Genomic DNA, 271,125 nt, shown 5'->3' on the forward strand with positions numbered 1-271,125 from the left:
TGTGAGCTGTAGTGTTTGAAATGCGGTCGGTCTGATGGGGACCAGTGACAGCTCATCTGCTCCTGGTCGTCACCGGGCCGCGGCAGCTTCCCCGCCCCCAGAGAGCTGCCAGAACTCTCCTGAGATTTTTCTGGGCTTAGAATTTGCCCATTTTCTCTGGCCTAGTTCTCTTTCTCATCGACTCCCTCGCCTTCCTCACACCCCCCGAGGAGGAGTCCTTTGCCGGTGTCATCGCAGGCCTTCCCCAGGCTGTCACTTCAGACCGTGTCTTTTCCTGCTCGAACCGGAGCCGGCGGGTGCCAGCCCCAGCCGCGCCTGCCCAGGCCAGCCCCTGACCTCCACTGCGCTTATGAAGTCCATCGTCTGGAATGCTGGTGAGGAAGACTGCACTTTCCTTTTCCTCCCCCAGACCGGTGTGGCTGCTGGCCCAGCACTCCCTGCTGCAAGGCCTGTGTCTCCCCAGGACTCGAGGCTCAGCCAGACCCGGGTTCGAGTCTCCCTGGTCCCCGGACCCACCCTGCTGCTGTTCCTAAGCACCTTATTGTCTGCACCGACACCCAGCTCAGGGAAGCCCACCTTCACTCGTTTTCTTGTCCATTTATTGGGCATTTTAACCAAAATTCTGTGTGTCCACGATTTGAAGAGCTCACTGGCTGTGCGAGGTTGTCAGTGAACAGCAGGCCCCCCACGGCTCCTGACACGCCAGCTTGCTTGGCTGGGCCGGGCCGGAGGCGGAGGGAGGGGCTGCGAGCTACGAGGCTCATTCCTGGTTCTGGTTCCTGGGGAGTCCCTGAAGTCCGTCTTCCGACCTTCCCACTGGACCAGAGGCCTCTTTCTTACGCCTTGACGGAGGCCGTAACGGCCGCCTGCCCTCTGTTTCACGGATGCCGTGGGCGTGGGGGCTGGCCTCTCTGAGGACTGAGATTCGAAGGGACTTTTTTTGGTGGGTGGCACCCACAGCCTCTTACTTCCCGTCTCCCAGCTCTGTGGCTGTCCCTCCGTGTGGACAAGAAGGGCTGTGGCTCCTTGGGGGTGTCCGGGCAGAGCCTGATGACTTTCTCTGGGACTCGGGGCAGGAGGCCCTCCTCCTGGGTGGTCTGGCTTCTCTGGGAGGGCAGCCAGGTCTCCTGTGTGGGCGGGGGTGGGGCTCAGACCCTCCCAACAGCCTGTGAGCCCGCTCCGGCAGGGCTGGGGTTGGGACACGCATGGGGCGGGGGGGATTCGCATCAGGACCATCACCCCTTCCCAGGTGGGGGGCATGCCCAGTCCCAAGGTTTCCGCCTGGCCACGCGCCCTGTGGCGAGGCCCCTGGTCTCGGCCCAGCAGCAGCCCTGGCTCCCCCATCACCGGGGCCCCATTAACCCGAGCAGGACTGCGGTCTGCCACAGCTGCGCTGGCATCCAGGCGCCCGCAGAGGGCGACACAGAGCGCGGGCGGCCTGCACACCTGAGCCCCAGCTCACAAAGCAGGGGTGCTCGTGGTGGAAGCATGAGGATCCACCCAAGGCTGCACTGGAGGCCCGGGGCCCCCCTCCCGGGGGCGGCTGGGGCCCCCAGCCCGCAGCTCATGGGGGACAGGAGCAGGCTGGGCTCAGGCACCCGCGGGGGACCAGCCGCCAGCGGGCCCTTTCCCCGACAGGAGGCCCTGCTCTTCCGCCTTCCCCCTCCCCCCCGAGAGCCAGGGGCCAGCCTTCTCTGCGCACAAATATGTTGTTTTGAAGCACTCTGCATTGTTCGGGGATTTCAAAGTCATGGCCAGCAGCCAAAGGCAACATATTTTTGTGACTCTTAACAGTGAAACCTGTCACTAAAGTATAAACTCGCAAAACTAGAAAAGCACAGAAGAAAAACCTTAAAGCCGCGGCCCTGCCCAGAGATGAGGGCTGTGAGTATCTCGGCCTGCACAGGGCTGCAGCCTTTGTTGTTACAGGTTTTATTTATTTATTTTTAGAGCGAGGGGAAGGAACAGAGACAGGGAGAGGAACATCAACGTGCGGGTACCTCTCACGCGCCCCCTACTGGGGACCTGGACTGCATCCCCAGCATGTGCCCTGACTGGGAATCGAACCAGCGACCCCCTGGTTCGCAGGCCACCGCTTAGTCCACTGAGCCACACCAGCCAGGGCTACAACCTGTTTCTACACAGCCCTTGTTCTGAGTGAGTCTCCGCTGGCGCCTGGACTCTCAGTGGCTGTGCCGTGTTCGGTCCCTACTGAGAACCTCCTTCCCCCTGGAGTGTCCGTCCGCACCCACGGGACACGCCTGCACGGGCTGCTCCCAACCGCCTCAGGCACCCACACACCCTGCCTGGGTCAGGGTCCCAGGCCCTCGGCCACCCACGCCCAGGGGACGAGGCAGCCCGGTGACGGCGCCATCCCCTCCCACCTTGCCTGCCCCCCACCCCAGGGTGTGCGCCTGACCCCGGGGTGAATCAGTTCGACGGGAAGAGCCCGCACCTGGGGCAGAGGCTTCCAGCCAGCCTCAGCGCCACCCAGGCCCCGCGCCAGGGGTCCCCGCAGAGTCCCGCCTGACACCAGCACCAGGGTCACCCTGCGACTGGGCCTGCAGACGCCAAGAGGAACCCGAACTCTGGGGGCAGAGAAGACCCTCCAGGGAGACGGCGCTGAGCCTCTGCCCCCCGGGGCCCTCGCCCACACGCAGGCGCCCGGTGGAAAGGGGCCTGGGGGCTGCCCCAGCCTCGGAGGCCCAGGAGGCTCACCGAGCCCCCTTCGGGGTGTTTTCACGCCCACCCAGCAGCCCCTCCTGGCCTGGCCCTGCACCGCGGCGGTGCCCCAACACCCTGCCCGGGCCCCCGCTGGCCTCTCGTGAGGACTCGTGTCCCCCAGCACCTGGGAGGCCCCCCACCCCGGGCCCTGTCCCCCAGCCGTGCGTGTGTGCTGCTCCCTCCGACCTGGCGTCCCCGTTGGAGGCCCTGCCTCTCCTGCTGGCGTCGGCGCCAGCACCCTGCAGGCGTCCACGGGGCCCACGCACACTCGCCCGGAACGGGGGTTCGAAGCCCAGAAGTGGAGGTGCCAGGCGGGCCCCCACGGGCTCCTGCTCAGGGACCTGGCTCCCCAGCAGCCCGAAGGGGAGGGGCTGTGCCGGAGAACCGTTAATCACCGCCACGGCTACAGGGGTCAGATCCAGGGTCAGGGTCCAGGTCGGAGCCAGGGTGGGGGTCGTTGGCCGTCCTGAGGCCAGCCTTCCAGCCGCTCTGTCTGGTTTCTCCAGACTGCGGTCGGCGGGGTTTAGAGGCCTAGACGCTATCTCTGGTTGGACCGGATGTCTCTCCGTGGTCGACAGACCCCAGATCGTCCGATACCGACCCACACCTCCTGGTCCCGAGGGCTCAGTGATGAAGGGCCTGGACGTGCAGGGGAGGGAGCGGGGGCTGGTGAGTCAGAGCTGGAGGAGGCCGGTCGGAACCGAACCGCGAGAGCGGAGAAAAGGGCAGAGGGAGCCGCGGAGCCTCTGGGTCGCTGGGTGGGGCCGCCTCCCTGCAGGCGCCCCCGGCGGCGGTGGCCTGAGCTGCTCTGCTCCTGCTCTGCTCCCGGGCCCGGCCTTCCTTCCGGAGCACATGCCCACAGGGTGGCTGCCGTGCACCGTCCCCAAGTCCTGCGCTGACCCCCGTGCGGCGGTATTCGGAGACGGGGCCTCGGGGGGTGCCTGGCCACAGGCTCGCCCCGGGCTGGGGTCTGCGCCTCAGGAGAAGGGACAGGGACACTGGAGAGCTGGCCTCTCCCTGCGCCCCTCAGAGAGGGGCGGCACAGCAGAGGGGTGGCCCTCTGCCACCAGCGAGCAGCCCCGCTGGCCTGGGGCTGGGCCCCGGACCCCCAGCCTCCAGACGGTCAGGGGGTCAGGGAGGGGCGTCTGCGGTCCAAGCCCCAGCGTCCGTCAGGGCCGCTCCAGCCGCCTGAGGCGAGTCTCCTGTCCGCCACGTTCCAGCTCCCCCTCCCCCGGTCGCTGAGGCTGTCCCCACCCGCCCTGGCAGTTGAACCCCCCACCCAGGGCAGGGCTCCCTGCCAGGGGCCCAGCAGCCAGGACTGTGTGACTTGCGGTGTTTGGGACTCCCGGGGGTCAGTGCCACCGGGGGCCGGCTTCCCTCTCGCGGCCCACCGCGCGTGGGGGCCCCAGGGAACCGACGTCTCCGCAGACGACCTCGCGGACACAGACGTGGCAGAGAAAGGGACTCACGGAGCTGGGCAGTGCTGCGTCTCGGGTGTGTATTGCCTGCCTGTGTCTCCCTGTCTCTCCTTCTCTGCCTGCCTGTCTCCGTCTGTGTTTCTGGCTCTGCCTCTCTCCCCGCCAGGGCGCCCGCCTGGGCCAGGCTGCGGAGGGCGGAAGGGGCTCGGGGAGTGCCAGGGAGCAGCCAAGGCTGTTGCTGTCGTGGCCCCCTGTGCGGGGCAGGCGGGCCTGTGACCTTGTTCACCGTGACGCCCTCTCACTCCTGGGGGCTGCAGGTCCCCGGGCCTGGAGAGGACCGGAGGTGAGGACAGAACTGACCGCCCGACAGCCGCAGGCGGGAACAGACAGCGGGGCAAACCGCAGCCTCGGTCACAGCGCCCCAGGGCCCAGGGGCCGCATGACAGCCCCCCCCGTTGTTAACCCACGGACAGCCCCGTGCAGGCTCACGGCCCCCACCCCTCCACGCACGTGTGTCTCTGCACACCGTGGGTAGCTCCCCTCTCCTTCCTTGGAGAGTGAATAAAAACCGTATTCTCGCTCTCTTCTCTTTCTGAGTCCCTTCAGGGCCTGCGGACCAGCCTCTGGAAGGGCGGAGGGACCGGCCCCAGCAGCCGAGCAGAGGCCCAGACCGGCAGCCGGGGAGTGAGGCGGCTGGGGTGACGGGCAGGAACGGCCATGGGGTCACCTGGTCTAAACGGAGGGGCAGGCGCAGAGGTTCTGACGGGCGTCTGGGGGGGCCAAGCACTCGCAGGTCTGGGGGCAGCCCCGTGAGGCAGCCGAGGGGCTGAGCGAGGACCAGGAGCCAAAAACGTCCAGTTAAGGGCCTTTGCTCGGGGCAGGGTGCTGCGACCGTCCGAGGGCAGACCGCAGCGGCAGGAGAAGGCGGGAGGGTTTAAGGGTGTGCAGCAGCAGACCCCCCGGGCGGGTGCGTCCCCCTGCCGCTCTGCCCTAGGTGACCCGGGCAGCTGTTCGCCGGACAGTGTCCTCTGACCAGGGATGGCTGGTTGGGAACACAGAGTCCCGGGGGATTTACGGGCCTTGTTTCTGGGAACAGCCTGACGGGTGGCGGGGGTGTGTGTGGGGGGGCTACTTGTGGTAACAGGGAGTCTCCCGGTCAGGTAGTTCGCCGGTGCCGCCCACCTTCTCCGTCCCAGCGCAGGCGGTGGCTCAGGCCCCCAGGTCCCACCCAGTACGTTCGAGCAAGCCCCTTCCCCAGTGCCCAGGCCTGGCCGCTCCATGGACCTGGGTCCCCGGGCAGGAGAGGGGCCTGGACAACCAGGGAAGGGTACGGCGCCGGCCCGGCTTCCCCCGGCCTGTGGTGGCCCCCGGGGAAGAGGCGGGTCAGGCTGGCCCTGCGTCCCTGGTCCGGTGGCCTCAGCGTCACCTGAGGGGGCCTTGCAGCATCTCCGAGCCTTGGCTGGGGACGCAGTGATGCCCTCAGCCCACACTGCCGACACGCCGCCTGCCCACGAGCGGCCACACGCGGCCACGTGGAGCGGTGGGACGGCCCACCAGGGCCCCGGGCCACACCCCCCGCTGCACTCACGCCCCGGGGTTTGGCTTGGAGTACGGGCTGGACGGGGGAACCCGGGAGTTAAACATTCTTTAGCTTTATCTTCTAGCCACCGAGCTGGGTGACGAATGCACGCGGAGAGCTGCTGTTCCGGGAACCCGACCGTGTGATCGGACCCACCCTGACTCCGGGGGCCCGAGAGCGACCGGGCCTCTGTGCTGCAGGGGGACAGCCCGCGACCCAGATGCACCGCAGCCGCAGCTGCTGTGCTCCAGGGAGAGCCTGCGCGCCCAGGACACAGGCGACCAGTTGCCACCGAGCAGATGGGGGGACGCCGGCAGAACACCAGGCTGCAGCCTGCCCCCCACTCACCTCCTCCCTGAGCTCCGAGCCCCTGACCTGCCCTCCCCGTCCTCACAGAACGGGTTGGCCGGTGGCAGTCTGAGTGGTCTTTCTGGGCGCCGTCCTCTCGGGTCACCGGCCCTCGGAGGGACCCGCCCGTGAAGGTTCGGTCCTGCGGTCGGTTGCACGTCCTGGTTCCGGTGGTGATGGGCCGCCACACGACTGCCCACCTTTCCGGCTGGTTTCAGGCTCAGTCTGATGTGAGGCCGTCTGCCCCACACCCGGTGGCCAGGCCTGAGCCCGGGGCTGCGGCTGTCCCAGCCCTGACACTGGGGCTCTTCAGGCGCGGGAGGCTGGTGCTCGGGGCCGGTGCCATCGGGCCCTGCGTGGAGTTGAGGCCGAGACGCCCCAGATCTCCTGGGCCCTGCGCCCCCCGCCCCCGCCTCCCCTGGCTTTAACTCTGCCTCCAACTCTCTCTCCTCTCGGATCCCCTCGTCCCTCCTGAGGAGAGGGGTGCCAGCAGTCCCTGGGGGGCTCTGCCCTCCTCCAGTGCCCGCCCAGCCCCACTTGGGCATCCCGCAGGGCAGTGCTCCTCAGCACCGAGCTGCGTTTACCCTGGGCGGTGCAGAGCGGGGTGGCCTCGCACCCGGGGTTCCAGGACTTTCTTGGAAGACATGCCGTCCCCTGACCTGGGGTGTGCGAGCAGTCCGGTAAAGGCGACCTGGGCCTCCTCGAGGTGACAGGGGCCTCGAGTCCGACTGTGACGGCACAGGACAGCGAGACTGAGAGGCAGGCCGGCCTGGGGAGGGCAGAGGGGGCTTGGGGGCTTGGGGGTCAATCTGCAAAGGGCAGCCTGGGGCCCTCCACAGGGCAGGTGGTGGATTTCTTCAGCACCTGAGTGACAAGCGGGAAGAGACAAGCCCACCAATCCTAAGACGTGAACCTAACCGGGGTCTTGGTTTGACCAAACCGCGGGCAGTCACGCATACGAAATCATAGGTCTGTGTATATGTGCACATATGTGTGAAAGTTGAACGCCAACTCTATCTTTGATATTGAGGAATTATTGTTAAGTTTTTAATATTCCTCTTAAAAATGTACAGTGATTAAAAAGTAAAAAAAACAAAAAAACAACCTACAGTGCCCTTGATGGTGTGGCTCAGTGGATTGAGTGCCAGCCTCTAAACCGAAGGATCGCTGGTTCGATTCCCAGTCAGGGCACATGCCTGGGTTGCAAGCCAGGTCCCCAGTAGGGGGTGCACAAGAGGCAACTGATCCATGCATGTCTCTCTTGCACGTGGATGTGCATTTTGTCATACTTATAAATAAATATAAATTTCCCTCCCTCTCTCTAAAAGTAAATAAATTTTTAAAAATTAACACTGTTATAAAAATACAGAAAAATTGCCTTTTTCAGTGTTCAGTTTTGAGTTTCACACACGAACTGCTTTGTGGGACCCCCCCCATCAGGATGCAGAGCAGCTCGGGGATGCAGAGGCACCCTGGGCGCCCCCCCGTGCTGCTCCCCACCCCTGGACGCCAGCGCTCTGTTCTCCCCGCTGCCACTGGACCTTCTGACAGTGTCTCCTCCGCGGAACCACACACCGCGCGGCCTTTGGGACTGGCCTCTTTCTCTCACATGTGTCTCTCTGGTTACCCCACGTCACCGCACCCGTGGGCGACCCCACGTGCAGACGGACCACAGCTTGCCCACTGGCGGCTGAAGGACCTCCAGGAGCCCCCTGGCTGGGGCTGTGATGACCGGACGGGGTGTGGACGCTGACACACAGGCCCGTGCGTAAAGCCCACTTTGCTGTTCTCAGGGTAAGTGCCCAGGAGCGGGGACGCTGGCCCACGTGTGCTGGTGTGCGATGGACCTTGTAAACAACTGCTCAGCTGGAGGTTACAGCAGCTGCACCCTTCAACGTTCGCACAGTTCCTGAGGCACGAGAGTCCCGGGCTCCGCCTCCTCGCCTGCAGTGACCAAGTGACCCCCCGCCTGCCTAGCCAGGGCGGACTGGGGTGGGGGGCTTCCTGGGGCGCAGGACTCTGGGCGTTAAAAGCGGGAATCTCCTGGGGGAAAGGGAGGGTTGGTCACCCTGCCCTTGCCAACACTTGGTGCCAGCGCGTTTTATTTTAGCCGTTCCAATGCGTGTGCCGTGTCTCATTCAATTTGCATTTTCCTGAAGGTCGATGACGTCTGGGCACCTGCTCGGCCCCCGTTTGCCACCCACACAACCCTCTATGTCTAGATTCATTTTTTCTCGTTGGGCTGTCTTCTAACTGTTGGGTTTGAGAGGTTTTTATAGGTTCTTTCTCTCTGTGTAGTTAGGTACGTGATTTCCAAACTTTTCTCCCAGTCGGTAGCTTGCCTTTTCATCCTGTTAATGGTCTTTCTAAAAGCAAAATTAAAAATTTTTGATAAAGCCCAATTTACCTTTGTTTTAGTTTGTGGTAGAACACACATAACATAAAAATTTACCATCTGAACCATTTTTTGAAAGGATTTTATTTATTTTTAGAGAGAGGGAAAGGAAGGGAGAGAGAGGGACAGAAACATCCATGTGTGGCTGCTTCTTACACTCCCCCCACTGGGGACCTGGTCTGCATCCCAGGCCCGAGCTCTGACTGGGGCTCGAACCAATAACTCTTTGGTCCACAGGCCAGTGCTCGATCCACTGCACCACACCAGTCGGGGGATTTGGCCCATTTTTAAGTGTGCAGTTCGGTGGCATTCAGTGTATTTCCAGGGCATTTTATCACCCCGACAGACACTGCACCTGCTAAGTACTAGCTCCCCCTCCCCCGGAAAACTCTACTGTACTTTCTGTCTCCTGCACGGGTCTATTGTGGGCACCTTCTACGGTGAAACTGTGCAATATTTGTCTCCTTGAGACGGGCTCACTTCCCTTTGCATACTGTTTTCAAGGCTCCTCTATGTTGTAGCCCGGTCAGAACTTAATTCCTTTTTTGTCTCATTCTACTTATTCTTAAGTGGGACAAAATGCACATAACCTTCGCCATCTCATCGGGCAAAGGTCGGTGGCATTGAGCACGTTCACACCGTGCAGCCACTGGCCCGACTGCCGCGCTCTGCCCACTGCACGCTCGCTCCCCGCCCCGCCCCGCCCCCGCCCCTGTGGACCTGACCCCCGAGACCCCAGGCCAGGGGGGTCGCACGGCGTGTGTTCCCGTCTGGGGACTGCACTGAGTGGCGGCCCTGCGGGGCCCGGCCTGCGGAGCCGGCGACACACTTCTCGGGTGTGGCCGGACCCGTCCCTTCGGTCCTCTCATCCCTCCTCGGACACTGGGCTGCGGCCACCGCCGGGCCCACAGCCTCCACCGTGGCAGCGGTGCGGTGTGCAGAACTGCAGGGAGGAGGGCGGGGGGAGGATGCAGGAAGAGCCCGGACAGGAGGAGAGGAGGAGGGAAGGAGGAGCGGAGGAGAGGAGGGCGGCCTCAGTGGCCTGCCGGGCCCCGCCCCTCCCCGCCCCCAGGGCTAGGCCCCGCCTCCGGGACCGCCCCCGCCCCACGGCCTGCCGGGAGACGTAGTCCAGAGCCTTTCAGAGAGCGGGACTCGGAGTCCCAGCGAGCCCCGCGGCCCGCCTCCGGACCCCGACACCACCCCGCCCCGTGGCCTGCCGGGACTTGTAGTCCAGCACCGGCGGACGTCCAGGCTCGGGGCGAGTGGAGAGACTCGGTGTCCCAGAGAGTCCCGCGCTGGGCCACGACGCCGCGCACCACCCTCGCCGTCGCTGCCGGCGGCGGCCTTTCTCCGGGCGACGCCGCTACTGCCGTTGCTTCGCGGGTTGAAGGGTCCGGGCGTCCCAGGGCGAGCGGAGACTGCGGGTGGGAGCCTGCGCGGGCCCTGCGGAGCGGGCCGGGGGAGGCCGGGATGGCGCGCCCCGGAGGTGGGCGCGCTGCCGGGCGAGCCCGCGCCTGGGGCGGTTGGGGAGGGGCCGAGCGGTGGGCGAGTGGGGCGGGGAAGGAGGGGCCGGGGACTGCGGTGGGAGGGGCTTCGGGGGAGCCCAGGGCGGGCGGTGCCCTAGGGGGTCGGTGGTCCCGGTGGGCGCGCTGCAGTGGGGTCTTTTCCCGGCCTGGGGGCTCTCCTGACTCCAGCGCGCCCCGCCCCCAACCGAGCTGGTTCCCAGACGGTCGGAGGAGGGGGCGGCCGCTCTGCCCGGGGAACCCGGGTGCTTTGAGTGGGATACCGAGCTGGCCTGCTCTCCCTGCAGTTGACTGAAGCGAGCGTCCGGGCTCCAGAGCTCCCGGCGGGATCCAGGGGCCTCCTGGGGCTGCACCGGATGGTCTGAGGGCGGCGCAGACATGGCTCACCTCAGGGGATTTGCCAGCCAGGTGAGGGTGGAGCTCGGGGTTGTGAGCGCACGCGTGCTGAGCCCCCTGGGACGAGAGCCCCGGCCGCAGAGTGGGTGCGGGGACATCTTACTGCGCCAAGTCTCTCTGGTACACGATCCCGGGGTTTCAGAGGAGCCCCCCAGGGTGTTGCACGTGTGGGCAGAGTGGGGGGCGGGGCTGACGCAGGGGGGCCGGGGTAGCGTTTTGTGGGGCAGACGCCCCAGTTCGCAGTTAGTGTCAGGATCGGTGTCCAGTGTGCAGAGACCCGTCCGGGGGCGCGGCGGGGCGCGAGGGCGGAAGCCTGGGCCTGCGCCTCGGACGCGAAGGTCGGAGTCCACACTGGAGGCTGGGCCTGGGCTGGTGTTACGCGGGCCATGTTGGGCTGTGGCAGGAGCTCTGGGGGACCCCCTCCCCGAGGGGCACTGGGGGCGGCTGGGAATGTGGTTAAGCAGCTGCTGCCCATGAGTCCATGTGTGGGGAAAGCGAGGCCCCGGGCGCGTTTTCCTGGATGGGAGGTGGTTTGCTCAGGCCCGGTGTGCTTACCTGGATGCTGCTTGCTGTCCGCTGGCGTCTTTGGCTGCTTGGGTCCTGTAACTGGTGACACTGGCTGACCCCGGGGACCCTCTGCCGTGTGCCCTGAGTTTGCCTGGAATGAGGACCTGCTGCTCACCACCCAAAGGGGGTTGTGTGGGCAGCTGGTGGTCTGTGTCTCCTTCCTTTTGTTATTTCAAAGCAGGTGTGATGTGATGCTGATTTGAAGTGCACCGAACCGTGGTGGTAGGTGTTCCCTTTGAAGTGCTGGCTCCTCGGGCAGATTTGGGCTGACTGCATCCAGGCGTGGGAGGGTCTCTGAGACAGAGTCCTCCTCGCCTCGGTACGAATGGTGTGAGGGGTCAGTCGGGACAGTGTGTGGGGGGCATGTGTCCACGTGTGGCCAGGGGGAGTGGGAGCAGGTGCAGCTCCAGACCCAGCTGCGCTCCTTGGGGAAACCGGGGGGGCCGCGCACAGCTGTTGGGCAGGGCACCCAGGACCAGCTGTGACCACAGACGGGGACGGGGGTCTGCTGACTGGTGCCGAATTACGTGATTTTCATTCGCACCTGCCCTGTGTCTCCGGTGAGTTACGGGACGAAGGTCCTGGGGGGGAATGTGTGCCCCCAGCTCGTCTGTAAGGGCTGCAGGTGCAGGTCCCACGGGTCCTGTGAGTCCCCCCCGACCCGTGTGCTGACGGAGATTGGCCTGGGTGCCCAGTCAGACTGCGGAGGGATGCAGGCGTGGAGGAGGAGCCGGGGAAGCGACCCCAAAGGAAGGAAGAAGCCCCCTCTGTCCTTTCAGGGGTGGGAGACTCCGCCTTTGGCCTTGTCGGAGGCAAGAAGCCTGACCAGACAGCACTTTCTCCTGCGATGTTGTCGCTGCCCTGTGGGGGGGTCCCCCACAGCCTGTGCTCCGGCCTTGGCCTTGCACGCCCCTCCTCCTTGCCAGCTCCTGCCCCGCCTGCAGGGCCAGAGTGGCTGGGGTGCTCCCTGGCTGCCGCCTGTCGTGTGGTGGGCGGCGACAGCTTGGCTTCTCTTGTTTTGTGGGGTGGCGCTAATGGCAGACACAGCGCCACACGGAGGACCCCCATCTGGCAGCACCAGGGCTGATTCGGAGAACGAGGGTCTTGACCGCCAGAGCCGGTCAAGTGACCCGAGCACGTGCCCAGGCCACAAGCACCCCCCAAGAGGGCAGCCCTTCACCCGGCAGGGCGGGGCGGGGAGGGGCTGTCCCTGCGGCTGCATGTAGCACCAGGGTCACACTCTGAGCTGCGGAGTGTGAGCGCTGAGTGTTGGGGTCCCCCTTCCCTGTCGAGCCCAGGCTCGAGCTCAGGGGTGTTTTGTGTTCTCCTCGAGGTGGAGGGGTCTGAGGGTGCTGCCCGGGGTCCCCGCGGGGGGCCGCGGTGGGCCAGACGCAGCTCTGGCCCTATGTGCAGAGCGAGTGAGTCGTGTTGTGAGCAGAGCCAGGCAGGGGGACGCGTCACCGGCAGAGGCCTGAGGGTGGTTGGGGGGGCCCCGAGAGCTGGAAGGGCAGTGGTGCCCAGGTGCTGCCAGGCCTCGGCCCCTCTGGGTCACCTTCTCTCAGGCCACCTTACAGGGCGAGGGGTTGTCCTGGCAGTGGCAGAGGACACAGGTAAGGGCACCGGCTGGCCTGGAGTCGCCGCATGGCCGGTGTCTTGCAGAACGGCCCCAACACAAGCTGGAGCTGGGGGCCGCCTGCAGGCGCCCATTCTGCGCTGTGGGAGGGCGCCGTCGGGGCCACGGGGGAGAGGAGCCGGCCGAGGGGCCCTGTCCGACCACAGTCCACACGTGGCCGAGGCCGAGTGGGGAACAGCGAGGTGCCCCACCCAGAGGGTTGCCGCTCTGTCCCCAGCAGGAAGGTGTCGGTGCTGACGGCTGAGCGGTCAGCAGGGTGGGCTGTGCACTGGTGAGAGGCAGCTGTTCTTCCTGGCTGGCGCGCCTGCCGTCCCTGTCCTCCGTGCCCTCTGCGGGTCTCCCCTGGTGTGGCGGGCATCCTGGGGCTTTCCTTGTGCTTGGGACCCGTGTCCCCGCGGGGCCGCCCCCTGCTGACGGGCTGCCTGCCCCGTGTCCGCAGCACCCACGGGTGGACCCCGAGGAGCTCTTCACCAAGCTGGACCGCATCGGCAAGGGCTCCTTCGGGGAGGTCTTCAAGGGCATCGACAACCGCACCAAGGAGGTGGTGGCCATCAAGATCATCGACCTGGAGGAGGCGGAGGACGAGATCGAGGACATCCAGCAGGAGATCACCGTGCTCAGCCAGTGCGACAGCCCCTACATCACCCGCTACTTCGGCTCCTACCTGAAGGTGCCGGGGCCGGGGCCGGGGCTCGGGGGGACGTCCGGCGCTCCTGGGGCCCGGTGGGGAGCCCCCTGGGGCTCAGGGTGCATGCGGCGTCGAGGCCGCGCTCGGGCTGGCCGGCCGGCCGGCTCCCACGGGCCCCTGGCGGGTGTCGCAGGGCGGTTCTGCCGCTGCCCCGCGCACCCGGTCTGTGTGCAGGGCTGCCGTCCCAGGTGTGACGGGAGGGGGCCGGGCCGGGCCGCCGGAGCCCCAGGGACGGACCCTGCCGGGGGGTGTGTGTCGTGGGGAAGGGGCCTCGCGCGCTGCCGCGGGCTGACCGGCGTTTCTCTGGCCCCAGAGCACAAAGCTGTGGATCATCATGGAGTACTTGGGCGGTGGCTCCGCGCTGGACCTGGTGAGGTGCAGGCCACAACCGTGGGCATCGTGCCAGGGTGCTGGGGGCAGGACCAGACTGGCGATTGCCGTGGGGTTGCCCCTGCGGTGGCCCCGGGCTCCCCTGGGCCTCCTCTGGGCCTCCTCTGGGCCTCCACCGGGCCTCCACCCCTCGGCTGCTGTGGTGCATTAGGTGGCAGTCAGGAGCCGGCTGAGCCCAGACCAGGTGCTGGTGTTAGTCCTGGGCCTCTCCATGCTGGGGCCCCGACACACGGGCGCAGGGGTGTGGCCAGGACCGCACTCCCGTCTGTCACCTTCACAGCAGAGGCCAAGGCAGCACGTGTGCCGCACAGACACCCTGACCCCACACACCTGACTCCCATCTGAAACTTTGTCTCCCTCCCAAAGTTGTTAGCGGAGTAGGAGGCCCTGCCACCCTCCCACCCACCCACAGGGCCACCCCTGGTGGAGAGGTGGTTGAGCTCTGTCCTTGGCGAGGGTCCGGGTGGGGTGGAGGCAGGGGTGGGTGGCCTGGGCGGGCGCCGCGGCCCACCGCCCCATCTCCACGCAGCTGAAACCCGGCCCGCTGGAGGAGGCCTACATCGCCACCGTCCTGCGGGAGATCCTGAAGGGCCTGGACTACCTGCACTCAGAGCGCAAGATCCACAGAGACATCAAAGGTCCCTCGGGGCGTGGCTCCCCTGCTGGGCCCCTGGGCCCGGGAGGCCAGGGTGTGGCGGGGCCTTGTGGGTGTGGGGGATCTGCAGGGCTCAGTGGGCCCGGGGTCTGAGCGCGACCGGCAGCTCTGCGGCCAGAAGACACAGCCCATAACAGGGAGAGCTCTCTTGGCACCGGGTCCGGTGTGGGGAAAACACCTACTGTGCGCCCAGTGTGGGGTGGAGGGACTTGACCGAAGCTGACAGTGCACATTCTTGTTTGTGTGAGGTGTGAGCTGGCCCTGCTGAGTGGCCTCGGCTGAGAGGCTGCCCGGGGACACTGGTGGGGCGGGGGCGGGGCTCAGGGTCCCCGCCTGCTGGGTGGTCTGGGAGACAAGGGCAGTTGCTCCGTTCTTGCATCTGCCACGCAAGGCAGCCCCCGGCGGGGCCTCGGAGCTCAGGCTGGGGGTGTGCGCAGGGTGAGCCCCTCACGCCGGCCGGTGCCCGCAGGCACTGCCCTGTGGCCCTGGGTCTGGGGGTGGACAGACCTGGCTCTGTCTTGGGCCTGCTGGGTGGACACGCCGAGGACCTGGGGGCGGCTCTGCCGGCGTCCCCAGGAGGCCCGGGGCTGCCAGCGGGCACATCCTCGGGGGTGCGTGCCGGGAGGACCCGCGGGTGACGACGCCCTGCATCCTGTGTCGAGCAGCGGCCAACGTGCTGCTCTCAGAGCAGGGCGACGTGAAGCTGGCGGACTTCGGGGTGGCGGGGCAGCTCACGGACACGCAGATCAAGAGGAACACCTTTGTGGGCACCCCCTTCTGGATGGCGCCCGAGGTCATCAAGCAGTCGGCCTACGACTTCAAGGTGCGCGCAGCGGGCGGGGGTGGGGGGACGGGGCGGGGCCCAGGGAGCCTCAGGCGGCGAGCGCCCGTGTGGCTCCGTGCAGGCCGACATCTGGTCCCTGGGGATCACAGCCATCGAGCTGGCCAAGGGCGAGCCTCCGAACTCGGACCTCCACCCCATGCGCGTCCTGTTCCTGATCCCCAAGAACAGCCCGCCCACGCTGGAGGGCCACCACAGCAAGCCCTTCAAGGAGTTCGTGGAGGCCTGCCTCAACAAGGACCCCCGATTCGTAAGCCCCCCTGGGCTGGGGAGGGCGGATCCAGGCTCTCTGGGGGCCCGTGGTGGGTGCTGGGGGGCGCGGGGCCCGCGCCCAGTGACTCACGACCGCCCCCCACAGCGGCCCACGGCCAAAGAGCTGCTGAAGCACAAGTTCATCACGCGCTACACGCGGAAGACCTCCTTCCTGACCGAGCTCATCGACCGCTACAAGCGCTGGAAGTCCGAGGGCCACGGCGAGGAGTCCAGCTCCGAGGACTCGGACATGTAGGCCTGCCGGTGCTGCGGGGCTCCCGCCGAGGCTGCGCCCCGCGAGGGCCCGCGCTCCGGGGCGGGGACCGGGGTGCTGGTGCTGGTGCCTGTGTGGCCGCCGGGCTGCTGCAGTCCGGGCGCAGCCCTAGCCAGCATCTGCGGCCGTGGGGCTGCCTCCGAGAGGAGCGTGGGTGCCGAGTGGCGTGTGCACCTTGACCCCTGCGTCCTGGCCCTCGGGGTGCTCGTGACGCCTCCCCTCCGCCGCAGGGACGGAGACGCTGAGGATGGCGAGCAGGGCCCTGTCTGGACGTTCCCCCCCACCATCCGGCCAAGCCCGCACAGCAAGCTGCACAAGGGGACGGCCCTGCACGGTCCCCAGAAGGTGGGGTCCTGCACGTGCGGGGGCCTGTCCGCTGAGGAGGCGGCTTGGGGGTGGCGCCCGCTCCCAGCCCCTGACCTTGTGCGCCTTTCAAGGAGGCCAGGGACGGGGCAGGGCCTCTGCCCTGCTGACTGGCTGTGGCCTTGCTCCTGCAGCCTGCGGAGCCTGTCAAGAGGCAGCCGCGGTCCCAGTGCCTGTCCACGCTCGTCCGGCCCGTCTTCGGAGAGGTGAGGCCAGGCCGGGGGCCCTGTGGGGCAGGGACCGTAGCACCTGTACACGGGGTTTCCGGATCCCTTGGGTTGACGGTGGTTTGACCCAGGGGCTGGGGCTTGGTAGTGGGGCTGGGGCTTGGTAGCAGGACTGGGGACAGCGGGGACGGCGTCCCTGACACGGCACTCTCAAGTTCCCGGGCCTGCCCGTGTCTCCTGGGGCCCCAGGGTGGCTTTGAGCTGCGCGCCCGCACACACACACACACACGGGTGACCAGAGGCACCCGAGAGGCCTCGTTCTTGGCGTCGGGCCCAGGGCAGGGAGGCTTCAGGGTGACTGACTCCCAGGTCTGTGTCACCTGTTGACGGGCAGGCGGCAGCACCCCAGGGGGACGGTGTCGCCAGGAGCCCCACGCCCTGGCCTCGGGGTGGTAGTCGGTCATGTGACCACTTCCCACCTGAGAGTAGCGCCTGGAGTCCAGGGAGGGTGGGCAGGGTGCGGCAGGGTGGCTGATTCTGTGGGCCGCAGGGGGACGTGTCCTTGGAGGCATGCAGACTCCCCCCGCTGACCCCCCACTTGTGTGGGGTTGAGGGGCATGGCAGGTACACCTGTGCCTAACGCCCCCCCCACCAGGCCAGGGGTTCCCACAGCTGGGGGCAGCCAGTGCGGGGGCCTGGGGTGGGGGGGGCATGCCCTGAAGCCCTGAGGGTCCGAGCTGGCCGTCCCACTGCGCCCTGCCCTCTGGGAGTTAGTTTCTGAGCTGTTCTCCCACGTCCACTGTGCCTGAGTCCTGAGCTGTCGCCCACAGTTGGGACGAAGCCCCGTGGTTAGCTGGGCCCGCCACAGCACAGGGGGCTGGCAAAGACCCCTCTCAACAACCAAGACCCTCGGGGGCTCGGTGGGGCCCCAAACGCAAGTCACAGGGGAGGGCCCAAGGAGCGTGCAGCACGAGCCCCCGGCCAGACGCCCGGCGGTGTGTCCCCAGCTCAAAGAGAAGCACAGGCAGAGCGGCGGGGGCGTGGGTGCCCTGGAGGAGCTGGAGAACGCCTTCAGCCTGGCGGAGGAGTCCTGCCCCGGCATCTCGGACAAGCTGATGGCTCACCTGGTGGAGCGGGTGCAGAGGTGAGGGAGCTGGCGAGGGCCCGGGGCAGCGCTGGGGGTTTCCCTGCTGTCCTCCCTCTAGAGGAAGCACTGGGCCTTTCCAGCCCAAAGGGGCCACACTGGGAGGTGCCCCTGCCCGCGCCCCAGGGCTGCTCTGTGCTGCCGGCCGCAGCCGGCGCCCCCTGGTGGCTTCCCGCGGGGCCTGCACCGGGGCCTGGGGCAGTGACGGGCAGGTCTCTTCCAGGTTTTCCCACAACAGAAACCACCTGACGTCGGCCCGCTAGAGCTGCTGTCGTCGGCGGAGAGGGGCGCGCTCTGCAGGGACCGGCTGACCAGCAGCCTCCGTGGGTCGGGCCCGCCCTGTGCCCGATGCCCCCTGCCCCCCCTCCCCTCCCCGCCCGGCCGCGACTCCCTGGCGGCAGAGACTCACGGAGGAGGACTGTGCGGCGGCACAACCCCTCGCCTCCCCGGGGCGGGCCTCCCCTCCCTGGGCTCGGGGGTGGCGGCTGCCAGGACGCGAGAGCGGAGACGGGCGGGCACACTGGCCTCCTCCCTCCGCCTCCCCCCCCCCGGGGCCCCCGATGGGGCCCCCAGTGGTCGTAGACTTGCCTTGTGGTGTGGGATCAGGTACCGTGGCTCCTCGTAAGTGTGCGTGTCAGCCAGAGCGTGTGCGTGTGTGTGCGAGACCTGCACTCCGTGCGTCCCCGTCCACTCTAAGGGGACGGTGTTAGTTTCCCAGAACATGGAGAGGCTCCTGCTGCTTTCAATAAAGACCCGCCTGGGGACCTGGCTGGAGTCCTCGCAGCGCACGGTGGCCCCAGAGGGGCCCGAGGTGGAACAGAGAGGCCGCAGGCAGGCGCAGGAAAACGCCGTTTATTTCCAGCCGCATGCGCACGAGCGCGGGGAGGCGTGCACGCCGACCCCACTGGTTAAGCAGCAGCAGGAACTAATAAATTAGCGGCCCTCGCCCTCCCAGGGCGCCCGGGCTTTGGTTTCCACTTCTCCAGAGGTATGTGGGGTGGGCACCAAGCGGCTTCTGCGGGACTTCTGTGCCCGCCGCCGGCTGACCAGAACTGGAGCACGGGGCAGCCAGGCCAGCTTGCAGCGGGGGCAGGTGGCTGTGGGGCGGCCCTGCGCCCTGCTCTGGGGGCAGAGGGCGGAGGAGCGGCACCAGCCTGTCTGCTGCCCGGGCCTGCGTGTCCACTTGCTTGTGTGTTCTTCCCGGGACCCCACGGGGCCAGCGACTGCACCAGGTCTTCAGGGGGACGGCATCCCTGCCAGGTGCCCCTGCGAGGCCACCCGGACGGCTGGCCCGTTGCTGGGAAGGTGGGATGAGCGGTTGTGGGGCCTGGGCTGGCCGTGCTGCTCCGTCCTCGTTGGGGCAAGAGGGGCGTCATGCCTCCTTGGGGGCCCCCGCCCGCCCGGCCGAGCTGCTGGCACGCTGGATCACCTCCATCCACCTGCGGGGGGGGGGGGGTGCCCAGTCAGCACACTCAGGACGCTCGCTTGGGAAGCGGGGCACTTTGTTGCCGTCTGACCAGTGGGCTTGCGCTCAAACACTCCCCGAGGGTGACCCCAAACACGGACTGGGTGGGACAAGACGGGGGCCGGCCCCAAGGGGCGGGAGGACCCGGCAGCCCACCGCCATTACCTCCCGAAGGTGTACTTGCTCTCGGCCCGGAAGAAGTAGACGTGGGATCTGAACTGCAGCTTGAAGACGTGCTCCTTGTGGATGCCGTCGGCCTCGCTGGGCACGCTCGCGCTGTAGCCCAGCAGGGGGAGGCTGGCCAGGGGGTGGTCGTCCTGGGGGGCAGGGGGTGGGCAGCACAGCTCCGCAGGTGCCCCAGCCCCTGCCCACCCCACCTGTGGCGGGGGGTCCCACGCACCGCAGGCCGAGGTGCCCGGGGGATGGCAGGGAGACCCCAAAGCAGGACGGGCGGTGCAGGCGCCCCAGGCCCCCACGGGCCCCCTACCTGGTGGGTTTTGTAGAAGAACAAGCAGAAGTTGGTGAAGACCACCCAGAGCTTCTGCCAGCCGTTGCTGTTTTTGAACTTTCTCAGCAGATACCCTGACAGCTGGTTCTGGAAGAGACGGAAGCGTGTCTGTCAGGGTCCCAGGACCCTGGCTCCCCGGAGCCACCCCCTCCTGGCTCCGTCCTCCCGGGTCTCCTGGGAGCAGGCGTGCTGAGGGCACAGGCTGACCCCTCTGCGGTCTGAGGGGCTCGTTGCCCCTACAACCGTCGAGAGTGCTCGGGTGTGGGAGGGGGGTGCTGCGGCAGACCCCAGGCAGCCGAGGCTGGACGGTCTTTTCACGTGGTTCGGGGGGGGGTGGGTAGGTGTGCACTCGGGATGAGCTCGGGCTGAGCTGAGGTGCAGCTTGCCCGGGGCAGGCTACCCTCTGCAGCGTCCCCTCCCCGGGCTGGTGCCAACGCCACTCCCCCCACGGCCACCCTAGGGTGACCCATCTGTGACACCCAGGTGTGTGCCGGCTCACGGGGGCACTCCAGTTCACATGTGCCCTGGGGGTCAGGCCCCACCTGACAGCTGAGCTTGGGGCTCTGTCCTTCCTGCCCCCCAGGCTCAACCCACAGCACGTAGGAGGTGACCCGAAGAGCTGGCGGCCAGAGCGCACAACCCCGCTAGCACTGGGGTGCGCACGGCCCCAGGGTGACCCTCGCCCTGCCGCCCTGGCCCAGCCCTGCCACCGGGGCCCCCAGGGCACCCAGCAGCGGGCGTGGGCCGAGGGTGCTCGCGCGGCCCCGCTTCGTACCTCGACCGCGGCACTGTGGTCGGCGCGGGAGACGCTGGTGTTGCGGTGCCAGCACACGTGCACGGTGGTGTTGGCCCGGGGCCGGCCCTGGCCCTCCCGGGGGCCGTGGGCGCCGTGGGCGTCTTCCTCCGACTCCTGCTCCAGACAGGCCTCGTCGGGGGGTCCTGGGGGAGACGTCCACCCTCTGCTCAGGGGCGGGCGGGCCGGCCCTGGAGGCGGGGCCCTGGGAGCTGGGAGCCGCCCCTTCACACCCAGGCCAAGAGCAGGCAGAGCCCCAAACCGCAGGGCGGCTGGGGGACAAGCCCACCCTTCCCCTGGGCGCGGTCTGGGCAGCCCCTGGTGAGCAAGTGCAGGTGGTGACCCGAGAAACCAGCTCACGGGGCCCCCGGGGGCCTCGTCCGGAGCTCACCGCGGGGAGCAGCACACATGGCACTGCCCGGCAGAGCCGGGGCCGCCTCCCCGCTGCCCTTGGCCGCATCGATGGCGCCGTTCAGGTCGTGCATCCACTTCTCCTTCTCCAGCCGGGTGCTGCGGGGGGACGGCAGGGGCTCAGAGCCGGCCCGCACAGCCTCTCGGGGGGGGGATGGGGTTGGGGTGCCTGTCCTGTGGGTCCAGGCGACCGTCGAGTGCTGCTGGGGGCTCGCCTGCACCCCCCAGCAGCACCTTCGGGTGGACTGGGGTGCTCTGCTGGGTAGCATGTTCCTGAAACAAGGTTTCTCAAGTCTCAGGTACGATACGGGTTGGTTGCTGGATCGCCACTAAGCTGCCAGGGTCTCCTGACCCGGATGCCCGCCTGAGAGAAGGGCTCCTGGGGGGGGGGGGGGGCTGATGGCTGAGGCCGGGCTGCCCTGTGGCCCTCGAGCCCAGGCCGAGCTGAGGCCGCCTCCCCTTGAGCGGACGACGTGGGAACTCGGTGCTCCGGAGCCTGCCTGCTTCCCACTGCACAGCCGGGGGCCCGGACGCAGGGGAAGTGTCGGGGCTCGCCCCCTGGCCGCTGGCACAACTTGGCTTCAGCGTGCCAGAGCGCCCGTGCCCCTGGCGGCCAGCCATCTCTGCAGCCCCGCTCCCGTCCCGCCCTGAGCCTGAGGCGCAGGGAGCAGCTGGGCAGGGCCGCAGCCGGTCTGGGGACAGACCCCCCGGCGGAGCTTCCCCCTAGCGCCCCACCGCAGGGGCAGCGGTGCCCACGGGGCACGTGCCGCCCCTGTGGCTGTGGAAGGGTGCCCCCAGACTGGGAAGCCCTGCTCCGAGGCCCCGGGCCCCCCGGGGTGCAGACCGGGAGGCTCTCACCTGGCAGCCACCACGACTGTTTTCTGAGCAGCGTAAATCGTGAAGCAGTGCGGCACCGACCACTCACTCTCGCTCTCTTCTACCTGTGGGCGGGGGAGAGGCAGCGGTCTGGGCCGGGAGCAGGGCCGGCTGGCACCAGGCCTGCACTACAACACAGACGACGTGGAGACTGTGCCGTCCAGGCCTACGCTGGTTCTACGGGGGGCTACGGGAGGCACGAGGGGTCCCCACGCCGTGGGGGGCACCGGCCACCCGGGCGGGTGAGCTGTGGGCCCCAGCCCCCAACTACTCACCGGTGGGTCCAGCACTATTAGCTGAAAACCAAGCACAGGAAGAAAGGTTGAGCGTTCTCGTTATTAACAAGGGAGTTGGACAATTCATTTCATAAACTTGTCATCAAAACCGCCACAAAGTCAAAAGAAAAACAGGGATCGTTTCTCTAAATGCCGAAGACAACGGCTAGAATCTGGAGTGTGACTTCCGGTGACACCTCTTAGAGTCGTCGGAAGGAAACTCTGATGGTGATACCGTGGTCCTTCTCAAGCCCGGAGCCGTCGGCCTAACCCAGGACCAGCCAGCGACCACCCAGCTCCCCGGACACACAGGTCCCCTGCGCCACGGAAGGGATGCCGGCCACAGCCCAGTGCTGGGCATGAATGGCCTCGAATTAACACGAGCAACGGCCAGCAGAAGGCTTCCCAGGTGTCAGTCTCCCCCTCAGTAAACACGTAATTTCCCATTTCAGTGGCGCGTCACAGTTCCGCCAGCAGACTGTGTGTCTGACGAAGGCCCCGTCCTGTTACGATGGAGCTGGAAAATGTTTTTTTAAGATTTTATTTTTAGAGAGGGGAAGAGAAGGAGAGAAACACCAGTGTACGGTTGCCTCCCGCGTGTCCCCTACTGGGGACCTGGCCCACAACCCAGGCCTGTGCCCTGACTGGGAATCGAACCGGCGACCCGTTGGCTCACAGGCCGGTGCTCAGTCCACTGAGACACACTGAAAAACGTGTGAAAAATTCTTACTGCCCAGTGACCACGTGGTCAGAGTGTCACAGTGCAACACATCACTCACGACTCTGTGGTGACCTGGGTGTGAACACACCTGCCAGTCATAGAAAAGTGCAGTAGTGCAATTATAACTTAATAATAGGTGGTTACTGGTCTCTGGGTTTACTATACTTTTTTTATACTATCATTATTTTAGGGTGTACTCTTTGCATGACTTAAAGCCGTTTACCGTGAAACAGTAGCTGTGTTTCACGCCAGCAGCAGCCTCCCACGTCTCGGGTGGTTTTGTGGGTTCAGTGGGGGCTGAGTGCACAGGGCTCGTGGGGTCCGCGGCCGTGCGCAGGGGTGGATGTCCTCCCCGGCCCCCGCGTGCACCCGGCACTCACGCACGGCCACCCCAGCAGCTGGTAGTCCTGCACGCCCGGCCCACGGTCGGGAGCCCCAGCAGCACTTAGAAGGCAGGCCTCGCGAGGCAGGTCCACCACTTCCTAATCTTTTTTTCCATTTGTATCTTTGATACCACGCCTGCACGGTACCTTTTCCGTGTTCAGATGCACAAACAGCCTTGCGCTGGCACTGCCTACAGGGCCGGTGGAGACCGCACGTCGGATCGGCGGAGGCCTGGGAACTGTGCGGGGGCTGCCCCATGTGGGTCCGGGCGGGTGCGCCTGGTGTTCCCACGACAGAGGCACAGGAGGAGACGTTTCTCCAACACACACCCCTGTCGTTACGTGGCACGTGAATGCAATATAATTTCGGTAGAAATCTCAATGTGTTTTTTTGAAGGGATTTGTCCAAATGACTCCAAAGTTGACTGGAAGAATTAAATACTTGAGAAGAAAAAGCAGCTTTTTAAAAAGGAGGGCAAATGAGGGGCTGTCCCACACGACACTACAGTCCAGGGGAGAGAGGACCGGTGCCGGGGCAGCGACGCACACCAGGGGCCTGGAGCGAGCCCAAGCACGAACCCCGGGGCTGTGGACGCGGCAGAGGCCGCCTTCGAGGCCACCGAGGAAACGGAGCGTCCGGCGAGCACCAGGAAAACCTGTCAGGACAGGCACTGAGCTCAGGCGGGGAGGGGGGAGAGGCCCGTCTCACGTGTTGCCTCGGCGGCCCCAAGCCCGGTCCGATGAGACTGCCGGTGTCCCGGCATCCCGGCGTGCGAGCCTCACCAGCAGGGAGAGCGCCGGGAGAGGGGAGCCTGTGAGACTCGGAGCTGGGAAGGGGCTTTTGTCGCAATTTCGTGAACGAGCACGAAGAGCCTTGACTGACAGGAGGAGAGCCTCTGCAGCTGCACATGGTCCCCAGGGTTCAGAAGGGGAGCAGGAGGGGCCTGGAAGCTGACCAACGTATCTGACCCCTGAACCTCAGCAGTCAGCACTCGCATCAGCCGAGTGCCCACCTGGCGCCGCGGCTCAAGTGTGTAAAACTCACTCACCAGCACACTCACTAACAACTTTGTTTCCTCCACACCCGGGGCATTCAGACTTGCAGCTTCGTGCTCGTGCGTTTCATAAATGAACTCGCTCCCGTTTCCACCGTGTGTGTCTCTCACTCGAGTTCAATGCACGGGAGTGAGACGAGGACTGAGGAACAAGCTCTGTCCGGGGAGCAGGGCCCCCGACTTGGGTCTCTCCCCATAACAGACTGACTGCCGGTGGCAAACACTGTGTTCTGATCTGTAACATTCAACGGAACATTTTGGGTGGATCAACTGAATGAGAAAAACGAAACCGTAAGTGTACTGGAGAGTAAGGTGACAAGGTAATCCCGGCACGGAAAGGACTTCCGGAACCCGCACCAAGGACAGAAGCCCTAAAGGAACACGATGGACAGATGCGACCACGTGAAAATGTCTCAATTCCCTCCGTCGACGAGAATGTGCCGGGTGCTGTTCCGGGAACAAGGCAAGCACGGTGCCCGTCTGGGTGGGTTTCAAGCCCACAAGGTAAAACCAAACCACGGGCAAAGGAAGAAGCAGTCACTGACGGAGGGTTGGCTGGCACCTTCGTAAATGATTCGCGAACGTGTATGGAAAGCTGGCAGACCGAGGAGACCTAGGCCACGGACCAGGAGAGCCTCCCAGAGGCAGCGCCGGGAGACCAGCACCCAGCCGGCTTGGCTGCGCCCCAGGGTGCCCTGTTCAGCACCCTGGGGAGGACAGGGTGAGGCCCCGGCACTCCCCGGGCCGGGCAGCAGGCGCAGCCTCCGACGTGCTGACTGGGACGGCCACGGAGCAGTGCCGTTCACACCGCACAACACCCACACGCCGCCTTTTGGAGTTTGTCTTGAGGACGTGGTGGGGGGGTGTGGAGAGGCACGCGGCGGTGCTATTGCTGGTTCAGAAACGCTGGGGGGTGCCAGGGGGTGCCGTGCAGGGGCCGGTCGAGTAAACAGGAGGCCATCACCTCCACGCGGTGAGGCGGTGGAGGGACGGGGGGGGGGGGGCGCGAGAGCACGTCTCGATGGCTCGCCAGGCAAAGCCCATGTGGGGCACAGGACAGCTTGTAAGGGTGACCAACTGTGGCGGCAAAGAGTGTCGGTCCCCGCGGGGAGCCAGGAGGGCACGCTGCAAATGCCGAGAGTGGGCGTTGCTGGGCGGGAAAGTTGTGGCTTTTCATTTTGCATTTTCAGTGATTTTTTCTGTAACGGACGTGTGATTTGTGAAAGCAGACTTGGAAACGGGGCACCTGCTTCCCGCGGCAGCAGGTGAGCTCCCCGAGACCTACCCTCCTGCTGGGAGAAGCCCGGAGGGACTCCGGGGCCGGGAGGGCGAGACCGCCTCAGGAGGACAGTGGCCGCACCCGGCGGGGCAGAGCACAGTCGGACCCCACCCACGGACGCCTGGACAGGAGGCCTGGGGGGGCCACAGGGAGAGGCACCTGCTGCGAGCAGCCGGACACGCTGGACCGACAGCCCCCCGTCCCCATGGTTCCCGAACCACAGAGGGTCCCCGGCGGGGGGGCAGACCCCCACGGGGCGGGTGGGGCAGGAGGAGAGCACGCAGGTGCCTACGTGAGGGTCTCTCCACGCCGCACACGGTGTCCTCGCCAGGCCACAGAACGCCCTGGCCGCAAAGGAGGCAGCCGGCAGACTAGATCACCTTCAAGTGGAGAACTCCTGCCGTCGGAGACGGGACGGCGTCGCGGTGCAGCTGTGGCAATGGGGACAGGTGCTCGGGTCACAGTGTGGGGGACGGGGCGCCCCAGAGCAGCAGGGCCGCGAGCAGCCCAGGCCAGCGCAGCCCCGTGGAGACGGAGGCGGGGGGCAAGCCGGAGGTCACACAAGAGAGAGACTCCCCGGCGGCCTCGCACGGCACGCGGAGGGGAGCGGCTGCCTGTGCTCAGGCCGTGCGCACGCATGTGCGCCAACTGGCAGTGCCGTGAGGGCTGGGGTGGCCAGTGTAGGAGAAGAGAGGTGCAGACGCAGTTCAGGGGAGCTCAAGCGCCACAGCTGCAAGGACGGGGGTTCGGTTTTCTCTGTCGACACCTGCGTCAGCCCCGCCCTCCTCGGCAGCAGCAGAGCGGCCCTAGCGCCTGCCCCGCCTTCCTTCGCACCTCCCACCAAAGGCTCCCCGGGGCGGCAGGTGGGCCAGGTGAGTTGGGGGCCTGTCCTACGGGTGCTGGTGGTGACCCCAGGGCTGAGTCTGGAGGGGCCGCGGGGGAGCTGTTTGAGCACCAAGAACAATGAGCACAACTGGTGAGAACACACCGAATACCCGGCAGGTGCCTCCCAGGCGGCCGGGCCGCCGACCCCCAGCGCCCTGCCGGCGCCCCCGCACTCACCAGCATGCCGCGCAGGGGCAGGAGGCCCCGGGTCCGGAAGTGGCTGGTCCCCGAGGCGCCTCGGCTGGTGTACAGCAGCATATCTGAGAACTGAGCCCGGCAGCTTTAGAGAAACGCACTCAACACACGCGGCAGGTTCCAACGTCCTAACTGCCAGACCAGCTTCACCTCCACCGGCCCTATGGGCTCATCGGATCTACCCGGCTTGCTAGAGATTTTTGGCAAAAGAGGGATTTTTTACTTCACTCATGAAAATTGTTCACGAGCGAACAGCTGTTTTTGAGCAGACGTGACTGGTAACCACACAAAGCAGCGGAAGCCTGGGGCCAGGCACCCCCGTCCAGGAGACAGAGGTCCGCTCTGTAGCTGGGTGTGGGGGTGCGGGCAGACGACAGGAGGGCCGGCGGCAGCAGGGCTCCCCGAGGGGCCCCGGCCCCCACCGGCCGGGCCCAGAGCTCGGCCCCGAGAGCTGGCAGCTCGGCGGGGCGGGCAGCCTGTGGCCGCGGGCAGGTGGGGTTGTCTCTCTGCTGGGCTTGCTCCTCCCACAGCCCAGGATGAGGAAGGCAGCTGACCTGGACTGTGTTGTTTTTGTTTTTATTTTTTCATTTTTAAAAAAGATTTTATTTATTTTTAGACAGAGGGGAAGGGAGAGAGAGAAACATCAATGTGTGCTTGCCTCTCCCATGCCCTCTACTGGGGACCTGGCCCACAACTCAGGCCCGTGCCCTGACTGGGAATTGAACTGACGACCCTGTGGTTCTCAGGATGGCACTCGATCCACTGAGCCACGCCAGCCGGAGCCCGGACTGCGTCCCGTGACCCTCGCTTGGCTCCTGCCCGACTCTGAGGCCACCCACCGGGGCCCGAGGGCTAGAGGTGCGGCCCCACCTACCAGAAAGAACATTCGCTGCTGCAGGCCCTTCCTGGTGAGCTTGTGAAGGCAGCCCTCGCGGATGAACTCCTGGAAGACAGCAGCGAGGCCCCTCGGTGCCGGCCCGGGGCGGCCTCCGCAGACGGCAGGCGGCGGGGCGGCCGGCCCACGTCGCCACGCAGCTTCTCATCCCCTGGGGAGCCCCTCCCGGGGCCTGCCCCACTCTCCCCGACACCCAGGGGCCCTCCAGGCCGCTCTACTGCCTCCCTCCTTCCCGCTCCTCTCCGCCACCCAGGTCCCGTCTGGGGGTCGGTTAACTCAGGCCTCAAACTCCGCTGAGCGCCCGGGGCCTTGTCTCCCTGAGGCTGCTATGCTGCAGGGGGCGTGTAAAGCAAAGGGTGCTGCTCTGACTGGGGAGAAGCTTCTGGAAGGTTCAGCGATGGACATGACATGAGTTCAACTGAGAAAACCCGGGGGGAGCGGAAGGGGCACACGGGGCTCCCACCGAGTGCTGGCAGGAGACCGTGTTCGAGGTGCACCACACAGGACAACGGCTTCCCAGCAGAGGCAGGGAGGTCCCCTGGGTCGCCACAGAAGGAGGAGGACGGGGCTCTGCCGCTCCCTCCAGAGCCTGACCGTGCCTCCAGGACCCCAGGGCATCTTTGAACTTACCGCCCACGTGGGCGCACCCAGCCCGGCCCTGCACAGAGGGCACCTTGGCCCCACGCGTCCACCTCGGGGGGCACAGGCGTCAAGCAGGTCCCCAGCCCCCACACCGATGGCGGGCACTGTGCCCAGGCAGTGCCGCGGACTTCTGGTGGGGGCTGTGCCTGGAGACCTTTCCCCTTCGCTGCTGCTTTCAGACGAGAGGGACCTTCGTGCCCTGAGCGCCCAGGCGAGGACCCAGCCTCAGTGGGTCTCAGAGGAACTGAGTGAAGCGCACCGAGGACGAGGAGGTGTCCTCGTCTGGCTCTCCCTCCAAAACTGCCCCCAGCCCCGCGCTAGGGGTCGCTGGCCCGCGTTGCTCCCACCAGGGACAGTCCCCTCCTGCGGCCGCCAGTCCAGTTAGTCGGCAGGTGTCCTGCCCTCGCAGAGCACGCTTCAGCCCCAGAGACCCGGGCACCCAGCAGCAGCCCGTGTCCAGCGCCCCCGCCCCAGGGCCGTGCACGCCAGACCCACGGGCATCTCCCCACTGCGCGCTCACCCCCCAGCCCCCCGTGGGACCTGCCTTGCCGTCTGCCCCCAGATACGTGAGCTGCTTCTGACCTTTGTACCTGCTTACGCACTTTCTACCTGGCTACCAACCCTTGCTCTGCTGAAACACTGGTGTGGGTTCTGTCTCTGACTGACACACACAGTTAACTCAGGAGACCGGGAACCCTGGGCCGTAACGTCAGGACCGGGGAGATCTGACTAACAGCAGCCATCAGGGCGGCAGCACAGCACCTACTGTGTGCAAGGCCCTGGCTGAGCAGCAGACATCAGTCCCTGTCAACCCCCGGGACTCCAAGAGGCGGGGCCCAGGCCACGAGCCCGTGGACAGCCGGAGTCCAGCCTCGGCTCCCAAGTCCACCCCCGGCTCTGAGGAGCTCCTCTTGTTTATTGGTCCCTTTAATGGCAGTTCCCGGGGGCCATCATCTCCCAGACACGGGGGGGGGCGGGCACCAGGAGACACAACAATGGTGTGTGACAAGAGCCCTGCAGACCCACGGGAGCTCGCAGCCGGCAGCACCACCCTCAGAGCCCCGCTGCGGAGGAGGGACAGCAAACAGGGCCGGGGCTGTCCTGGCCCCGGAGGCCCCAACTCCGGGAGGGCCTGCCCTCCCGGATATTTCAGTCCCAGTTGGTTTCTTCGAGCTCCTGGCCCCATGTCCTCAGCACCTTCTTCTCACAAGGCTAATGCGGAACGTACTTTGGGCAGCCACACTCCGCTACACGCAGCTTTGGGTGGAGACGGGCACCATCCCCGTGAGACCAACAGACACTTCTGTCGTGCCGACAGTGCTGAGTTCCAAGCAAAGGCACCCGTGCCAGGAAGGAGGCCGCCCGGGAGACACGGGACAGGGGGTGAGCTCTGGAGAGTTCAGGGATAAACCCAAACGGTGCTGGGGCAACGGGACAGCCACAGGGAAGAGTGAAGCTGGGCCCCTACCTCACACCACACACCACACACGAAGATGAACTTGAAGTGGGTCAGATGGGCACAGAAAACTGTTAGGAGAAAACACGGGTCAACTTTCTACCTTGGATTAGGCAATGGTTTCTTAGCTCCAACGCCTGAAGCACAACCAGCAACAACAACAAAAATAAATCGGGTTTCATCGAAGTTAAAGACTTTCATGTTGTAAATCCCATCAAGAAAGTGAAAAGACAGCCCACAAAACAGGAGAACATATTCGCAAACCACATTCTGGTGAGGGTCTGGTATCCACAGTAGGCCAAGAATCTCCCAACTCAAAGGAAGAAGACAAACAACCCAGTGACAGCGTAAGTCAGGGGTCTGAGCAGGCGTCTCTCCAAAGGAGGCCTACACACGGCCAGTAACACGCGGAAGATGCCTGACGCCAGCCCTCTGGGAAACGCAACCACAACTACAACGAGACGCCTGCCACGCGTACCCTCCAATAGCTAGAACTGAAGAGACAGAAAATGTGGAGAAACTGGGACCCTCGTAACTCCTGCTGGGAATGAAAAATGGTGCAGCCACGGTGGAAAACTAGGGCACTCCCTCAAAATGTTAAACACAGGCCTACCCCAGATCCCGGGAAGCCATCCCGCGCCCAGGAGAACTGAACACACTTGTCCACAGAGGACGTGTACACAGTGTTCGCAGCAGCATTAGTCACAGCAGCCAGCAAGGGACAGCCATCGCTGTCCACCGGCAGATGAAAGGCAAGCAGAATGTGGGGTGTCCAGAGAACGGGGCGCTATGCAGCCACAAAACGAACAAGGCGCTGACGTGCTGCAGTGTGGGCGAACCCTGAAAACACGGACCGGAGTGAAACCTGGACAAGGGCCACATCCTGTAAGATTCTGACGGTGAAAAGTGTCTACGTAGGGAAATCCAGACAGACAGAAAGTGGATTAGCAGCTGCCAGGGGCCAGGGACGGGGCTGGGGCTGGGGCTGGGGAGTGGCTGCTGACAGGTCTGGGGTGCTTTCTGGTGGGATGAAGTGACCTGGAACTGGACGGTGGGGATGGCCGCACAGCCCTGTAAGCGCACTAAAACCACTGTGTCGTGCACTTTGAAAGGGAGAGTTCTGTGGGACGGGAATCACATCTCAACCAAACCCATGACGTCACCGGCTCCGGAAGCCCCAGCGCTCACCCTGCCCGGGGCGACGAGGCTGTCTATGCCGACCACGTCCCGCTGCAGCTCCGCCAGCTTCTGCAGGTTCTCCAGCCGGGCGAGGCTGTGCTGGAGCGCGCCAGTCACCTCTGTGATGACCTCGAGGGCGTCTGCGAGGAGAGACCCACAGCACAGGTGTCTGGGCAGGCGCGCCGGAGGTGGCGTAGACCCCCCCACACTTTGTGACAGGAACTGGCATTTTACAAGTTGGTTTTAATCCAAAGAACATTCTACTTAAACTGCACCCATGGTTTCTGACTGCCAGGCACAGCAAGCGCAGGTTCTTGCGAATGAACCAAAACTTGGATTTGTTTGGCCCAAACTGCTGACTATCCAGCACGCGAGTGTGGGAAAGAAGGAACAGTCTAGATAGACTACTGTTATGAATAAAGCAGTATTTCCTTCACTATAGTTTAAATTTTAAATAATTTGCAACATTAACACATTTGTGATTCTCCTTGAATGGAGGAGATGCTAATCTTACAGGTCAAGCAGAATTATGGAAATTTAGAATCAGGAAGGAAAACATACTCAGACGAAACACCAAACCCGTCATTGAGAGTGGTCTGCAAAGCTCTGACCAGGCCACACTGGCCACAGCTGCTCGGCCAGACCTGGTCCCGCCCCCAGGTGCAATGACCACGCCTTCCTCATCTCCTTGTCACAACACTCATGGGGACCCTGCCACCAACTGCCTGGCCACAGCCCCTCGAGGTCCCAAGGGCCACAGGAGATGTCCAGCCCCACCCAACTCCGTGCCTTCTCGGCTCCGGCTCCGTGTGTCTGGCAAAGGGAGTGCGGTAATTGAGGGCTCCCGTCCTCGTCGGCAGAGGGGAACACGCCTGCCCCACAGCTGTAGGAGGATGAAGCCGGGTGAGGAAGCACACGGGGAACTGAGACGTTGTGAGAGCCTCCGTGATGCCACCCACCACAGGGGTGGACACCTGGAGCTGGCTCTGTGCAGACTCCTGACCTCCAGCCCCTCGCTGGCCTCACCACCTCTCAGAGTCCGAGAGACACGCCGTAGGCAGAGACTCCCCGCTCTGCTTGTTCGCGGCAGGCTGCTTGGCCCCATGGGCCTGCCCTGGACGGGCCCCAGTGCCACCTCGCCCTTGGGTGCCGTGTGTGTGGAGTGCAGGGCTGGAAGGTCCGGCTGCCACGTAGGCTCCACGTGGCCCTTGGCTGGCCCTGGAAGCTGCCAGACCTGACTCAAGGCTGCCGCACGCAGTGCCATCCACGCCTGGGTCTCCACGGGGCAGTGGGATGTTGGCAAACCACCCACAAACGCTTAGCACCTGGCCGGCCCAGGCACGGCCCTCAAGAAACCCTTACTGATGAAGGATAAAATTACGATGCGTGGCCAGCTTCTCTAAGCCCCAACCTAAAGGTTCAAGCTCATGCTCTTGGGAAGACCAAAAGGGCTGGTAACATCTGCACCCAATGGGCCTCTTCCTTGGCCCTGTGGGTGGGTGGGTCATGGTGGGAAGGGGTTCCAACTGCTGTGGTCAGCTGAGCCCTCCAGAGACACTGAAGCAAACGTCTCAGCTGCCAGTTATCAGCACCAAGCTGGGTCAGCAATTTACAAAGCACTTTCAGAAACGCAGCCTCATTTAGCTTTTGCATCAGCCCATGAAATGTGTTTTACTGATGAGGAGCCTGAGCAGTATGTGTGCCCAGCCCTCTCCCTGGCCTGGCCCCCCTCCCATGACCTGGAGAGGGGGCCCCTAGTTCAGGAGAAGGCTGACACAGGGCAGCATTTTAAAGGTGCTGCACTTTTATTTCTGTGAAAAGGCTTGGAAAAGTTTTTTGACAACTGTGTCTTTTCCTTTTTAGCAAACATGGAACACTTGCTTTTAGAATGAACAAGAGAGTTGTCAACATTGTATGATCCATCTTGTTTCTCACACATCAGAAAGCATCCTGTTTATGCCCATTCGTGACTATGGGAGACCAGCTAGAGGAAGTGCAAGTCTCTCATCTTCTAGTGTTTTAAAAAAACAATATGGAACCCTTCAAGAATTCGCATGTCATCCTCGTGCAGGGGCCGTGATACTCTTCTCTGTATCGTCCCAATTTTAGGGCATGTGCTGCCGAGGTGAGCACTCATCTTTCACTTTTAATCATGATGGTGAATTCACCTGTAAAAACTTTCCAGTAGATGGATTTCCCATGCTGCATTTATCCCACAACTAGAAGTCATCTTGTAGGTTAAAAAGGTCAGTGTCTGTTTTGTTCCTTCAACACAAAAAACGACAGACTCCATTTATGTCAGAAGCTTCTAACTGGCCACCCTGTTTGAGGTTTAGAGCCCAGGCTCCCAGGACAGAAATGCCTACGGGTAGTGGGTCAGTCCAACCACCAGTGCACTTGTTGGGGGCTCTGCCGTGGTCACAGTGTCCATTCCCTGTGACCTCTCTGGGACAGTCAGAACCCTTCATCACACTCCTCAGATCTGGAGCAGAGAAGGGCCTTGCCCAGGGGTGGGGTGCTGAAGGACAGACCCTGCTCAGACCCAGGGCCTGCCTGTCTCCATTAGCCAGAGGCGGGAAGGCGGCCCTGGCCAGCTCTGACCACTGCACACTTGGCCCTTCCACAGGGGACCTTGCCTTCAGGTCTGCCGAAGCCGCTCCCACCTCACAGCCCCGCGGGCCCCACTCACCACGGCAGTCGGCGTAGTCGCGGTGCCCGGGCGCGTAGTACCCACACAGCCGTCCCAGCAGCAGGCGGTAGTGCACCAGCCGCTGGATGGGCTTCAGCAAGAACATGTTGAGAGGCAAGTAGCAGACTTTCTGGAGCTCGAACTCTTTGTACACTGTCTCTAGCTTCTTACAGCGTTTGGTCGTCTTTTCCAGCTCTGTCAGGACCTCATCGTGCCTTTGGAAGTAGCCAGTAAACTGCTGTTGAGGCACAAAAGGGGGCCTTTAGGTTAGGGCACCTGGGAGCGGGTGTCCAGTTGGCGAGCAGCCTGTCTGGTGTGCCCAGTGCGGACGTCACACCCAAGCTGGAAATAACAGGGGACTTTCCAGTCTCTGCGGAGTTCATCCTGCCCCACCTGAGACTCCACACAGGGCTAGTCCACAGCAGTCACCACCACACTCACTGCTGAGTGGACAAAGGGCTTTCCCTCCACTTGATTTTTAAAAATTCTTTAATTTTAGAGAGAGTTAGGGAAGGAGACAGAGAGGGAGAGGTTGACGAGAAAGAGGAACATCAATAGGTTGCCTCTCGCATACCCCCAACCAGGGACTGAACCTGCAACCCAGGCCTGTGCCCCAACTGAGAATCAAACTGGTGGCCTTTCTGTTTATAGGGCAATGCCCAACCCACTGAGCCACGGCGGCCAGGGCTTCCCCTCCGACTTTATATGGAGACCTGAGGCTGAGAGGGCTGCACGCGCCTCCTGTGGCTCAGCAAGTGAGCTCGGGGCAGGGAGCACACACACCCTGAGCCAGCTCTGCCTCAGACCTCGGAGACACTGCTCTACACACACTCCAGAGTGCAGCCAAGCGTGTGTCGACCCAGTTGTCGGAGAGAGGGGTTAATTACTCCTGACATTTTCGCAGCACAAATCCAAGTGTGTACAGGTAGGGACTTGGAGTGTTTCACGGTCATATTAAACTCAACTTGTTCCTCCTGTCTAGAAGGTTTCTAATATTAAATCAGTGTGTTTTAATGAACATTACAGATGACCCTTGTGGTACTTGACAAAACAGATTTATGTATATTTTGATTTTAAATTTCTGTAAGTGCTTTTGGGATAGGTAGAGCTTAGTAATGAGCCACCTAACTCAGAAAATCAAACATGTGTCAGGGTAAAAAATGGGGCTCTGAGCAGAAGGGAGCTCGTCAAGCAGGGTGATCTGAAGAGAAGTGAGCAACCCTGCAGATCCCTCAGGTTTCTGGGCACGGACTGGGGCCTGGGAGGATGTCAGGATCTGGCAGGGTTGGGCCAAAGGTGGGATGGGCCTGGGGCGGAGATGGCAGCCGGCCTGACTGGTGAGGACAACAGCGAAGGCGTGGGAACGTTGAGTGATGCAAGCGGGTGGGAGACGGAGACAGGAAGGCCCATCCCAGGTCTGTTTAGGAAGAGGAACACCCTTGGGCAGTGACAGCATCACCCGCTGGTTCCGGCACCTGTGATAACCTGTCCTGACGAGAAGACATCTCGCTTCCCCCACAGTGCTGATCTTGGGCTACCTAGAGTCATTCCTTTTGCACTTTCCTTGGTACATTCTTTTCACAAAACTAAGGCCTCTGAGGAAAATCCCTGACAACAGCCTTGACAGGCTCTGGGTGGCTGCTTCGGGCTGGTGAGCTCAGCAACAGTAGCAGCCACTGCACAGGGGCCAGCCGGGTGCTCGGGCCCCTGTGTGAATCACAGCACGGGCTTCGGGAGAGCCAACCTCAGCACATGCTTCCCCTCTGATGTGGTGCTGAGGGTCGCAGCTTCCCGAGGAGAAACATGCTCCAAGGGGAACACCATCAGGAGGGGAATGTTGTTCTGAGGAGAATGCTACTGTTTTGAGGCAAAGGCCTTCCTGAGGGGTTGCTGCTCAGAGGAAACAGCCTTCTGAGGGTGATGCTATCCTGATAGAAATGCTGTCCTAAGGAGAATGCTGTCTTGAAGGCAATGCTGTCCTGAGGAAAAGAATGCTCTAAGGGGAGTGCTGCCCTGAGGGGAGCATTGCTTTGAGGGGTTGCAGTGCTCACAGGATGCTACCCTGAGGGAAGGTTGCTCTGAGAGAGCACTATTCTGAGAGAAAGGAGTTTCCGAGGAGGACCCTGCACTGCGGTGAATACTGCTCTGAGGGAGAGGCTGTCCTGAGTGGACCGATGTCCTGAAGGAACACTATTCTGAGGGGAGCACGACTCTGGTGGGAATGATATCCCGAGGAAAATGCTGCTCTGAGTATAACGCCACCAGTCTGGGGGGACACTCTTCAGAGGGAACAGCACACTGAGAGGACTCTGTCTCTAAAGTGTAAAAACTAGATGGAAGCACTGTCCTAAGGGGATGTCTACTCTGAGGGGAACACCATCCTGTAAGGCATGTCGCTCTGAGGGGAAAGGCTCCTGATAGAAACGGCTTCCTGAGGCTGAGGCTGCCCGGAAGGGAATGCTGTCCTGGTGGGTATCCAACCTCAGAGAACACTTATGGGGAACCTTGCTCCGAGGGAGATATTGTCCTTACAGAAATGCAGTCTTGAGGGGGAACGCTGCTCTGAGGAGAATGGAAGTCTGAGTGGAACTGCAGGCCCCGAGGGGTCAATGCTCTGAGGAGAAAGCTGTGCTGAGAGGTACACCATCCTGAGAGGAATGCCCTTCTGAGATTGCAGCCTTGAGGGGAAACGCTGCTCCTAAAACACTGTTCTAACGGGGACACTGTCTAGAGCAAATGCAGCTAGGGGAGGAGCACTGTCCCGAGAGGAACACTGTACTGAGGTGAATGATACTGAATGTTCTCAGGGGAAGGCAGCTCTGAAGGGAACCCTGTCCTGACTAATGCTGCGGAGGGGAAAGCTCTCTGGGTGGGAATGACGATGCTCTGAGGGGATCGGTGGTCTCCGAGGAGTGCTGCTGTGGGGAGAACACTGTTCCCAGGGAAACTCTGTCCTGAGGCAAATTCCATTCTGAATTCCGTGCCCTTCTCAGGGAAATGCTGACAGAAAGGGAACAATACCGTGAGCGGGATGTTGTCCTAAGAAAAACATGGACCTCAAGGGAAAGCTGCTGTGAGGTCAGCAAAACCCTGACGTGAACCCGACTGAGGGGAACACAGCTCTGAGGGGCGCTGCTGCTGTCCTGAGAGGAAGGCTGCCCTGAGGGAAATACTGTCCTGAAGGAAATGCTGTTGTGAGGGGAATACCGTCTTGAGAGGGACACAGCCCTGAAGAGAATGCTGTCCTCAGGTGAATGCTGCCTTGAGGGGAATGGCTGTCCTGAGGGGGACGCTGCCCTGAGGCAAATCGCTGTCTGGTTGGGAACACTGCCCTCAGGGGATGCTGTTTAAGTGGAATGCTGTCCTGAAAGGAAGGCTGCCCTGAGGGGAACTGTAACAGGGTACAGCCAAGAGTGGGGGTGGGGGGGGGGCAAATAGGGATTTGGAATAGGGTCCAGAATTCAAGGTGTCCAGAAAATATTAGAAAAATACATATCTTCACCCCACCCCCAACAAGTCTGAGCTGGGGATGGGACACGTGGAGCAGGGCCACTGAGAGCTGTTTTGCACAGGCAACAGCTTTGCAGCTGACCGCTGGCATGGTCGTTTAACACATCTACAGCCTTTAACTGGTTTCATGGATATGTTAAACAGCTGTGGCCACGCTTTGAGCCAGAGGCATGGGAGTGACTCCCACCCAGGTTGTGTAACTGGGAGGCAACTCCCCCTGGCTACAGCGCCTGCGTGAGAGCTTGGAGCTGATTGGCCCCACGCCACGGGCCACAGCTGTGCGCACTCACTGCGGCAGCCCAGGAAAGCTGGACGAATGCGGGAATGCTGGCAGGTGTGACTGATTGTGGGCGGAGCCGGAAGAGGGGCTGCAGAGGAGGATTGGCGCTGGGATTTAAACCCAGGTGTGGAGGCCATGCAAGGGGGGACCCTGCGGCCTGGGCCAGAGTTAGGGAGCACACAGCTTGGGGGTGCTCCCTTTTGTCACGTGGGTTAGGCAGCAGGAGAGACTTTGCCTGGAAGAAAAGGGGTGAAAGGCTCTTGCTGGCGGACCATGAGAAGGTGCCACATGGCTCTGGATTAACTGGAGATGGCGGCGGCGAAACAGCTGATGGTGCTGGGAGCCTGATTCATGGATTTTTACTTCTTTTCCTGAGATATGGTACCCGGACTGGCAAAGGGGAGAAGGAAGGACTGTGTGTCTGTGGGTATCCAAAAGGACTTTGATATTTTAATGAAAACATTAAGTCATTACTCTAAGTCTGTATAGCTTTTAAAAAATAATTCCTTTACTTTTCACAAATCTCTGGCATTGAGAGACGTCTTTCCTCTGGTGGCGGGCATAATGAACCTAGTAGGTGAGGCAGGACCTCTAGAGCAAAAGCGGGGGTCCTTTCGCTAATAGTGTATCGATAGTGTATCGTTCATCTCACCCCCAGGGTCTGTTCTGTAACAGAATCGCTGTCCTGAGGTGAATTGCCAGCCCTGAAGGGAATCACTGTCCGGAGGGGAATGCTGAGTGAGAGGGATGCTGCCCTGAGGGGAATGGTTATCCTGAGGGGGACACTGCCCTGAGGCAAATTGCTGTTATGAAAGGAAGGCTGCCCTGAGGGGAATGCTATCCTGAAGGAAATGCTGTTGTGAGGGGAACACCATTTTGAGGGGAGACACTGTCCTTAGGGGGACACTGTCTTGAGGGGATCGCTGTCCTGAGGGGAATGCTGCCCTGACGGGAATCCCCGTCCAGAGGGGAATGGTTGTCCTGAGGGAACTGCTGTTGTGAGGGGAATACTATCTTGAGGGGGACACTGCCCTGAAGTGAATGCTGCCCTGAGGGGGACACTGCCCTTATGGGAACACTGCTTGGAAGGAAACTCTGCCCTGAGGGAGGCGCTGCCCTGAAGAGAAGGCTGTCCTGAGGGGCACGCAGTCCTGAGGAGAACGACACCCTGAGAGGAATCGCTGTCCTGTTGGGAACACTGCCCTCAGTGGGTGCTGCTTAAGTGGAATCGCTGTCCTGATGGGGACGCTGCCCCGATGGGAATTACTGTCCAGAGGGGAACCCTGTATGAGAGGGATGCTGTCCTGAGGAGAACGACACCCTGAGGGGAATCGCTGTCCTGAGGGCGATGCTGCTGTGAGGGCTACACTGGTGTTGGGCAGTCAGTTCCTGGGTCCAGAGTCAGTCACCACACAGATCGGTGCTACCTTTAACTGATGCATGTTCCTGAGCAAGACGTCTCCGATTCGCTGATTATCGCCAGTGGCAAAGGCACTGGAAGGTCCTCCTTCCCTGGAGCGGAGATGGACAAATACGATCAAAACCGGAGAAAGCGAAGGAGACGCACTGTGACAATCTAAGGCAACCAGCTGTTGCAGTCATAGCCAGGACGACAAAGAGATGCTTCACGGTGGAGACCTATACTTGACAGAAACCATCATTACATGGTGGCCATTCTCTACAAGACAGTCATCAGGCAAAAATAGAACCATATACTTTTAACTTGTTTCATTCTTTTGAAAATGAAGAGTAAAAGTGATTGTTATGTGTCTACTCCTCCCCACAAGTTTAAAAAATATACCTCAGTGAAATAATGGTTCTTGTGAATTAAATTTCTAGTGGTGGGAAGTTCCTGAAAGCAGCGATGGGGACGCGGGAGGGGCCCCATGGGCGGTGCAGGGGCAGGTGTTACCAGAGTGCCAGCCGCTGCTCCACCTCTCGCAGGAAGCCTCTGTGGAACTCGTAGATGGGGTCTATGTTGGAGAAGAGCAGGGTCATCAGGTCTGCAGGCATGGCGTCCTCCTTGACCACCGCACTGCGGAACCACTGCGGGAAGAGCTCAGTGTGACTGAGGGATCTCCCCATGAGGGTCTGTGGCCGTAGCACAGCCAGCCCTGATCTCAGAGTCTCCATGAGGAGTGCTCACATCAGTGCCGTGTTTGTCCTCTGGACTGGCCACCAAGTTTTCACAATATAGGAGAACAATTCTGGATGAAAAGTTTCAAATACATACATTCCCAGTTTCAACCAATATTCTGACTTGAGTCAGACGTTCTTTAAGGCAAATATGTTTCACAGAATGAATACATGTAGATCTCATAATGTCAGAGAGCTCTTTCTTAGGAGGGCTCTTCTGTCTCTGGTTTCGAGTTAAGAAAATCAGAGTAATAGCCCTGGCTGGCATAGCTCAGTGAATTGAGTGCTGGCCTGCAGACCAAAAGGTCGCTGGTTCAATTCCCACTCGGCACATGCCTGGGTTGCTGGCCAGGTGCCCAGTAGGGGGAGCACAAGAGTCAACCACACATCAAAGTTTCTTTGCCCTCTCCCTTCCCTCTCTAAATATATACAAATAAAATATTTTAAAAAAAGAAAATCAAAATAATAAAGAACTTAGTTTTCATACCACAGTAATAACTTCTAAATCCTTCAGGTATGTTCGTTCCGTAGCAAGAATCTCCTTTGCAATGAAATAGGCTTCATCCGCTCCTGGGCACTACAAGAAGCACAGACAGTGAGCACATGTCTGTCAGCCACATCACCAATGTTCACGACACTCACTTTTTTCTGTTCAAGTTAACATCGTAATGCAGTTTCATCCATAATTCCTAAAAAGATTTCCTTCTGGGTGAAAACATAAGTTTGGTTGTAACTCTTTCACCTGCTTTTGTCATTTATGTTATTTGAGAAAAGAAATGCTGTTCAAATATCAACATATACTGAAGTTTATTATTGATTTTGTGATGAAACGATTGTTCAGCTATCACTATCAGGAATGTAGCTAGTCAACACACAGACACTTGAGTGTGTATATATGCATATATGCAGCTATAAACAAGTCTAACTCACAAAAAGTCATTAAAATTGTCAGTGTACAATCTAGCTGTGCCCTGCTAGAGCACTAGGTGGTTGACACGCTCAGAGGGCCAGAGATAGCCTGGCTCTGGAGCTCTTAAATCCCCATCAGGGCCCCTGCCGGACGTGCAGATGCCAGCAGGCAAGCCAGCGAGGGTGGGTCCCTCAGGAGCAGGAAGGGCCACGCCGCACCCCTCGGCACCTGGGTACCCCCACACCCAGTGCCCAGCTCTCAGTGTTCTGGCTCAATGGTTCCTTCTCCTTCCTTCTCCAGCTGCAAGTCAGTGGTCCTGCTCTATCCCTGCATGCTTGCAAGGCTGCTGCTCCATCAGGCTGAGGACTTCGGAGGCCATCTGTCCTCACGCCTGCCATGAAAAAACCTATGAAGCACGTGCCAGAGGCGCTTGGGATGGGCTCAGGAACACAGGTCCCTGTCCTGGCGCTGATGCCAAGAGGCATGGCACAGGCTGATGGGGAAGTCACCCAGAACAGCAGAGAAGGGCTCTGGACACGAAGCAGAGCAGGAGGGGGTGGGGCACCCGAGGCCTCTAGAGCAGGGGGGTCCAAACTTTTGGTGTCTCTGGGCCACACACTAAGTACATTGTGACACGTAATTACAAAAAATCTCATAATGTTTTAAATAAATTTACAATTTTGTGTTGGGCTGCATTCATAGCCATCCTGGGCTGTATGTGGCCTGCGGGCTGTAGGTTGGACACCTGCTCTAGAGAGTAGACAGGCTGCCTGTGGAGAGGGCGGGGCTGGAGACTGGGTAGTGGGAGACAGGTCAGAGATCAAGGACAAGGGTGGGTACAAAGTGGGAGAGCTGGCCACTGGCAGGAACACAGGGATCTTGGGGTGGTGCAGGCTGGGAGAGCCCCGCTCTTCAGGCCTCTTCCCACCCTGGCTGGGCAACAGGGGCCGGGAGTGGCAAGATGAGGGTGGGGCCCTGGATGCACTCTAAGGGTCAAGTTCTGGTGGGGCTGGAGGTTCGAGTTTCCGCCACGAAGGGGGCAAGTTTGGGTCCAAGTCATTGGGAAAGAGCTGCTGAACCCTGCGGGTGACAGGGCTGGGGAGGAAAGTCAGGGGTCCGGTTGGCACCCGGGGAGTTGTTGTGCTTTACTGTAGACAGCAGCACAGGGGTCTGGCACAGGGGTCTGCAGCTAAGAAGGGGAGGCTGGGCCTGAGGCGGACATTTGGGGGCCCACATCACCTTCCATGTGACCCCACGCCTAGACGAGGTTTAGGAGAGGCGATGACAAAGGCGTGTTCTTCCTGTGAGCCCTGGAGCCCACGATGCGACTGGCCTCTGTCAGGCACCGACGTCTCTGCCCCCGGGGACAGTCCGCACGCCCAGTGCCTTTCAGAGCCCATGTCCTGCTGGCCTCCCCCGAAACGCTGAGTGTGGAAGTCTGCTGGCCACTTCCCACACTGGCTCTTCCCCAGTAACGGACTCAGTGGGAGTCGCCACGAGGACCTCCTCTGAGGTCGCAGGTGCCCCATCCCGGCGGCCTTCCCCGGGAGGCCCGGGGCCTGGGGTCCAGGGCTCTGGCCGTCTTCCCCACAGAGCAGCAGGGTCACCTTTCCGTTTCTTTCTTTCTTTTTGGCTTCATGCTATTAAAAAAATGGCTTTTTCAAATCCAAACTTAGTAAGATCTCTTTTTATTTTTTGAGTAAGATCTCTTTAAAGTGCTGTATCTCCACCTGAGCGTGACATGACCAGTGAGCTCTGTGGGTATGAGCCGCCCTGAGAGGCCCACACTCACAGTCTGGGAGGCTCGGTCCCCTGCGGCCAGCCCGGGGCTTCCTGACTGCCGCACTTGGCCCGCTGTCCTGCTCTGGCCCGAGTGCCAGCCAAGGAGACAGGCCACCGGGGGTTCTAGACCACATCCTCCCCTGGAGGGTGGAGGGTGGAGGCTCTCGGAAACACAACCGCCGCCGCATCACTAATGGGATCATGGCAGTGTCACAGGCGCCACCAGGTAGTGACAAGGAGACACCCGGAGTGGAGCAGTCTCGGACAGCCTGCCCGTGGGGCGGGGCTGGCCCGTCTCCAGCACTCGGGAACCTTCTCAGTGGGGAGAGGGCCAAGCAGTCCACCCACACCTCCACTTCCTCCACTGCAGCCAGGCTGGGTGGTGGGAGGGGAAGCGCAGGAGGGGACCACGCTTTCTGCGGATTCCTGCCACCTGTCTTGGAAGAAGCAGCCGAGAGCCCGAGGGTGGTACCCTGGCCACTGCTCTCAGCCTCACCCCTGTGCCTGGAGGGAAGCACTGGCCACCTGCAGCTTTCACGCCTTCTGAACGTTGTTGGGCCTCAGCAATTTCTACTAGAAAGGAGGAGGACGGCGCATCAGGTGGGCGACGCTGGTGACTAGACGAGGGGGTTCTGGGAACCAGCCTCAAGCGTGCCCCTGAGGGACGGTCACAGCCCCTCTCTCTCCACACAGCCGAACAGCCCAACACACACACACCCCGGGCACACCCAGGGGCTGAGGGACTCAGGCTGCCCGGGTGCTGCCAGGGGGTCATCAGAAAACCTGGGGGCTGGGGCCTCACTGGGGACGCCGATGCACAAAGCCAGCTCAGAGCGCTGGTCACTCTGCCGCACGCCCACGTTTGCTCTGGGTCAGCCCCTGCGCAGGCCTAGGGGGCAGAGGTGAGGAAAGTGCCACCCTAGGAGCCCACTATGCTCGACCCCGGCTTTTATATGTAGCCCGGGACACACGGCATCACAGCCTCGCATGGCTAGAAGTCAGGAGGCAGCAGGGGTGAGAAGTGGGGGAAGGGTCCCACTCTGTGAGGTGCCTACACAGTGAATGCCAGGTCTGGGTAACAAAGGCCACAGCCACCCACCATCAGCCCAGTTACCTTCAAGCGTCAGGTGTCAGAGGCCATCACCTACAGAACCACCTGCAGGTCAACTACTGTATTAATACAGAAAGTAGCAAATTATAATTCCGTGTTTTAAACAGTTTTCCTCCAAGCCCTTTTTGTTATGGCATCAAAGCAACATGGCCAAGACGGAGGCCTGAGGGCTGGGGCTGCCCGCTGTCCACGAGGCCCTGACTACGAGGGGGGGGTCCTCGGCTGGAAGCCGTAAGGCGCTCACACCTCGTAAAACGGCAGGCTTTCCATGCCGGGGCCGCTGTCCCTGAAGTGGGCCCAGGGGACCCGGCACAAGGACAGGGGTCTGCAGGGGGGGCTCCCTGTCCTGGGAAGGGCCGCACCCCACCGCTGAGGAATCTCACGGAGGCCCTGACGCAGCATGCTCTCTGGCCAGTTCAGGAGGAAACACACGGGGTGCTAAGGTGATCGAGATGACAGCTGCCCACGGGGCAGACACCTGTGAGGCAGGGACCCACTATTCGGGCCCAGCCCAGCTTCCTTCAGGTGTGTGGCCCGAGGGCCTCCATGCTGTGCAGGGGAACAGACAGAGGGCTCCTGGCTTTTCCTTCTCCACGGCACCCTGGGGCCCACACAGTCCACAGCCCACAGCCCATTATTATAACCACCCTCTTCCCCAAATGTCCAATTCCCTGGACCCTTTGTCCTTCCTCATGTGTCCCCCTCCCAACCCACCTGACCTTGACTGCCTCAACCATGACACAGCCCAGGCTGCAGGCCAGAGCCACGAGAGCAGGAACGGCCAGGAGGCCACCGTGCCACCACCTCTGGCCACCACCTTGTTCTTGAGCCCTGCACTCTCTACCTGACCTCTCAGCACCTGCCCCACCCCATCCCTGACAACAGGCAGAAAACTGCAGGAAGGTCACCCCCACTTTCCACCCTAAATCCACCCCTCGCACCCCTCCCTGGCAACAACACTCGAGGACACGCCTCCAGCACCCACTCATCCATTGGCTCCTGTGCCGCCCCTGCCCCAGACAGGACAGGTCCCCAGCAAACCCTCCCTGCACACCAGACCTCCCCCAGTTATGGGGTGAGGGCTCCCCCAGGGCCTGCCCGCTCCCGCCACATCCCTGGGATCCAGCCCAGCACTGGGAGCCCACGCTTGCCAGGCACCCTTACGAAGGTCCTGGAAGTCTCTGGAAGTCGCAGGACCCAGGACGCAGTTTCTCTAGGGAGGCCAGCCCACCGTCTCCTTCCGCTCAGCAGACCCGGGTGTAGGGATGTAAGCCCCAGCGCCTCCCCGGCCCAGGCTTCCCGGCCGCAAGTTTGCAAACCCAGGCCCACCAGCATCAAACCCCCTGCTTGGGGTGGTGCCCACCTTGTGTTTCAGCTCCTCATCGTCCGTCCTGGATCCGCCAGCGTCGCTAAGGCCAGGGCTCAGGAGTGGGAAGGAGCCCTGCTCGGCTGGGCCCAGAGTCCCCTGAAACGCAGGGCTCAGGCTCAGGGGGCTCTTCCGGGCGGAGGGAGGAGGCTGAGCACTGTCCACGGGAAGGCCTGGAATTGAATGGGGCAGGGGACGGAGTGAGAAGTGAGAAAGGGCCAGGGTGCGGGCCAGACACCACGTTTCTCAGCAGGTGTCAGCCCACACCAGCCTTACACCGCTACCGCCGCTAGGCACTTTGGAAACTGTAAATAAACCTCGACCACACGCAATTCTCAACATGACAGACAGTGAGCAGGAGGCAGGTTGATGGCTGACCAATCCGCTTTCACAGACACCAGCCACAGGTGTCTGGGTCCCCGGGGCTCCGTGGAGTCCCAGGGGCTTCTCTTTGCTCTCGAGAGGGGGTGGCTGATAACGTCAGCCGTACACGCCTGTGAGTGCGGGAGTCAGGGGGGGCACCTTCTGCGTACAAATCGGAGACTGTCAGACTGGTGCTAACACATCTGGAAGAGATGTCTACTGTAAGGCCGGATTCATGAACCAGTCATTAAAAAAACACAACTATTTATACTGTTTTCTGTTTCTTTGAATTTCTCATGAACAAAGATTTATTTTGGTTTTCTACAATTATACCATGAGAAATTAATGCTTTTTTTTTTCGTCCTTCTTGAAACCATGTTTGCTTTTGACTAGTCAGAAGTCAACATTTTGGTCTTGTTCTAAGGAGGCTAACGATGAAGCATATTCTAGCATACATTTTGTAATAAGTTCTCTTATCCATTCTTTTTTTAATTCTCAAATGTTTATTTCTAATATCTCCCCATGCAAAATCAGTAACTATTAAATGCTGAATTTTTAAAGATACCTTTAAAGCAGAGTTTTAAAAAGAAATTTAGCTGCTGTTTAAAAGCTCCTTAAAACACAAATTTGTCTTAGTTTCCAAATATTTGGTGTTTTAACACCCACACTACCGTTATATCTAACTGATTCGGTCAGCTTACGAATGCCGGAATAGAAGTAAGTTGACCTGAGCCCAGGTGCTGCTCACTCCTCCGCACGGCTTCAGAGCAAGGCCCTCCAACATGACCGCTGGAGACCGCAGGTGCGGTCACCTGCAGGGACCAGTTTCTAAACCAGAGCTCGGGTTATGGGGCCTAAACCACACAAGTGCGTGTGCAGGCGGGACGGCTCAGAGCAGTTTCGTGAACACCCAGGGTGCCTGTTTCCTGCTCCCGACACGGGCATTGTCAACTGGACCAGGAGGGTTAGGCAGCCCTCTGAGGTGGCGGAGGCCTGGAGGGGACCCTTTTTTCACATTGACAAATCTGGAGCCTGGGTGCCAGCGAGGTGCTTCCGAAGATGAGCTACCAGCGTAAGGACGGCAGTTCCCTCCGGAATGTCTCACGACCAGCAGATTGAAAGCACGATGAAAAAGACCCCTCACACTAGACAACCCGGACAAGACAGGACATTATTAACCACCAGTTTATTAGAATTTGCTTTTATTATACATTTAAAACATGCCAAGAAACCTTAAAATAACAAAAAATTCCCCCGCCCCTCCTCCGCCCCAGGCTGGGTAGACTCTGCTGGTTCTGAAGGGCCGAAACCCAGCAGAGCCTCCGCCCACTGGAGAGGGAGCAGGTGTCCAAAGACCAGCTGTTTGGGGTTTGTCTCCAAAATCCTTTTTGTCCCTAATAAGCCCAAAATCACATAATGAGATACTTCCACACATTGAGAATTTAGGAAGAAACGTCTAGAGGTGACTAACACCTCATCTATTCATTCTTCACAGTTGTACTGTCCCAGACGTGAGAGCCCAGGTGTGTCACACGCATCGGCTACGAAGCAGGTGCCAGGTCACTGCTGAGCACCAAGTCGTCCGGCAGCTCCCCCGGAGACGGGCAGTCCCACAGCAGCTCCCTGCGGGCGGTTTACCAGAAAGCAGCTGCGAAACTTGACTTTATTTTTCGATAGCAGGTGGAGGCTAAGGAGACGGTGTGCCCACGGACGGAAGCCGGCCAGCCGGCAGGGGCCGGGAGAGCCGGCAGACCGCAGGCGTGGCGCCCGGTGGCCAGCCCCTCCGTGAGAAAGCGTGAGAGAGGACACCCCTTCGGGACGGGCCGCTCACCTGGGGGCTGGAAGTCATCCTTCGACGGCTGGCGCTGCCGGTTCCTATCGTCTCACGAAAACCGTCAACTTACAATGCAGCCAACAAATTAAAAAGTACCAGAAACTGCCCTTGAACGTTTGTTTTTATTACATCTGTCAGCTGCAGCACGATGTTGTAAATCACACCTCCTTGACATTCCGCAAACACAAACCCGCGAGAGAGGCCGACAGATCTGCGGGGAGATACTTTGTCAAGCAAGGGCTCATTGACGCCCAGGCGGCCTGAGCGCACCCCCAGGCCCCCACCCCAGCCGGCGTGGCCAGTCTTCCTACTGTGTGTGAGTCACCAGTGCACACTGCACACCAGCACACAAGTGTGCCTCGGCTGGGCAGGCGTCTCGCCAGAAGGGACGCTGGTGTGGCCCAGTGCCGCCGTCACGCCGTCTTGGGAAACCCCGCCCACATCCTCCACGCACATGGGAGCGCACAGGTAGAAGGCAGAGGACCTCAGGATTTTGAAAGTGCTGAACATCACGTTTTAGGTACCACGGACTGCGTTTAGCTTTAACTGACACAGTGAGGAATTACTCTGAAATTTATCTGTAAAAACAGACCCCGTGTCTGCGCCGGGTGCTCTAGGAACAGGAGGCAGGAGTCAGCCCTGTTCTGAGCGACCCGAGTCCCTACTGCAGGGTCCACTTAGACCCGGCGTGTGCTTCTAGCCCGGCCCGGCGTCCAGGACGCCTGAGTCCTCCAGTCGCAGGCAGAATTTTTGAAAATTCTTCAACTCTCGAAATCAAGTTGCTGAAAATGACAGACGCAAATGGTAGTTGTTTTGCGGAGCTCTGGGTTTCTGCTGCAGCGGATCGGGCTGTCCACCCGTGTTCACAGGCAGGCTCTGCTCTCAGAGCTGCGAGTGACAAACACACACGAAAAACTCTGTTTCAAGCGGTCAGCAGTGCGCACCTGTGGCAGCTGATTTTCTTTGTGGCATTCATCATTTCCAAAAACTTCTGATTCGTATAGTGTTTGGAATGTCATTTCAAAAAGCACAGTATCATACTTTGGTGCTTACCTTCACTTTCTTTGTCTAGCTAGGCAACGTAAGACAGACACCACATTTCGAGGTTAAGCTTACTTTTACCGTATACCTTTAAATCCTCTTCTTCAAATCTCTGTAATAAATAATCTTGAAAAACTTTGCCTAATGCTGGAGGAAGAATGAGCTCCAGTTTGGAAGATTCAAGGTGAAATCTGAAGGTTGACTGAAAGCATGAGGTGTGGGGTCCGGAAGCTCCTGCAGCTTGAACAACGGCTCGTTAATCCAGTGAGTAAAGGAAAAGGCCGACTCGTCCGAAGAGTCCAGGGAAACGTGAGCTTGTCGCCGAGTTAGCACAGAAGTATCTTGGGCTCCGTTTTTGGACTAGATGTCACGAGGCACTTTACACAGAGTTTGGCTCCAAGACAGAAGCGGGAGGTGGAGAAATGACTCCTGAGGGGCCCTCCTTTCAGTTCATCTCAGACCGCGTCTTCCCACAGACACCAGCTCCCCGTTCTTCTGCGAAAGGCAGGTGACACCTGGCACGGGGTGTGGCCCCTCTGTGGGCGGTGCCCACGAGCTCGGAGCGGCGCCCGGCCCTCGGGCCCACGTGGCAGGTGTGCACGCGGCTGTGGTGACCCAAAGGTCGGAGGGTAACAACACGCAGTGCCTCCAAAAGCATTTTTGGTCTTTCTTTTGCTTTGCTCTAAATAATCAAGACTCCTGAGAAGAAAAACAGGCGCCCTGAGCTACAACAGAGCGACACTTGGGGCCACCTGTCTGGTCCTGTGCCTGCCAGGCACGGGGTCTCCTCTGTGCGTGCGCACCCACGGGTGGCCCAGGGGACCCCCCCCCATGTCTTTGTTCTAATACATGACACCCTTTGTCTCCAACTTGGAGAAGCTGTGACTCCTCTGAACGATCACGAATTCTCCGAACTACTGGATCCATGGTGGCAAGGTCCCCCAAGCGAACTGACAACTCAGATAAACTAGATGTCGCCTGCAGTGAGGTGCCTCGAACGCACGGCGGTGCGGGGGCAGCCGGCTGACAGGGCAGCCTACAGCGTGAGCCGAGAGGCGCCTCTGGGCAGCCCCTAAAAACCTGTGTCCACCCCACACAGACTCTGCAAGGGTCCGCGCGACACGTCCCCTCTTCGGCCCCAAGCTGGGGCACTGGGTGGTGGTGGCCTTGGTCAGGGAGCAGGGCCGGCCAGACGTGGGAGGGAGCTGACCCTCGGGGACTCCCCACCACCTTCTCTAAGTGGGGAGTGACTGCCCACCTGGGGTCCTGGGAGTTTGTGCCTACGGGCGCTCGCCTAGCAGGGCACTGCCACCGGGCCTTGGTGCAGCGCCTCTTACTCCCTGCCACACTGGGACCTTGACAGCCAGGGAGGGGACCAGCGTCCCCCGGTCTCCACCCCATTCCCCCAGGTGTCTGAGCTGCTCCAAGCAGCCCAGAGGGACCTGCTCTCCCGAGACGCCCTGAGGCCTCTGCCCGGGAGGAGGGGGGTGGGGTATCCCCAACCCCGTGACTCTCCTGGGGCCTGAGAGCAGGGCCGGCTCCAGGGAGCCGGCAGGAAGTGTGCTGGCCGAGCGGGAAGCCAGCGTCCAGCTGGGAAAGACTCAGCAGCGGCAGTGCTCAGCGTCCGGAACGTCACAGGTGGGTCTAGGCCGTCCGCTCTCCTTCCAGACTTCAGAGACCGAGAGCGAGTGTTCTGTGCACAGGGCAAGCCCAGGGTCCACCCTCGAGGCCGCAGACAGCGCTGCCTTTGGCCAGAGCCTCAGGCTCAGTGCGGGACGGGCCCCCCACACGTGGGTCCAGACCATGGTCCGGCGACAGAGAGCACTGGAGGGGAAGGGGGGCCGGCGCTGAGAGAAGCGCGCCCCCCTCTGGGGGGGTTCCTGCCCACTTCTGGACAGAGAACCGCACAGCCAGGGGCCCGGTTGTTGCGCAGAAGCCCGTGACATGAGAGACGTCAGGGAAGATGTTAAAAATCCGAAGATCTTTCAAGGGATTCATTTAACATGTGAAATAATCTTGAATTACGTCAATCAGAACTGTAAGCAAGTAGAGGGAAAGAAAGAAAGCTAAAAGCCCGTTTATAAGGTCATAGTAAATATTTCCTTATTTTATTGAATAAACAATTTAAAAAAATTTTGAGTTAGTACATATCTGCAGATTTATAAAAGGCAATTTCAATAGAAAACAAGCTTTGTAAGTACCACAAACCAGGCAAAATAATGTCTCGTTAAAGAAAGAACAAGTTCGCAGGGTAACGGAATGCCAGTTCCTTTTCTCTCCAGTTTCTAAGGGAGTGTGGATGCTTCCACGCACGGACAGCACCTCGGGGCGCGCCAGGCCCTGTGGGATGCGAAGGGCTGACAACGGCCACCACAGCGCGTGGTGACAAGCTTTGTACCTTCAGGACAAGGGTCAAGCCAAACCCCGGCAAAGTAAGGCTCCATGACCTTGGAGACATATACTAAAATCCTTAATTTTTAGTGCCTGAGAAAGCAATGACATTTTTGTCTGTAAAGCAATTGTTCTAGCAATGGATTTCTTCAGGTCCCGTGAACCAAGAGGGAATGACCCTGCCGTGAAGGTGTGGGGACTGGCATCAAACGTCACCTGCACGTGACAGGTAGGGGCGCAGCTCACACACTGACACGTGCACCACACGGCCCCCACCGCAGCCCTGGGCGCCTGCCCCGAGAGCAGAGCCCACGCAACGCGAAGGGCCTCCGCAAAGGCACACAACCCGCAGGGTTAAACGTCTCCGGAGGAAGCCTTCTGGGGTGCGGTTTCTGCTCCCCATCTGCCTACCATCACTACTATTTTTAAGATGTGTGTTCAGTGCGGAAGGGAGCCCTGACCTGACTCCGCACGTGGAGGAAACAGGGGCCCCCCGGCGCACCACGCCCGCTCAGCGCGCGCCCCCCGGCGTAGCGGCGCCGTGGTCAGACGGGCACATCCGTGTGCCGGCTGACGAGCTGCACCTGGGTCTACAAGCGTGACCACAAACACGGACTTGGCAGCTAATACACGTAACACCCCGCCTGAAGCAGGGTGCACGATCAGAGGTGGGCACAGTGGAGACCACAGGCACAGCCCGCCAGGGGTGGTGGTGAGGGGACAGTGCTGGACGCGGGCAGCTGGCAGCACCGACGCGCCGGCTACCGTCAGCAGTGAGGCCCTGGTCTGAGCTAAGGGACAGCAGACCGAAGGCGAGACCGTCAACACCTCGCAGGCACTTCTCAGCCACACACTCTCAGCACCTGCCGACGTGGACCCACACGTCCCCTGCGAGTCTGAACCACCACTGGCCTCGGGGGCTGGGACCGCCCGGCCCAGGCAGCATCGCTGCACGACACTGGGGCTTCTTCTCACGACCAACCACCCCCGGGGGGCCCAGGACCCCCAGGGCCCCTCAGTGTGGGCTGCTGTGGGTGTCTGGATGTTTACTGCCAGCCGCCTCTCTCTGGGATCGAGCAGAACAAGGCCACCGCTGGAGCGGCCCACCACCAGCAGAAAGCCACGACGCGGGCAGGAAACGTGGTCCTTCGGGCCTGCTCTCCTCTGTTCCTAAAGGAGCCCCTCTCGGGTGGGGGTCACACTGTGCTCCCCCGGAAGAAAAAGGAAGAGCTGTGGGCTGTGACCAGAGAAGCTACAGATGATTTTAAAGTGATTTCACTGCAGAGGAGGAGCTGTAAACTTACCATGAACTCACTGGGAAGTAAAATGTAAAAATTCATCCAGGTCTCATGAAAAAGCCAAACCTGGGTCTGAACACGGGCCTCCATCAGCATGGCCCCTGCGTTCCACAAGCCACTGGCACAAAGGGGGTCTTCCGACGACGGGGGACCTAAGAGCTGCCAGCCACGTGCGGCAGCCAGACGCGTGGGGCCGTGACTGGACCAAGTCGGACGGTGGCAAGCACTTGGGGCGAGGGGTGGACGTGCGCCTGTCCTCGCTGGCCGGGGGAGTGTGAGCCGGTGTGTCTCAGATGGCGTGCGTGCGGAGACTCAGGGAAGGTCGCCAGCGAGCGGGGGACCGTGGGAAGTTCTGCAGAAGCAGGAGGAAGGGGGCGGGGTGTGGTCGGAACGGGAAGTGCTCGGGGATGGGTTTGGTCCTCGTGCTCCCACCCTCACTTCTATAACCGCCCCCCCGCCCCCGCCTGCATCGCCGGCTTCACCCCCCTCTGGCCTCCTGCTCACACGGTGCTGGGGGTCCCCGAAGGAGACGGGGACAAGTCGCCAGGCAGCAGTGTCCTCGGGCTGCAGCAGAAACAGGACGCGGCAGCCCGCACAGGACCGACCGCCGAGGCCCTGGAAAAGCATTCTAGACGGCGGAACCTGGTAATTGTCTCCACCGTACAGACCCCAGGTTTGCTTCCTAGGTTTGTTCTCTGGGGGACACAAAGGGAAAAACAAAATGTCCCAAACATGCTTCTCTGGTGAGTGGCTGCTGACGTCACCTTCACCACCAGAGCCCCACAGGTTGGCCACACAGGCCGGCCAGCCGCCGCGGGTCCACGACCCAGCACCTGCGGCTCACGGGAGGGTGGAGACCGAGGGGCTGGCAGCAGCCGCTCAGCCCAGATACCAGCCCAGTGACCAGGGCATGGGCAAGAAGGCAAGGCGGGTTAAGGCAGCTACGAAAGTGGGAAATGACTCAGTGCATTTGGCCCCAACCCTGGGGGTCCCGGGTCAGCACTGAGGAGGAGACACAGACCGTCATGAGAGGCCCAGGGCCACACGGCAAGCCCACCCAGACGCAGTCACAGTCTCACGAGGAGCGGAGGCCGGAGGCCCCGAGTCACCACAGGACGCGGAGGAACAGGAACCTGCGAATGTGGTTCTGCGGCCCCAGGGGAGAGCAGGAAGATGAACAACAAGACCCGAGAGACAGAACCAGATCCCAGCACACTGACCGGCGCGCGTCCGGGGCTGCAGTGCGGGCACGCCGGGGCCAGGCGCACGGCGGCGGTCTCCCGGCCGTCCGAGGACGGGCACGCGGGGCACGGTGAGCTGTGAGCACCCGCCCCTCCCACAGCCGCATGGACCGGGGCGCCGTGGGCCTGCATGGACACCTCAGCCTGGCTGCTTCCGCTGCCTGGGGACGGCCTGTGTCCGTGACGGGCCGCTGACACGGCTGGCAGCCAAGTGCCACCCAGCCCCTGCCCAAGGGACCCCTCTCCTGAGGAGAGGGGGGCCCCCTGACACTCGGGGGTCCCCGGGACGCCTGTTCACTTCAGCAAAGAACCCACTCCGTCAGTGCAAACGAAACGGCTCTGAGGCCAACCAGTGCGTCTGGTTTGGTTCTTCTACTTTCTGCAGAGCCCCGTGACGCCCCACGCTAGCTCAGGAGAAGGAAACAGTCCAGGAGCGTTCAACCAACCCCCCAGGCCCACTGTCCCCACACAGCACTCTCCCCGGACATCCTGGGAGTCACGGATGGGGCGGCGTCTTCGGCACCGGGACCCCTGGGCAGTCCCAGGGAGCCTGCCGCGAGGATGTGCCCCCTCGGGACTCCATGCGGTGGCTGCACAAGCCGGGCAACGCCTCCGTCCCGAGGAGCCTTGGCGGCGTGCCTCGTCCCAACAGGCAGCCCCGGGAGGCGGGTCCACGCGCCAGGGCTCGTGGCATCCCGAGTGGCGGCACCAGCGCCCAGCCGAGTCAAGGCCCGACCAGAAAAACAGAGCTGCGAGGCGAACTCTCCAGCTGCGGGGGGGCTGGTGGTCAGCAGCCTCTGTGTTAAACTCGGTGGCCAGCTTTAAGCATCGTTCCAGGTGGAAGTTTCAGTTCTGCGACATTCAAATCAGAAGGGCCGGTGAGAGATCCAGGAGGGGGAGGAGGACTCCCTGGCCCGCGGCCCGCGCTCACCGACTGCACGAGGGCAGCGGGTGGGCACGGGCAGGCCGGGGCGGTCAGCAGGGGCTCTTGTCCACCCGCTCGCCCAGCCTCACGCTCTGCACACTGCTCTGCAGCTCGAAAACCACCCTCTCCCCGCTGCCCGGTGCGAACGGGCTGCCGAAAAACAGGCTGACATCCAGGGGTGCCTCGGGCTCGGAGCCCCAGGAGTCGGCCTCACTGCTGCTGGAGTCGTCGGCCGTGGTGGGCGGGCAGCTGAGCTGCTCCAGCTGGTCGAGGATGTCGGAGAACTGGAAGGCCGAGCTGGCCTCGGAGCGCACGGAGCAGGCCGGGAAGTTGGCCATGGAGCTGGCCTCGGACTGCTGGGCGGACAGGCCGAGCAGCGGGAGGTGGCCCAGGGAGCTGCTCTCGGACGGGCTCAGCAGGCTCTGCATCAGGCTGGCCTGGGCCTTCACCTCCAACAGCTCCGACGTGTCCGCGGGGTGCACGCCCCCGAAGCCGCCCTCACCCCCAAACTCAAAGCCACGCTCCAGGCTCACGGGCACGGCCTCGACGGAGCACCTGTCTGGGCTCGACGGGGCGGAGCCCGGGCGGCCGCACCGCGAGCCCCGGGGGGCCAAGCCGCCGTAGGGGCACGAGAACGCCTCCGCCCCCCCGGCGAAGAAGGAGATGTCTGCCGGGTCATCGTCTATGAACTCCTCGGACACCTGCAGCGGGGCGTTTGTCAATGTGAAAACGGGGGCCCCCCGGCTGCCCTGCCGCTCGGGCGGGGACTCCCCCGTGGAGGAGGGGGAGCCCGCGGCCAGGTCTCCCTCACTGGGCTCGTGTTTACCGGCAGCTCTGCTGCACTCCCTGCCGGCCCCTGCTGCCCCCTGGTCTGCGCCACCGCGACTCTGCCCCCTGGGACCGCCGGGGCTGCGACTCCTCGCAGCGTGACAGAACCCGGCACCTTGGCAAGGTTGGAGCGCGGGGGGCCCGGGGGCCAGGGCCTGTCTCGCGCTGGGGCCGTCCGGGGCTGCACAGCTCTTCTCCGCAGCCGGCCTCCAGGTGTGGGGGGCTGGGGGCTCCGTCGGGGCGTCCGGGGCACCGGGCTGGCCGGGCGGGGCCACAGGGGAGGCCGGGGCCGAGAAGCAGGAGGCAGGAGTTGACGGCGGGGACACAGGAGTCCTGAGGCCCTCGGTGAACGAGATGCTCTGGGGGTCAAAGTTAAGAGAAGAACAAGGACATCATTTCACAAACCACCACGGGAGGCAGCAGGGCGCTCCGGGCCCAGCCAGCCAGCCTCCCACCTCCGCGCCCTCCCCAGCGAAGCGCTCGGCCAGACGCCCTCCTCGCCGCACAGACGGGGTGCCGGCGGGACCCGGGCCCTTCCGCCCCTTCCTCCGTGGCAGCACGAGCCTGCGGCACACAGACGCCCTCCCAGGACAGCGGCCGCCTGCAGCCTGCGTGCCTCGGCACCCGTGGCACCCTGAGGTTGCGCCAGAAGGCTCCTGGGCGTCTGCCGCTTCCCGGGGGTGGGGGGGGGAGTCAGCTGGAGAGGAACTGAGCCGGCGGCTCGGCTAACAAGGCCCCGCAGCACAGTGCTGGCAGGAGAGGCAGCGCAGGCGGCCCCCCCACCCCCCACGCTCATTCCAGAGCGACCCCGAGGGGGTGAGGTGCGTGGATGGGCACAGGCAACGAAGCGGCCCGGAGCCCAAGGCGACTGGGAGGAGGCGGAGCAGCCCCAGGGTGAGGGGCAGAGGCTCACAACAGAGACGCCGAGGACAGCGGCCAGAGACGTCAGGCAGACCCACTGCGCCGCCTGCCGCCCTGCACCCTGACACGGAGCGAGCCCCCTTGTGCCCGCAGAACACGCCACGCCACGTGTGCACACACAGCAGGAGGGTGGCCCGGCCACGGGTGACCAGACGACACGGTGACGGGGCAGGACGCCTGGAGGCAGACGTGACGGTGGGTGGTGGGAGGAACAGCGACCGGGCTTTCAGGGACAAGACAGGCGCCCCCAGCCCTGAGACCCGTCTGTCTCGAGTGTCTGTGACGTCACCGTCCCTCCCTCGGCCACCCTCGGCACTGCCTGTGGCTTTTCAGCAGTGGTACCAGAGACTGAAAGCTTAGAAGTAGTTTTTAGACTACTGCCACCACTCGTAAATTTGAACTTTGTTAAAGAAACAAAAATAAGTTACTCTAATGACAGTGGACTTAACAAGGAATTCCTAGGTGTGAAACACACCTGGGAGAGTTGGAGAATGTTTCTGTTTGAGAGGCTCAGCAGGGTCAGCGGCAAGGGCAAGAGTAACCGTTACAAGTGTGAGACTCCGCAGCCGCAAGAGCAAGCAGTCGTGATCTCCACGGCAAGAGTGGGGTTCCCCCCACAACAGGCTGGCCGAGGAAGGTCGACAGGGGACAGGAGGAGCCTGGGGGGAGGGGACGCCCACGGCCTGCGCAGGGCCCAGGGCACTGCCGCCGCGTGTCGGCCGGCGCCGGGTGTTCTCCGTGCACCGCGGGTGCCTGTGTGCGGTTCTGTCTGACGCCCTTGTGCTCGTGCCAGACACAGGGGAGTTATAAACCGGTTTCCTCAGTTTCCGCCCAGAGTAGCAAAAATATCCCCTTCAGGGAATCAGCCTAATGAGGCAAATCCCTTCCCCAGGCGGACACGCGGCTGATGAAGCCTTTTCAACAGAAACAACATTCCCCCAGCGGTTTTCCTGCCGCAAGCAGCGGTCGCGCCCAGAGAGAAGGGGACGGTCGCTGAGGCGAGGGAACAAAAGCAGCCCGCGCCTGTCCCCGGGGGCGGACGGATGGCCCCGTGCGGTCGGCCCCGCCAGCTGTCTGTCCCCTGCATCCGTGCATCCGTTTCGGGGTTCAGCGGGGCTCTGCAGACGCGCAGAGCTGCGCTCATGCTGTGGTGAGCCTGCGACAGCCGTCGCGTGCCCAGAGCCTGCCCCTCGCTCGGGACTCCTCTGTGTGAGCAGAGCCCGAGGCCCGGGTCGGCTGCGTAAGGGACACGGCCCATTCCTAGGCTCCTGGCCACCACTGCCAGGCCATTTCCCGAAAGGGTGCAGGTGACTGACGCGGTGTCTGTGGGACCAGGAGGGACTCACCTGCTTCGGCAGCTCTGCCGTCAGAGCGTGGCTGGGCGTCCGCACCCGGCTGTGTCTCCTGCGAAGAGAGAACAAGCGGTGAGCCCCTCTGACCCGGGGGCCCGAGGAAGAGCTCACACAGAAACACGGCTGAGACTCGGACAGAAGGCATCTACCCAGGAACAGGCAGAGGAACGAAAGACGACAACAGAAAATAAGAAGTACGCGTCCCAGAAGAGGGAGAAGTGTCCTCTCACACTGAAGGAAGAATCCCACATGCCGAGAAACAGGCGAGGGCTCAGACGCAGTTTACCAGACTGTGTGAGCACATACACACTAAGCTAAACACACTGGAGACTCAAATACTGTCCTGGCCAGTGCGGCGCAGTGGACTGGGAACCGGACTGTGAAGCAAAGGGTCGCTGGTTCAATCCCCAGTCAGGGCACGTGCCTAGGTTGTGGGCCAGGTCCCCAGTAGGGGGCGTGCAAGAGGTAACCACACACTGATATTTCTCTCCCTTTCTCCCTCCCTTCCCCTCTGTCTAAAAATAAAGACATAAAATCTTTTTAAAAAAGAAACTAAAATACTGTGCCTCTGTACAATAATTATATAAAGGTATTACAAATTCACTATAAGAAAAGAAATAGAACTCAAGTGTCAAAACACACATTTGTGAATTTGAAATGACTTTTATTCAAGTGAAGGTTGAAACAGTTAAAGTGTTAGTGTTAAAAGCACACTCGTGGCCCCTGAGGACCCTAGAGCTCACCTCTCGTAGGGCGTTCTCCTGGCGGCGCCGTCTCGGACATAGTCCACGAGTTGCTTCTGAGTCCTTCCGCTGTGGGCGGAAGTTTAGACGTCAAAGAGAAGTTGTCCGCGGCGTTCACTTCTCCGCAGGCAGAGGGCGGTGAGGCCTGACCACCTCCCCCTGTAAACCTCGCGTACGTCCCCAAGCCGTGCTCTGCGGTAAGCGTCGCTGGTTTTCTCAACAAAGTGTTTACTAAGTCAGCTTGCCCCCACTTCACCTGCCGTGCTTTCTTAGTCTGACAACAGCTGCCTTCTGCGTGCAAGTCTCTGAGACACAACCGTTTTCCTGGCCGGGGTACTGCTGCTCCCAGCCTGACCACGCAGCCAGAGCCCGGGGCGGGCGGCGGGGGGGGCGGGGGAGCGGGGTGCAAGGGGTAGGGGAGCCCCACCTGTATCTGAAGGAGGAGCCCCTGCTGAAGAAGACGGCTTTCGCTTTTGGCTTCGGTTGATCGAGGAGCCTAAAAAAGGTGTGATACTCCACACAAATCTTCCAGAAGTTCTTACACTCATCTCTGCTACCCAGCAGGAACTCCAGCGTGTCCTGGTAGGGCCCCTGGAGACAAACACAAGGTTCAAGCAACTGATCCAAGCGGAACGTTTAGGGAGCAGTTCAGGTAACAAGCTATTCTGAAGTTCAAAATTTTACTTCAAATTATATTCAGTTTATAGAAGATTTCCCCCCTGAAAACTGCAGGCAAAGACTCCTGGTTCCATTCCCACTTCAGAGAAGAGAGGCGCAGCACACACACGCACTGTGTGTCTCCGAGGACGCCCCACCGCGAGACCAGGGCGCCGTCCGTGTGGCCGGCACGTGCGTTTGTTATTACGGCGCCATTTTCCTGGGCGGCCGTGTGGGGGACGCCTCGGACGTCCAGGGCGTGTGGTTTGCAGGCCTGCAAACACCACGGGGAACGGAAATGCTGCCCAGAGCTCAGAGACGCCGCAGAGGTGCACCCTGGGGAACACATCGCCACGTCCCTCGCCAGACAGACCCCACCACTCTGACTCCCAGATTTCGTCTAAGGACCCAAGCGTCCGGGGACACAACATTATACCTTTCCAACGAACAGCATAACATCGTGATGTTTTTTGGCTGTGGTCCGTTGAGCCGTAATTCTCTTCTTTCCCTATCTTTTTAGAGTAATTGCCGGAAACTTTTCTTTTTTGTTACTTACAGAGAAAACAAGCAGCCTTTTGCTTGTGTTTTATCTGTCTTTGGCATTTCTCATACTTCCTTTCAATTGCAGAAGAGAGATTTTGGTAACGAACAGGCAGGTGCACCTGAGGACAGGTGCGACCCGGTTCTGACAAAACCCTTGCTGGGGGGAGGGTGGGGGGGGAGCCTCTGAGAGCTCCGGGGGCCTTTCCTCCAGACCAGTCCAGGCTCTGAACCCGCCTCCAGGGCTGGGGGCAGCCCCCTCCCGACAGGCAAGCGTGCCTTCCTTCTCCCGGCTTCCTCTGCACACCGCAAACGTAACGACTGAGCGTATCTGGACAGTGTGAAGTATCGAGTTTTTGCCAACTACCAGACTGTACGGACAGTAACTTTTTCCATTTTTAATCACTTCAGTAAACTCATATGCAATTACTGCTTTACTGATGATCTCAAAAGGAACGTTTACTTTCTGAAAACTGAGGCTCCTTTGGTTAGGGCTATTAAAGGGTCAGTTTCCGAGTCACAGATGCCCAGACCGCGGGGAGCGCCCCTCTGTTCACTCCAGACGCGGTGCTGGTCACAGCTCACACCCTGTGCTCCAGCTCCGCGGCCTGGAGCACCTCTCCTTCAGTGTGGGGGCGGAAACCACCAGCGGTCTGGCAGCCCCGGGGCCTGTCAGAGCGGCACACTGCCGGCCCACCCCGGCCCCACTGGCCCTGCCCCTCGCGCTGCACCCGCACCAGGGAGCTGCAGGGCTGACTGGGGGGAGCCCCGCCGGACCCCCACCCGAGCCCTGCCCTTAAGTTCTGGGTGCATCGCGGTGAAATGATTCACAGAATAACAAAGTAACTCACTGTCCCAGCAGAACACGTTCTCTTACAATTTCACAGCCGCTCAAAATCACTTACGTGGACCTCTGGGTGGAGTTTGATGAGGAACCTTTTCCTCTTGAAGCTGAGCTTCCGGACCCTGGACCAGTTGAAGGTGTTGATTTTGGTGGCGCACTGGAACCCAAGAGACAGACACTCAGCACACACACCCCTCCTCAGGAGAGAGGGGGGTTGGGTGCGCCCTCACCGGACGGCACAGCCACGCACACGGCGTTTTACGCCGGCGCCTGGAGTGACCCCCAACTGAAATGTTACTGCTGCATCCTAATCTGTCTGTTTGAGAACGGTAACTCGATGTCTTTGAAAAGGCTTTATTTTTTTTTACTAACGTTAATATTGACATTTGTGAAGCTCACCCGTGCAAAAAAAGCCCGAGGGCTGCCAGGGGCATGGGAGGCGGCCGGGCAGGGCCGCCGCCCCGGAGCTAAGCTTCTCCAAGGGAGGGAGGGAAGCCGGCAGCACGGCCCGGGCGCTGGCCCGAGACGCGTGCTCCTGAGCAGTGGGCCTGGGCTCCTCAGTGCTGCTGCCCACCCAGCAGGCCGGGCCGGGGCTCTGCAGGCTTCCTGCGAGAGCAGGCAGAGGGGAAAACGAACCTGGCATATTCTGTGGTGCAAGAAGGGGCGCACGTGCTGGGAAATGACGGGGACATGCGACGAGGACACGGGAGCCAGCCTGAAGGGACTCCAGTGGAAGACCGTGGGGCGATTTAAAGACCAAAATAAATAATGGCAAGAACGGACTGCAAAGCATCAGATTATAACCCAGGTCATCATAGTCTGAATTTAATGTGAGTATAACACGAATCCGCAAGTCCACAGTGAAGACAAGAAACTAAAAGAAAACTGGGATTTACGAAGCCATCCCCAGGCGGCCGTCACAGCGACGGGCCCCCCCTGGGGGGGAGGGGGGAGGGGGTCTCCGAGTCTCTCTCTCCGCAGCCTGCCCACGGACGACCCAGGGCAAACCCACCCAGCCGCTGCCTGACGCCGACACCACCGGCAATGGGACGGGGGTACCCTGGGAGGGGAGGGTCCCGCAGGCCACAGCACGGGGTGCGCCAGGCACGTCATCACGCCTGCAGTCTGTGCGCCCGGGAAGCCGCGCCTGGGCAAGTCCCAGGCGACCCCGTGTGACGGCCACCCTGTTCCACACGACGGCCGGGACACCCAGGTCGTGAGACTCGGGGAAGGAGAAGGCGGCGGCCGCCGACTGAAGGCACGAGGCAGACGGAGGGACTGTGCACAGCGCTGGACCTCAGACGCGACGCGGTCTCCCGCAGCACGAGGGCTGGGGCGGCCGGGGAAGTCCGCAAGGGGCGCGGGGCCTGGGGTGAAGGAACCCTGCGTCTGTAGCTTTTCTGCAAGCTGGAAATGGTTTCAACATAAAACACCTGAATGTACAAAGTCCTTTCCTGGCATCTTCTGCTCCTGACCGCCATGGCCACCCACGCTCTCCTGCCCACGCGAGACGGGCGACAGCAGGACGACGACGTCCTCCTCTCAGAGGGACCCAGCAGGCCCTCGGCCAGGGAAGGGAGGGGGCACTGATGGTGGTGCGGCGTGGGCCGCCTGTGCGAGCCGGGGCAGGAGGCCGTCCCGCCCCACGGACTGTCCAGAAGCACATGCAGACCAGACAGGCAGCCGATCAGAGGGGGCCAGGGGCTGGGGGCTGCTGCCGGTGGCCGTGTGGGTGTGACGAGAACGCCCTGGCGTCAGGAGTCGGGGTGACCGCACCATGATGTGAATGCACTGAAACAACGGAGGGTTCACTTTCCAGCGGTGGGATTCAGGGCGCTGTGTCTCAATTTAAAAGATTCTCGATCTAAGAGATGTCCTCAAGGCCAAGACATACATGCCAGGGTCCAGATGAGACTGGAAGCTTCGTGGCCCCCAAAATATGGCCAAAATGCTAAATTACTCTAATTTCTTGTCAACGTAAAATACTGGAGAATTCTCAAAGACGTTCTCCAAAAAAGCAAACACAACACAAAACAAAACCACCCAAACAAAACAGCAACACCAGGGAAGCAACCCCCGTTTCCAGCTGCCCGCTGGCCTCCGCGTGTCCTCTGAGCCGTCTGGGAGCTCCTGCCTCAGGGTCCGAGTCTCTTCCCACGTGACGCCCAGCGCGTGACACCCAGCGCTTGCTGGGGCCGGCGGGGCCCCGGGTGCTGCTGGCCTCTCCTGCGCCCACCCTCCCACCAGCCATCCTCGCGTGCTCCGGCGTCGGTCTGTTGGCAGGCTGCATGATTCTTTTCCTTTTCCTTTTTTAAGAGTTCATTCATTTACTTTTAAAAAGAGAGGGGAAGCGGGGGAGAAAGACGGGGAGAGAAACACCCATCGGCTGCCTCTCACCCCCCCTACTGGGGACCCGCCCGCCACCCAGGCCTGTGCCCCGACTGGGAGTGGCACCGGCGACCTCTGGGTTTGTGGGACGGCGCCCCACCCGCTGGGCCGCACCCGACAGGGCTCCTGTGGCCACGCTGCGGGCACGGGCTCTCCCTCCCCGTCAGAGTGACCAGGTGCTTCCACCTCCGAGCTGTGCCCGGGAAGGAAGAGGCTGCTCTAGCTCAGGTCCCGCGCTGCAAGTCTCCTCACGGACGGACGGACAGAACCGGGTTTCCGTTTTCAGCCCCAGCCCGCTCCTGGCCGATGAGAGGTGCCTTTGCACAATCCTGGGAACACGCTGGCTGGCTCCCAGCTCTCCCTCCAGGGGGCGGAATCCGCTGGACTCTCGTCTCTTCCACACGTCTACCACTTCCCAGCTTCCAGAACTTTGTCGGTACCCTCATCTGCTGCGGTTCTCTTTTCCAGTCTTTGTTCTTTCTGATTTAAACGTAAAAGGAAAAATAACTCCATCTCTGTCATGCTGGTGGGGGTCTGAGGGAGAAGCCCACTCTGGACGTCTCCAGGCCCTTGCTTTCTCCACATCTTCTGGTGACAGATGGTGGCAAGTGACGGCAGCTGGGTCTGGGCAGATAGGCGATTAGCACCTGTGCCGTCGGGATGGTGACCAGTGCGAGCAGGTGCAGGGGCCGGGGCCTGCACCTGAAGGGAGGGTGCGGTGGCTCAGGTCTCCAGTGCGAACCACTGTCTCCGTCATGTCTCGTGCAGGACACAACACGACTGACCAGAGTCTCAAGTCAAAACTACGCCGTTTCCTGGCAGGGCGCTGGTGTGACGGCCAGGTCAAGACGAGGAGCGTGAGCCCGAGCAGGGCGCCCGCACGGGCCAGCCGCTGCAGGGGTCACGGGCTGAGTGTCCGGGGAGGACGAGCCCCATGACCCGCGAGAGGGGCCTGCAGCAGACGGTGGCGGGCAGGACGGGGGGCGGCCCACGGACTCTGACCCGAGAAGGGCCTGGGTCTCCAGCCGGAGCCCAGGACACGCGACGTAACCACAGACAGGACGCAGGGGCCTCCTGTGCGCCCGCCCACCCAGACTCGAGCGATGGGAGACTTCCGCGAGAGCACACGCGACGCCCTCTGGTGTGCTCTGGGGTGGTGCCCCGACCTCCACCCAGACCCACCCGGGGCCGCCCCGGGGAAGGGCCCCCGAGCCGGCGCCGGCTCCACGGGCGGCCTTGGCTTCCACAGGAGCAGCAGCAGCAGCAGCAGCAGCAGCAGCCACCGCCGTGGGACATGCCCGGGGGCGGGGGGCACGGGCTCCCTGATGGCGAGGGCAGGGGCTAGAAGGCGACCTGTCTGCTGGGTGAAGGGTCAGATCAGAGGACACGCGAAGCTCCCCTCCAGGTCCAAGACCTTGCTCATCGCCACAAAAACTCACCAACGCATGTAAAAGCCCACCCGGCCCCGTGCCCAGCGGCACACGGAGCCGCCCCCGCCCCTACCTGGAACACGAGGACTCCCATGTGGGACACGGCCAGGCTTATCTTGGTGCCCTCCCGGTCGGAAGCCTTGTGAAACCTGACGCCGTACATCTCCAGCTTCCGGGCCACCTCCAGCACCTGGAAGTCTGACTCCGCGGGCGTCTGGCCCCTGTGAGGAGAGACAGCAGGGTCACAGCCTCGCAAACGGCCCAGCTCCGAGAGCACAGACGTGACCGGGGAAACGAGCCGGCGAAGGAGGCGTTGTACCAGAGGGGCTGGCCCTCCGCTGCCTGCGACTGTGCCCACGACAAGCACAACCAGCCGCACGTGCACAGGGCGGCCGTGCCCGCCCTCTGGGGCCCACTGCCCGGCGGGCGGGGGGGGTTCTTTGCATTCTAGAGGCTCAGCCTCGACTCTGCTCTCAGGTGACAGAGGGAGGGGACAGCTCCGAAAGCCCCCGCAGCCCTTATACACTGCGGCCGGTGTCCAGCCCGACCCGCGGACACCCTCTCTTGAGGGGGAACCAGAAGACTGGATGCAGAGACCGCCGCCAGCTCCACGGTCTCTCCACGTGCGGCTCTCACGTGCCGTGTGTCCGGCTCGGCACAGAGCCTGGCTGCAGCCCCAGCCCCCACCAGCTCTCCTGCCCCACCCGGCCTCCGGTCTGCCTGCCCGGGGCAGCAGCCCCCAGGGCGCCTCTGCCGCTCCCGTCCTCTCCACCCGCCCCTGCAGCGGGCTCCGCCTGCCACTGCGGCTCGTGCCCACATCTGCACACCCGGCGCCTGCCGACACGGGCACACGGAGGGCAGCCCTCGGCTCTGGTGAGTGGCAGGCGCGTGCAAAAGCACGTGTGTCTTATGGGACAGCGTCCTCGCGCTGGACTCCTGGTCTGGGCTGCCCACGCTGCCCCCGGCCGAGGCAGGCAGCAGGGACTGAGCTTCACCCACACGGGGCCGCCTGGCAGAACGAAGGGCCCCTCACTAGGCCACGGCGGAGTCCCCCACAGTCCCTGCCCGTGGAGCGCCCCGGGGTCCATGCGGGGCCGCCTTCCCCTCTGCCCAGGGGCCACCCTGGGGCTGCCTTCTCCGGCCCCCCCCACGGCTCAGTCCCTGCTGCTCCAGCAGCCCCTCCGGGCCTCCCGCACCTCAGCCCTCTCTCCTCCGCAGCCCTCACGTCCCTTCCGGCCTCTTCTCAAGCGGGGTGACCGCACCCTCAGGGAGCTGTGGTCAGCTGTGGCTCTCGTCAGGGCCTTAGTGCAGGCTGGCCGACGGCCCACACCGGCGCCGACTCACTCACGTGTGCTTGCGGTGGAGTTCCAGTATCTTCTCCAGACAGCGCTCCTGGTGGGGCAGGTACTGGTTGGCTTTGAGGTGCTCGCGATCCAGCGTCTCATCGTAATCCCCTATTTCCGCTGAGATGGGAGGGTTACAGTCAGGGATTTTAACTTTCAAATAAACATATAAACCCGTTACTTTACTACAGATTTAAAATAATTTTTTCTATTTTTATCTTGAATCTGTAGAAAAATAATCAGTATATATAAAAGAAAAATATAAACAAGGGTTTGCATTTTTTTAAATTTATATATGTTTAGCGAGGGAAGGGAGGGAGAAAGAGAGAGAGAGAGAAACATCAATGTGCAGTTGCTGGGGGTCATGGCCTGCAACCCAGGCATGTGCCCTGACTGGGAATCGAACCTGCGATGCTTTGGTTCGCAAGGTTTGTTTTTAAAAGATTTTATTCATTTTTACTTTTAGAGCGAGGGGAAAAGAGGGAGAAAAACATCAATGTGTGGTTGCCTCACATGCATCCCCCAACTGGGCACCTGGCCTGCAACCCAGGCACGTGCCCTGACTGGGAATCGAACCAGCAGCCCTTTGGTTCACAGTCTCGCACTCAACTCACTGAGTCACACCAGCCAGGGCAAGTTTGTATTTTATTTTTCCAAATATCTTATGCTATGAAGCCAAACATAAACACAGGTGAGGGTAATTTTTTCTGCGTTTTGAAGATGAAGACGCAGGTGTATGACTTGCCGTGTTTAAGTTTCATCCATGCTTTACAGCTGTCTCTAGACTACTGTGACCAGGGTTCATTTGTTTCATGATAATGTGTTTCAAATCAGTTTTCCCTTTAGGGCCTCCCAAATCCTCGAGGAACACGGTTTCTTTCCTATTTCATGTATTTTCGGGCTATACATGGCTTAAAAACGGTAGTTAAGGTCCGACAGCTGTCAGTGGAGCACTTCCTTTTTACACTTCCAGCCCGTCGCAAGCCCACAGAGACGCCGCGCGTGCAGAGCCGCCCTGCCCCTGCGGCAGCACCGCCGGCGCCCCCGCCGGCACCCATGCGGCCGGCACTCACCCTGCAGGAGGTGGGACGTGAGCAGGGCCGCCGTGGTGTCGGAGCAGGCCAGACGCTCTTCCAGCAGGTCTCTCTTCAGCTGCAAGGCAAACAAGTATCTAGAAGGGAATTCAGACATCAGACAGATCAGCTCCAAAGGTTCTAGAACGCACTCCCCAGTCGCCATCGCAGGGCAGCCTGCAGCCGCAGGAAGCAGCCGCTGCTGACGACACCACCGCAGCTGTGCGCTGCGGCAGGGTCTCCGGGGGCCCGGCCCGGCTCACAGCCCCGCACACCACTCACTCCTGCTGCGCCCACGGCTTCGTGTGATGCAGCAGAAACACCCAGGGGAGGTACAGCATCACACGTGGCTGTGGTCCTGTAAGCAGATGAATGCGACTTCTTGGCTAGAACCTGGGGACAGGACTCCTGGCACCACTGGCCGGAATGTCACAGGGAAGGCAGTCTGTGCTGGTTCACGCAGTCCACCAACAGGAACCACCGGGCCAGACGGAGACCCAGGCGCCGCTGCAGGGTCTGGAGACACGACAGCGGACAGGACACATGCTCTCCCCCCTTGCTGGGATCCGCGGTCCAGCACGAGCTCTTACAGCGCAAAGGTGTGCACACTTAACCCTTAAAGTTCCAGCAGAAGTGTTTCCAGAGCTCACGCATGTGTGTGGACAAGGGTGCTTTTTGGAAGCATCATAGAGAGAAAAACTGGAAATAACCGGAATGCAAATGAGAATGGTTAAGTAATGAGGCTGTAGCCCCGGGCACACTCACATGGAAAGCCCCCTGTGCGTGCTCTGGGGGTGGACGGGGCGAGCCCTCTGGCAGAGTCCCCAGGCAGGGCCTGCACTGGGCCAGCTGCACGCCAGGGGCTCACCTGGGCAGCATGTGCTGCAGGGACCGAGGGGGGCCCTGCCTTCACTCGGCACACTTTTACTTTCACATTTTTATTTCCTTACCACAAACAAGTGCTTGTTTATAAATAAAGCCCACGACATTGAATTAGGCAATACTTCCTATTACTCGTCATCTTCCAGGCATATACAAGGGGATGCCCCCCAAACCAGAATTTATTTATAAAAACTGTGCATTCTTCCATGTTCAAACAGCGGTCACCTTCAGAGCACTCTCCATCGGATGCACTACACCTACTGAGACATTTTTCCACTGCTCAGTTTTGAACTCTTCAATTTTGATGCTTCCGCTGTTCTTAGTTTCACCTCTTCCACAGCAGCAAAACGTTTCCCTTTGAGGACTTTTTTCATCCAGGAAAACAAAAAAAAATGTTTCTTGGGGGTGAGATTGGGTGAACAGGGAAGGTGGGTGATGGGGGTCATGCCATTTTTAGTCAAAAACTGCCGAGCACTCAGTGTGGCGTGGGCAGGTGCGCTCGTCAATCTCCCATCGTGAAATGGGCCAAAGTCCTGGGTCTTCAAAAAAAAAACCCGCACTGAAGCTGAACGCAGCCCCTCCCACCACCCCCTGCTGGGGCGGATACAGACGGGCTCCTGGAACTCTCACCCAGCGGAGACCTGCACTGCAGGGGCCCGCCCTCCAGAAGGGATCTCAGGTTTTCCAGGTGCCCCCTTGAATACAGACGTGTGTTTAGAAGCTGTCCCCTCGGGGACTTCTGGGCAGGTGTCAGGGCTCCAGCTGCGCTCCCTGTGGAGCGTGCTCGCTGCCCCTGGAGGCTGTCCCTGCACTGAGGGCCTGCCGCTCCGCGGGGGCGAACGACCCGTGAGACTGGGTGGAGGGAGGCCCTGAGCCGTCTCGGACGCGTCTGCGCTGTCGCAGGGAGCAGTGCCTCCAGGCCCTCCCTCACCACCTGCGGCCCTCCGCTGTCTCACACCTGACCTTGGGCTTCGAGTCGTTTTTCAGGTTGCTGCTTCTTTCTTATTACAAAAGGGGCACATAAAACACAAGGGAAAAACCTTCCATAACCCTACTGCCCAGGTGCAACAAATGCTCAATGTTGCCTTTCGATCATTTCTGCAGAGTCGACTGTGAGCTCGAGGACAGCAGGAAGGTGCCAGACGCAGCTCTGCTGCACCCAGTCACGAGGGCTCGCGCGGCTGGTGCTGCTCCTCATTAAACGTGTTTTGTTGATAAGAGGTAACTGTGTGGGCAAAATCCCTAAGCACTCCACGCACAGGTGCAAATCTGGGCTCACTTAGCGACCACCAGTCAGAGGGTGCCCTCACGCCCCATTTCTCGCTCTCGGTTTGCACCACACACCTCCTGAGTCCGTTCACATTTGTGCGTGTACAGGGTCAACTGCCAAAGTGCTTCTCTTCTCTGTTACACGTGGATCACAACTTCTACGTGTGTGCTGGGCTCACTCATTCCTTGCATACACATGCCCTGGGCACCTAGTGAGCCAGGCGCTGGGGAGAACACAGGTGAGTTCAAGGCCCCGTCTGGAGCAGGCTCTTTACCGTGTGTATTCTTCCTGCAACTGACCCGGATCGGGCGGGAAAAATTTCACCGCCAGGCGGAACACTGCGCTCTTTGGCCCTATAAAAAGAAAAAATTTAAATGTCACAAATAAGGCCAATCTCTGAATCTGCTATCTTCCCGTGTGTTACAATATAATTTGAGCTAGTATTTTCAGATGGACTGTTAAAGCAAATCTTTCCAAAGAAGATGCTACTATGAAATTTCCCAAGCGTGAAATTGTGAACCCTAAGTACCAGTCATATCCATCAAAGAGAAATTCAAAACTGCTGTGCTAAATGGAGGTTCCTCAAGGAAACTCTAACAACAGGCAGGAAATTGCACATTAAAATTTTAAAATATTTTTATTTTTAAAAGTTAAGGTGTTCACAGGATTAGTAGTAACAAAAATTATTTTTTAATTCCTTACATACTTTACTGAGACAACACTGTTACCAGTCACCATCACACTAACCCTGAATAACCTAACTGCTGTGAGGGAAAGCTCGCCTGAGTATCTTAGCTTTCCTGAAATTTTGTAACACAACCATATAATTTCACCAAAAAGGAAAAAGGAGTTGTTTTGCTGAAATGCTATAGCAACTGAAATGTCCTTAGCTCATCAGTGAATAACAAAGTTACTCCTACAGACTCAGCTTAGTCCTTAAAAAGTTCCTGGTGCCCCGGCTGGTGGGGCTCCGTGGATGGAGCGCGGGCTGCGAACCAAAGGGTCGCCAGTTCGATTCCCAGTCAGGGCACAGGCCTGGGTTGTGGGCCAGGTCCTCAGTAGCGGGTGCACAACAGGCAACCACACACTGATGTTTCTCTCCCTCTCTTTTTCCTTCCCTACCTCTCTCTCTAAATATAAATAAAATCTTTAGGAAAAAAACCCTGGTGAATTCAGCCTATACAACTATATAAGAATTAAGAGCATTATCATATGCGTTAAATTTCCAAAATTTAATAGAGACTCACAAAAATTATGTTTACGATGATCATTATGTTTGTAACTACAGAACAGTACTTTGTATTAAAAATGCCAACGGAAGGGAGACCCTGGACGCCATGTCCCGACTCGGACTCTGTGCACTGACCCTGCACACGGCCGCGGGCAGTGAGGCCCGTCACCCGGACCCGGAGCGGGGGCAGCGCTGGGCGCATGGCGACCCCCAGGTCCGTCCGCCGCTGGCGCCCCCACCCTGGCTGCCGCGTGGTGGCGGAGAGCCTCTGGTCACACCCCACACTTACAGTGGAGAACCAAAGTATCTTAAATGAACAAATTGTAATAAGTTAAAAGAAGGACTTACTTCGTACTTGCCTGATGATGGGTTTCATAGGTTCGAGCCAAACCTGAAGAGGAGTGAAGGGAGAGAGAACGAGTCTGTTAACTAGTTCCTCTGCCAACCAGCCAGCCCCCGCAGGCCTCAGGACCACCTCCGACGGGGCGCTGGCAGCGAGGCCCCGCCGTCTCACACCACTCGGCACCCCCCGACCCCGCTGAGGGCCCGGGGGGCAGTGCCAGCTGCACGAGGACCTCACCGAGTCACGGGCGCCGGTGCTGCCACGCACGGACGGCACCCCCAGCCCTGTGGGGGGCTCAGTTGAGAGCAGGCAGGGGCTCGCAGCACGGCGCTGCGGACAGCCCTGGGGGCCGGGCGTGGAGCAGCAGCCAGCCTGCCTGCAGCGGGCCCGTCGACAACGGCCTGGCCCCGTTCCCGCCACCCAGTTCCCTCCGCTCTTCCAGAGGTTCACCCGTTACACAGGACGAGCCACAGCCCGTCTGGTGAAACCGTTCGCTCACAACGCCCTTTCAGAACGGTTACGGGCAGCAGGCGCGAGCAGAGTCACGGAGAGAGGGCTTCCTCGGCCCGCGTGCGTCCGGGGCGGACACGTGCCCGCAGCTGTCAGCCGCGCCCCCCGACAGTGCGCTGAGACGGCGCCCCGTCCCGTCCCGGCGGGGAACCATGTCCCTCGTATCGCGACCGCCCTCCTCGAGGCTCGCGGGGCCCGTGGACGTCGCGAGGGCGCGACAACACGCTCGGAGCCCATTTCCAAACGAGCGAGGAGCACCTACCCAGTAGGACGGGACGTTCTGAAACTCCAGCCCGAAGTAGTCGCACTCTATCAGGTTCAAGCGCCGCCACACGCGTGTCAGCAAGAGCTGGCCGTCGCACTTGGGCTGTGGGGAGACAGGAGAAAGCAAGCACAGGGGGTGAGGGGCCGTGGGCCGCAGAGGTGCAGGAGCACGGGGCACAGGGCTACTTCCCGCGCACGGACCGCACGACCGTGAATTCCCCGTTCCCCTCCCTTCCAGGAAGGCTGCAAACTGTCACAGAGCAATCAAATGGGCCCGGAGCAATTTGCACTCAGAAAGTGACACCAAATGAAGCTAAAAAAATTCTTTCAATTTTACATCCTCAGTGTCCGTAGTCACATTTCTCTGTGACTTCAGGCTACGGAAATCATTTCTAGTCTTGGCAAACACTTGATCAAAGTCTGCTGTCTGCTAAGAAGGCGGGTCTCGAAGCCCCCGTTTGTGTGCGACCCCAGCGGCGGACGCGGCATCTGGCGGCCCTTCGTGCCCGTGGGGAAGGACGGGGACCTTTCTCAGACGCGGCGGGCAACGGGCCCCACACGCCGGCCCCTGAAGCCCAGAGCAACGCGGAGGGGAACAGGTCTACACCCCGGGGGCGGGCGGAGTCTTCCCACGCAGCGCACGAGGAGAGGCTGAGAGCGCTGACTGCGTGAAGATGAGAAACTTCTGCAGAGAAGGACACGGAACAAGGTTGCAGGCGACACTCACACTGCGAGGTCCGGTCTGTCTCCGACTGCGCCCGTGACGGGGCCGGAGAGACACCCTCCGGGCGGAAAACCAGCGGCAGCGTGGCCGTGGGTACACGGCCGCACCCACACGCGGCTGGGCCACTGGAGAGCACCCCGGCCCCGGCCGTCCCGCTTCTGGGGCCCCCTCCTGCAGGTGCCCGCCCGCCCCCTGGACGCGCCGGACGTGCAGGACGCGCTCAGCGAAGGGCTGGGGGACTGGACGGCGGTGCCTCCGTGACGGAAAACACGCACAGTGCCCTGCGTGTGCGACTGCGGAATGAAGTCCCAGACGGCAGTGTCGCCAGAGAGAGAGCTTCCACGCCTGCACGGTGTGTGTGACACAGCCCCCCTGGATGGAACACACACGGCCCGTCCGCGTGCAACGGGAACCAGTCCGGAAGGCCGGACACCGTGTCCCAAAGGTGACCACGGTGCCCTCAGTTAAAGGACTAAACCGGGCAGCGAGGGACCAGGGTTCTCAGTTTTACCTTATTTAGGAATTTCTGTAACGTCGTAACGTCTGAATTTTCTTCAACAGGCATATCGTTTTTGCAATTAAAAAATAATACGTGCAAGGGTTTATTTTACGGGAGCAGGCAAAACCTCCTCTGCTCCGAAGGACACCGTGTTCCTGCAGGTGCAAGCACCAGAGTTCCTGACCGCGCGCACACGTGCTGATGCTGCTGCAGTGGGGGTTCTTGTCTGAGAGAACGAACCCCCGCGCTCCGCCCTAGCGAGGACGCGGCTCGTCAGAATGAAGGGGTGCGGCAGGGGACCGCACGCTGGAGACACAGCACGGAGGGGGGCGGTTCCCCGTCCTCCCCCCCGGCAGGTGCCAGGGGCAGCCCCTCCACCTGCAGGAACCCCACACCCGCTCTGTGCATTCGAGGGCAACGCCTCCCAACCCGGACGTCTCAGAGGGGGCAAGCCAGGTCCTCCTGGGGGTGGACAGGCCAGAGGTCGTGGAAATCACCGAGCTTGCGCACCCAACCCCTTGACGGCCCCTGGGCTGTACGACCGCCTTGGGAAGCGCTCCCCAGCCAGGTGTCCTCGGCTCACCTCCACCCACGGTCACCGGGACAGCCGTGCGGCCCCTCCTCTCCACTTTCCCCGCTGGCTGAGGGGACCAAGTCGCTCAGGACTGGAGGCGGGTGGGGCCGGGGGCTCCTTGGGGTCAGCGTGAGTGCACAGTCCTGTGCCCTGCACACCCAGGCTCGTCCCCTCGCAGAAGGCCTTGGAGAGCCGGGCCAGCCACCTGACCCGCAGGCGCCCTGATCTCAGCCAGTCCCACCTCACCACCGAGGCGCCTGGTGCTCACCCTAGTGCCGCGCCCTGGTGGCCGTGCACGCCAGCGTCTCGGGGAGTCCCTCCTCCTTGACGGCGAATCTGAAGGGCAGGGGCTGCGTCTCAACCACCCTCGAGCCCCCAGCCCCAGCCCGTGGGAGGCGTGCCACCGACCCCTGGCCCCGAGGCGCTGTCACTGCTCTGCTGCCTTCAGCCCCGCCCTCTTCTTCCGCCGCACGGCACCCCGTGTGCTGGCCCGGTGCAGCCCCACCGGGCCTCCCACGCCCGGGCCGCACAGCGGGTTCGCCCCAGGAGGCCTGCCGCCCGGGCCGAGGGGCGGCCGTGCACATCCGTGTGCAGGCACACGGCGGCACGTGCCCGACAAGTCCTGGTCGTACAGAGTCCCACACCCAGGAGAGGGTTCAAGAGTCTGGTGCCAACGTGCACTCAGTCACACACGTGTGTGTATTCACACATACACACACATGTGACACACACGGGCGGACACATGTGTGGATGGAAACACGTGTGTGTGGACATGCACACAAATGGATACACATATAGGCATATGTATGCAGGTGTGTTTAACGTCCTGAATTGGAGTAGATTCTATTACACTAAAAAAGTCACACAAGCCAATTACCCCACGTTCAGGTGAGAAAAGGAATGTTGGATTCTGTGTTGCCTGAAACACATGTCCGACTCTTACAGACACCATCAGAATCAGGCGTTTTCACAAGTCACGAAGAAGCAGACATTCCCAAAGCTACTTTAAACTGACCCAAACACAGCAGTGGGGACCCCTTCTGAATCTTTTTTACGACAAGGAACCCCTAAACCGCAGGCAGACCCACACACGCGTCCCGCAGAGAAATGCCCACTGATGGACATCAACACCAATATCCCCAATCAAACGTCAGCAGACAATATTCAGCAACAACTAGAGAGTAGGAAGCCTTAGCCAAGTAAAACGATTCAAGAGGTAGAGGACAATTCAATATGACGTTAGACCTTCACCACCACACTCGTCCACCTGAGGCGGGACACAACCCTTTGACGAGTCCTAGAATCTGAGATGCCGAGAGAGCGTCCCACAAAACTCCATTTGCACTCCTGCTGTCCACGGAAGGGACAGGTGACTGCTCACCATCTGCCCACACGGGTCCCTCCCGGCAGCGCATCTGCCGCTATTGCTTCACACGGACGTCGATGCAGGGGAGAACTGAGAGGGAAAACCAGACAAGAGGGAGGCCCATCACTTGCAGATATGCTAAGTAACTGAAAACCCAAGAACACCAAGCAGAACACTATTATGAAAAAGAAGGAATTCCATTAGGTGGTGGGAGGAAGTTATTAATCGGACATCCACGGCTTCCACACACACGAATAAGCACCGTCTTTAGGACGGCCACGAAGCAAGCTGAGGTACCTGGGATACGTTTAACAATAAAGGAAAGCTCTAGGAAGACCATGCAAAGACCACTGTTACGAGGGGGGGCTGGCAGACAGCACAGAGGCCGGGGGAGAAACCTCCCACAGACACGCCGGCTCTTCTGGAACAGCCCACGGTCTGGATAAAGGTGTCAGCAGTGCGAGCTGAGACACCGGGGAGGCTGACTCTACAGCCGACGCGCATTTCTGAATGCAGAGGCGGCCAAGAAATGTCTGAGGAGGAGAGAGGGGAGGAATGGCCTCATCAGATACTCCAATCGTCGAAAACCAAAGTAATTAAAAGGTTGGTCCCGGTGCACATCTACACAGGAGGCGAAGAGATATCCCCAAGCACAACACGTAAGGTGCTGGAGTGTCTGATGAAGGTGACGTTTCAGATCAATCAGTGGGAGAAAAACATCTCCCAGCGAATACTGTTGGGTACCTACCTGTCTGGAGAAAATATGGCTGCAGCCTTACCTCCCGTCACAATTTCAGGGCGAGTGAAACATCCAACCACAAAAGCATCTATTCATGAAAGAGCAGCAACAAGACGGTTTTGTTTCATGCCCGGTGGGGAGGGGGCCGTTCTCAGCACACCCCGGAAGCTGGCGGGCACGACGGGAGCTCGAGGGGCCGAAAACACAAAAACCGAAAGTGTCTGCCAAGAAAGGAGGACTGTGAAGTCAAAAGACTTTTTCAAAGACAAATAGGGAAAAAACATTTATGGCTCCTGTTACAGACAAAGGGCCAATTTCCTTAAAACACAGCAAACTTCAAAAATCAGTAATGAGATTAGAGCAGGGGAGCAAAATGGGTGAAAACAGGCTGTTCACAAAACAACCCTAAGAGATGCGTGCTCTCGCGTGAGCGCGCACACGCACACACGTGCACACATGTGCACACACACGGGCCCCCTGCACCCGTGAGAGACGTGAACGTCGTGTCTGTTGGAGGGGTGGAGCTCAGGGTCTGAAAGCAGCGATGCGTCCCTGTGTCCCCGGTGAGCAGGGCGGGGGCGGCCCACTGCACGCCCACACCATCCTCTCACAGACCCGCTTCTGCCAAGCACTTTGCAGGGTGAAGCCGTGCGCACAGATAGGACCTGTTCCAGTACTGCCTCCACCAGCGAGCGGTTAAACGTGCCCTCAGCACAAGCACCCGGGACGGGACAGGGAACGAAAGGGACTGGGCACACCCAACGCTTTTCCGGGGAGTGAGCCTGAGGCCTCTGCGCGGGCAGCACCGTGTGGGGGGACAGGGCTGTGCCCACCTCAGTGCCCCCCGGTCCCCCACCGGGAAAGGCTCTGCAGAGCAGCCCCGAGCAGACTGGGCATGGAGTCCTGGCCCCGCCGTGGTGGGGAGGCGGAGCCTGGGTTCTCCTCACAGAAGAAGAAACACAGTTCTTGCGCTGGACGCAGGGGGTCGTGGGGACGCCCCGCCGGCACCCCAGGGCAGGCCTCTGGCCCCCCAGTCCTGCGGCGCAGGGCCGCGAGGGGCAGGGAGCAGACAGGGCGCAGCCCATGTTCCTCGACAGGCAGGTCGAGCAACAGGGCGACCAGCTAGCTCATTTCTCCTGCCGAAACGTAGGAAAGCTCGCCACCTTCTCTGTAGTGAATTTCAGACGCCAAACTTGAAGAGTGTTTTCCACATGACCTGCCACAATAGTTTTTCACAGGTTCATCCCCCGTAACTTCTAGAGGGGTGTCCCGACCGAGGTCATTAGCTGTCGCCATCGACTGGGCTCTCGGTTCCCCGTTCTGTCACACGCCCACCTGCACCGCTCACGTCTGTGCTCAGAGTCCACGCTCTTCCCCGAACACGCAGACGCTCACCGCCAGGTGCCCTGCAGTGCCCACTGGACGTGCCCAGGGCCGCGGAGGCGGGAGGACGCAAGGCTGCGTCTGAAGGGGAGCGCCCGTCCCCGAGGCCGGCAGCAGCGTGGCGCCGGCCCTGCAGGCCTCACGGCGCCAGACCAACGGCCGCGGAGCCGGCTCCCAGGGAGCGAGCGGCGGCCCGGCCAGCACTGAGCTCCGAGGGCCGGCTGCAGGAGAAGGGGCGCCGAGAACACGACGCACACACACAGTGTAAAGACCCGACTCTTGCTCCCTGTGGCCATCTCCCCAGCCAGTCGGCGCAGACAGAACGGGCACTGTGGAAGGGTCACATCACCAAGTGCCATTACGGCCTGCGTCTGGATGCGGATGGGCGACCGAAGCTCAGCTCACAAAGTACTTCTTTATTCTTTGTCTTAAGCAGTGTGGGAAAATTCCTCCGGAAAAAGCTTGTTTTTTTTTCCTTCTACTTGTTTCACGTGTCCGTTTAGTTCAGTTGCCAACCCACAGCGTCTCCATCCAGATGCCCGCTCCCGCTGCAGAATGCCTGTCTCCGCCGCTGGAGAGTTTCCTCGTCTGAGGGTTAAATCGGCCCGACTTCCTCGCACAGCGTCACGCTGGGGCAGGAGAGGAGTCCCCAGAGCCCTCGGGAAACCGCAGCACTGTTCACCCTGGGCTCCGGGCAAGGTCGCCGGCGTCTCGGTGGGCGTCCTGTGCTCCCTGGCCCACTTCCACACCGTGGGCTCTCTCCTACAGCCCCCAGCTGCTGCCACTGCAGAGACTCTGCAGAATCGGGCGGGTGACAGGGGTGGCTGCGCCTGCCCGTGGGGGGGTTCTGGGTGCGGGGGAGGGAGGGATGAGCCTAAGACGAGCTTCCCAGCAGCGGGTCCCTGGGCACTCAGCTCTGTCTACGGCTGCTCTTCCACGACTCAAGGAGACAGGACCACAGACGTCCCCACATTTGAACCCGTGGATGTGGGGGAGCGTTTTCTAGGGGTTGCCTCTGCCCCGAGCCCACCCCCAGCCTTGCTTTGCGAGATTGGGGTCCACAGGAACAAGGCTTCGCTCTGTTTCTGTGGCGCTGGGCTCCTGGCCGCGGCTCAGCTGCCAGTAGGTTGGCAGGTGGGTGCCGGGGACCCAGGGCCCCCACCCCTGCGATTCTCCCCACACTCCAGTCCCGCAATTCCTCAGTGCTCCCCTCCCCCTCAGCTGGCTGTCCCTGTCACTGGCTGTCACTCCCGTCCGTTTCCCAGCTTATAGAGTTGGTGTGCTGGTCTCCTGACCAGTCCCTGGAAAAGGCCCATGGTCTCCGGGCCTCAGCAGCTTCACCTTGGAAAGAAGAGCCCTAAAACCAGGGGGAACGAGCCCAAGTCTCCAGCGGCTCTCCTGCCACGTGCCAGCTAGGGCAGTCGGCCCACGGAATGGCACAGGAGCTGGCTCGGCCCGATGGGGTGTGGGAGTGGAAGAGGCCCAGGTGGCACCTGTCCTGCTAGCTCCCTCCTGAAGTCCCCAGTTCATGGAGCGGCCTGAGGACAGGGTTGGTGACGAGTTTCCTAAACGCAGGGGGTGCAGAAGCCTGGGAAGGTTCACATGCCACCTGCCCTGGCCTTGGGGAGGACCGGGGAGGCCTCCTGGCACCAGGGTGATGCCACCTGGAGGAGGACACCACGTTCTCACAGGCCGTGTCGGATTCGGCACCAAACACACGGTCTCCGTTTCTCATGAGTTTCAGGAGGTGGGAGAGACCCACCTTTTACTCCTTGTCTTTAACGGAGCCTCAGGGACAAAGCAAAACAGGTGTCTCGGCTCAGCAGCCTCCTGGGCGACTCCCTCTTCTTCCTCATCAGCGAAGGGCTCTGGTCGCCTGCCTGTCCTTGCTTGTGTGTGCTTGTGCAAACACAGCCCCAGAAGGGAAACCTGTCTGTCGGCGTGCCACCCACGCCCCCGCCGGGCACTCTCACGGGGAGGCTCGCCTGGGAACACCGCACCCCAAAACCGGGCGGGGAAGCCAGCACCGGGCAGCCTGCAGCCTCATTTGCAAACGTGCACAGACACCACGGATGAGCAGACACTGGATACCAAACTCCTGCAACAAGGGAGAGCCTTGGAGAGCAGAAAAATGGACTTCCAGTGAACTGAGCAGCTGTGCTACACTGAAGAAAGCTTAACTTAAAACACTTAAGATCCTCGAGAAGGTCAATGTGTTTGTAAAATGAGGAGTCTCTGGGGGTGGGGGGAGCACAAAGGAGAAAAAGGAGAAATACATTAAACCCCAACGGGGGCCGCAGGGAGCAGATGAGGAGGAGGTGGGTGCAGGTCTCAGTCAGTGGTGGGCACGGAAGGAGACACGCGCCCGGGACACGGAACAATGCCAGGGAAGTCCGAGCTCGGAGCCTGGGAGGAACCACCAACTCTGGGACAGGATGGGGGGTGGGGGGCAGGGGCAGCCCAGAAGTACTTGTGGACTTTCTCTGGTACTACGCTGTCATTCCTCAATCTCTTGTGGAATCATTCAAAATCGAAAAACTAAGAAAGAAACAAAAATATAAAGCCCACTTTCAGCAAAATGAGCATGTGGCCAAGTCCGACCACAGACTCGGTGGCAAGCGCGCCCCCAGCAGCAGAGCCGGAGCCTGCCGACACAGACGAGACGCCAGAGCGCACTCGCAGCGGGGGGTGGGGGTGCAGCCTGTGGGGTCAGACCTCGGTCCTGCCTGCGCAGCGGAGGGGAGGGGCTCCCACGCAGACCCGTCCGGAGTGGCACAGCACGGGCGCCACCGCAGGCGACACGTGTGGGACTGGAGGAGAGGTGGCCCCACAGAGACGCCGCTGCCAGGACCTCCACGGGCCGAGGCGGAGCGAAGGCCAAACTCGCTCCCATCCGGACCTCTGGTCCTTGGAGGCCCTTCTGGCTTCAGCTAGTCTGTGGCCAGCCACCCACACGAGACCTCCTTAAGGCAGACGATCCATGAACAACTCACTGGCTTCCAAAGTGGGTGATCGACACAGAACCATCACTGCAAATATTCTGAGATATTCCAGATAAAAGGAGAGAAACAGAAAGAACCAAATGCCAAATGGGCATTCAGCAGAAATGTCGCCTCTTTAGCAGATGGAATTGTGACCCAAATTTCATCGTGAAAATCAGAAGTAGTCAATAAGGGTCCTGCCCCTGCAGCACAAGAGCACACAGCAGAGGTGTGAGCGCTGAGACGAAGGTGACACCCACGCAGAGAGCAGGATGGGCTGTCCGGCCGTGTGACCTTGGGTGACACTGTGCATGGGTTACTTGTCTTTTTAGGGTTGAGCTGTCAGGGTTACTTATTTTTTTATTTAAAGAGAGGGGAAGGGAGGGAGACAGAGAGGGAGAGAAGCATCCGTGTGTGGTTGCCTCTGTGCGGACCCCACTGGGGACCTGGTCCACAACCCAGCCATGTGCCCTGACTGGGAATCGAACCCGTGACCCTTTGGTTCGCAGCCCGCACTCAATCCACTGAGCTACACCAGCCAGGGCTCAGAGTTATTTTTAAAAACACATTTTAGATATAAATTCCTTATCAGATATATAATATGCTCTCATTATCTTCACTTTCTCAACAGTATTATTTCTAGCACAAATGTTATTTTAATGAAATCCAACTTACCTCCTTTTTCTTTTCTCATTTGTGATTTTCGGGTCCTGCCTAAGAAATCCCACTCTAACCCGCTTCATGAAAACTTACTCGCGGGTTCTCTCCTAAGGGTTTTCCAGTCCTCACTCTGCCGCCGAGGGCGCCGGTGCACTCTGAGCCTGTTTCCGCTCCCACCCCGTGCTCTGTGCACAGCGGCTCCGCTGTCCCAGCTCCGCCTGCTGCGGACGGGCCTCTCCCCACCGACTCGGCTTGGCGCCGTCTGCGCTGTGTGCTCAGGAAATGACCGTGAACGTGAGGGTTTCTGGACGCTCAGCTCCGTCCCACTGGTCTGCGCGTCCACCTCACGCCAGGGCCACAGGGCCGCGACCGCCGCAGCACTGGGGGCCGTGGAGACACGGGACCGTGTGAGTCCTCCGCCTTTCTTCCCCTTCGAGGTTGTTCGCGGCCGTGCTAGGGCCCTGGTGTTTCCACGTAGATTTTGAGACCAGTCTGCCGATTTCTGCGGGGGGCCCGCTGGGTCCGACAGGGACCCTGTTAGGTCCGCAGGTCAGCTGGGCAGGGCCACGCTCTTAGTCACACGAGTCTTCCCGTCCACGGTCACGGGACGTCTTTCTACTCAGTTAGATCCTCTCCGATGTCCTTCAAGTGTTCTAGTTTTCTGCGCGCAAGCGTGTTTCCTGAAATGAAACCGAATGATGTACGTTCTCCAAGCCAAATCCTTCCCTGTAATCTGTAGGTATTTATCGAAGGAGGCAACTCAGTTTCTTCTGATACTTGGTTCTGGCGTTTAAAAATATTTAAAATTCACATTTTTCAAAAAACACAGGATGAGATTCATCAAGTTCATTTTTAGTAGCGTGTAGCCCCCTGTCCTGAGTTATTAGAGCTTCTCAGAGAAAATGTCCCCTTTGGTTCTATCACAAGCAGGATTCCCAGGGGTCAGGCCAAACGTAAATGCAGAACGGAACGGAGAGCCAATTACTTCAGGATTTCACGTATGTTGTTGTGTTTCGTGTTTAGGTCAGAAATTACAATGTAAAGAACAGTACATGTTTTTGTAGCTGGACTCAACAGAAAACCCTATACAAGTAAAACCGAAGTTTTAAAAAAATGGGTGGGCAGTACAAAAGGGATGGCAATCTGATGCTGTAAACAAACATCACTTTCACTGCGCTTGGGAATTTTCAATTATTTTTATAATTACACTGGGAAGGAGAACAGGCCTTTCTGGGTTATCATCTTCGTAATCTTTTCTCTATGAATAGTTCAATGCAGGAGACTAATTGGCTATTCAAAACTCTTTGTATGGTTTATAACTACAGATTTCCCCTTCAAGAAATTAGTAGTTGACTACCAAGAAGTGTACAATTTTGAGGTTCTTTTGTTAAATTCATTCCCTAAGTACTTTATTCTTTTCTTGATGCCATTGTAAATGGAACTGTTTTCTTCCCTCTTTTTTAAATCCTTACCCGAGGATATGTTTCAATTGATTTTTTTCTTTTATTTATTGAAGGAGGAAACTCAGTTTCTTCTGATACTTGGTCCTGGCATTTAAAAATCCTCTTTAAAATTCACATTTTTCAAAAAACACAGGATTGGAGCATGAGACAGAGAAAAAGACAAACACTGAAGTGAGAAACACCCATCTGTGGCATCCCATTCGCACACTTTTGGTGCTCGATACGGTGCTCCAGCCAACTGAGCCGCCCACCCAGGGTGAGCTGTTTTCTTCATTTATTTTGGGATTGCTCATTGCTAGTGTGTAGAAATACAAAAGAGGTTTGTATACTAATCTCGTGTCCTGCACTCTTGCAGAATTCCTTAGTTGTATTTGTGGGTTTTTTGGGGTTTTTTTTTGTAGATTCCTTAGGATTTTCTATTAAACAATAATGTTGCCTTGGCTGGTGTGGCTCAGTGGACTGAGTGCCGTCCTGGGAACCAAAGGTCGCAGGTTTGATTCCCAGTCAGGGCACAGGCCTGGGTTGCAGGCCAGGTCCCCAGTGTTCCTCTCCCATATCACTGTTTCTCCCCCTTTCTTTCTCCGCCCCTTTTCCTCTAACAGCAAATAAAATAATAAATAAACCTTCGCCCCTGCTGGTGTGGCTCAGTGGATTGAGTGCCAGCCTGTGAAAAGTTACCACACCAATTCCCAGTCAGGGCACATGCCTGGGTCCCGGAGCAGGTCCCCAGTTGGGGGCATTGCAAGAGGCAAGTGATCGATGTTTCTCTCATGCATGTTTCTTTCCCTCTCCTTCTCCCTCCCTACCCCTCTTTCTAAAAAGTAAACAAACAAAATCTTTATTTAGAAAAATAAACAATAATGTCATCTATAGAGATAGTTTCATTTCTTCCTTTCCAATCTGGATGTCTTTTGTTTCACTTTTCTTATTTTTTTCTTCTTCCTAATTGTCCTGGCTGGAACTTCCAGTACTAGGTAAGTTTCTAAAACTCCCTGGACCTTAATTTTCTCAAGTATAAAACAACACTAATAATCATGCTTGCAGTGAGGACAGAATCCAATAGTGACGTGCAAGATGCCACTGAGGAGCACACGGGAGGCGGTGAACACGCGGGGATGGCTGAGGCGGTGTGTGAGCAGCACACTGTGGCACGGGGTTCAGGAAGGTGAAAAACAAACGACACGGGAGCCCCAGGTACGCAGCAGACAGACAGGAGCAGGAAACCTGACTTTACAGAACACACGGTCAACTTTAGGCCCAAAAGGCACTGAGACAACAAAAAGTGCATTTCGCAGGAGGAAGACAGTGCTGTGCCCACCAGGACACGAGAATGAACAGCCACACCAACCAGCACAGTGTCCACGCCCACAGGAGGAGGAGGAGGCAGAAGGGGCAGGAGACACAGACCCCTCAACCACGGGAGCTCCCGTCGGAGGGGGCACCTAAAAACCCCGGAATTATCTCCCGGAGGGCGGGCCCTTGTGGGACAGGCTCCCCCACTGTGTGAGCGTTTCAGGAGCCCATCTGTTTCAGTGCATCAGCTAACGTTGTTGTGAGAGGCTGCGTTTGGCTTCAGTGAATTTTTTGGAAGACTCCTTCAACGTGTTTGCCCATTTCATGACGGCGACTCACGAGCACACCTGCCCACACCACACTGAGTGCTCGGCAGTTTCAGACCAAACACGGCACGACCCCTGTGCCCTGCACCCCCGTTCCCCTGATCTCTCCTCAGCAACTCTTCTTTTGTCTCCCTGAATAAAAAAGTCCTCAAAGGGAAACGTTTTGCCGCTGGGGAAGAGGTGAGGCGAAGAGTGGCAGAAGCACTCAAAGGCATCAACATCGACGAGTTCGAACACTTGGGCCGTGAAAAAACGTCTCGACGGGTGTCGTGCACCTGATGGAGGGTGCTCTGGAGGTGACTGCAGTTCACCCACGGAGGAACACACACACGGTTTTTGTAAATAAATCCTGTGCGGTTTCTTTCGGGTCCCCGCTTGCACGTTCTCAGTCTCAAGTGCTCGAGCGCAGAGAAGCAGCGGGTTGGCCAGTGCACGGGCGCTCACGCGGGTGCGTGCAGAGGCCTGGAAAAAGGTCCGAGAAGTAAACGCGTAGAAGAGGTTACTGCTGGGGCAGGAGAGCACCTACCTTTACTTTCTCCCTCTGGGCTCCTTTCTGCTGACTGAACTGTTTTACTGTGAGCATGTATTAATTTTATAATTTTTAAAAAAGATTTTATTTCTTTATTTTGGAGAGAGGAAGGGAGGGAGGAAGAGAGGGAGAGAAACATCAATGTGCAGTTGCCTCTCATGTGCCCCTTGTTGGGGACCTGGCCCTGCAACCCAGGCATGTGCCCTGACTGGGAATCGAACTGGTGACCCTTTGCTTCACAGACTTGTGCTCAGTCCACTGAGTTACACCAGCCAGGGCTACAGCATTAATTTCTGAACTGCAGACAATTTATAGCAATAAAAAAATGTGGTTCTTTTTTAGAATTTTATAGCAACAAATTTCCAAAACAAGCCTGCCCTCCTCTGCTGCTCTCAGTTCTGCCCGACCAGGCTCTGCTACACAGGGACTTAGGGGGACCCGGGGCTTGAGCCGTGGCCTCAGCAAGGCTCCGCTGGACTCTCCCAAGGCACCTATTTCTGTTCTTCACGTGAAGACGCCAACAAGTTCAGTTTCATGTGATGTTAGTGTTTGTTTTACTTCATAATATAATCTGCCTTAATAACAACATTCAGGGCATGTTTCCATGATTTTGTGTGGTTTTAAAAGATGTAAGACTGATGTAAGTTAAAGCCAGAAGCAAACAGTTACGGAGCCAACTGTCCCTGATTTAATATGAGTTTGATTTAAAAGAGCTCGCTCTGGATTTTTAACATGCGTGTCCCAACCTATTTTCCAGAAGAACAGCAGTGTCTAGGACCTGACAGTCATTTTGAGTTGTCACAACTGAAAATTACTTTAATAGAGAAAAAAGTTTTCTTCTGCTACAAAAATCTGACTTCACCAGTTTCGAACACCCCCACAGCCACATGCTGTGAAGAACCAGACAGAAGTGTGCTCGCGCAGAAACACCGAGTGTCCAAGAGCGAGCACGGAGAAAGAGCGCAGTTTTCATCACCAGAGACGCTGGATTCACGCTGGAGAACGATGTTTGGATTTCTCAGTGAACGGTGGTGGGAGTCTGGGCGTGAGCGCGGGCCACGAGCGCCCCTCTCTGGCTTCCACGGTGGGCCGGCAGGGAGCCCTCAGAAGGGCCGGGGGCCCCTGGCCACGGTGGTAGACGTGTCCTGAGAAGGACCGAGCCCGACACAAGCCGGGAGCAACAGTCTGGCGGCACCTGCAGTTGTTTTTCATGGTTTTCTTTAACAACCAGCCGCACTCTCTAAAAATAAAAGCCCCTCATCAGTTGGCGGTCAAGGACTGAGGAGAGTCTCAAAGCTCCTGCTTGGCCAACGTGTGGCTCCTCCTGTGCTGGGGCTCAGCGTGGCGGCGGGGGCAGTCTCGGGGCAACGCTGCACCTGTGGGAGGTCACGGCCAAGGCCACCCTGCCCGAGTGCACGACAGCCCAGACCCCCCAACTCCTCCACTCGAGAACCCTGCGAGCTGCAGCTTCCAAACACTGCCCCCAGGACCTCATGGTGCTGCCACTCCTGTCCACCCATGTCCCTGGCCTGGCTCGGGGCCAAAGTCGCCATGACCTCGGTGCATTTCTGCCCACAAACACTCTTCCTGAGAAGAGGTCCACTCTGCCTTCCTTCCTACCTAGGTGCACTGGCTTCCCCGCCCTGCCCCCTCCCCTCCCTGTGTGACTTCTCTCCTTGGTCACTGTCAAGCTCACTGTCTATCCTGCTGACCTCTGTGCCCCCAGCTTCTAAACCTGCCTGATGCCACTCTCATCAGGAGACCTGACTGCTTGCAGGGCCGCTCCAAGGAGACACTGAAATAACTTCCTCGCCACGTGGCCGTGGGGTTTTTACTGGCATGGAGATCGGCAGGATGGTGCTTCCCTATTCTTTTCCTGCTGCCAGCAGAGCTTCCTCGTCATGGTGTCCCCTAACACGGACTGTGCACACCCACTGCAGGTGTGCATGTGCGTCTGTGTGTGCTTGTGGGGCTGGGGTGGGGGTGTGGGCAGTGGGATCCCTGGTACCACAACCGGGTAACTAAGAATAACAACGTCCCCATCTCTGCCTTGTGCCACATTTCCTGGGCATCAGGGTCAAAGAACCAGATCAGGTGCCCAGGACAAAATAACAGGTTTCAAAGAGCAGGGCAGAGTCACATAATAGCTGTGTACACCAGCCACACACAGCACTTCTGGAGAAAGCCCACATTATCCCCAAGCCCCAGATGCTGAATTACTGGCTTCTTCTCTCAAGGCAGGACTAAAATGAGCTCCAAGGCGGTTCACTGCCTTATTTAGGATGTCCATGTGGGAGCAATGACAAACATCTGGCTCTGATACTTTCTGGAATTTTGACTATTTTTTCCTGGCCAGAAAGAAAACAAAGTTTCTACTGGAATAGCAACGTGCAGTCTCCTCGCGTGGAACCCACAGCTGAGTGTGTCCTCCGGCCTGGCACAAACTGGAGCTGCAGCCTTCCTACTCTTACAGGCAGGAAGAAGGAAAGCCCACTCTAAGACGGTCCAGTACTTCGCTCTGACCCGCGTGGCTCAGTGGGCAGGGTGCTGACCCACAAAGCACACAGTTGCGGTTCGATTCCCAGTCAGGGCACAGGCCTGGGTTGCGGGTTTGGTTCCCAGTGGGGACGTACACCAACGGCAAATGATCAAAGTTTCTCTCTCACCCTTCCCCTCTCTCTAAAAATAAATGAAATATTTTAAAAAATGTTGAGTTTTTTTAACATCCCTATACTTTTTTCTTAAGATTTTTTTTATTTTAATCATTGTTCAAGTACAGTTTTCTCGCTTTTACTCCCAATCCAGCCCACCCACCCATCCCTCCCCACCTCCCTCCCATTACCACCCTCCCCCCAGTTTTGTCCATGTGTCCTTTAAATTTCTTCCTGTAAACCCTTCCCATTCTCCCCTGAAATTCCCTCTTCTCTCCCCTGTGGTCAGTGTCAACCTGTCCTCTATTTCAGTGTCTTTCGTTATATTTTACTTGTTTCTTTGTTTTGTTGATTAGGTTCCTGTTACAGGTGAGATCATATGGTATTTGTTCTTCACTGCCTGGCTTGTTTCGCTAAGCATAACGCTCTCCAGTTCCATCCAAGCTGTCGCAAAGGGTAGGAGCTCCTTCTTTCTCTCTGCTGCATAGAATTCCATTGTGTAAATGGACCATAGTTTTTTGATCCATTCATTCACAGATGGGCGTCTTGGTTGCTTCCAGCATCTAGCTATTGTAAATTGTGCTGCTATGAACACTGGGGTGCATAGGTTCTTTTGGATTGGTGTTTCAGGGTTCTTAGGATAAAGTCCCAACAGTGGAATCGCAGGGTCAAAAGGCAGATCCATTTTTAGTTTTCTGAGGAAGTCCCATACTGCTTTCCACAGTGGCTGCCCCAGTCTGCAGTCCCACCAGCAGTGCACTAGGGACCCCTTTTCTCCACAACCTCTCCAACACTTGTTGTTTGTTGCTTTGTTTATGACGGCCATTCTGACCGGTGTGAAGTGGTATCTCATTGTGGTTTTAGTTTGCATATCTCTGATAGCTGCTAATACTGAGCATCTTTTCATGTGTCTCTGGATCCTCTGTATGTCCTCCTTGGAGAAGTGTCTGTTCAAGTCCTTTGCCCACTTTTTAATTGGATTCCTTGTCTTCTTAGAGTGCAGTCTTGTAAGTTCTTTCTATATTTTGGAGATTAAACCCTTGTCTGAGGTATCATTGGCAAATATGTTTTCCCATACAGTTGGTTCTCTTTTTATTTTGATACTGTTTTCTTTCGCTGTGCAGAAGCTTTTTATTTTGATGAGGTCCCATTTGTTTATTCTTTCCTTTATGTCGCTTGCTCTAGGGGACATGTCAGTAAAAAAATTTCTGTGTGAAATGTCAGATTTTCCTGTCTACGTTCTCCTCTAGGACTTTAATGAAACGTTGAGTTTTTTAAGGAAAAGGGGAACACGAGCAAACATGAACAGAAGCGAGGGAATGGGTGCTCCTGCCTGGGGCGAGGTCCCAGACTGTTCTTTTAATCACCAAACACCCCTTTTCCCACCGAACCCACTTCCCGTAATAGAAACGCTACAACGCGCACCAAGCCCTGACCCTGGTGATCACTGAAGGCCGAATGGCTCTAGACACCTCGCCCTCTGGCCGAGGGGGAGGCCCCCCACGGCAGCAGGTGGCCTTGGCACTGCGCACACCCGATGGGCTGCAGCTGCGGTGTTTCTGCTCCGGGGCGCTGCACACGGGCCAGGGCGAGTGACACGTGGCTTCCTCGAGGCTTCTTTCATGGCTCAGAAGAAAGACTGCCCAGATTTCTATTTTCAAAACCATGAAATTCATTTAATCAACTGAAAACAAATCAAGACTTCACTAGATAAAAACACTGGCTATTGGATGACCTTTGGCAGCTTAAAATCCCATCGATAAGTGTCAAACACCACTCGAAACATGACGCCCCACAGCGTGCCCCTGCCTGCACGCACCCACAGCCCCACAGCAAGGGCCCCTCCCCTGCGAGGCTCTGCAGTGTGACCCGAGGTTGCGAGAAGAGCCCGAAGCACCTCTCACCACACAGGCTCCCGGCCGCAGTGAGCACACATGGACGAGAGGAGTCACGGACAGGGGGAGCTGTCACTCACAAATGAGGTCAATGCTGACTGCAACACAGTGTCAGTGCAAGGTTCCAGGTCTGTACATCTACATGAATCTAAATGAAACTCGGACACGTTCTTAAGAATATTGCAAGCAGGTGTCCACGCTCTGCCAGCTTTGCCTCCCCAGCCTTCCGCTGTGCTTCCCTGGGGTCCTCACAGTCCGGAGAGGCGGGGACCACTCATGCCCAGGTGTAACTGGCTCGCAAAGGGCCACATCACCGCTACGCACAATCTAGCCAAGGACCCACCCCTAAACGGAACTTCTTTGTGGTCCAATATTTTTGGCTCAAAATATTCCTTCTTTAGCCATTAAGGAAAACGGGTAAAAATCCCATCTCGAACCACAGTGAGAGGCCACTGCACGCCCACTGGAGTGGCTGGGATGAGAAAGGCAGACCGTGGGCATGAGCAGTGAGCACGTGCAGAGACGCAAAGCACTGTCGGGGGGGCACGACACAGCCGACTTGGACAACGAAGCCCAGAGTCACCGAGTGACCCAGCAGGTCCGGCCCCAGGACTCCAGGTGGACAAGCACTTGCACGCCAGTACTTGTGGCACCAACCCCGACTGCCGGAAGGTGGGACACTTGTCGGCTGACGGCAGAGAAACGGACTGCGGCCCGTGTGCACAATGGGATGTCCCTCAGCCACGAGGACGAAGCACCGACACGCCAGAGGGGGAGGACCCTCTGAGACTCGGGGCACAGAGAGGCCAGTCACAAAAGCCACACACAATGCACTCGCACACCATGTGCAGAACAGGGACATTTACACACGCACAGTAGATGTTTGCTTGCTCAGAGCTGAGACAGAGGGGACGGAGGGCAGCCCAGTGACAGGCAACAGGTGTGGGGTCTCTGGGGCCCGATGCAAATATCCTCACACTGGCTGTGGTGATGGGGGCACACACCTGGGAACACGCTGAAGACGCCGAATTGCACACTTGAAACGAGAGGATCTCGCGGCAGGTGAACTGCACCTCCAGAAAGCTATTAAACGTTTTCAGGCTGACCGGACCCTTGAACGTCCACTGTTAACACCGACTCTGGCTTCCAGCCCAGAGCCGCCCTCGCCAACGGCGGCAGGCGGGGAACCAGTACGTGCGCCCCAGCTGGAGAGGGAGCCGGAGCGAGACGCACTCCTGCCCGCCGCCGACGGACGAGGCCGTTCCAAGGCTGTGCAAACGTCGCCTTTTGAGGGAGAGCAGAGTGACTATGCGGTGACCCCTGGGTGGATGGCAGTGTGGCTCTCAACACCCCTGCCACGGCGTGGCGGCCTGCCCAGCAGACAAGTCCATCTGCCTGTGTGGGGAGATGGGAGCCACGAACAACACTGGGCCTTCCGGCGCTCGCCTTTCTGCAGCGACACGTGGGAGCCAGCAGGGCTGCCTCATGCGGAGGATGAACATGGGACAGCCAGCCCCAGGCTCTGCATGGAAAGGCAGACATGACCCCACAGGAAGGTCTCCAACTGAAGCAAAATATAGGCATTTCAAAAATAACTAAATGTCAAATTCTTCCCTGAGTTAAAAAGGTCCCTTAAGTATAATCCTTCTACATCAAGCAGGGAGTTCTATGCCATCCCCCCACAATGCCAGGGTTTGGTCACCATCTGTGGGGGGAAGCCAGGGCTTCCCAAGGCGGCCAGCACCCAGCCCTGCAAGCTTACAAACTCCACCGCTTAAGGCTCAAGTGGAAAGCACACCAAACACGCAGACACGAGACAGGTGGGGGTGGCCCCAAACGAAAGCAAACACTGGAACCTGAGGTCAGAAAACATCGCTAAGAAGGGACAACTCAAACCCTCTTAGATAAAGCATGTTACCCAAATCTAACTTCTGATTTTGTCTTTTCAACACACGCTCGTGGAGAAGGGCCCTACCCGAACTCGGCCGGTACAGCCATGGGCCGCGCAAAGCCTTGCTTCCGGGAGGAGACCAGGGGCCACTGCTGGGACAGGAGTGTCCTCACTCGGCCCACGGAGGCCCACCCAGCCAGCACCTCACTGCTCGGTGCGCCGGCGCCCGCGGTGCATGCCCACTCTGTCCCACTGACCCAACAGCAACGGTCACTTCACCGTAGTCTGTGTCTCTCTGTCCAAACACAAAGGTGGGGGAGTGGGGAGACATGTGACCCGTGGGGGAGTGACAGTGGAGAGGGACAGGGGGCCCAGGCAGGTGACCAGACTTGATCTTAGGATCTTTTGGGCATTTGGAGCTGCGCCCCACGGGAGCCACGGGGCAGGCAGTTCTGGGGCAGGACCACGAGGCCTGTCCACCACCTGGCAAAGTGGCCAAGCCCAGGGCACCAGGCACTGAGCTGCACAGATGCCTTCTCTCCAGAACTGCGTTCCCAGCCCACTAGTGACAGTTTCTGGGGCTACCGCAAAAGGCCACAGCTTCCTTGGCAGCCCCTCCCAGGGGCTCTGCCTCCACCCAGGGAGGGCTGGCCTGGGAGCTGGCCTGGGGGTGTCAAACCTGGCCTGGTGGGAGTGACAACCCACAAATCCCAAGCCTAGATTCCAAGGGACTTTGCAGGTCCCATCCGTCCCCCCTCCAGGCACTAGAGGGCGTCTGCAGGGAGGGGGGCTCCCCTCAGGCCACAGATGTGTGAAAAGGCCACCCTGGACCACCTGGCCCCTCAGAGCCAGCCAGACCTCCAAGAAACATGCAGACACAGTAGCAAATGTTTGCTTTAAGTGACTGAGCTGTGGGGTGGCTTGCTACCTGGCAGAGCCAGTGGATTCAGCTGGGGAGGATGGAGCAGTGGGAAGCAGAATACAGCTAACTCACAAAAAAACTGAGCTTGAATTCCCCCTAAAAGGTATTCATCAGCAGGTAACCGCAACTTAAAAAGTACCGCATCCACCTCAGGATACGCACAGCAACTTGGCTCTGTAATTTCTGGGAACTCTTCAGGCATACGAAAATACAAACATGATGGTTGTGTCTGACTAATATAAACAATAACCTTAATTTATTAAAATCTGTCCAAGCTCTAAATATTTTGAAACATTTACAAGATGCCATCTTTAATTTCCTTATTTACTCAATGACCCAGGTACTTGGTAAAAGTGACCCCTCAGAGATGGGTTGTACCCTACTTACGGCCCTTTCGTGCCTCTCTTTCTCCGGCCCAGTTTGAGTTGATAAAGGCCATTAAGCAGGACAAAAAAAAAAAAAAGAAAGAAAGAAAAAAAAGGGCATGCTAAAAGTAAACCCTAGTGCAATTCTTTTGTTTCCTTTCTTCCCTCCTTCTTTGCATCTTCTAAAAATTTCGACTGTGTTATAAGCCTAGACCATAGTGGGTGTGTTTAGCGTAGGATGGCTGTGTGGTGGAAATTCTTCTGAACATTTGCCTGGAAGAGACTGGGAACCCAGTGCATTCCCAGACCTTTAACCTAGTTCACAGAAGGGTGCCCTGGTGAGCTGGGAAATGCTGTCCCAGGACCAACAGCCGCCGCTAGCTCTCCAGGGCCCGAGGCTGCCTGTCCAGACTCCCTTCCTTGCCACCCAGGGGTGACTGCAGAGTCAGACTGACAGGTCCCACCAGTTTCAGTCACCAGTGCCCTGAGGAAACGGGACTAGATGTTCTCCTTAAATAAGACCTTAAAAGAGTCACTCAGGGTCCCGAGTTCAGATGCTGAGCCCAGGCTACAAGTGAGAGGCCAGCACCCACCCCCGCCCGGCCGCCCGTTTCTCTGCCATGCGCTCTGCTCTCAGCGCTGCCAGAGCCAGAGGGCCGTGCCCCCAGGCCCGTCACAACCCGGCCCGCAGCTCGATACCCTTCGTTATTTTTGGTGCAGTATCTGGGCTTCTTGGCAGAAAAACCCAGGCAAAATAAACCTGCTGAAGTCCAGGTTCATTCTCTTGTCCTCGCTGTTGTGACACTGCAGCAGAAGAGCTTGCAGAGGGACTACTGTAGGTCAACGTGAAAATAACGTAAAATGTACTTATCCACTACATTTGAAAACAATGTTTTAAAAATTTCACTCGAAGGTCATGAGGAAACCAGGAAAAAGGTTTTCTAGAGCATCACATGGGTCTACAACTGTTGCTGAGAAGGTCTGTGTGCACGCAGCGGTGCACACACGTCTGACTGCCTGTGCCCGCAGCCCTGGCTCACGTGACAGCAGGGACTTTGCCAGGCATGAGTGCCACCGCAGCTGCACTGCAAAAGCCAGCTCTGCGCTCGGACCGGGCAGCACCACCGTCTGGGCACCGGACGGCACATGCTCAGTCCTCCCCCAGCCACCTTGAGCCCGGGGTGGGGGCACTGGGGTCGCCTCTACGTTTCAGATGAGGGAGCTGACACGCAGTGAGCCTTAAAGACCCCATCTCCCACAGGCAGCCTGCGGCCCAGACGGGAGGCCCCGAGGCCCCAGCCTGCGCTCTTCAGCACCAGCCAGCCTCTCCAGAGGTGAGCACAGCCACCACACGGTCAGAATGCTAACAGGAAGACAGGGGATCTGGCTCTCCAAAGGAAAGGAGAGAGCAGACTCACCGTCTGCAAAAATTTTATCAGCAGTTACCAAAGCCACTCTGGGTCCACTTCATAAATAAACAGAGTCTAACTGGCAAAATGTAATTTGGGAGATACCGTATTTTTCAAGCTATGACGCACGCTCCCCAAAATTTGGGAGGAAAAGGGGGGTGCATCTTATAGTCCGAATACAGCTTACCTGACTCACTATGGGGGGGAGCAGTGGCCTATGTTATTTATTAAACATTTTACCACATTTTTTGCTTCAAAATTTTTTCCCCTCTTTTCCTCCTCTACAACCTAGGCGTGTCTTATGGTCCGGTGCATCCTACAGTTTGAAAAATTCAGTAGTACTTCACTTTCAGAAAATGTAAGGAACTAGCCCTGGCTGGTGTGGCTCAGGGGACTGAGCGCCGGCCTGCGAACCAAAAGGTCGCTGACTGATTCCCAGTCAGGGCAGGCACGTGCCTGGGTTGCGGGCCAGGTCGCTGGTAGATGGTGCGCAAGAGGCAGCCACACACTGATGTTTCTCTCCCTTTCTCCTTTCCTTCCCCTCTCTAAAAAAAAAAAATAACAAAACCTTTAAAAAAAAAGGAAATATAAGGAACTATGTCCAAAAATCACACTTCTTACCTCAACGTCAAACATCTCCACAGAGCTGTCCAGCAGCTTCACTCGGAGGAGAAGGCACTTCTCCTGCGTTCCGGCCGCTGTCCGCGCCGGCCCCACCGAGGGGGCCTGCCTGGGCTCCAGGGTGCTCACTCCCGCTGGGGGCTGGGCGCCCAGGCGTGCCCCTGGGGTCTGCAGTGCTCGGTAGGTTCCTTCTATCTCTCCCATTCTTCACCAGCTAACTGTGACGGATTTGCTACAACAAAACAAAACCCAGAGAATCATCACCACCTGCTTAGACACCAAAACTGTGTAAAAAATGATCACGGGAATTCTCTGCATGGTTTTCGCAACTTCTGTAAGTTAGATTTCATAAAAATACGAAGTTAAAGAAAAAGATCGTTTTCTACTCATGTCTGGCCAGTGGAACAGAACATGTAACAAGCACCCTACTAACAGCACTCCCCAGGTGCTCCTGCAGGGTGGGTAGCATCCGAGTGTCCCAATCCAGGGACCCGCCTACACCAGGCACTTTGCCGTCACCTGGGGGCAAGAGGCTGGAGGGGCTGGTTCTTCTCAGCTCCGCCTGCCACGTACCCACTGTGCTGACCACACTGTAAGTACTGGCCATGCCCTCAGCACAGGTAACGGGCCCCAGGTGGCACAGCACCAGCCTGTCAGGTGGCCCTCAGCAGGCCCCTCACTTCTGCTGATGGGGTGCGGAAAATTCCAAGGACGGTAGATGGCCAGGCCTGTCTCTGCCAGCTGTGCACTCCTGGGTCTTTCTAGATCATGTCTCACAGGCTGGGGTGGGTGCCACCGGTGGTGCAGGAGAGCAGCCTGGGTGTGCGTTGCTCAGACCACACACCTGGCATTGGAAGGCACCGCCTTACCCTGCCCTCACAATAACCACCCACCACCCACCTATCAGAAGACAACACTGAGGGTCCGACTGGGCCAAGGAGCAGGGGCACTGGGCACCCTTTTCCATCCACACTGTGCCCCGGGGAAGGTCTGGTTTTAAGCTATCGAGGAGAACAGGGCAAATCATACTTTTGTAACAAGGAAAGAACAGGCTAAGTATTGGGTTGGCCAAAAAGTTCATTGGTTTTTTTCCCTAAGATGGCTCTCGTAGCTCTTAGTTGTCTTTAACTTCATGTGAAGCAGTGTTAGGTGGTATTGTGGCAGCTGTCCTATTATTGTGCATTAGAAAAAACTTATCAAAATTGGTGAATTTTTTATGTAGCCATTTTAATATTGAAGACGGTACAGAACACACAACATTCTCAGCACATTATGCTTTATTATTTTTTTAAAAATTTATTTATTTATTTGGGAAGGGAGGGTGAAAGAGAGGGAAGAGAAACATCAATGTGTGTTTGCCCCTCACACGCCCCCTACTGAGGACCTGGCTTGCAACCCAGGCATGTGCCCTGACTGGGAATCGAACTGGTGACCCTTTGATTCCCAGGCTGGGGCTCAATCCACTGAGCCACACCTGCCAGGGCTATGGTTTATTATTTCAAGGAAGGTAAAAATATAACTGAAATGAAAAAAAAAAAAGAAAAGAAAAAGATTTGTGCAGTGTATGGAGAAGGTGCTGTAACTGATGGAACGTGTTAGAAGTGGTTTGCAGTTTCGTGCTGGAGATGTCTTGCTGGACAATACTCCACAGTTGGGCAGACCAGCTGAAGCTGACAGCAATCCAATCATGGCATTAACTGAGAACAATCAATGTTATACCACGAGGGAGAGAGCCGACACACTCAAAATATCCAAATCAATAGCTACTGGTGAAAATGAAAAATGTGTCTTTAATTTTATGGAAAAAACTAAACAGACTTTTGGACCAAGCCAGTATCAGCTAGAATCTAACAAGACTGACTTGCTCTGAATTGTATTTATTTATATAGTTATCTTCTACTTATGGCAAATTTCCTTCTTAAATATACATACGTTTGAAAGTCAACTTGAAGAAGAGTATTTAACTGTAAAACACAGTTATGGTAAAAACGAGTACCAGATGTCTAATCAGGAAAGAATGCAGCTGCTGCCAAAAGGGTTTCTTTTCACTTAATCATCTTCAAAAAGTCTCCCATGAGCTCGCAGTACACGTTTTGGAGAATTAATCTCACTAAATTCTTGGTCCAGTCCGTTGCATGCCAACTGCACTGCTGAGTCCTCCAGCCCTTTCCTCTTTTTCAAGACAAACTCGTGAGCTTACTATGTCTTGAATTAAGCTGGTCCTCAGGAACCAGCTGCCAGGCAGCCCCTCTGTCCACGCGAACCCCGCCCTGCGGAGACAACTGGCCCTGCCCCCGGGGCAAGGCCTTCCGAGGGCACGCCTGCCTGACCAGCCAGCGGGCGGAAGGGACGGAAGCCCAAGCCCCGAGGGCGGTGTGGGCCCAAGAGGCGGCAGCGCGTCGTTCTGCCCGGCGCACCTCCCGCCCTCATTCCTGCACTGGCTACCTGTGCCCCGCGTTTGGGTCAGGTGAGCAGTTCCCTGTCATCTTCGGAATTCTCTCTCCAGGCCGTGCGCCCTGACACAGGAACTAAATCCTTACTGTCCATGTTTGCTAAGCAGTGACTCAGCATCCCTGGCATCAAAGAACCCGACGGCCTCGCTCTGTGATCACGGCACTGAGGCCAGACAGGAGACTCGGTCACAGCAGCACAGTGCCCCGGAGGTCACTGTCTTCACGCCACTGACAGCAAACCTGAGATGCACAGGTTCTGAGAACCATGACCGCAGCTTCTCCACTTCAACCTCAGAAATCGGAGCTGTCGGTGCAGCCGTGAGGGGATGTGAACAAGGGCCACGCCCTGGAGGCACCCCGTGCGGAGCGGCGAACCCCGGGCACCAGGGGTAGGCTCTCCTCGAACTCGCTGGGGGTGCGTCACTCGGGGCACCAGACGGCCCTTCCTCCTCTAAGTAAAGCTACAATTCTGAAAGCATACCTGGCTGGCCAGAACTCACTTTCGGAAGTCATTTCCCTTATTCACTTCATTGTATAATTCTCATTTACATTTGTTTTTAATAATTTTAGATGGAAAAATGTCTTCAGGTTCTTTCTCTCCTACTTGTTGTAAGAAAACCATGTTTAAACACGCACGTCCAAGAAAATGGCGAGACCAGCCCACGGTGTCCAGAGGGCACATTCGGGTGAGGACTGCTAGCAGAACAAACGCGGGGGCCGTTACAGAAAACTCGGGGCTGTGGTCCCTGTGGTGGGCGGCGCCTGCCCCGGGGTGAGGGTACAGGAGAGGGGTCTCCGCTCGACCGAGACAGCATTCACTTTGTAATTCATTAAGACGTAAGTTTGATTCATGTGATTTTTCGGTATCCGTTTATTTTACAACAAAAATATACTTAGAAGAGCTTATTTTTAACAATGTTTCATCTGCAGGAGAATGAAAGACATACTAGACAAATGAAAAAGACTTCTGTTAGTTCACGAAACACTGATGACGCACAGCTGCCTGGAGCAAGCCCCTTCCCAGCAGCAAACTGACATCCTGGTTTTCCTCCTCCACCGTGAGCATCTGCAGAGCTGGCGCTGAGACTCAGGCCATGAGATGCTCGTCCTGGAGGGTCATCTGAGGAGGACACAGCCACTTAAGGGTTCATGAGCTTGTGAGGGACCCCGCTCTGGTGTTCCAAAGAAAAACTGTTTGCTGTGACGCAACAGCGATGGGGCACGAACTACCCATTCAACAGTCATCCAGCATTAAGTTTACGAAAGCTTGGTAACAGGGACCTTCCTGGAAGGCTGACGTGTAACCCAAGGCTGTGAATAGCAGCTCGGCCTGTTCTCTGAGTCTGTCTGTCTGTCCGTGTTAGAACAAGCAGCACAACCGGACACTTCCTGCAGCAACGTGAGGTCGCTCGTCCAGCGGCCTCTTCTGCAGCCTGACAGCGGGACAAGGCGCGCACTGAACTGCTCACACAAATGACGACTCAACAGAGGCTGCTCTGTTTTGTTGTGTGTGACGGGGCACAGGTGTTACGAAGGCCGGCGCACAGGTGTTACGAAGGCCAGGGCACAGGTGTTACGAAGGCCGGGGCACAGGTGTTACGAAGGCCGGCGCACACGAGCTGGACCGGACACGCAGCAAGGCCGCCGCCAGACACAGGGGTGCTCCGCAGCCCCAGTCCGTTTTTCTGCTTTCCCTCCACACGACTGAACTGCTCTGTGGTCTCCACTCCCAGAAACATCTCCGGTTGCTGGACACAATGTCCACTACTGGCATTCGGTGCTACCTACAACAAGCCCATTTCCTATGCAACCACTCTCATTTAATAAGAATTAAAAAAAAACACCTTGAGACATATTTTCATATTGAAGTTGGAAAAATCTGGCTCAAAAGTCTGGCAAGTCTTTGAGTGATGACTTGTCAACGCAGGTGGGTTAACAAATGTCCCCTCTGTGGGGACGCTGACACCCAGGGAGGCTGTGCCAGGGCGGGGACAGGGTTCTTGTGGGAAACCTCTGTAACTTCACTCGGTTTTGCTGTGCACTAAGAGCTGCTCTGAAAAGTGAAGTCCACTGAAAACAAGACCGCCTGCTACGGAACCCATAACTCAGCAGTGACTGAGGCAGGACGCCCGCCCAGCCCAGACTTGGCTGCCTCGCCTCCCTGGCTCGGCTGGAAAGCCAGCACATGGCTCCGCAGACAGCAGCAGCCCGTCATCTGCACTAAGGCAGCTGCTTAAATTTCCGTTGTGCAAGGAAATTCACCTCCCGTGAAATATTTTTGGTTGCTTCTTTTAGGAGGACCAGAGAACACGGAGCAAGCAGGCCCTCAAGTCCCGTCGTTTTGTTCACCATCGTTTCGTTACAACGTTGATGAAGAAAACATCGACCCTCCAGGACCGCTGTTTGTGCGGAGTGTGTGGATCGTGCACAGTCTCCCGTGGCCACAGGGGTTCCTCCGGGGACTCCAGGCTCCTCCCCACCCCTAGGAATGTGGGCGGCCCTCTTATAGGTGGTGTCCTGTCCAGGGTGGGTCCCACCTTGTGCCCTGAGCTGCCGGGAGATGCTTCAGCCACTCGTGACCCTGAACGGGAACGAGTGCTTTAGAAAATCACCTTGTTTTTAGTATTCCTCTTTCTCATATACGTAGCTCACGTTTATTTCAATGTCTAATATTAGCAGTGTATTGGGCCTTTATTTAGACGTTTGGTACTATTTTTGTGACCAGCTCTGCAAGTGGTCTCAACCCCACCCTGGTTCCATGGTGCACGGTCTGCTCTTTATTTGAGGGACTCTGGAGGCCACGCACAAGCACACAAAGGTCTGGAAGGGGAGACAACTATGCAGGTGGCCAGGACCACCTCCCCATGCCGGACCCGAGAGCAGAAAGTGCGAGGTTCCGTGCAGGAAGGGGCGCTGCTGGCCCGGCCCAGAGAGGGTTCCCAGGCTTGAGCAGCGTGTGCACAGACGCGGGCTGCTGGGCAGCGAGGGGCGTCCCAGCCCAACCTAAGGGCTCGGGCTGCAACCTCACACCTACCCCCGGCCCACAGCTGGGGAGCCGCAAGGAGGATGAGCTGGGGAGAGGAGGCCTGAAGAAAGAGTCGCCACGGCACCCTCCGGCATCATAGCACCTCTCTGCTTGGGAACTTCAGAGTCGCTACAAACCAAACTCCAGTTCAGGGGAGAGTGATCTCGACTCCCCAAAGCCACTCACATCACTGTGACTTCCCTCCTGGTCCTTGTCCACGTCGCATGTTTTCACAGCAGCACAGCTGCTGTGCGCACTGCTGCTTTGCCTTTTTGGTTAAATCGTGCTTTTTAACACATTTCCGTGGATCACAATGGTCCCGTCGTCTGTTGGGAGGGAAGGACAGGACAGGGTTGCCAGAACATGCTCACTGGCTGCGGAGCACTGTACCACGCTAGCACACCGGGTGTGCATACAGGAGGAGTGTGTTTTAAAAACTGGGACTCCGGTCCTGACTGCTGTGGCTCAGTGGGTTGAGCGCCAGCTTTCCAGCCACAAAGTCGCAGGTTTAGTTCCTGAACAAGGCACATCCCTGGGTTGGGGGCCCTCGGTTGGGGGGCGTGCCAGAGGCAACTAAGCAATGTTTCTTTTCCTCCCTCCCTAAAACGTAAATAAAGTCTTAAAAAAAAACAGGGATTCCCAAATCAAAGTCTTTATCACATACCACTAATTGCTCTCCGAAAAGGTAAGATCAGTTTACAGAATCTCCACCAATGTAACTGCTTCCCAGAAACCCGCCGAACACGGGGCTTTTTCATGGCACACTGCGTGGAACCCTCGCCCGCTGGAGCCCTTGCCAAGGTAAGACGGGGAGCGACTGCGGTTTTCCTGCATGCCTACGCCATGCTGTGTGCCGGAAGCACAGGACCCACTGGCGAGCTGGTAAGAAAGTGGGTGAAGGAAAAATGCAAACAGACCCGAGAGGGGAGGCAGCAGTAAGAAAGCCTGTCCCTGTCCGAGCAGAGAGGCGCAGGGGGGACCGCAGCGGGAGTCTGGGAAGGAGGAGGAAGGGCAGGGCTCCTCGCGGCTCTGCGGGGTTAAAGAGCGTGCAGAGCAGCGTTCCCGCACGCACGACCTTTGCTTCGCCGCCCGGGCCCATCCTTCCGCCCACGCCGGGCAACTGCTGGCTCGGGCCCACTCCTCTCCCTCTGCTGTCTACTCCGACGAACCTTCCGCCCGAGAAGCGAAGGGCGAGCGTTCACAAGCTCCGACTCTCTGCCGGACTCCTGCTTTGAGCTCTTCTGTTGGCCCTCGCCCGCACAACAAGGCTGCGAGGTGGCTTCTGACCCTTTTGCCAACAAGGGACCTGAGGCAGAGGTACCTGAACAACACATAAAGTTCCCCTTCGGGACGGAACTGGCAGGAGGAACCTGGGAGTCCGCTACCAAGGACGTTAACGAGAGGAAACGAGCCGGCACACGCGTGCCGTGCAGGAGGCGGCCACCAGGCGCAGCGAAGACCCGGCCCAGGGGAGCGCGGCCAGGCCCCGCGGCCCTGAGCCCACTGCCTCTCCCCGCAAACCCGGCCCCGGCTCCTTTGCAGACTTTGACAAAACCTCACAAAACAACGGGCGAGAAGCGCTCCAAAAACTCAATGTAGAATTTTGTCTTTTGGTGTGCAGGAACTCAGAAAAACTTTTGAAAAGGCAGCAGACACAGAAAATTAAAACTGTATTTGGCCTACAAGCCAAGGTCCTTCCAGGCCGCCACGGCAAACGACCTCTTCCCTCCCGCCGGCAGCGGGGGGATCCGTGCCCAGGGCCCCCGCCCCCCGCCCCCCGCCCCCCGCCCCGCCAGCTGGAGCCGCCGCCGGAAGCAACGCTGGCACGGCAAGAAAAGCCACGCTCGGGAGGTCTTTCCACCCCCGCTCGAGGCCGTGCGTTGGCGCTGCCGGGTCCACAGGCCGCCTCCTAATTCGGCTCTCACACCGCCTCCGGCCAGCCCCGGGGTAGACGAAAGCGGGTGTGTGCGGCGCGCGGGACCGCGGCCCCGGCCCACGACCCGGGGCGTTCTTTGCAAGGCCCCCCCCGCCCCCGGCCCTCCGTGGAGTGAAAGGGTTAACACCTGACTCCGGGCTCCCACTTCCCAGATGCAACGTAAGGCGAGGCCGAGAAGGGCGTGGCGCTCGCCAGCCGGAGCTGCCACCTGTGGCCGGGCGCAGGCCTCCGCCGCGCTCACCGGGGCCGCCGCGCGGGGCCCTTCACGCCTCATCCACCCGGGAGCCTCCACCAGGGGCATTCCCGACACGCCCACCCACGCGCCGCACGCGGGACCCTCCGGGGGCACCGTGGGCCTCAGGCGGTGGGCTCCCCACACTCGGCCCGCCTCGCACGGGGCCCGCCATCCTCGAAGGCCTCGCGAACGCGGACGTGGACCCCTCCGCTAAAGCGCCGTACGAAGAGCCCGGGCCGCCGCGAGCCCCACGCCCGCCACGACAGGCCCTCGGCCTCCGCCACCCACCGCCCCGGTCTCGGGCCCCAAGTCCTCACCCGCCGGCCGCCCGCGCCGCCGCCCTCCGCGGCCTCCCGGTCCAGCGCCGGCTCCGCCCGCTCCCGACTGCCCGCGGGCCGCGCCGCGCCCCCGCCCCCGCCCGGCGTCCCGCCCCCGCCCCCGCGGACGCGCGGCCGATTGGCTTGTCCGGACGCGCGGCTCTGAACCCTGATTGGTGGATGGACCGGAGTGGGACCCGCGGAGTCGAATGCGAACCCGCAGAGACTCGGCGCGCTGGGCGGGGCCTCGGCTCGCCGCGCTGGACTCTGTCCGGGGCGAGGCCTGGACTAGGCCCTGGGCGGGGCCTCGACTCTGAGGGCGGGGCGCGGTTCCCCCAGTCTGGGCTCCCTCCGCCCCGCCCGTGCCCTCCAGCCCCGTCTGAGCCCCGCCCGCTGCACGCCCACGGCCGCTGAGGCAATGGCGAAAGGGCAACGAGGGCCACGCGAGGCTGGGCTGCGGTAGAGACGGATCGCTCTTGGCGGCAGACCACGGCCCCCTATCTCCGCGACCCCCACCCGCGATCCGAAATGTGACACCGCCACCCACTCCCCGCTCGCAGGAGTACAAACCAGTTCTCCTTCCGGGGGCGGGGGAACTGCCCACTCCGAGGCGCCGCCCGATGTGCCCTCCCGAGGTGGTGTGCCCCGACACCCTCGGCCGTTCCCGCGAGGCTGTCCGGGGAATGAGCCCACGACCGACAGCCTCGTCCTTGAGGGGACGTCTGCAGTGCTCCCCGCTCCGGAGCCACCCCAGATCCCGTTCCCCCAAAGCCCAGATGGGAGGAAGTGCCGCTCCCAGCAGGGTGGCCTCAGGTCCCAGGCTCGGCCGAAACACCGCTCTCCTCTGACCCCCAAGCCCCCCACCCCCCAGCCACACCACCGCCAACCCTGACATCGGAACCCAGCGGCTGTCCTCGCTGCTTCCAGGGGGCGCAAAGCTGCCACTGGACCCCGACAGTCGCAGAGTGCCAGTGGGGACCGGGACCTGCGGAGCCTAGGTAGAGGGCGAGGGACCCCTTGGAGGAGGAATTCGAGAAGGCGGGAGCTTTACTACCCAGTGGGGTGGAAAGGGGCCCACTGTCCCACGTGGTCAGTGGGCAGAGGGCACCGCTCAGCCCCCCAGATCAGCCTTACAAGTCCAGATTGTTGAAATGTCTAATAAACGCCTTACCCATCTCAGTGATATTTAGAATAGAAATTACTTTTCCTGTTTCAGTCACTAATGGTATTTCCACACACTTGGTTGCCACCACAGCTGAGATCCTCTCCCCACTACAACTTCTCATTAGTGAGCAGCTGTCATCAACTCTTACTAGTACTAATTTTTATCATTTTTTTTCACTTTAAGTAAGTGATGATCAGATCAACTGTAATTCCTTATGGGTGTTTCCTTTGGGACTGCCAATACAAGGTTGTTGGGTGCTGATGCTATTGGTGCAAGTAATTTACCTGACTTTACACCAAGATGTGTGAAGGTCTTTGACCTTTTCCCAGAAAACTTGACGCCTAACCCGGGGAAAGAACCAATAATGAGAACTACTCAACCTCTCAACAATAGTGCTTTATTGATGAAAGGTTAGTTTTAATGGATACAAAATGGCTGTGTAAAATAAGTTTTCAAAATACATTTCTATAGGTAAAGAGTATCTCTTAGTAAAAGAACAATGATCTATTAGCAAAAGTACTTGTTTCAGTTTGGGCAAAAGAGAAAGGATGAAAGGATGTAGGTCTGCCCACCCCCCATAACCGTCATTAGGTGGCAGCCAGCCCCGAGACGCAGCTGTGTGCTCACACACACACAGAGCTTATTACACACAGACCACATGCAAACGCCCCCCCCTTTATTAGCACCGTTGATAAATGCCAAAACAGCCCACGCACTTGGCCTTGGAGGTGCTCTCAAGCCGTGGAACACTTTTCTTGGTAAGAGCTTTGCACAATGTGCCGAAGCCTAAAGCTTTGGACCATTTATGACTGAGACAGTGAAGGGGCCAAGGCAGCAAGTGCACTTTTGTAACCAACATATTTTGACCTCATTTCATTTTTTGGCTGAAACAAAAACCCCTCCTCATCCTCAAATTAAGCATTTTCTCCATGTTTATCCCCCACCTTCTACCCCATTACAACAAAATAAAAACAGTGAACCAGCACCTGCTCCCTCCAGGTCCCCTTCCGTCTGCCAGTTCCTTCCTCAACTTCAGTAGAAATGCTGAAAAATGAAAGCAGGCCCTGGAGCATCGGCACCCTCGGAGGGTGAGACAGAGTGGACAGACACGCCGGGAGGGGAAGGAATGCAGGGCCAAGGCCACAAAGTGCAGAAAACCCACCGGGGGCAGCTCTGACTGGTGGCACCTGCAACCAGGCCAAGGTGCAGATTTTAAATGTATTTCATTCTCATTGGATACATGGAGAAATCTGCATCACAAATAATGAAGGAAATGGTGGTGGCTAAAAATAAGTGAGCGAGTCCGCACATACAAAAAACACGAACAGTGCAATTTGTCTCCCTTCAGAAAACCATTAAAAAAAAAAAAAAACAGGTAAAAGAAAGGCAAATAGGAAAAACCTGACTGGCACTCTGGGCTCCAGGGGACCGAAACCTCAGAGCCCATGACAGGTCTGGGTTCGGCAACCGCGCCCCAAAGGACCCCAATTTCCACTGCTGAGGCAGATCTTCTACACCTGTAGTTATAAAAATATGTATATTAAAGTGCCGTAAAAACATACAAAGGTTATTTTCTGAACAGATGAATTACTAATTTTCCTTTAAAAATTATTTAATTTGAGCAAAAATAGTTTGTTGACTCTGAGTTGGTAAGAATCTTAGTTGCACTGTGAAAACCGGACTCTTGGATACTGACCTTTTCCATGAGACCAGTAATAGTGGAAAACACCACAGAAAGTGGCTGTGGCAAGTTCTCTGCAATGGTTTAAAAAATAACCTAGTGTAAGAATCCAGAGACTTCTAAAATTTACCCCTAAAAGCCTGCTTTTAAAAGACTAAGTATAAACATGTATTTCATTAGATAATTCTACTGTTTCATTTGCTAAAAAGATAGGTGTGCAGACGAACGAAAGGTACTGAACTACAGCAGCAAAACCGGTCTCGGGGGCTGGGCCCGGATGGGAGAGAGGCAGGGAGGCATCTCCACAGGAGCTCCGGGGGCGCAGGTGGCTCTGTGCCCTGTGTGTCACCAGGTCCGTGTCTCTGTGCCACTCAGAAACTTCCTGGGTCAGGACGAACGTTCTGGAAACAAGCCAAGAATGCTCCTCCGGGACGGGAGGGTTAGGCCCACCCGGTCACATTAACATGCTGCCTGGTCCCTGGGAATACATGCTAACTAACGTTAGTGGTTATGTAAGGTGGGAGGAAATGCAAAGTTCACTCACAAAATACAAAGTCTACCCTCTAGCAATGAATACAAATGTTAGAAGTACTTCATACAAAAGAACACATCAGAAGTTTTTTAAAAATTAAATTTTCGAGCCACAGGCACTGTAAAGTGTGGATGGACACCTCTCCAACAATTTCTTGAAAACACAGAGCTGGATTACTCATCTGGAATGTTTATCTTGCAGTGTTTTCTGGAAAAAAACAAAGCACAACCCATTTAAATGGGAGGCAGGCAAAGCTTGCTGCCCCCCCATTAACAGCTTGTTTTTCTGCATAACAAAGAGCACAAACTGAGAAGATGGGTCAGCCTCCTCTGACCAGAGTAAATGAAATCAGGTAGTCACTTATGAGGCTCTGGGAGATTGGGAGGACCACAAAACTGAAAAGTACACAAAAATATAGACCAAGTTTATGTACTAAAGTAGAATTTCCCTAATTCCACAGTTACAGTTTTAAAAAGAGGGGCGGCAGCAAGGTCAGAGGAAACCAGGGAATGCTGGCCACCACCCCCTCCCGCCTCGATGGAGCCCCAGAGCCCCTGCTTCTTTCCACTTCCGCTGCCTGTCCCCAGTGGACCCAAACCTGCAGATGCAGACGCAGCCTCTGGAGCCACTAGGTCTGTGGCTGCAGGCAAATAATTTCAAATGCTTGCAAAGCACTAACCTCCTTATCTGTAAAGTGTGAACTCTGCCTGTGCCCTGGGACTGGGCCAAGGGTTAACCACCTCTGACCAGGTGGGGTTCCACGGAGAGTCCTGGGACAGTAACTGCTTACACCGAACAAATGTACTTGTGTTTTCCAGTGTACGGATTTCCTAACAAAAACCTTTCCCAACAAAGCCACACAAGAGCAAGGGCTTTGTTTGGTGGCTAATGCCCCCAGCAGACTCCCCAGATCCTTCCTTCACCCCTGTCTGTCTGTCATGGAGGACTTCTGACAGGTGGACCCCTGGGCTCCTCCCGTTCTACCTCATCAGTGCTGCCCTGGGTCACTCCTGTCGCCTTCGCTGACTCCCTGCAGCATGCGGTGCAGCCCGCTCCCCACGCCCTGCTTCTCCTCTCAGGCCCGAGCTGGCTCAGACTCTGTCCACCCCAGGCACCGCTCTGCCGAGGACAAGCACTGCCTACCCCTTCCTCTCAGAGATGACGGCAGTCACTCAACAGCTCTGAATGCCCTCCCGTGCCCAGGACACAGGCCGGGGTCCCCGGTCTGCAGCCTCCCTTCAAGCAGGGAGGCCACACCCCTACCCCTTCTCCGGCCCCAGGCCTGGAGCAGAGCTGTGGTGAGGAGCAGGAGGCGGCACCTCCCTCAGGGCGGCCTTGCCCACCTGGCTCAATTCACCCGTCCAGCCAGCTTTGCTCTTGGTCTGCGTGAGCTGTTTCGCACCTTTGAAATTCTCTTTGAAGAGATGTTTTCAGCTTCAATAAAGGTCTAAATATATAACTAGTAAAAGTTACTTCAATATACAGTTTTCCTTCTAACATTGACATTTATAAGCTTAGAAAATAGGAAAAATCTTTCCTAGACAGGAGTGAAAGAGAAGCTTCCTACTCTGGGGGGCAACCCTTTCTCCCTGAAGGTCAGCAGCACTCGAGGCGAGGGGGCAACGCCTGCCCTCGTGTCTGGGCCGAGTCAGTGACAAGCTGCTCCCGGACTCACCACCTCACACGTGGTGCCCGTGAACGGTGCCATCGCCATCGCCGCCCTGCATCTGCAGCTGCATCTGTGCCTGCATCCTGGCGATCATCTCCTGCATGCGGCGCAGCTGTGGGCGCAAGAGGGGACGAGTCACTGAGTGCAGGGGCTGCTGTCCCTTACTCTCCATGGGTGTCCTGCAAGGCCTAACATTTCAACCTCTATGCTCTCCCAGCACAGGACAGAGTTAAAGAACTCTTACAAACCAGGAAAACGAGCAACAATTCAACAGAAAGTGAGCAAATGATAAGAATATGCACTTTAGTATTAAAGAGAAACAGTTAATAATTAATGAACAGAAAAAGACAAGACAATGGGACATTTTTCTAACCTGAGGTGGGAAAGAGACTGAGGCTGTCCAGAGGAGACTGTGGTTGGCCCAGGCCAGGGGCAACCCTGGCCCCTTCCCTGGAGAATGTGCCCCCTCCATGGCCCCTACACATTCTACCACTGAGCTCTCTCTGTGTTTAAGAGACCTTGAGGCTTGCAAGCATTATGAAATATTTACCTAAATTTTCTTCAGGTAACTTTGTGGTTATGCTGTCAACATTTAAATATTTGCTTCATACTGAATTAATTTGGCCAAAGTGGTGAGTCTTATTTTAGTTTCCAAAAGGCTAGCCTGTTCTGGGATGAGTTACTGAGCATGTCTGGATTCCATGTCCCTACAGAGCTCAAGGCCAGCCTTGTAAGAGCCTGCTAGCCTTCCTCGGACCTAGTTCCAGATGTGGACTCAGTCGGCCTCCCAGCCCCAGACCAAAGGCTCGGGGTCACCACCGGTCTCTGCTGCCTCCATCACCAGTAAAGGGAGCCTCTTCTCATCAGCCCCTTGCCTCCAGATTCCTGTACTTCCCCTGCTTAGCCTTCAAAACAAACATTACAGTTATCGACCTCTTCCCCCAACACAGAAACCTGGCCGGCACACACAACTCCGCTGGAACTGCACAAAAATGAGGGATCGAGAAAATTGTGATCTTTGCATTAAGCATCCTGAGAAGTTATGTCTATTAAAATTTTGAAAATTGCCAGCAGTTTTCCAGTGTCTTTCCCCATGTGAGCCCTACATGTTTCTTTGTAAATGTTAACAGTTAAGACTGGCAGTTTCTCATTATATTTTCTAATTGGGTTATTATCTATGCATAGATAGTGTGCACAGGTGTAGGAGAGCTGATTTATGAACATACATAGAACCAGTCCTTTCACTAAAATCTATTTCCAAGTTTTTGTCACTAAATTGCTAATGGAGATTAAGATCATAAAGCAACAGGCACATTATTATTATACAGATGTACATGTAAAGTACATTAGTTACATAAAATACATTCCTCCTTACAAATAAGGAAAACTGTAACAAGCTAACACTGGAACACCTATCACTGGACGTAAACTAGACTTCCAAGGTAGTACTCGTCCACTTACCTCGGCTTCCTTCTCTAGCAAGATCTGGTCTTTGTTCACGTCCTCATTTTCCACTTTTCTAAGAGTTGAAAGAAACCGCAATGATAATACTGCCACAAATGGCCACCTATTCTGAGCACAGATAACCAAAGTATCACTTCATTTTACATTTCTGACAACTTTATCTACTTAAAATTACATATACTTATCATTTTCCTGACTAATGACATGAATAAGTGATGATTAAAAAAAAGCAACATGAAATGGAAAATTCAAGAGGCACTCTCAGCTGCCGTGGTGACACTTGCATCTCAGCCGCTTCCTGAAGATGCTCTTTCCCCCACCGGTCTTTCTGAGCATGGACGGTGGCCAGCCCCTTGAAAGCAAGCAGCGGGCCCTGTGGTCCTGGTGAGGCAGCCAGGAAGGAGGAGGCCCAGCCTTGGGGGATGCAGCCTCTTGTGCGCCCTGCCTGGCCTGGGGCTGCTGCCTGGCGGCCGCTTCTCACAGAAACCTGCTCACTGCCGCCCTCTACAGCCTGCCCCGGAGTGCGGGCCCCACGTCAGTAAGACAGGGAAGCAGGCTTCAGGATGCACCTTGTATGTGTGCACTTACCCACCTGGTTATAGAAGTGTGAATATTTTAGTCAACTACGACACAGAAAATTCTTTTCACGAATGATATGAATCACTTATTTGTTAATTAAGCTCTACACATAGATGTGATTTTATCAGCTATGAATCAGGTCTCAAATAGAAACAAGATGGTAAAATGGAAGAGCGGAGTGTGGCAGCTGCAGGTGGTTCTGAGGAGCTACGTGGGGTGCTGCCCCTTCTTAAGGACAGGTGCGTCTGTCCTCATCTCCTGACAGATGAAGCTTCCGAGAAGGTACCCACTGCACGCCCGTGGCCTTTGCATCTAAAGCTGCTCTGTACGTGCAGATGACTCAAGCCGCCTACAACAGGCGAAACAGGGCACCATCTGACTAACTCAGCAAGGAGCAGCTTGTAACAGTTCTTGAGCAGGACGCCAGATCACGTTGCCTCAAGGTCAAGGAGGCTGCGCCACACACACACACAGGAAGGGACAGTGGAAGTCAGGGCGACATGACATGGACAGGGACTCGAGCCATGACCTGCCGCCTCTCTTGAGCCTCTCGGAGCGGAAGTTCTCGTAGTGGAGGTCCTGGGTCACCTCCTGGAGGTCCTGCATGTGAGTGCTGCAAGAGAGAACAGTGCCCGCACTGAGCCCACGCAGCAGCCACCGCACGGAGCAAGCCCCCAGCTGCAGCCCCGGCTGCCACCGCAGTGAGCGCAGCACAGCGTACCCGCCTGGCAGGCCAGGGCCCGAGTCCCTCCTCGGGCCTCTGCCACAGGCACGGCCAAGCTCCACATGGGCCCACTGCCCCGCGCAGGGCCGTGTGCACAGACTCCGGGAGATTTTCCAGGTAAACAGATTCCTGACTTCTGGAGCTTAAATTTGTATCAGTTCATTAACTTAAGCTATGGAGAACAGCACAAAATGGAGCACTGACGCTCTGGATCAAACAAACAGCCCCCCAGCTCTACTGATCGTGGCATGAAACATGTGTGGGTTTCGGGCCAGGCCTCCCCCAGTGTGAGCACTCCAGGACGAGCGGAGGCCACGTGCCCGTCCTCAGGACCCAGGCAGGGGACCGAGTGGTGGCGAAGGGGCAGCCCGTTCTCCCTTGCTCTCAGAAACACACGGCGGCACCGAGGCACCTGTTCAGCTGCCACGCCCTCTACCTGAGTCGAGACAGCCACGGACCCTTCCTAAAGGGCCTGGGGCACTTCCAACATCTTACACGGTGACTGAATTACAATGGAGCTTGAACAGCAAATTGAATGATACTTTTAGTGATTTTAATTTACTAAAACTGCTAAGCCACGTGAGACATGGCACGCAGAGCCATTTTTGCTTATTCAAAGTCAATCTGACCAGCCGTTGTTTGAACTCTTCTGATTAAAGAGGTGATGGGTTTTGGCAACATGCTTCCCTTTATCCTCTTCATTTAAAAACAGCAGCATTACATGTACTAACTGTGAAACCTGGTTTTAGAGGAAACAATCTCTAAACAGTTTTTGTAGTCCACTCTGTTCTGGCTGCAACGACTCACTCGAGGACTCTCTCAGCCGGTGGGACCACCCTGAGGCTGACCAGCAGAGGCAACACACTCTGGTGGGCCCTGCGGCAGACCCAACCGCCTCCTCCCTAGAACCGGAGGCGGCCCACGCTGGGTGCGGCCAGCCCACAGTTCAGGTCTACTCTACTTTTAGCCTCAAAAGAGGCTCCAGCGATCAATCAGGAAGGGGAGCGCACTGAGCCGCAGGCCACAGGTGGGAGGGCTAGTTCCATCATCCCAGAAAGCTGCAGGCAGGGCCTCCGGCACCTCACCGCAGCGGCCCCACAGCAGGCACTGCGGGGCCCTGTGAGCGTCCCACGCTCTTTGTGCTGGGCTCCGCCAGTGGGTGTCCGTGCGTGGCTTACATGAGCATTGTCCTCAGCTTCAGAAAGTCGTTGTGCTCTGGGTTCTCCACCTCCACGACACCCCATGGGTAGAGGCGGCCTCGGACCTTCTTGCCCTTGGCTTCAATCAGCTGATTGGATCCAACCACAGAGAAGGGGATGCTGGCCTAGAAACAAACACAAGGTCAACAGGCTCCACTGGGGACGCCCACACTCGCCGCTAACACAGGTGCATGAACAGAGAGGGGCTCTTGGTGCTACCACAGTGTCACTTGGAAAGCTAATGGTGTGTACTTAAAAGTGGCCGTGTGTTCCACAAAAACAAATTAAACCTGCAATTAAGAACCCTAAGCCTTAGAGTGATAGGCCAAAACATATTTAAAACAAACATGTTACTGCAAGCAAATCTACTGGACAATTCCTGAGTCAAGGCCCCTGGATCTGGCCCTGTTCCAGCTCTGCCCGCCCTGAGTGCCGACACCCAGTCACGGGAGTCAGTCGCCCTGTGCGCCCGGGGCTGCACCTTGAGAAGCCGGGTCTGCTCTTTGAAGTCTTCATCTTCATCTGACTCTGCGTCAGGCAAGTGGTAGATTTTGATGCTGTGTTCTTCAATTTCATCCAGAATCTGAATGAACGACAAAACCAGGAGCAACTTTAATGAACTACACAAATTTCAGTAAAGCTTAAACTCATCACATCAGAAAATACACCAGAATTACCCAAACTTCAGTAACAAAAAAAATCAAACGAATTACAACAGTTGTTTTCAAAGTTCCCACACACCGCTAAAACAGTCTTTGTGCGTTTGGAGGGACTGCTGTTCACAGTGGCACAATGAGCTGCTACTGCCCACGTCCCAGCCCCACACAGTGGCCGCAGTGACAAGTACTCCCGCAGAGGCCCAGCCAGGTGCTGCCACCAGAGAAAAGCCACAGGTGTTGCCTGAGGCATCCCTGGAGAACACGCAGGAGTCTCTCGAGGAGACGAAGAGGAACCCAGGGAAAATCTGTCAAAGCCACAGGGGGAGGACACAGGAGGTCGGTTTTGGGAACCAGCAGAAGTCCAGGATGGCGGGAATGCAGGAGGTAGGGTTGGGTAGGAGGGGAGACCCACTGCAGTTACCCGGCTGGGGTCTGGGACCTGAGACCCAGACTCTCATTCAACACCCAAACACTGGCCCCCAGCAAGCACCACCCTCCACACTGTCAATCAGGGAGACCACTGAGAGGGGAGGGAACACAGTGATGAGCTGAGGTGAGCAGCCACTGGCCAGTCTACATGCTGGACACTCCCAGGCACCAGGCGGGCCGGAGCTCTGTGTACGCACACAAGGGCCTGGGCCCTGTGGACAGGGAAGGGGTTCTATGGAAAGTAACCTCGAAGGGTGATTTGGTCGTCAAGTCCCCACTAGGCCCAGGCGTGTAGCTTCCTTCGTCAAAGGGTCATCTCTGCTTTAAGCAAGCCCTGCCCAGTGTTCCTAGGTCAACCTCTGAACCGCCCCTGCAGACCCTCCTTCTCCAGTGTGCCCTGTGATCTGAGGGTGGCTCGCCCCCACCCTCTGTAATCTTCCCATGTGCCCTCCTCAATTCCAAATACACAAAAGCAGCCGCAAAACTTCCTGGAGCATTTGAGATCGTGTGCCCTTGCAATGTTGTCCGTTTGGCTCAAGTGAAGTGCCGTACCAGTTCCCTGCAGTTTGGACGTTCCTTGTGCCAACGGCCCAAGCGAAGAGAACAGACGTGAGGCCAGCGGGCGGGCGGGCGGGGTGGGACGTGGGCAGGACAGAGCATGTCTCGGAGACGACCACCCCACCCCCCGCCTCACCACCGAGCACGACTCGGCCGTGCGCGTCAGCTGCCTTCCGGGCCCTGCGGGGGTATCCGCCTGGGGCGGGCCGTGAGGGGTGGGGGCAAGCAGATGCCCCTGGGAAAGCCAAATGCCAGACAACTGCCCGTGTTCGGTGCTGGTTACAGAGCGACCCACCCCCACCCCCCCGAGTGTGAGCCCACGCCACTCACCCTCTTCTTTAGGCGCTCTCGCTCCTTCAGGGTGAGCGTGTCGGCCTTGGCAATGACAGGCACGATGTTGACCTTGTTGTGTATCGCCTTCATGAAGGCGACGTCCAAGGGCTTCAGCCCGTGCCCGAAGGGCGAGATGAAGTAGAAGCAGCAGTGCACCCTGTTGTCCACGATGTGCCGGCGGTTCAGGCCGCTCTCGTCGTGCAGGTACCGCTCGAACTGCTCGTCGATGTAGGAGATGATCGTCCTGAAGCTGAGGGACACACGGGGCCCCACGGGGAGCCAGGGGGCACCGGCGTGAGACCACAGGCTCTCCTACCCCCTGTGCCCTGTCTGCCAAACGCAGTCTCCGCTCAGCGGTAAATGGGAACGAGAACGGACTCCTCCGTTTGGCGAACTGTGCCAAGCACAAAGGGTCGGGGGTCGAAGTCAGAACGGAAGAGGTTGGTCAAAAGAGCCTGTGCTGACTGAGGGAGGAGCCCGGGCTGCCAATGCCTTCAAGGGGTGCAACAGGGTGGACGGGTGTGGCGGCAGCGAGGGCAGGCGGGCTGAGGTGGCAGGCAGCGCGGCCATGCGATGCCAAGGCTGACCTGCAGAAGGGTCAGTTCCTGATGAAGGAGAAAGACAGGCCTCCCCCTCTTCCCTTTTCTACCTAGCACTGGACACTGACGCTTCGTGCCCACGGGGAGGCCCAGGAGCCTCTATGCACGCAATGGTACTCCTGGGAGGATTAGCGGAAGGTGGCTTTCATCTTTTGCCTGGGTGGCCACCCTCAGGCACTGAGTCCTGAGTGACGGAGAGATTTCGTTTCCTTGCATGTGGACAGGAGGGACGCTGCACCTCAAAATCGTGTCCACTGGCCATGGCTCAAACCAGGAACAAGGGCTGACTCTGTGACCTCAGATTTCACTAGAATGCTCTTAGAGAAAAAAAAAATCACTCTCTTTCTCTGTGGAATTTCTTATTTAAAGTATTGTAATTAACATGCGTTAAAGAGTCTCCCTGTCTCACCACATCCAGTTACTGACACCCAGTAACCACTCACACCACCATCCATGTAAAGGCATCAGAACAGGGGTGAACACACGCATAGCCTGCAGCACTCCTGGGCACCCCCCCCCCGCCCTCCGTGGGGTGCGTACCAGTCTCTGCAGTTGATGGCGTCGCCATAGCCAGGTGTGTCCACCACCGTCAGGCGCAGCTTGACCCCTCGCTCCTCAATCTCAACAGTTGAAGCCTCAATTTGGACTGTTCTTTCAATTTTCTCTAGGGAAAAAAACAAACTTATTTAAGAGAACATCCCTTAACATAGAGCCAGTTTGCAAAGAGAAAACACGACCTGTTCCGTTACTTTCTTATTATCAAACAAACGACCTGGACGTCACTGCCTCTCTCTGAGGAAGGTGTTCAGAAGGCAGCGTGAGGTCTGTGCAAAAGTGACCCAAGTCCACGAGGGAAACCCTGATGCTGAGATTAAAGGGCTGCCTGGGAAGGTAAAAATGCTAATAATGAGAATTATAATTTCTCACTCTGGGACCAAGAAAACAATTTCTGAGTTCATTTAAAAAGTGAATTAAAAAACGCCCGTGAAAGGGCTGCACGGCCCTGCTGTGGCAGCCCAGGCCCCAGGCTCCCTCTGCACATCACCCAGCCGCCCTGCTTGTGCTCACGGGTGCCGGTGCCCTGCGCTGCACACCCCGACAGCAGCCACAGGGGCCCAACCACCCCCTCAGAAATCCCACAGACATCTCGTCACACAGCTCTCTCCGTAGGAGCAAACATGGCACAGGCAGGAACTGCTTATGACAGTGTAGACAAAACAACTGGGAAAGAACGGATCTATGGCTACACTGGCAGTCTACAACCCAAATCCAATGACACCAGGTGTAGCACACCTTTCCTGACCTCAATGACCTTGTCCTTGAGTTTAAAGCGGAATGAAAGCACTCAAGGCTCAGGTGCCAAAAGTTAATTGTGCACTCTTTAGCAACTTTCATACCGAACTGCATTTATGAGCATGTGGGAACTCTCATACCTGCAGCTCCAGGTATGATTCTTTCTGGGTAGAGATCCGTCAGGAACAGGCTGTTTATGAGGGTCGATTTTCCTAGACCCGATTCACCTTTAAAGGAGAAGGAGAACACTGTCATGGTGCTGTCAGGAGGACATCTGCGGAGCATCCAGGCTAGGCCTGGCACCGGGCAGTGTCCCACAAACACCTCTCTCTGGACTCCGTACAACCACAGTGACTTCGGTACCACTCTCTTCGTTTTGCTGATGAGGAGATGGGTGCTCACAGGCCAGTCACCCCACGCAGCAGGGCCTTGTTCTTAATCCAGGCTGGGGGGCTCCAGAATCTGTGCATCTGAAGACCAGAAACATGACCTCACCTCTTCACAAAATGTGTGCAACGGGCTTTGAAGGGGTCTTTATTTTTCCATAAACAGAATGCAAAGGTTTTCAGTCATGACTCCGCTAATTGTTTAATGTATCACATTTTCTGAAAACCGAACACCCCCCACCAATGTTGACAGCACACACTTTCCGACCTGTGGGAAGGGGAAACGGGACAGACACCAAGACTGTGTGCCCGACGTTTTGCGATCCGGTCCATCAACAAGGCAGGGCCTGGCGCCTCCCTGTTTCAAACACCCCCTGTCCCACTGCCAGCCACTGCCCTTGTTCGGTAACTTCCCCACTCCCACTGTTGAGTGTAACATGACCATTCGGGCAACACACATTCCCTCTAGCATTTAAATGAGTTAAGACTCTCACCCTGGCTGGCATGGCTCAGTGGACTGAGCGCCCGACTGCGAACCAAATGGTCACGGTTCGATTCCCGGTCAGGGCACATGCCTGGGTTGTGGGCCAGGTCCCCGGTGTGGGGCGCGCGAGAGGCAAGCACAGATTGATGTTTTCTCTCCCTTTCTTTTCCCCTCCCTAAAAATAAATAAAATCTTAAAAAAAAAATCCCTCTTCAACTACTGTTAACTACATATTCTGAATGTTTGACATCTAACTCAAAGGAGGCACAAAACACTCAAAGTTAAAGTTCACGTGTGAAGGAAGCGGGAAGTCTCCACCTCGCCGCAGGTGAGCACGGACAGCTCTGCCTGCACGGGGGCGTGCTTCCGAGCTCAGCGCCTGTCTCGGGCGGGGCGGGGGCTGTCCCAAGCTCGACCCCCCCCCCCCCGCACCCCTCGAAGCTGTGTGGCAGGAGCACCTATTTTAAAAAATCAAGGTTGCTGAGAAAACCCAGGACCAGAGAGTGAACGTGCAATGTGTCGACACACCTATCAGGACTGCTCCAGACGTCACCTGTCCCAGACGAAAAGGAGAGAACCACGTGCTGAAGGTGTCCTGCTACAGGAGCCCCCCAAGGTGCGACTGAACGCACACTGTCCCATCTAGTCACCCTTTCAGAAAACTGTCCAAACACCCCCTACGTTTGTACCACACCAGAAGGGGGTCTGGCCAGGATGTGCTGAGTCCTTCCTGAGCCCCTGGCACAGGTCTGAGTGCCAGAACAAAACAGAAAACGGGACCGAGAGGTCCCTGCTCCACGCAGCTCTGCACTCCAGTGGGAGCAGACAACAGAGTTACCGTCAGTGGCGGAGTCGTGGCAGCTTGAAGAGGACCACTGTGCAGACGACCTCAGAGCACAGGTGTCACGGGAGCAGCAGCCCTCTTTCTAAAAAGCAGTGATAAAACCCTGGTCGCTGACTCCAACTTGTAAATCTTAGTTTGAAGGGTGTGGCTATTTCACTTGGGATGGCTTTGGGGCAACATCTACAAATGACGTGCTCAGATCACGACTCTGTTCTTGGGCTGAATTCTGAGGGTGCCCTGCCCCACTGCCACTCCCCGCCCCCCCGGCCCCCGCGTGAGGAATCTCTGACAGGTGCCTTCAAATGGGGGAAATGCACACAAGAGATTTGGACCAGTGTACACGCATCACTGGCCAAAACTTTTACACAAAACACATGGGGTCCGCCGCCTTCATTCAGTCACCCTATGAAGTAGTGACAACAAGGACTGGTAGGGCAGGTGGAATTTGGAGGTTACAGAAGGGTTCGTTCGCACCTGTCAGGAGGAAACACGGCACATCAGGCACAAGGTGGCGCCACAACACGAAAAACGCACGATGACAACAGGTGGTGCCCGCTTTCCCACTACTACTGACATTCCATCAGGCAAACCATCAGAGGCTTTAGATTTTAATCTAACTGGGGTTCTAGCTTTTAAATCTGGGCTGAAAAATAAAGACTAAGCTAGGGATGCTAGGAAATAGAGAGCATCCTAACCTAGGGGACTTTTTGTTCACATTTACTTTTTTTCTTTAAAGACTTTTATTTTTAGAAAGAGGGGAAGGGAAGGAGAGAAGGAAAGAACTATCAATCTGTGGTTGCCTCTCACATGCCCCCAACCAGGGGCCTAGCCTCAACCCAGGCATGTGCGTTGACTGGGACTCGAACCAGCGACCTTTGGATTCTCAGACCAGCACTCAATGTACAGAGCCACACCAGCCAGGACCACACCTAGCTTTGATTTTCACTACCACAGGACACTGCTTGCTTCCTCCGGGTCTAACAAGGGCCTTTCCCGAAGGCCCCCGAAGAGCAGCGCACTAAGTGCTCAGCTTTTCTGCTCAAACAACTCGTCACAGGCAGAACCCCTGAACCTGCAATGACTTCAGCACTACTTTTGCTTTAAGGCCTGATTTTGCTTCCCGAGTTTTCTAATGCTCTCGTGAACTTGGTCACACTAACCATGCCACTGACTTTCTACCAAGTAACATATTTGGCAGTAAGCCTTACTTTTCACCTTGCTTTTCTCCCAAACTGAGCCACCGCTGCACATAACCGAGGGAGGACAGTAACTCCACATAGACTGCCACCAGCCATTGCCACTTGGGTTGACGCCAGAGCAACACGCCCACCGCGACTCCTCCCTGATGTCTACGTACTAATTTGTGATTCCAAACTCCTTGCAGATTTCTGCCAATATTTGTAGTCTTTCATTTGCATATGGTTTGCCATTTTGTGAAGTTTCCCATTTCTTTAGACATCTGCTAGAATTTTAAAAACTTTGCCCTTAGCCTCCAAAACTCTGACTTACAAGCTGGGTGTATTGGGGTTGATACACCATTTTTCTTGAGCTGCTAACAGTCACACAGTGTACACACAGTGTAAAAGCTGCAGGTCCTGTGGTTAAATTTCTAGCTGTCTTTCATTACCCATCTCACCCTCAGTCCCCAACTTGACCGATCAGGTCCAGTTTACATACCCCCCGACCGAACAGTTCCCGGCACTTGTTTACACTGCACTTGGACAACAGGGCACACTCAGGTAACCACACTCCGCTGGAGATAAAGACTATCTCCACCACACTAGCGAGCTAGCCTCCCTAGCCTCCACTGCATGCGCACATCAATCTGCTTTCTGTCACTACGCACTGGTTTTAATTACTCTAGAATTCACATACACGGGCTCAGTCAGGCCATCTGTCTGGCTGCTTTTGCTCAGCATAATTAGCTTTGGAGATAACTCTATGCTGTTTACTTATCAACAGTCCGACTGTTTGCTGAGCAATACCCCACCGTCTGGAGCCACCACCATTGTTGACTGTCTCCCTGCTGTTGAGACACCAGTCCTTCCCTTAAATCTGCGTTGTCCACTGACATATCATTAACATGGTCATGGTCACATCTGTCATTCTGCCATTGTTTTTGTCTCAAATATTCTTTCCTTTTCTGCTCATTTGAGCTCCTTTGCTATCTATGTCCATATTATTTCCAGGTGGTACACAGTGTATTTGTTTTAAAATCTGTTATCTTCTTACTTTAAAAGATTTTATTTCTTTCTAGAGAGAGGGGAAGGGAAGGAGAAATAAGGGGAGAGAAACATCAATGTGTGGTTGCCTCTCACCAGTCCACTACTTGGGACCTGGCCCTCAACCCAGGCACGTGTCCTGACTGGGAATCAAACCAGCGACCCTTTGGTTCGCAGGCTGGTGCTCAATCCACTGAGACACACCAGCCAGGGCTAAAGTCATTTATCTTTTAACCAATTATGAGGCAAGAGGTCTTTTATACTCACAACACATTTGACATTCCCCATGCTCCCTCTTTTCTTATCAACCCAAAGGAATTTATTTACTATTCCTATGGTGTATGCCTGCTAGTCATAAAATTCATTTTATCTATCTGAAAATGTCTTGTCCTTAATGTTTACTTCAAAGGTTACCTTTGGTGAACACTTCTAGGCTGACAGTTGCGTTCCTGCAGGACTTTAAGCTGTCATTCCACATGGCTTAAGAATGTTCCTGAGAAGCCAGTGGTCTTCTTACTTTTGATCCTCTGTATGCAATGTTTTCCTTTTTTTTTCCTGGCTACTTTTAAGCTGTTTTCCCCTTTATTAGTGGTTTTCACCTCTCTGCTTCTCTTGGCATTCACCCTACATGGGGCTGATGTCTGGATGGTTTCCGCGGCCCCTTTTCTTCCTCTGCGGCTGGCCCACCAGAAAACGCTTCATCTCAGATGTTTAAAAAAAAACCCTAGATGTTCATTTGGTTATATTTTGTTTTCTTCTATTTATCTCACTATATTCATGTTCTCCTTTGAGGGCAGAAGCATATTTAAAATATTCAAGTTCTTGTCTACCTACCCTAGCATTTCTATCATTTCCCGATCTGTTGCTATTTCCCAAATTCTCTCATCATCACGTGCCCCATTCCGTTTGCCTCTTGCATAGCCAGTAATTTTCTATTGGATGCCAGATATTGTGAATGTTACATTCTGAATGTCAGGACTTTGATGTTCTCCTCTAGTGAGCCATGAGTCTCATCCTAGAAAGCAGTTCTTTCTTTCAAGTCTTTAGCAGCTTTGTCACACAGGGTTTCAAACAGCCTTTCTGTCTGGTTTAGCCCAACTGCTAGGTGAGCACTCTATGGAGTTTTGAAGGCACAGGTGGCAAACACAAGGCCCAGAGGCCGAATTCAGACCTCCACCTTGTTTTATCCGTCCCGGCACCTTATTTCCACCCGGCGTCAACACTGAGCTCTCACTTAACTGTTAAGGAACAGTTACGTACAGCCCTAAAATCACATTCGGCTCTCTGAAGGCAACCGCAAGGCTGATGTGGCCCCCAGTGACAATGAGTTTGACACCCCTGTTCTAAGGAATGCCCTGTTCAGGGAGGTCTCTTCTGACTGGCTGTCTTTCCAACTTTGCTGTCTCCACTCGGCTCGCTCTCCTGACGCTTGCATCTTGCACAGCTGTGTGGAATTTCAGAGTCAGCCACAGTGTCCAAGGGAACCCAGTCTTCCGGAGCGCTGGCTGTCTCCAGAACTCTGCCACTGCACCTCAGGATCCAGGCACTCGGCTTCCCAGAATGGGGAGCGAGTCTTTCAGCTATGAGACCCTTGTGTCTAACCCACTGGGCACAGCAGGAAGCTGGAATGACTTTACAGGTCATGGGATTTGTTTTCCTTCTCTAGAGGGCCAAAGCCCTACATTGTCTGTTGCAGAATGTCTTAAAAGAGCTGTTTTCTATACGCCGCCCTGCCTGGAGTCACGCGTGCCAGGATCAGTCTGGCAGCCGTTGGTTCAGGGAGCAGCAAACGATGCCCTCAGCGCAAATCAGCCCACTCTTTCTCCACAGAGCTTCCCCGGAGCACAGCTGTTGCCCAGGACCACGGCAGAACTGAATGGCTGCACCAAAAACTGGTTCACAAAGTCTTAAATATTCATCACCTGGCTCTGCGAATTATTCTATCATGGCCAGAAGCAGAAGTTATCGCCCATTTTAGAGTGCTCTGAAATGGAGTAACTGTAGGACAGAGTGCACTGAACTTCTCTCTTCTGTCAGGAACTTGAATCTTCATCATCATCATCATCATCATCATCATCATCATCATCATCATGTAATTGTGGTCCTGAAACCTGTCATTGTTCCCTAGTCTGGACCAAGGGTCCCACAATCTCTCTAATGTCAGGTTTATGAACTATTTATTCACCCTAGGAAACAACGATCTGTCCTACTCATACATGACCATCATCAAACTACCTTCTCATTTTGGGGAGAATTTTACCGTTATCAAAATGAAATGTGATATGGTAAGCAGAGCTAATAGTTAAGCTTCTTACAGTCATGCTGAAACACAACCTATGCTATAGCCCATGAAAAAACACGTCTGACAGAGTATTTCAAGTAACCACTTAATTTCAAAGGACTTTAAATAACAACTTAAAAAACAATAAACATTTATTATTATTTCATGGATATTCTGGTCAGGAGTTTGGGATTGTCTATGGTGAGAAGCTGTAGCTGGGGGTGGGGGTGGGGATTTTCTCACAGACTAACAGTAAATGTTGGCCAAGATGCTGTCCCCTCAGGCTGAGCCAAGGCTGGCGGATGTTTCTGAGGCAGGTCACTGGCAGGCCTCAGTTCCTCGCCTTGTGGACTTCACTGTAAGACTGCTCCAGCAGCTTCCAAACATGGTGGCTGCCTGAGCCCAGTGTGAGCCAAGAGAAGGCGAGATACAAGGACAATGTCCTTTGTGACCCCGTCTCAAAGCCACACACCTTCCCTTCTGCACTGTCCCACTGGCTACACAGGTAAGACCTATTTACTGTGGCGGGGGACTAGAAAGCTTCCTGAATACCAGGAGGCAAGGATCACTGAGCAACATTTTGGAGGGTGGATGCCACAATGAGTAAAAACTACCACTACACAGTAATAAATAACACAAAAATTATAATTTTACTTATGCAAAATTTTCTACAAATGTAAGATAAAAATACCGCCCATTCCCAAGTTATTTGACTCTGCCAACAAAGGAATTTTCCCTTTCACTTTATAAATCACACTATTATTACACTCCACAGGTCAGGGAGATAGCCACCTACAAGGGAGGACCCAAAAAACCCAGATTTTATTTATAAAAATTGTGTGCTTATTCTTACATGTTTAAACCTCAGTCACCTTCAGAGTACTCTCCATTTGATGTAATACACTTACTGAGACTTTTTTCCACTGCTCAAAACAGTTTTTGGAACTTGTTGATTTCGATACCTTTTAAGTGCTTCTCCCATTTTTTATTTCACCTCTTGAACACCGACAAAACATTTCCCTTTGAGGACTTTTTTCATCCAGGGAAACCAAAAAAAGTTGCTAAGGCGAGATCAGAGGAATAGGGCAAGTGTGTCATGAGGGTAATGCCGGTTTTGGTCAAAAACTGCTGAGCACTGCAGTGCGGGCAGGTGCACTCGTCAACTTCCCAACAGAAATGGGCAAATGCATTGAAAGCATCTTCAAAAAAAATTCACTGCAGCCGAATGTCGCTTCTTGCAACAATGCCAGCTGGAACACTGATACAGACGGGTTCCTACAACACTCACCTAGTGGGAGAAGCCTGTACTCTAAGGGGCCAACCCTCCATAAGGTGATTTTTGGGGTGTTTTTTTTGCCCCCCCCATATTTAATAAGCAAGGAAATATAAGTTAACTTCTTACCAACCACCATTAGTGTGAACTCAAAACCTTTTTTCACTGATTTTCTGTGAACTTGGTTGGGAAGATTTGCAAATCCGACATAGCCAGGGGTTTCTGGATTTACAAATTGGGCTGGTTGTTGCTAAAATAAGATTTTACCAAAAAAAAAAAAAGAGAGAGAGAGAGAGAGAGAGAGAGAGAGAGAGAGAACATAAACACCTTATCAGTTGCTTATAAGATATAATTAGGCTGTGACAAACATAGATATTAGTTTTCACAAACTATACATAATATATAAATAATACTTTTAAATAGTCACTTCTATCTGAAACCTAATGATATTCACTTAGGAACATTTATTAAAAGTCAGAAAAACCAATCCAGTGTTATTCCATATCTATATGCTGACCTAAAATTACATTTCTGTTAAGCAATTAAACAATACGTAAAAGAAAAATGTGTCAGGTGTGATGCACTTCTGGAGAGTACCCAGGAAAAAACCACATCTCTTGCTATATTCCCAGTTCTTCAGAGCAAGCCTCGCCATGGTCAAGGCAGGCAACTTAGGGGTGGGCTTCTATCTAGCCTCAAAGACCAAGACATGGAAGACTGAGAATGACACACAGCTGATGCTGTAAGTGCCAAGACTGCCTGAGAAACAGACAACTGATAGGAGGAGTGACGGACGGACATGAGACAAAGCAAGTAAAACTGCAGAGCTGGGCACACTATAAATGAGAGGGAGTCTAAACACATCAACTGATTTATTTACTTTCTAAATGTAAATTCACATGTGTACATGAGTAATAATACACTCAGAAGAAGCTGTCAGTGGTTATTTACGGGGGATGGAATCCTGGTTAATTTTTATTTTCTTTTTTGCTTACTGGTGTTTAACACTAATACTTGTATAAAAAGCAAAAATTACCATGATGCTTATTCATCAGATAGTAACACCCGTAGATTCAAAAACAAAAAGCAAGAAGAAATAATAACCCTGTGATTGTAAACACAAGTTCTGCTTTTCTCCATGTCCTTTACAACTAGTTTATTTCATGGCTCTGGGCTAATCTGCAAAAGCTAATATAAGCCAATTTGTCAAGTTGGAGGGCCCCATAAACTTCATCATGGCAAATTTTTAGAATTTCAAAATACTATGGGATTAATCTTCTGGGAATGATCCGAGAGCCTAAATGGACTGTTCCTGTTGTATTTAGAAACAAAAAATTGGAAATCTAGAAACAAAACAAAACAAAACCCTCAAAGCTTTTTAGGAAAATTAAATGACAACTCTGCTTTAATGAGTCAAATGTATCAGGTGTTATCAAAAACAATGGGTCATAAGTTTTGACGGTAAACAGTCTGAGAACACAAGGCAGCTTCTCCTTACCTTAGACATCTTCAGTCAAGTTCTGCCAATCTGTAAAAACAAAACACACACATGCATGTATCCATGATGCACACATGTATTTAACTTACCATAAACTGACAAAAAAGATGTACTTCCACGTAAGACACCAATAGATTGTTTCCCTCAACTTCTCGTTTACATCCAATACTTTCCCAGAAATGGTAAAAGTATCTCTCACATACAGACAAATCAGACGTACTGATGAAAGCAACCACGTATAGCTACGCATACATACATACAACATTCTACATTCTCGAGAACACTCACACTTTAGGAACGTGTGTATGAGGCACAACGGACACACCAAAAGACGAGTTTCCACGGACTCTGGAGCTGGGTCTTCTCCGGTCTGAGCCTTTTCTGTAAGAAAGGGGCACTGCAGAGCACAGTGCCAGCCGCAGACTCCCGGAGCTCCCAAGAACCAGCTGTTGACACTGGGGCACACAGAAAGACATGAACTACATTTACAATGCAAAGGAAGAAGGACTGAAGGTACTTCAGACTTTGAGAAATGGGACAGTTCTAGAGAGCTCTGGAATTTTAAGACAAATTTTAGAAGTCTTGAATCTTTGGGAAATGTGGGGTCTGATGGCTAGCCTTTGGCAACCAAGTCAAGCGACTGAATGTGGTCAAATTTCATTCCCTTTGGTGCTCACACACTTTATTAGAAAGCTTCTTTCACCATCCTATCCCTTCATTCCCCCCAAACCTTAACATTCCTGAATACCGCAGACCCTAGGTTTCCCTTCTAAATGAAATGTTGCCAACCACCTCGGAAGAAACGAGGCCCCTGCACCTCCTGTATGGTTTGGTCTGAAAGAGAAGGAGTGAGGAAGAGGAGGTTGAGATTAATAGTTACATGCAGTTTGTAAACTGCTTCTTGATATTAGCACATCCTCACTAAGGATGGGAAGGGGGAGTATCGGGTGAAGCCCAGAGCTCCAACTATGGACCACTGATAAGAAGCAGGTGAAGCTGGATCTGGATTATCCAAAATGCTTTCAGCCTAGATGGTAGGATTAAGGTGTGCTTAAAGGAAAGTAGGAATTTCTCATGTTGCTGAGCAACATAAGATGACTTAGACAAAAACACCTGTCATTGGCTGATGGAAATACCCTTAGTATTTTCCTCAGACTTGGTTGCTTAATTTCATCACGTCTCTTTAGCATCCATCCACACTTGACTTTTCTCTCTTAATTTGTTCTAACAGCTTATTATATTCATAGATGCTTTAGGTACATTTCTGGAATCTAACCGCCAGCAAAAATTTCACCGAGAACTTTCGCATTTATATTCATGAGATAAACCTACAACTCACTGGCGTTCTTTCTTAGGCATCCATCTGTATTTGTTATTAAAGTTGAGCTATCTTCACAAAATAGAGTGCTCCCCCCTTTAAGGAGTGGCTCACATGGCACTGGTGTGGCCTGTCCCAGGCCAGACGGAACTCAGCTCTCGTCTGTCTAGACTTGGTCCCTTTTCACTGGTGGGTCGTTGCGGGGCTGTTCGGTGGTGCTGGCTCTAGTTCGGTTTCCCACTCCCTGGTTCCCTGAGGTGTTCAGGTCCGTGCTGATCATCTCCTGTGTTTGTGCTCACACCTTTCTTCTTTCTACGTATTTGCTTTTATTCTTAATAGAACAGCTGAGGAGCTTGTTTCAAAGAACCAGCTTCTGGATTTATCAACCCAAGTTGTTTTGTTCATTTCTTACTATTGTCAGAAACAAATTTATTCTCAGTGAAATGTGTTTTCAGTGAAAAGATGTAAAACCCGAGTTCTTATCTGAGTCTATGAAGCTTTTGCTGCGTGTCACATATCTCACTGTTGTCTTCCTTCCACTGTTTTCCGGACAGCTTGTGGTTTTGCTTTACCCTAGATTCAAGGGTTATCCAAGAATGTTCCACACTGGGAGTTATTTTTATCCTCTCCCCCTCCCCACCCCATTTTATTTAACAGATCATGATTTATAATCATCTGCCATATTGTGAAAATCTTTTAGGCCTAGGGCAGGTAGCTTAGTTGGCTTGGGGTTACCTAGACCCGCCAAGGTTGCGGGTTCAACCAAGAATGCATAAGTAAGTGTAACAACTAGTCGATGTTTCTCTCTCTCTCTCTCCAATCAATAAAATTTATTTTTTTTAAAATTTTCTTAAATTTCCTTCACAGCAGTTACCTAATTTTTAAAATTCTCAATTGCTTCTTCTTTGTTCTGCTGACTGAAGCAACGTAGAATGCCAAGCACTGTGATTAATCTAAAACTTGGTACAGAGCAATGGGATTCCCCCAAACCTCAGAAAGGTGGTCAAATGAAAATTCTATTCTTGCAGATTGAGCTCACAGATGCTAGAACTTGTTTAAAATGCTTTTCTCCTTGACCCATTGCTTCCTTTTTCCACAAAGCAATACTCCTATCCCAATCCACACAGAAGAAACGAACTTTTCCAAAACAAAAGGTGAAAGAAAGGTGGATAAAACTGGACCCTTGGCAATAAAAACGTATTTTGCTGGTGGCACTTACATTCATGGACTACCCTTAACTACCCTTCATTCGGCAAGTTACTCTTCTATGTATATACATTACCCAGGTCCACAAAGTGACCCTGCCATGCAGGGCCCCACCCAGAGCCCTTGGATGTTCTGGCGTCCCAGAATCTCTGGATTTGAAGACGACGCCTACAGAGCACGCCACACAACAGCCTCAATGGCATCTGGGCAGCACTCCGCAACCCAATGATTTTATGTAGTCATGCGTATAACCATTAGCCCAAGGTGGATGAGTAACCCAATTCTGCTCTCAAATGAGTTTTGATGTCCCCCCTCTCTGGGAAAATAACTTTTCCTTCTTCAGCGGTTTGTCTTCGGAGTTGGATAGAAAAAGGGACCTCAATCACATTTATGAACTGTAAAGGGAGGCGCCCCCCCCCCAGGCCATCCGTTCCCCATCTCTCTAGGTCACCAAGCTACTACAGTTCAAGAGCAAATCTGAACTACAGATTTGGTTGAAAAGCCCTTGTTCTTTACCCTGGGCTGCTGTGCTGGTTGAGAGACTAAGGTGGAAAGTGGAAAAGAGTATCAGGACATCCTTTATAGCCAAGGTCCGTGCCAAGATTCAACAGAGCAGCACACACAAGTTAGCGTGCTGGGTGGTGCAAAGAAAACCTGCGTCCGAACTACCAAAAGCGGAAACCAAGAACCCCAAGCCACAAACACCAGGAAGCAGCAGCTTTCATTAGCCCTTCCCCCATTACGTATCTGGCCTCACAGTGGTAACACTGAATTTGGAACACTGAATTGATCTTGAGGTATTATGACGATTTTATTCATTCAAGAAATACTTGAGAACCTACTATGTTTGGCGGCGGGGGGGGGGGGGTGTCACTGTGCTGAGCACTGGGCAAGGGTGGCTAAACCCACACATCCCAGCCCCGCACAGAACTGAGGCCCTAGTGGACAACGCCACAAGGCAGGACAAAGGCTGACATCAGGTCAACTCCTACTCCAGCCCGAGGAACTCTAACCTGGGCCTGGGCCAGGTCCTAAATAGCAGAACTGGAACTAGGCAAGCAAAGGCAGAGGAAAGGGGAGGTAACTGAGTTGCACACAACATAGTTTGGGCCAAGACCAAAGGTGAGAAAGACCCCGGCAGCCCGAACCACTTCGGCGTGCTTGGGTCACGTGTCCACGGGGGAGCCCCACAAGATAAGGATGGCAGTGGTAAAAAACGAGGCGGAAAGGTAAGTTGTGGCACGGCCGCGTGGGCGCTGTGGACAACGTCAGAGTCGGGGCTTTCCGGAAAGCAGCGGTGGCCACAGGTGGGCCTCCTCCTCGGCCCCGCTTTGTGCCTGCGGCCAGGGGCTGCCTGGAGAGTGAGCGAGCCCACAAGAACTTCCCGAGGCCTAGTCTCTGCTGGGCGCTAGCCAGATGGGACGGCCCATGTCAGGGCAACAAAAGGATGGCCGCACCACGACAGGGCCCGACAGGCCACAACCTGCACTCTCCCCCCCGGACCACGACCACCACCCGCACGGGCAGCAGCCCAGGCCAGTCGCTGGGCCTGCTCCACGCAATTACCCCACAGGGCAAGCAGGGGGCCACTCGGGGTCTCCCGGGACACGCCCCGTCGCTTCCGCCCGAGCCAGGGTTCCGGGGGAGCGGGGACGGAGGAGGACCGAGGAGGGTACGGAGAAGAGCAGAAGACAGCACAGGAGAACCGGGGAGGACGGGGAAGGTAGGGAGGAGCAAGGACCCTCGGCCGGACGCCCCTCCCCCATGCCGCGCGGTCACCCCCGTCCGCGCGCGCCCCCCGGAACGGCTGACTGTCGCCCTGGGGGAGCCCCCCGGCCACTTCTGGGTCGGCCCGTAGCTCGCACCCCGGCGGCGGCAGCGGCGAAGACCCACGGCGAAACACTCACCACAGCGAAGGCGTAGAACGGGAGCCAACCGACCCCGCCGCAGACCCACCCAGCGCCCGCCGTCCGCTCTCGCCCCGCCTCGCGCGCAGGCAGTTGGCGTCATCACGTCACCCCGCCCCTTTGCTAACGTTTTCCTCGCCTCCGTGCGACCTAGCTTTCCTCCCCTCCCCCATACGTCGGCTTCTCAGTGCGCAGGCGCAGGCTCATCAGCGTTTTCCGCCTCTGCGCAGGCGCCGTGCCCCTCCCACGGCGGTTAGCCATATAGATGCTGGGGGTGGGGGAGAGGTCAAGCGTAGCCTCTTCTCCTTTACCAAGATGGCGGCTTGTCCCTGTTTCGCCACACTTCCCACCTTGTGAGCCTGATTTCCTTACGCTGATAAGACTGGAACAGGTAATGCGACTCTTCTGTCTGTGGATGACTAGAGTGAGGGGAAGGGAAATTCTTCGGAATGAGCTAAGTGACTTCTGAGAAGAGAGGAGGTCAAGGGAAGGCAGGTGGCGGTAAGAGTGCAGAACACCCGCAAGGAGAAGCGCCGTCGCCTCTGGCGCTCCCCTGCAGGAGATGGCGGCAGCACCGAGCGGGGAGCGCTGGAGCGGCGCCGGGAAGGGGGCGGCAAGCCGACCAGCGGGGCGGCTCTAGCTGCCGGCCGCCGCCGCCGCCGTCTCGATGGTCGTGGCCCTCGCCTCGATTGGCTGCCGCGGGTCACGTGGGGCGGAGGGCCGGTTCGCGGGCCCCGGAGTGCGGCGCCCGTCCCGGGAGACGTGGCCTTCGTGCGCCCGGGGCTGGGGCCTGCGCTCGGGGGCGGGGCGGGGCGGGCCGGGGCGGGGCGGCCCCTCGCTCTCTTGTGGTCTGGGTCGCGAGGTGAGATCCGGAGGGGGCACCCCCAGGCCCACTGCGGCCGCGCGGCTCGGGGACCGGGGGGCGACGTGCCGGGCCGGCCGCGGTGGGGGCAGCGCCGCCCCCTGCCCCCCGCCCCCCGCCCCCTGCCCCGCCCGCGGTGTCCTCCCTCGCTCCCGGCGGCCTGCAGGCCCGGCAGCAAGCAGCCCGACACTGCCCTCGGGGCCGGGCGCCCGCGCGCGCGCACCGGAAGCCTTTGTAGCTCACTCCCGACTGGAAGAGAGCACAGCCTCGCGTCTCTGACGGGCGACGGCGTCGCCTTTGTGGGGACCCCGAAGCCGTTTCTGACGCTAGCGGGTCCGGAGGGCGGTTTTCGGAGGGCGGTGCGGTGCTCAGGGTGCGCCGCCGTGTGTGCCCTGACGCGCCTTCGGAAGCGGGAGGGCCAGGCTTCGCGCGGAGTTGGAACACTACGCGAAAGCGACGGAAGATGGACCCGTGTGCCCCTGAGCGCACGGCGCTGCGGGGCACGTGGGACGTCCGTGTGAAGGGTGGCTGGCCCTTCTGCCTTGGGTTTCGTTCGGGCCCACCGCCTCCTGGCCGCCTTCGGCCCTCGGGCAGTGGCTTCCCCTGGGTCTGGGGTCTGCCCCGGGACGCGCACGTTCTCGGCAGGTCACTTCCTTCGAGCCCTGTTGAGGGAGGGCGTTAGGGTCGGGACTCGCCCGAGGCAGCGCTGACGGGCGGTCCTGTGTGGGAGCAGACCTGGAATTACGTGACAGGGAGGTTTGTAGTTGGTCCCTTCCTGCGCCCCTCGGACCCCCGCGCTGAACTCGCCGAGGACTGCTGCTGTCAGGGTGTGGGAGCGGTGTTGGGGCCGCAGGGTGTGCGGTTGACAGGGGCTTGGCCCTGTGCCTCCCCGCTCTCTGGGTCTGAAACAGCGGCCTTCCCTACGTTTCAGGCTTGGAGAAAACGGAGCTTGTCCCCTCAGGCCTTGAGGGGACGTTTGAAAGCCTGTTAAATAGCTCACACGGAGGATCGCGCTTTCCCTGCAGCTGTCGTTGGCTCAGCCGCGCACCGTGCGCTGTGCGGGGGCTCACCTCCGCCCCGTGAGCGGGCACCACCTGGGAGCGCGTGCAGGGAGCGGGAGGGGGACAGTCCTGGGCTCTCGGGGCCCCTCGGGACCCCTGTCGCAGCGCCCTCCAGCCGGCCAAGCTGACCTCTCAACTGCCAGATGGAAGAACTTCTCCTTGAAAAAGCACTTCTTGAAGTGGTTTTTTTTTCCCTTCAGTTTTGCTATTTGGGGCTTTTGATGGTCTTATTCCAGCCTCATAACTCATTTCTCCAACAGTTCGAATGCGGGAAACGTTTACTGTGAACTGCTGTGCGCTCCGCACTGTTGAGCAGCCGGGGATGCAAAGATGAAGAGGATGTGGGCTCTCCCCCGAGCTGTGGGCGGTCTGCCCTGGAGGGTTTACTGGTGAAGGAACACCTAGTTTACGGAGGTCCCAGTGCAGCGCTGGAGATGGGACTTCATGTGGGCAGAGGAAGGAGAAGGCAGCATTACCTGTTGGAAAGTCTTCACAAAGCACGTGTTGTTTTTTAAATCTTTTTATTTTATTTTGTTTTTAGGGGGGAAGGGAAGGAGAGAGGGAGAGAAACATCAATGTGTGGTTGCCTCTTGCGTGCCCCTGCTGGGGAGCTGGCCTGCAACCCTTTGGCTCACAGGCCCATGCTCAATCCACTGAGCTACACCGGGCAAGGACAGAACATGTTTCTTGAACTGGGGTTTAGAGGATGCATAATCTTTTTTTCAGGTGGAGTTGGCAGGATGGGGAGGCCCAGGCGGGAAGACCAGCTGATGCAAAGGGCCCGTGTGGCCGCTGAAGCTGGTCTTGGCAAGAGCTGGAGAACTTGGTGCATTTCGACCCCTCAGAGGGTGACGGGCTTGCTGAGAGCCGGTGGGGAAGGATGTGGTGCCCTTCAGGAAGACCTGTAGGGTTTCAGGTGGTCACACTGTCCGCCAGGGTGACTTGTGACCTTTAGTCCCAAGTGGATCAGATAGATTCCCCATTAATGCTTCCCTGAGCTGAAGCGTGTTCACTTACCAAAAGGGCCTGAGCAGAGGACACACTGAAGTACTGAGGGGCAATCTTACAGGGTGGGCAAGAAGTAGGTTTGCAGTTGTGAACTCGTGAAGCATGGGGTTTATTCTTGCATTATTGTTTGTTTATTATTGTATCATTTTCCATACAAACAACTGGAGGCTTACTTTTACCCCACCCTGTGTTTGGTGTCACCCCTTCAGCATGCATCCCGAGCACAGGGCCAGTGACCATATGTGGGAAGGCTTTTCCCTTTTCCGCTAAGAAATAACCAGGCTCCTGGAAGAAACCGTACACAGCTGAGTTCTCCGCTGCCGAGTTAGGCAGCAGAAAGTCCGACGTGCATGTTGTAACAGTGTTTGACCAAGTAGAACGGCGGCCGAGAACATCAGTGTGTCAGAATGCCTTTTCCTTTAAATTATAGAAACACCACAGCATCCAGCATTTGAAAACCAATGAACGAATTAAACTCTTTTCATGTGTATGTACTTTAAAAATGGATTACGTAAGTTGTTTTGGGCTAAGCGAAGTTTTCTTTCTTTCTCAAATCAGAGACATTTTGGAAGTGACAGCCCTAGTAGGCTGTTACTTCACCAGTCACACAGCAGTTCCTCGGAGCCCGTAAGGAGGAGCCATACACACCCCAGGCATCGTGTGGAGTCAGTCATCTTGATGCTTGCTGTTGGTTTGGTAACACTGCATTGACTGTGCGTTCTCTCCCTTACTGCTTTGTATTGGCATTCTGTGAATTTTAAAATTAAAGAGTAGTTTTATTTCAGACCAAGTATGTATCTTCCTGTCATTTTTAAGAGGTCAAATAATCTGAAAGGGCTTGTAAGGAAAGACTGTGAGTCTCCTCCCCCCAGTCGTGTGTCTGTCCTTGCGGAGCACCACGTTTGCTCTCAGCGGATGCCCCGGGCTTCGCCGCCGCCTCTGAGTAGCACAGGCGTGCTCCACTTGCTCGTTTGTGGCTCTTCCCTCCCGTGTCACACCTTCTGCTCACTTGGCTCTGAGAGCAGATGTGAAGCGACTTTTCGTTTACTCTCTGCCTTTGCTGTGCAGACACATCCATGGCTGCCCAGAGCAGGTGCATCTTTAATTGGTGAGTTCAGTGTTTAGCGCTTACATTGACTACACAGTGTCATTCGTGGATCACTTTTCCTTTCCCGGATAAGTTTTTGTTTTCCGTGAAGTTCTTCTGAATCTTGTTTTGTTTGTTTGTGTATTTGTCACTGAAACTCGACACCGATTCACCAATTTGTCTAAATCTTTTCAAGAAATTTAGTCCTTTTTATTCGATGAAATTCCATATATCAATCTCATCGTGAATAAATCTGTCCCAGGCCTCCAGCCTGCTGGAATCTCCCTGAAGCTCTCCCCATCCCTTCTGTGTTGTGTCCCCAGTTTCCTGGAACGATGTTTTTCTTTCTCTTTCTTGATGTTTCCTCCTCTCATTTCGATGGAGCAGTTTCTCAAGGTGTTGTCTAGGCAAAGATGCGTGGGAGGGAAAGTTTGAAGAACCTGCACACTTGGAAGTTCCTTACTCCCTCTGTGACTGGAGGAGAGTGTGGGCACCATTGTGCTTCTCTGCCCCCACCTGCCAGTGTCAGCGCTGAAGCCTCCCCGTGTGACTGTTTCTTCTTCGTGGTGTTGAGGGTTCTCTTTCTGTAAGATTGGAGATACTCAGTGTGCTGATGTCCCTAGGAATTTGTTATCTAATGTCTTGCCCACACTTAGGGTTATTTGGGAACTCGTTCTTCAAAGCTGGGCATTTTTCCTGATTTATTGCTTTGATTTCTTCCCATTCACTTTCTATTTCTAGAACGAAGCTCTTAGAGCACAGGAGGCAAACACAGGCCTGCAGCCCAAATCCGGCCCTCCACCTTATTTCATCCGGCCGGCACCTTGTTCCTACCCGGCGGCAGCGCCGCGCTCCGCGCTCCTAGTTACGGAACAGTTACGTCTATGTAGTCCTCAAGTTACGTTGCACCCTCTGAAGGCAGCCGCGGGGCTGATGTGGCCCCCGGTGACAATGAGTTTGACACCCCGTCTTAGAGCTTCTGGAGTGACCCTGGTTTTCACAGGTGTTCCATTTTCTTTCTGGAAGACATTCTCAACTTTATCTCTAATTCTATGTCAAAGAGCTTTCTCTTGCTCTCTCCATTCCTATTCTGTAATCTCCTGTTTTTGTTTCATGGATCTGGCATCTCCTCTGAGGACATTTGCGAGTTTTAAAGCTTTCTTTTCCCTGAAGTCATTGTTTCCGTCACGCTGCTGTCTGTTGGTGTGGGGTTTGGCTCTGCACAGCAGCCTCCTCTGGGCTGCGAGGTGGTGCCCGCTCCCTTGTCGAGGGGCCTCTGCGCTGATGGTCCGGCCTGCACACTGGGCCTCACCCTGGAGGCGCCTGGCAGGGCCACTTTCTGAAGACACCGGGCCCGCTTCCTTGGGTCTCTTCGGGTTACCCAGAAAACGCCCGATGCCTTCCAGCCTCTTGCTCGGCTGCCTGTGTGCAGGGGCAGCAGGAGGGACAGGGCTGCCGTCTTAGTGTAACTCTGGAAGAACCTGCTTCCTCTGTCTTCAGAAAGGCCCCATCCTCCACTCTACCAGGTGCCCCAGTCCAGAGATTCTATTTCTCTCTCGAAACCAAGACAAACCACAGCCTCGGCCAGGGCATGAGCGGTAAAACTGTCCTTTTTGAAAGCCTGTTTTTTTAGAGCGTTTTGAAGATTTTATTTATTTATTTTTAGAGAGGGGCAGGCAGAGAGAAAGAGAGGGAGAGAAACATTGACGTGCCTGGGACACATTGATAGGTTGCCTCTCGCACACCCTCAACTGGGGACCTGGCCTGGAACTCAGGCATGTGCCCTGGCTGGGAATTGAACCAGCGACCTTTTGGTTCTCAGGCTGGCGCTCAAATCATTGAACCACACGAGCCAGGGCTGATAGGCTTTTCTGACCGCTTTTGCCTGGGTGCCCTTTGGCAGTGTTCTTTTTAGTTTACAACTTGAGTTTCACTGAAATTCATAGTTTCTTCTGTTCTTTGTTTCTTTCCTTAGTAGCCCAGCTGTGGATTTGGCTTTGTCCTACTGTGCGCTGAAACGCCTTAGCAGAGAAGTGGCAGAGGTTGTGCGATTAGGTTGGTCTTCAGAGTTAAGAGGGTCAAATGGCCAGTAAGCAAAGCAAGGTTTCAGTTTTCATTAATGATCAAAGAATTGACATTGAAATCACATTTCCCTGCAGATGGGGAAGAGTAAACATGACCGTTTTAGTTATTAAGGGTGAGGGGTCAGGTGAGGGTCAGGTCTACGTGTTGGTGGCAGTGGTTGTGGAGTGGAGCTGCAGGGGGCCCCTGTGCCTTGGCACGCGGCTCCCTCATCATCGCGGGACTGTGTCTCTCAGGCTTGGTCCTGTGGAGCTGCCGGCCCCATGGGCAGAGGGTATTCTTCCCAGCGGCGTGGTAATCGCCAGAGAAAGGGTGGGGGGGGCAGCCTCAGCAGGGGCTTGTTAAGCTGTGTTCGTCCTGTTCGGGTGGTTGCTGACTGGTCAGTTTGTCTGTAAAACTGGGAAAGACAGCATGATGGGTTTCTTAATGAAAATGAGTGTAGCAAACGGTGAGATACTACATTAATGTGATCCTGTTTTTACATAAACCATGTATTAATATATCTAAGAAAAACCTTAAATGAAACAGTAAGTTTGAAGATAGTTCTTAGGGAAGAATCATGAGGGATTGCCAGTTTTTGCATTGTTTCGCTATAGTTGTATTTTACAGTATTTTTACGCTAAAAATCCCATCCCTCGGGTGAGCACTGCAGCAGGCTTGCTGTGGCGTTGATGAGTTAATGCGGCCAGCATCGAGGCAGACCCTTCGCCCCGCCTATCCCGACCCAGGCCCTGCTGTGGGGAAGAGCCCCGTCAGGAGGTTTGGCTGTGCCCCAGACCCACCACTGGGACGGCAGCTGCCCCTGGGGGGCGGGGGGGGGCAGGAAGGTGCTGGTGTTCAATGCCCTTGGGCCATCAGTACGGATTCTTTCAAATGAGTGTTTTCTGAAAACTCTCAGGTTTGCCCTTTTTCTGTATGCGCTGGTGTCCTCAGGCGATCCTGGCAGGGGGCCTTGGGAGGGCAGCAGTGGTTGTGTCTGCTGCCCTCAGGTGCAGACCGCTGGGCACGGGTGCTCCAGCCAGGTGGGGTCGGGCGCTCCCAGAGGCGGGGAAGCAGTGCTCCCCTGGACTGGGAGTCAGGAGCCCGGACTGCAGTTTGGACCTGCTCTGCATCAGCCCTGGGACACTGGGAGTTTCTGGGTCTGTAGGACTTGAGCCTCTTCCATTTAAAGATTAGGAGGCTGAGTCTTTGTGGTTCCCCCCAGCTGCCCACCTTTGAACGCTCTGAACCCTTGGTCAACTCAGTGTACCGGTAACTGGATTTGGAAGGACGACGTGAGGAGCTGATCGATGGGCACACTCCTGGCGTCCCACTCCTTGACCCCTCTCACGTGTGCACGAGTGACACCGAGCTGTGCCTGGTCAAGCTCCTGTTCTCTGCTGCCCTTCTCCCAGGCCAGCCGTCCTGCCCTTGTTTACAGCAGTGGTCGAGCCAGGCGACGTCGCCCCCTGGGCACATCTGGCAGCTGTGGGGGGCCTTTTGGCTGTCATGACACGGCTGTGTTACTGGCGTCCGCCGGGCGGGGTGCAGCGGTGTGCAGCACCCTCAGGCCCAGGACAGCCCCACAGCGAGGAGCTGACTCACGCGGAAGGTCCGCCGCACCGACCTGGAGCAGCCCTGCTTTCCGGGTCGGCCCTCGGAAGGGCTCTGGGACGTGGCCCTCGCAGGCCCTGGCGTCCGGCTGAGGGTCGAGGGTGAGTGGAGCCACGTACGGGGGTGGCAGGGCTGTGTTCCCGCACCGTCAGAGTCCCCGTGCCACTGACGCAGACAGGGGGCTGCCGACGGGAAGCCCTCACCGGCCGTTCGTCTTGTGCCCCTTGGAGCTTGGAGTGTCTCTCGCCGACTCAGCCGTCAGGCAGGCATTTTCCCCCAAGCACATATGCACCAGTAGGTCCCGGTAAGGAAGCGAAAAAATCAAAGGCCTGGTCCTAACGCATTCAGGGCTCATCTCCACGGTGACCTGCAGGTGACTGCCGTCAGTCCATATGCGGCCACCCTCCGGGGTCGACTTTCCGCTCCAGGCTCTCTCTGGACTAGCGTGTCCCTCATCCTGTTGCAGCAACCCAGTTGCATCATCTCTGGCCACCTGAGCCAGGTCTCGTGAGGTGCATCCCCTCTTGGCCTCCCTGCCCCCGCCCCCCGGTCTGGGTCTCGGCCCAAGTCATCGCTTGACTTGGGCCCTTGTGGCGCAGCAGGTAACCTGGTCCTGGAGGCGCTCACTTGGAGGGATGGACTGACAGCACCGCGTCGCTTGCTGAGAAGGGGACATTCTGAGCCCGTGTCCCTTACGGACTTGGGGTAGATGGCAGCGGGCTGCTGCTGTCGGGGCTCTGGGGGAGACGCTGGGTGCGGAAGGGAGCCCGTCCGAAGGCCGGGCCCCACGACGCTGCTCTTGTGCCTCGGCTGCCCCTGGGTCTCCGGCCGCGGCAGGCGGTGTCTCAGAGCGGCTTCCCTGGGGGGTGTGGGCGCGGTCGGGCTGACGGGCTGCTGAGAGGCAGGGGTGTGTGCGGACCGCGTGCCTCTGCGGGGGGCTGCTGCCGCTCAGGGCACACGGGTGCTCGGGCCACCGCGCGTTTTCACGGAAACACTGTCGCCGTTATCAGCGTGACCCTTCTGCCTGACTGGCTGGCATCTTGTCTGGGGAGTGTGAGCTGGGGACCAGTCTCTGAAGCAGAGCGGCGGCAGCAGCAGTTCTCGGCCGTGCTCTGCGGAGTGGGAGAGGACGCTGCCCCTGTCCTGGGGCCCCTCTGCCGAGCACTCTCGCTGACCGACGACCTCCGGTGAATTGGACACACTCTCTTTCCGGCCCTGAGGTCAGTGGCCGCACTTAAAGCTTCTAGACGTGGCGCAGGCTGAACCCATGCTGCTCTGGGTTCCTTTCTGGAGGAGGAGTAACATCAGCTTCTGCTGGGTGCGTTCAGTGTGCGACATGACTCTCCTGCAGACACCGAGGGGCCCTTCCGGGAAGGTCTGTGCTGTAGACTTGGGGCCTTACGCTCGGCGCCGGCATCACCCGGCCTGAGCGGCTGCAGTTTGGTGAACGGGGGCTGGGAAGCAGGGCGCTGGCAGTCAGGGTCTCTGTGACGCTGCCCAGAGCAGGCAGGCACAGGAGGGCCTGGTGGCCGAGCTCTCCCCTGCACCCTGGTTCTCAGTCATCCGAAAACCTCTGGGGGTGTGGCTCCCGGGGAGGAAAGGCTTCTTGCAAGTGCCTCGATGGCAACCACCTGCGTGGCAACCGCTGCTCCTCACCTTCCAGGAGTGTTGCCCCCGGAGGCTCTGGAGAGTGCTGCTCTCCTGCAGAGGTTGCCACAACAGACGACCTTGGGGGACATGGCCAAGCTAGAGAAACTGCCCTCATCCCAGAAGGACCAGACACCTCGGAACAAATAGGCTGGAGGGAAAGAGGAAACAACAGGGGTATAGAGTTAAGTAACTTTTGAAAGAGGCCCATGTGTTTGGCATTTTTGGCTGTTTTTGCCAGTGGGGTTGAGGTGAGTGACTAGCTGAGATGCTCCCTTCTCAGTGTAAAAGGTATGGTTTTTGATTCTGTGCTGTGTAGGGTTGAAAACTTCTACCCTTTCTAAAACTTTTCCTTTAGAAATGAGAAACGAAAGAGGGAAGGATGGCCCTCCACAATCTTTTCTGCCTTTCTTCTGCACCAGCGTGACAGCTGGGCACACGTCCCTGGAGAGTGTGCCTCCTCTTCACGCTGGAGGCAGCGCCCTGGCACCCGGCCACTTGGGGGTAAGCAGTTGCTGCCTGGGCGCCAGGCTGAGCAAAGTCAACTAACTATGTTGCATTATGCTAACAGGTTCTACTTTGTAATCAGTGTAGGTGTTGCTTTTCACTTTGCTCTTGTGTAATTTGTTTCTAATTTCATTACTATTTAGCTCACTTGTAAATATCTTTCAAATGGAATTACTGCATTATATTCACTGTTTCGATTTTGGTAGTTAGGTGGCCCTGCAGCACAGGTGTGTGAGATTAATTTGAGGAATACACTTGTCTTTTGAGGCCAGGCTTCTGTTTTGCTACACTGGCCTGTGCTTGGGGCCGACCCGCGAGCCCCTGAGACCAGAGCTCTGTTGCCTTGTGGCTGCTCGGCGAGGAGCTCTGCTGCCAGGCAGCCTGGGCGTGGGGCCCCTTGGCTCCCAGGCACAGCCCTGTGGTCTCTGAGGCGTCCAGGAGAGAGCCCGCTGCAGCCGGGGCAGCCTGTCCAACTTGGTGCTGTTGGGCCCACCCTTCCTCAGCTTACACAGGTGCCGGGGGCGACCGCCGTAGCCCCGCGAGGTCAGTGAGCGTAGATCCCCTCTGCGAGGCTGGCTGGGCAGGCAGGGCGAGGGGGCTCTGGCGGAGAGTCAGCAGTCGGCCTTCAGAGCCGGCGGGCGGCTCTCCCTAAGGCTGCGCTGGAGCCTCTGCTTTGGGAGCAGGGTGGCAGGTCAGCCCCCCGTTCTCGTCCGGGGTTGGTCGGGGCTTCCGGATGCCTGACTACCCACGGTGCTGCCGAGCTGGGGAGCGTGTGCTGGCAGCTCTGGCCCTTGGCTTCTTCCGAGAAGCCTTTTGGTTTCAGGCCGTGCTGGTAGTTTCAGGACTGAACCTGCAAGCAGGAAATGGCTTGCGAAGGACTCTGTGGCCGCCCCCACCCCCGCCCGTCAGGGTGACTAGGTTTGTGCTGTCTGCTGGGCATGGCTTCACTGGAGAGCACTTTGTGTCCAGCCCGCCCGGAACGTCCTTGGGAGGCATTAGGTGGCTTCTTACAAGAATGGTGGAATTCCAAAGTGTTCTTTTGCTCATCTTCTCATCGCCTCACCCCAATTCTGCAGTGGTTGGCGTGTGCGTGGGGGGTGTTTTTTCCCTCTGTTAAGCCCTTGCCTGGTGGGGTGGGCACTTTCCTCCCGCAGCCCCCAGGTCACTCCCCTGTCCTGGCATCACCCCCCCCCCCCACAACCCATGTGGCACAGCTGGGTCCTATGCTGGTGTCTGTGAGTGGGTGGTCACAGTCAGCAGTGCCAGAGGCTGGCCCCAGGCAGGTGGACAGCTCGTGCCCTCCCCTCCGGACATGGTGTCTGAGCTGCCGGGGAGGTGGAGGGGACCGAGAGCCTCTGAGAGGTCTGGGTCCTGGGGAGGAGCCAGCAGGGGTCCCCTCGTGCGTCGTTGGTGTCTAGGCTGTGCCACCGGCAGCCTCCTGAACACTTTCTTATGGCTTAAAATTATGCCTTCCTGAACTTGGAACAAAGGATGTGTGACAGACAGTTCTCATAACAGTATCTTGAAGTTGAGGTAAAGCTTTGCTGTGCTTTGTAACATGTGGGTGATATGTGGGTGGGTCTTAACAGTTGCTCTCATGAGGGAACATACCTAATTAAGCTGGGTTTTGAGTCAGAGCTTGAATGGTCAATGTCATTTGCCACCCTTCTCCTAGTTTGATGTGTTTCTTTGCAAATGAAGGCATTTCTTTTTCTTTTAAAAAAGATTTTATTTACTCACTTTCAAAAAGAGGGGAAGAGAAGGAGAAAGAGAGGAAGAGAGACATCAGTGTGTGGTTGCCTCTTGCTCACCCCATACTGGGGACCTGGCCCCCGACCCAGGCCTGTGCCCTGGCTGGGAATAGAACCAGTGACCTCTTGGTTCCCCGTCTGCGCTCAGTCCACTGAGCCCCGCCAGCCCGGGCACGGTGTTGGTGTTTCTGATCACAAGTGTAGTGCTCTCCACCATTAGTTTTTTGAAGTCCCTCTCATCCCTATGGAGGAGTTGTGCGTGTGGTGCAGAGCTCCCCTGAGCCCCCGAGTGCGCTGGGAGCACAAGCCCACCGCCCCCTCTACCCCATCGGTGTGCTTCCCGCAAACGGGACGCCATCGTCCTGCATCACGTGCAGCCGTCCACCCAGGGAGCTGACAGGGGCGCCCTGCTGCCTCAGACCCACTCACGTCTGCCCAGAAGGGCCAGCTCGGAGCCGGACACTCGCTCCGTCTTCCCTCGGCTCTCCTGACTGCGACGCTGGTGTTGCTTGTATGGGCTGTCAGGTTGCGGGCCACCCAGCCCTCAGCGTGGGCTTGGTGTTCCCTTTTTCATCATCATCATTGAGCTTCGGGGACATCGGTTCCTGAGACCGTGTGGGTTTCAAGTGCACGAGCCTGTGATGCCTCATCTGTAGGTTGCGCGTGTGCCCAGGGGCTTTCTTTGGATGGCATTCGGCCTCCTGGGCTGGACCAGCACAGGAGGGGAGTGCGGCTCTTAGCTTTGCATCCTTTCTGGCGGCGCAGGCTCTTGGTCTGTCCCGCCGTCAGTGACGTCCGCTTTGGCCACCTGAGAAGGTGGTTTCGGCCAGGCTTCTCCACTGCCAGGCCTCTGTCGTGAGCGTGCTCTGGGGCGTCCTTGTGAAACCCTGTCTGCTGCTGTCGCACACCCAGTCTCTTCATCCGTTTACCTCCATCTGGGCTGACGGGTTGGTTACCTTTTCATTCGGTAGGTGATCGCCCTTTAGAATCCGTGTGTATTTGGCTGCTCATGTGTTCCCAGGTCGGACCAGTGGGAGCCTGTTAAGGCCAGCTTGTGGCTTTCTGGTACGGCCCGTCTCCGTGCAGCCCTTGTTGCTGTCTGGTGCCACCAGATCCTCGGGGCTCTGCATGGACTTTCCTGCCCCAGACCTGGGGTCAGCCTTCCTTCGAGGAAACACGGTTCCTTTTTACAGCAGTTGGTGCTCAGACTTTCATAATATGCGCGTCTGTTTTTATGTCTGTACGTTGAAAAGTATGCCTTTACTCTAATGCCTCCACTTTCAGTCCAACACTACACTGTCTGTCCCAGTTTCTCCCTTTCCAAATCGGTGGCTCCCTTTTCCTGCAGGGACAGTCTTAGATGCCCGTGGCCCTAACACGTTTATTTTACGAGTCCTTCTGTGTGTTGGTCTCGTGCTGCTGTCCCCCTGCTCCCCCCACAGTTGCCTCTGCCCTCTCCACCTCTTAGCCGTGTAGACACCCTGTTGTGTGTGTGGAAGCTCATGTGCTAGTTTTTATTTATTTTTTTTTTTAAGAAAAAATTTTAAAGATTTTATTTATTTATTTTTAGAGAGGGAAGGGAGGGAGAAAGAGAGAGAGAAACATCAATGTGCGGTTGCTGGGGGCCGTGGCCTGCAACCCAGGCATGTGCCCTGACTGGGAATCGAACCTGCAATGCTTTGGTTCGCAGCCCGTGCTCAATCCACTGAGCTACGCCAGCCAGGGCTTCATGTGCTCGTTTTTAAAAAGCAAGTCCTGTGCACCGTCTGGCCTCGCCACACACCTGTCGTGGGGTCTCAGAGTGACACTGTGTGGTGACCACTTTCTCACGGACACACACCTGTGTGCTTCCTAGTTCTTTGCCCATGGACAGTGCTGGTGTGAGCCTTCCTGTGTGCATCACACCTGTGCCTCACACCTGCACCTCTGCCGTCTGCAGAGCACTACGAGAGAGCAGCTACTTCGCAGTGTGACAGATGGGCGCACCTGTGTGCGTGCACACATCTGTCACGTGCATCTTTTTTTTTTTAAAGATTTTATTTATTTATTTTTAGAGAGGGAAGGGCGGGAGAGAGAGAGAGAGAGAGAGAGAGAGAGAGAGAGAGAGAAACATCAATGTGCGGTTGCTGGGGGTTCTGGCCTGCAACCCAGGAATGTACCCTGACTGGGAGTCGAACCTGGGACACTTTGGTTCCCAGCCCTCACTCAATCCACTGAGCTACGCCAGCCAGGGCTGTCACGTGCATCTTTAAATGCTTTCTGATGTTACTCGGTGGCTGGCAGGCCCGGTCTCCCTCCCCGTCTCCCAGACAGCGTCACTCTGTCCATCTGCGTCATCTCGGAGTGCGGGCTGAGGGCGACCCCGTGTGCCTGTGCGGCAGTGTGTGCCCACTTTCTGTGACCTGTGTGCCGGCATGTCGCAGCCTGTTCAGGTGGCTTCTGGGCAGAGACAAGCCGTTTGTATTCTTCCTTCGGTGCTTGATGGTCTCTGCTGTAGCAGAATTTTAAGCTCTGAGGAGGTCAGCTGAGTGCACACCCTCCTGCACGGCGCCTGCAGCCTGTGTTGTCGTTGGGCCCTCCCCAGGTGGCAGGTTCTCCTCCTCAGCCTCCTCAGGGCGTGGCTGTTTCCCTCCCCTGCTCTAGTCTAGCTGAACTTTATTTTGGAGCGTGCCGTGAAGTAGGAATCAGCCTTTATATTTTCTCAAAATGGATAGCAAGTTGGCCTAATTAATTCTCTTTATTGCCTTGTCTGTCCTTCCTGCTAATTTGAACTGGCATTTGCATTGAAAGACAAACTCACAGATTCACATGAGTTCTGTGTAAAACAACATATCTGTTCTGTCACGTCTCTGGAGGCTAGAAACTGGACACGGGGCAAGGTCACACTCCCTCCGGGGGCTCTCTAGGGCAGGAGCGGTTCTCCGCCTCTCCCGGGGTGCGGAGGCCACCCCCGCAGTCCTTGGCTGGCGGCTGCGTCGCTGCAGCCCCAGTCCGCACTCGGCGCTTTCCTCTGCGTTGTGTCTCTCTGGAACCTTTTGGCACTTGGGATGGCAGGTAGGGCAGTCTCCGGGGGATCTTTAGTTTAATCACATCTGGAAGGACTGTTTTTTCCAAATAAGGTAACTTTCATGTTCCAGATAGTCAGGACTGGGTATCTTTGGGTGGCCATTATTCAGCCCTCCACAGATATCATTTGACATTTCCTTGGGGATACAGATGAACTTGGGGGAACAGACATCCCTGTGGTAAGTCCCCTGGTCTGTGACTGAGCATCGCCACGGAGTGGGCCGCGTGTGCGTGTGTGCACGTGCCGATTTGCTTACAGAGCTTCCCTTCGGTTTTCCCTGTTGCTCATGACAACAGAGGGGCCTTCCGGATGGGTGATCGTCTGCACACGGTGGCATTTGTCTCTTTGCTTATGCATGTGTCTTCGGGCGGCATGATTGACAGTCTTTGACAGTAGTAGATGTCTTTGCCATTTTGTTACTTATTTCAATAAAGTAACTTTAGAGTTTAAATACGATATATCTTACTTCTGGGAAACAATAATATAGCTGTTTCTGTCTGTTCCTGATACTGAATTCCACAGGAAGGAAGCAGTATCTGCTGAATTTCACCAGTCTCTGGAGCATTTGTTAACGGCCGTTTCCCAGTCGTGTCTGCATCACTGTGTGCTCTCCTCCGGGCTACCAGTGCGAGCGGCGCACACTTGCTAATGCTGGGCCCTGCTGCACCCTGGAGCAGCCCTTGCTCGGTCGTGTCTGGTTTTCTGAACTGAGCGTGGACTCACTGAGCGTGGGCACCAGACAGGCTGAGGCGCCGGCGCACCGCCGGCACCGCGTGGAGCCCGGCGCTGAGGGGACGGCGGGTCCCAGGTCCGGAGCAGAGTGTGCCCCAGGCAGGACACCCTGCTGTGGCAGAAAGCCAAGAAGCAGCCACAGACTCACGGAGCCACGTCCAGGGAGCACAGAAGCCAACTTGGGGGAACACCAGGAGCACCGGAAAAGTGGCTTCAGTGGGCCGGAACACGGTTCCACACTCCCCCACAAGTGCATCGTGCTGGGGGGGCCACGCGAATGCACCGTCACCTTGGGAGCTGCGAGCCCCAGTGCATTCTAGACGTCAGGACACCGTCGCCCCTCCTTCCGCTGCAGCAGGAGCTCCTCTCAGGGTGGCCGGCTCGGCCGGGGGTTCCGCCCTCACACAGCCCCGCCCCAGAGCTGCAGCAGGTCTGGGTCCAAACCACCGCAGCACAGCAAGTGCTGCAATAAGGTAAGATGTCGTCTTTTTGCTGGTGGAGTCTTGCCTTCAATTTGTAAAACACGCATCATCTGTGAAGTGCAGTAAAGAGAAGCACATAAAACAAGGTGGAACTGTGTAAGAACGCCAACTAATAAATGTAGAAATACAGTTAGGAAGATCTCTATGTTGCGATTGCCAATTGCAGGCTAAATCATGGCCCCCACAGATGGCCAGGTCCTTTGCTCAGAAACCATGAACGTTGCAGGCAAATCAAGTTATGCAGGTGCAACCCAAATGCAATCACAAGTGTCCCTAAAATCACATGCTTTAAAGATGGAGGAAGGGGCCACAGGAAAGGCAAGAGACTTCAAGAAGCTGGAAAGGGCAAGAAACGGATTAGCCCCTGGAGCCTCCAGTGAGGTGGACTTCAGCCACACGTGTGATCACTGGTTACAGAAGTAACAGGAAACGACAGACACGAGCAAGGCGGCTGTTAACCCCACTAGGTCACTGGTGGAGAGAGAACTTTATAAGGGACACAGTCAGCCTGCTGCCACTGTGCTCACTCGCCAGTCAAGAAAGGCAGCCAGGTCTTGGCTGGTGTGGCTCAGTGGACTGAATCCTGGCCTGTGAACCAAAGGGTCACTGGTTCGATTCCTGGTCAAGGCACTTGCCTGGGTTGCGGGCCAGGTCCCTAGTATGCGGCACACGAGAGGCAACCACATACTGATGTTTCTCTCCCTCTCTTTCTTCCTCCCTTCCCCTCTCTAAAAATGAACAAAATCTTTGGAAAAAAAAAAGAATGAAAATAAATGAGCTAAGCATTGAAGTCAAGATAGAAAGAGAAGTTTTTTAAAAAGTAGAAGAAATAAATAAAAGAAACTGGTAAAATACAAAACTAAAACAAAAAACAGCTGGGTTGGTCAATCAAAACCAAAATCAGTTTCTCTGACAAAGCAGTTAAGAGGCAAATTAGCTCTTTCCAGTCTGACAAAGAGGAGGAAAGAACACACAGAATCCAAGCTCACAAAGACACAGTAATATCTTCACCCCACTCTGAAACAAGAACAGTGCGACCAATGGCAGCAATTACATCTCCAGGTAGATCCCAAGGAAGTCAGAGCTTCTTTGCCCCGGGGGGCCCCATAAATTATTTTTGTATCTCACTAGCATTAATTGGGTTCTGAGCCAATTAGGGGACCAATAACTACAGTCAAGGGGCCAAAAGGGTGGGACATGACAGACACGGCCAATCAGAGTCTACCCATGCAGCTGGACCGCTTCATCTGAAACAAATGACTTGCACATGGTGGAGAGGGCGGCTCCCTGTCACTGGTGTGGCTCACTGGGTTGGGTGTCATCCCACGAAGCAAAATGTCACTGGTTCAATTCCAGGTCAGGGCACAGGCCTGGGGTGCGGGTTCGACCTCCCATCAGGGCAGGTGTGAGAGGCGACCTATAGATGTTTCTGTCCCTCTCTTTCTCCCTCCTTTTCCCTCTCTCTAAAAATAAATACATGAATACATACATATATCGATCAATCAATCAATCAGCCAATCAGATCTTTAAGAAAAGAAGAAGAGGAAAGGGTGGTGCCGGGGGGCGATCAGGGCACTGTCTGCCTCCCCGTCACAAGTGCACCTGCACGGAGACGAGACTGCCGACTAACCACAGGGCAGTGCCCGAACGTGCTGGACTTCAAACGGAGCAATGGCGCTTTCAAATGGCGCTTTCTTGGCTGACAGGCCTGGGGACCCGTCGTGACTGTAGATTGTTCCAATCCACGTGAAAATTTATGAGCTTTTTACATAAATGTGTATCTTAACGGGATTACCCAATCACCTTATCCTACAATACATAATATTTTTAGAATAAAATATTCCTATTAAGACAGATCCCACTTGGAATATACTGTCAAATTACTGTGTTTTAAAGTTGCTTTTTCTCTGATGGTTCTGCCACCAGTGCGACATTGTCAGCTTCGTTTCCTTTTTTTTTTTTTTGTAAACTCTCGAAGTGCAGTACACACAGAGTGAACTCTGCAGGTCGGAGCCTGGGGCTCAGTGACTCTTCGCTGACCCAACTCCTGCGCACAGCCAGCATCAAGATGGCGAGGAGGCAGGTGTTAGCGTTGGAGCCTGCTCTTCTCTGACCCGATGGCCCTCAGAGCAGAGCTGCCCCTCGTGGGGTGTGCGGGAGCCTTCGGCCCCGGCCCAGTCCCTCCCCTCCTTCCTTCTCCCACTGCCTCTCTCTGCAAGTGTGAACAGACACACAGACGTGTGTTCCCGACTCTCTCACGCTCCTCCCCCTCCCAGTCACCACGTGCCCCAGGGACCATGCGTGGGTGTGTCTGGGGCGTGTCCGGAGCACGTCCCACGTCTCTCCTGCTGCGTGTCATTCCACTGCGTGGACACAGCAGGGCTATCCGCCAGTCGCTTCGGTGTGGAAGTTGTTTCAGATTCTGTTAGCTTTGTATCCTGCGGTTGGGTTGCCTCCTGCAACCCCTTCTTCACAGAGCAGCGGGGCTGCTCCTCCGTGGGCTCCGGGTCCTTGTGCGGTGGCCTCAGTGGCTTTTCGCTGGTCGGTGCCACCGTGCTGGTCCGGGCCCAGCGGAGCCCCAGACGGGCCCTCTGTCTCTCCCGCCCCTCTTTGGCCGGTGCCCGTCTTCTGATGGTGTGGTCAGCAGCTTGTTTGGGCCGCGCTGGCGCTCTTCGCCTGCTCAGGGGCCAAGCTGGCCGGTGTCTGCCCAGGTCGGTGAGGCCCCTGGGCTGTCTGCATGCTGCGCTTGTGGGAGGGCACCCGGTGTGGAGGTGGTTCGTCGGCGCACAGCTGTATGTGTCGTTAAGGGCTTCCAGAATATTTTAAATCCAAAGCTGTGGCTCAGGCTCTAGGGCAGAAAGCTGGTGCCTGAAGAGATGATGGAGTCCCACCTCCTAGTCTGACAGACGAAGAGGAAACAGGCCAAGTGAAGGGTGTGTACTTCCAGTGACCGCGTGGCTCAGTGCTCCAAAGAGGGGAGACTCCAGAGACTTGAATTTTCTTGTCTGCTTCTTCCTTTGTAGAAAAGCATTACATCTGTAGGACTGATTCTGATTTCTAAGTATTTCCACTCATGGCTTTAGGTAGCTTTGTATCCATAGCAAAGTTTTTATAAACATGAGCTTAGCTCATTCTGGCTCATGGAACTTCTCTTTGTAAATTTTGGGAAGAAAATACCTTCAAGTATAAATTGCTGCCCTAGGTCAAACTTGGAATGTTAGGTTCCTGTGGTTTAATGGGACTCGTAGTTGGAAGATGGAAGGTGTGTTTTCAGCGCCGGGTGGGGGGGGCTGCAGGCTGGAGCCCTCTTCTCCGGCCGTCTCACTCCAGTCCTGGCCTCCCTGCCCTTCTCTCGCCGGAAGGGCCCGCACGTCGGGGCAGGGGTGTGCTCTGGCCCCGGGCTGTGGTGAGGAACCTGTGCGCACAGCAGCTGCTCTGACGTCACCGTGGCCGTCAGACGTGGGGTAGCCCCAGGGTCACATGGACACGTTTCCCCAGGGAGCACCAGGTTGGTTTCTTTAATGAAACGGTCAAAGAATTTTAGAGGTGGAGATCCTGGAAGTCGCCTAAGCCAGACAATTGCCCGCTGTTTGCAAGGTGCAGGTCCAGTGAGGCGTGCCCCCTGCCGGGACTGCGTCCTCGTGTGGCCGTGAGCCACGTCTGTGCAGCCCTGCGCCCCGAGTCCCTGCTCGCGTGCGCCCCGGCGCCTGCAGGCAGCTGGTCTCGTCCCTGCAGTCAGCAGCCCCTCACAAACAAATTAGCAGCAAAGAATTCTTACTTCAGACTTCAAGACACTCTTGTGGCTGCCATTCACTGGCTGATTTGTAGTAGCTGCAGAAGCCAGTGCCACCGGCTGCGTTTTCCTCCTCTCCCGGGGTTGCGTTGTGTGCCGCAGAGCCTTCCCTCCTGCAGGGAGCGCTCTTGAACACGCAGTGTATGTCCACCCGTAATTCCTGTACCTGTTAAAACACACCTTTTTTTTTTTTTTTTTTTTTTCCGGTAAGTGGTAGGTGAAATAAACGCTTTTTGCCCTGTGCTCACCTCCCAGCTCCACAGCGTGCAGCCTTCCGGGACAGTTGCTGTCCGCAGGTTTGTAAGTGAAGTCCCTCCTTCACCCAGGCGCTGCTGCCGGTAGTGCCCAGTGCTTGGCTCTGCCGCGCTGTGCATCCTCCCAGAGACACGGGTGCCTCTGCAGACGTCGTTCTCTGAGACGGCTGGTCCTGCTTCAGGCTGACGCAGACACTGGGTGTGTGGCCGAGGGCCACCAGTCCTTCCGCACGGGGCCAAGAGTCTGTCCGAGGGCCTGCCGCCCGGATTCTACGGTCTCTGCTCTCCCATGGACCCCTGCTGCGTCCTCCAGGACATTCAGCGTCAGTTTCTTTTAAGTGGACCAAGAATTTAGACACTGACACTGCATTTGGAACATGGGGTTCCTTGAGATTGTTACGGTTGGGGTTTTTTTTTTTTTACCTAACTGCATAATTTTTTAAAACACAACCTGCCCTTGCTGAGGAATTGCAGTGTGCTAAGTTCAGTATTCACAGAACTATTTCTTTTGCCTTCATTTTCTTCTTTGGTATCATTGTTAAATTGTGTGATTACATTAGCAAGCAGAGCTGGCGTGAGCAGGTGTGGAGCGAGCACCCACCGTCGTGGGGGGGGCTGGGTTCAGGCCTCCACAGGGCGGGTGGAGTGCAAGGGGGCGTCCGCTGTCCCATGTGCTGGGAGAGGGAAGGTGCGGGCACCGGGCGGTCGTGTGGAGGCCTCGCGGGGGACGTGGGGCTCCACAGGCGTGCATCTACTCGGCACGTTTATCTCTGGACGCGTTCCTGAGTGTCTGTGGGGGCAGTGTGCAGAAGCAGGACTCGCTGGCTCAAAGGACACTTGTGTGCTGAACTACAACTTGTAATCAGATTGCTTTCTAAAGAGATCGCGTCAGCGATTATTCCTCCAGCCACGTGAGCTTTCCCACACCTTTTCTGACAGTCATCAGACTTTGTTTTTGCCAGGCTGAGAGGTGACATGTAGAATCTCATGTTACTGTCAACCTGGGTTTTCTTTTGCACAAATTAAATAAACATTTCTTGTATTTCTGTGAAAGATGTTTGTATCTTTTGCCTCCGCCTTGTTCCTGCCCTCCCCCCCTTTTTTAAATCCTCACTGGAGGATATGTTTATTGAAAAAAAGTTTTTTTAAGAGAGGAAGGAGAGATACTCCAACCAACTGAGGCACCTGGCCAGGGCCACCAGCTCCCCCTTCCATAGGTCCCCCAGCCTTTTATTCTTTTTAAGATTTTATTTATTTGTAGAGAGGGGAAGGGAGGGAGGAAGAGAGAGAAACATCAATGTGTGGTTACCTCTCACATGGCCCTCACTGGGGACCTGGCCCCCAACCCAGGCATGTGCCCCGACTGGGAATCGAACCTGTAATGCTTTGGTTTGCAGCCCGAGCTCAATCCACTGAGCTATGCCAGCCAGGGTTCCCCCCAGCCTTTTAAAATGGGTTGTTAGAGACCTTGGGAGAAATACTGGGAACTAAACGTGGTCACTTCTTTCCCAGAAGTCTTTGAGACCGTCCCCTGCGCCACACACCCCTGAGTGTTTGTGGTAAAGGAAATGTTTGTATGAGCTAAGTATCTATTTTGTGTTTTCCCCAATATAAATTTGTTCATTTTAATTAAGAGAATTATAAATGACGAGTTTTTTTCCTCTAAGATTGCTATATAAAGTTATTAATAACATTTCTGCTTTGGTTTGGGACACCAACTCTATAGCACTACTGTTCAAATAAGACCAATGTATAGCGGTATAATTTAAAATTTTCTAATATCTTAAAAATATAAAAAGAAACAAACAGGTGAAGTTGAATAATACATTTTGCTTAACCCAATCCAAACCCTTATGACTTGAAGGTGTGATCAGTAGAAAATAAGGTGGTTTACATTGAGTTTTGGGGGACTGAAGTCCTCACAATCCAGCCTGTGTTTGGACTGGCAGCCCCTCCCGGTGTGAACCGGCCATGGCTCTGCTTTTTAGACGTCGTAAGTTGTGTCACCTGACACGTTCTTGAACTGGGCTCCAAATAGTATTCTTGTCTGTGTAAAGATACGCTGATTATCCCAGTGTTCTACAAGTTGATGCAGTAGGAGCACGTCACGAAACGTGTTCATTAGTAGGAGTAGGACTAAACATTACTGTCCCCAGGAAGATACCTACTCTAGAGCATATGCTCTCTCTTCTTCCTTTTCACATCCTCACTTGAGCGTATGTTGTTTGTCTTTTTTAATCGATTTGAGAGAGGAAGACACAGAAACGTTGACGTGAGAAAGAAACAACAGCTTGCCTGTGTACATGCCCCAACCAGGGCTTGAACCTGCAACCTAGGTGTTCCCGTTTGGAAATGGAACCCGCGACCTTTTGGTGTGCAGGGCTACACTCCAACCACCTGAGCCACATACCTACTGGGATGCAATCTTTTTTATTTTTTATTTTTTGAATTTTGGGCTTTTAGCCTCTCTGCAGTTGTGAGCAGGTCTATAGGTGTCTTTTGCAGCCTCGTATGAGGTTTATTCCCTCCCGAGAAGGGGGGGGGATTGTCTTGTGAATTTCTAGGGTTAACCCGGGGTTCCTGGACAGACGGGGTTGTCAGAGTTTGCGCCCTGAGCCTTTCCTGCCTGGTCTGTGGTGGCTGGTGCTCAGAGGGGCCCCTCTCTCGGTGCAGGCTGGTGTTCCGGACCTTTCCTCTTTCTAGCGCCTGCCCTCGGTGGGGAGCGAGTGTTCTTTTGGGGATCGTGGCATTAAGTAGGGGTAGGGTGGTGGCCTATGCTAACCTTTTACCTGAAGTAGGCCCAAAGCTTCCCATTCCCTTGAGGGCTGAAAACACAAATGTCCTAGATCAGCATGCACCTTTCAAGGCGGCCCTAAGTGGTCACACATTACCTGGTGTGAGTTGCTGGACGCAGGTGCCCAGGATTCACCTCTACAAACTGTTTCACTGCACTAACCCTTGCTGGGAAGAAAAGCTGGTCATGGTTACCAGCACGGAAGCACCAACTTAACATTGGATTTTACAATATTTTTTGTTAATTATAGGTTTTTAACCGACTCTTTTAAGGCCTCCTGTGCACTACGTACTGTGCAAGCTCTGGCTGTGGCAGCTCCCTGGCGTCACTGAAGTTCTCTGACAGCCGACCTGTCGGCTCTTCCCGAATCCTGGCCTTCGTCCTCCCTTTTCGTGGTCCACCCCAGTGCCGAGCCCTCGGAAGCAAACAGCTGCACAGCACTCGACTGAGCTGCGGGTTGGGGAATCCCTGTGGGAAGACGGCCTGCGCACAGCAGTAATAGAGCAGGGAGGGGTCCTGGGGAGGTCCTCAGAGCTCACAGAGGCTCTTCCGAGGCGAAGGCAGTGCCCTTGCTCAGGCACCTTCCTGGTGACCCAGGGCACTGCTTTGGTGACGATGTCCTTGACGGTGAGTCGAGGACGTTTCTCTGCCCTCTGTGGTTTCTCTCCCACGGTGATGTCACGAGCAGCCATGGGCTGCAGCTTGCACAGGCAGTTGCCTTCTGAACACCCCACGTGGCCGCCCAGTGGACATGTCACCTGTCATAGCCCCCGCCCGAAGTCCTGGCCCTCTTGCATCACACTCCCCTTCTCCCTGAGGGCAGCCGGGCCCCCATGCCGTACTTGACCCCTTTTCATCAAGCTGCGGCAACATCCAGTTAAGAAGGAACTCGGGTGTGTGCTGCCTTCCACGTCTGGCCGCTGAGTTCGTCGCCATTGCCAGACACGAGGGGCAGCCGTCCTCTGTAGACGGGACAGCCGCAGCAGCCCCTGCCCACCTTCGCCTCTCTGGGCTGGGACCGTGGGGGCCCCATCTGCCTGTGCCCTCTGCTGCTAGAAGCGCCGCACCAGCTTCCCCCGGGCTGAGCAGCCCCTGTGGTCACTGCAGCCTGTGCTGACCCAGCTCAGGATGGGCTAGCCTGACCCCTCTGTTGCCACGGCGCCCACACCTAGGCCCCGCCCTCGCCCGTCCCTGGGAGGAAGGCCCAGTGCTCCGGCGCCCACTGCGCACAGACACTCTTCACGCGGGACTGTGCGCCTGGGCCCCTTCGCCCCAGACACAGGCTGGTGTCTCTGCGCGTTCCTCCGCGGGACTTGTACTCGTGACGGGAGGAAACGGCAGCCAGCGCCTGCTACACAGCGGATGCCGGCCTGGCTTGTCGTCCTCGGCCTCAGGGTGGAAGCCCCTGTGGGCGGGGCGGGGGCAGCGACGGGAGGTGCCCCTTTCTGCCGTCCCACTGCGGGGAGAGCACTCCCTGAGGGGCCGGCTCCACTTCGGTAGGGGCTAACCTGGTGGCCCAGGAACAGAGTGGGGACACTGACTGGATGTGAAGGACATGAGGTCCGAACCCGCGCGAGCGCGAGCGAGTTCGTGAGAATCTGTGCCCCGAACTTGGGAGGCCTGCCCTGTGTCTCAGGGGAGTGTCGGGCTGAAGCCCGCGGGTCATCGGCTCCTGAAGGTGGGGACTGGTTGGGCAGCCGTTCGCTTTCGGCTTGGGTGGGAGGCCCAGCGGCCGCCCTTCCGGCCTGTCTCTGGGCGGCCCGCAGGTCCCCGCGGGCCGGAGCGGGCAGGACTCCGCGCCCCGACCTGTGCGCGGCGGGGCGGGGCGGGCGCGGGGCGGGGCGGGCGCCTGGGTCTGACGTGTCTCTGCGGGATTGGAGCCGCCGCCCTATATACTCACAGGGGCCCGGCCGCCGGCCTCGGAGCGAGTGGAGCAGAGCTCGGGCGTCCTCGGAGCCGGCGGGCGGCGAGCGCACCGCGCAGTCAGTGGGTGAGCGAGCGGCGGAGCGCGGCCGCGGGGCGGCCGGGGCGCAGGCCCAGAGCAGCCGGCGGCCGGGCTGCGCGGGGCAGTCGGGGCACCGGGGGCGGGGCTGGCGGGCGGCAGGGGGACTGCCGACGTGGAGCGCGGGGCAGGCGGGGGAGGGGCCGGGGGTGCCTTTGGTCCCGCCACCCCCCTCCACTCCCCAGCTGCCTGGTCAGCCTGCGCCTGCTCCCCCTCCTCCCTGGCCGGGCCTGGCGGGTGGGGGGTGGGGGGTGGCTACGTGTCACCACTGCGCATGGGCCACGGTGCTGGCATGGAAAGAGTAAGAAACTTTCCCGAGTCCGGAGTCCTGCGGCCCGTGCCCTCCCAGAGGCAACAGCGCCCCCCCACCTCAAACTGGGGTCCGCCACCCCCAACAGGGGTCGCGCTCCCTCTGCACTGCGCCCCTCCCCAGCGCCAAGAGGTGCGGCTGACCTGGGACCAGGTCGGTGACGTGGGTGTCTGGGTTGTGTCCCCCACCCCCAAGGAGGAGCGTTCCTCCCCTGGAGGGGGGAGGACTCACAGAGGTCTGCCCTGCGGGGGAGCCGGGGACCCGGCGACCCGGCAGCGGCCTAGCCAACCAGCCGCACCTCCACCTGCCACCCCTCCTGCGTGGTCGTGGTCCGGGCTGGGCCTTCGCCCTCCTCGGGCCAGTGGGCAACTTGGAGGTGCCCGGGAGTCCCAGACGAAAGATATATGACGGAAAAATACCGAATTTGGATGGAAGGCAGGGAGGCCGAGCGCGCTCCTGCCCCTTTAAGCCTGTCCCCGCCCGCGGGCTCGCGTGGCCTGTGGGAGGGCCGTGCTGAGGTGGCATCTGCGAAAGTTCCTCCTGCGGGTGGCGGATGGTGCCGACTTCCAGGACTCCGCGCAGCACACGCCTGCCCGCGTCCCCTCTGCCCCTTGGCCCCGTGCCGGCCCGTCGGAGACTTAGGCTTGGTGGCTTTCGGCCCCTCGGCATGTTAACGTTTATTGCGTTTGGTTTATGGGTCCAGGGAAGTGCTTTAAAAATTTTCCTTTGCAAGTTAGCTGTGGGGGTCAAAGTAAGTCATTTTAGTTTTGGACGAAGAGGGAAGAGGTCCCGGGTTTCAGCTGCGGGGTTTTGGCTCCCTCCATGCCCCCTCCTGTCTGGTGGGTAAAGCCGGAGGTTCTCCTTAGTTGGAGGTAACACGCTCGCTGGGTTGTTACTCAAGAGCTCTCTCTGCAAAGATGTATCCTTTTGCGCATGTAATTAGCAAAACCTCACAAGGAATCAATTTATGCTTAGTTTTAGAAACCAAAAATTACAGTTCTTCACCTACAGATTTTATGTTGTCCATTTGTCAACAAGCTCTCAGGTGGGACCCGCGTGTCTCTCCCGTGTGGGGTGGGGGGAAGAGTCTGGGCTCCCTCCCACCCTCCTCGTGTAGCTCTGCCTGCCGCGTGCGCACACCCCGAAGGGCGGCTTCCTGCTGTGCGCGTGGGCACTTGGGAGATGACACTGGGGTCCAGGCTGAGGGACCCGAATGCCCTGTGCGGGGAGAGGCTTGGGAAGCCGCTGCAGGCCGAGGGGACCAGCCATCCTGGGAATGACTGAAGGGGCAGCTCAGCCTCCCGCATCCGGAGGAGTGTCATCGGGAAGAGGGGGCGGCCTTGCTCTCTGGCCGGAAGCAGGAGCACGGTTGTAGGTTCAGCGCAATGCCAGACTCACCGTTGTGACGGCTGCTCGGGGGGGCGGCGTGTGGCTCCCGTCTCTGGTGGTGGTCGGGATGGCTGTGAAGGGAAGTTTTTCAGTCACACTTGAGCAGCATTGTTAGATCAAGTGAGAAGCTGTGAGAGCAGCTCTCTGGTCCCTGTTTTTCAGGGCTAAGGCCTCCTGAGAACTTAGAGAGCGGGTGAAGGAGCTGGGGTGGAGAGGATCCCAGCGGTGGCTGCATGTGGGAGGCTGTGGCAAGGCCCCCGGTAACAGGAGGCCATCTGGGAGGGCAGTCTGCGAAGGCAGAGCCGGAGCCAGTGGGTGAGGTCAGTACTGGCCTCCGGGAGGTTTGACCCCAGAGTCTCAGGTGAGGCTGAGATCTGATGGACACGGGTTGTCGGGTGCATGTTTCAAATGGATTCTTCAAGGTGAGGTTTTGAGAAATTTATAAGAAAGACAAGCCTGGCTGGTGTGGCTCAGGGGATTGAGTACAACAAGCCTGCAAACCAAAGGGCCGCCAGTTCGATTCCGGGCACATGCCTGGGTTGTGGGCCAGGTCCCCAGTAGGGGACGCCTGAGAGGCAACCACACACTGATGTTTTTGTCCCTCTTTTCCTCGCTCCCCCTCTCTAAAAATGAAGAAATAAAAATCTTTAAAAAAAATGAAAGCCTTATCAGATGCTGGCAGATTTAATCCATTCACGTAATCTATTTAGCTGTGACATTTCAGATTCAAAAAGGCCATTTAAAAGGTGGAGATACAAGGCCTGGGATGTCCCGTCAAACCGGTCTGGAGCTCTCCGGAGGTCCACTGTGTCCTCTGGGGCCAAGGGCCTGGGCCCATGCCCGGCGTCAGAGGCTCTGCACGGGTTCTCGCCACCACACGTTGGGCTCGGCTGCTTGCGCTGCGTGGGCGCCCCTGCCTTGAGTCGAGCGAGAGGGCTAGCTGGAGGTGACTTCTGGAAGTGGTGGGAACAGTGTTGCAAGAACTCCTGAGGAGTTCCTGCCGTCTCGTGTGTGCCACCAGGTGCGAGGTGGGCACCGGCTGGCCGCAGACCTGTGTCTGTGGGGTGCTGCAGGGGACCGAAAGCCTGCCTTGTCCCGGAAGGCCAGGCGCCTGGTGGGAGACAGAGGAGGGTGTGGGGCGGTGGCGTGGTGGTGCGTGTGAGCGTGGCTTGTTCAGGGTGGGTGACAGTGGGTTCTGGACGTGGCGTTGATGCCCCCGGGACAGCCTGGAGTGAGGGGGAGGCTGCTCCCGTGGAAGGTCACCGGGGGGCTGTGCAGCCCCTGGGGGAGCTGTGGGAAGCGTCAGTCGGACCCTGGGGCCCCGGCGTCACCACCGGTGTCTGGACTGGAGCGCATCCCTCTTGGGTCCGGACCGGCCGAGTGGGGGCTGATGGGGCCCTGGGCGTCTCGTGGGGCACGCGCCCTGCCCGCTGTTCAGACCCCCGGGTGGGTGTGCGGCTCTGACTGTGTGGCTTTTTGAAAAGGCTTTCTTCCTCCTTCATCTCAATCTTTAAAATGCTCAGGTTAGAATTAGTTGGAGACAAACTCCTAAATAGTCTTGGTCAGTTTGTCTCCTCTACCCGCCTTGGCCTAAGATGCACCTGTGTATCGGGTAGGGCTGGTACCCCAGAGCGGCTCTGGCCTGTGGCCGTAGCACTTTCCCCATGTGACTCAAGCCCTGTACGTAGACACGTTTTAAAATCCTGAGGTGGGGCCCTGGCCAGTGGGGCTCAGTGGGTTGAGCACTGACTGGCCTGTGAACCAAAAGCTCGCAGGTTCGATTCCTGGTCAGGGCAGATGCCTGGGTTGCAGGCCAAGTCCGCAGATGGGAGTGTGTGAGAGGCAACCAGATATTGATGTTCCTCTCCCTTTTCCCCTCCCTTCCCCTCTCTCTAAAAGTAAACAAATAAAAAAATCCTGAGGTGCCACTGGTCCACGTTCCGGCTGGGACGATGGACCCTCTCCAGCTAGTCTTCCATAGGCCTCCGGTTGGCGTGAACTGTCTTCCCCAGGCGTTCTATGGGGGCGTTGTTCTCCAAATAGGTGGGGTGTTCTGGTGCTGGCGTCGCTCCCCCACTCCTGCCCCGTCATGAGCGCCCAGTCCTTGTGGTAGTCCCCAGAAAGCAGCAGGAGTGACCGGGAAGCCTCCGTGGCCCGGAGACCCCTGAGGCCAGCTGACCCACACCCTGTTCGTTCTCGGAGTTCTCCTTGGCCTTCCCGGATGGCCTTGGGAGTTCCTCCCCAGCCTGCTGATTGCTGGGCTGGCTCCTGAGACCGGGTGGGTGAGAAGGGACCCAAGAACCTCTGAAGACAGCAGCTCTCAGCCCCCCTGAAAGGCTGGGGTCCCCGAGGTCCACAGTGCACGCTGCGTCCTCGTGTCTGAGCCCTTTGCTCCAGGCTCAGGAGTCAGAGGCGAGAGGTGGGAAAGAACATCACCACGCAGGGGAACAGCCCGTCCATTCCTGGAGGGCCCCTCCTCAAAGTGGCTGCATTTAAAATAAGTCGTGGCTCCTAAGGAATCGCTGCCTCAGTGTCCTTGGAAGTTGCCCTCTCAGAGTTTAGAGGGTTCCGATCTTCCTGGCACATGTTCCGTGTGAAGCTAATGGCCCAGCAGCGGGGTTGCCATTGTTTTCCAAGAGAACCGCCGATGTATCAGTAAAGGGGGGACACCGTCTTGACTCCTCTGGTTGGGAGGTGAAGGAATCTGGTTTGTAGAGGACAGATAAGTAATTTTTCTCTGGTTTTCTCCTTGTTTTCTCTCCTTTCCGGTCCCACGCCAGCAAAAGCTGGCAGGCTGACAGAAGTGGCCTCAGGACGGACTTTCTGGCTACTGACCGTTTTGCTGGTGAGTTGGGCCGTCCTGTCTGAACTCCTTCCTTCTCCGGGCTGGGTGCGCACTCGCTTCCGTGCGTGTCACCCTTGAGCGTGTCGCACGCGCGGCAGGGGGCGCAGTGCCCGGCAGAGGCGCGTCTGGCCCCTCTGGCCTTCACCTCTTCGGTGGGGACCGCGTCTGCCCAGGGCGACGTGAGTGTGGGCAGTGCTCCTCCTCTGTAATGCAGGGCTTGCTTTTGTTGAACTTGGGAAGTGTCTAAGTTGTAAAAATCATGCAAGACGTCACTTTTTAATTAAATTACTTGCCCTCTTTTACTTTGCTGCCAACGTGGCCCAAGACACTTGGTGCATAGTTGTGTGAAGAGAGGGACTCTTCTTTACTGGGGCATCACAGGGCTCGCCTAGAGTTGGAGGCGGCAGCTAACACTCCTGGTCTGTTTCCTGTGAGCCCTGTTTTCCCGGTACGGGACCTGTGGCTTTGAGAGCCAGGGTCCCTCGGAGCCCCGCTGAGTCCGGAGGCTCTTGGGGGTGGGGCCCTAATCTCGCCCCAGTCGAGGGACTGTGTGCCCCAGTGGCAGGCTCCACCTGCTGCAGGTCCCCTCCTGGACCTGGGCGATGGGGTGTTGGAGAACAGGCAGTCAGCACACCCAGAAGCACCTCGCCACCCTCCTCCGGGGGGTCCTGCTGCCGCCCCAGTGTCGCCGCCCGGCGGTCCTCCCCACAGCCAGCGCCTCAGCTCTGCAGGTCTCCGGGCCCCGGGTGAGGGTCTTCCCCTGCTGCACGGTTGGCTGTTTGGTGTCAGCTGCCGTGCGGCAGATTACACAGGCGTCAGGAGGGCCCTGGGCGGACAGACAGACAAGACAATGAGAGAGAAGGCGAGGACGGCCCTCAGGTGTCGGTGTGTGTCACTGGGTCAACGCGTGGTGGGTGCCAGCTGGCTCGGCGGGTGGGGTGCAGGCTGTCCCAGAGGGCCCTGGTCCTTGCAGCCAGAGCCTCCGTCTGCTCAGCCACGGGGCAAGGGCCCTGCTTTCTCTGAGCTCTTCTTTTCTTCCCTTGGTGAGAAACTGGGTGTCACCTCACGCTCAGGCTTGTGAGTGAGGACACTAAGATGTGGTTTGCTGGTAGAAGAGAATTGAACCTCGGCTGGAAGTCAGCCTCACAGTCTCCGGGGCAGGAGGGCGCTGGCTCTGCTGACTGTCTCCTGTCTCCCTGTCCCCGACTCCAGTGACTCATCTGGACAGTGTGTGGCGTGCCATCAACCATGAGCTCCGTTGCAGTCTTGACCCAAGAGAGCTTTGCTGAACACCGAAGTGGGCTGGTTCCGCAGCAGATCAAAGGTGACAGCCTCGGGCGCGCTCCCCTGAGCTCTCAGGAGCATCTCCTGCAAGGCCCCATGTGGTCTGTACAGGGGCCCCTGGAAGCCGCCGGCCACGACTGAGAAGCCCCTCTCGGTGCCCGTCCGGAGCCCGGTCCCCGCCGCGTCTTCGGTGCGGGGGCGGGGGGGTGGGAGCTGGCGTGGGGCGCTCTTCATTCCCTGCAGAACCTGCTCTCCGTGTGCGGCCGCAGGACAAGCCGGCCTGCCTGCCAGGCTGCCCCCAGAACCCTTCCCCTGTGCTTTGATTCTCACTGGAAGAGTAGACGACTGTACCCCCAGGTGGTGCCAAACACCCCTGAGTGCTCTGACAGTGGGACCCGGTGGCAGCCCTAAAGTGAAGTAACTGAGAACTCCCCGTCAGTCGCTCGCTCGGGCCACCTTTCACGTGCTCGCGGCCGGGCTGCTGCGGACCTGGTGCTGGGCCTTACTCGTTGACCCCAGCAACCTCTGGGGTCCGCATCGCACCCTTCCCATCGTGCCTACTCCCTGTGGGGGGTGGGGGGTGGCGAGAGCCCCCTGGAGTTCCGGGCAGCGCTGTGCGCCGTGGAGGCTGTGCCGGCAGCGGCGGTGCTGTGATCTGCCAGCGTGAGGGCCAGCTCTGCCCCGCGTGGCCCCGACTGTGGTTGTTTTAGACGCGGGACTGGGGGACTCTTGGGGCCCAGGCCTGCCTCGGGAGGCTCACCCCGTCAGGGGAGGAGTGGGGTGCCCAGTGTCTGAGCTGACCCTCCCTCATAGGGAGGCCGCGAGGGCAGAGGCCTCACCCTCGGGTTCAGAGTTGGGCCCTGCGGTTCACTGGCCGGACCCGGGGTGCTGGGCCCCTTCCCACCATGGGACGGGGTGGCGGCGCCGTCCCTCGGGCAGCTGGTGTTCTGTTGCTGCCGGGAGCCTCCGAGTGTTGGCCTGCCCGGCGCTGAAAGCGGTGTGCTTCCTCTCGGTCTCTGTTGGCTGGTCCAGTTGCCACTTTAAATTCGGAAGAAGAGAGTGACCCTCCGACCTACAAGGATGCCTTTCCCCCGCTCCCCGAGAAAGCAGCTTGCGTGGAAAGTGCCCAGGAACCCTCCGGGGCCTGGGGCAACAAGATCCGGCCCATCAAGGCTTCTGTCATCACTCAGGTAGGGGGATGGGCGTGCCGCTCCTCTCCACCGCCCCCAGGGCTCCTCCTCGGAGCACACTGCCCTCCTGCTGCCCTGGGTCCCGGCACCTGGGAGGGACAGGTCCCCTTCTGTCCCCAGCCCCTTGCAGTTCTGACTCTGCTCCAGCTCCTGAACCTGCCCCGCCCTCCACCCTTTCCTGCCAGCGGCTCCAGCAAGGCCTGGCTCCTGTGTCTCCCCCTGCCCCCAGCTGGGAGCAACCTCTTCCTCGGCCTCCCGTAGCACCGTTCTCCTGGCTTTTCCCCCTTTACTATCCGGTCCCTGGTCCCTGAACTCGTGGGAGTTCTTCACGAGCTCCAAGGGGTCGTGGTGCTGTCTGTCGGCACCCCAGGCTCTGAGGGGGCGCCTCCACTAAACCCAGGCCCCTCCAGCAGCGTCCTGGTCTTCCCTTGCGTCTCCTTCCGGGTCGTCCGATCTTGTGAAACACACTGCTCAGTGAGTCACACGCAGCCGCCCGTCTCCACAGAGCAGTGGGGGCTCCGGGCTGGCGGCCAGGTGTGTCCTCCTGTTGACCCTGGCTCCCTGCGGGCAGGGCCGAGGCCTGGCCTCTCTTCCTGTCACCTCTCGGACGCCCCTGCATGCTCAGGCTGCCCCCGCCTGCCTTTGCTGAGCCTTCGCGCTCTCTCTTCCGGGGTCTGCCCTCCCAGCAGGCCCCTGTGTCCCGACTCTTCCGGAAGGTCCTTTCTGGCCCCTCCGTGATGCCATCCCACCCACTCCCACCCCGAGCGCGCCTGCTGTTCTCTGCTCCTGCGCCTTCGCCTGCAGGTCGGCCTCCTGACCTCAGGCGCTTCCTGCCGTGTCTTCACTGCCCTCCGGCTGTGGGGAAAGGGCAGCGCCTGGGGAGCAGACCGATTTCCGTGCTCAGTGCCTGGGTGCGTGTGCCTCCTTCTCCTCTCGATCCCGTAACAGCCCCCGGGCCTTCCCTGAGCAGGTGTTCCACGTGCCCCTGGAGGAGCGGAAGTACAAGGACATGAACCAGTTCGGGGAGGGCGAGCAGGCGAAGATCTGCCTGGAGATCATGCAGAGGACCGGAGCGCACCTGGAGCTCTCTCTCGCGAAAGACCAGGGCCTCTCCATCATGGTCTCTGGGAAGCTGGACGCCGTCATGAAAGCCCGGAAGGACATCGTGGCTCGGCTGCAGACGCAGGTGGGTGTCCCCAGCCTGGCCCCCAGGGGGCGCACTCAGACGTCCTCGGACCCTCCCACCAGTGGGCAGGTTTGCAGTTCAGAGGTGGGACAGCGACCTTCAGAGCCTCCTGGCGTTTTCAGTGAAAAATCACCGACTCATTAGTAGAGCTGGGACAGCTCCTGTCAGTGCTCCCAGGGCGAAGACACCGAATGCAAGTTGAAAGCTGCCCCAGACCGTGAGGCCTTCGAAGGAGCTGCGCTCGCGAGGGGCGCGCGGCTCCAGGCGCGGACCAGGGGAGCGGGCAGAGCCGGGGCCGTGGAGTGTGCGTGTCCAGGCCCAGATGCGGGAGGTTACAAGTTCACGTTCTGTGGGAGTTCAGACCAGCCCTAAGGTCCTGGGCAGGCCGGTGCCCGCGCTGGAGTTTGCTCGGAAACCACCCGAGTGAGCGAGTGGGTGAGGCTGTGGTGCCTTTCTCCAGCTCTCGTGCCAGAGCGTGCTCCTGCCGGTTCCGTAGAGCTGGGGTCCCTTGCCGCTGCCGCAGAGCCCTGGGCGCACGGGGGCCGCGCGGCGCACACGGAGGAGAGGACTGGGTCCTGGCCCACCACTCGGGGCCGTGGGGCAGTCCCGACCCCCGCCAGCTCCAGGGCACTGTACGTCGTTAAGTGCAGGAGGTGGAAATGCTGTGTGCGGGTGACTTCCTGTGGCGGCTGGTGTGCCGCGGCCTCTCGGACTCGTGTCGCCGTCTGCTCGTCGGTGTTTGAATGGTCTGTGGTCGAGTCCTGGGAGGAGACGGGCCACTGGGAAGGCATGTGTCCCTGGTGTCCCTCCTTCTCCCTGGCCGACCCCCCCCCATTCACATGGAATTAAATCACAGGCACACACTCACCTGCAGATGACCCAGGGTGGTGTAACTCACCTACTGGAATCAGTAGTGATTTCTCAATCCACCCCACTCCACCCAGTCTGCATGTGCACTACCCTCCCGGCGTGTGCAGGTCGCTGTCCGCACGCGGCCTGCCCGCCGTGCGTGCTTGCTGGGCCGAGAGCCTCTCTGCGCTTTAGCAGGATCCCTTCTTCCGGGTGCCCCTGGGTGTGGGGGCGTCAGGGGTGTCTCGTTGTTTCCTGTGAACTGGGAGGAAAGGAGAGTTGGGGGCTTGGTCACTTCCATGGTCACCTTGTTTGTTGGGAGAGAGAGCTTGTGGGTGGTGGTGCTGCGTGCTTGGCGCTGCTTCCAAGGTTGACCCCTGGGCTGGGGTGTCTTCGGCTGAGCCAGCGAGCCTGTGCTGAGTGGCTGCCTCAGTCAGGCGTCACTGTGGCCACCTGCTGCGTGTGAGGCTGGGGCTTTCTCGACTCCCCCACCGCCCCTCCCCCACGCCAGGAGGGGGTCTTCAGGGAAGAGCTGTCCTCCTGGGCCAAGGGAGCAGGGAGGCCAGGACAGGTAAGGGTCCTTATCTCCCTCTTCACTTTCAGACTGAAGTGGCCCTCTCGAACCGTCACTGGTGAGCCACGAGCCTTTTGGTGTTGTCGGGTCTTCTGAGGGCTTTTTAGCAGTTCTCGAAACCGCAGTTGCCTCGTTCTCAGCCGGCGCGCAGGCCCCTTGCCGTGGGTTCCCTGCAGCTTCCCCGTGGGACCACCCACCTCCACCCACTCCCCGATCTCTGACAGAGGCCCGTTGGTTTGCCTTCCGCGGACCTGAAATCTGCCGATTGTCCAGGAGTTCTCGGCACTGGCCGTGGGAAGTTGCTTTTGGGTTCAGACCAACCCTTCTGATTAAGGCGGAGGGCCGTGGGTCTTCCGATCACCCGAAGTCACTCTTCTGTTTAGGTCAGGCTGTCCTCACGATGGGTAGTTGAGGTCATTTGCTTTAGTGGGTTTTCCACTTTGGGAAACCACTTCAGCGTCGCACGACTGCAGTCAGAGCTGTGCCTCTGGTCTCCAGAGCCGGCCTCCCAGCCCTGCTCCCTCCCTCCCCGCCGCTGGCTGAGGTCTCTCCCTCTTCATCGGCTCCTCCCTGCTGGGGTTGGGAGGAGCAGCACAAGGGAGCTTGCCGTAGACTCTGCCCGTTTTCAGGAGGCGTCTGTGTGTCAGCACAGGCGCGCAGCGGCCCTCCCCGCTCCCGCGCCCTGCTGTGGGACACAACGTGCCCTCTGCTCCGCCGGTTGCGGGGAAGCCCTCCTGCACACGCTGCTCCCTGTTCCACCCAGCGCGTCGCGTCGGGGCCACAAGGGAGGGGGCTGGGTCAGCGGGCAGCAGGTGACGGCCAGGCCGCCCCCCAGGGGGCTCTGCCCTCGGGCTCCACTGCCTCCCTGCGGGGCCCAGCCAGTGCTGGGGTGTCCGGCTGAGAGGCAGCTGCATAAACTCTGTCTTGCACTATTTGTTTGTCCTTTTAATAAAGATTTCATTTACTTATTTTTTAGAGAGAGGTGAAGGGAGGCAGAAAGAGAGGGAGAGGAACATGGAATAGTTGCCTGCCCCCCCGCGGCCCCCCCCCCCGGGGGGGCCTGGCCTGCAGTCCAGGCTTGTGCCCTTCCTGGGGGAATCTAGCCGGCGACCTTGTGGTTCATGGGAGGGTGCCTGCCCGGCGGGCCGCCCGGGAGGGGCTGTTTGCATTGTCCTGATGGGCAGGACTGAGCACCTTCTCTTCCCGCTTTCTCTGGGCCCTGTTCTCGCCCTTTCCTGTCGAGGAGCCAGAGCTGTCCGTCGGGCTCCCTGCATTAATCCTGCCAGACACCCTGTCGGCCGTGTGTCCCAGCAGCGTTTCCCTGTCTGCCGCTCGGGTCTGAGCTTGTGTTCTGCTCCCCGCAAGGTCACCGATGTGCAGGGAAACCCACTGAGCTCTTTTATTTGGGGTGTTGTTACGAAAGTACTTTTCCACATCGGGGTTCATAGGAACGTTTGTTCATGTTTCCTCTGGTGCCTGTAAGGGTGTTCTTACACCCCAGTTGCTGCCTGGTGTTGACGGTGTTCCCAGAATTGGCCGTGACCGGTGCCGGGTCCCCGTGCAGTCTCGCCCGGCCCCATACGGCTCTCGGGTCGTCAGCGCCTTTTTAAAGGAACCCCCACCCCCACCATTCGAGTGACTGTTTCCCGCGCTGGACCTCCGCCCCTGGGCTTCCCTCCGACCCGGCCTCTGCGCGGGCCGGGGCCCCCTGCTCGGACGCGGTGGCTGAGGCCGCCCCGCGGAGCGGTCTCCCCGGTGCCCCCCGTGCTGCTCTTCCCCGGGGCCGTGCCGCTGGTTGTGTTCCTCTGCGTTTCACTCGCAGGCGGTGCCGTCGGCTGTTTCTCACCGTTGCCTGAGGCCCTCGAAGGGATGCGTTGTGACGTCTGATGCCCATAGTCCACCTTTTTTGCCAGCTCGAAGTCCAGCCACTCGGCTGTCCTCCCTCTGTGCTGCTGCCGGCAGGGGGCGGCCTCTTCCCTCGCGCCCCCTGACCGGGGGCCTTCCGCTCAGTGGCAGCTGCTGGCGTCTGGGTTCCAGTCCCGCCTCCCTGTTACCGATGGTGATAGAGCAGCGGTTTCCCGGGGCTCCCGGCTGTGGGGTCGGGGCTCCTGCTGTCCAGCCTGTGTCCCCTCCTGCAGGGACGCATTCTGGGGGGTCCGGTCGCGCGGCAGCTGTGGGGCTGCGGGCCGTGTGCTCCGTCGTGTTGGGGAGGAGGGGAGCGCCCGCCCGCGCGTGGGCCTGCGCAGCTCGCCGTGCTGTGCGAGGGCTGGGGGGTGGGGGGCGTCCGCTGGTCTCCGTCTTCCTCCTGATTTTTATCGCGCGTGGGCCTAAACTTCGTGGAGATGGTAATTTTTCCTCCATGTATGTAACACTGTGGTGAGCCGTGTTCGTTTCTGGGATAGACCTCATTTGATCAGAATGTGCCAGCCAGCGTGCCGCCTCGGCTTCCATGCGGGCTGGGGGCGAGGCCGCCCTCGTGGCCTCCGTGATGAGGGCCCCGTCTGTCGTCGGCACCCGGTGTCCTGAAGGAGAGCCCTGTCCCTCGGGGTGGGGGGGGGCGGGGGGGGGCTGGCTGGGCTGTGATTTTCTGCCGGGACCGCGGTGGAAACCTTACGGCTCTCCTTTGTTTTGTTTTGTTTCTGTATTTTTTAAGTTCTCTTAGTAGACGGCTGTTTTCTGCACAGAGTTAGACTGGAAGCCTCCCTCTTCCCCCAGTTTTCTCTGTGACCTCAGGAAGTTGGTTGATTTCTGGTAGTTTGACCCATGGGATGAAGGGTTTGGATTGTGTCCATTTTCTTCACTCAGATGAGTTGTCTGTCTTAACTGGTTGTAAAGGAGACAGAAAAGTTTATTGCCAGACACTGGCCTTCTGTCGGAAAAGATGGCCCAGTACCCCAGAGACAGAAGTTCCTCTGGGCAGTCGGCGTGTCCCTGCGTTCCTGCCGTGTCCCAGCGGGGCGTCGGAGTCACTGGCGTGCCAAACAAGACATGTCCTGGGATGTCCCTGCCCTCATGTGGCTTGTGGCCAGGCTGAGGCGAGGCCGGACAGAGAACTACCGCCAAGTAATCACCGGAGTCGGAAGTGCGGCCTGAGGCCGTGGGGGTGTGTCTCACGTGCACTTGCCCTAGCTGGGGGCCAGAGCGAGTGTGCCCAGGAGGGGGCTGTTTGACCTGCCACTGCTGTGAAGGGCGGGGGGTGGGCTAGGCAAAAACCAGTGAGAATGGCATTCTACCCGGAGAGAATGCCATGGAGAAACACACTTTTTCAGGACCTACAAGTGCTTTTGTTTTCTTTGGTTCAATGCCTGTGGTAGGCCTCAGCAACTGTTGCCATTCCCAAAGAACACCATCGCTTTGTTATTGGCAAAAACGGAGAGAAACTACAAGACTTGGAGCTGAAGACTGCAACCAAAATCCAGATCCCACGCCCGGATGACGCGAGCAACCAGATCAGGATCACGGGCACCAAAGAGGGCATCGAGAAGGCCCGCCACGAGGTGCTGCTCATCTCCGCCGAGCAGGTGAGGCCCCGCGGGCGGCGGGCGGGCGGCAGCCCGGCCCCCGGGGTCAGGAGGCCCGCCGGCCTCGAGACCCACGCCCGGCCGGTCCTTGGGTCCCCAGGACAAACGTGCCGTGGAGAGGCTCGAGGTGGAGAAGGCGTTCCACCCCTTCATTGCTGGGCCCTACAACCGGCTCGTCAACGAGATCATGCAGGAGACGGGGACCCGCATCAACATCCCCCCGCCCAGCGTCAGCCGCACGGAGATCATCTTCACCGGGGAGAAGGAGCAGCTGGCGCAGGCTGTGGCTCGCATCCGGAGGATCTACGAGGAGAAGGTAGTGGCGGGAGGGGCCCCGCGGGCAGAAGCGGAGCGCGCCGCCCCGCCTGGCCCTGGAGGGGGCGCTGAGCTCGGTGTGGGGGCTGCCCCCACCCTCCCACCTGGGCTGGAGGTGCTGCCCCCGGACGGCACCTCTCGGAGGTAGCCATCACCTCCAGTCGGTATTGGTGACCTTGAGGGCTGGAACTTGTTCCTTAACTTGGGGAGAGGGCTTGGCCTTCGCAGCTGCTCCCGGTCTGGGCCTCGCTGGAGTGGCGGGGTAGTTCTTTTGAGGAGCACATCCAGCCCTTGGCCGCAGTGGGGCTTCTGGGGTCGGCCGGTCACTGTTCCCCCTTCCAGGGGCTCAGCAGCGGCAGCCTGGGCCCCGTGTCCTGCCCTCCGCCCCCCGGGGACCGCACTCTGTCCCCACCAGCCCCGCCTGCGCCCTTCTCTCCGGCGCAGAGAAAGAAGACCACGACCATCGCGGTGGAGGTGAAGAAGTCCCAGCACAAGTACGTCATCGGGCCCAAGGGCAACTCCCTGCAGGAGATCCTGGACCGCACGGGCGTCTCCGTGGAGATCCCGCCCTCCGACAGCGCCTCTGAGACCGTGATTCTCCGCGGCGAGCCCGAGAAGCTGGGGCAGGCGCTGACCGAGGTCTACGCCAAGGTAGCCGCCTCCCGAGGGGGCCCGGGCACGGGCCTGCCGCGTCGGGGGCTCGGCAGCCCCTGGGCCCTGCTGAGCGACCTGGCTCACGGTTTGTTTCCGGGTTTTCCCAGGCCAACAGTTTCACCGTCTCCTCCGTCACGGCGCCCTCCTGGCTCCACCGTTTCATCATCGGCAAGAAGGGGCAGAACCTGGCCAAGATAACCCAGCAGATGCCGAAGGTGAGGGGGCCGCCGGGTCGCGGGGGCCTCGCGTCCTGGTGTCCGTCCGACCTGCGTTGTGGGTTTGCCGTGCCTCCTGTCAGGCGCCTTCAGAGAATGGCACGGTTCTCGACAGTTAGAACGAGGTGTTTTTTTTTACGTCTCTCTCATTCTTCCGCCCTTTTCAACCAGAGAAGGTGTGTGTTGCGGGGTCTGAAGGCTGTCTCGAGAAGCACCTCACTCAGTGGCGGTGTGACAGCGGCTCCCGGCTCCAGCAGCTGGGAGTTCTGGGGTGCTTCTGGGGTGCGGTCTGTCCGGGCAGTCTCCTCGGTCAGCCCCGAGCAGGTGGTAGCTCCCGGGACCGCGAGCAGGGCAGCAAGGGCCGGGGGACGCGGTGTGTTCTGGTCCGCGTGCGGGCCGTCTCTGTCCCCTCGGTGGCCGTCGCACTTGCGAGATCCAGGTCCTCGTCCGCACCGGTGGGCTGCCTCCCCGGGACCAGCCTTCCTCGAGGTCCTATCTTCATCTGGTGTGTTGTGCGTGGGGACGGTGGCCTTGTCTGAGGACCACCGTCGGGCAGCCGTACCTGGGTTGAAAGTCCGTCCCCGCCAGCCGGCGTGCTCTGCGTGCGACCAGCGGAGAGGGGCGGTCCGCGGTGCGGGCAGCACAGGACGTCTGCCGTCCGGCTGTGGCCCGGTGGCGAGCACAGTGTGCAGGGCTGTGTGACCCTGTGTTTGGGGAAGGGAAGGTGACCAGGCCACGGCGTTCAGCACCAAAGTGACGGAGTTGTCCGTGGCCCCCTGCGGCTCTCTGTGCCGTGGACGTGCACGCGCACGAGGGGCACGGGTCGGCCGCTGCCCTGGGGAAGCCTGTCGGGTCAGAGGCCACCGTCCCCACGGGCCCTTGCTCTGCCGCGGCAGGTGCACATCGAGTTCACGGAGGGCGAGGACAAGATCACCCTGGAAGGCCCCACGGAGGACGTGAACGTGGCCCAGGAGCAGATCGAGGCCATGGTGAAGGACCTGGTGAGGCGCCGGGGCGCGCGCTCAGGGCCGGAGAGCGGGGTGGGGCTGCCGTCCCGCTGCGTGGCAGGCAGGCCTGGCGTGGGGGAGCACGGAGACAGGAGGGCGGCTGGCTGGTGGGCGGTGGGCTCTGGGAGGGGCCAGCCCTGCAGCAGCCCTGACAGCAGAGCAGCCAGGACGGGCAGCGACCGCCAGGCTGGCCTGTGGCTCTGGCTGCCCGGCCTCATGCGCCGGGGCTGTGCTCTGTGCCGCTGCAGGTTCACCGCATGGACTACGTGGAGATCAGCATCGACCACAAGTTCCACCGACACCTCATCGGGAAGAGCGGGGCCAACAGTGAGTGAGGCGGCCGGCGTAGGGGCGGGCTGGGCGAAGACCCACCAGGTGTTCAACTGGGTGTCCCCACCCAGGCGTTGAGCCTAGAGGCGAGTGTGATCGACCAGGTCAGTTCCCTGAGTCGCCCAAGGGGCCATGGCAAAGGCAACCCCGAGGGTGTCGTCTGCCACGTTTCAGCCAGAGCTGCTGGGCCCTCACCCCTGACCTGCACCTGACCCAGGAGTCAGATGTTTCTAGACTCATTCCAAGTCACACAATGCAGGGAGGGATTCTGTTGGACAAACACTAATATGTGAGCCCAGGTTCAGTGTTGGCCTTACCTGTGCCAGGTAGGTAGCACAAGGTGAGACAGCATCAGAAACGTGTTAGGTGAGCTCAGTGTGAATTTCAGGATGTTTTAAATGCTTTCTTGCTCAGTTTAACTGCACGGCCGTCATGCACGTCACAGTACTTACCAGTTCTGGGAACGACCCTGTCTCACCTTCAGGGGCCGTTCTGTCTGCTGCGGTCCTGGGTCCTTCCCCAGGCTCCACGGGCCCCGTCCCCCCTGCCCTGAGCAGGCACGAGCCTCCTCGCGTGTGCGCCCTCCGGGGTGTGTGCGCCCTCCGGGGTGTGTGCACTCTCCGGGGTGTGTGCGGCCCCTGTGGCCGTCAGTGTTCACTGCACACGTCTGCTCGTTGCTGCTTCGCCGGGTGTCGGCCTGGTGCCCCGGGGCCGTGTGTGTTTGTTTTTCTTTCAGATTTTATTTACGTCTTTTTCGAGAGAAGGGAAGGGAGGGAAAAAGAGGGAGAGAAGCATCAGTGTACGGTTGCCTCTTATCTGTCCCCTACTGGGGCCCTGGCCTGCAGCCCAAGCCTGTGCCCCCACTGGGAATTGAACCGGCGACCCTGTGGTGTGGTTTGCAGGCCCATGCTCAGCCTGTGGAGCCACACCGGCCAGGGCTCCTGGGGCGACTTAAATGGCGGCGGCAGCGGTGCTCACCTGCACGCAGGCTCGGACCGCATGCGCCCCGTCAACTTGCTTTGTTCTCGGTGTTTTGGTTAACTTAGTATTTTCTTAAACAACGTGAGGAAGTGCAGCGTTGACATTCATTTCTGGGTTTCTGCTCGTGAGGAAGTGTGGGTCAGCTTAGCGTGGTTTAGAAAATCATGTCCTGTTTTCTTCTGGTTCAGCTGCCAACCCTTGTTCTCCGTCACAGTCTAAGATCTGCCACACGGCTCCTGTCCGTGGCTGCCCGGCCCTCCTCTCCATGTCCAGGCACGCTGGCCGAGGGCTGCTGTGGGGCCTGGACCCCCCGGCCACCCTCACCACGCAGAGGGCCAAACGGCCCTGTTTCTGGGGGTGCGGCCTCTTCAGGGTGTGGGCACTGTGTTCTGCTCAGAGGAGGAGCCAGAGCGGGGTTTCTGACTCCGCCCCCCCCCCCCCCCACACACACACACACACAAAGACGGCGGAGTGCTGGTCGGCGTCTGAGCTGGCCGTGCCGTCTCCGGCAGCAGCGAGGCGTCGGTCAGCGGGGCGCTCTCTTCGGTAATGGAGGGCTTCTGGCTCTGTTCGTTTGTTTACCTCGAGAGAAGTTTTTTGATTCACGGTTCCCACGCTCGTCTCTGCGTTAGCCACACCTGAGATCTGGTAACTACAACGCGTCCTCTCCGTCGTCTGCAGGTCCTCGAGATCTGTGGCACTGAGTGACACAAAGCTCACGAAGCCCGTTTTATCAGTGCCTGATGACCTGAACCGGAGTTAGGCCCTACAACACAGTTCTGGTCACAAAAACATCACCAAACTTCTAAATAAAGACCCAAAAAATACTTCTAACGTCTAACATAAAAAATAAGATAATTTTCTTCCTACCCACTCTTTCCAGTTCAGGGTCGTAGGTGGTAGGTGGCTGAACCCTGTCCCAGAAGCCCAGGGTGCGAGGTGGGACCCGCCCCGGACAGGACCCCCTCCCGTGGCAGGGCCGCCCGCGCCCGCAGAGACGGGGGCAGTGCAGACAGTGTTCCCTCCTCCAGGCGGGGCGCGGGGGACGGAGCACACCCCGCACGGGTGGTGGTCCTGCCGGGAGCCCACGTGTCCTTCCTGCCCACCAGCGCTGTGGTGAAAGCACGTTGAACGGAACGGTGCTGTGTTCTGAGGCTCCAGGCAGGCCGCAGGCCGGCCGAGGCCCGGGCTCCGCAGTCCTCCCGGCTGCGGCCCTTCGGAGCTGTCGGGCAGTGCAGCCCGTGGCCGGCCCGTCGGGGGGACAGTGCCCAGCCTGGGCTGCAGGGCGGGCGGCCTTGCTCTGGGGGCCTCTCCGTCCTTCCTGCCTGTGGGACGGCTGCCTGGCCTCTTCGGGGCTGGAGCCGAGTCAGTCATCCCAAGGTCAGGAGTCGGCCGCCTGCGCAGACCCTGCGTCCTGAGTGTTCCCTCTTGTGCGCCCCAGTCAACAGGATCAAGGACCAGTACAAGGTGTCCGTGCGCATCCCTCCCGACAGCGAGAAGAGCAGCCTGATCCGCATCGAGGGCGACCCGCAGGGCGTGCAGCAGGCCAAGCGGGAGCTGCTGGAGCTCGCCTCCCGCATGGTGAGCCGGGGGCCGGGGCCCACGGGCACCGCACAGCGCGGCAGGGTCGGCTGGCGCCGTCCTGCTGGGCCACCTGCTGTGCTGGGCTCTGGGGCTCTGTGTGTGTGGGGGGGGGGGGGTGCTCCAGGGGCCGTGAGGAGCTTCCCTGGGTTCCTGAAGGCACCAGGTGGCGCGTGTGGGTCCCAGGTTGGGAGTCCCTGGTGGGAGGTTCAGACTCGGGTGCTGGGCTGCCCCGGCCCGCCCCCGGTGTGCTCCGGGGTCAAGTGCAGAGAACCTCCTGGCAGCAAATCCCAGGCTGGGCAGCACATGGCTCACCTGGTGCTCCTGAATCCAAATGAGCTCAGCACTGCGCAGGTGCTCAGAGCTTAGCACGGACGTGTGCAGACTGCCAGGGAAGCCTCGTCGGGGCGGGGGCGGGGCCGGGGCCGGGGCCGGGGCCAGCCGCCCTCACCCCGAGCGTTCTCGGTCGGCTCTCCCACAGTGCCCACGCTGGGGCCCCACTCAGAGGCCAGCTTTGGGGCAGGGCTTTCGCTCCCCAGTGGTCATCCGGGCAGGGCGCGGCCTCCCTCCGCGCTCTCGCCGTCCTGAGCTCACTCCTCAGCCGGCAGGGCCCGGGGCTCTCCTTTGTCGGCCGGCTCTCGTCCTGCAGCCCGGGCCCTGCTCGGGGGCGTCTTGTCCCCAGGTCACCTCCCAAGCCTCGCGTCTCTGCCGCCCTGCGCCAGTCTGCTCCGGCATCTCCCAGATTCCTTAACCTGTGTGGTCGGTGGGTAACGTGCCCACCGCCCCTGCTGGTGTCCTCTCCCGACACCCGTTTTAACAGGCCCTCGGAGGAGGCGGAGGGCCACGTGGGGCGGTCCTCCGGGCCTCCTCGTGGTGAGCACAGGCCGCTCCCTGCCGTGCAGAGCACCAGGCCCGCTCGGACTCTGGTTCTTGTTGGAACACCGGCGCCGAGGGGGTCGCTCCGCTGGTGGTGGTGCTGCGGTCCCACCCTTGGTTGTAGGGCCCCACACTCGGTTTCTCACCGCGCCTTGCCCGGGGGCGACACCCACCCGGACAGCGGGCGTTTGGTGGTGGTTCCGGAGGGCAGGTGTCTCGAGGGCCCTGTCCACTGGCCAGTGCGCCTGGCACCGCCTCCCTGCTGCTCAGCGTCCTGGGGCTCCCGGGGCCTCCCGCTGGGAGGGGCTGCTCCCCTCGCTTGTGATAAGTGACTTCATTCGCCTCGATTGCACTCCCAGGAAAACGAGCGCACCAAGGACCTCATCATCGAGCAGAGATTCCATCGCACGATCATTGGGCAGAAGGGCGAGCGGATCCGTGAGATTCGAGACAAGTTCCCAGAGGTGCGGCCCCCCAGAGCCTCGTCGCCCTGACCCCCGGGGCAGCCGGGTGGGCCCTGGGGGGTGTGCGCGGTGTGGGAATTCTCGCCAATGATCGGACTTGGTCTCCTGGTGGTTTATCCTAGGTTATCATCAACTTCCCAGACCCAGCACAGAAAAGTGATATTGTCCAGCTCAGAGGCCCCAAGAACGAGGTGGAAAAGTGCACAAAATACATGCAGAAGATGGTGGCGGATCTGGTAGGGGGCGCGTCCCCTCCGGGGGGTGGGGGTGGGGGTGAGTGCGCTGGGACCCCAGCCCTGGGGAGCACACTGGGGTGCTGGGTAGGTCAGTCGTCTCTGGGGTGTGGGACACAGCTGGGGCGCCACCTCTCCATACCTGGTGTTTAGATCAGCGGAGGTCGTCACAACATGAGTGTCTGTGGAGTTACAGCGGGGAGAGCCCCGTGTCCCAGGACGGGTGACTTTGTCTCGTCGGGGGTCTTCAGACCGCTGGAGATGAGCCGTCCAGTCGGGAGAGACTTGCACGAGCAGTGCTGATGGGCGGTTCTTTCCTCCGGCCCGGGGACGAGAGGGCGCTTGGTGGGGGGACTGCCAGGGGCCCTGGGCGCCCCGGGCACAGGCGGGCTCACTCGCGCCTTGCAGCCTCCTGGGAGCGCCGGGCATCCTGAGGGCAGCCAGGCCTGCGTGCTCCGAGTCCGCTCCTCAGCTCGGAGTCCCGGCTCCGTCCGTCCCCCGCTGCTCCTGTCCTGGAGGGGCCGCGGGCACCCTTCTAACCTGACGCCCCGATGGGGCGCCTGGCCAGGCTCAGCACTCCTGGGTCATGCACAGAGCACCTGACGGGCTCTTACGGAAGGGTGCTTTGCTCCGGCAGCTCTGCGGGGCCAGGGCCGCTAGTGGGTCCCGGGCGTCTCACCCGTCCTGGTGACAGGCCTCCGGAGGTCAGACGGGAGAGGAGAAGCGGGCCGGAGTCTGCTCCGGAGCAGTCTGTCTGTCTGTCCTACACGTGGTCCTCGGGGAGGGAAGGGACACTCCCTAGTCTCCTTCCAACAGATGGTGGCAGTTAACCGGCCGTCTCTTCTGTTTCCAAGGTGGAAAATAGCTATTCAATCTCTGTTCCGATCTTCAAGCAATTCCACAAGAACATCATTGGGAAGGGAGGCGCCAACATTAAGAAGGTGACCAGCCAGCTTGCCCCCGAGTCGTGGCTCTTCCTGCCCTGCCCCCCACGGTCCTGGGCCGTTCCGGCTTTAGATCCGCAGGAGGGGCCTGGCTTCCCTGCCCCGGGCTCCCCGGGGGTTCCCCTGGGAGTCTCGGCTCATGCCGCCTCCCCTCACAGATCCGTGAGGAGAGCAACACCAAGATCGACCTCCCAGCAGAAAACAGCAACTCGGAGACCATCGTCATCACGGGCAAGCGGGCCAACTGCGAGGCCGCCCGCAGCCGCATCCTGTCCATCCAGAAAGACCTGGTAACGGGGCCGGGCGGCTGGGGCTGGGCTGGGGCCCGGGCTCGCGTGCAGAGGGGCAGCTGCGCCCCCCCGGAGGAGCTCCGGGGGTGCTTGTGAGGGTGCCGAGTGGCAGCAGCCAATTTGCGTGCTTGGGGACCTTCATGTCCTACCCGTGTCCCAATTTCCTTTTTCAGTGTTTGAAAAAAGACCGCCTGAGGAAGCACGTACTCGCAGTGTGCGGGCGGGTGTGTGGGCGGGTGTGCATGTCCGTGGAGGCACCTCCACAGTCACGACCGCGCACCCTTCGCGCCCCCAGTGCCCTTGGGCCGCTTGTGACACCTCTGTCCCGGCCAGCCGTCGGCCCTGTCACGTCAGGCGAGTTCGAACGGTGCCGGGTTGTCTCCGAGAACCCAGGGTCTCCCCCTGGGGTCCCGCCGCGTGCACTGCGCACAGCCGCTCCGAGGCTCGTCCGTGCTGCCACGCGGCTCAGTGTGTCCTGGGTCCGTCGCGGTGTGACCGCGGTCACCACACAGCCACAAAGGGGCTTCCTTGCGATGAGAGCGCGGACGACTCTCGGCCGCTCTCCAGTGAGCGGCGGCGTCCTTAAGTGTGGTCGCCGCGCTCACACGGCGCCCCAGGACGCACGTCACAGCCGGGAGCCTGTGCCTTCCCACCTCCTTTGCCCGTTTCCCCCCTACCTCCGCCAACTGCGGCTCAGGGCTCCGTGTCGGTGAGCTTGGCTGTGCTGCCTTCTGTCCACTGCTGAGCCGTGCTTCATTGTGTGGATGGCTTACGCGCCCTTTTGCGTGAGCTTCGCAGTCTGTGTCTTTCGAGGGGTTTATGTAATATTTTGTCTAAGTTGTTGAATTTGGGGGCATCGAGTTTTCCATAGCAGTCCCCCGTTGTCTCATTACTGTTCATGATGATGCCACCTGTCTTGTTTCTGATACATACTTTGCATCCTTTTAAGACGACCTCCTTGTACTCCTGGTGATACTCTTTGCTCCGAAATCTTGTGTTACAGTGGCTTTCTTTTAGGCAGCTTGCTTTTCTATTCCTTCTCACAATCTCTGCCTTTTTTTATGTTCTTTTTTCTCGTGGTGAGAAATCTTAACCTGCTCTCCTTTCACTCCTCACCCAAGGAAGTGCTCCCACTGATCTTAGAGAGAGGAGACAGGTCTGGGGTGGGGCGGGGAGAGGCAGAGAGAGTGACTGGGTGCCCCGACAGGGATCAAACCTGTAGCCGAGGTGCGGGCCTGGACTGGGGTTCGAACCTGCAGTCCTTTAGTGTATGGGACGACGCTCCAACCAACTGAGCCGTCCTGCCAGGGTGACAAACTCTGCCTTTTAAATCGAGGTGTTTACATTTAGTTGTACTAGTGATTAGATCTGTTTATTACATGTTATACTACATAGTTTATGATACATACTAACTGTAATAAGTCACATTTAAAGTGGCAGTTTAATGGTTTTTATTTTTGAACTTGTGGTGAAATGTACATAAAATTGACCACCTTAACCACCTTCCAGTGCACGCTTCAGTGGCACTGAGTACACTCAGGCTGCCGCACAACCCACACCATCTACCGCAAGAACTCCCTCGTCTTCCCCAACTGTCCCCACTCAGGAGCAGTGACAGCCTGTCCCCTCCCCTCCCCCCCCGCCCCCCCCCCGGCCCCGGCCCCGCCCCGGCCCCCTGTGTGTGGTTCTGCACGCAGCTGGGGTTTTGTCCCCCTGCTCCGTCCTGTTCCGCTGCCTTCTGTTCCATCGCAGCTTCTCTGGTTCCCGTTGTTGCCCGTTCTGACTCGTGCGGCTCGTGCACGGGGGGCTGCCTTGGGGTGTGGTGCGCCCCCCCCCCCCACCGAGGGCCCCCAGCCCGCCCCGTGCTTGGTCGTGGTGCCTCCTCCTCGCGTTCGGTTGTGAGCCCGCCGCACTGCCTTAGCCTTTCTGTTTCTGTGCCCAGCGACCTCTTACAGAGGTTTAAGTAGTGAGAACACATTTTCATGCGTTCACCCGCCCAAATACATTTTCTGTGCTTCCTGTGCACCCTCCTGGCCTCCTTCCCGCCGTCGGGCGGGCTCTGCTGCTTCCCCGTGGGGGGGGGCTGGGCTCCCGCCGCGTGCCACCTGCCAGATTCGCTGCTTTCACTTAGAAGGCCGAGCTGGGGGGGCGGGGGGGGTGGGTAGAATTCTACCAGAATCCGCCAGGCTGTCTCCCCAGGTGGCTGCACGGTTTTGCGTTCCCGTTGGCGTGAGCGCGTCCTGGGGCCCCACCTCCGGCTCCTCCCGTCAGTACTGGAGATTCTGCTCCCCTGTCACCTCACTCACGTTCCTGACGAGACAGCGGAGGGCGCCCTTGGCCTTGCTCGGCTGCACAGACTTGCCTGCCTCTGGCCTTTGTTTTTTGTTTTTTTGTTTTTACATTGTATCACCAGCTTTGTAGTTTTCTTCATGTTTCTTTCTTTGGAGTTGATTGAACTTCTTGGATATCTGAGTTTAGAGTTGTCATCAAATCTGGAAATATTTGGGTCATTACTCCCTAGGCTTTTTCTGTCCTTGCCCCCGGGGCCTCTGGGTGCTGGGGCATCTGGGTGCTGGGCGGCGTGACGTCCTGCCGTTCCCTGACGCTGCTTCGCTCGGGTGGGGAGGAGGGGTGATCCTTTTTCTCCGTGTGTTTCTTTAAGTCCATCAGCTTCCTGCAGCGTCTGATCTGCCCGTCACCCCGTCTGGCGTCTTTTCCACTTCAGCTGCTGGTCTCACCTGCAGGAGTCGGTGTGGGCTTTTCCTTCCTGCTCCTGCCACGTCCAGTCTTTCCCTCCAGCCGCTCGACCGGGTTCTGCGCGGGGAGAGCCCTTCCTGTCCTCGGCCGGTCTCTGACCCCCGCTCACTCCTGGGGACTCTCTTTTGTGTGATCCTCTGTGGGAGGCTCTTTCCTGTTTCTTGCCCATCCAGTGTTGTTTTATTATGCCAGACATTGTGAAGTTTATTTTGGTGGATTCTGGTCGTTTTTGTGTCCCTGTGTCTTTGTGGTTCGAGGAGTCACTTTGAAACAGCGCACCCTCCTTGGACTTGTTGGGTGTGGTCCCGGTGCTGCTTGTCCGGGCCCAGGTGCCCCTGCGCGAGGCGAGACCCTCTGAGCCCTGCGCCCGGGTCCTGTCGGTGCCGACCCGCCGGAGCTGCAGTCCCCCGCGCCCTCCGGCTCCGTCCGCGTTCCCTCTTCCTGGGCGCGGACCCGCCAGCTCCGGGTGCCTTGCTCTCTCTAGACCGTCGGCTCCGTGTCCTTGGCGCGGGGCCCAGCCAGGGGGTGCAGGGCCGCCTGGGGTGCATCCCGTCTGCTGCGTCTCGCGCACGGCTGTCTGTGCAGCCGGTGAACAAAGCCTCGTGGACTCCTGGTGACTGGAGGCCAGTTCCTGCCCACGAGTCTTGAACAGGGAAGGTGGACTGCAGGTCTTCGGCAGGTCCCTGCGGCTCACGCCCAGAGGCCTGGAGGAGCAGCATGGTTTTGTGGTCTGACATCGTGGCTTCCCTCCCGCACTGCGTGTGCCAGTGCACACACATGTGTGTGTGCCCACACGGCCCCACCCACTGTGGCTTAACCCTCGCCCTCGCCCTTCTTGCCACGTGAAAACGTGGCTCCTCGTGCCGTGCGGTTTCAGGCCAACATAGCCGAGGTGGAGGTGTCCATCCCCGCCAAGCTGCACAACTCGCTCATCGGCACCAAGGGCCGCCTGATCCGCTCCATCATGGAGGACTGCGGCGGGGTCCACATCCACTTCCCCGTGGAGGGCTCGGGGAGCGACGCGGTCGTCATCAGAGGCCCCTCCTCCGACGTGGAGAAGGCCCGGAAGCAGCTGCTGCACCTGGCGGAGGAGAAGGTGAGTGCCCGCCCCCGAGGGGCCCCTGCGTGCCGCTCGCTGGAAACGCCCTCTCCTCCACGCGGGGGCTCCAAAGCCCCGTTCACCGCGGCCGGTCAGAGGTCAGAGCACGGCGCACGCCTTCCCGCCCTCTGACCTGCTGTTGTGGGCGGGCCTGTCCGTGAGGAAGTCAGACCCCCTCGTCTGCAGAGCGGAAATCCGCAGAGTGTGACTTCCGTGCGGGGACGTCCCCTCGCTGTGCGGTTCTGACCCACGCAGCGGTCGTGCGGCCACCCTCGCAGCAGAATGTTTCGGCTGTCACCCTGCGTCAGGGTTCCTCCCGAGTCACCTTGGCTCCTGGGTCCCAGTCCATCTGCCAGCCTGTCTGTCCCACAGGCGCAGCGCCCGTGGGCCCTGCTGCCTGGTGCTCTGTCGGCCGCTTCGGCTGCTCCGGGCCCTCCGCCCGCCGGTCTCGGGGAGACTCTTGCTCGGGCTCTGAGGGGTTCTGTCGACCCTAAAGCTCAGAGGGGGGAGAACTGCCGTCTCAGCAGCTGGACTCTCCCCGCAGGCCTCTTCCTTTCTTTAAAGATCTTATTTCTTTATGTTCAGAGAGAGGGGAAAGAGGGCAGGGAAACATCGTGTGTGAGAGACACATGGATCAGTTGCCAGTCGTGCGCCCCCTACTGGGGACCTGGCCTGCAACCCAGGCCTGTGCCCTGACTGGGAATCGAACCTGCGACCCTTTGGTTCGCAGGCCGGCGCTCGGTCCACTGAGCCACGCCAGCCAGGGCCCCCTTCCGGTTTCTACGTCTTCGACTGCCCCCGGGTGTTCCGTGGGTTTGAGCGTGCCAGGCTGGGGCGTGTTTTGTTCGTTTCAGATCTGTCCTGGTGTTCCGTGTTACCACATTGGGTGCTTTTGTGCTTCGTGGTGCGGTGTGCGGAAATACATTTGATGTTTGTTGGTTGGCCTTGTTCTCCGTGTCTGGTCTGAAGACCACTCACTAGTTTCAGTGGCGCTTTTGTGGGTTCTCGTGAGTTGTACGTAAAATGTCGTCTGAGAGCAGACAGTGCGTTTCCTCCTCTCTGGTCAGTGCCCCTCCCTGTGTGTCCCGTCTCGCTGTGCCGCCGGGGCCTCCAGGGCGAGCAGGAGCAGGCGCAGGAGCAGGGCCGGGTCCCTCCCCAAGCAGGAGCAGGCGCAGGGAGCCGCGGCCTCGTTGGGCTGCGGGTGTCCCTCCGGGGCCGAGCCGGCTCGGAGTCTCTGTCGGGAGCGAGTGCGGATCCTGGCGGAGGTTCCTCTGCTCCCGTCGGCTCGGCGGTGGGCCACTCGACGTGTTAGGGTGGGGGTTTTTGTGGGGGGTTTTTAGTTTTTGTTTTTTACTCTCTCACCCACCTTGACCGCTTGGTTTTGATGTTTGGGCTCCCCTGACCCGGCAGCGTCCTGGTGCCGCTGTCGGCAGGGTCTGTCCGGGAGCAGTGGTCTCTCCGGTGTCTGTGGCAGGTGACACGCCCAGGTGCTGCCTCGCGCCCCGCAGGCTGCACCGCTTGGCCTGGCGTCTGTCCTCCGTGCCCTCGGGCCTGGGTCAGCCTGGGGGGCGCCTCCCTCCCGAGGCCCTGCCGGACACGCTGGCGTTCGCAGTTGAAGTCCTGGGACCTTGGTGTCAGAGGGGGGCTTGGCCGGTGAGGGTCTCTGAGCCTGCAGCTGGGGCGGCGTGGCCGTGGGGGGGCTCACCCCGAGCCCGGCAGAGGGAGACCCGACAGGGAGCACGCTGCCCGCGTGGGAGGGGCGGGCGGCTGTGCCAGTGCAGGTGCGCCCCGTGGTCGTCGTCCCCCGTCTCCCCCCGCCCCCCCCCCCGGGCAGAGGTCTGCCCACAGCCGGCAGGCGGCAGGCCTGGGGCTCTGGGTCCACGCGCTCTGACCACCATGGCATCTCCTGCCCCAGCTGAGGGAAGCTCAGGGGCGGGCGGTCTGGGAGGCTGTGCACTTGTGTGGGCGAGGACTGGTCAGCCCCACCAAGGGGGTGCTGGCATAATGTGAGATAAGCTCCACCCCACACGCTTGCCCCCTTGGGCCCTTTGTTCACCTGCCCAGGCAGGTGGGGTCAGGCCAGCGTTTGTGGGTTGGTTTCTGCAGCAAACCAAGAGCTTCACCGTGGACATCCGCGCCAAGCCAGAGTACCACAAGTTCCTCATCGGCAAAGGGGGCGGCAAGATCCGCAAGGTGCGCGACACCACCGGAGCCCGCGTCATATTCCCGACGGCAGAGGACAAGGACCAGGACCTGATCACCATCATCGGGAAGGAGGACGCCGTCAGGGAGGCACAGAAGGAGCTGGAGGCCCTGATCCAGAACCTGGTGAGGCCTGGCCCTCGGGAGCCGCCTGGGCGGCGGGGGCGGGGCCCGTGCTGCCGGCCCCTGACCCCCGTCCTGTCTCCGGGCCGCAGGACAACGTGGTGGAGGAGTGCATGCTGGTGGACCCGAAGCACCACCGCCACTTCGTGATCCGGAGAGGCCAGGTCTTGCGGGAGATCGCCGAGGAGTACGGCGGGGTGATGGTCAGCTTCCCGCGGTCCGGCACGCAGAGCGACAGGGTCACCCTCAAGGGCGCCAAGGAGTGTGTGGAGGCGGCCAAGCAGCGCATCCAGGAGATCATCGAGGACCTGGTGGGCGCCTGGGGCCGGCAGCCACTCGAAGCGGGGTGGGGGCGCCCCCGTATATCCCTCGGGCCGACCCGTCCACCGTGGCCATCCCCAGCCAGCCTCCTCCCGCGGGAGGGGGCGCTGCCCCTGAGAAGCAGCTCGGCTGTGGGTTTTATCGAAGGGCCGTGTGTGCGAGGCACCAGCCGCCTCCCCCTCCCCTGCTCCAGAGGGGGGACGAGGCGGGCGGAGCCTGTCAGCCCGCAGAGGAGTCGCGTGGCACACGCGGCTGGGTTTTGTCGGTCCGCAGGTCCCCCCGCCTGGGACCGGTGTGGCCACCTGTCTGCAGCGGTGGGGCGCTCCTCGTGTCCAGAGAAGTAGGAGCGAGCACCAGAGCAGTCCCACACGGACGGGACGCTGATGATTTCTTAGACCCTGGGGGGCACGTTTCAGGAAGGCCTCCTGCGGCCCTGCTCACACCCCTCCTCCCTCGAGCCCGTCATCACGGGAGCCCTCGGTGCACCGTGGGGAGGGGGTGTTTGTGCGCTTGGTCGCGGCTGCAGAGGACGGTGCTGTGAGCGCGAACCACGGCACTCAGTCTTTGTTCCTTCGTGCTGTGCCCCCAGGAGGCCCAGGTGACCATCGAGTGCGCCATACCCCAGAAGTTCCACCGCTCGGTCATGGGCCCGAAAGGCTCCAGGATCCAGCAGATCACTCGGGACTACGGCGTCCAGATTAAATTCCCGGACCGGGAGGAGAGCCCAGGTGGGTCTCTGCGCGGAGCTCGGCGGGTGCGGGCAGGAGAGAGGCAGGGCCGGTGGCTGTCACGTGTCCTGGCGAGGCTCTGTCTTGCCTGGTGCCAGACACTGTTGGGTGTCCCAGGGGCTTGCAGAGCTCCCAGGCCGTGGGCTGCGTCAGCGGCTGCAGGGCAGCGAGGCGCCCCTCAGGGTTGTCATCGCCGCACAGGGCTGGTGGCCAGGCCGGAGGGGAGAAGACCTGGCCTGGGGGCACCCTCAGCCCCTGCCCCCACGACGCCGCTGTGGCCCGGCAGCTGCCGAAGCGGGGGCAGCCCCTGACCCACTTAGGACGCGACTGGCCACCAGGCTGTCCTTCTGGGATGGCTGCCATCTGACTCTGCTCTGTGTCCGGAGGGATGGGGCAGGGTGGGGAGGTGGCCCGTGAGCGGGATCTGGCTTCTGTCGAGACCTGACTCTGCCAGTCCCGTGAGCCCCTGCCGCCGCCACAGAAGGGAGCAGAGCACGCGCTCCGTGCGGACTGCTTGTCCTGGTCCCTCGGGGCGAGCGGGCACTGGCCCGCGTGCCCTGACCTGCATGGGCTCGTCGTGACCTTGGGGCACCTGCCGTTCTGGCCGTACAGGCTGCTGTGAGTGGAAGACTAGTTAGGTCACACCACGTCACGTCTGTGTTTCGCACTTGAGTGTTTACTTCTCGATTTTGACGTAACTTCGCGTTTAAAGAAGAGTTGCCCAGAGCTCAGCAAAGGTGGATTCCGGATGCTCACTCTCCAGACCTCCCCAGTCTCTCTCGCCCACCCTCCCCTTCCACACACGCCCGCGTGCACACACGCACTGGCGTCTCTGGGTCGTCGGAGCGTGGCGCTCACACCTGCCCCTTCTCCCTCGTGGCTGTCTCCCGAGGGTGAGGGCGTTCTCTTGCATCGGCTGAGCCAGCCCTGGCACGTCCGTCCACCTCGGGAGATCTTACATGACACTGCGACAAGTTCATGGTTGACCTTCGGGTTTTCTCATCTTTGAAGCAGGAATCACGCGTGTGAAGCAGCCTGCCCACGTGTGTGTTTGTGTCTCACGCTGGGAACATGATTTGGATGCACATACGATCCCACGGGAGAACCCCGCTCCCGCGCCCCCCACTGCTTCCATGTCCTGTCTCAGGTCCCCGTACTCTCGGCGCCCTCTTCCTGGCAGAAGCGGCTGGGCGGTCGTGCCTTGTCACCCGTGAACCCCTCGAGCCCCCCCAGCTGCTGCCTCCTGGTGCCAGCTCTGGGGCTGTGGGAGCTGTCCTCCCCTCTCGGACGTGGTGGCCCTCGCTCTTCCCGTCACCAGCTCCCACGTCTCGCAGCTGAGGCCGCGTGGCCGAGGCCTGCGTGACTCGCCCCTCCTGTCCCCCCAGCCGCCCAGGAGAACGGCGACGACCCCGGGGAGGGGAGAGAGGCCGACCCTGGCTCGCCCAGGAGGTGCGACATCATCACCATCTCCGGCCGCAAGGAGAAGTGTGAGGCCGCCAAGGAGGCCCTGGAGGTGGGTGCAGCCCCCCTGCCCCGGGGGCCTGCAGGCTCGGGGGCCGCGGGGAGCACAGCTGGTGGGTCTCGGGGTCCCCCTCTGTGGCGTGGGGGTGCTCAGGCTGCCTCAGGCTTGGGAGGGCCGGTCGTTGCTGCAGGGAGCGCTGACCGGCGCTGCCTCCGTGGCGGGCGCTGCTCTGCACCCTGTGGGGGGGCAGCTGTCCCACGTGCGGGGACCGGTGCCGTGGAGGCGGTCAGGAGCAGCGGTGGTCCCAGGCACGCACCTGTGACCCCCGGGGGCTCAGGCCACAGTCCACTCCTGACCTCTGCACGGCGGGCAGGGCGGCCTCTGTGTGGGGCCGGCTCTCAGGACCTACTTCTCCTGGACTCGTTTGTCTTGTCTTGCTTCCCTCCGGCAAGGGGCCTCCTGCACGCAGGAGCCAGGGTCTGAGGGTCGCCCCACCGGCGTTAACCCTAACACTGGACCCCACGTCCTCCTCCCAGGTCTTCCCTGGGGCTAACGGTCACCTTCTCAGTTCAAACGGAACAGCGCGGAAGGTTCCGGGTGCTCACTGTCGTTCTCCCCGTGAGGCCCTGCGCTGAGCCACAGGGCTACTCGGGTCACTGGTCTCAGGCCTGATGTCGGTCCCCTTCCCCGCAGGCCCTGGTCCCTGTCACCACCGAAGTGGAGGTGCCCTTCGACCTCCACCGGTACATCATCGGGCAGAAGGGCAGCGGGATCCGCAAGATGATGGACGAGTTCGAGGTGAGCGGCGTGCGGGCCCTGTGTCGGGAGATCGGGGGCGGGGAGTGAGCTGTCGCCGGGACTCTCACACCCTCCCCGCGGGAGGGGCCCTCCTGCTGCTCTCCTTTGTCGGGCTCCGTGCCGCCCGTCCACCTGGTCCCCAGCCTGCAGGTGTGTCCCTGGCGAACGTGACGGGCGGGCTGTTCACGACCCCCAAGTTCGCCGTCATGGGTGGGGGCTAGACAGGCACACCCCCATTCTGGGGCCCTGCACACACCGGGTCTGTCCGTGTCCACCAGGTGAACATACACGTCCCAGCACCGGAGCTGCAGTCTGACACCATCGCCATCACGGGCCTCGCCGCCCACCTGGACCGGGCCAGGGCCGGGCTGCTGGAGCGTGTGCGGGAGCTGCGGGCGGAGCAGGAGGACCGGGTGAGCGACCGGGGGCGGGGAGGCAGGCCGGGCAGTGTGCCGAGCTGGGGGCCTCGCTTAGGAGCAGGGCTGGGGGCCATTGGCTGTCACAGGGTCTCAGCAGCAGCTGGGCCCTGGGTCTGTCGGCCGAGTTCCGCAAGAGTGAGCCTGGAGACAGGGCGGTGCCCTCACGGGGCTGCAGGGCTCGGGGGCGTTGGCGCCACGGGCCCTGAGACTCCCTTGCGCCACAGTCCCGCTGCTGTTGAGTGGGGCTGACCGCCCGCCCGCCCGCCCGCCGGAGAGCTGGCCTCTCGGGATCACAGGAGGGAGGCATGGCAGGGGGGGCCTGGGCACTGGAAGCAGTGCTGCAGGTTGGGGGGTGCAGACCCCCCCCCCCCCCCCCCGAGGGGCGGTGCGACCGGGCTCGGACATCCCGCAGGGTCGCCGTGGCCCCCGGCCTCAGCCCGGCACTGACTCTGGAGCGCGTCCCCGGACCCGGTCTCTGGCCACTCTCACCTGGGGCCCCGTCCTTAGGGGACTTTGGTCCCCCCTTCTGTTTCTGGCCTTTTCAGTGCCCGCTCCTGCCCCACAGGTGAGGAGCACACGGCTCCGCCTGTCATCACGGTCCCAGGGCCTTTGCCGAGGGCGCCGCAGCCCCGGTTGTGCAGGGCCAAGGCCTCTGGTGCCCACCGCCTGCTGGCGATCGGATGCGGCGCCGAGGCCCCACAAGAGCCTCGGCCCGCGCGTGCGGCTGTGCTGACAGGGGCCTTCCGGCCTCCGGGCAGAGTGAGGGCCCGGGCGTGTGCGTGGGGTGACGTGCACCTTGGAGTGAGTCGCCCACCCCTTGCCTCACTCGCCCTCCTTCGTGTCGCCCACAGGCTCTACGGAGCTTTAAGCTGAGCGTCACTGTCGACCCCAAGTACCACCCCAAAATCATCGGGAGGAAGGGAGCGGTGATCACCCAGATCCGCCTGGAGCACGACGTGAACATCCAGTTCCCCGACAAGGACGATGGGAACCAGGTGGGGAGCGCGCTCGCGCTGGACGTGGTGCCGGGCGCTCTGCGGACGCGTGTCTGCCCTGGGAACGTGGACTGGGCAGGCGGAGAGGCCCCGCTGGGCAGCGAGAGAGCGGGGTCTTGAGGGGCAGGTCTCTGGAGACTGAGTTTGGCCCGAGGTTTGGGCCCCGTCTCAGGGCCGAGGGGCCCCGCGGAGCCGTGCTGACAGGTGCAGCCCTGCGAGGTGCGCCCTGCACCCGCCACAGCGTGTGGTCGCTCCGGGCCGTGCGGCCCAGCCCGCACACCTGCCGTCCGGCCCTGAGGCCCCGCCTCTGAGGCGGGCCGCCCACCCAGCAGGCCTTGCACGAGGTAGACTCTGCGCTCGCTGCCACGCGGCAGGGCACCGGGAAGCGGTGGCCGGGAACCTCTGGCCAGCACACCCCAGCAGCCCTGTGCAGACCGGCCCCACCGGGCCGTTCCTTCCCACCTGCGTCTGAGCAGCCTTGGCGGGCCTCCTGCCTGCTTCGGCCCCCGCCTCCACTGCCCGGGCACTTGTGCGGGGGCGAGCAGGCCTGCAGCTGCCGACCCCGGTCCCCTTCCTCTGCTCCCAGCCCTGGGCCCGCCCCAGGGGCCGCGCTTCACAAACACCTGCTCTTCTGTTTCTGGGGAGCTTGTTCGTACTACTGCACGGGGTCCGTGTTTACCTTGACTGGACCTTCCATTGCTTTGAACTGGAGAATTCAGATCTCTCCAGCCCCTCCTCTTCACTGCCCTTTCCTTTTCTCTGCTTCCCCACGCAGTTACTGCTGTTTAGTGTCATTTGTTAACATTTAGACTGTTACCATCCCGTAAGCTGAGCAGGGTCAGGCAGCCACGTCTTTCTTGTTTTCTTTTTTTTTTTAAGTGTCTGATTATTTTTACTTTTTTTTTAAGATTTTATTTATTTATTTTTAGAGAGGGAAGGGAGGGAGGGAGAAAGAGAGAAACATCAATGTGCGGTTGCTGGGGGCTGTGGCCTGCAACCCAGGCAGGTGCCCTGGCTGGGAATCGAACCTGCGATGCTTTGGTTCGCAGCCCGTGCTCAATCCGCTGAGCTATGCCAGCCAGGCAGACACGTCTTTCATACACATTTTTTTTTCTTGAGGTTTTATTTGTTTATATTTAGAGAGGGGAAGGGAGGGAGAAAGGAAGAGAAACATCAGTGTGTGGTTGCCTCTCGAGCGCCCCCTGCTGGGGCCCCGGTCTGCAACCACGGCAGGTGCCCTGACCGGGGATTGAACCGCGAGACCCCTTGGTTCTCGGTCCTGACTCAGTCCATTGAGCCACACCAGCCAGGGCTCACACACAGTTTTTCCTGTGAGAATGATGCTTCTGTTTGCCAAGCGTGTTCTGCGTTCAGTGCTGCTGCCTCAGTGGCTGGCGGGGGTTTCTTTCCGGGCATCCCTGGAAAGGGATGGGGGCCGGGGAGGGCTCATGGCCTCCTGCCCTGTGTCTGCATCACCTGGACTCCTGGGGTGTCTCTCTCTTCCAGGAGGTCACTGTTCTCTGGTTCTTCTACGCTGTGTCCTGGGGTGTGTGTGTGTCCTCGGGGTGTGGTTTAGGGTTACTGTTTTTGTAGTTTTCTGTCCTGTGCTGTGAACTACCCGTTGGCTCCCTCTGCCAGTCCGGTGCCCTCGCTGGTACGTGTGTGTGGCAGGAGGGCGCCCTGGGTGGGGCCCTGCAGGTGTGTGTTGCCGGCCACGCTGTCCAGCACCTGCTCCCAGGTCGGTCCCTCCCCACAAAGGGCCCCACAGACGAGGGGCCGGAGGGACCTCACCTGCCGGCGCCCTCGAGTCATCCTGCGGCAGGGGCTCTCCCCCTCCCACGTGTCGCGGTCCCGTGGGTGGGGCTCAGGGGGGATCTCGGTGACCTGACGTTTCTCCGCTCCTTTCCCTGCCGCGTGGATCCGTGTGTCCCCTCGGGCCACGGGCCACCTCCTTCCGTCCCGCTCGGGCCCGGGCGCCCTCTTCTGATAGGTCCCCCCCCCCCCCCAGCCGCAGGACCAGATCACCATCACAGGGTACGAGAAGAACACCGAGGCCGCCCGGGACGCCATCCTGAAGATCGTGGGTGAGCTCGAGCAGATGGTTTCCGAGGACGTCCCCCTAGACCATCGTGTCCACGCCCGCATCATCGGTGCCCGCGGCAAAGCCATCCGCAAGATCATGGACGAGTTCAAGGTGCGCCCCCGGCCCCGGTGTGACTCGTGGGTGTTGGTCCCAGAAGCCCTGCGGGTGAGATGGGTGTGTTCCCTGCCGTCAGTGGGCCCCCTGGACCCCCGGCCTCAGTCTTTCTGCCCAGGCTGCCCACAGCGCTCCCAGGCCAGCAGGGGTCCGGAGGGGAGGCCTCCTCAGCGCTCAGGTGCTCGTCCCTCAGGCGGTGAGGCCGGGTGGGGTCACGGCTGTGTGGCTGGCACCATTGGTCAGCCTCCTGTGCGGGCCTGGAGAGGGTGGCACCCCCGCGGTGTGGCCGCCTGCCGCCCCGGCCGTCCCCAGAAGGTGCGTGCGCGTGAAGGGGCGACGGCGCCTGTGCCCTCGGCCCCCAGACCTGGTGCCCACACGCTCCACGCAGAGCGGAGAGCGCTGGGAACGGACAGGGACCGCTGAGTCCGGAAGGCTTGCGGGCACGCGGGCCCCCGTAGCCAGCGCCTGTGCTCCTTCCAGGTGGACATCCGCTTCCCGCAGAGCGGGGCCCCGGACCCCAACTGCGTCACCGTGACGGGACTCCCGGAGAACGTGGAGGAGGCCGTCGACCACATCCTCAACCTGGAGGAGGAATACGTGAGTCCCGGGCCGCGGGGCCCCTGCGGGCGTCTCTGGGCGCCGGCCCGGGGCGGGGTGCTCGCCGGTGTCCCCGCCGCCGGCTGACGCCTGCCCGTGCCCACAGCTGGCTGACGTGGTGGACAGCGAGGTGCTGCAGGTGTACATGAAGCCGCCGGCCCACGAGGAGTCCAAGGCGCCGTCCAAGGGCTTCGTGGTGCGGGACGCGCCCTGGACCACCAGCAGCAGCGAGAAGGTCAGACGGCGCTCGCCTCAGGGCCCTCTGGCCGGGGGCCGGGGGCCGGGGGCCGGGGGGCCGAGGGCGGAGCCGTGTTGCAGCTGCCTGGGCGCAGCCTGCTCAGTAAAGCTGCGCCCTCTCTGTCCCCACAGGCCCCGGACATGAGCAGCTCTGAGGAATTCCCCAGCTTTGGGGCTCAGGTGGCCCCCAAGACCCTCCCTTGGGGCCCCAAGCGGTAATGACCAGAAAGCAGAAACCTCTCCAGCCTGCTGACCCAAACCCCACCACACGATGGTTTGTTTCAATCTGACGCAGCAGCTGGACCCTCCGCAAATTGTTGACGCCCCCCCTCCCCGAGGTCTCGCAGGGAAGCGGCGCCCGGTGCGCACTCAGGACCCGCCCCCGACGCCGGCTGCGGGCCGGCTCTCCGCGGCTCGAACACTAACAGAGGCGGTGGGACATCTGCCGGCGGCGTGTCGGCGAGGCCCTGGCCCCACTGAGTGCTGCGCAGCTGGGGCTGAGCCCGCTTCCTGTGTCGTGACCTCAGGAAATAAATTCCTTCACTTTAGAAAAGCCAAACGTTTGCCCTCTTCCTTTCCCAGCCCCCCCTCTGCCTGTCGTCCCGGCCTCTGCAGACGGCAGCCACCTCCGCTGCGCTGCCCAAGCCCGCTCAGCCCAGACTGCGGGGTTGGGGTGGGGGGGGCCGTGTGTGCACGGGAACACCAGGTCCCTGAGGGCCCCGGGCGCCAGGTGCCCCTGCCTGCCCTGCCCCCCAGGCGCCAGGGAATGAGCAAGGCCTGCAGGTGAGGCTGCATGTCTGTCTGCTCCTGGGTCTGGAGAGGGAGGTCTGGGGGGTGTGTGGCCCACCCAGGAGAGGTGGACTCCTGCTTCCTCTTGGAGTCGGCCCTGCTCTGAGTGACAGCTGAGTTGCCACCCCTCCCCAGAAGGATGCCTACTGGAGTCTCCCCCTTTCTACCTCAGAGCCAGGGGGCGTTGGTCTGTGGAGGGCGGGGCCCGCCTCGGCCCAGGGTCTGCTGTGGCCGTCCCCGCTGTGGGCCAGTCCGGGGTGGGGGGTGCACGCCCCCGCCCCACATGCTGTGCTCTGATGCATGGGGGGCCGTGTGCAGACCCCTGGGAGCGGGCTGTCGGGGGCAGAGAGAGGCTGCCCCTCGGCCTGGCCCGGAGGACCTGCTCAGGGAGCCTGCTCCCCTCGGAGGTGTGGCGGGCCATCCCGGGCCGGGCCGGTGCCCCACTGGCCAGCCTGGCGAAGGTCCGCTCTGCAGAGGAAGGGGCCTGGGCAGGCGGGGAGCCACAGCCAGCCGCTGGCTTCTGGGTTGTCGGGTCTCCCGCCCCCGCCCCATGGGGGCAGCATGCACCCCCCGAGTTCTTTGTCCCCAGATACGGGGGCTCCTGGAGGAGCCGACCAGGGCCCATTGCCCAGCCCCCCTCCCCCCCGTGGACAGTCACTTCTTCCCTGACCCCCCGGCTGTGACATTTTCTGTTCCATCCTTGCTCAGCCCGGGCACCTTTCGACTGAAACTCCTAAGTAGACCAGAGTTGCTTCACGCGAGTCTGACATCAGTTGCCTCTGCAGGTTCTCATGAGCTCAAGCAGCCTTAACCCGTGCCCGCTTGTGTAGGAAGGAACCTTTGACTCAGCCGGGTGGGCAGAGTGGGCTGAGACGGGGAGCCGGAAGGGAAGGTGCCTCCCTTGTCTCCGGGACTGTCCCCGGCCCCTGGGGCCCCGGCCGTCTGCGTGGGTTTGGGAGCCTCTCCTGCCGGCCCGTGCACTGCCCGCCCTTGCCCTCTGATGTCTGCCGAGACCTCCTCCCCGTTCTGGTGGCATCTGAGCCCCTCCCCCGAAGGTGGGTGTTTAATTCTCGCGGCAGGTGTGCGCACATCTGCACTTGCTGCTGACGCAGGTGCAGCCCCTCCTGCGCCGCTCGGGGTCCCGCTGTGTGGCCGTCAGTCACGCTCCTGAGGCGGCTGCCCAGGGCCCCGGCCGCCCCTGGTGCTGCTGCGAGAGCCCGGGGTGGGTGGGGTGGGTTGTGGGGGTCTGCCTCCCCCGTTGACTGCCTCCATGCCACGTGTGTCCCCAGGTACAACCCGTCCCTTGGCCTTAACTTTGGAATTTGGAGATTATATGCAAACGTGTGTATAGGCTCATGACTGTGGATGACACTGGAATTTTATAAATTCTAAAATAAAACCCAAAACCAGATGCCGTGTGCTGGTGTCGTCGTATCATGCCACCTGTGTGTTCTCGGCCCCGTGGGACCAGGGGTATCGGCGGCACACGCCCGAGGGGTCGCGGACACAGGCGTAGTTCTCGTCTTTGCCGTGGGCCCCGCAGCTGGCACGTGGCTCTCATCCCGTGCCGACTGCCCGCCCTGCAGGGCCACGTGGGAGCCAAGCGGAGGCCATGGCTGGGCGGCCGCCCGTCCCTGGGTCCTGGCCAGGCCTCGCCTGTGGTGGAGCAGCGCCCTGTCCTCCCCGACAGTCCCCGTCAGCCAACCTCTGCGACCCCAGGACCGGCCCAGCCCCCAGGCCCCAGGCCCCAGGCCCGTGCTGGGCTGCTGTTGGGAGGCGCCCCAGCGGGTACCCGCCCCTGTCACACGGGGCACCAGAGTGGCCCTCGAGCAGCAGCGCCCCCAGAGCTCCCGGTCAGACCCTCCGCTCGGCAGCGGAGGCCGGGGTGGGGGCTGCTCCAGGTGGGGCGGGTATGTGCGGGGGGCTCCTGCCAGGCCCTGGGGCCTGGTGACCAGCTGTCTTGTTGGCCTGCTGACTACAGCGGTCTGCTCACTTCCTGAAAGGCTGAGGTATGACGTGAGCATTTTTGGGGTTTTTTGTTTCAAGAAATTTACTTTAAAATTGCCAAGTTTGAGACTGCAGCAGAAGCAACGCCAACTGGAAGAAAGTCCTGGTGGGTGTTCGCGCAGGGGCCCCTGGGGCCTCATCGGTGGGTGGTCCTGCTGCTCGGAGGGTGGTCCCTTCTCTCAGAGGCGGTGAGTGGTGTTGGAAAGCCAAGCCCGTGCCCCCCCTCCACCACCACCACCAGGCCTCACTGGGGAGGCGCTGCCCCAGGCCAGAGCGGTGGGGCTTCATCCACGGCATGTGGGCAAGCAAGCTGCTCAGGGGGCTGTTGGCGGGGCCTGTCGTGAGGAAGTCGGACAGTGGGGCCTGCGTGTGCCCTGCGCGGTCAGTGTCCCCGGAGCTGCACTCCCGAGTGGTCTGTGACGCGGAGGCACAGGTGCTCGGAGAAACCCGCACACCTGGCCCCGACTCTGGAGACAGTTGTGTGGAAACGGGAATGTCCTACGTTTCCCGGTGAGGGAGTAAGTCTTCCGAGCCTCCCCCAGCCTCGGGCGCAGCCTGCGCAGGAGCCGAGGGCCAGTGCGTCTTCCTCCCCGCCCGACTGGCAGGAGGGGAGATGGAAGCTCAGAGGCTGCTGGTGGCGGCTGGGAGGGAAGGGGGTGCCGGGGCCAAGAAAGGAGAAGACAGTTGGTCAGGAGTCCTGGGCGGGGGGCGGGCGGGGGGGGGCGCTGACCCCCAGCTGTGACTTGGAGCAGGGGGTGGGAGGGGGCAGGGGCCGAGGGGGGACCAGAGGCGTGCTGGGACCTCAGGGCTGTGGGAGGCCTTGGCCTTCCAGGTAGGTCTGGCTCCAGGCCCCTCAGCTGCCAACTTGCCCCCAGGGGGAAGGGTCTGGGGAGGCCTGGCTGGCTCCTGGCTGCCCAGCCTGCGGGCCCAGGCTCTCCTCGGAGGCTGGGGGCCGGCTGTCCTTCGCTCCGTTTGTCCCAGCGAGAGCCTGTGTCCGGGAAGGTGGCCGAGAAGAGTGCGGTTAGACCCTGCCCCCGGGCCTGGCGGCGGCAGACCCCCGGCTGGGGCGGGCGCCCCAGGGAGGGTGAAGTGTAAGGCCCGCGGGGCGGCGCTCACCCCATTCTCCGCCAGCGCCTGCTTGGCCAGGTAGTACTCCCGCTTCACCTTGATCTGCACGGACTCCGGCACGTCGGGCACCAGGAGGTCGAGGACCCGGCCCACGGAGAACACCACGTGCTGGGGAGCAGGGGGCAGGGGCAGGGGCAGGGCTGGGAGAGGGCGCCCCTCCACGGGCCCAGGCGAGGGCAGCTGCTCCCCAGCGGTGGGCGGAACTGGAGGGCAGCGGTGTGCCGGCCACAGAGACCACCCGCAGCTTCTGTGGCCCCGTGGGGCTCCCCCGGGACACGGCCCCGAGCCCGGGGCCAGGCCAGGCAGGGATGGGCCCCTCCCCAGGCGGACACGTGAGATGCAGAGAACTGGTTCTCCCGAGGCGAGAGTGGCCAGGGCTCTGCGGCATTGGTCACACCGACCCCCGGGCCACGCGGTGAGACGAGGCGAAGCCGGGTGGGGGGCACCCTGCGGAGGCTGAGAGAGACAGCAGGGGGAGCCCGGCTACCTCAAACACAATGACGAAGGCCAGGCGGATGGCCAGAAGGTTCCAGTAGGTGCGGGAATACTGCCCATCGTCTTCCCTGAACGCCCGGTACCTGCGGGACACGCGGGACTCGGGGTGGGGGGCCGGGCGGTGACTCCTCAGCGCCGCCCCGAAGGGGGAAGTACTCCCCAGCAGCATTCCCCGACAGGGCTTTGGGCTTTCGCTTCTGCGGGCCCGCAGCGGGGAGCAGCGGGAGCGGGCTTGTCCACTCCCCCCGCGAGGCTGAAGGAGTCCCCCGGAGGGCACCTGCCCGTCATCCCCGTGTGAGCGTCCCAGGAGCCTGGCTCCCACCACGATGGGCGCCTGCGTGCCCCAGGCAGTCCACTCTGCTCGCAGGCCGCTGCCTGGTGCTCACGACCGCCCCGGGCTCTCAGCTCTGCCTGGGTTCCGGACGTAGGGTCCCCTCGCCACCCTCGGACACCACCCCCCTGCTTCTGCCATGGGCTGACAAACTGAGAGGTGGTGGCACTCCACGGAAAGCATCTCCAGGGCTAGCTTTGCAGGAGAAGAAAAACAATCTCGAAAGGTAAAAATGCAGGCCAGCCATCTGACCTGCGAGTGGCTGAACTGGACGCACGGAAAAGGGGGCTGGGAGAGGAGCGACGAAGCCGGCCGGAAGGCAGGCAGCGAGAGTGCCCAGTGCAAACACGAAGAGAGAGCCCCCGGGCCAGTGAGAAGTGGAGGATCTCCACGGGAGGGAAGAGGGGGCCGCTCTATTTGGGGAACACAATGAAGATGCTTCTTGACGGGAAACTTGTAAGTAAACCTGCCAGGACGACACCTGACGGTGACACGGGTCAAGGAAAAGCCAGGTCAGCCCAGAGCATTTCCAGAGGCCCGGGGGAGAAGAACTCCTAACCTGGAATGGTACACGTGCTGTTGGGAGGACAGAGAGATATTTTAAGACACAAGAGTTCACGAACCACACAGCATTCCGGAAAGCGCTGTAAGAGGACACACTTCCACAAGAAAAAACAGGAATTCAGAGGGAACGGAATGAATAGCTCACCACTGCAGCCACTGCAGTTAGCACAGCAAACAGATGTGATCAAAACACGACTGAAACTGTTTCTGTGTCTGTCACAGGAAAGGTGAAACTGTGGAGCAGTAAGGGAGGCCAGTGGGTGCTCGGCGGGGCGGGGAAGCATGGGAAGACCCCTGTCCTGCACAAGGAGAGGAGCCAGGAAGGAATTCCTCTAGGCTGTGTTAGAAAAATGTGTAGTTACTATTGTACACTAAAAATATAGGGTAGCCCCTAAAATAATAAAAATGTAGAGGATTAGTTCCAAGTGAGATTAAAGAGAAAAAAATACAGCACACCCACCCATCTCCCAGAAGTCAGGAGAAGAGAATAAAAAGGGCAAGAATGAATGGCCCTGGCTGGCGTAGCTCAGTGGATTGAGCGCGGGCTGCGAACCAAAGCATCGCAGGTTCGATTCCCAGTCAGGGCACATGCCTGGGTTGCAGGCCATGGCCCCCAGCAACCGCACATTGATGTTTCTCTCTCTCCCTCTCTCTATCTCCCTCCCTTCCCTCTCTAAAAATAAATAAATAAAACCTTAAAAAAACCCATCCCTTCCTTCTACAAAAATAGCCCCTCACTCAAGAGCAAGGGCTCGCTCTCTAAGAAAAAAAAAAAAAAGAATGAATGGAGGAAGTATCAGGTATCCACGAAAAAGGGAGCACAACTGTGAACTTACATGTAACTCAGAATCTCAAAACACACAGAGCAAAACCTGACAGAACCACCAATGACCCTACATTCCTGGGAAGACTTTAACTGACCTCTGTCAGAGTCTGATAGAGTAAGCAGGGAAAAAGAAAAAAGGGGTGGGGCAGGAAAACCTGAACAATAAAATTAAGAGGCCTTACCTAATAGTATATCTAGAACCTTGCTCCAAAATTAACAGTGAAAAAAAAATATTTCCAAGTTCACCTGAAACATATGCAAAATCCTTTGGGACCAGATCATAAAGAAGCCTCAGCAATGTGATTTACGTGTCAGCCATTCAAGCTCTCTGCCTTCCAAGCAATTAAATCAGAATCAATACCAAAAATGTATTTGCATGGCTGCCCTGCCCTGTGGTGTGGCTCAGTGGCTTGAGCACCAGCCCGCAAACCAAAGGGTCACCGGTTTGATTCCCAGTCAGGGCACATGCCTGGGCTGTGGCCCAGGTCCCAGTAGGGGGCACAGGAGAGGCAACCACACACTGATGCTTCTCTCCCTCTTTCTTTCTCCCTCCCTTCCCCTGGAAGCAGAGGCTCAGACTCCAGGGGGGAAGGGGCAGGGGGAAGGACGAGTCCACCCCACAGGGAACACAGTCCGCAACCCTGATTGGTAACTGAAGGGACTCAACTCATCCTGGTGTGAGACTCCAGATCAGTATGTGGGGCACCTGAAACGGACACAATATCGTGTGTCGAGTATAATTCAATGAAAAAAAAAAAAAGCTGTGTGTCTGGGAACTTCCTCTCCCAAACAACGGATAAACAAGAAATACTGAAGAAGAGCAGATTATCAGCACTCCAGGAATGAGACTTTCGCCCTGGCTGGTGTGGCTCAGTGGACTGAGCACTAGCCTGCGAACCAGTCATCCCCGGTTCAATTCCCAGTGACGGCACATGCCTGGGTGGCGGGCCACGTCCCCGGTAGGGGGCGCATGAGAGGCAACCGCGCATTGATGTTTCTCTCCCTGTCTCTCTCCCCCTCTGTCTACAAATAAATAATCTTAAAAAAAAAAAAAAAGAATGAGACTTTTAAGGGGGATAGTCAAGAAAATTTATAGACACGAATTAGTTTGTTAAAACCCAGGGAAGACTGAAAACGAGTAAGTTGAAGTTTCAATTCCGGAGAATCGATTTTTTTTAAAGGAAAGGGAAGATACAAATTGTGCCTGGAAAGTAAACGCGGCCGTAAGTACAAACAGGTGAGCTTAAGAAAATCGTGAAGAATATTATGAGTAAAGGTGTGTTACTACATTTTAAAGCTTAGGTGAGTGTTCTGCGGCGGAAAAAATTACCAAAATCGGCTGGAGACGAACCAGCAAAAAGGGGCTCCACCACGCGGTCTTCCACTGGGCGGGCCCTGCGCCCGGATGTCCAGAAGTCCCGCCCGGCCCGCGGACGGGGCGGGTGGGCGCTCGCAGCCCCCGGCCGCGGCCCACAGCCCAGGGCCCCGACCCCGCGCGGCCCGCCCCTCCCCCGGCTGCCTCACCTGCACGTGCGGTTGTGCTCCGCAGCGAAGGCGGGCGGGGCGCGCGCCAGCGTGAAGTTGACGAAGCCGCGCAGGTCGCCGGCGCGGGTCCAGCGGTAGTAGGTGCGCGGCAGGAAGTCGGACGGGAAGGCCAGCAGCAAGGCCTGGGCGCGGGCTCCGCGTGAGCGGGAGCCCCGCCCCCTCCCGCGGAGCCCCGCCCCCTCCGCGGAGCCCCGCCCCTCCGCGGAGCTCCTCCCCTCCCGCGGAGCTCCTCCCCTCCCGCGGAGCCCCGCCCCCTCCCGCGGAGCCCCTCCCCTCCCGCGCGAGCCCCGCCCCCTCCCGCGCGAGCCCCGCCCCCTCCGCGGAGCCCGGTCCTGCGCTCACGTTGCTGATGACCGCCAGGTGCGTGATGCCCGCCAGGATCGGGAACCAGATGCCCACGTCCTGCGCGCGCTCGGCCACCGGGCGCCGGCGTTCGCACACGAACTTGCGCGCGTCCAGGCGGATCTCCACCCAGTTGTTGAGCAGCGCGAAGAGCGGCGCCAGCGGGCAGGCGGCCACGAAGATGGTGACGAAGCCGAACTGCAGCACTGAGGGCGCGGGGTCACCGCCCGCCGTGTCGCCACCCACAAGCCTGGGAGCCCCCAGTGTGTTCCCGTCCCCTAGGGAGGCCCGGGACCCGCCCACGCCTGCTCCTGCTCTGGCTCTCCCCGCAGACTCCCACCCCGAAGTGCCCCCTGACCGTGGCTCCCGGAAAGGGGCCTCTGGGGGCTCCATGACTCCTAAACTGAGCCTGGGGCCCCGCTGCCCGCCCTGCTCGCACAGGATGAAAGGCCTGTGAGCCATCCGCTCCCTGCCCCTCCCCGTTATCCAGGCAGGCGCGCCACTCCTGACACCCCTTTCGCCTTGGCTGCTGGGGAGCCCAGGGTGATGGCCTGGGGCTCAGGCTCAACGCTGTGGGCAGCACAGCAGACAGGGTGGGCCGCCAGAAAGCTTTCAGAATCGACTCCCAGATGGGGCTGCAGCGGTCAGGGCGCCTGAGGCCCTTCGCATCCCAGGTGCAGCCTTCCTCTGAGGGGTTGTCGTCCCCACCCCTAGGGCCTGGCCTCCTGCGCACCCCGCTTCTCTCCGAGCTCCAGACAGGGCTCCAGCAGGTGCGTTGCGGGGTCGGGGGCGCTGAAGCCGCTCCAGGAGAGCCCGTCGAGGCTCCAGGTCCTCTTCCCAGCCCCGTACCCAGGGCGCTGCCCCCTCCCGTCTTGGCCACTCTCCCCTGGGCGCTCCCCGCGGTGACTCTGAGCAGGCCTGGCTCCCCCAGGAACCCTCTGTCTCCACCCACGCCTCATTGCAAAGGAGGTGTGGGCGGAAGGGTGCCGAGGCCGGAGGCCCGCGGGCGCCTACCCATTTCGAGGTACTCGTCAAACAGGCCCTCGAAGGGCAGCAGCTGGTAGTCGGCCTCCCAGGGCGCCTGCCCCGCAGCCACCGAAGCCGCCACCTTCCTCCGTTTGGAGCGCAGCCGGAGCTTCTGCCACCAGCCCTTCAGCTTCCTGGGGGTGGGGGCACCCGGGATGTTGGCCCTTGCTCCTCACGCGGGGCCCTGGCTGGTCTGCGGTTTGGGGGCGGCAGGGGAGGGTCTGGGCCCCGGGGCGGGCGCAGCAGGCCGAGGCCTTGCAGACAGAGCCTGGGGAGCATCTGCGCCTTCCTCCTCCTCCCGGGGGACAGCCCCGCCCCCAGCCCCCCTGCAGCACCCCCGGCACAGGCACCAGTGCTCAGGGAAGCTTTCGGGGGATGGGCTCCTCCTGGGAAATGCAGAGAGGTGCCGAGAGCTACGTCAACGTGGAAGGGAGCAGATGGGGGGGCAGCCACTATGCCGGTGGGGGCATGTGTGTGTGTTGTTTTGTCACACGTGGGGCATGTGTGTGTCACTGTGTCAGGTGAGATACATGTATTACAGGGACATGTGTTTTGTGTGATTCTGTGTCACGTGGGACGTGCATGTCACAGGTGTGTGTGCATATGCATTGCTGTGTCATGCCTGGAGCACGTGTGCATTGTGCTGTGTCACACGTATGCGGCTTTGCCATCATTCATCTGGCCCCTGGCGCCCACCAGGCGGCAACTACACTCGTGGTCTCCTTGGATGCAGCTGCACAGCCCCAGCTGCACCCAGAGAGGGACAGGGGTCAGCCAGGCTCCCGCAGCCACGGCTCGTGGGGCCAAGGGGATGCCGTGGCGCCGTGGGGAGAGCAGGTGTGCTGAGGAAGATGTCCAGGGTGGGTCCGACCTAAGCAGCTGCTGCAAGGGCTCTGGCCTGGGAGGGGCCCAGTTGTCCAGAGGGGTGCCCCCCTCCCCGGTGCTGCCTTGGCTGGGCTGCTGCCAGGTGCCTGGGCCACGGGGGCCACAAGAAGAGCGGGCCGCTGCCCCACGGGCGCTGGCCGGACACAAGGGGACTCGATGTGCCAACCCAGCCACCATGGGCTGTGGGAGTCGTGGGGCCACGGGGTGACGGTGAGCAGCGCCCCCCACCCCCACAGTAAGGCCGTCAGGTCCAGGAGGCTGGCACTGAGCGGCCCCAGGGTGCCTGGACTGGCCCCGGGGCAGGGGTGTCGGGGCACTCACGGGACGAGAATCTCCTGCACGTTGTTGATGATTTGCTTGCCCACCATGATGACCAGCAGCTCCTGCGCCAGCTCCACGAGGCAGCCCCCAGGCGCGCACTGCCCAGCCAGGTCCAGTGAGCGCGGGGAGTGGCCTCGTGCCCCCGGTCTCCTGGAGCCCTGGGAGGGGCCCGACCCTCCCCCCTAGTCTCCCCGAGGCCCACCTGGCAGACAGTGCCACCGCTGCACAGCCCCCAGTTTTCCTTTGGGGACCCGAGTGGGTGGGGTCCCATGGGGCCGACGGCGCTGGCCTGCGGCCCAGGAGGACCCACCCTGCGGCCTCAGCAGGCCCAGCCAGGGGAGGTGCACTAGGGGATTTAGGGGGAGCTCCTGGGACAGCGCACCCTGCACAGCGGCCCCAGCTGGAGGGCGTCAGCCTGTGCTGCTGGGGTGTCGGGCCCCCTGGGGTGGGGAGCAAGGCAGCCTTGTTCAGACCCCTGCACCCAGCCCACAGGAGCCCACAGCACCTGACCAGCCTCCACACAGGAGCGAGGGAACCCCATTTTTCGCATCAGTCAGGGGTTGGGGTCTTCCCTCTGACGACTGAAAGACCCTGAGCTGGGGTCCCAACTGCCCGTCCCATCCCGGAGACACCCCTTCCTGCCGTGTGAAAATAAAGAGGCTCCTCAGGGGCGGCGCCTCCCATGCCGAGGTCAGGGCCGAGGGGAGGACAGGCCCTCTGGGTGGAGAGGAGAGGGTCTCCCGGGCACAGCCCCAGCAGGAGCTGTCGGGTGGGGGGGGCTGTGGCCAGACCCTGCCCAGAGGCCCCCAGGCACTGCTCCTGCCCACCCAGCCCCAACCCCAGCCAGCGCGAGCCAGGTGATCTCGAGCTGCTGCCTGGAGTGTGCCTGTGGGCGGGGCCTGGGGCAGGGGCGGGGCCTGGGGCCACCGCTGGCCCGGAGGGCACCAGGCCCCAGCCTGTGTGTCTGCGGCGCAGCCTTGGGCAGCGACAGCGGCTGACAGCGTCAGCCACGGGGACCCAGACTGCGCTTTGTGGGGGTCTGCGCAGGGTGGGGGTCCCGGGGAATCCCTGCAAATCAAGGCTCTGATGGGCACTCACCTCTTCATTGCGGACCCCAAACAAGGTGTGGTAGTTGCCTGGGTACCCCACAAACCTTGAAGAAGTGAAGGCCCCGAGGCCGTGAGTGAGCGGGTGCCGCCTGGCTGTCCCCCTGCCTGCTCTGTGCCTCGCTGCGCCCACACGGGGCTGCGGGAACCCCCTGAGGCGGACCCGGGCCGGCTCTGCTCCGAGGCCTGGGCCCAGGACCGCCGCTGTCCCCCCAGGCCTCCTGGGCCGCCCCCCCGCCCCTCCCTGAGCATCTCCGGTGGCGGTGGCGGCGTGCTCCTGGGTGGCCAGGGGCCCGGGGCGGCGGCGCTGACCTGCCCTTAAAGAAGGCGATGTAGATGGGCGAGGAGTAGAAGTTGACGAACTGGAAGACGAACACCTTGAGGGTGAAGGCGTCCTCGAACCTGGTCTGGGTCCGGTGCATCTCTGGGCGGAGAAGCCACCCCGTGAGGCCAGCCCCCCGACCCAGGGACCCGGCAGGACCGTGTTCAGGGCGGGGCCAAGGGCGTCTTCCTCGAGTTCTGGTGAACCACGCTGACGCTAAGCGTGGAGAGGTGAGGCACAGGGGCCGGAGTGACAGGCCGCGGGCTGGGGTGACGACGCTGAGACAGAGGTGTGGGCATAGCGGGTGGATCGGAGGGCACGCCCGAGGCCAGAGACGGGGCGCACACGCCCCGCTGCTGCAGGGACACGCGGGGGGCTCCCCCCCCGCCCAGTGCACGGGGCCCTGGCCCCACTCCTAGACCAGGGGTGGAACGCAGGGGCTGGCTCACTGGCGTCTGTCCCTGGGAAACAGGGCGGCCGTGGGGGAGGTGTAGAGAAAGTGGGGGAGGGGCAGGTGGGGTGGGGAGCGGGGAGGAAGTGTGGGTGGAGGAGACAGAGGGAAGCAGGGGGGCTCCAGGCTGGGCTGGGCGGAGCCTCCCCCAGCTCCCCTGCGCGGGGTCCTGTGCGGAGACGGGGGTCCCCTGCTCACGGCTGGGGGCGGGTCACGTGCCCCGCTGTGCCTGACTCCCACACGAGGCCCCTGTCGATCTGCCCCGGCGGCAGGGCTGGGGCGGCTCCGGCGCGGCGCTGGGGTGCTAGCGCAGGGCGGCCTCGGCCACTCACCCCACCTCGTCAGCACGCCGGCCAGGGCCACGTAGACCTTGGAGAGCACGAGGATGAGCACCAGGTTCACCACGGAGCCTGTGAGGCTGGCGATGCGCGGAGCCTGGGACAGAGGGCGGACAGAGGGCGGTCAGAGCCGGCGCCGCCCGGCGTGGGCCGGGGCCTCCCCCGCCCACGGGGAGCTGCGGCCGACACTCACCCAGGCCACCAGGAGGGCGCGGTCCGACCTGGACACCAGCATGGCCGCAACAGTGCGGTACAGGATGACGGACACCAGGCACATGACCACCACGGCCACCTATGGGGACCCCGGCGTGAGCCCCGAGCCACAGCCCACAGCCCCACCTGCGGACCTGGCTGTGCTCTGTGCCTCTTCCGGTGGGTTGTGGGGGGACGGGGGGGGAGGGAGGTGGGGAGCCGCAGTGGCAGGGGGCCACTTAGAATCACAGGGTGGGTGATGTCTGGGTGTCCAGGGGCCACTGGCGTTGCTCTTGACCCAAGTGCTGAGAACCAGCCAGCCAGCTGGCCCCGCCCCGCTCTCCCGCCAGCCGGAACTCGGGGATGCCTGGCTTCTGGCAGGTGGGGGTCGTGCTGGGAAGCCCCTCTGGTTGGAGGACCCCCAGGCCGGCCCCGCATACTTGAGGATGCCCGAGGCCCACATCTGTGGGGAGATGCCCCTGCCCACACCCCGCAGCCTGGCCCTGAGCGCGGTCCCCCCTCCTTGGAGCCCAGGCCCACAGGGGCTTTCCTGAGACAGCAAGTGTCCTGTGGGTCCGAGGGTCAGGGGCCCAACAGCTGCCCCACGCAGCTCAGGAGGGAGGGGCCCGGCGGGGCGGGCCGGGGCGGGGCCGGGGCGGGGGCGGGGCGCTCACCATCATCAGCACCAGCACCGACCCGGCCAGCACACGGCGCACGCGGCTCCTCCTGGGGAAGTAGGGCTCCTCCACGCCCGTGACGGGGTTCAGGGCTGTCGCGGGAGCCAGGGCGGCAAACTGGGGCCGCGGCCTCTCCTGGAGGGGAGCGGGCACTCAGTGGGGGCCGCGCGGCGGCGGGCGGCGGGCGGCGGGCGCGGGCCCGGGCCGACCCACCTCGATGTCCTCGTAGTCGGAGCAGCCCCAGCGGTAGGCCAGCGTGGCGCTCTTCCGCTTCCAGTACTCCAGGAGCAGCACGGCCCACAGCGCCATGAACACGCTGAAGAAGACGGTGCCGCCGTGGTCGAAGAGCCGGCCGGCCTGCGGGGGGGCGGGGTCACCCTCGCTGCGCCCCCTCTGGGTCTCAGCCCCGCGCCGGCCTGAGGTTGCATTGTGGGCGCAGGCGACTCCCGTCCGGGCTCCTGGGGGAGGGAGGTCGCCCCGAGGTGGCCACGCCTGAGTGTCTCCCGTGCCGACTTGGGTGGTTTGGGTGCGGTTCTGGAGCTGCTGGTATTTAGATTTTTGGACCTGGAGCCCACGCTGTGATGTGTTCAGAAGGTTGGGCGTGCTGGGCTGGGGTGAGTGTATTTTGTGCGTAGGACGGGTGTGAAGTTTTGGGGTCCAGAGGACGGACTGCAGTGGACGGGATGCTGGCCGCCACCCAGAACCTCAGGACGGAAGCTGGTCTGGGACTCAGGCCTCTGTGTGCGGTTGGGGTGACTCTCTTCCGGAGAGCGCCCCGCCTCGGGGGCCCTGCGCCCCGTGGCGTAAGAGAGGGGCAGGCAGATGCACGGAGGGGAAGGCCGGGTGGACGCGGAGGCGGAGACTGGGGGGGGTGGCCGCCAGAGGCAGGGGCGCAGGGCACGGACAGACCCCGGGGGAGGCCGCTCTGCCAACGCCTGGGCGCCGGCTCCAGCCCCCAGCACGGCGAGAAAACCGTTTCTGCTGTTCCAGCCCCCGTAACCTGTTAGAGCAGCCCCCCAGAAATCGGCGCAGAAGGGTGCCCAGGGGCGTGTCCAGCCTGTGCGCCACCTTCGCCCAAGGGCTCCGGGCCGTGTGGGGGGCACACGGGCGCAGCCCCTGTCCCCCGTGGGAAAGCCAGACTCTCACAGCTGCGGGGCCGCTGCGGGGCCCTCGGGGCCCCAGGCTCCCGGGGGCTTCCAGCAGTGTCTGCCCTGGGGGCCTGCGGTTGACCTTGGCCGTGGATGCGTGGCAGCAGCAGTGACCATGATGGCCTGCGTCTGCCCAGGTGGGCGCCGGTCACAGCCCCAGGGCAGGCGGCGGCCACCCCACAGGGCCTGGTCCCAGGCGGAGCAGGACCAGAACCCGGGACCCGCCTTCCCCCGCTCCCACCCCCTCCTACCTGGACCAGGGCGCAGGCGCTGGACAGCGTCCAGAAGGGGCAGGCCGGGCAGAGCGGGCACATCTCGAAGGCGTCTGCGCTGCCGCACAGCTCCTGCCTTCAGGGCAGAAGGGGGGCCGGAGCCCATCGGGCTCAGTGCCGTCCGCTTCCTCCCCACACCCCCCCCCAACCCACCCCCGCCCCGCCCAGCGCTGCTCTAAAGTAGGCGTGGTGATAAATTCTGAGATAAGTTTTTGACATTTCAGCTCCATAACAAAGTAAAACTCAAGCCTCGTCACTTGGTTATCAAAACAAAGTTGATCCTGCTGCGAGAAACGAGGGTGAATGAGGCAGCCTGGGGCCCTCCCGTCCAGCGGTCAGTCGTGGGAGTGGCCTCCGCTGTCCCCCTTCCAGCCTGTCCACAGGGCCCTCTGGGACATCCGTGGGGGCAGGGGCAGGCTCAGTGCTCACCTCCCTCCCTGGCTCTGCAGGTGGGGCCCCCGCTCCCCCCCCACCCCAGGTGCAGCGTGAGGCCGGGAGCTGAGGGCAGAGGGCACTCACGTGGGCGTGTCCGAGAACGCCAGGAAGCAGCCCACCAGGAACACCAGGGTGCCCACGGCAGCCGCGGGCAGGAGCCAGCCCGTGTAGAACCCTGCAGAGGGGACCCGGCCGGGGGGGGCACACCAGGAGTCAGCCGTGTTCACGGTCTCTCCCGGGGGCCTGAGGAGAGCCCAGCCGCCTGTGGACAGGGCTGTGTGGGCCTAGGAGGGGCTGCCCTGTGTTGGGGGGGACAGCAGCCCTGTGCTTGCTCCCCGTGGAGACAGAGATTCGGCTGAGGAGCAGACTGTCCCCCCGACGACCGAGCCCGGGCCTGGGGGGGGGCGGGACTTACCGAGCCAGGCGAAGTAGAGGGCCACCTTCTCCCCGAAGTACCTGCGCACATGGTCCAGGGGCTGGTACTTGTGCCACGACCTCCAGCGGGCCCAGTGCCAGAACAGGACCTGCCGCTGGTTGAGGCCCGGGGCCCTCGCGCCCTCCGGGGGCATCGCAAAGGGGCCCTGGGGACAAGAGGCAGATGGGGGGGGCTCCCTCGGCTCAGCCGGGCCGGGGCCCACCCTCTGGCGTCTGGGCTCAGGGCGGCTGCGTGAGGGTGACGGAGTAGCGTGGGGTTTGGGGGCTCTGGGAGGGCCTGCTGGCAGGGGACACAGAGCTGGGCGCCTCAGCCTCCTGGGGACCCTGGGGCCCGACTCCAGGGGGGGCCTCGGCCACGGCCCACGGTGGACCGGCACCTCTGGGTGGCCTTCTGCGGCCTGGTGCTGTGCTGTCCCCCAACAGCCACGCCAGCGAGGCCGATTGTGGGAGCACTGTGGATCCGGGGTTCTAGCCAGAGGCGGGGAGAGGACGCCCCACAGCCGGGGTGGAGCCGGCCACCACCCCGCACGGCCTCGGGTGCCCCGGTGCCCGTCTTGCATCCCCGAGGCCCAGCAGGCGGTGCACAGGGCGCGAGGGCGTCGACTGCCCCCGGACCCCACGGGGGACACCCTTTCAGGACGATGCTGAGCACCCCTCCGCTGCCTCAGTTTGCCCAGGTTTGTGGGGGCACAGGGTGCCTCCCATCCTCCCCAGGAGGGAAGCTGCCCGTGAAGACGGAGCCGCTGTGCCCGCCATGTGGCGGGAGGGCAGTGCCCGGCCACGTCACAAGTGTCTGCTGACCCCCAGCAGGCGGCCTGTGGGGCCGCAGCCACCCCATGTGCCCTGAGGGTGGGCAGCAGGACCCCCTCGTCCAGGAACGCACCCCACCCCCGGGCCTGAGACCCCGGCCCCAGCAGCCCCCGGGCCCCACCTGGTGCAGCGGAAAGGCCGCCCTGAAGACGCCCTGGGACAGCAGCTGTTCGATCCCAAACAGACCCTTCTTCTCGTGGCCGTACGGGGTCTTGGCCAGGATCTCGAACAGCTGGGGTGGTGGAGGAGGGTGCGGGTCACCGGTCCTGTGATGGTGGGGTGGGACATCCCAGCCCTCCGCCTCCGGCTGAGCCCGCAGCCAGCCCCCCGCAGCCGGCCCCCCGCAGCCCTCGGGTGGCAGACGAAGAGGACGCTGCCTCGTGTCCCCACCTCCACCCTGGCTCACACACCCCAGGCCCCTGAGGCGTAGCGGTCATTCTCCCAGTGCAGTCATGAGACCTCGGCCGGGTCACAGGCCCATTAGACTCGAGCCGGGATTTGAACCCCGACCCCAGCCGTGCACAGCCAGCTCCGGCCCCTGCTCTGGGCAGCGTCAGCCTCCAGCTGGACGCCTGCATCGGGAGGGGGCTCTCGGGGGCTCTGGGGCCAGCAGGCTCCTGGGACCTGGGTCAGGGCATGGGGACGGCGGTGGGGACCCCCACTCACAATCTGGTGCCTGTGGGTGCAGGTGAAGAAGGTGTCCTGGTCGTCGCTCCCGAGGAACCTGCGGGCATGTGGACCGTGCAGGAGATCTCGTCCAGGATGGGGGGGGACCACATGCCGCCCCACCCCGCCCACTGGGGAGCGGCCACTGCCCCCTTTCCCTGGCGCACGACCAAGTCGCCTCTTTGCCTTTGGCTTTCTGGAGGCAGGTGGTCACAGAAGGTGGTCCGGGCCTCATCGGTGGCCCCCACCCCCTGAGAGCAGCCAGCAGAGGGCGGGTGGGGCAGCAAGGGGACACCAGGCCCACCAGGGAGCACCACGCGGGGGCTCTCCGGCCCGCCCTAGACGTGGGGCTGAGTGGGAGGGGCCATGTGCAGGCGACCGAGGTTTGGGGGGCGCCGGTCCTCCCGCAGCGCCACTGCCCCCCCAGACGGCTGTGGCTGCGTGCGGAGACCACCCGCCCGCCTATCCGCCCCCGCAGTGGGAGAGCCCGGGAGGGGGGAGGTTTGGGAGAGCTAGGAGTCGTGCCGGCTCCTGCGGCCCTGGCCCCGGGCCTCACCTGGACAGCTTGCTCACTTTGAACTGGCAGGAGTAATACTCGGGGGGCAGGTCGGGCACATCCTGCAGCAGAATGTTGGGGATCCCCAGCCACTGCAGCAGGCCGGCCGACCAGTTGTGGGCCTGGTTCGGCAGCTCCTGGAGGGGATTATGAGCCCTGAGCGGAGGGATGCCAGGCCCTGGGGTGGGGAGGGGTGGGTCTGCAGACACGGCCGCTGGGAAGGGCTCCACAAGGGACTGGGGAGTCCCTTCCGGGCTCAGGCCTGGGCACCAGGGCTGTGCCGTGCATCCAGCTGAGGCCCAGAGGCCCCGAGGGGCAGGGAGGGACAGGCAGTAGCACATGTCCCTTCGTCCACCGAGGCCCTGATGGTCAACGGGAGCCGGAGCAGGTGACAGAGCAGCCCCCAGGCATGTCATCCTGAGGTCACCTGCTGTCCCTCCCCCCTGGGCCCCCCTGCTGGGGCTGCCCCTCCCTCTCCTGCAGGAACCTCCAGGGGCGGGAGGGCTCTGAAGCCGGAGGGCCCAGGTGGTCAGCCTCAGACACTGCAGCCGACACATGGGGCGCAGCCACGAGTGACCCCGGGTGGGGGCGCCTCCAGGCCCCCTCTGCACCCCATGCGCCCCGGTACCTGCAGGGGCAGCTTGAGGCACAGGTCTTCCGCGTAGTAGCAGAGCACGGCCCAGGGGGCGCTGAGGAGGACGTAGTGCACCGCGCCGGCCGCGTCCTGGACGTGGCGCTGTGGGGACCGGGGCTCCGTGAGAGCCTGCGGGTGCGCACGTGGCTCGAGAGTGTGTGTCCCCGTGTGCACTGTGTGCACACACGCCTATCTGTGCGTGTGCATGTGTGTGCACGCGTGTGTGCACAGGGGTGTGGGGCTGTGTGTCCTCGCACTTTCAGGAAAGGCAGGTGTCGTGCCGCCGTGGTCACAGCGCCCAGCCTGCCTTCGGACCTGCGGGGCGCGCGTCGGCGTGCATCTGGGACCGAGCCTCTGAGGCCGCTCTCGGGGCACCCGCTCCTGCCTGGGTGTCAGCCTGTGGGTCACAGGCGGGGGACCCTGGGCCGCCAGGGCCGCGTCCACACGGCCCCTGTGACCGCAAACCCTGGTGCGAACAGCCCCGCCCCCGACTTCCACCAACTGTCGGTGCGGCTTCTGGTCCTCAGACCCCGGATGGCTGTCTGGCCCCGGGACAAACCTCCGGGTGTCTAGCTAGGTGCGCCATGCATGTGAACGGAGGAGTGTGCCCACGTGTGTGGATATGTGGTTTGGGGTGGCATCGTTATGTTCACGTGTGTGGGCACGTGGCAGGCACTGCGATGCCCGAGGGCCTGTGATGGGGACCTCCGGCCCCACAGCCCAGTGTCTCCGGCGCCCACACCTGTTTCCAGGCCGGGGCATCTTGGCCGCCCCCACTGCATTGCCGCCGTCCGTCTGGGCTTCCCCGCACGCCAACACCCAGGCCCCGGGCTGGGCGGGCACAGATGCCCAGCGCAGGGGTGGGCCTCGGCGCTGAGGGTCCCCAGGCGGCTGTGCTGGGAGCTGGGAGCGGCCAATCACACTGAGGACTGAAGCACTTCGAGAAAGCCCGCCGCCAGCGCCGCCCCCACTGAAGGGTGAGCCCGCCCAGCGCTGGGCGAAGGCGTGGCGCACTCCTGTGGCCTCGTGGGTGAGCCACACCGTCCCCTAAGCTTTCTCCACAAGGGGGGCTTTTCATCCCCACCCCGCAAGCCCACGAGTGCACCCGAACTCAGGCGTTAGCTCCTGCCCCTATCCCCTGCGGTTGGACGTGCTTGCGGACGCTTGGGCCCGCCCCGGGGGTGGGGGCGGTCGTGGCACCCGTGGGCCTTGGGCGGGGCGGGGGGCGGGGGGCGGAGGCAGCTCTTCACTCCGACCGGAAGCAGGAAACAAGGACACGAGGGTAGGTGGGAAGTGACAGGCGCGGTGTGAGCGGGAGTCCCCACTGGCTAAAACCCACTAGGACCCCACGATGACGACGGTGACGGCCAGCCGGGCTGGGGACTGACGTCTCGCACGCACGGCCGACGGAGAGCCGAGTCCAGAACACAGGCTCGCCCGCGCATCGACGCGAACAAGGTAAAAAGCCCATGGAAAAAAAGAGCAAAGGATGCAGAAGGGCAGCCCAGGGCCCTGGGAATATGAACAGTCATAAACATGCAAAAACGCTCAGGCTATTGAGGGAGCCGAGAAAATGCAAATTAAAACCCGGGGGAGGCGCCGCCTCACACCAGGGGCGACACAGCCAGGTGCCGAGGACACACGTGCGGCTGACGGGGGTGCTCGCCGGCCACCCCTGGGGAGCAGGTGGCCACACGCACACACCTGGCCGGCATCGCTACCCTCAGAGGTTCCTGCACCTGGGCACGGGACACACGTGTAAACCCGTGAGAATTTACGGAGGCCGGTTTTCGTACTATCCCCAAACCCGGTGCAAGCCAAGCGCCTGCGCGTGCGCACGGCGGAGGAGCGCAGGAGGAGGAGCGCGCAGCGGCGGAGCCGCGGGCGCCGCGCTCCGGGCCCGGACGGTGGCCCCGCAGGAGCCGCACCGGCGGTGCGCACGGTCTCGCAGCCGTGAGGTCCGGAGGAGTCACACTGAGCACGACTCCGGTTTATCAAGTTCAGGCACAAACCCAGCTGCGTCGTTAGGCGACAGGGACTTGGTGCCCATTTAAACGAGAGAGGAATCCAAGAACGTGAGTAACACAACACTGAGAACTGATCCCCGGGGGACTGGGGAGGGGGACGGACACCTGCCGGCCGAGCCTGTTCCCGGGGACAGCGGGGGGTGGTCGGGAAGCAGGGCAGACGATGCAGGAGACACGGGGGGGCACCTGGGTGGGGGCAGGGACGAGTGGAGCCCTGCGCCCGGATCCCCGCCAGCTCAAGCCCCGCTGGGTGCCTGCACCGGGCTCCGCCCCCCTCGCCGTGACGCCCGGTACCACGCGCTCCCCGCAGTGGAAGTGAGACTGGCTGTTACCACGGACACCGGGCCCGTGGAGGGCGTCGTGGGTGTGACACCCTACAAGCACACCAGAGCTGTAATGACAAATGTCACACCTAGACAGAAGCTCTAACGTCGGAGGTGGGAGAGGCGAGTGGAGAAGATGGCTTCTGAATCTGGGGGCAAATCTGAAGGGCTCTGGCCACCAGGAGCCAGCTCGGTGTGCCCCGAGGGTCTCTGTTTGACCTGGGGCGAGGCATCCAGCGCAGCCCTGGGCTTGACCCACCCTGGGGCCTCAGGGTGTCTCGCCCTCAGGCCTGTAGCCACGGGGCCCAGGGCCCTGGCCACGGCCACCGGTGTACCTGGTCCACATGCAGCCCAGCCGCACGAAGGTTATCCAGGAAGGTCTCCCGCCAGGCCCTGTGTGTGTCTGTCTTGTCCCGGGCGGCGCCGTCCTGCTGCTGACCCAGCCGCGGGTCTTCCTCCCAAACCAGGACGAAGTCTGCTGAGAACCAACGGGGACAGAGGCAGAAAGGGCAGGCGAACTCGGGGGTGCCAGCCTCCTGGCCGGAAGTAGGAGCCCAGTGCTTGAACAACTGGCCCACCTCTCCATACACAGGACAGGGTCAGGGTCAAAGGGACCAACACATTGTCCTCCCAGAACCAGAAGGACAGAGTGGGGAAGAAAGCATTCTTTGAAGAAAAATGGTGAAGAATCTCTAAAAAATATTTTATGTATTTTTAGACAGAGGGGAAGGGAGGGAGACAGGGAGAGAAACATCAACACGCCCCTTGTGCGCCCCCTACTGGGGGCCTGGCCTGCAACCCAGGCCTGTGCCCTGACTGGGAATCGAACCAACAACCCTTTGGTTTGCAGGCCAGCACTCAGTCCACTGAGCCACACCAGCCAGGGCCAAATGGTGAAGACTTTTTAAATCGGATGAAAGAAAGCAATCTAAAGAATCAAAAGTCTCAGTGCGTCCCACCCATGAGGAGACTCCAGCTGGGAAGGGCACAGACAGCGTGGCTCTGCGGTGCACCCCAGGGACAGAGGGGGAGCACCAACACACCGTTCCTCGGGGAACGGCGGGGGTTCGGACACCCGATTTCTCAGTGAAACCAGGGGAGCCAGCAGGCGATAGAACGGCGTGTTGAAAGGGCTGGGGAGGACGCGGAGCCCTGGCGCTGTCGCTGTGGAAGTAGCGGGAGACCTCTTCAAACCATCGGGAGGTGGGGGTGAGGGCCCGGCAGCCCCGCCCCGCCGGGGCCACGGAGGAGGGGCTCTCGGGCGGGGCAGCGGACCAGCAAGAGGAGCGGGCGCGTCCAGAGGGCAGACACACAATTAGACGCGAAGGTGAAAGGACCTGGTTACAGGTGACGTGATCCTGTCTGTGGAGGAGCCACAGGCATTCACTGCAAACACTGTCCGAACTAGTAAGAGGCTCAGCAAGGTTGCTAGGTACAAGGTCAACATACAAAAATCGGTTGCGTTTCCACACACTAGCAACGAACAAGCCGAAAACGGAATGAAGAAAAATAATTCTGTATGCAACAGCACCAAAAAAGGAACAAACGTAACAAAAAATGTGCAAGACTTGGCAACTGCCCAACACCCCTGACATGATTGAAGACGAGTGAGATGAACGCACAGACACCCTCGCGCACGGGAGCCCCTGAGGGCACCGGACACGGTCGGGAGGGAAATCTGGCCTGCAGGTGTAATTCCCGTCAAAGCCCAGCTGACTGTTCTCTTCTGCGTGAACAGACAAGTTTAAAGTTCCCGTGGAAACCCACGAGACCCAGAATATCAAACAATGTAAACAGAGAAGAACAGAGTTGCACAGCTCACGAGTTTGAGTTTCAAAACTCACTGCAAAGGCGGAGTGGCCAAGGCAGTGTGGTGCTGGCAGGGGGACATACCGATCAATAAAGTGTATCTGAGACTCTGAAAGTGAAGCCATACACTCAGTGGGAAAAAACAGCAGGGATCTCAGCCAGAGGCGCCGGGCCAGGCAGACAGCCGTCGGGAGTGAGCGGGTTCGGACCCTCTTTCGCAGCACGCACAAGAACCGACTCCAAGAGGAGCTGGGCTCATGCACTGAAAATCAGGGAGCTAACAGTACGAACTAAAGCGATAAGATCTGGCTCCGTGGGTGGAGCGCCGGCCTGTAAACCAAAGGGTCGCCGGTTCAATTCCCAGTCAGGGCACATGCCTGGGTCGTGGGCCTGGTCTGCAGCAGGGGGTGCATGAGAGGCGACCACACATGGATGTTTCTCCCCCTCTCTTCCTCCCTCCCTTCCCGTGTCTCTAAAAACAAATAAATGAAATTTTTTAGAAAGTTTAAAGGTAGGTTTACAATTGTTCATATGGAAACAGACACAATATAGTAAGTAATAAATAATAATACAAGAATAAACTCTGTGTTTTGCACACTCACAACTGTAGACCTTTCAGAAAAAAGATGAGACTCTCAGGAGGAAACGCAGGTGTAAAAGCCATGAACCGAAAGCGCGGCGATACACCACGCCGAGCTGCACTTCCTCCAAACTAGGGCCCCGTGGGCGTGGCGGGTGCCATGGGGGGCGGCACCCCTCTGCCCTCCAGGGCCCGCTCCAGCGCCAGCCCCCAGGAGGGACCCCTTTCCTGCTGCCCCCCAGCTGGTGTCCTGCTCACCACGAGGCCCCACTCCGCTTCCCAGCACAGCACTGGGCACAGAGCTGGTTCAGGAGACAGTGCCAGGTGGGGGCGGGGGCCTGGTCACGGAGGACCGTGGCCCAGACCCGCTGTTCTGCGGCCGCCACCTGCGGGTGCCCTGTCTGTGCCCCACCCTCGGGACCACAGCTGGCAGATGCCGGGAGGGACTCACCGATCCGCGGCTTGGCAGGGCTCGCCGTCCCGCGGGCGGCTGCCTGGTCTCCGTCCGGCTGGAAGGGAAGCCCCTGACTGTGAGGGCATGCCCCCACCCTGCCCTAGACCACCCGGTGACACGGAAGGCCCAGGGGGCGGTGTGGGCAGGGGCCTTCCAGGTCCGTGCAGGCGTGAGGCAGCCCCCTCCCCTCCTGCCCCCAGTCGCTGAGCGGCTGGCCTGGGCCGTGGGCAGGGGCCAGGTCGGCCCGCAGCAAGGCCAGCGCCCAGGGCGCCCACCCCTGCTGGCCTCCAGAGGCGAGTGGGGAGCTGGGCTGCGAGTGGCCCCGTGGGGGGGCCAGCGGTGGTCACGAGCTCTGAGGCTGGGACTGGGCTCTGGGCGTGTGGGGCCGTGTGTCCCGTGGTCCCTGGGTCCGTCCTGAGAGTGGGGCTCAGAGACCCTCCTGTGCCTACCCCCCCGGACTGTGGCCTGGAGCCCAGGGCCGCTTCGGAATGGCGGAGGGTTACCTGCGAGGTGCTGGCTGTGCTCCCGTAGGAGTCCCCCTTCTCTGTCCCCGGGGCCATGTCTATCAAGACGGCGCTGTCGTCCTCTGGGGCTGGCCTCCGCAGCATCCTGCTCCTGCCCCCGTCAGGACTGGGGTGGCCCGGGAATACGGAGGGGGCGCCTGAGACCTGGCCCCCACTGCACAGCTGCAGACCCCCTGACAGGTGAGGACAGCGCCCCGGGCCGCGGGCAGGGCCAGGCCGGCTGAGCTGCCTGAGCCAGGTCACGTGATGACCCCGACCTGGGCACAGGAGCCGCCTATCCGTCCGTCCATCTGCCTGTCGGAGGGGTGTCCACTCCCCCCAGCCCTGCACATGTGTCCCTCCTGCCGCCTGCAGGGCACAGGCAGTGCCCTCTAACAGAGAGACGGGCCTGGCCCTGTGGGCCCTGGGTCCTCCCCCCGGCCTCCGGGTCCCTCTGTGGCGGGGGGCAGCCTCCACCGTCCCAGCGAGGGGCTGGCGGAGCATGGCAGAGGGACAGAAGCCCCGTGGCCTGGAAGGGGGTGGGATTCCAGCCAGAGCTGGCGGTGGCCCCCCGCAGATCCAGCGTGGCCCCGGGACACCCCACGGCGGCGGGGAGGAGGGTGTGTGGGTGGCAGAGCCGCGGAGGGCGGAGGGGACAGTGCACGTAGTCCAGACACAGTGCGGCCGTGGAGGCGGACGCGGCTCCCACACCTCTGACCCCTGCCAGGACCCAGGTGCCCGGACCCAGGACTTGGGAGGGCTGGGAGACCCCGGAGCCAGGGTGGGAGTGGGCGTTTCTGCTGCGGTCAGCAGGTGGGCGGGGGCAGAAGGGACGGGACAGAGGACACGGCCCAGCAGCAGCCTGCTCCGGGGTGCGATCCTTGGGCAGGCGGGGAAATGGGGTTCCCTCGGGTTGGGGTTCCCTACCCGCCACACAGAGCAGCTGGCCTGGGGCAGACCCTGGGCCAGGTCCCGGGGCTCCAGGTCTCGGGGTCCCTGCCCCCGTGGAGCCCTGAGGGGTGGGGTGCTCCCCAGCCTCCCTGTAGCCCGTCTGCCCACCTGGCGCCCTGCACCCATGCGACGTGGACCGGCCTCCACCTGGCACGGGGGCTTCCGGGAGAGGCCTCGGGAGCCGGGTCTGAGCGGCGAGTCGGGGCCGTCCTGGCAGGAGCACTAGGGCTGCCCGGTGCTGGGAGCCCTGGGCGGGCGGGGGCGGCCACTCGCATGCCCTGAACCGCACCCAGCACACAGGCAGGAAAGACGTCTGGCCGGGGGGGCAGGGGTCACGGTCTTCCAGGTCCGGGAACAGGATCTGCCTGTGTTTGCCAAGGGGGTGTGCTCGCGGGTCTGCAAACAGGCTGCGCATTTCCATGGAGCCTGCCCACCGCATGCAAATGCCTCGCCCGCCTTCCCCTCTGTTTGCTTAGGGAGCCCAGGGCCCACCAGCTGCTGCCTGGGGTGGGGGGGGGGGGACGGGACGGACAGGCGGGATTCAGCTGGACGGCCACGGGGCTCTGCTGTCATCCTCCCGTGTGCTGTGTCCTTGGGGACCCAGGGGACCCAGGTTGCAGAGCCGGGCCTGCCGCGTCCTGGGTGTGGCCTCAGGCACGTCCCCCAGCTCAGGGCCTGCTTGGGAGAGGGGGTCCCAGCCCCTCACCCCACGGCCCTCCCGGCACTCGAGGCTCCTCCTGCCTGGCAAGCCCCTGGACCACGCCCTCCTCCCAGCTGAAGCCCTGCCCGGTCCCTGCGCCCCTTCCAGGGAGCGCTGGAACGGAGAGCCGGCCCCAGCGGAGCCGCAGGGGCAGCCTGGGGATGTGTGTGTGGAGGCGGGGGGACAAGGACTCATTCTGGGTCCAGTGTTCAGTTTTTACTCTCTGCAGTGCTTTATGGGTTGACGTTTTTAAAGGTTCCGTGACTTTCACAGACTTAAAAAGGTGAAGGAAGGAAGGAAGGAAGGAAGGAAGGAAGGAAGCAGGCTGTGGTACAACCGGCACAGGTGTCGGACTGGGTCCTAAGCACTAGGAAGAGCCTGGGCCCAGGATTTGCTACACCAGCTTTATTTGACTACAGCTTTTTATATCCGTTTATGTAACATCCAGATACACATTGGGTGGAAATTCAAATAAAAAGCTCCCAACGACTGTGGCTGAACCAAAAGATTTTTCTCAGCCGCAGAAATTGGGGCGGTGGTGGCACCTGGGTGGGTCTGGGGGCTCTGGGAAGTCAGGGCCAGAGCCTTTGCCTCATGGTTGCAAGATGGTTGCAGCAGGTCCAGCCGCTGAATCCACATTCAAGGCACCACGACAGCGGCACCTGCCCTTTTTCCCAGGAAAGCGGTCGTCACTGGCACAGCACGGCGTCTCAGGCTGCCCCTGGGCACGACGCAGCCTGGGACGGGGACAGGCCTGCAGGGTTGGTTGGGGACAGGTGGACACTCCTTGGGCCGGGCACGTTGTCGGTCTGAACAAAACTGCTGGCGCGGCTGGCCCCCTGGCAGGTCCCTGCCAGCGGGGAGACCCCTCTGCCTTTTCCTTCTCCGACCACAGTGTGTTTCAGGGTCATTTTGTGCGGGTTGCCCGGGTGCGGCGCAGCGGCTGCCCCTCTTCCTCATGGTCGCTTGTCCTGCTCGTGGCCTTGAGCGGGGCCACCAGCAGTGCAGTGCCCCTGGCTGGCCTCTCTTCCCTCCTCCCACCCTCCCCCCCGCAGACCGGCGTCCTGGACGCACTGGACGCAGCCCCGGCCGCCCTGTGCTCATGCACTCCCGGCCCGGGCGCTGGGGGCCGGGCTCAGGCTCCCCCTGCCCCCTTCCCCTCCCCGTCTGAGGCATCCTTGGGAGTGCTCTTTCTTTAAAAAAAAAAAGGCTTTTAAAAGAAATCTTTTTATTTTAAAGAGAGGAGAAGGAAGGGGAGAGAGAGAAAGGGAGAGAAACATCGATCGGTCGCCTCCTGCACACGCCCTGACCAGGGGCCTGGCCCACAACCCAGGCCTCGGCCCCGACCGCGGTCAGACCAGGGGCCGTCTGGCTCTCGGGCCGGGGCCGATGGCCCACGCCGCCCACGCCCACTTCCTCCCGCACCCCGGTCTCCTCTTCTCCGGTTCGCGGCAACTCGGCCCACCTGCCGTCGGGCCCATGCCAGCTCTGGACCCTGGAACGCCTGTGGGTGGGCTGCAGGCTGCGGGCTGCGGGCGGTGCCCTGCCTTCCACAGGAGTTTCACGTCAGGAACCCACGAAACCTCGCCTCACGGCCGCGCTTCTGGGGTTGGGAAGCTCTTCTGCCCCCCGGGCTGCCCCCCAGGCTCCCCCGTTTCTCCCACGGACTCTCGGCCTGCTTCTCACTCACACCGAGGCCTCCGGGATGGTGCGGCCCGCAGGGCGGCCAGCCCGGCCCCGCTCCCGCCCCGGCCGGGCCCATCCCAGCCCAGCCCGCCGGTGGGCTGCCCTTCGGGGGTCTGCGGTGGTCAGAATCCGGCAGGTCACCTCGCCTGACATTTTTTCAAAGCCAAGTGACCTCTTTCAAAGGTTCAAGGTTCAATGTGGACCTTTCTTCTTCCACATACATTTTAAGGTGCAACCAGCTTCTCAAACAGCCAGAGGGAGCTTGGGCCGGGACTGGGCCGGGGGACCTGGCACAGCCGGCGACCTGCAGCCGCGGGACCCAGTCCCAGGGCCCTTGCCGGCTCTCCCGTCCCGAGGCCCCGCCCGTCCTGCCGTCCCTCCCTGCGAGGGCGCACAGACGGACACCGCACCCCCGGCCCGGGGCCTCCTCAGCCTCCCCGTCTCTTTGCTGAAAGGTGCTGGGTTTTCCCTGCTGCTCTGTAACTAATTTCTGTCCTCCTAGTGGTTACTCTAAGCGTCTCTTTCCCCACAAACGCGACCGCTCCCCTTTCTGCACCCAGGGGAACTTGGACAGCCTCCACCGTCACCCCTCAGGCCCCAGGCTGAGCGCACAGGGACCTCGTTTCGGCCCCTCGTTCTGTCCGGCCACAGGTGCCGCGGCCCGTCCGGGCGCTCGCAGGCGGGGAGGGTTGCTGGCTGCGGGGCTTCCCTCCGCTGCTTCCGCTCGTCTCCCCTCCGCGGTCCTCGAGGCAGATTCTCTTCTTCCCCCGCCCCCCCCCCCCCCCCGAATGCTGTCTTCAGCGACGGCACTCAAGTCCCGGCACCTGGAACCGTCTCTCAGGCCCTGACCCCGGAGAGACACGGACGGTGTCCGGCTGAGGACGGAGTGCCGGTGCCGGCCGGCACCCTGGGGCCAGGCCCGCCCACCCCTCCTCTCCTTTCCCTGCGTGCCGCTCCGGGGCGCCCGCCGTCCGGTCGCACGGTTTATTTGTGCAGAGGGTGAAGTCGGGGCTTGGGCACGGCCTTCAGCCCAGGGCCGCACTGCCGCGGGGTCCCGGGCAGTGCCAGCCGGGAGGGCGCCGGGTCGGTTGGAAGGGCCGCCCGCCCTCGGGATACGCGGCTGCCGAGCCCCTGGGATGTGCCGAGCGCAACCGAGAAACTGCGTGTTTGACTCCACTTTATTGTCACCGAGGGAAACGTGGACGGGGCCGGCCACGGCGGGCAGCACGCGGCCCCCACACGGGACAGGGCGGCACTGCGGTGTGGGGGCGGGCGGGCCCGCGAGGACGGCGGAGGGTGACAAGGTCCATGGAGACGGCAGCCAGGCCCCGGGCCGTGGAGGCCGACGTTATAAAACCAGGGTGGACACAGCGGTGCGGGCGCAGCGGGAGGCGGTGTTACCGGCGGTCAGAGGTCGACTCTTCGCAGAAAGTCTCTGAGGAGCCTGGGCCGGGCTCCCCTTCCGTCAGTGGCAACGCGACCTCAGGGGCCGCGGGGGCGGCCGGGGACAGGGCCTGCGCGCCGCGCTGAGGGTCCTGGCGTGGAGGCCTGAGCCCCCCCACCCGCTGCTTTGCTTTTTAGTGTGAGTCACCTGCAGACACTGGCACTGACGGGCCTAACGGACTAGGAAGCTGTGGGCTGTCAGGCTCCAGGTGCCGGGACGGACCCCGAGGGGGCTCCCTGCGCCCACGGGGCCCAGGCCACCTCCCTCCGCGAACACAGAGCAACGGACCGAGTGGTGCCGGCAACAGCAGCGCCTCTCAGTGGTGAGCGGCGGTACACACGGCAGGGATCACTCAGTGCCTTTTATTGCCATTGGGTTGTGGCCGTTGGTGTGGTGGTGGTGGTTTCAGGAGCAGCGGGCGGACTGGAAACCGTAGCCGGGAGGTTCTGTCGGCGAGGGAGCAGGCCGGGGCGCGCGGGGTCAGAACCTGACGAAGGTGGCGTCGATCTGCCGCACGCTGGGCAGCGCCAGCATCACCTTCCGCCGGTACTGCGGGTCCTTCTGCAGCGGGTTCCGCTCCAGGTACACCGTCTCCAGGCTCCTGGCGCCCTTCAGCTCGTCCAGGTCGCTCCAGCTCTCCAGGAGATTGTCGTTCATCTGGGGGCACACGCAAGCACCCAGACCACGTGTACACACCGGACAGACCCGGGCACACGCGGGCACACACGGGTGCGCGTTAGAAAAGCCTCCTCACCACACGGCAGCCCGTGCCCCCGTCTGGGCGTGCCCAGCGTGTCTCACACCGGCCGCCTGTGCCATCCACAGAAGTCCTTGCTCCCCGGGGAGCCGAAGGCTGCGTCCCGCTGTTTCCGTGTGAGCGGCAGGGAATGCCGTATGTGTGTTCACACGCGTCTGCCACCCCTCCCCCGGGACGCCGTGGTCCAGTGGCGGCTCTGCAGGGGCCTCTCTAGGGTAAGGGCGCCACCCACCGCGGCCTGCGTCCTCAGCTGTGGGCAGGGCGGCACCGCCTGCCTCCAGGCTGCTGTGACCACGCGTCAGCCGCCTGCTCGCTGCACGGGGGGCTCTGCCCGTGCTGGTGGGCTGTCCGGGGGCCCGAGAGACTGCGTTTCTGTGTCCCAGGCCCAGGGGCTGCTCTGCCTCTAGCCGTCACCCACCTGTCTGCCTCCCGGGGAGCCGGGGTACGCAGGTGGCCCCTGTGTCCCATGCGCTGTCCCTTGGCTGGGCACACAGAGGGGCCCACACCTCAGGAACCTGACCTCAGTGACCGCCCCACCCCTGCCGGGCACAGGTCCTGTCTCCGTGGTTGGTTTCTCTGCGTGCTTCCCTGGCCCCCCCAGAGCCGCATCCCCCGAGTTCGACCCACCCTCAGGGGGGCTGCCCATCCGGTGCAGCCCCCCCGTACCACCTCGCCGTCCGTCTCTGGCGCCCTGTCAGACACGACCCAGGATCCAGTGCTATCAATAAGGGTTAGGGGACATTCCCACATTCCCACCGTGGGCCACCTGTGCTGTCAGGACGCTCGGACAGGGCGCCAGCAGGGCCCACAGCCTGGCCGGGCGAGGCAGAGCCGGCCCTTCGACTCTGCACGTGTCTGGGACCGGAGCCGACGCAGCGAGGACGGCGCCTGCTCACGGAGCCGCAGGGCGGGGCTGACGGGCGGCCACCCCGGGACGCCTGCCCGAAGAGCCCCGGGGAGCCCCACAGGGAGCCCCGGGGACGACTCGGCCGTGGGCGTGTGGCCCGCTGGGGGTCTCCAGACCGACACCTGCCTCTCCCCCGACGGACTCCCTAAGACACACCTGTAGCCACCAGGTGCCTGAGAACACCCACCCGTCCCCGGCACTGTGGCCCGCCGGTCCCGTGCCTGCTCGCAGGTCTGCCCGGGCACAGGCCCAAGCTCTCGGCCACGGGCACCGCCGCCACCCGGGGCTCACAGACGCCGGCTGGGGCTGGTCTGCCCCCGGGTGCAGGGGCCGGAGATGTGTATTTTCAACAAGGTCCCGAGGACGCCCCCCCACAGGCCCCCAGCCCCCCTACACACCCACCTCAGCCTGCACCCCACCACCCCGTCCGCCCAGCAGTCCACTCACCCACCCCAGTGGGGTCTCCACTCACCCAGAATTCCTGCAGCTCTGTTAGATGGCTGATATTCTCAATCTTTTTGATTCTGTTTGCCGCAATGTCCAACATTGTGAGTTTGTTCTAAAAAAAAGGAAATAAAGTTTGTCCCGCATTACCTCAGGTCAGTGGTCACGGGGCAGCCATGGTCTGGGCTCGGAGCTGCGGGCCCGCACCCCCACTGCCCCCACTGCCCCCACTGCCCTCACAGAACAGGGCCGTGCGGCAGGGGCCCCGGCTCGCAGCCCCGTGTGCCCGCGTCACGGGGGTCTCACGCTGGTCTGTGAGACCCGACCCCTGGCCCCCAGAGACCCGTCCGCAGGGACGCAGGGAGGGCAGCCCTGGTGTGACGGTGACTCTCCTGCAGTGACCCCCCCCCCCGGGACGCACATGACAGGCTTGTGTTTCATTTTTCATTTAGGGACGAGGTGCCCGGGCCGGTCCAGGGTCGGAGCTTGCGCAGACGTGGGTGGGGGTGGCGGGAGGTGGCCAGGAGGAGGGAGAACGCACAGCCGATGGGGGGGGGGGGTGGCGAGGGGCTTAAGCCCGGCACACGCGGTTGGGGACGCACCAGCTCCGAGGGCCAGCGCAGCACTGGGGTGCTTTGACACGGGCCTGCCGCCCCGGCCGGCGTGGCTCAATGGACTGAGTGCCCGCCTGCGAACCGAAGGCCGCCGGTTCAATCCCCAGTCAGGGCACACGCCTGGGCTGCGGGCCAGGTCCCCGGCTGGCCGTGTGCAAGAGGCAACTGGTTGAGGCATCTCTCGCACGTCGATGTTGCCCTCCTTTTCTCCCGCCCTTCCCCTTGCCCTAAAAGCAAATACCTAAAGCAGGCCCTGCTGAGGTCTAGCCCAACCCATCAGCGCAGCCCAGACCAGGGTGGCCACTCAGGGGTCGGCCCACAGCCCGGGCCGCGCGCTGCCGTGCCTCTGCCTTCGCTGCGCCTGCGCCGGGCGAAGGGGGAGCTGAAGGTGTCAGCCGAAATCCCCGCCCCGTCCCCCCAACCCACGCCAGCAGCCAGCAGCTGCACCGACCCGGAAGGGCTCTGGCCCTCGTGTCCGGCACCTGGTGTGCCCGGCCCCACCGCCCACGTGCCCCGGCCAACCCAGCCCCCGCCCCTCCGGGGGCCACAGTGTGCGGGGGGGGGGGGGGGGAGGGGGGCTCTGCATGCACTCGGCGCTCACGCTGGCTTCACTCGTGTCCTTAGCCCGGCGCGTGCCTGCAGCGCTCAGGGGGTGCCACAGCCGACGGGGGCCCGAGCATGGCCTGTGGGCGGCCCTTGGGCGCAGGGCAGGGCTCTCCAGCCCTCTGCCTGCACTGGGGGCTCCTCCACATAGACACCCAGAGACCTGACCTCTGGTGCGGGCGCAGGGGCTCAGCAGCAGGGAGGGGCGCTGGCTGCCAGGGCCCCCCTGAAACTCTGCTGGAGCACAGAAACTCGGTGGGGTCCTCAGCCCCTTTTCTGGGGAGCTGGGCAGTGTTCCGAAAGCTCAGCTGTGCCCAGTACAGAGGGACGTGGGCAGAGCAGGCCCCAGAGGCCCCGACCTCCACCAGGGGGCCCCAGTGCCCGGAGCAGGGGAGCACGAGGTGTGGGGGGGCCGGGGTTTGCCGTTCAGGGAGAAGGTCCTGACGGCCTCACTTGCTCCCACAAAAGTGGAGGCCAGGCAGGTGAGGGGCTCACACTCAGCACAGCCGCGTGTCCGGCCTCCGGCTGACCAGGCCCCAAAGGCAGTCACGTGGTCAGGGCAGACGCGTGGCCTTAATGACCGCCAGAGCCACAGCTGCGTGTTTCTGCTCCGTTTCCAAGGCCTGGGGTCTCAGCACCGGGGGTGGGGGTGAGGCACGCCGCTCCCCTCGGGCGTGGGCCGCGCTGCCCAGGCCTCCCGGGAGCGCAGCCTGCCCACGGCCCCGCCCACAGCCCCCGCAGGACCGGGCCTCACTACAGGGGGAGGGGCCGCCCCACCGGCAAAGCCCAGCTTCCCAGATGGTGTGAGCATGTCGGGGACGTGACAGTCAGGACGTGGTCTCCCCTGGCAGCACTCGCGGTGATGGGCCCGGGCGCTGCGGCAAAGGCCAGAGGAGCCCTTTCTGCCGGGGTAGCCGCTGTGGCAGCAGGGACCGGTCAGGCCGCCGGCAGGCGAGCAGGGCGGAGGGCGGCCGGGAGCCCAGAGCGAGGACAGCGCCTCCTCCGCCGCAGGAGGGCCACCCTGGGGAGGGCCGCTGCCCGCAGGCAGCCCCGAGGGCGAGGGCCGCTGGGGGCGGGGCTCTGGCGCAGCCGCCCGGGGCTGAGCGGGATTGGTCCTGGGGCGGAGGGGGCGTGGCCCGGCCTGGGGCGGGGGGGGGGGGTGGGGGAGGGGAGCAAGAGGAGGCGGGGGCGCAGGGGGCCTTACGTTGTTCTCCAGGCCCTCGATGACCTCGATGCCGTTGTGGCTGAGGTACAGCTCCCGCAGGTTCACCAGGCTCTGCAGGCCCTCGATCTTGGTCAGCCGGTTGCTCTGGGGGGAGAGCGGCAGCCGTCAGGTTGGGGGGGCACAAGGGGAAACCGCGCTGGGGACGGGGTCCTCTCGTTGGCATTGCACTCGAAGGGGCTAGACCGGGGCTTCCGGAGGGAGGGGAGGGAGAGGGGGGCCAGCGCTTGCAGCCTGCTGCCCCGGCTGCAGGGTGTTCCGCAGAGGAGCTGGGTGGTTTCAGACGCGCGTGTGTCCCGGGGAGCGTCGTCGCCTCAGTTAACTCAGAGGCTCGAGCGGCAGAACCACCGGGCGCTTCGCAGCAGGCGCTCGTTTCTTCCAGGGCACGTGTGGCTCCCCGTGAAGGGGCAGGCGCCCCCGCCCGCCTCCGGGTCTGGTCCCACCCGCCCTGGCTCCCACCGAGGGAGGTCCCGCGGCCTGGCGACACCCGGTGCGGCCCCATTCCCCAGGGCAGGGCTGCGCTCCGCAGGACGGCGGATGCAGGAGGACTCACAGACGCACTGGGAGCGCCTGGAACCCACCCTCCCCCCTGGGCTGCGCCCTGGCCCACCCGCCAGCTGGGCCTCCCACCGGGACACGGCGGGGAGGCCAGTCCGACGCGGGCACGGGCAGGGGCGCGTGCACACGTGAGAGCTACCGCTCTGGCCCCCCTGCTGAGGCTCAGGCTGGCCGCGGGCCCAGCGGGAGAGGGCGGGGCGGCTGAGGAGCGGGCCTGCTGCGGGGGCGGGGGGGGGGGCGGCGGGGAGGAGGCAGTGGGGCGCACGAAGCCGGACCGAACCTGCATGCTGAGGACTCTCAGGTTGGAGAGTGCGTCCAGGTTCTGGAGTTTAGTGATCTTGTTTTTCCCCAGGAACAGACTCTCCAGACTGGTTAACGTGTCGATGTTCTCGATGGCCTGTGGGGAAGACAGAGCATCAGACGGCTCGGTGCGGCCACCCAGCTCACGCAGGGGAGGGGACAGCGCACTCTGGACTGGGCCTTGGGGTGTCAGGCAAGTCACCGCTGGTACACTCTGGAGACGGCCCGGGACTCGCGCTGGAAGGCACAGAACGGAAATAACGAGTCTCGGGCTCCCTCCCGCCCTCCGGGGCGCTGGGGACAGACAGGCAGGGGACCCTCGGACTGGGTCTGGCGGTCCTCCCAGGTCTGCCTCAGCGCCAGCGCCAGCCTCTGTGAGGTCTGCCGCAGTGCGTTCCCCAGAGCCTCCGTCTCCCCGGAAGCGCCGCCCACGCAGGGTGGTCCCGTACCCCTCCTTCCTTGTCGCCCCCCCCCCCGGGGTCCTGCGCCCCGCTGTGTGGGCACGGCAGGGGGTTTAACGACATGCACGAACTCGGTCTCTTTCCTGCCTCTGTGTCCGCTGCTCTCTCAGAAGGAGTTAGCCGTGACCTTCTCGACAGACACGACACAGCGCAAGCAGGCGCGTGCTGACTCGGCCGGGCCCCAGCAGACGCACGTGGTGCAGCCCGCCCACCCGGCACGGCGGGGCCGGGGTGGGCGGGGTCTAGGAGGATGGATGTTCGAGGGGGTGCCCGTAACCGCCCGCCTGCCGTGACCTGTGACGAGCCCTGCTTCTCTCGGTCACGTGCCCCAGAGACACCCCATCGAACACCGACGCCTGGCTGCCCTCTAGCTCTGGGTGTGCGGCTCTGCTGTCTGGCCACGCCACCACTGAAGGTGCCGGCAGGGGCCCCGGCCAGAACCGCCTCTGTGGTCTGTGTCCTGCCCAGCTCTCAGGGGCCCGAGAGTCCAGCTCCCAAGCCGGACTGACCGCCGTCCACTGAAAACTCCCAAAGCCACATGCAGGCCGGCCAAAGGGGACCAGGGGCTCTGGCTGGCCGTGGCCTCACCTCTGCCCTGCAGAGCCCCCCTCTTCTTTGCTGGCTACCCCCCCCCCAACTCCGGCCGACGTCTGTCTTTCCGGGGGCGTTCCCAGGGCTCCTCCCCGCGCCCAGGCCGCGCCCGCACCTACCCGGATGCGGTTGGACCCCAGCTCCAGCATCTGCAGCTGCTGCAAGCTGCTGAGGTTCTCGATCTTACTGATCTTGTTGTTGACCAGGAAGAGTTTCTTCAGTTGTGTCAGCTTGTCCACCCCCTCGATGTTTCTTAGGAGGTTAAAAGAGATATCTAGAATCCTGGAACAAGTAAAGCACACATTTTTTAACGAGCACAGGATGCACAGATCTCCACAGGGCCCCACCCAGCCCCCAGGACCACCCTGAGGGCAGGGACCAGCCAGCAGCCCCCGCCCACGGCCACCTCTCAGGTCGGGACTAGCTGGGCTGCTGCCACTTCTGGAGCCAGGGGCGGGCAGGACCCAGGGACGGGCAGGACCCAGGGACGGGCAGGACCCAGGGGCGGGCAGGACCCAGGTGGCCTCTCCAGGACTGCACAGGGCACAGGTTCTGGGGGCCCGGACAGCTCCCCGGCCGTCCCTGGGTCTCGGGACTCACTCCAGCTCTGTCAGCGTGTCCAGGTTCTCGATCTTCCTGATCTGGTTGTCATAGAGGTCCAGCTCTCGCAGGCTCTGCAGCTCCTCCAGGTTCTCAATGCACTTGATCAGGTTTTGACGGAGACAGAGCGTCTGGGGGCGGGAAAAGGACACTTGACGTGCGCAACGAGGGGGGTGGCCGTGGGAAGGGCCAGCTCTGTGTTACAGGGCGCGGGGAAGCCTCGGCGGGGGGATGTGGTTTCCACTGTCCTGATGTCTTCCAGAAAGGGGCCGACCCGGGGCGCTGGCAGACACCCACAGGGAGGCTGCAGGCCGGCTGGCACGGAGCAGGCCTGCTCGGGGAGGGAGACCTCGGTCAGGTGGGCCGCCGTGTGCTGTTTCCCGGCAGAGGGAAGCCTTGGGCTCCGTTTTGGAAACCAAGCAGAACTCGGGCGGGGCGGGGCGGGGCCTGCCCAGGTCGGTGTGTGCGCAGCGGCCGGCGGCCGGGAACGGAGGCTCCTCGCGCAGCAGCAGGGGTCTGAGCCGCCGCCTGCACCGCTCTGCACACCTGCCACATCCACGCCGCAGCCGCTCGACAGTGGCCGCCGACGGAGGCCAGCAGGGCTGCGACGGACTCGGGACCGAGGCTCCCCCGTGCCCACGGTCTGCGCCTGCCGCTGGCGGGGGTGGGGGCGGGGGCTCTGGACTGTCAGCCGCCTCTCACCTTCACCTTCTTCAGGACCTCGAAGCCTTCGATCTTCCCGATGCGGTAGTGATTCAGGTCGACGTCCTGAAACAGAGGGAGGTCGGGCCAGCTGCAGGGATGTGCCCGGGCCCTGCTTCCTTCCTAGAACAGGAGCTACGGGCGGGCGGGGTGGGGGGGCCTGCTGGGGGTGGAGGTGGGGGTGCGGGAGAACTAGCAAGCCAGCACCCCACGGGAGCCTGCAGGGACAGGTGACAGTGACGTGAGGTGACCTCCGAGATGCCGTGGGTCTGGCCATGACTCGCTGTCACTCTGTCTAGAACTAACCCTCTGAATGAGGGGCGGGCGGGCCCTTCCTCTCACCGCCGGCCCCCCCTGAGCACAAACACCCCACGAGGAGATGCACTGACCGCGGCCCTGTTGGCGCCCCCCAGGGGGTCATGCAGGGGTGCTCTGCCCTGCCCGGCGGTCGCCGCAAGCCCTGCGTCGTGACTGCCTTTTGGATGGGGTCGTGGGGGCCCCACACTCGCAGTGGGGTCACTGGACCCGTGCGGTTTATGACTCAAAGGTGCCTCACTTGCCACAACGGCTAAACAGATAGGGGATTTCGATCACCGTTACTAAAAACAGCAAGAACCCAAGGAACCTGACCCGGCCAAGGGAGGTTCAGACACCTCTTCTCAGGGATCGCTTACTCATCGGCGCCTTCCCCAAAGACACCCTATGGCAGCGTGGTCTGTCACCACGCCCCCTGGGGCGGGGCGGGGCAGGTGGCCTTACCTCGGCGTCTCTGTCCAGTTGGATGGTTTCCATGTCCACGGGCAGCTCTTGTCCTGGAAAAGTGAGAGGGGGACAGAGAGCCCTTTCCGAGCCCCCGCGTGCAGGAGGCGGCGGCCTGGCCCGGGGGCGGGGCGAGCTGGCACGCAGGCTGCCTGCCTCGGAGCCTGGGGCCCACTGACAGGCAGCGCCTGGAGGGTCCGGGTGCCACGGGGGGCCAACCAACACCCCGCGCCAACAGGGGTGGCCTTCCTGCCATTCTGAGCTCCCTGCGTTCAGCCACCAGCAAAGGTCTCCAAACTTCCACCTGCACTGCTGGGCGTCCCGAGAAAGGACATGACAGCAAAAAGAAGGGGGGAGGCCGCCGGCCAACCACTTCTGGTGACACCCAGAGCTGCGTAGTCGGCAGCAGCCGGCACCCCAGTTTGCGGCAATAAATCAGGCCGTTTGAGTGTGGACCTCGGTGGGCAAATCAGATGTTCGAGGATGTGTCTTTTGTTGCTCTGGAGAGAGGCCCTGCAAACAATGGTCTCTGCAAAGAGCAGAACAGGACGGAACATGGCTCGGCAGGCAGGCTCAGCCTGCTGAATAATTCAGCTGCACTTCTCGCCTGGGAGGCTGGGGGCTGGTTCCGGCAGAGCACCTCCGCCCAGCAGGCCTGGCCTCGGGCTCCTGGGGCACCCAGAGCCTGAGAAGGCTGCAGGCGCCACTCCCTTCCTCCCACCCGAGTCTGCTGAAGCATTTATGTCTAAGGGGGTTAAACTCTTAACACAAGCAACAGTAATTCCTTGGTGTCACCAACTGTCTTCAGATTTCTCCTCCCATGGAGTGAGTTCTGCTTGAATTAGGGTCCAAAGGTCATATATCGGGGCTGGATGGTCCCAGAAACTTTTTGGGTCTGCCTGGCTCACGGCACTTCTCTGGGCTGGAGCACGGCCCTGCCCTCGGCTCCACGTCCTGTGAGCTGGCCGTCACCTCCTTGCCTGGCTCCCACGGCCGCCCCTTCCCTACACAAGACTGCGTTTGCTTCTGCAGAGCAGTGGGCCAGCAGCCCGCATGCCGGTCAGCCCGGCCCCTGTACTGGAGGCCTTGGGGGCGCCCCTGACGTAGGCCCTGCTGAGTAAGGGGGTGCTGGCCCCGCTAGAGCTGCGTCCACTTCCCGGCCTTCTCATTGTGCCTTTTCCACAACCGTTGACAGCTGCTAGGTTTTTTAAAAATGGCATTTATGGTTTATCCCTAACTTTATGGGATATCACCAACCTAAGAATTAGATAAAAGAAGCTGGGCAAAGCCAAGAGACACACCCAAGCTACTTGCCCCTCCCCCAACAGCCTAAGTTCAACACCAGGACCCAGGAGGCTGCGGTGACACAGGCTTCGTGGTGAAGGCCGGGCGCCCGGCCATTCAGTGACCAAACCAAGACACTCTGGTGAGAGGGGCACCGCGGGCGATCACGCTGGGCCCTCAGGTGGAAACTGGGGCTGTCCCGGGCTCCCCGAGACGTGTGGTCACAGGGCTCAGAGGGGTTGTGTCTGTAACCTGTCCAGCACAGGACAGCCCCCAAAGGTCGGCTTAACCTTTGAAACAAAGTTACCAGCCTAGAACATCTTTCCGAATGAACTATGCAGCGATCATATTTTTTGATATCTCAGGGAAAATAAAAAGGAACAAGTGATACGCTTGAATGACTTTATTTGAACTTGAGACTTAAATACAGGCAGGTGCGGGTCCTGGCTCCTCTAAGTAAGGCCTTAAGTGTTCCCAGAGAACTTCGCCGTACCGAGCATCCTGGAGGGAGGGGTGCTGGTCCGGACAACGGGGTTCCGGCGCAGCCGTCCCACCTTGGAGCCGCGCGCCCTTGGGCGAGTCGGACCGAGCCCGCGCCCACAGCCAGGGGAGGAAGCCCACGACAGGGCTCTGCCCACCCTCCGGCCCCACACAAGCAGCAGGGACACCTGCTCGGGGACAGGCGGCACTCCCACCTGCTCGGTGTCCCGGGCCTATGTCAGGCAACCCTGGGAGCCCCACCCGTCACACCCGGCAGTCACCCCGCCCACGCCCCCTCAGAAGCACAACTCTGCAGTTCCGGAAGGTGCCTGCTGCTTTTGTGGTACTCTCCTTTGCCTTACAGTTAGGTTGCCATGGCTACCAGCCACCTTCATTGGAACAGAGAGCAGAGCGGTGGTTCGTAAATTTGTTATTTTTGGCCCTGGCTGGTGAGGCTCAGTAGGTTGAGCACTGGCCTGCGAACCAAAGGGTCACCAGTTCGATTCCCAGTCAGGGCACATGCCTGGGCTGCAGGCCAGGTCCCCAGTAGGGGGTGTGTGAGAGGCAAACACACCTTGATGTTTCTCTCCCTCTCTCCCTCCCTTCCCTTCCGTCTAAAAATGAATAAATAAGATCTTAAGAAAAATAAACTTGTCATGTTTATTATTAAAAGGGTAATAACGTATGATTGCTGCCTTACACATCCATACGCTATGTGTACATCTGGGAGTGCAGGAGGCACCGGACCCTCACCAGCGTGCTGTGCGGAGACGCCTCCCACAGCAGTGTGACGGGTCCCCTCCGAAGCAGTGAACCTGAATGTTACTCTCTAAGTAAGAACAGGATCTCAACAGGCACAGTCTGGAAATCTGCTTTTTCATTGAATAGTGTATCTGGGACAGCTTTCTCTTTGTTGACAGGTTTCTACTCTCGCTCCTTTCAAAGGAAATCAGCTTTCTGAGCAACAAACAAACGGGCTGAGGTCACGGGCAAAGGCCGCCCCCCCACGCTGGGGCTCATTTCCCTTCATCTCCAGTTCATTTTGCTGTCCTTGTCACCCACGGAAACAACAGGAGGCCACTGGGGCACTTTCCACGGGAAATGACTTTCCCGACACCTAGGCAATTAAGAGGGCCGTCCCAGGCCGTGACATCGGCAAAGAGGAACTCGGAAGTGACTGCTCCAGGGCGTGAAACGCGCAGCTCGGAAGGCAGCCGGCGCCCGTGTGGCGGGCAGCGGAGCACAGTGGGCGGCCGAGACGCTACCACGGCGGTGCCCGCTCCCTGAACACTCGGTTGGCGAGCGCGGTTCTGGTTCTGTCCCAGACGACACACTAGCCCCGGTGCCACGATCTGCGTTCGCCTCCGGTGCGGCACGGCACTGCACCCTGCCCGCAGGCGCCCTCAGAGGGGCGGCTGGCGAGGGGGCGCGGCAGCCTGGACCGGGCTCCCGGCCCACGGAGGGCCTCTGTGGCTGCGCCCCGCACGCGGTCCCCCCAGGACGACACACGCCACCACCTCGGGAAGGGGGCACAGATCACGGGCAGTGCTGACCGCCCCCACCCCTCCAGCGACCACGGGGTTAACAGGGCCTGGTACCTTCTGGGTCCGCTTCCCCCCGCTCCGGGCCGTCCTTCAGGCTGTGCTCGCTGAGGTCCGCCACCACGCCGCCGCTCGGCTTCTTCCCCTCCTCGTCGCCCGACTCCTCAGACTCGACCCGCCTGTCAACTGAACCGCACAGACCGGTGAGGGTTCCCACCCAGGACGCACGGCAGACTGCGCCCGGTTGTAAGTGGGCACGACTTCATGTAACACAGGAACCGGGTGCAGTTCAACGACCATCTGAGTGTCTTCCATGTCCCAGGCGCCATCTGTCCAGTGGCAGGAGCACTGGGCGAGGGGCGGGGCGGGGCAGGGAGGCCACACAGGCGTGAGGGTGAGGTCCCATGATTCCTGCCCTCGAGGCGCTCCTGAAGAGTCGCCAGGGGTCCTGCAGGCCCTGGATGCGGTGACTGCGTGCCCTGAGGCTGACGCGGAGTGTGAAGTCTGGAGAGCCGCGCGAGGGGACCACTGTGGCCCTTCCACCACATACTTTCTTCCATGCTCCACTGCCCACCTGGCCAGGAAAACCAGCCCAGTTCACAGGCCCACATCCTGAAAGAAATCAAGACTAACTCAAATCAGACTGGGCGGGAGCGCTAATGAAGACGGAGAAGACGGCCAGCAGTGCTCGCAGCCCCACGTGAGGGTCGTGGGCGCTGGCCCTCAGGACACAGTGATGCCAGCCAGCCCAGAGCTTTGAGGGGCTGGGAAACAGATCGTTTTTGAACTGATAAACACGGCAATGATTAAATGTGGCCGACTGGTGAAAGTTCAATGGCGAAACTGTCCAACAATGTTCCTTTCCCCTAACCCTTTTCTTGACCTCTTTCAGGAGTCTGCCTGGAAGCCCCGAAGCACCAACAACCGGCGTGCAGCCACCACCCCCACCGAAAGGTGCCTCGCTCCGGGCTCCAGCTTATCCGCCGAGGCGAGGAAGGGCCCTTGCCTCTTTGTGTCTCCCACCGGGCTGGCGGGGCGGATGGGGGGGCGGTGTCCGGGAAAGGCCTGCTGGATGAAGTGCGTCCTTATGAAGTCCACCTCCCACTCTCCAGCTGGCTCCTCCTCCCCGCCCCAGCGACCGCCCAGGGCTCTGGCCAGGCCTCCCGACCGGCCTCTCCGTGGCGTGTGCTGACCCTGTCTCTTCTCCACTGCCACAGAGTCCGATCTGATTCTAAAATCTAAATCTCGTCTTTGGTTCCAAAACCTTCTGGAATGCCAACGGCCCCTCCTGACTCTGCATCTTGCTCCCAGAGGCCCAGTTTGGCAGGTAACTTCCTTGTCCAAGCCTCAGCCTCCAAATCTGCAGAAGGGACCTGGCACAGTCACTGCGTCTTAAAGTTGCTCAGAATTACATTAGAAAAGGCACAAAAGCAGTTAGCTTTTAGTCAATAAAAGCAGTAGACACATAATAAGTTAATTACAAGTATCCCCTGCTTCCCGGAAGTTCACTTTATGCTGCGTTATTTTTAAGAGGGAACTACATTAGTACCCGTTTACACTAATGAAAAAGCTCCAAGAAGGATTTTCTGTTTCACAAAAAAAAATGTGAAGAGCAAGAACGGCGTCCCTGCTTTGCAGTGAGCCCCAGCAGGCCGTGCGCACCCCGGTCAGAGTGGCCGCACCAGGCGCCTCCCACAGGGACCACACCCAGCGTCTCGGCATCAAGCCACCAGGGCTCTGAGCTGGGAGCGTCATCCTGGTTGTGTGCATCCATTAGCGAGATGTGCCCCAAGCTAACCGCTTCTTCGCTTCACGCTAATTTGGCTCTGGAAGGTTTCTCAGGCTCGTTCCACTTTCCTAGAGCGAGGCAAACCTGCACTGTGAGGTCAAGGCTAAGGGAGAGCGAGTTCAGCTGGGCCGTGGTCTGGTTCAGCTCAGGCCCGGGCAGGAGGGGCTTAGTTAAGGAAGGGTGGCCCGAGGGACCCCTGGGGCTCCGTCCTGAGGACCGGAGAGTCTGGAGCACGGGTCGGAGGATCAGCACGTAAGGTGACTTAGGGGCACTGCAAACAATGGACTAGCTCAAGGTACTGGCAGTGGGAATGGAAGGGATTTGAAAATTTGGAGATCTTATGGAAGCAGAAGGGTCAGAGCTTGTGGATGAGCTGGAGAGGTAGGAGCAGGAGAGAAAAATGCCTGGGTCTCGTACTCGTCCTTTGCCCAGACATGGACCTGGGTGGGCGAGGGGTGGAGGAGGGAAAGGGGGATAAGAAGGGGCACTTCCTTGCTTAAAAAGATCCAAGGGTCCCCAAATCCAAGAGGTTCAAGAACGTCCCCGCCACAACCTTCTCTTGCCAGCTTCCCTGGTCCCTGCCACTCTCAACCAAAGTGACTGTCACCCTTGGTCAAACTCTCCTCCAGACAGGCCACGTTCACACCCTTTGCCTTTCACTAGGTGGATTCCTTCGCCAGAAGTGACCTTTGATCTTTCCCCGACTCTATCTCCGACCTAGCTGCACCTTTAAGTGTCAACCTGGAGCTGGCTCTGGTCAGGCAGCCATCACTCCCCCACCCCAGGGCTCTTCCTTCCCGCCCCCGCCCCTGCTCCCTTCTTCCCGAGCCGTGACACGCGAGCCCCGTGTTCTCCAGGAAACCAGCTCAGGCGCCCTCGGGAATGGCTGGCTCTCCAACTGGGGGCGAGCCTGTGTGCACGTGTGCACACAGCCTCACGCACAGATCTGCTCACCATCTTTCTCAACAAAGTGAAAGAGCCGAATCTGGTCTTTGCAGAACTGTGATAACTTTACAAACTGGCCCCGGTGGTCTCTACCAAGCCCTCGGCCGCTTGTCACCCTTCCCCACAGTCCGTCTGCTTTCGAGAGGATCCTTCTCTGCGGCGGCCACGCTCCCCTATGAGCCCCCCACTAGCCAAGTGCCCGGGGATCGACCCGCGGGTCAGGTCGGAGGGTCAGGGCGAGTCTCCAAGCAGCAGGTGGACGCCGGGGCGGCGCTACCACCGCGCCTTCAGCCCCCACCCCTGGGCGCCGCTCTCCGCGCGGCCAGCGCCCCCCGGGCTACCGCGCCCTCCGGGCAGCCCCCGCCCCTCCGAGCCGGCCGGCAGCTGTCAGGGGCCGCGCGCGGGGCCTGGGCCCCGACCAGAGGCGGAAGCCCCCGTTTCTCTCGGGCAAGGCCGCTGCGGACCGCCGCCCCCCGCCCGCCGGGGCCTCTGACCGCCGTCCCGCGGGGCTGCTCACCCTCCATCATCTCCTGCGACAGTTGCTGACCCGCGCCGCGCTCCGCCGCCATGTCCGCTGCTTTTTCCCCTTTCCGGAATCTGTCGCCTCAGGTCTCTCAGCCAATCAGGACTCCCAACCTAGACCGCGCCCAGCCAATGGAATCCCAGCGCAGGGGAGGCTGAACCTCAAGCGCTTGCACGGCCCCAGCGCCTCATGGGAGTTGTAGTTCATCCCTGAGGCTGTTCGCCTCACCTCCCCCGGGCAGGTAATTTAAGAACGTCTGGAGGCGTCAGGAGGCGAGGAACGGAGAAGGCAGGGAGTGGCAGGGTGGAAACACGCAGCCACGGAGAGAAAAAACTGGGAGATGCGCTGGCTCGTAGCGGGTCTCTGCGTGGGGCTGCAATATGCGGGCCTCCGGGCCTCACCGGCCGCTTCTGCAAAATGGGTCTACTTCGTCCGGCGTCGCCGCGCGGACTTAATCCGTGTGAAGGGGCCGCCTCCAGTTAACGCTCAGCGCAAGGCGGGTTCAGCTCGGGCGCCTGCGCTCGCGCCGGGGCTGGGGGCCGGCTTCCCCGCAGGTGCCGGGACAGCCGCTCTGGACCCCGGACGCCGATCAAGTCTACGGCGGGCGCAGTAACCTTCGTGGGTCCTCGGCCCCACGGGCGCTCTGGGTCCGTGAGGGAGCCGACGCGGTAGCCCTCACTTCCAGGCCGGGGCCGCTGAGGAAGAGCTCCGCAGTGCTCCCCTTCTCGATCCCGAGACCTGAGGAACCGGAGTCTGCGGGACCGGGCTGTCAGAGGCGCTATTTCTTTTGGCTCCTCGGAGGCGCCGTAGGAGTCTCATGCGTCCTTAGCAACCGTCAGCGCGGGTTTCTCCACTCAAACTGGCTGAGTCCCGCCCACAGGCGCCAGTGGTTGGTCCAGGGGGGCTGTCGATCACTATGAACTGCTCTGCGATTGGCCGGGAGAGTGGAGACCAGGATCGGTTTCCGCGCGGCAGGGTGAAGCCAGCTTGGCCGGGAATCGTCTTCAGCACCAGGTGAGATGCCTGCTCTCGGGGAAGTGGCTGGGCCTCCGCGGGGTCCGGTCTCCCGGCCCAGCGCGGCGTTTGGGCGAGCCAGCCGGAGCGCTGTGTCCTCGCCGCTGCCGGCTCCCTTCTGTGTGTCTCCGGCGCGGAGGAGGCCCGCCGCTCTGCAGCCGTTTACCCCGCGCCGCGCCGCGCCCCGGGGCCCAGCCGGAGCTCCCTGGTCCTCTTGTCTCCTTGGCTCGGCCCGCCCGGCGCCCGTGCTCCCCCGGAGCTCACTGGGTGCGCTTTATCCATTGTTATCGCCTGTCCTCCGAGGAGCTGAGCTCCGGAACGGTGACCGTGTCTTGATCAGCTGCGGACGGTGCCCGGCGCTAGGAGCTTTCGGTCCATGTTTGCGGATGAGTGCGTGAGCTCTGGGTGCAGCCCACAGCCTCCCGGCATCTTCACTCGGACGTCCCATGCACACCCTGCTTTCTCCTGCCTTTCGTCTCCGCCCGTTTTTCTTTCCCGGGGAACGGTTTTTCTTTCTCAGGCGGTGGCCTGAGCTGAGACTGCGGATGTGGTCCTGACGCCTTTCATTCTCTCACCTCCTCGCCCTGTGAACCGCCGGCGGTTCTGGCTCGTGTCTTCTCTGCGGGTTCCACGGCCGTCTTTCTGCCTTCGCTTTCATTTAGGACCTCGTGATTTCTTGCCTGCATTCCTGTAACCTTCCTCTCCGCGTATCCGTCCGCCCGTGCTTGCCCCCGGAGTGATCTTTATAAAATGTGCCTCTGGTCTTGCTGCTCCCCAGCGGGGAGCTCACTGCAGTCAGTCCGTAGGGACAGAACCCACACTGCTCTGGCAGGCCCTGGGAGATGGTGGGGCTGCTCCTCCCTCAGGGCAGTGGGTGTCTCTGCCTGGGGGCGGCGCTGCCTGGACGGCGTCTTCATCCGGCCTGTGCAGCCCTGGGTGGGCGGTGGGGGGCGCTTGAGGAAGCCTTCACCTTCACGCTCTGTGACAACAGCCATAATCCTGGGGTTGTTCAGGGTGGCTTGATGCAAGAAACAGAGACACAGTCTCAACAGGGCTCTGACGGCCCTGAAGTCCTTGGCTCCACACCTAAAGCCCCGAGGAAGGCAGGTTTTAGGGTGGGCTCACTGGTGGCTGCAAGCGACGTTCTTGCCATCTTGTCCTGTGCTGCCCACAGGTTGTTGGCTTCATCTGGAGGCTGGCCGTGCTCTTGGTCGCACGGCAGTGGTGGAGCGGCTGGAGCTGTTTGCTCTCCCGCTTGTGTTCTGGTGGCAGGAAGACGGTGGCTTCTGGGAGGTCACCATCAGAGAAGGAGTGCTGCCCCAGAAGCTCCCTGTAAACCTCTCCTGGCTTCCCTTGGGTCTGACTGAGCTGGGTCCCTCCTGCCTTCTGGAATCAAAAGTGGCGACAGGCGCAGGATTCCTCCAAGGCAGCATGAGGTCCTCTCTGGGTTCAGGTCCTGTGATAGTCCCCCTTCATTCAGCCCCCGCACAGCCCTCCCCAAATCCCAAACTGGCATGTTGTTGCTTTAAAACAGCAGCGACAGCAAAACACCTAGGCCTGGACTTGCACACACTTCTGGTTGCTGTTTGACTCAGAACTGAACCTGAGTAGTGGAGGTGCCGTGAGACCAGACTCCGCACTTGGAGACCAGAGGCCCTGGAGGCTCCTTCTGGTCCCTGGGGTTCCCAGGGAGGGACCTGCAGGGCCGAGCCGGCCCCCAGCTGACACAGGCAGCACACGGGGGAAAAGGGTGTGTCTTTCCTGCACCCCACCTTTTGGTTTGTCAATTTAGGACTATTTACCTCTTTTGGGGAAAGATGAAATTTCTTGCCCCTACCCTCCCTTCATGTTTCCTTCCCCACCTCCTTGTTCTTGTTACTTTTACAAAGCAAAGTTTTATAACAATTACAGTGTATTCTGGAGAGTTTTAGTGCTTTTTTTTATTACAAAGTAAGTTTTTTTAAGATTTACAGTGTACTCAAATTGTACTCAAGTCTTCTGTGGTTTTGTCTGTGGGCTGGTCGTGGGAGTAGGAATTGTAGACACCCAGAGAAATATAAACCTGTGACATGGAAATGTTGCCACTAGAAGAAAAGCAACGTATTCTGATGGTTTTACTATTATTTTTCTTTGTAGCCTCCTGTTCATTCAGCTGTTGCTTTTCAGGATCCCATGCTGGATATTTCGTGTGTGTATAAAACATCTGGGACTTTTCCGTATACACTAGTTGATGCATACAACAGGATAAACGGAGTGTTACTTGTGGATCGTAACAGTGATGTGAACCATTTAAACCCACCACTCCCCTTTGGAACCGAGGGACCCAGGGCCATCGTGTCCTCACCAGGCCGGCTTGCTGCTGGGCCCGCGGAGGAAGCCTCTGCCCAAGGTTTGGGTTTGTCACATACGTGTGTGTCCCTAAGTGACATACTTAGATTGGGGGGAGTCCTGCTGTTGATAGTCTTCTGTAACTTGATCCCCCCCCCCACACACTTATTATGTGGCTGAGATTTACCCTTGTTGTACATGTAACGTTTGTCTTCACTCCGTGATTTAGGACATGACGACACCAGAATTTTCCATCTGTTTTCTTGCTGGTGGATGTTTAGGGTGTGTGGTTTGTGTGTCGGTTTTGCGGTGTGACCCACGCTGCCCTGAGCATTCTGGTGTGACTTGCTGGCCACTGAAAGAGTCCCTGCGGGATGCAGATGCACGGGAGGGATATGCTGTCAGGGTGGGCGAACACCTGACTTACAGTGTCCCCATCGAGCCACCTCTTCATCAGCATTTGGTCTTACCAGGATTTTTAACTTTTGCTGACTCAGTAGGTGTGAGGTCCTCATGGTTCTGCCCACAGAGTTAAGCCTCTTGCTGTAGGGTCACTGCCCACCAGGGCTCCCTCTTCTGTGAGGTTCTTGTTATTTGAGGTTCTTCTTCTCCTGTTCATGTTTCTGTCGGGCTCTTCGTCTTTTAAATTTTAAATTATGGACCTTTTAAAGTGTCCTGGATATCAGTTTTCTGTTGGTAATATATGTCACAAATATCTTCCCCCAAGTTGTGGCTTAGTTCATTTTCTTTATGATATTTTTTGTGAATAGATATTCTCAACTTTAATGTTAGATTTATCAACCTTATCTTATAGCTAGAACTTTTCATGTCATGTTTAAGAAAACTCTTTCAACCCGAAGTCTTGTAGGAAGTCTGATTTTCTTCTAAAATTTTGTGTTTGGCTTTCACAAGCTAAGTCTGGCCCTGGGTGTTGGTTTTTTACGTGGTGTGGTGACAGCTGTTTCACTGCTGCCCTCCTGGGCGGGTCCCAGGGTCGGCTCCATGCTGTCCCTTTGATCCTCGTGGTCATTCCTGCAGTCACATCAGCACCGTGGCCCAGAGGCACAGTGCCTGGGCTTCATAGTGTGTGCTCACGCCTGGTGGGCTGAGCACCGGCTGGGGGCTCGGGCCTGCGGGCTTAGTCTCTGCTGTTGAGCATGCTCACTTTACCTCCCCAGATACCGCTTCCTCTCCCTTCTCTCTCCAGCAGGCGTCAGGTTAGCTCAGCCTGTGCCTCAGCTCCTCTCGTATTCTTATGTTCTTGCTTCTGGGCTGCATTCCAGGCCCTTGAATCACATGTATCTCCCAGTGCACGAGTTTTCTGTTCAGCTCTAACTGCGTGCCTGCTTTGCCCATCGCTGGCACTGAAAATGAACTCTGTTGAGATAAAATTTGCACACAATACAATGCCTCCAGCTGGTCCAGTGACCTTTGAGATGCGCGCCCTGTGCTGGCACGACCAGGGTCACGCCGGGGGGTGTTTTCCTGGCCTTACGAACTTCCTCTGCCCTTCGTCGGCGTCCCCCACTGGCCCCCCGCCGCTGCCCTGGAGGCGCCCTGCGGGGCTTCCCGTCCCCGTCCCCGGGAATGAGGGTCGTCCTCTCCGGCGTGTGGCGTCAGAGGGGCCTGGCTGCGCTGCGAGCTCGCCGTTCTCCACACGGCCGCCGTCGGTGGGTGTCACGGGCGCACTCGCCGTCACTGCCGGCACGACTCCGAGGGTGGACGGGCTCTGTTTGCTTGACGGCGGCCGCCGGGCTGCTCCCCGCTCCGGCCGTGCACGTTCGGGGGTGGGGGGGTGGGGGGGTCTGCGGACGGGTGCGCGCGAGCTCCGGGTCCCCGGGCGCCCCCCAGCGGCCGCCCGGCGCGGTGCCTGTGCGCGAACGCTCCCCCACGGTCAGTGGTCAGTGCAGCGGGCGTCCGGCGGCTCCGCACCCCGCCGACCCCGCCGACCCCGCCGGCGCTTCCTGTTTTCGTCCTTTCCTTCTCGGCGCCCCCGGTGGCTGCGCCGCGACAGCTCGTGGTGGGCTCGACGGGCGTTTCCCTGACGGCTCGGGGCTCGGACATTCCCTCATGGGCTTCTTGGCGGTGTCCGCGCCTTTCGTGGCCTGTCTGCGCGCCCCCTTTCCTCCCACCTCCTTTGAGGAGGGTGGGTGTACCAACCCCAGAGTCCCTCGGACTTCCCTGTGGACCACCGTGCCTTCCGTGACCTGAGACGGCTTCCCGCCCTCTTTCCCGCGTGTTCCCGTCATTTCTTTTTCTTGCCTTGGGCACCGGCTTGGACCCCCTCGAGGGCGTGGCTGGGAGAGGCTTGAGTGGCCCCGGGCCCCGCGCGGACCTCAGGCGGGAGGTGCTGCCTCTCCCAGCCCAGTGCTGCTGGCGCAGGCTTTTCGCCCCGGCCCCGGTCGCGGGGCTGCGGGCTTTCCCTGGGTTCCTGCTTGTGGGGTGTGTCTTGTCGGGAAGGGCTGCGGGGGTTCGTCCAGTGCTTGTTCTGCACCAGTCGGTGTGACAGTGAGTTTTCTTCTCTAGCCTCCTCGTGTGGTGGGTTGCCTGGGACTGGTTTTTGAGCATTGAACGGGCCTGTCATTCCTGTAGCGTGTTCCCCTTTCCACGTGTCGCTCGACGGGTTTGCCAGGATTTTGTGGAAGCCTTTTAAACCCGTGCCCGCGAGAGTCCCGGTCTGCAGTTTTCCTTCCGGCGACGCCCCCGTCCGGTTTCAGAGAGCGGGTTGGACGGTCTCCTCCTCCCTCGTTCCCGGAAGAGCCCGTGTGGTGTCGGTGCTGCTTCCTCCTTGAGCGTCCTCCTTGAGTGTCCTCCTTGAGCGTCCTCCTTGAGTGTCCTCCTTGAGCTTCCGCCAGCGAGGCCTGCGGGTCCCGGGTTTTCTCTGTGGGACAGGGTGAGTCTCAAACACTGTTTCTGACACTAAAGCTTACAGTCTCATTTCCGAAAAGCTTCTGTCTTCCGAAGTCTAGCCAGCTGCGTGGGAAGCCCTCTCCTGCCTCGCGACCCGGTGCTCCACACTTTTGAACGAGCGCAGGTGTTTCTGCCGCCGAAGCGTCGCGGACCCAAACACGTCGCTTGCCTCCTGCACGCGGTCGCCGCGGCGGCTTCCTTGCCCGCTGGTGGGGGGGAGAGCGCACCTGGCTGCTCGCGGTCCTTGGAAAACCGCGGGCCTGTGCATGGGGTGCGTTGCCTCGGACGGGGCGGCTTCCACCAGGGCCCGGGGTGCTGCCGCGTCAGGGCAGCCCTGGCCCTCGTTAAGGGTCGCTGGCTGCTTTGGGGGTCCCGGGGCTGCTCCCCAGGCCCTTTCGGACGACTCGCTCCCGCAGGCCTGGTGTCAGCGCTCGTGTGTGGCTCGTGCCTTTTGGAAGTGTCTCCTGCTGCCGGGTGGTGCAGAGATGCCACAGAGACGGTGCTCTCGATGAGCTCTGGTTCTGAGACAGCACGGCCGCTCATCCGGTCTGCTGGAATCTTCATCTTAATTTTTCTGAAACTTTTGTCTTTTGGTCCGAAATTCGTCCGGAATGAATTTGTATACGGTAAGTCACAGGGGTGTGACTTCACCCCGTGTTGTTGTTGCCGGATGCAAAGTCACAAATGGGGCTCACGGAGCCCACGGCCCCCTCCCGCCCTGGCCTGTTTCTCCCTCCTCCCTCCCGCCTCTTCCCCCGCAGGCCTCGGAAGGGCGCCTTCGAGCAGGACTTTGGTCTGCCCCCCGCAGCTCGCAGGTCCCGGCCCAAGGAGCAGGTGGGTGCGGGAGTCCCATGGGGCCGAGCGTCACGCTGCCTTGGGAGGAGTTCGCTGGCTAACCCACCTTCACACACTCGCAGTGCGGGCGCTGAGCGGGGGTCCCCTGTTTCGCAGTTGGCGGTCGCTCCCCGGCCCACCGGCCCCCGATGGAGGACGGAGGCCCGCCAGCCTCGGAAGAGGACCCGAGGAGCCAGTGCGGGGGCCCGGCCGCGCAGAGCCCCCCCCAGCCCAGCAAGTCTGTGTCCTCGGCCCACAGACACCCGAGCAGGAGGAATGGGCTCTCGAAGCTCTGCCAGAGCAGGATGGCGCTCTCCGGTGACGACCCCGTGTGGCCGCGTGGGCGTCCGGTCCCTGTCCTTGCAGAGAGAGGGCCCTGCAGGCCCTCCCTGCGGCGTGGGCTCTGTGAGGCTCCTGGGCAGGAAGCGCTCCTTTTCAGGCAGCAGTTGGGGTTCCCTCCGCATTTCAGGGCCAGGCCGGAGCCCGAGTCCTCTCCCGCCGCAGAGTGTGGGCAGTGCTGTCCCGGGGGTGGGGGGCCTCGGCCTCGCAGTCCCGCTGCGGGTTTGTGGGTCTAGTTGGGCTGGCGCCCACCGACTGCACAGAGACTCGGGCCCTTTGGGACCCGTGAGGGGACGGCAGGCAGGCAGGGGCAGACGCCGTCCCGACTGGGGCGGCCCCTCCCTTCGCTGGCTTCTCCCCGTCGGCCAGAGCCCAGACTCACGCGGCCCAGACCCAGCGCGGAAGACAGTGTCACTCTGCCTCTGAGGAGCTCGTCCCCTGGAGGGGGTGGGGTCACGAGGGGGCGCCCCCCAGCCTGTGCGCGGGCCCAGGGCCAGGCCGCTGGGCAGCCGAGGCAGGGCTGGCGCCGCAGGGACTGTCTGGAGGCCAGAGGCGGACCTGACCTCGGGACCGGCTGCCTCCAGAGGGGACCTGGGCAGCCAGGGGTGTCCGGTCCAGTGTGGCCGCCGACTGGGAAGGTGTGGGCTCCTCAGTGAGGACTCAGCGGGGACAGGGGGTGACTCTGGTGTGGCTCTTGAGCCCCTGCAGCGAGGGGCTGCCGTCACTGAGACCGGGGGGGGCGGGGGCGCGGTGCCGGAGCCGTGAGGAGAGCAGAGGCTCAGCGGCCGGTGGAGGCTGGGTGGGGTGCGGCGCCGAGGGTGGGCGTGGCAGGAGCCGGGGTGGCTGGGGCGCAGCCGGAGCGGACTCTCCGGAGGTGAGGACGTGAGGGGTGACGATGGTGCAGCAGAGCCGAGGGAGGAGGGTGGAGACGGCGGGCGGCACCTGAAGGGACGGGGCCGCAGCTGGGCGGTGAGTGCTGGAGCGGCAGCCGCGGGAGAGCGCCCCGTGGCTGGGCAGGTGGTGGGGACCTCAGCGTCCTCTGCACAGAAACGCTGGGTTCTGGGGACACGGCCCTGCTGACCGGGGAGCCCCTGGGGAGCTTAGCTGGACTCTGGGGCCCATTCCGACACACCCAGCACCGTGGGCCTGGGAGTCGACCTCGTCCTTCCTCAGGGTGCAGGGGGGCGCGGGGGGCCACGGGGGAGGGGGCTTTTTGCATCTCAGAAGTGAGCTCCTGGCAGCCCCAGGGTCTGAGGTTCCCTTCCCTTTTCTCTCAGGAGACAGATGGAGCTCCTACTGCCTCTCGTCACTGGCCGCCCAAAACATCTGCACGGGCAAAGGGCCGTGCCCAGCCCTGGCCGAGCAGGCCAGCCTGGCCGCGCCGCCGGGCAGCACGTCCTGCTGCTCGCTGCTGCGCGGCCTGTCCTCGGGGTGCTCCACGCCCCTGCTCCCGGCCCCCGCCGGCAACCCCAACAAGGCTGTCTTCACAGTGGACCCCAAGACCTCGGAGGTATTTGCTGCGCGTCGTGAGGAGGCCGTGGGTCTGGGGTCCGCACCTTGAACCCGTAACCTCATCCCGAGGTGCTCGTGCGTCTTAAGTGCAGTTAGAAAAACGTTTGGTTTTACCTGTGTGGTAGCGAAAGAGGTGAGTCTGGAGACGTGAGCATGGCTGTCGGACCCGCTGGGTCCCGGCGTCAGGACAGGCCCGGGGAGAGGAGGAGCCGGCTACTCACCTGAGCCAGCTCGCCGGGGCTGGCGGGACGGGACTGGGAGGGGTGCGTGTCAGTGTGGACGCACTCCTGTCCGGAGATCGGGCACTGCCTGCCCGGGGGGAGGGGTGGCGTGGGTCCATCGCTGCCTCACAGTCTTGACGGCGTGCCCGTCTTGGGGGGCGCAGGGCTCGTGACCTGGGCACTGATCGGGGGTGTTCTTGTTTCCATTCGGTGGAGACGCGGGGGTCCCAAGGGTGTCACCGTGTGAGCCCGTCCACGGCAGGTGGTTGGGAGAGATCGGGTCTCCCTCCCCATGGGGTGCCCGGCAGTCAGAGGTAGTACCGCTGATGCCGGGGTCCTCTCCCCGCCACACGCAGATCCTGGTCGCCAACGACAATGCTTGCCGGCTCCTGGGGCACAGCAGCCACGACCTGATTGGCCAGAAGCTCACGCAGTTCTTCCTGAAGCCGGACTGCGACGTGGTGGAGGCGCTCAGCGAGGAGCACGTGGAGGCCGACGGCCACGCCGCCGTGGTGTTCGGCACAGTGGTGAGCGTGGCCGTGGGGGCCGGCTGCCCAGCGGAGCGTGCCGCGGGGGCTCAGCTGGGGCGGCGGGGGACACAGCAGAACAGAGGCCGCTGCCGCTGGCCTGGCACCCGCGATCCTGTGGGCACCACACCTGCCTGGTTCCCCAGAGAGAAACGTGCTTCATTGTGTGGGGGCGCTGGGGGCGGCGCGGCTGGGAAGGCTTCCCGGAGCCCCGCTGCTCCGGCCGTGTGACGTGTCCAGCCCGGACTTGGGCAGGTCGAACTGCGTGTCCGACTCTGGGCCCCGAGCCCCAGGCCCTGGAAGGAGTGAGGCAGGACCCCCACCCCTGGAAGTCGCCCGTCTGGGCCCTGGGTGCTGAGAGGAGGGGGCGAAGACGCTCGCACGTCTGTGCCTGTGTGTTTGAGAAACCGCAGGCACTGGTGACAGTGACGCCCGCTCCCCCTCGGGGCCCAGGGCTAGACGCCCGGCCCGCACTCGGGTTCGTGTCTGAGTGTCGGGCCCGTGAGCTGAGCCTGAACGCGCCACACGCCTGGGGGGGAGGGGCGGGCCTGGTGCGGGGCAGCAGGTGCAGCGGCTGGTCCTCTCCCGCAGGTGGAGGTGGTGGGCCGCGGTGGGGAGCGCGTCCCGGTGTCCGTGTGGATGAGGAGGCTGAGGCAGGAGCCGCGGCCGTGCTGCGTGGTCGTGCTGGAGCCCGTGGAGCGGGTCTCGGCCTGGGTCTGCTTCCAGGGCGACGTGAGTTGGCTGCGTCCCTCAGGACCCACCCGTGCCTGTGGGTCCTGTGGGTGCCCCCCCCACCTGCTGAGCCCCCCCTGCCCTGGGGCGCGGAGCCCCAGCTCCTCGAGCTTTGGTTTCTGCCTGTGTGAGACCAGCACCCAGTCGCAGCCCCTCGCGGGGTGGCCGTCCCAGGGCCAGAGGACGACGTCCTTCCTGGGGAGACCAGCCCCCTCCTTCCCCCCCAGGGCACCGTCACCTCCTGCGACAGCGTCTTCGCCCGGCTGCACGGCTACGAGCGTGAGGACGCGGTGGCCGGGCAGCGCCTCACGGACCTGATCCCCTCCCTGCAGCTCCCCGTGCCGGGCCAGCGGCTCCCACCGGTAGGGCCCGGCTGCCGGCCCGCCCATCCCGGGGGCTGCGGGGAGGGGGTGGCCGCGTGGAGCTGGCTGGCCGGGCGCTCCCTCCTGCCCCCGGCAGGCCAGCGAGGGGTGGTCTCGGGCCGCAGAGCCCGGAGCTGGGTCTCACGAGGCGCCTTCCTTGCAGAGCCTTAAGATTCAGCGGTCTGTCGGCAGAGCCAAGGACGGCACCACCTTCCCCCTGAGCCTGAAGCTGAAACCCACCGGCCGGGCGGAGGAGGCGGGAGCTGGCCCGGCGGCCCCCGAGCCGGGCTACTCGGCGTCCGTCTGGGTGTTCTTCACCATCAGCGGCCTCATCACGCTCCTGCCAGACGGGACCATCTACGGCATCAACCACAGCTTCGCGCTGATGCTGTTCGGTTACGGGCGGGCCGAGCTGCTGGGCAAGGTGGGCCCCCCCCAAGTGCTGGCCGAGTCCCCGGGGTGGAGCTGGTCTGTGCCCGCCGGGGGGAGGGTGTGCGTGGGCCCCCGGTCTGTGCTTCCCACTTCACGGCGGTGGACATGCAGCCGGGACAGGTTCCCTGCCCCCTTTTCCGGACCCCACGCTGAGCAGACACCATGTTGTGACCCCCGGACCATCCCCAGGCCGCGCCAGGAGGGGGAGGGGCTCTGGCCTTGAAGCCCCGTCCTGAGCCCGTCTGGGCCCCGGCTGTGTGTCGAGGTCGTGGGCGTGGGCTGGTGCCCAGGTCCCCCGACTGGCCTGGGGACGACTGGGGGCGCCTGTCCTTCAGCCAGGCTCGGAGGAAGGTGTTTCTGTGGCCGTTCGGGGCCGAGGTCTCTCGGCTCCTTGAGCGTGGGAGGCGGGTGTCTCCACGCCCCAGGGCGGCGACCGCCCCTTTTTTCTGGCCCGAGGCTGCGGCGTGGCGCTGTGTCCGCCGCTGCAAACAGGCCGCCGCAGGGGGGTGGGCGGCAGGGACGCGTTTGGGTCCCACGTCGGCCCTCTGAGCGAGTTCCAGCTGGGACAGCCCCTTCCGTTCCCCGTGGTGTTGGCCCCCAGGCTCACAGTCCGGCTGAAGGTCACGGAGACTCGGCATGAGATTTGGACGAGGGATTCCAGCAGGAACAGGGAGGGCACAGGCCCCTTCAGGGTTAGCGCGTGTTAGCGCGTGTTAGCGCGTGTTAGTGCGTGTTCTGGATTCCCCCGGCCAGGGGCCACCTGGGGGTGGGGCCACATGCAGGTTCGGGGGGAGCGCCTGTCCTCGCACCCCTGGGCTCGGCCCACGGCGCTGAGGCCGCGCCGGTGTGGAGGCGCAGGCCCCGCCGTGCCCCGGGGGCCGGTTTGTGCTGCCCAGGCCCTCGTGTCCTCCCGGGGCAGGACGCGCGGAGTGGGGCGTGTGCCGGCCGGGGTGACGGCCACACGCCTGCTCGGAGGACGGGAGGACAGCGGGGTCGCTGGCTTCAGGGTGCGCTAGTTTTATCTTTAAAAAAAAAAGGAGAGAAGCCACAGATTCTGCGTGGAGGGTCGGGACCTGCGGGCTGTGCCCAGGAGTTGGACCCCGCCTCCCTCACGTGGAGGGGGCGGCACCCCAGAGACCCGGGCCCTGTGTTGGCTGCGCCCCAGAGGGAGGGCGGGCAGTTCACGGGCCAGGGCCCCGGCGGGTCTGAGCGCCGCTGTCTGTTTTCTAGAACATCACCTTCCTGATCCCAGGTTTCTACCACCACATGGGCCTCGCGTGTGCCGACACCTCGTCTCCCCTGCCGGACCCGGTCAGCCGCCTGGACGCGGGCAGCCTGCGTGGGCCTGGGGGGCTGCCCGGGGACGCCCTGCACAGCTGGACCACCGCTGAGGGTGAGGCCCGGCCTTCTGCTCCTTGGGGGCCTGCCTGCGCCTCCGTGGGGGTGTCGGCGGGACGGGGGGGAGGGCAGGGCTGAGCGTGAGCCGATGGCCTGCATCTCTGCTGGCCCTGCAGTGCTTCTGGGACACGGGGCGCGTCTGCGTCTCACTCATGTGTCATCGGGCCGAGGACCTGGGGCTTCTCCGTGCCCGGTGGGGGAGGGGTGCGCACGGCTCCTGCCCTGGAGGGACCCCTGCCCTGGAGCCTGGGGCTGGGGCCCCTGGGCTTGAAGGAGCGGGGGCAGGGGGGCAGGCCCCGCAGCCTCCCGGGGGCCCGCCTTCCCCGGTCAGGCGCCCGGAGCAGCTGCAGGGGGCTCCGCACCCCCCGCTGCTTGTCGCTGCTCTCAGCAGGCGGCGGGCCGGGTGTGGCTCTGGGAGGGCCATGGGGGTCCGGTCACAGGTCCGTGGGCGTCATCTCGGGGATGGCGGCTTTCACCCCGAGTCAGCGCACAGCCGCCGGAGGGATGGCGAGGGCCCTGCTCCGACTCTGGTGTCGGTGGGTCCGTGCCGGCCCAGTGCAGGGCCCAGGACAGTGCGGTGGAGTGGGCAGAGGGCGCCGGCCTGAGATGACCGGGGCCGGGACAGTCTTGAGCGTGAGGCAGAGGGAGTTTGCCCCCCGCCCTCCAGTGGAAAACACTCTTTTTTGCTGCTGTTGCTGCACCCAGGGGTTAACGCCCTGCTCGCTGGCGACCCCGTGCGGACGCCGGACAGCCCCACAGAGCCGGAGGAAGGCCAGGACGCCGGCTCGGTGGCCCAGGCCCGAGAGGACACCAGAGACCCGCCCCCTTCTGCACACACACCCCCGCCGAGTCTGGGGTAAGTGCTCGGGGCCTGCGGGTACCCGGCTCGGCCCCCATCTTACCCGGACAGAAGCATCTTGGCAGTTTCCAGGGAGCTGAGTGAAGCAGGGTCACCTTCAGATCATGGGGCTCTGGCCTCTGGGTGTGTCCGGGCTGCCTGGCTTCCCCTCCTTCGCCGTGGTGCCGGCCCCCTGCTGGTGCTGCCAGCTGCTGACCCCTCACTGCCCTGGCTCACCCACGGGTGGGGGGTGGCTCTGCCCCGGCAGGGGCATGCTGTGGGCGCCCACGCAGGGTCCCAGTGGGGGCGGGTTGCGCCGTGCCCTGAGCCGCTGAGCGCCTGGGGAGCTGCTGTGCAGCGAGGGTGCCGCATGGACGGGCCCGGCCCCCGTCTCGTTGGCTGGTGAGGAGCCCAGTGGCCCACAGACTCCAGGCCTGGGGCTGAGGCACGAGAAGCCGGGTGCCCGGGTCCCCATGCTCCCCACGGCTTGCTGACCTGCCAGTGGAGGAGGGGATGGAGGTGGGGAGGGTTGTCCCCACACTTCCTCCCTTCTCCTTGGCCAGAATTCGGTGACACAGTGGCACCGGCTGCTGGAGAGGGGCAGAGACTGAGGGGACCTGACCCCAGGCCCCCATCCGAGGGGCCGCCTGCCCTGCTCCTGGAGGGGAACTAGACCCTCCCGCCTCAGCTGCGTCCCGCGCAGGACCTGCAGCTCCGAGACCGGCACAGGGCCGGCGGCCCGGCAGGGCAGAAAACTCTCAGTGTCGCCCCCCCACCCCCTCCGCGGGGCCCTGGTCTCTGGCGGACATTGCCGTCGGCGCCCGGGCCTGGCGCCCGGCGTTCTCCGGCCGATCGCACCAAACGAGCCCTTGGCTAGGCAGCGGGCGAGTTGGTGCTTCGTTCACTGAGTCGGTCACAGAACCCTGTCTCTTCCCGTCGCCGTCCTTGTTGTTAAGTGCTTTGTGGGCGTTTGCCGCGGGAGGCAGTGCGCGTGGTCTGCGCTCTGCCTCCCGTGGTCCCCGAGCAGCTGTGTCGCCTGCTCTGCACCCCCAGGGCGGACGGCCCCGCGGAGGAAGGACACCCACCAGCCCGGCGACGGTCGCCGCCCGAGGGCCAGCGGGACAGGGTCCCGGAGGAGCGGGCGCCGGCAGCACCAGGAACACGCGGGCAGGAGCTTTCGGGGGAGTCAGGCAGGTCTGACTCAGCGGACGCGAGGCTGGTCGGTTCTCGTGACGGTCCCGGAGCCCTGGCCCCGGCCAAGGGCAGGAGCGGGGCCGAGGGGCGTGGCCTGTCCCAGGAAGCGCAGCTGCAGGGCAGGGGCGTGAGCGCGCCCAGCCACCCCGGCCATCGGGCGGACGCAGGGGGGCTGCCTGCGGGGGTGGGCCTCCCGCTGCTGCACCCTGGGCCCCAGCCTGGGCTCAGCACGCCCCAGGGGCGCCCAGACGCAGCGCCTCGCCCGCCGGAGACGGCCCGGCTCTCGCAGCCTGCCGCGGAGGAGCCGTGGCGGGGGACGCAGGAGGACAGGGAAGAGCTGCAGGCCTGCCTGCTGAAGGAGCAGCTGTCCCGGCTGAGCCTTGGGGGCCCTCAGGGTGTCCCCCCCGCCGAGCGGCTCCTGGCCGCCCCCGTGTTGCTGTGCGACCTGGGGGACGGGGACCTGCTGGGCAGCCGCTCCGGCAGCTCCTCGGCCTGCTACGCCCTCGCCACAGACCTCCCCGGCGCCCCGGACGCCGCGGAGGCCCCGGAGGCCGATGGGACCACGTTTTCCTGGGACCCCAAGGACCTGTTTTTCGGCAAATGGACAGACCGGACTTCCTCCGACTGCTCCTGCGCCTCGTCCGAGGGCGTGGGGACCGCCGCTGCTTCCCTGGCGGGCTCCGAGGGGGACCTGAGCGCCGGGCCCGGGCCCCGGGCCGAGGACCTGGACGACAGGGAGCTGTCGCTGCTGACTGGCACCTATTTCAACTTCGGCGAGGGCCGGCGGTTCCGGGAGACCCACCTGGACCTCGATCGGACAGAACCATCTGACACCTTGGAGCGAGACCATGAGAGCGGCAGGCAGAGTCCTGGCGGCGCCTGCTCCGGGCTGGGCGCCGTCCCTGCGGACACACGCCCGTCGGGGGAGCCCTGGCTGGGCATCCAGGTCACCTCCACGCCCGTGAGAGGGGACGGCTCGGGGACGCCCAAGGCCCCCAGCCCACAGCAGCGGGAGATCCTGGAGGGCACCTACGCCGGGAGCTGCTGCCACCGCGACGGCTCGCTGCTGAGTACGTGCTGGCCGGGGCGACCCGCTCCCGGGGCCCGAGGGCAGAAGGTTCGGCTGCGAGGGCCCGGGGTCCCCGTGCACCCACTGAGCGTCAGGACCACCGCACGTGCCCGGGGCTGGGGAGCCTTGGGTCCTCCTGGGGCTGGAGGGGCCGTGGGGAGACGCCCGTGCTGCCGGAGGGCACTGTGCTCACTCCTGCGCTGGCCCCTCGCCCCTCGGGGAGAGTTGTTTCACTCTCCTTTATTTTTTTTTTAAGATTTTATTTATTTATTTTTAGACCGATGGGGAGGGAGCGAAACATCAGTGTGGGGTTGCCTCTCCCATGCCCCTTACCGGGACCTGGAGTGTAACCCAGGCCTGTGCCCTGACCGGGAATGGAACCAGCGACCCTTTCAGTGTGCAGGCCGGCACTCAGTCCACTGAGCCACGCCAGCCAGGGCTGTTTTACTTCCCTTTTTAAAAACCTTTCCTAACTACTTAACAGGCTACATTGCTTGAGCCAGTCGTTTATCGCTGGTTTTGTATTGTTGTTCCTACACTTTAAAAACGTAGTTTCAGTAATGCACAAGTTACGCTTAAAAACACTTGACGATGTAAACAAGCAGGACGTGAAAGCACCTGTCAGCCCCCTCCCCGTGAAAGCCGCTGGTCGGGGTGCACGCCCAGGGGCCGGGGGAGAGCGAGTGTGGCCCCGGGTCGCGCGGGGCCCGCAGCCGGCGGTTCGTCCCGCTGGGTCGTCCACACTCCTCCCCCGAGCGAGGCCCAGCCCCAGGGTCGGGAGGGCGAGGCCCTGTTTCCCCCCGACCCCGTGCCCCCCGCGCCCCCCCCCAGGCCCCCCGTGTGGTTCCGTGCTGCCCGGGGTCGTGTGCTCGTTGGGTCACGACACCGTCGGGGTGCGGTCAGCGGTCAGCGGAGGGCCGTGTGCTCTCGCCCCGCAGGTGTGCAGTTCCAGGTGAAGCGGGTGGAGCTGCGAGGCCCCGCCCCCCTGTTCTGCTGCTGGCTGGTGAAGGACCTTCTGCACGGGCACCAGGCCTCGGCCACGTGGACCCACCTGCTGCTGGCCAGCCCGCCCGGCGCCGCGCGCTCCGTGTGCGAGCACCCGGGGCCCAGCCTGGGGGAGGTGCGTGTCTGCGGCCGCCCCCCCCCCGCGCCCCCCCCCCCCGTCTCCTCGGGGGCGGGAGGGGGGCCTGTTTCCGGCTCTTTAACGGTCTTCCAGTGCCCTGTGTGTCCGTGCACGTGCCGGGTTCCAAATCCGTGGGTGCCCGTGTGCAGGGCGGGGTGTGAGCACGCTGTCACGTGGGCGCCAGTCTGGCCCTCAGGCGGGGGCGTGGCCGCACGGGGCTCGGTGCTGCTGCCCACCGCCGCGGGGGCCGCTGGGGCGGCGCCCCTGTCTGCTGCCACCGCCTCCCCGCGGGGCGCGTGTGCTGCCCCCGACCTGCCGTCGCTCGCACAGGTGCTCCGCAGCCGGCCGTGGTTTGAGGAGCCCCCCAAGCCGGGCGAGCTGGAGGGGCTGGCGGCCTGCGAGGGCGCCTACTCCCAGAAGTACAGCACGCTGAGCCCGCTGGGCAGCGGGGCCTTCGGCTTCGTGTGGACCGCGCTGGACAGGGAGCAGAACAAGGAGGTAGGCGGGCCCCCGCCGCGGGGGGAGGGGGGGTGTGGGGTGGCCGCGGGAGGCCGGCCCGTGTGGGGTCTGGGTGCCAGGGGCAGCCTCTCCCCACCGCAGACGAGCCAGCCCTGGCCGGCCAGGCGCTGCCTCGGACGCACGGCGGACGGCGCCTGCACCCTTCACGCGCTGGGCTGCGCCCTGCGGGGTGTCTCCCGGCTGCGCCCTCGGCCACTTCCGTGTCCACCGCCGGGCGCACCTTTGACCCAGGCCTGTCGGGAGGCAACCGGTAGTTGCCTGGGCGTCTGTGACGTGGGGACGGACCTGGTGACAGGGCTGCTGGTCCCTGCGGACGCTGCCCGGGGTCCCGCACCCCAGTCCGCGGGTGTGAGCAGGGCCGCGCCTGCTGGCGCCGACCAGAGCCGTGAGCCCGGGCTGGTAGCTGCTCACACGTCTGCGCCCGTCTCCCCGCTCCCGGCCCCTCCAGAGCTCCCCGGGGCTTTCTGATGGACGGGCCCCTGCGGTCAGGCCGGCCGTCACTCCTCCCTGCGCGCGTCCCCTGACCTTCCTGGTCCTCCCCTCCCGTCGCTGGGGCAGGACCCGCGGAGCCGGGGCAGGCACGGGCCGCCCGCTGGTGCCCTGCCCGCCCCGGATGCCCCGCTTGTTCCTCGACGATGTGTTTTGTTTGCGGAGATTTTGTCTTGTTTGCAGCTCTCCGAGTTTCTCTTCCCTTTGAGAACAAGTGTTGAGTTCTCTGGAATGTCTGCGCAGCGTCTACCGGAGGGCCACCTGCCTGCTTCCTTCACCAACCCCACAAGGGACAGCACAGGGCCAGGCCTGGACTGTGCCGCCCGAGCCTTGTAACGCCTTGCTGAGTTTGGTGTGCTAGGTTTTCCAGAAAAAGATTGGTTGATTGATTGATTGATTGGTTTAGAGAGAGGGGAAGGGAGGGAGAGAAACATCAGTGTGTGGTTGCCTCTCGTGCGCCCCCTACTGGGGACCTGGCTCACAACCCAGCACGTGCCCTGAGTGGGGATCAAACCTGTGACCTTTCGGTTTGCAGGCTGGCACTCAGTCCACAGTGCCACTGGCCCGGGCCGGGCTGCTAAATAATTTTATTGGGGATTTCTGTCATTTACACTCGTACCGGAGTTTTTTCACCGTGTCAGGCACGGGAGCCTGCGGCGTCTGCGTTGCGTATCTGTGCGTGGGGGGCCCGCTGCGCCTTCTGTGGCTGGGGCGCCCCCGGCTGTGCCAGCCGCCCGCTGCCTGCCCCCCCCGCGCCGGCCCGAGAGTTGTCTGCGTTGCTTTCCCCTCCTCCCCCTCGTGCTTCCCCGGAGTGAGTGTCGCTCCCTCCTCAGCTTCTCGGGGCGGATGGACTCCAGGTTGTTCCTTGTGGTAAACGCACCTGCTGGCCGCGTGTCCCGAGGGCGGGCAGGGGCCATGCCCGCTGCTGGCTCCCTCTCCCCGGCTCCCTCTCCCCGGCCCCCAGTCCTGTCCTCGGGTCTCCGCTGCCATCTCCCGCCGCTCCCGGACTCGGGTCCTCCCGCTCTGGGCCTGGATCATCAGGAGCCCCGTGACAGGCCCCCCCGGGGTTCGTCAGACCTTCCTCCCTGAGAGCAGGGGGACAAAGAAGCCCCAACTGCGTCTGTTCGGTTAGAAAGAGGCACTCGAGCGTTTCTGCCGTTCGGAGTACAGTCGTCGGTTTACACGGCGTTCTGTTGGCAAACCGCTCGGCGAGGCACCCGTCGGAAGCAGAGGTGTGAGGGCGAGGCTCCAGCTCTCGGCAGAGAGGGCGGTTCCCGTGCCCGAAGGGGCGGGGCTCTGTCTGGGGAGTCTCTCGGCCTTTCCAGGACGGACTCCCGGCACCCCGAGACGGGCCGTCTCCCCAGTGCCGGGGCCTTCAGTCTCCTCCCACCAGGTTGTGTCGTTCTTGCCTCAGACTCGGTGAGACCCCCAGCTCTGGAAGCGTTCTTTGTCTCAGGGGAGTGCCGCTGCTCGGGGCGGTGAGCGCCCCCCCCCCCTCGCTCTGCCCCCCAGGATCGTCTCGGGCTGCAGCTCGCGGGGGCACCTGGGCCGGGCGGCAGGCACCTCTCCTCCCGACATCCGAACGTGCACACCCGCGGTTGGGGCCCCCCACCCACAGTCCCCTGTCCCCGACGGCGGCCACCTCACCTGCTTGCCTCCCGCGCTTCTCCGTGGGCCCTCGCGGGCTGCTGTGTCCACTGCCACCATGCACGCTGGCCCGCGGCCGTCAGCCCTTCCTCCTGATCGTGGTGACGGGCGACGGCACCTGCAGACGCTCCTCGTGGTCCCTCTGGCCCCCACCCTGGGCTCGTGCTGCCGCCACAGCCGCAGGTGTCGCTCGGACCGCGCGCCTGCCCTGCCGGGGGTGCGCCCCGGGGCCCGGGTCTGTCACCCCCGCCCCCACCAGCCTCCTGCTGCAGGTGGGTGGGCCTGGCCCGCGGTCACCGCTGGCCCCACAGCTCCCGCAGCCGCGTCCCGGGTGCTCACTGCCGCCGCCGCCGCCGCCCAGCGACGGGCAGGCCCGTCTCCTCTGCGAACAGGGTCTCTTCTGGCCCACCGCCGCCCCGCGTCCACCCCCCGTGTCCACCCTCCGCGTCCACCCCGTGCTCGTGCTCTGCGGCCTCGCTGAGCTCCGGCCCGTCCCAGGCCGTGTGGGTGACAGCTGCCGTTTCCCAGTTCTCGCCAGGACGCAGGGCCGTTGGCTGGGGACTCGGGGAGACGGGGGTTCTGGCGCCCCAGGCCCCGTGGGTGCCGGCGGGATGCCCGAGCGGCCTCTCCCCGCCCCTCCCCCGCAGGTGGTGGTGAAGTTCATCAAGAAGGAGAAGGTCCTGGAGGACTGCTGGGTCAGGGACGCCGAGCTGGGGAGAGTCACCTTGGAGATCGCCATCCTGTCCAGGGTGCGGCACCCCAACATCATCAAGGTGCGGCCCGGGCCCCGGGGGGGCACCCTGCGCGTGTGGTCGGAAGGCGCCTGGAAGGGCCGGACCCCCCCCCCTCTGTCTCCCCAGGTCCTGGACGTGTTCGAGAACCAGGGCTTCTTCCAGCTGGTGATGGAGAAGCATGGCTCCGGCCTGGACCTCTTCGCCTTCATCGACCGCCACCCCAGCCTGGACGAGCCTCTGGCCAGCTACATCTTCCGGCAGGTGACGTGGGGCCGGGCCGGGGGGGGCGGGGGTGCTCGGTCCTGGGGGCTTCAGAGGTCAGGGTTCACTCGCGGTTCTCTCTGGGCTGCATCTGGCCCCCGTTCCCGAGAAGAGACTTGCACGGCTGGAGTCGAGGGTGGGAGGGTGGGAAGGGGGGGCGAGGCCGCCACCCCGGGGCGACCGGGGAGGGAGGCTCGGGGTCCGGGTCTGCTGGCAGCTCTGGGACAGCCGCCCCGCCTCGAGGAGGGGCCGGTGGCGCCGGGAGACCGGGCCCTGCGGCCGGCACGGCTGGTCAGGGTCCTCGCCGGCCACCGGGCACCCGCCACCTGTCGGGCGGCAGGGACCTCTCTGGTGCCGACACTGCGAGGCCGATCGGGTCAGAGCCGGGCCGTCCCCCCGAGGCTGCGCGCGGCAGGAGGCGCCGGAAGCGGGGACGCGGGCAAGGCCCACGTTCGCCCCTCGGCTGTGTCCTGGAGCTGACTGCGCGGCAGCTGCGGCTCGGCGTCCCTGACTGGCGCTCCTCCCTCAGTGCTGTGAGCTCCCAGGCGTGTCCGGGTTCCTGAAACTCAGTGTCCGAGGTCCCTGCTCGCCAGCGCCAGGCATCGTGCTTCTGTGAAAAGGACGTCTCCCCGTCCTCCCCTGCGGGAAGGCCACGCACCCGGGCGGCGTCCTTCCAGCAGAGGCTTGTTTCTGGGCCCGTCGTGGCGGAAGCGGCGCCTGCCTGATGGGGCGGCAGGAGTCACTCGTCAGAAGTCAGTTCTGGGGCTGCCGACTCCGGTGACTGTCGGGTTCGACGCCCTGCAGCTTCCATGAGACGCACAGGACAGGGACCTGCAGCGTCACGGAGCTGAGTGACTGCACGTAACACGCACTCACACAGCCTGTCGTCAGCGTGCCGCCTGCTGGGCAGGGGTTGAGGGCGGGGTGGGGCTGGGTCTGTGACCAGCTCCCCGGCAGCTGGGGGCCCTGGGGCTGTGGCCAGCTGGTGCCCTGTCCAGCCGGTGCCCTTGGCCTTTGTTGCTGACAAACCTGACGGAACTCCCCGTGCTCTGCTGACATGTGGTCTGTTCCTCGACTGGGCCCTGCTCTGCGCGCGAGCGTGTGTCCATGTGTTTGTGCATGTGTGTGTGAACGTGTATGCGTGTGCAGGTGCGGATGCATGTGGTGTGCCAGCGTGTGCATGTAAACATGCCGGCGTGTGCGTGTGTTTGCGTGTGCAGGTGTGCACACCTCCTCAGTGTAAGCTGACTCGTCGGGCCCACTCGACCTGCTTCGAGCTGCTGCTCCTGGGTCAAAGGTGCTGGTTTGAGGCTTGTGCCTGGCAACCGCCGCGAGGCCCTGGGCCGGGGGCGCAGCCGGTGTCCGGCCCCCCGGTGCAGCCGGGACCCCGGTCTGCCTCAGCCCGCGGGCGGCCCTTGGGGGCCTCTGTGCCCAGGCGGGCCACGTGGGCCACTCCAGGTCCAGGCGCCGGGGGTGGGGGCGGGCATTGCTGCGGTGGCCTCGCCCTCGCGGAGCGCAGGCCGACGCCCTGGCCTCCGGGGATGGAGCCGCTTCTGGTGGAGTTGCTCCAAGCCTGCGTGGCCGGGAGTCCCGCACTCAGGGGGTGGTGGTGGGGGGCAGGCTAGCGGCTGCTCCGTGGGCAGCTGCGAGGGCCCTGGCAGAGGGGGCTGTGGACGGCGCTTCTGGGCCCCCCCTCTGCCCCCGAGCCGCGGCCGAGCTCCGCTGCCCCCACGGGCGGACTCGGGCTCTCTCTGCGGTCCTGCCCGTCAGCACCCGCCCCTCACTCACCGCAGTGCCACCGTGTGCACCTGTGGCTCCACCTGTGGTCTGCGTCCCAGCCCCACGATCGTTGGGCCTGGGGGGGGGTGCATGCTGCCCAAGAAGTTTCTGTGGGCGGCTCCGAGACAGAGGCCGCGGGGCCGTGCGCTGGCGGGAGGGGGAGTGGGGCGGCCCGGGGGCCGCGGCTTGGGGGCGGGCGGGGAGCCTGGGTCGGCTGTGTGGCCTGGGGCCGTGGCTGCGATGCCGTCTTGGCGCCTGGACACACGAAGGGGCGTGTCCGGTGCTGTGTCGTGACCACAAGCATTGGTGGTCTTGCCGTTTCTAGAGCCCCCCCCCTTCACACGGCCAGCTCCTCGGTGGGACGGGCCAGCTCGCCGCCTGGAAGCGCTCCCCCCCCACCCCCCGGGCCGGTCAGGTCATGTCCGTGGGGCCCAGCCGTCGTCCCCGTCGCCGTCTCAGGACACGCCAGAGCGCGGGTCCGTCCTTCGGCGCTGTCCGTCCTTCTGTGCTTTTCACTCTCGCTCGTGAATGCGTGCTTGGCCCGAACCGCTTCGTAAAAGCCCCGTGGCCTCCTGGTTGCAGCTGGTGTCGGCGGTGGGGTACCTGCGCTCCAGGGGCATCCTGCACCGGGACATCAAGGACGAGAACGTCGTCATCGCCGAGGACTTCACCGTCAAGCTCATCGACTTCGGCTCCGCCGCCTACCTGGAGCGGGGCAAGCTGTTCTACACCTTCTGCGGGACCATCGAGTACTGTGCGCCCGAGGTCCTCATGGGGAACCCGTACGTGTCTGCCGCGGGCGGGCGGGCGGGCGGGCGGGGAGGGGGCTCAGGCTGCGCGTCCCTGGGGCGCGGGTGCTGAGGGGCGCGGGGCGGCGTTTGGGGAGTGAGTGGGTGAAGGAAGTGGGCGGTGGGGTGGTAGGCCCTTCCCCGAGTTACTTTCTCGACTTGGGTTTACCTCTGCAGGTTCATGCAGTTGGAAGTTAAGGAAAAGACAGAGGAGCCCGAAGGGTGGGGCTCTCTAGATAAGCAAGCTCATTGGTCGCGCTCACTGTTACGGCGGGAGTAGTAACTGGTTGCCCTGAAACACAGGGCGTGGGGGGGCGGGGGGCCTCTCGGCTGACAGCGGGCCGAACCGCTCTGAGCTCGGGCTCCTGGCCCCTCCTCAGGGGCATTGCTCCCTCCCTCACGTTCACGTTCACGTCCGTCCACTCCGGGCTCGGCGGGCTGTGGCCCTGGGCCCCTCACCTGCCGCTCGTTTTTAGGAGTGAGCTTCACCGAGGAGGGGCCGCGGCAGAGGCCACACGGCCCGCACGCGGACTCTTGGGCCCCGCCAGGGTTTGCCGGGCCCTGTTCTACTACTCTGCTGAGTTTTTCTCTTTGGCCTTTGAAACTCTTGGAATCTGTTTCTGTGAAAGCAAACGACGCAAAAGCAGAAACAGTAGAACCTGACGTTCCCGTGGTAGCCCCCGCAGCCCTTAACCCCGAAGTTCCCTGAGGTCGGCCCCCACGACCCTCCCTGCTCGGCCACGGAGGCCCGGCTGCTGCTCTGTGGCCTGCACGCTCCGGGCCCCTCCTGTCACCCCGCCCCCCAGTTTCCTGCCCCCCCTGGACTCCCTGGACTCCCCGGGGTGCCCTCGATGGCAGACGGCTCTGTCCTGCGCCTGTTGCTCCCTCGCCAGCCTCTCAGCTGCCTCGTCTGAGCTTGCGGGCTGATGACATGCTCCCCACGCCCACGCTCTGGGCCAGATTACGCCCTGAGCCGCAGACCCGAGTGACCCACTGCCTCGGGCAGCACAGGGCCTGTGCGGGGCAGGCAGCCCGGCTCCAGGGCCCCCGTGGGCAGCGGCTCCAGCCTCCCCTCTTCTCCGTGAGACCCGTGGTGGTTATGTTGCTGTCGTGAGGATCGGGGCTGAACCAAACCGTGTGAGGGCCTGGTGGCCACGGCTCCTGGTGTCCGAGAGCCGGGTGGCTGGGTGGGGGGGTGTTTCTGACGGCCGGAGACCGGGCCGGCCGCAGTGTCCCCAGTGACTCCTCCCCAGAGCCGCTCCCCCGGGCTCCTCCTCTGCACCTTCTGGCTCACTCCTCTTCGGCCCCTGAAGAGGTCGTCTTACCTGCCCTGAAGGGCTCCCACCTGCACCGATCTCTCCCTGAGTGTTTCTGAGGGGCGCCCCGTGCTGGAGCCGCCTCCAGGAAGCCTTCACCTCGGGGGACGCTGTCCCCGCTCCCTCGTGTCCGGTCCTCGCGGTGGGTGTTCCCTTCCTGAGTCGGCCTCTTGGCTGACGGAGTGCGGAGGCTGTGTCCCTGCCTCCCCCGGCGTGCGATACTGGGCTGGGGCAGACCTGCGGGCGTGGGGCCCCGGGTGCTGCAAGCGTCACCGGGCACCACCTCGGGGGCCGGGACTCGGGCTCACTCGCATGCCTTGACTGAGCCCCTTCTGCCGCAGCTACGAGGGGCCGGAGCTGGAGATGTGGTCGCTGGGAGTCACGCTGTACACGCTCATCTTCGAGGAGAACCCCTTCTGTGAGGTGGAGGAGACCATGGAGGCCGCGCTCAGCCCCCCGTACCTGGTGTCAGAAGGTGAGAGGGCGCAGCCGGCCCCCCGCCCCGCCCCTGCCCCCCTCGGTCTCTGTGGGGGCGGGTGGCCGCGCCCTCTGCCGTCCCACCCCCTCGAGCTTTGGTTCTCGCAGCAGGACGAGCGGAATCGGACTTGAAGATGCGGAGACAGTTCTGCTGCTGCGAGCCCCCGCTCCAGGCCCTGGGGGGTGGGTGGGTGGCCTTCCAGGGGACCTTAGGCTCGTGGGCCTGGCCGCGACAGCGACCGTCAGTGGGGGGGGGGGGCATGGAGGGAGGGGCCGACCCTGTGGCAGGAGGCCTGGGTGTGTCCCGCGCGGGCTCCCCGTGGGCCGCCAGCGCGAGCTCAGCTTGCTGCTGCTGCTGCTGCTGCAGCGAGGGCCGGGGCCGGGCCAGGCCGGGGCGGGGAGGTGGACGTGGGCTCCCCGGCCGGGGAGGACTGCCCGGGCTACGGCCGCCCGCAGGGCCCCGGGGTCCCCTCCCCCTGATGCTCTGCGGCTCCCAAGCCGTCGCTCACTGGTGCGAGGGCCAGGAGGGTGAGCGTCCGTGCGTGAGGCCTGTGCCTCGGTGCCGTGTCTGGGTCGCAGGCGTGTGTCCCCCTCAGCTCAGGCGGCCGGACACGCACTGCAGACGAGGGGCTCAGGCCACAGCCATTTGCCTCCTGCCCTGGAGGCTGGGGGTTCGCGGTTCAGGCGCCTCGGGGTCAGCGCCCGGTCAGAGCCTCTTCCTGTCCACGGCCTGTGCGGCCTGTCCTGTGTGTCCTCACGTGGCGGACGGGCGGAGCAACCTTTCCGGCCTCCTTCTCCGGAGGGCCGAGTCCCATCCCGGGCGGCCCCTCCCCCTTGGGGCCTCATCTAAGCACCCTGTCACCTCCAGAGGCCCCGACCCTGACCCCACGGGGCCAGAGCTGCGCACCTGCGTCTGAGAGGCCGGGGGCGCCCCACGCTGCCCGGGAGGACTGTGAGGCTTCTGGGCTCTAGGACCTGCTGGCCGCCTCCCTCCCCTCTGCCACACGCACCCCGTCCCTCCTGGCTCCGCACAGCCGCAGCCCCCAGGCACGGGCCGTGGGCAGGGGCCTCCGCACACCACGTGACGGGGCAGGGTCTCGAACACCCCGCTCCTGTCTCAGGTGGGGACAGACAGCTCAGGTCGCCTTTCTCGAAGCACAGCGCGAGGCCCTGTGCCCCCAAAGCCCTGGCTGCTGGTTAAAGTGGGGGTTCCAGGTCCACCTGCTACCCAGTCAGAGCGGTCACGGGGGCAGACAGGACCCGGGGTTTTGAGGTGCCCTGTACTTGACCCCAGCCCCGACAGCAGATGGCCCCCTGACCCCATGCTTACGGCAAGATTTTATGTCCCCAGATCTCATGAAGCTCATTGCTGGGCTGCTGCAGCCTGTCCCTGAGCAGCGTGTCACCTTGGAGAAGCTGGTGACAGACCCCTGGGTGACACAGCCCGTGAACCTTGCTGACTATACCTGGGAGGAGGTGTGTGGGAGCCACCAGCCAGGTGAGAGGCGTGGCCTGTGAACCAGGATGGGGGGCCGGTTCCCCAGCCTGCCTTCCGGGCCAGGGAGGAGGGAGGTCCCCCCTGTACGCTGTCCTGGGTTTCCAGCTGTGAGACAGATGGGGCTGGATCCTGGTTCCGAGGCCCCTGAGCACACCGGGGCTCGGGGCTGGCTGTGGGCCTCGAGGTGGGCGAGGGCCCATGGGAGCCTCTCACGAGGTGGCACCTACAGTGGGGCCGGGGGCTGGAGCTCTGAGCAGTGCAGCTGGCGATGGTCCGAGCGGGCTGGAGGGGAAGCCGAGGCCCGACCGTAAGCCCAGTGCTCGGGTCCTCCGGCTCTGCAGTTGAGGCTGCTGGTCGCACAGCCAGGCGGCAGAGCTGTGTCAGGCACCACTGCTCAGGGCAGGCGGGGCCCACTGGTGTCGGTGGCTCTGGGCACGGCAGCCCTGCAGCACCTTGGCGCCTGGGAGCCCTAGGGCATGGACAGTTGGGTTCTGAAAGGTCCCTCTGGTGTCCTTTGCTCCTAGGAACTCTTTAGAGAGAACCCCAGTGTTGGAGAGTTGTGTGTTGTTAGCACGTGATACAGTGTCGTCTTCTTTCTCCAGAAAGCGGAGTTCTGTCCTTTGAGAGCCTGGAGGTGGAGAGCAGGAGCCCCAGCGAAGCTGCTCAGCATCCGGAGCGTGAGGCCTCGCGCCCCGGGGCACCCCCTAATGGGCCGTCCACTCAGGGAAAGTAGTTCTCAAGATTGGGCCCAATTCCCCTGAAAACTCGTGTGAGTTTGATAAAGGCCAGAACAAAAGCCAGTGATGCTGTGTCATTTTAGGGTTATAAAGCAGACGTGGAGTTCATGTTTTCATAACCCAGAAAAAAACATTGTGTTCAAAGGAATTTTGAGTCTGTGAACTTCTGAGAGGTTTAGAAGCATTTTTAAATCCTTTCCTTTGTATATATGCATGTGTTTTGTTTTCTCTGGCCCAGTGTATGTTTGCTCTGATAGGTAAAATTTGTAGAAGTAACGACCAGGGTATTTCGCTAATTTATTTCCTTGAACATTTTTCCAAATTAAAGCACTTTTGATAGCAATCAGTTACCCTGACTTTCGGACTGTGTGAACTCTTCCGCAGCGCCGGCGTGGGGAAGGCTGGAGAGAGACTCAGTCTCCGGCAGCTTGGGGGGCCCTCCCGGGTGGGGAGCGCCCCTGGCCGCTCAGGCCCAGGAGGCCGGAGTGTGTGTTCTCAGGCTCCTCCCTCCTGCCCACCCGCAGCCTCTTGGGGTCGACCAGAGTCTGTCCAGGCTCTGGTGATGGGCAGGGCCGTCCTCCCGCAGTGCCCCCGGCGGGTCTCCCCTCTTCGCCGACTTGGGGGCATCCGGCCCTGGGTGTCCCTGCCCCACCCCTGCCCAGGTCCCGGGGCCCCTCTCAGCCAATCAGCTAGCTCCAGCACGTGGAATTCAGCCTCCATTGTGTATCTGTTGGAGGGGAGGGTGCAGTTAGGGGTAAGAGGAAAAACTTTCATTCCCCCCACTGAAATAAAAGGAAAAAAACCCCAAAACTACGACCCCCCCACACCTTTTCCCCCACGTCATCATTCTCTGCAGGTTCCAAGGCTCCTCCTGCCCAGAGCCCCCCGGGGGGACGCCGGGGGCCAGGCTGCCTGCAGGAAGGGCCTGTGCTCAGCCTCCAGTGTTCACTTAGGAAGCGGTCAGCTGTGTTCGCAGAAAACAATTAGCTTGATTTTCAACTACTCCCTTTCAGAAAGTGCTGCTCAGCTTGCAGCCATCACGAGACACTGAGTGGGCCCCCTCCCCCAGCACGGGCCATAGAGGCCGTGTTTTTAGGGGGTGTTTTTTTTAATACAATTTTTTTTCAAGGATTTTATTTATTTATTTTCAGAGAGGGAAGGGAGGGAGAAAAAGAGAGCGAGAGAAACATCAATGTGCGGTTGCTGGGGGTCATGGCCTGCAACCCAGGCATGTGCCCTGACTGGGAATCGAACCTGCGACACTTGGGTTCGCAGCCCCAGCTCAATCCACTGAGCTACGCCAGCCAGGGCAGGAGGGTGTTTTTAAAGCCTGTAGAGAAAACCAAACAGTTCACCCTTGTCGTGTTTATGACGTTTCCAACACAAAGAAGTTAAAGAATGTTTTTTCCAGACAGGTGTGCAACGGGCTGATACTGCAAAGCCCTCTCTCCAGTAACTTCCTTCCTTAGAAGAAAGAATGATTAGAGCTGACCTGGCTCGGTGGCAGCAGGAGGTTTGCTGCTTTGAGAGTGTTGTTCGCAGAAAGAATCCTGGCAGGACAGCCCTGAGTCTGAGGCTGACACACTTCCCTGTCCGTGTTCCAGGGAGTCCAGAGCGAGGTTTCTGCAACAAACCGAGGCGCTGTCGACCTTCAGAGCAGTTGCTGCACCCCAGCCGCCCCTTTAGTTCAGCGGCTGGAGAACTGCTTAGGTTCCTTGGTTCTTTCCAGGGCGTGGGGGTGGCTCCTGGGTTTTCTCAGGCTTTGGGTGTAAAAGCATTAATTTATTTTGAGGTGCTGGCAGATGAGTGTTTTAAAAAGAAAGATGAACAACCAATTCTTCGGTTCCACACAGATTATAACCTTCCTTTGCTTTGGTAAAATCCTTGTCCAAAGGGATCTGTCTCGGCACCCAGCCCAGTGTCGGGCACAGAGCAGGAACTCGAAGTTGTATCCGTGAGAATCAGGTCCCTTTTCTCAGTTCAGAAACAAGCAGGTGAAACAAGAAACGCTTGTAAATTAAGGTTTGGGTCTCACGGGTGGTAGGATTTAGGCAGCCGAGAACTCACCATTTCATCCACTTCACAACCACCCGTTTTGGAAAGAGGTGTAGGCCCGACGCCTGAATGATCACAGGCCTAGAGATGAATCTGTTACGAATACACAACAAGAACATTCTGCGACGTCCTGAGTTGGTGACAGCGGCCCGGAGGTCGCAGGAAGAGACAAGCATAGGTTGTCAGCTAACAACAGGGTAAAACCAGCAGAGGCCGGAAGGCTGCTGAGTGTGCGCATTAACCTACACCCAGGGGCCTATTCTAGGATTATCCAAAGAGAACACCCCGGATGCACCAGCTGTCGCAGGGCAAACACTTCTCCTCCGACCCCGCCTGCCTCCTCCCGCCCCTTCATCTGTGGAGACGTCTGTCTTCCCCGACGTGGTGCGCAAAGGGCCGCGGGCTTCGCCGCCGGGCCACGGACCCGTCCTTCGCTGGCTCTCGGCCGTGCACGTGTTTTGTGTAATACCACAGTCGGCTGAAACGCCCCCCGAGAGGAAGTCAGACCCAGCGGCGAGGGCCGCGTTTCTGCAGGGAAATGGGACGCGGGAGCTCCCGAGCACGGTGACCCTCCGGAGCGCGCCGTCTGCAGCGCGCATGTCCTCGGCCTTCAGGCTGGGCGCAGGTTTTCGCGGAGGGGCAACCCCAAGCATCTTCACGCGGGATGCACGCTCGCGCGGGACGCCTGGTCCCCCAACGTACGACGCCCTCGGGAGGCTCTTCCCCGCAAGGCGCCTGCGCCGCAGCACGTGACCGGTCGGGACCCGCGGAGAGATCCCCGTGGTTTGGGAGGCAGAGTCTGCGGAGACAGCGGGAACCCAGCGAACGCCCGCGCCCCCGGGGGGACACGGCCTGACCAGCGCCGCGGCGGAACGCGCTTGCCGCGCGCTCGCCTGTGCACGGGGGAAGGCGGGGGCGGCGGACCCGGGAGGGCGGAAGTGAAGGAACGGAGGGGCTCTGCTTCCGGCGCCGGGGTCGCTACGCTGTCTTCGCGCTATGGCGGCGCTTGGCCGGCAGGTGAGGGCGAGGGGGGTCGCGGCAGTGGCGGGCGGCGGGCGCGGGGCCCCGGCGGCAAGGGCGGCGGCGGTGTGCTCCGCGCGGGAGCAGCCGCTGAGGCTTCTCGAAGCCGACGGGGAAGCTGCGTGCAGTTTCCCAGAGGCTCCTCGTACCCAGGAGGGTGCTTCGCGGGGTGGGTGTGGACGCGGGCCCCCGGGCCCCGGCGTGAGGAGCCGGTTGCACGGGTGGGGCCGAGCCGGCACCCACAGGGGGCGTGAAAGTCACTGCAGCCTGGAGACGTTTCTTCGTCGGAGTCTCTCTCACCACTAACAGCGGGAACCCTTGGGGGCGAGACGGCCGCGGGTCCTCCCTCCCGGGAGTCTGCGGCCGGGACGGCGAGGAAGACCCCTCGCGTCCGGGCGAGCTGAACCTCGTGACCGACGTCCTCACGCCCTTTGCCCCCGGGAAGCCCGGTGCCCCCTGCAGGAGCCCTTTCTCCTCCGCCCCTCTCCGCCCCCAAGTTTTCTTCGGGTTACTCTGTCTGCTGCGAGTTGCCCCCGGGCACCGAACCCCGGCGGGTAGAGGAACGGCCCCGCCGGCCCCGCCCCCCCGCCGGGCTCACGGAGCACTCGACCGGGTGGCCTTGAAATAGTTCTCCCCTGTCCCCTCGGCTGCCACCGGGAAAGCTAAAGGGCACTTGCAATGCTCTGTTCTCTGCGTGTTCAGATAGGATTTTGGAGATTTCTTTTTTTTAATTTATTTTTTAAGATTTTATTTTTAGACAGAGGGAAAGGGAGGGAGAAACAGGGAGACAGACATCAGTGTGTGGTGGCCTCGTGTGCGCCCCCTACTGGGGACCTGACCCACAACCCAGGCCTGTGCCCTGACCGGGAATTGAACCGGTGACCCTTTGGTTTGCAGGCCGGCACTCAGTCCACTGAGCCGATTTGGCAGATTTCTTATGAAGACTGTGTGTGTGTGACCCTGCTCACAAATCCTGTGGTGCCCGCCCAGCAGTGGGATGGGGAGGAAGTAACTGCCTTTTGTGCCGCTACCCACAGGTCCTGGAGTGGCACCGCCTGGTCCCCCTCACCTGGGCGTGCGTCGCTGCGCAGACTGCTCGTCTTGGGGAACGGAGAAGGGCACCGGCCCTCTTGTTGTGTAAACTGGCCACAGCCTCCAGTGGAGGGGGCCTTGGGGGGCTTCCCCGTGTGGAATCCGGAAAGCATGTGCAGGAACCGGAGTGCAAGACGCGCCTCACGTGGTGCCCCCCCGAGAAACAGAGGGCTCCTGTGGACGGGGCGTCCGTGGAGCAAGAGGAGGCCATCAGCTCCCTCCTGGACATGGGTTTCAGTGGCGTCCACGCTCACGAACTGCTCCGCATGCAGCCAGGGACCCACCCCCGACAGCTGCTGGACATCGCTTCAGAGTTAATACTCTTGGGTGTGAACCCAGAGCCTGCGTACGAGGCCTTGAAGAAGAGTCCTCAGTTACTGAGGCTGCCTGTGGTGCACGTGAAGAAGCGTGCCGCTTACCTGCGGAAGCTGGGGCTCGGAGAAGGTACACGCCGTGGCCTGTGTGGGGAGTGCCCGGCCTGAGCTTGGGGACAGAGGGCCTGGGGGAGGGCTGGTCTGTGAAGGGGGGGGTGTGTGTGCGCGTTGGGGCTGAGGCAGGGGAGTGAGCTGCACTGCCGGAGGGCGGGGGTGGGGCCGCAGACAGGGACTCCTGCCTGGGTTGTTCGCGGTGGGGACTCGGGCCACCGGGACTGGGGTGCGCACGTGGTGGGCGCTCAGCGGGTCGGTGTCCATCTGTGCTGTCGGTACACGCGTGTCTGTGTGACTTCTGGTGTTCAAATGACTTGACGTGTTCTCCGTGCTGTGTCTGTGTGATGTGAAGCCGGAGACTCACAGAGCCCCTTGTCAAGGCGATTCCACCCTGGGAAGCAGGTGGAGTGGCCCTGCGGTCCAGACACCACCCCCTCCCCCACCAGGACTCTCGCCTGCAAGGACCCTGGCAGTTCACTGGATTTGTTTACGGGCTCTGGGGGCCCACGAGGGTCTCCACTTTGCCCACAGGAGCTGCACTGTCCTGTTTTTTCGTTCTTGACTCGTCCTGGTGAGCTGTTGTTGGGGGGACGAGGTTTGTGGATCCGCTGTTTCAGGGGCGCTCGGCTGGCCGCCTCCAGGAGGGGAGAGAGAGGCAGGCCTGCGGGTTCCCCGAACAGACGCCCGTTGCAGCCCAGGCTGAGCTCTGCCCGGTGTGCTGTGGTTGTGGATCGGCAGGCTCCGCGTGGCCTTGAGCTGTGAAGGCTACACTCCTGAAGTTCACCGCTGACGCTGTTCAGCAAGGCGGAGACCAGCTCAGCTGTTAGGCCGACTGTAACTAGCTGTGTAAGGACGGGGGTTCAGGTTTCCAGGCACAACTCTCCTCCGCTGTCTGCGGGAGGCCTGCGTGCCCCCGTTCACCCAGGTCGTCTTGGCTCAGCCAGTTAATTCTAGCACAGACGGTAGGGCCCTTTTCACGCAGAGCGCCCCAGTGTGGGCAGAGCAGACGGTCTTCCCGCTAACCGGGATGTCGGTGTTTGTGGTCGCGCATTGTTGTTGTGACTCTGTGAGTTGTTGCCATGGAACCCTTCTCATGGGTTCAGGCACCTGTGACTTCTGTTACGGAAGGAAACCTCGGCCCGAAGCTCCAACATGGGGGACACTGTCTCTCATCTTACCGTCTGACTTTTCCAGTAAACCCCCGGGGGAGTTCTTTACTTGGTGAGACGGGCGGGAGGGGGAACCCTGGAACATAGGGTAGCTGCCTTTCAGCGGGGAGGACGGGGAAGGACGGAGGAGGCAGGGACACGGTGGAGGTGGCAGGGGTTGGTGAGTCCGAGGAGTGAGGGTGTAGTGGGGCGATGGGCCATTCTGGTCCCCCACTTCCATGGCAGCAGCTCACAGAGTAACAACAACTCTGTGAATTGGGGAGACACTGGGGGCTGGCACCCACAGGGGGCGGGGCATCCTCCTTGGATTTGAAAGTGCTGGGTGTGGCTAGCTCCCCGGGTTTGGGAACGCCCTTCGGTGACGAGCTTGCCCTCTCCGTGTGCCGCAGGGAAGCTGAAGAAGGTGCTTCACTGCTGCCCCGAGGTTCTCACCATGCGCCACCGGGACCTCGACGGTGTCGTCCGGGTTCTCAGGGAGAAGTGCCTGTTCACAGCACAGCAAGTGACCGAGATTTTGCACAGGTGTCCCCACGTTCTTCGGGCGGACCCCGGTGAGCTGGAGTACAAGTTCCAGGTGAGATGGGCAGGCAGTGACTGGGGGGCTCTGGGGGGCTCAGGGTCAGCTCTGTGGGTAAGGATCTGGTGACACCGATTCTGTGGCTTTCCTGTCGTTAATGGTGAATGGCCCTGCCGAGGTCTCAGAGTCCCGGTGCCTCTGTTCGAAGGAGATAATGTAAAAATAGCTAAAGCCTTCCTAGTGTTGGAGGCTCTGCTGCATGTTGATTTCAGAAACGTGGTTGTGACAGCTGTCCTAAGTTTCTGGTAACAATGACGATGACTCGGGTCAGATCCCTAGATGTTTTCTGACTTTTTGGCCTGGGCTTTTCTTAAGTGTCATTTTCCTCCCCTGTCTGAAGGAAAATAGAACTCAATCTCTCCCTCCTGCTCTTTATTTCCTGTTGCATGTTTCTCAATATGAACTTAAAAATGCTTTGAAAATTGTCGGCTGTCATGTAGACGGGTCCGAGGGTGCCCTGCGCTGCCATTTAGGCCGTCCGCCTGAATGCAGTGCACGGGTGAGTTGGCCGTGGCCGTGGAGGGCCAGGCCTGAGGACCTGCCCCAGACCCTGACCTGCCTGTGTCTGCAGTATGCCTACTTCAGGATGGGGGTGAAGCACGCGGACGTGGTGAGGACCGACTTCCTGCAGTACCCCATCACCAAGACCAGGCAGAGGCACGCCTTCCTGGAGCGCCTGGGACGGTACCAGACCCCGGACAAGAAGGGGCAGACGCAGGTCCCTAACCCTCTGCTCAAGGACATTCTCAGAGTTTCGGAAGCTGAGTTTCTGGCCAGGACGGCCTGTTCCTCTGCCGAGGAGTTTGAAGTTTTTAAGAAGCTCTTGGCTCGGGAGGAGGAGGCGGAGGCGGAGAGCCCCGTGCCTGGTGACGAGAGCCCCAGTGACGAGGACGAGGACTGGGAGGAGGAGGAGGAGGAGGAGCTGTGACAGGGCCCGGGGACACCTGAGGACGTTCTACTTCTCCCAGAGCCCTTGGGACCTCCCCTGGGATCTTCTCAGGCCATTGTTCATCCCAGAACTGGTCTTTTGATGAAAAACTACTGTAGATCACTGAAAAGGAGGTCGGAGGGCCCTGCTGCATTGTGAATAAAAGACTGGCTCCCAGCTGTTAAAATCAGGAACTCGGTGCACCAAAATTGGGTTTTATTTTCTCGGCGGTAGCTGTCGGGAGTCACCCCCTGACAGGGTGTGCTTCCGGAGTCCTTGTCTGTGTCCTTCTAGTGCTAAAGGCACAATTAAGAGAAGACTGAGGTTTTAGCACATCACAGCACTTTATTTTATGAAAACAAGTAGCAAGCTTTCCACAAAGAGACTCGTGTATTGAATCCGGAAGTGCTGCTTCCTAATGGCATTCAGTGTACAGCGGAGCAGGGGTGTGGGTCCGTGATCGTCGGCCTCTGTGGCACAGCTGCTGCTGCCAGCGCGGCACTGGGCGCCCCTCTCGGAGGGGCGGGCCTGCCTCTGGCCTCAGGAGCCTGGCGTTCGTGCCCACTCAGCCAGTGGGCCACACCGGGGCCTGGTGTCACTGGCGGCCAGGAGTGCTGGCTCGGGGCTCACCAGAACCGAAGGGGCCGTGGAGCCGACCCAGCCAGGCAGCCCCATCCTTTTGTGGGGGCTTCTGATGCCAGAGGAGAAGAGCATCTGAACATGGCTGGGCCGGGGTCTGGTCAGGGTGGCAGTCTGGGAGCTCTCCGTGACACCGGAGAGGGAGAAGTCCCCTCAGGAGCCCTGTGAGTCTGAGCAGCGACTTGAGGCCTTGAGGTCAGAGGCCCGGCCCTGATGGCAGGAGCTCCGTGACGGGGGAGGGTTGGTGGGGACCAGGCTGGTCGGCGTTCTGGGCACCCCTCCTTGGGCTGACGCTGCCCAGCATTCCTTTCCCCGTGCACTGGGACACAGCAGGTCTGAGCCCTGTTTTCCGGGGGGTTCAGCGCTGAACTGAGGCATGCGCTTGTGCGTTCCCGGGCTCCTGTTCCCCATTCAACTGCAAAAGGAAGGTATTGTTTGCAAAACACAAATAGCTCAGGGGACCTCTGCCCCTGTGAGCTAGACATCGTGGCCCCCGTCGGCCGGTGGGAGGCGGTCCAGCCAAGGAAAGGTGCTGGAGGTCGGTGACACACGGTGGCCCTTGCCCACTGGGCTCCTGATGGCAGAGTGGCTCCATTTCCTCTGTGACAGCCATGCCCCGTGGGGAAAGGAGACACTTTGTCTTTCTCTTTCTTGGCCATGGCCAAAAACTACGGAAAAGGAAGACGTCTCTCCGTGTGCCAGTGCTCTCACCATCCGTTCTGTGGCACCCGTGTGACCAGCACAGGACTGAGCAGGACCCTGAACCGATGCCTGACTGGATGGTCCGGTCACCAGCCTGGTCCGCAGGTGGCTAACTCGGAAGCTCCCAGCCACTCCCTGTCGTTTTGGCAGAAATAAACATGTATGCCCGATAGTTTTCTGCTCCACGGTTGCTGGTTTCCTTGGGTGGACGGAGAGTATTTTCGAGGAAGGCGTTTTACGAAGGAGACTTGTGAAAGCTCCGCTGGAGTGTTTCCAGGGTGATCTGGGATTTCCCGTAATGTCAGGAAGTCTTCTCACGAGATAATTCGCACAACGTCGAAGCGGGTGAACCGTACGACCACGCGGCACCACGCCCAGGATCCGGTAGCCCAGGTGCCTCGTGGCTGAGGGGCTTGGGTCCGTGTGGTCGCAGAGAGTTTCACCCACTTTTCCAGTGATGTCACTCGGTCTTGTCCTTTGCTGGTGACGCTGTGGCTTACACGGGCGCACAGTGAGAGGTTCCAGCGCCACAGCAGGAGCCAGCAGCCCGTGTTCATGGTCGTGGGCTGGAGCCCCTGGACGGAGCTCAGCCATCCCCTTCAGGTGGCCCTGAGGTTAGGGACATGCTGGAGCACAGTAGAAGGCTTCTTGAAGTCACTGGTCCTCCTTTCTGAAAAGGACAAATTGTGTAATACACAGATATATGCACACGCAATTCTAGTAAAAACAGGAAGTCTAAAATATACTCTAATTCCTTAAAAAATGTCTTTACAAAGAGGAGAGGAAAGCCCTTCCGGTGGCCGTAAGGCTGCCTCGGGCGGCATCGGTGAGGACGCGCAGGGGCTCCGGTTCCAGTGGGGTCATCTGTCACAGTGCCTAGGAGGTGGAGGTTGGGCTGACCTTGGCCGTGACCTCACGTGCCAAAGGGAAGGGAGAGCTGCTCAGAAGGTGCTGGACCGCGGGTGTGGCGATGGCGTGCGTCTGCTCTCCAGAGAGCCGCTGGGTGAGGGAGGGTGCTGGCTGCCGGGCAGCCTGAGTCGTGGTTTGAGAGGGTCCCAAGCCTCGGGCCCCGCCCACCCAAGGTGTCTGTCTTCGTCTTTCAGGCCTGGGCGGCCAGGCGCCTGTGAGCGCGGTTTGTGAAGCGCTCCCAGGACACTCCGGGCAGGGTCCTGGGTGCCACGGTGTGACTCGTCATCCAGACGGCTTTCTCTGCAGAAGGCGGCAGCCGGGGCGGCGTTAGCCGAGCACGGCCCGGGGGATGTGGCCTTGTTTTTGTGAATCAGGTTCCACTGAGGCGTGGCCTTAGCAGTCCAGGCACACGCGTGCAGCTGTGTTTGCGCTCGAGGGGGGCGCCGAGTGGGCACAGAGGCCGCCTGGTCCACAAAGCCAGCAGTCCCCACCGCCCGGCCCGGCCAGAACACGTGGTGGGCTGGGTGTCTGGCTCCGTCTGAGCACCAGCACTTCCTCCGTCACAGTCAGCTGGTCGGTGGGGGCACGAGCCCTCGCCTCCCCCAGCGAGGGGCCCCAGGGGCGGTGGCCTGCTCCCCGCGCCACCCTCTGCTGTGCAGATGGTCAGTGGGTCAGCGACAGCTGGCTGTCGGGTCTCGGGGAGAATCCTGCCTCTGGTTTGGAACTGGGAACCTGGAACTGGGTGCTGGGTGTTGAGGCTTCTGCTGACGGCCTCGCTCACCCAGGGCTCCTGCCGTGGCGGCTGCTGGTTCGCAGCACAGGCGTTCCCTGGGGAGATGTGGCCTGGGCTCCAGCTCAGCTGCCGAGGGCAGTGTGGGGCTTGGAGGTCTCCGTCCCAGAGGACCGGCCCAGCCGTCTGTCTTATGGAGGCCGGAGGAGAGAAGCCGCAGAGGGGACAGACTCCACCCGGGACCCTGCCGCTCAGGGTTTCCTTGTCAGTCTGGTTCCAGACCTCGTCTCCCTGGGCCTCGGAGACCCGTGAGGGGACGGCGTGCAGCGAGAGCACCTGGAACCCTTGAGCTCTCGCGCAGGAGGAGGGCGGTGTCCTTCCCTTGGGAAAGGGTGGCTGCTGGTTTCTCAGGCCAAGGCAGAACGCAGGGGGGGCTGGGGTGTCGAGGACAGGCTGGGTCTCCAATGGGAGGGGCCTTTGAGCAGCATCACAGGCTGCTCCTCCACTCGGCGACGCCCTTGACCTTTCCCGCGCTGGCTGCCCAGTCACTCTGCGAGGCGGCGAGTTCTTACGTGGGGGCCTCGGGCGTGTGTCTGTGTGTCCTGTGTCCTGCCTGTTGGTGTTCCCTCCGCCGTGTCAGGCGTTAGTATTCCGAAGGCCAGTGTTTCATAACTGGTGGAGGGTTTTTGGGTTGTCTTCATAGAAGTGGGTTTGTTGAGCAGCTTTTTAAAGACGATACTCTTTCAGGTGACATTGCAATATCAGTATTTTAAACTAGACCGTGTCATGGGTTCCCAACCCCAGTGCTGACTGCTTGCAGGCCTCAGAGTGCGTGCTCGGGGGGCAGGAGTCCTTGGAGTGGGGGGGGGGGCGATGCCTCTGGGTGGCTTCATGGGTGGCAGATGGCTGTCCGCGGCCACGGCTCTCTGGGGCCTCCCACCCTAGGTCCCGCCTGGGTGGGGGGAGCCCGCAGCTGCAGGAAGGCTCCTCAGCCACACCGTGACCACGGCCATCGTGTGAAGCTGCGCGTGGCCCGGCCCCTCCCTCTCCTGCCGCGCAGCACGGGCGGTGGGGAGTGCGAGCAGCGAGCCGTCGGCCGCCCGGGGACGTCGTGTTGGCAGGCACGCTCGGTCCGCGGGAAGCCGGGCGCAGGCTGTGGAGGGGCCTCGAGGTGTCTGTCTCACAGGCGACTGGAGACTCGGCCGATTGTGCACAGGGAGATGGGGTCAGAGAGGGTCCAGTTTCCAGAAGGGTCTGGGAGCTGCTGGGTGAGACAGTCAGGGGTTTCCTTCCTCCCAGGGTTCCCGAGTGCCCAGGGGCCTCCCAGGGACAGCCTGTGGGACCTCCCCGAGGCCAGGTGGCCCAGGCCCCGCCCCACACGCCCCACTTTTTCTGTTAGCAGGTGGCCGTTCACAGGGCCGGGATGCACTCCTGGAACTCCCAGCCCCTAGCGTTCCTGTGCCCCCACCTGTCAGTCCTGCCGCCCACCAGGTGTCAGGTGGGCTCCGCCTCTAAGTGCTGCCGCCGGAAGGGGTTTCTGGGGGCCCCAGCGACAGAGCCTTCTTTCCACATGGAGATGCACCTGCTGCAGGTGGTCTGCGGGGGGCCCTGGGGAACCTTTCTTCACGCAGCCCCTCGGCATTCTGAAACTGGCCTGGGGTTCCTCGCAAAGGGACCCGTGAGCTTTCTTGAAGGGACGCCCCACCTCCCTGCAGCTCTGCTGGCTGCCAGGAACGTACCTTAGGCTGTCTTCAGTGTTGGGCTATTGCTTTGTTTCCTGAAAGAAGCAGAGAAGGTGGTTTATGAACGGAAACTGTGGGCCCGTGGCCCTGGGGCTCCCTCTGCCCAGCTGCCTGCTCACACGTCCCAGGGTGGGGGAGGGCATCCCTTCGGTCTGTGGGGTCCCTCGCCGGGTGGGGAAACGTGGGCTGGGGGAGTCGTGCAGCGTGATGGGGCCAGAGCTGCCGACAGGGAGATAGGGACGTGCCCTGTGGCCTCGGCTTTCCCTGGACACCGAGTGACAGACGCAGACCCTGTGTGGGGCCACTGGGTGGCCTACGAGGACGGGGCCTGGGGGCCAGCCTCGGCTCTCCGGAAGGCATGCGGCGCACCCGGCACTTTAGTAGGAATCCTGGTGGCTGCCTTGAGCCCGCAGGGGAAGACCCTGGGGCAGGGGAAGACCCTGGGGCAGGTGGGCCCGACGCAGACAGACGCGCTGCACTCGCAGTCATGTGCCGGGGCCCGCCTGCCCCGCTCGTGCTTCCCGGTGCGGGCACCGGGTGCTGAGTGCGCGTGTGACCAGGGCCACCCTCAGCGCCCACCGTGCCCAGCTCCTCCCGCCCGCGCGTGCTCACGCGCACGTGCACGCAGTTTCTCAGTGGGACGGGCTGTGCAGGGGGCGCCTTTGGGCAGGCAGCCTGGCTCAGCGCCAGGCCTGTGGCCTCCCCCAGCGCTCCGTCCCCAGGGCCACTCTCGCCCCGCGGCCTGCGCACTGCAGCATGGCCTCGTGCCCGCGGCCGCACCTGGCTGGGGCTTTCCTGACGCCCGTGCTTTCGCAGCTCTCTCGGAAGCAGACGTCCCGGTGCACCTTGTAGACTCGCTTGTACCTGTCACAGGAAAGCGGCATGACACCGGGCGCCGGGGCAGGCGCCGCCCAGCTGCCCAGCCTGGCTGGGGGGTCCCGGGCAGCCGGGAGGGAAAGGCCAGTGTTTTCTTAACAAGTCTTCACCGCACGGTGGTGTACTGAGATAGCCCACGTAAAAGTCATGTGGCATTTAAACTTCACTTCGCTGAGGCGTGATTTACGCACACCACGGTACACCCACGTTAAGTGTCCGTTTTGAGGGGTGTTGATAAAGGGGCACGGTATTGAGAGGGAAGTGTGGCACTTCAGACATGCCTTGCCTGAGCAGGCCACTGGGCCCGAGGGCCTTGAGATGCCGTGACCGCCTGTTCTGTCCACGGCGTTCACCAAGAAGAGGGGACGCCTTGGCAAGGAGGCGTCAGATGTGGCCAGCTCGGAACCAGAGGGCAGCCCCAAGCCCTGCCTCCTGCCTGGTGGCTGCTGGAGCATGTCTCCAGCACAGAGCCTGTTCCTCCCATGTGCGGTGGGACCTACTCTCGCTCCCTCTCTCCTGGGTCTGGGGTTAGTGGTGAGTGGGGAACTGTTCGGGCTCTTTTTACAGCTCCCGGACATCGGAGAGACCCGGGGGGTCTGACGGGCAGAGCTCCAGCGCGTGTGCTCTCTAGGCCTAGGGGAGCCGTGAGGGTCAAGGTCTCCGGCAGCACATCCGGCTACCAGGGAGTGACAGGGTCGTGAAGTAGCCTCCCAGTGCAACTGCCAGAGACCCGGACAGAGCGTAAGGAGTAGCTCTTGTGCGATGTTAGAAAACAGACAGGGCCAGACTGGCCCCTAAGGGAGGGGAAGCAAATGGGTGAGCCTTGTGGTTGCCTGGAGGAGTCCAGTCCGGAGGCGCCTCGGGACTGGGCTTCGGGGGACCCGAGCAGTGGTCGCACTGAGCTGGAGACGGACTGGAGTTGGGAGGCAGAGGTGGCTGGACTTTGTGGGGCAAAGAGCTGGGGAGGCGGGAGCCACGCAGGGGAAGAGCGCCAGGGCTCTGGAGGGGGTCCCCTTGAAACTCAGGCCGTGGATTCCCAGGATGGAGCCCCAGGGGGCTGTGCGAGAGGGGCTGGCGAGGAGGTGACAGTTCTTCGGGCCGGAGTGGAGGGACCTTGGGCAGGAAGAGGCCGTTCCACAGACACGGGAGCCCCAGGCAGGCTCTGCCTCGGGGGGCGGGGGTGCGAAGTTAACTCC

General features: G+C 60.8%; 9 protein-coding genes and 1 non-coding gene across 29 annotated transcripts in view; 4 read left to right on the top strand and 6 right to left on the bottom strand.

The window, feature by feature from the left end:
- The first annotated feature begins 9,707 nt into the window (after positions 1–9,707).
- On the top strand, positions 9,708–18,127 carry STK25 (serine/threonine kinase 25). Of its 2 annotated transcripts, none has more exons than XM_045845664.1 (12): positions 9,708–9,950; positions 10,275–10,395; positions 13,023–13,253; positions 13,585–13,641; positions 14,191–14,299; positions 14,982–15,139; positions 15,222–15,407; positions 15,516–15,661; positions 15,914–16,028; positions 16,181–16,252; positions 17,221–17,357; positions 17,581–18,127. In XM_045845664.1, exons 2-12 carry the CDS (start codon positions 10,366–10,368, stop codon positions 17,618–17,620), a joined length of 1,281 nt encoding a protein of 426 aa, XP_045701620.1. In that variant the 5' UTR covers positions 9,708–9,950; positions 10,275–10,365; the 3' UTR covers positions 17,621–18,127. The 2 variants fall into 2 exon arrangements, with proteins under 2 accessions (XP_045701620.1, XP_045701619.1); XM_045845663.1 differs by having other exon boundaries at positions 9,708–9,888.
- Positions 18,128–18,316: 189 nt separating this feature from the next.
- FARP2 (FERM, ARH/RhoGEF and pleckstrin domain protein 2) lies at positions 18,317–100,188 on the bottom strand. 3 transcript variants are annotated; one of them, XM_045845660.1, is made up of 28 exons: positions 100,129–100,188; positions 92,163–92,394; positions 69,870–69,974; positions 69,103–69,145; positions 67,798–67,876; positions 65,372–65,469; positions 64,304–64,418; positions 63,029–63,176; positions 59,199–59,294; positions 57,524–57,687; positions 57,097–57,165; positions 56,348–56,405; positions 54,196–54,439; positions 44,157–44,332; positions 39,478–39,567; positions 38,767–38,900; positions 38,282–38,366; positions 33,065–33,302; positions 30,385–30,515; positions 27,078–27,146; positions 26,186–26,275; positions 21,686–21,706; positions 21,393–21,475; positions 20,515–20,633; positions 20,106–20,269; positions 19,310–19,417; positions 18,988–19,139; positions 18,317–18,796 (listed from the first exon to the last, which is right to left on the bottom strand). In XM_045845660.1, exons 2-28 carry the CDS (start codon positions 92,364–92,366, stop codon positions 18,730–18,732), a joined length of 3,150 nt encoding a protein of 1,049 aa, XP_045701616.1. In that variant the 5' UTR covers positions 92,367–92,394; positions 100,129–100,188; the 3' UTR covers positions 18,317–18,729. The 3 variants fall into 3 exon arrangements, with proteins under 3 accessions (XP_045701616.1, XP_045701617.1, XP_045701618.1); XM_045845661.1 differs by lacking the exon at positions 21,686–21,706; XM_045845662.1 differs by lacking the exons at positions 92,163–92,394; positions 100,129–100,188 and adding an exon at positions 78,813–78,916 and having other exon boundaries at positions 65,372–65,450.
- LOC123823283 lies at positions 32,402–32,508 on the bottom strand. The gene has a single exon (XR_006786514.1). It is a non-coding gene; the product is annotated as a U6 spliceosomal RNA (small nuclear RNA).
- Positions 100,189–101,668: 1,480 nt separating the features above from the next.
- On the bottom strand, positions 101,669–126,584 carry SEPTIN2 (septin 2). 3 transcript variants are annotated; one of them, XM_045845529.1, is made up of 13 exons: positions 126,432–126,584; positions 122,326–122,455; positions 122,001–122,030; positions 120,632–120,752; positions 113,153–113,239; positions 112,260–112,383; positions 111,118–111,370; positions 109,623–109,724; positions 109,121–109,266; positions 107,748–107,831; positions 106,637–106,694; positions 105,182–105,287; positions 101,669–103,713 (listed from the first exon to the last, which is right to left on the bottom strand). In XM_045845529.1, exons 3-12 carry the CDS (start codon positions 122,007–122,009, stop codon positions 105,186–105,188), a joined length of 1,086 nt encoding a protein of 361 aa, XP_045701485.1. In that variant the 5' UTR covers positions 122,010–122,030; positions 122,326–122,455; positions 126,432–126,584; the 3' UTR covers positions 101,669–103,713; positions 105,182–105,185. The 3 variants fall into 3 exon arrangements, with proteins under 3 accessions (XP_045701485.1, XP_045701483.1, XP_045701484.1); XM_045845527.1 differs by having other exon boundaries at positions 122,289–122,455; XM_045845528.1 differs by lacking the exon at positions 122,326–122,455 and having other exon boundaries at positions 126,432–126,559.
- A 108-nt stretch (positions 126,585–126,692) lies between these two features.
- Positions 126,693–186,685, top strand: LOC123823149 (high density lipoprotein binding protein). Of its 2 annotated transcripts, none has more exons than XM_045845526.1 (28): positions 126,693–126,822; positions 155,633–155,697; positions 156,910–157,021; positions 158,014–158,171; positions 159,142–159,357; positions 164,095–164,301; positions 164,402–164,617; positions 165,061–165,267; positions 165,378–165,485; positions 166,382–166,486; positions 166,741–166,819; positions 169,245–169,384; positions 170,620–170,724; positions 170,847–170,960; positions 171,812–171,898; positions 172,060–172,191; positions 175,826–176,044; positions 178,154–178,375; positions 178,465–178,683; positions 179,283–179,421; positions 180,807–180,934; positions 181,577–181,681; positions 181,960–182,094; positions 182,952–183,095; positions 185,104–185,289; positions 185,773–185,889; positions 185,996–186,124; positions 186,259–186,685. In XM_045845526.1, the coding sequence occupies exons 3-28, from the start codon at positions 156,946–156,948 to the stop codon at positions 186,343–186,345; spliced, it is 3,780 nt and encodes a 1,259-aa protein (XP_045701482.1). In that variant the 5' UTR covers positions 126,693–126,822; positions 155,633–155,697; positions 156,910–156,945; the 3' UTR covers positions 186,346–186,685. The 2 variants fall into 2 exon arrangements, with proteins under 2 accessions (XP_045701482.1, XP_045701481.1); XM_045845525.1 differs by lacking the exon at positions 126,693–126,822 and adding an exon at positions 151,027–151,141.
- A 2,962-nt stretch (positions 186,686–189,647) lies between these two features.
- ANO7 (anoctamin 7) lies at positions 189,648–211,382 on the bottom strand. 6 transcript variants are annotated; one of them, XM_045845847.1, is made up of 24 exons: positions 211,183–211,380; positions 210,124–210,250; positions 209,618–209,675; positions 207,113–207,255; positions 204,422–204,529; positions 203,794–203,930; positions 203,238–203,295; positions 202,693–202,803; positions 201,742–201,907; positions 201,411–201,501; positions 200,871–200,967; positions 199,685–200,011; positions 199,469–199,606; positions 198,796–198,894; positions 198,597–198,699; positions 197,804–197,915; positions 197,484–197,538; positions 196,386–196,483; positions 195,168–195,313; positions 194,154–194,359; positions 193,791–193,933; positions 190,538–190,628; positions 190,039–190,158; positions 189,648–189,910 (listed from the first exon to the last, which is right to left on the bottom strand). In XM_045845847.1, the coding sequence occupies exons 1-24, from the start codon at positions 211,347–211,349 to the stop codon at positions 189,776–189,778; spliced, it is 3,036 nt and encodes a 1,011-aa protein (XP_045701803.1). In that variant the 5' UTR covers positions 211,350–211,380; the 3' UTR covers positions 189,648–189,775. The 6 variants fall into 6 exon arrangements, with proteins under 6 accessions (XP_045701803.1, XP_045701801.1, XP_045701802.1 ...); XM_045845845.1 differs by having other exon boundaries at positions 199,685–200,014; positions 211,183–211,379; XM_045845846.1 differs by having other exon boundaries at positions 199,685–200,014; positions 207,113–207,252; positions 211,183–211,378.
- A 3,242-nt stretch (positions 211,383–214,624) lies between these two features.
- Positions 214,625–230,156, bottom strand: PPP1R7 (protein phosphatase 1 regulatory subunit 7). The gene is made up of 10 exons (XM_045845818.1): positions 229,979–230,156; positions 226,785–226,913; positions 223,423–223,475; positions 222,664–222,729; positions 221,962–222,092; positions 221,481–221,643; positions 220,290–220,406; positions 219,434–219,538; positions 217,041–217,127; positions 214,625–215,561 (listed from the first exon to the last, which is right to left on the bottom strand). Exons 1-10 carry the CDS (start codon positions 230,028–230,030, stop codon positions 215,385–215,387), a joined length of 1,080 nt encoding a protein of 359 aa, XP_045701774.1. The 5' UTR covers positions 230,031–230,156; the 3' UTR covers positions 214,625–215,384.
- A 687-nt stretch (positions 230,157–230,843) lies between these two features.
- PASK (PAS domain containing serine/threonine kinase) lies at positions 230,844–257,395 on the top strand. 4 transcript variants are annotated; one of them, XM_045845671.1, is made up of 19 exons: positions 230,844–230,998; positions 236,998–237,070; positions 237,188–237,388; positions 238,687–238,919; positions 239,499–239,669; positions 240,261–240,401; positions 240,629–240,763; positions 240,927–241,187; positions 242,426–242,588; positions 243,299–243,449; positions 244,485–245,695; positions 246,633–246,814; positions 247,148–247,315; positions 250,120–250,245; positions 250,333–250,467; positions 252,829–253,028; positions 254,692–254,825; positions 256,179–256,325; positions 256,928–257,395. In XM_045845671.1, the coding sequence occupies exons 3-19, from the start codon at positions 237,220–237,222 to the stop codon at positions 257,056–257,058; spliced, it is 3,858 nt and encodes a 1,285-aa protein (XP_045701627.1). In that variant the 5' UTR covers positions 230,844–230,998; positions 236,998–237,070; positions 237,188–237,219; the 3' UTR covers positions 257,059–257,395. The 4 variants fall into 4 exon arrangements, with proteins under 4 accessions (XP_045701627.1, XP_045701626.1, XP_045701628.1 ...); XM_045845670.1 differs by lacking the exon at positions 230,844–230,998 and adding an exon at positions 236,672–236,862; XM_045845672.1 differs by lacking the exon at positions 230,844–230,998 and adding an exon at positions 236,672–236,862 and having other exon boundaries at positions 256,850–256,956.
- A 935-nt stretch (positions 257,396–258,330) lies between these two features.
- MTERF4 (mitochondrial transcription termination factor 4) lies at positions 258,331–268,537 on the top strand. Its single transcript, XM_045845858.1, has 4 exons — positions 258,331–260,134; positions 261,175–261,673; positions 263,216–263,400; positions 263,975–268,537. The coding sequence occupies exons 1-4, from the start codon at positions 260,114–260,116 to the stop codon at positions 264,329–264,331; spliced, it is 1,062 nt and encodes a 353-aa protein (XP_045701814.1). The 5' UTR covers positions 258,331–260,113; the 3' UTR covers positions 264,332–268,537.
- SNED1 (sushi, nidogen and EGF like domains 1) overlaps positions 264,657–271,125 on the bottom strand; it is a 52,857-nt gene continuing 46,388 nt past the window's right edge. For 4 of the 6 annotated variants that reach the window (XM_045845856.1, XM_045845857.1, XM_045845855.1 and 1 more), the window contains 3 exons: positions 269,834–269,917; positions 269,051–269,088; positions 264,657–268,572 (listed from right to left, as the gene is read on the bottom strand). In XM_045845856.1, the coding sequence (XP_045701812.1) occupies positions 269,052–269,088; positions 269,834–269,917 (121 nt within the window). In that variant the 3' untranslated portion in view covers positions 264,657–268,572; position 269,051. Of the gene's footprint in view, positions 268,576–269,050; positions 269,089–269,833; positions 269,918–271,125 lie in introns of all 6 variants that reach the window. The other 2 variants (XM_045845854.1, XM_045845853.1) reach the window with 2 other exon arrangements.

This window comes from Phyllostomus hastatus, unplaced genomic scaffold (assembly GCF_019186645.2).
Source record: "Phyllostomus hastatus isolate PE091 unplaced genomic scaffold, TTU_PhHast_1.1 phas_contig_477, whole genome shotgun sequence".
NCBI classification, from domain to species: Eukaryota; Metazoa; Chordata; class Mammalia; order Chiroptera; family Phyllostomidae; genus Phyllostomus; species Phyllostomus hastatus.

Bases quoted from the DNA above. Each gene is read 5' to 3' on its own strand.
- STK25 (XM_045845664.1), top strand. From the start codon at position 10,366: ATGGCTCACCTCAGGGGATTTGCCAGCCAG. The intron at 14,300-14,981 runs GTCCCTCGGGGC...TGTGTCGAGCAG, and splicing joins GATCCACAGAGACATCAAAG to CGGCCAACGTGCTGCTCTCA. The intron at 15,408-15,515 runs GTAAGCCCCCCT...CGCCCCCCACAG, and splicing joins TCAACAAGGACCCCCGATTC to CGGCCCACGGCCAAAGAGCT.
- FARP2 (XM_045845660.1), bottom strand. From the start codon at position 92,366: ATGGGAGAGATAGAAGGAACCTACCGAGCACTGCAGACCCCAGGGGCA. The intron at 67,877-69,102 runs GTAAGTCCTTCT...TTCTTTTTATAG, and splicing joins CATCATCAGGCAAGTACGAA to GGCCAAAGAGCGCAGTGTTC. The intron at 26,276-27,077 runs GTAGGTGGGGCC...TGCCGGGCTCAG, and splicing joins AGCAGCGAATGTTCTTTCTG to TTCTCAGATATGCTGCTGTA.
- SEPTIN2 (XM_045845529.1), bottom strand. The intron at 106,695-107,747 runs GTCATGGCTCGA...TTCAACTCTTAG, and splicing joins AGGCTCAAGAGAGGCGGCAG to AAAAGTGGAAAATGAGGACG. The intron at 105,288-106,636 runs GTAAGTGGACGA...TTGCGCCCACAG, and splicing joins TGCTAGAGAAGGAAGCCGAG to CTGCGCCGCATGCAGGAGAT.
- LOC123823149 (XM_045845526.1), top strand. From the start codon at position 156,946: ATGAGCTCCGTTGCAGTCTTGACCCAAGAGAGCTTTGCTGAACACCGA. The intron at 159,358-164,094 runs GTGGGTGTCCCC...TGCCTGTGGTAG, and splicing joins TGGCTCGGCTGCAGACGCAG to GCCTCAGCAACTGTTGCCAT. The intron at 164,618-165,060 runs GTAGTGGCGGGA...TCTCCGGCGCAG, and splicing joins GGAGGATCTACGAGGAGAAG to AGAAAGAAGACCACGACCAT.
- ANO7 (XM_045845845.1), bottom strand. From the start codon at position 211,349: ATGCGAGTGGCCGCCCCCGCCCGCCCAGGGCTCCCAGCACCGGGCAGC. The intron at 200,968-201,410 runs GTGAGTGCCCTC...TCTGCCCTGAAG, and splicing joins GCGTTCTCGGACACGCCCAC to GCAGGAGCTGTGCGGCAGCG. The intron at 199,607-199,684 runs GTGGGTCGGCCC...GCTCCCCTCCAG, and splicing joins CCGACTACGAGGACATCGAG to GAGAGGCCGCGGCCCCAGTT.
- PPP1R7 (XM_045845818.1), bottom strand. From the start codon at position 230,030: ATGGCGGCGGAGCGCGGCGCGGGTCAGCAACTGTCGCAGGAGATGATG. The intron at 221,644-221,961 runs GTGAGTCCCGAG...TACTTGTTCCAG, and splicing joins GACACGCTGACAGAGCTGGA to GATTCTAGATATCTCTTTTA. The intron at 215,562-217,040 runs GTGAGTGGAGAC...GTGTGCCCCCAG, and splicing joins CAGAGCTGCAGGAATTCTGG to ATGAACGACAATCTCCTGGA.
- PASK (XM_045845670.1), top strand. The intron at 237,071-237,187 runs GTGGGTGCGGGA...CCTGTTTCGCAG, and splicing joins GGTCCCGGCCCAAGGAGCAG to TTGGCGGTCGCTCCCCGGCC. The intron at 238,920-239,498 runs GTATTTGCTGCG...CGCCACACGCAG, and splicing joins TGGACCCCAAGACCTCGGAG to ATCCTGGTCGCCAACGACAA.
- MTERF4 (XM_045845858.1), top strand. From the start codon at position 260,114: ATGGCGGCGCTTGGCCGGCAG. The intron at 261,674-263,215 runs GTACACGCCGTG...CGTGTGCCGCAG, and splicing joins GAAGCTGGGGCTCGGAGAAG to GGAAGCTGAAGAAGGTGCTT. The intron at 263,401-263,974 runs GTGAGATGGGCA...CTGTGTCTGCAG, and splicing joins AGCTGGAGTACAAGTTCCAG to TATGCCTACTTCAGGATGGG.